This window comes from Frieseomelitta varia, unplaced genomic scaffold (genome assembly GCF_011392965.1).
Source record: "Frieseomelitta varia isolate USP_RPSP 00005682 unplaced genomic scaffold, Fvar_1.2 scaffold_544, whole genome shotgun sequence".
NCBI classification, from domain to species: Eukaryota; Metazoa; Arthropoda; class Insecta; order Hymenoptera; family Apidae; genus Frieseomelitta; species Frieseomelitta varia.
This window is the reverse complement of record NW_025110306.1, coordinates 1-228,209: the sequence shown is the minus strand read 5'-3', so window position 1 is coordinate 228,209 and position 228,209 is coordinate 1. Positions and strand designations below refer to the sequence as shown.

The window sequence follows — 228,209 nt, the reverse complement described above, 5'->3', positions numbered from 1 at the left end:
GCTAAGTTGTTATGCTAGCGAGTCGAGGGAAATATACTGCTGAGAAACAATTAATATTTAGACAAGAGTTTGAGAAATGATGTGTATAAAAGTTCATTTCTATCAGCTGTTTGTAAAATTCTGATTCTCTTAGAAATTTAACGGCTTGTTTCTAGAATTGGAAATTCTATGCTAAGTTGTTATGCTAGCGAGTCCAGGGGAAATACCGCTCGTCGAGAAGCACGTGGACGTTTCAACGAGAGAATCGGGATCCACAGAGGGTGTTGTACGCGTTACTCGATTGTTCGTTCTCGTCACCGGGGCTGTTGCTGGCCGGTCAGCAGCCCCTTTCTATCGCTGTCACTCAGCAGCCAACTGCGCAAAGCAGCTTTCGCTCTCCTCTGTCTCTCTCTTTCTCTCTCTCGCGTCTACTCGTTAATTCTCGGCCCCGGACAAAAGGAGAAAGCGAGGCGGAAAGAAACGCGGGTAGTTTCACCGGATGCCCGGCCGCCGGCAACCTTCCAGAATGCAATCCGGCCCGGGACTACGGTTACATTTAGCCGCTCAACGAACGAAGGAGCCCGGGCTGTTTGAGTTAATGAAAGGCCGAAAGGTTGGAGACGCTGACGAGGCGTGCGCGGCCTCTTCTCTCTTCTCATCCTTCTCTCTCTCTCTCTCTCTTTCACTCTCCCTCTGCAGTTACCCCTCGTGAGGATCCACTTGCACCCAGACACGTTTCACCGTCACTCTTCTATGCTCTCTTCGTGCGTCCCGGATGCAGGCGTTAATGCGTCTACCAGGGATCCCTGTCTCGTGTCTAGCAAACGAATTCAGGACTTCGATCCGTGCCTCCCTGTTTTCGCGAACGCCTTTAAGTATACAGTTGCTCACGAAAGTATTCGAACATGTATATATATATATATATATATGAATGTTTCACGAGTATGTTATTTTTGAAATTTCATGAACAATAACTATCGTGATTACATGTATCATATGTTGGCTAAGTTCGAAATAAATCTGAAATATATTCGGACGAATTTCCGAATATATTTTTCTTCACAAAGTATTGATTTTAAAAAGAAATTAATATTATATAATACTATATTATATTGTTTCATATTATATTATATTGTTATATTATATTATATTTGTGTGCTATTATTATGTTTAGACAGAAACATGAAATGTAAGTCTATTTATTTTAATTATTATTAACTTTAATCATTATATAATATTATGTTATTACATGTATTATTATATCATAATAGTTTCAATCATTATATATTAAATTTACACATAGAATACTTTAATATTCAAATATATATTAAATATATAATATATAATAGAATACTTTAATATTCAAATATATATATATATTTATATAATATAAACATATAAATATGCTTGATACATATTATATATATATCAAATGTAGTTCCTACATAGGACTCGTATTATAATAATACAGGTCATCGAACACCATAAAAGTATTTAAAGAACCATCAATGAAACCACAGTTTAATGGGACCACAGTTTCGTTTAATGCGACCCTACAGCTACAACTATAATTCGAAAAGTCGCACGTAGAAAGACAGGGACACGCTGAACACGTCAAGTCAGCAAACAAAAATCGTTCAACTGATTCGAACAGAGCAAGAAGTTGTACCGTTGTTCCATACGCTCTTTGGACGAAATTCGCTCTCAGTACTGGGGTCGTTCATTGCATTAAACGAGTGGAAGTCGCATCTGTGGGAAAACAAAAGCGTTGCTGTCCATTACGTCACGACGAACATAGTGAAGCGGGGAAGCAGAAGGGGAGAAAGAATTTCGTCGCTGCCGGCGTGGCTCGCTCGTCCAATCCCATTCATAGCTACGTACGACGCGATTTCGGGGTCCTGTATCGTGGAAACTTTTTGCCCGCAAACAAGGATAAGTACTTCCACTCGTTCCACCGCGTGCCGGTGGTTGCTCCTTTCGACGATTTCCCAACCCGAAATACGAGATCGGCCCTTGAAGATCACTCGCAGCGAAAACATTTGCAACAGTTCTGCGTTATTCGCCACTTATTCCTGCTGGCAATTTTAGTTCATTGAGCTTGAGTCAATTATCCACCGTACGTGCGTGTGCCAGAGTTGGACAAATACGTGCTCTGATTAATGCCTGCAGTGGAATCAGGATATCAGTCAAAGATTGTGATTAATTTAATGATCGTTAATCGTAAAATGATTGTCGAACTTTTATTTATTTTTGGTTGTGTCAATGACATTGTGTATATTTTTAGTATTTTTATTTTTATATTTTTTGTGCAATACACATATTCATTTGTTTTTGAAAATTGTGATTTGTTCCAAATGTTCAACAAATTTCCCAACAATTGAGAGCTGAATTTGTATCGTTGGGATTTGTATGGCTGAACGACACAAGTTCAACTAAGAAACGACTCAACTGTGATTTCTCAATTTCAGATCAATTATGAGTGCTTAAACTCAGTTCAACTCAACTGTTTGAACTACTTGATTCTAGTGTGATTCAATTATGACTTTTTCTTAATTTGACTCAATTATGATTTCTTCTTAACTCAACTTAACTGCAATTCCTTCTCAATTCACAACTGACTTGACCAAGGCTTCTCAACTCAACTGTGACTTTTTCTCAACTCAACTCAATTTGATTCAACTATGACTTCTTTTCAGCTCAACACAACTATGATTTCTCAACTCAATTCAACTAGTTCTCAAATTTCTCAGTTCAACTATTTGACTCGACTCTATCATGAGTTTTCAACTCAACTATGACTTTTTCTCTCAACTCAGCTGAATTCAACTCGATTCAATTCAATGACTATGACTTCTCAACTCATAACTTCTCGATTCAACTCAACTGATCTCTCAATTCAAGACAATTATGACTTTTCAATTCAACTATAACTTTCTCAATTTGACTCAACTATGACTTCTTTTCAACTCAACACAACTATGATTTCTCAACTCAATTCAACTAGTTCTCCTCAAATTTCTCACTTCAACTGTTTGACTCGACTCTATCATGATTTTTCAATTCAACTATGATTTTTTCTCTCAACTCAGCTGAATTCAACTCGACTCAATTCAACTATGACTTTTCAACTTAATTCAATCATAACTTCTCGATTCAACTCAACTGATCTCTCAATTCAATACAACTATGACTTTTCAACTCAATTCTCAGCTATCCAAACTGCTTGAGTCTACACTATGACTTATCAACTCAATTCACAACTGCAACTTGTCAACTCAACTCAATTATGATTGTTGTAGTGAACTGAATTTCTGAATTCAATTCATTCGAACTGTTCAAATCTACTATGATTCTCATGATGACGTTTGAAATTTTTCTCAACATTTAAGCTCTTTCTTTATTTCTTTCTTATCTGGCCATCTGCCCTCCGCAACAAAACCAATCTTAAATTCTATCAAACTAGAAATAAACTACAATGAAACCAATCTTAAATTCCATTAAACTACAGTTAAACGACCAAGTTCCGATGCTACATCACTGTGATTACATTCAGTAACTGCAGAATAATTACAGAAATGATTGCAAAGTAATTCCGGCGTGTGTACGTGTAAATGATGTTCGTTCGCGGGATTTCGAAATTTCACGTTTCATCGGGACTCGTATTTGTACGGGAAGATTATTTGCAAATGATCGTCCGCAGTAACGAGACACTTATCGCCGAATTTATGAGTCTGTTACGCACACGTTAACCTAATTGAAGTCGGTGTGCCCGTGTTGTTGCATGAAAATACGCTCATAACGTGCTGAGTCACGTAGTCAATACTTGCAACCGGATTCGGTGTTTGGTGCATCGCGGCAGATGGCTTCACGTCCTCCTTTTTCAGTCTATATCACCCAGCTAAGCAGAATTTTTTCGCTGAGAAGTACGTTTGATAGGTACTCCACAAATAATCCTCCCCTGGCTGCACTCTGCCAGCAGTTTAATTCCTATCGCCCAATGCGATGTTCTCTGTTGTAAAAATTCTCCGGGATCTACCACATTTAAACGAAACTTTCTGCTCGCTGTATGACGTTTTATCACACGTGCCAAAGAATTCTCCAATACTCTTGCTTCGAAGATTGCAATAATCAGTTTATTATTTAGATAAAATCTGTTTGTCAATCTGTGTGTCTTGTTGAGAATAATTTTAAGTCGATCTGCCCAACGATATTTAAATACTGCAGTATAATTGACTGTACATAGTCAATTGTTTTTTAAGTGAACTCTAGAACGAAGGGATTAATGAAATACATTTTGTCTCATGTGTATTACATGAATTTAAAATCTCAAGAAAAAATTTTTTATGGGACGATAAGATTAATTTATTTTTGTATTTAACATAAATTTTAAATTAATATTTAATTGGGAGGATTATTTAATAAACTTTAATTTAGTTCATCTTTTTTATCTTATATATATATCAACATGTATATATAAATATATTAAGTATAAATAAATATAAATATATTTTCTGTGGGACGATAAGACCCTATAGAATTCAATATTAATTTATTTTTGTATTTGACATAAATTTTAAATTAATATTTAATTGGGAGGATTATTACATTTAATAAACTTTAATTTAATCCATCTTTTTTATCTTATATATATATTAAGTATAGATAAATATAAATATATTTTCTGTATTCAATATTAATTAATTTTTGTATTTGACATTTTAAATTAATATTTAATTGGGAGGATTATCAAATTTAATAAACTGTAATTTAGTTCATCTTTGTGACATTTATTGTGCAAAGATTTCCAGTGTCGTTGCACGTCGTTTCAACGATATATCCCCCGTTGTTTTCAAACAGCGCACCCCCGATTCCTTTGATATCTGAAGGCAGAGAGTTCGAAACTCTCTCGACTCCGGAATAGTACGTAAAAAAGAGAATCAGAGGAGATTTCGCTGACGGGGTGCGGTGCTTTCCATTCTTAAGCAATTCTGCTTGCTTCGGCGATTTTTTATCGTCGTGGCTTCCACGATCGTCAATGATCGGTGCAACAGCATGTTAATCAAGTTTGCACCTCAGAGTGAATTCTTTAAACGTGGGGGGGAGACACAGTAGAAGAGCTTCCTGCTTTAAAAGATCGGATGTATTTTTCGCTTGCGTGTACACGAAATCCACAGCGAAAATATCTTTCATGATCGTACCACGTTCATTCGAATTGCTGCAGAAATTTCTTTTTGACGAAAGTTAACAGAGGGGACTCAAGATCACCTTCATTTTTTTAAATTTTAGTTCAAATTACTCTTCAAATGGATTAATTATTATAATAATTCTAATTTTTAGAATTAGATATTATTAATATATAATAATTAATTTATATAATATATATAATTTCTTCTTTTCAATAAATTTAATATCATTTTATTTTATATTTGAATCTAGTTTATTAGTAATTTTCTATATAATTATAAAATCAGGATATGGTAAATTTCGCTTTCGTTCTTCATTTTATTTAATATTTTATACTTCAATATTTTCTTTACCATTATTATATTTAAAAAAGACGAGACTTCTAAATAATCAATTAGTTATAGCTACCAATTATAAATAATAAAATCTAATAAAAAAACAAAATCTAAGCCTATCAACAGAAAACCTAATAAAACCTAAGGTCGAGCAGGGATACGTACGTAGCACGAGGTGACGAATGAAATCACTGTGAAATTTGCTTTAATATCCGTGGAGAGAACGAGAACAACCCCCTCGCAGCGCAGAACTCATTATCTCTCGCGATTCAACGATGAAAACCAGTTCCGCCAGACGTTGAGAATCGCGTCAGTCCCTGTTTCTCGGTCAATCCGCGCGGCAGTATGCGGTTCTGCGTGCATGTTAAGCGGCGTCTTTATGAACTTGTTGCCGCGGTTACGCGCTCGTTACGTACGTGTCAGAGGGAGGGTAGAATGGAGTTGGCCGGGGAAATTCTCACCCCATGGCGCGCGAACGGGCGATGGCGATACGCGTGGAAAAGCGATTCAATTAGACAGAGAGAATATCCGCGCATGTTCTGCTTGCCTAAGTATGCCGATGGAACTGGCAAAAGCATGCGGCGTCAACGACGAGCAAATGCCAAGCGGATTCACCGCCGTTTCTGCACGCGGCAGCAATCGTACGCGTCGGTAGTGGCAAGTTCGAAACAGAATTCCTCCGGATTTCCACGCAAAATTCCCACTAACTGCTGATACTCTCGATTTTTACCTTTTACGGTCGCCTCCAGTTCTTCGTTCCGTCGCGCGAACAAAGAATTTTTCCCCCTCAAATTTTTTGCACGATCGCGACACTGCCTTTTTCCACTGGTTCTTCCCAAGATCTGCGTGACGCTTTTCTTCGTTGTGTAGGATTTTACAAGTAATTTACAGAAAGAGAAAAATTATGTAGGATTTTACTAGTAATTTAGAAAAAAAAAATTTTATAATACAATTTTACTAGTAATTTACAAAAAAAAAAAAAAAAACAATACACTAATTACGAATTACAAGTAATTTTAAAAGTTGTGTAGGATTTTACAAGTAATTTACAAAAAAAAAAAAAATTTTATAATACAGTAAAAATTTTACAATACAGTAAAAAGTTATGTAGGATTTTACAAGTAATTTACAGAAAAAAACAATTTTACAATACAGTAATTACAAATTACAATTACAAATTTTACAATACAGTAATTGCAAATTACAATTACAAATTTTACAATACAGTAATTGCAAATTACAATTACAAATTTTACAATACAATAATTACAAATTACAATTACAAATTTTACAATACAGTAATTACAAATTACAATTACAAATTTTACAATACAAATTACAAGTAATTTTAAAAGTTATGTATGATTTTACAAGTAATTTATAAAAAAAAATTTTTTACAATACAATAATTAAAATTACAAATTTTATAATACAGTAATTACAAATTACAAGTAATTGTAAAAGGTATGTAGGATCTTACAAGTAATTTACAAAAAAAAAAAATTTTTTTTACACCGTCTGATAAACATTTTGTGGATCAAAAAAATCACAGGTATGCTTGTACGATGTATAAAGACTAGAAGGCAAAATAAAAATTGATCTGAATAATATAATTACTCCTAATTTATTAGGAATTGATCGTAAAATAGAATAAGCAAAAAGAAAATATCATAATACGTGACGGAGTAATTATTGGATTTGTTATTTTAAAATTATCTGGATCTTCTAATAAACAAGGATTTTGTAAGTTAATAAATATAAAAATTAATGAAATAAAAGTAACTGTAATTAAATCTTTAATAATAAAATATGGGTGAAAAATATGGATGAAAAATAATTTTAATAATAATTGTGTATAGTTTAATAAATTGTGTATAGTTTGACGAACCAAATCGACCGAGGCGGGTAAGAAAGTATACTAAACAATAAATATGTCTGTATCACACTTGAGCTGACGAGCACAGCATCTCAGATTACTCTGTTGCCCGAATATTTATTCAATGACAAACGACTACTCATTTAACCGTAAACAGACTAAAAATTAAAAGCCAGAAAAGAAATCGATTTTAAACAATCTCATTTGCAGCACAAAGTCAAATAGATTAATTTTAACTGCTAATCTGTCACACTGCTTGAGTTTGGGTCCCGCAGGAAACTCGTTCGATAAGTGAGCATCACTCGTAATCGAGTTGATCGTGTCGAGATCGGTAAATTCCTAATTTTCTTCTTTTACCTCGAAGGACGTTAGTTTCAATCGCTCCCCGAAAGTGCAATTTTCGATAAAGATTGAAATCGATGTTTGTCTCAACGCTAGCTACGAGCAGAACTTGTGACAAACTCGCGGTATGTTCGAAAGGAGAAAACAGAGCAACGACACTCTTAAACGAGTGTGAATGTTCGCCAGTTTTATCGCCCGGAGGCGATCGTTCACCGTCGCAACGAAAGATTCAAATTCACTCTTCGTTCTCGCGTGGTTTCGCGAAATGTCTGCCACGAAAGTCCAGAAACTTTCGACGTAAAACGGGAGAGAACCTCTAAAATTCAATCGTCGATTGATAAAGTCGACGATTCGCAACGTATCGATCGATAAATTCTGAATGGTTGTTCGATAAATATTCCTTATAATATTTCGTGCTTCGTCTCGAAGAAATCGTTACTTTGCGATTCGTTTCAATTGCTATAAGTGGAATTTTGCATATTTGAAGCCAATTGGGCAAAAAGTGATCTAACTGATGACTAACAATTGTGACTATCGTGATATCATGTCCACGATGACATTATTATGATTACCGGAGTAATCCGGTATTCGTGATTAACGAATAACTGAAGTAATCAAAGGAAATGTAATCGGAGAGCTTGCGATTAACTCTCAATGATCATTAGTCACGAAGCGATTACGATCTTCGATTATAATTAACAGAAATTTATTATTGCGGTAGTTAGAATGACGTCGAACAGTAAAAAGGTAAATTGCAGATTAATGATTACAGAGTATCAAACGCGTTGTCGTGATTGATTTGCGCCAGGAATGATTAATTGATCAATTGATTACGATTACTTTTAGTAGCCAGTTACAAAAGTGGAAAAATAATTAATAATCGCCCGATTTTCTGGAATAAAAGAAAAATCTGTCGCCGCAAAATTGAAATATGTTTCATTTGCCAAATAAATATTTTATATATCTTACGCTTGTCACTGCCAAAAAATTTAAATTTGTTTCATCTGTTAAATAAACAATTCATTTCAGAGATATTTGTATGTTTTTGCATATTTCGTTGCGTGTATTTAAATTTCCCATAATCCCATAATTTTTATCAGTGATCAGAGTCGAATAATATCATATTGACGCGAGAGATATCATTTCTATTATTTAAAAAAAAAAATTAGTTCTAATTATTTTTACGGAAAATCGCGTAACGATGATTTTCAGCAGTTGTTTACCCGAGTATGGCTGAATTATTCGGTGACGATCATTTAAAAATTGTTAAACCACGTCCATCGACGCACGCGCGACGATAGAATTAATTAATGCGTTCCAATTAAGCATTCATATTATATTAACGAAACTTTCAACAACTTTAATGGAATAATAACGATCTAAAGTGCTGTATATACCATAAAGTGTTTAAATGATATTATCCTTTAATAAAGTAGATACTGTATATATACTTTGCCATCGTGTTAAAGTAAGCGACCTCGCTCGGGATACACTGCGGATAAAATATACACATAAAATTTGCCGGACGATGTTGAACATTTCGCAGCGGTGTTTAACAGAGATGTTACACGAATGAATATAAGTTAAAGACGTAACGTTTCTAGGGAAATTGACGTTAAATATTTGGCCGTCAATCGATATACGCGCGTCGTATATTCAGGTATGTATGTGTGTATGTAAATTCGCGCCGTGTAGAAAATTCTACCCGTGTCCGGGTAGAAAAATTATTTTACGACTAGGCATATATTACGAAGAGTAGTATACTTTATTTGGATATTTTATACATCATACATATGTACATACACGTGTGCCACGTGTATTCTCTGCACTTCAGATTTTTCATGTATCACATAAGAACCCAGTATTTTCTATTCATCACAGTTTGGATGAGATTCGAAAATGTTTCACGCGATATATATAATAAAAAAAAAAAAAAAAGAAAAAATTTCAAGTACTTGCCCAGTTAAATATATTATTTAAGTTAAATATATTATTTAAGTTTCGAATTATACAGAGTTATACACGGGATGGAAAATGTATTGGCGCACCTAGTTTTTTCTTGGCGATTTTCTCTGTGCAGTAGTGTCAGAAATTAAAAGAAAAAAGAATATTTTATACTTTATATTCTGTTCAAGCAGAGCTTGCAACAGACCTTGGAAAAAAAGTCTTTAGTACGATTCTCGAATGTGTCACTTGTATCATTATTCTACAGTTTTAACAATTAATTTATGAAAACAGATTTCGTTGATTTCTTTTTCGTAAAAATATATCTCAAGAGGCAATATCTGGGTGTGCCAATAATTCTTAAAATTGAAAAAGTGGAATAACAAGAATCTGCAAGCTATCAAAATCTGAATTATCATCTACCAGTTATTATTAAAAAAAGTATTCCAAGACTCTCGAACGGCGACTGATCCTTCGATGTTGCGAAAAGAGAGATTGGGAAATTTCCAGGCAGGCAGGAAGACTATACTTTCGCGATTGTTGTCGCGTTTTTCCGGCTTAAATAATTACGCCGGTCCGGCGGCATTCAATCGCGACTGAACGAAACAGTTATTAGATCTGTTAAATCCCTCGCGAACAGTATCGTCCATTGTTCTATTGTTGACCAAGTAACTCTCCTCCCCGTGGAACAAAGTGAATCTACTTTACGGTAATTACTTCATTTATTTTTGCCTCCCTCCGATTTTTCAATCCGATACGGACGACGCACAAAAACAGTGCAATTATCGACGGTGAAACCTCGTTTCACCAATTTGCTAATTTTCTTTTCTATAGCTGCACCTCGTTCGCTCGTAAGTTGCTCGCAACGAATTGCCCGCCCTGTTTTAACGATAAAGATAGAAAAAAGGAAAGAAGGAAAGGAAAAAGAGAGAGAGAGAAGAGATTTCATAAATTACGCTCGCAAAAGAGAAAGAGAGAGAGAGAGAGAAATGTTTAGATGATGGACGTTGCCAATGCAATTGACGTGCTTGCACAGATATAAGATCGGACAAAGGATTATTCTCGGGTCAGAAGGTTTTTTTTCTATTGCATCATCATTAACAGACAACAACTCGCAACGTTCCCTTGAAGGCCACTCCAATTACAGTATTGCAACAGCCGAATTACTCTTCGTGTACTCTCGTACGTAACACGCCCCACATACCTTGAAAGAAGACAAAGGCATAATCCCTCGAAAAAAAAAAGAAAAAAGAAAAAAAAAAGGGAAACTCTCGAAAGTATCGCGATCTCGACGCTGCTGCTCGTAGCAGCTCGCGATTCTTTTATCTAAGATTTTTCGTTTATTATATCGAAATTCATAGAGCCTCCTTGAATTGAATCCTACACGGTATTTCTTTTTTTTTTTTTCTTTTTTTTTTTTTTTTTTTTTTTTTTTATTATTTCGTCGCTTGTGTCACTGTTTTGTTCGTTATAATTAATTCGTGATCTTCAGGAACCGGATGAACAATCCATCAACCATTATTATTATATTTTATCATTATATTTATTATTTATATTTATTATATTTATTATATATATTATATTTATTATTTATATTTATTATATATATTATATTTATTATATTATTTATAATTATTATATTTTATTCTTATATTTATTATATTATTTTTATAATTATTATTATATTAATTTTATTATTATATTTATTATATTATTTATATTTATCTTTTTATTATTTATATTTATATTTATCATTTTTATAATCATTATATTTATCATTCATTTCTGTTTGTCGATTTTATAATTGTCTACTTCGTGTAACTGAAATTTTACCTGTTTTATTCTAACATTATTTTTCATTATAACAAAAAATTTCTCTTGAAATTAATCAAGTTGTGTGATTTTTTTGATTTCATCTTTTGCCAGTGTCAGCAGGAGCAATTACAATATTACACTATTTGATTGAAATTTTAATACATCCTTTTTCTTTATTTATTGATCGCATAGGAGGAGGCGATCCAATTTTACATCAACATTTATTGATATTATCTTCAACTCGGAATTCTCCAACCCTCCTCGAAAAAGAGATATCGGTGAACGAAACATACGAGTAAACGAAATCGAACCCGGGTCTAACCAAAGAGGGTTAGTCTCGCGGCCCGATCTCGATTCGACGCAGCTTTATTAATTTTCCCCGATCAGACAGGGAGGAAAGTGGTATTAACTCGAGCAAGTTGGACGCTATGTAAAAATTATTAATAAGATCCGTACATCTCGCGGGATATATCAATGATTCGCCCGCTGGTCGACAGCAGCCGGCGGAACTTTAGCCGCGCGAAGATTAAAATATCCGGGGATTCAGCTACTTTTCTCCAATTATGTATGCTAATGTCGAGAGAACTCCCTTTCGCTAGGATTAAAAATTCGCCCGCTTAGATCCCCGAGCGCGAAACTCGCCGCCGACTCTCAGGGAATGAGTTTATGATATTTATTTATTTATTTATTTTTTTTCTTTTTCGAAATATACGGCGAGAAGTCAGGCAGAAATGTTTGGAATTAACAGTTTGTTCAATGAAGCTCCATCGAGAAAATTCAGCTTGATATAGAAATCAGTTTTTCGAAGTTGACATTCTGAGTACACGATGAACATTAAATTAACTATCGTAATGTGAATTTAATCTCCCAGTTAGGAGAATTTAAGTTTAATTCCGGATTTTGTCCGTATAATTATAATATCAAGTCGTGTTTCATTTCCAGGTACGTTGTAACTATAATTTATATTATATGAAATCGATATATTATAAAATTTATGACATAATAATTATCATAGTATAATTTATAATGGATTATATATCATAGTATAATTTATACGCATGATTTATTTCCAAATATATCGTAGTATACAATTTATATTATATAAATATATAATATTTATATTATATAACGCACGATTTACGCACGTGATTTATTTTCAAATATGTAATATACAATTGATAGTATATAAATTCTATATATTGCAAAATTTACAATACAATAATTATCATAGTATAATTTATAATGCATTATTTACACGCATGATTTATTTCCAAATATATCGTAGTGTACAATTTATATTATATAAATATATAATATTCATATTATACAACGCATGATTTACGCACCTGATTTATTACCAAATATGTAATATACAATTGATAGTATATAAATTCTACATATTGCGAAATTTACAATACAATAATTATCATAGTATAATTTGTAATGCATTATTTACACGCATGATTTATTTCCAAATATATCGTAGTGTACAATTTATATTATATAAATATATAATATTCATATTATACAACGCATGATTTACGCACCTGATTTATTACCAAATATGTAATATACAATTGATAGTATATAAATTCTACATATTGCGAAATTTACAATACAATAATTATCATAGTATAATTTGTAATGCATTATTTACACGCATGATTTATTTCCAAATATATCGTAGTGTACAATTTATATTATATAAATATATAATATTCATATTATACAACGCATGATTTACGCACCTGATTTATTACCAAATATGTAATATACAATTGATAGTATATAAATTCTATATATTGCGAAACTTACAATACAATAATTATCATAGTATAATTTATAATGCATAATTTACGCACGTGATTTATTTCAAACATATCACACAGTATACGATTTGTGTGATATAAATTCAACGTATCACAAAATTCATAATACAATAATTACATAATACACCATAACGTCATTTTATAATTTAACGCAGATTATTTATCCCTAAGTCCCTCTCATATGCATACATATATTACTTGCCCAGGTATGTCATTTATTTCCAAATGTATTACAAGACACTCGAACAGTTCCGTCGAGACGTTTCATTTCGAAGGGAAGTATCAAACGAACATGGGATAAAGTAGTTCATCGCGGTGGACGAAGAAGATTAAACAGAAATGACGCAAAGCTCGAGCCAAGACACAGTAATGCTACCAGCCATCATTTGTACAACGTGTATCCCGGCGCGGAGTACATTATAGAAATTGCAGATGACCCAAGACTCGTATTCGATGTTTGCTGAATGCTTCAGCTGCCTCACTGGATGCAAAGATTAATCCTATGTGGACAAATATTCCGTGTGTGTATCTTTGTTGATTCAACGAGGACGTGCGTCCAAGTATTGCGTGGAATTTCCCTCACGCTCACGAGCTTTCCATCATTTTCCCTCGGAAAATGTATACCATTCTGCATGTACGAGGGCTGGAGGGCAGGAAGAAGAACGTTACGTTACGGGGTTTCCCGAGCGTGCATTATATTGCACGTCGCGGGATACCGAAGTTCACGAACGCGAGCTTAAAACTTGAATTCCACTCGTAAGGTAACTCGGTACAGGAACGGTGAACGTTCGATACTTTGCTTTTGCATTTTCCGTTTTTCCTTTCGTCGTCAGAGTTGTTGAAACTGAATTGAGTTCAATGAGAATTATAGATCACTCGTTATAAAGGAATTGTAATATGTTTATTACAAGACAAGTGAAGATTTTATTCTTAATTAAGTTTGAAATTTAGAGAATGATTACGGTTCGAATAATTTTTATTACTTCGGATTTTGAACAATCTCCCTTTGTGACATAATAATATAATATAATTATGTAAAAATATAATATAATATAATTTGCAAGATCGTGCTTTCGATTCGACCGACATTTAATAAACATTACTCAACAACACTTTGTTTTATTCAATAAATTTTATTCGTTGTATTCGTTCTATTCATTTATTTTATTAAATGAATTTCGAACGATTTTCAGAGTGATTGAGCGTTAATCTTCTTCTAAAAAACAATAATTTGAAATAATTTATCTGTTTTAACTAGCGTTTCATTTTATGTTATTTTTTTATCTCTACGATGCCCGTTCTAATTATTACGATCTTCCGGTTCACTCTCGGAAGAATGGAGTTTAACACTAGAACTACTACAGTGGTCGAAACGATCGATTTGTAATTTTCGTTGGACATTTTATACGTGTAGAACACTCGGTTTTAAATTTAAGCATGGCTGTTAAAAATTCGTAGAATGTACAAAGTTCAAACAGCTATATACAAATAAAGGCTTGTAACGGTTCAGTTCTATTACAAAGTTTCTCTACATTTTTTGACTTTGACGTCACTGATGGAAATTTTATGCTTTAATCTCGCCGGTATCGACGATCCCAGTGTCAGATGCATCGCGTGCGCGAATTGACGAATACACAATTGCAGCTCGAGCATCGCGGTTCACGAGCAAAGAGCTACCAAATAACGAAAGTTTTTCTTGCGCGGCGAGAGTTTGCGGTTCTCTCTTGCTCCGTCGGTATGTAAGGTTTCTATCTGCTCCCTTCGAATGTAGAGCAGGTTGTTCCAGCGACGTTGCAGGAATTTCAGGCGTTCCTCGAAGAAAACAAGCTCACAGATTTGCGTGAAAAAAGAAAAACCAACGATCGCTGCCAACTCGAGAATTGGACATTAATTATTGAACACATTAATTCTAACACACACGCCGAACCTAACAAAAATCATAACGTTTAGTGGTCTCGTACGTCCGCCATTACATTTTTCATTCTTCCCATTCTTCTCGAAGTTAAACTTCGTAAATTTAATTAGTTCGTGGCAACGAACTCGACAAACCGTTCTTCCGCTATTTGAACGTCGTACTGTTGTACACGAACAATTCAATTAAACACTGTTTATTTTATTGCTACAATGAGGGAACGTGGTTCCACCGTCACTGACAAAGAAATTGTCAAAATGTGGAATATACGCACGAAGGTGTATTTCCCGGCGGGGGATATGAATTATAAACGTGAATTTTACGAAGTTCGTGAGAACATGGAGGAAATTTTTTTTCAAGTTGATCGTGTTTCATTCGTCGGTACGAATGCACGTGTATTAACTTTCCTAGAAAATAGAAAAGTATTAGAAAACGATTTATTTGTTTTTATCTGCTACCTTTTATCTGCTATTATTATTTGAAGCGATTTATAATTATAATTTTTATCGTAACATATTATATATATATATTTATAGTTATAATTTTTATCGTAACTTATACATATATTTATAATTATAATTATAATTTTTATCGTAATCTATATATATATTTATAATTAAAATTATAAAATTTTTATCGTAATTTAAATAATTTCGCTATATATCGAGTAATTTAATATTCTTCCTATATATATATATATATACACATACGATAAAATATAAAATATATAAATATATTTATAAAAAGTGGATCTTTGTGCAATTTAGTTTGTCATCGTCATTCGTACAACTGTCGCTGTATTTCGAAGAAATCACTCTCCACCTAACGCGACGAACATCCTTATCGAGCCAATCTCGCGTGTTCGCGAAATCATTGGAACGCGAGGGTGGAACGAAGCATCGTGCAACAAGAAGAGAAACTTTCCGCTTGCCGAAGCCGTGGCTCTCGTTACGTAGACGAGTCAATTAGGCTCGTTCTTGCTTTTGACACTTCACGGTTTCTTCAGGCGAGATCGACGCGCACGCAACGATCGCCGATCCGTCGTGGCTCCAACCTTCTCAGCTGCTGGCTTCTCCGATTATCAATTTCCGTAATTATCACGTGACATCGAGCAATTGGTTTTTAATTGGTAAAAGCTCTCGATGTCTACCCTCGTTTCGCTGTGATTCATTGGGACGTAATTGTCTCTCGGTGCTCGTCGAAAATTGGGAGCATGTAGACACTTTTCGATCGTAGATTTTTCTCCTCGTGAATAATTTACCAGAGACTCCATTTACTCGACGCATCTCATTATTATTATAGAATTATAGATATTATAGAATTATTATTATATTATTATAGAAATATTAGAGTACTATTATAGAAATATTATTGTATTATTATAGAATTATTATTCTATTATTATAGAATTATTATTCTATTATTATAGAATTATTATTGTATTATTATAGAATTATTATTGTATTACTATAGAATTATTATTGTATTACTATAGAATTATTATTTTATTATTATAGAATTATTATTATATTATCATAGAATTATTGTTATTATTATTTTAGTATTATTATTATATTATTATTATTATAGAATTATTATTACAGTATTATTATTATTATGGAAATAACCGAAAAAATTGTGTCTTTTGCAATTTTTATGCAAATTTATATTCTACGATTTATATACTGACGCACGATGACTTGTAATTTCGCAAACAATAGACCGCGATATAATAAATTTCGGTCCAGTTTAAAGCTTGGGGTCTCTACTTCCAACAGGCGTCGTTCTAAAATGTTTTTACAACACGTAGCGGGGGATGCGAGCGAGAAGACACTTCTCTTCACGAGAATGCCATAAATTGTCATGGCACGTAAAAATACGGAAACTGGAATTTTTTTGCACGACTGAATTTACGACGGATTCGAAGATCGAGGTCTTCCCCTTATAACGACCCTCGAAAACTTGCCCTACGATTTTTTTTTCTTGCCAGTATGTTGAATATCACTTTGAATGTCGCACGAAAACGAATAAAAACATCAAGATTCGAGCCTGATATTCAATGCTCGATGAAACGACGAGAGAAAAGTTTTTGAGCGAGGTGGTTTCAATCATTCAGTCACGAAACAATTAACTTTTTTAAATTTCTTTTCAGAGTCATTTGAATTTTTACCATTTTCGAGAACAAAAGCTTTCCTTTTTCCATAATATTGAAAAAAGAAACAGAAGAAAACGAACGTAGGAGGTCCAACTGGATTGTTGCACGAATTCTTTTTCTGTTTTTCTTTTTGGAATTATTTCGTTATTTTTTCGAAATTATGACAGTTCGAGCTACAAACAACAATTTTTCATCGTGGCGTTAAGATCCGGGGGAAAAAAAAAAAAAAAAAAAAAAAAACAACGAGGGGAAAAATGGGACAAAGATCGGATAAAGAGAAGATAATGGGTTATAAAAAGACGGCGAAACTGTTCAATGTCCCTGAAGGAACTCCGGAGCGTTACGCAAAGAATACCAAAACTTTTCTCTCGAAGAATTGGCATTAAAGAGCTCCTCTCTGTTTCTCGGTGGAGAGCTTCCGCCGAGCCAAGAAATCGAAACCAAACTGCCAAAAATTTCCATTAAGGAACGTAATAAACGTTCTCGAGATAACTGCTGTAATAACTTCGTCGTTGCAAAGACGACGCTGAAAGAAAGCTCAAATGAAAAAGGGAAGAACCAGGATAATGGAGAGAGCGGGAGAATAGCGGCAATTAAAGAGCTCATCAAAAGGAAACGCGTAAATGAAAGTGACGAAGATGTTCCTGGGCGACGAGAGCTACCATGATGGAGAAAATTACGACCAAACGGAATGCTTGTTTTGCGTAAATCTAATGTAAACGGTGTCACGAAACGTTACCGATGGGCTCGCGAGGATTGTGGAGTTGACAGAGATAGATTTTGCACGCGCAAAAAAAAAAAAAGACACAAGCCTGAGAAAAACAGCAAGTCTTCTCACATTGGAAACCCGTTTTCTTTATCCGTGAATTTGCATAATTTTCGACAATTTTCTCCTTTTACTCTTGCAATAAATTGCAAAAGAGGAGATATTATAGTTTTAAAATATGTAAAAAAAGAGAAAAAAGGTTGAGGAAAGTGCTTTTAGTCGAGAGTTATGTTGTTTTTAAAAGACGAGTCCCCCATTATCAGGCGACTTCACTCTATCTGAATCTGGTATTTACATTAAAGTCGAAATATATGATACATTTTCTCATGGTGTTTCCCGACGCGGATGCATTATCGAATAATTCAGCTCTATTACGTACGGCGGGAAATACGTACGAAAATAAAATTACATTTTATATCAAAATGCAAATTGCTTCTTACTTTGTTTGAAACGTTTAATCAAACAGTAGAATCATCATTTGAGAGTACAAATCGTTTAATCTGCGCTACGTGGAAAATTGCTTGCTCAATGTTGAAAGGATACATTATTTTAACCGTAATTTTATTCGAAAGAAGAAACACAAAGAAATTGCAGGCTCCGACAAATTACAGGTTGTTGAAACGTACAAATGTATGTATTTTTACTGTCGGAGAGAATGAACCGCGAGAAAGACAAGCCAATATCGCCAAAGAAATTCTTCGCCGTTGAAAATCTGTTCGATAAATTAATTGTTTGTGTCATTGAAATTGCATATTTTCACGGAGATGATTAAAGAAATGGAAACCACATAAAAATCTATTAAATATCATATTATTGCACATTATATATATATATTTACTATTTATTACATTTAATTCATTGGATTTTATTTATTTATATAAAATATTTAGTAAATTATTAAATATTCCAACAAGTCCTCCAATTTCTATACATTGTACATGCTTTTGCTTACTTGTACATTTCGTAGATTTTCATAGCAGTGAAGAGTTACTTTCATTGAAAATAAATCGTCTAAATCGAACGCACGAACGTACCAAGCTTAAAAACCCATTACCACTAACACAAAGGAATTACTAATTACTCGGCAAAGAAAAACCGAGGATGTTACTTGTATTAAAACAAATTTTCTTTGGGCAAACGCACGGAACAGTACTTTGTACGAACTTGAAAGAAATTTATTTTAATAACCGTAGAGCTTTCACAGTCTGGCTTCCCTCACTTTAATTAATAATTTCCATGTTTCTTCGGTAAAATTCACCGACCAGGAGAGAATATATACGTATATTCAATGCCGTGGGAACCAGGAATATTTTAATATTTTAATATTTTAATATCAAAAATGAGAAATTCACCGGGAACGAAGCGCGACTCCACACCGAAGACAATGAATATCGTATTAAATTCTAGTTAACAGAGATTTCAGTTGAAGTAAATTCGTCGAGATCGTTCCCGATTTGTCTAATGGAATTTTAAATCATTTTTTTTCGCTGTACTGCTCGCGATAAACGAGGATCGACCGGGTACGATTGATCGAGAATTAGTTAACCTCCGTGGATGTTAATAATAATGTTTCGTTCGCGATCTGACAGTTGGCTTGCAACTCTTTCGCAAGGTTCATCTGCCCGATTCGATCGGGGACGAATGCAATTTATATGCATTTATTTAGCTCTGCGAACCAGAAGCGAGGATTAAACTCGCATCCTCTTGCTGCTTAATTCATCAGGTTGGAAACACTTCATTTTGAGTATTATATTCGCGGTGAAGCCAATTAATTCGTTTGACGGTGTAGCTTTTGTGTCTATCATGCGAATGGAAAATGTTAACTCGCGCATTTGCATAACGCGATCTCGTGTGTATGTGGAATTGTAATATATGCACCATGGCCCGAAAATCACCGGACAATATATCCATTTTATTTATACGAATAAATCCAACTGCTATAATTTCATCTGCAATATTATGTTACATTACGCGCAGTGATATTTATCTCCGAGTTTTTAAACAGTCAGAAACATTATCTCTTTCAGCAAGTAATTTCAATTTATAGACTGTTGATTCTATGAAAACAAAATAACGAGCGCCGCTTTTGATTATTAATTCGTCATTCGTCTGTATATTTCAATCAGACTTAAATATTATTACAATATTAGCGTAAATAGATGCAAGGATCCTTACATAAGTTCATTTTGATCGTTTAGCTTTGCGACAACTATTTTCAGGATTTTTGTTCAGTCGGAATTTCAATTTTTTTCTTTTTACTAGTCTTTTTTTCGAATAGGATTTCTATTTAACTCTCTATTGCAATTCTCAATTTTTTAGTTTGCTAGAATTTCAATTTAACTCCCGATAACTATTTTCAGTTGCTTTTTAATCAGAATTTCTACGTGGCCTTCTACTGTAATTTTCAGTTTCTATTCTGCTAGAATTTTCATTCAGCTCTCGATAACAATTTCCAATTTTTGATCTAGTTACAATTTTCTACCATAATTTTCAATTTCGCCATTTCGCTGGAATTTCAAATTCAAACCGCCGATAACAATTTTCAGCTTTTGTTTAGACAGAATTTCCATTAAGCTTCCAACAAGTATTGAGCCTTCATTTAAACAGGATTCTTTGTCAAGCTTTCAATGAAAGCCTTTCAGTTTCAGTTTGTGTAGAATTTTTATTATCCAGCTTTCGATTACGATTTTCAATTTTCATTCAGGCAAGATTTGATTCGCATATCGATTAGAATTTAAGAGAACATCATTCGCAGTTTGTAACTAACCTGTTCATACATTTCACTTAAAAACACGTTAGTCACGTTACGTTTCACCTTTCTAAAAAGCTCTTTCTTCCACCGTCTTTTCTGTCAGGCTCTATAATACTCCGGGAAACACGCCATTTATCGGTCATCTAATAAAAACGAGCCCGCAATAACTTTCATTTCTTCGTTAGAAATTAATTTTATAGTCACTCAATTTTCAGTTACTATATAAAACTTATAATCGCGTATAATCGCGAATCTTTCAAGTCGTTGGATTTTAACTTCTACAACGCGCAATTAAGTCACGCAAAAACCAAATTAATCAACTCTATCTTTAAAAATTTATCAAGGACAAGTGTTTTGTTAATGTAATCGCGCGTTCTGATAATAAAACTAAGAAATTAGAGGTAGAATGGAGCTCCTGAGTAATTAATAATATAATTAATCGCTCCAATTCAAGAAACTTCAAAAATTTAGAAAGATAGTTTCTAATGGAATTAGAAATTTTAAAATTTTCCCTCCAGAAAGAAAGGAAAAAAAGGGACGAAGTTGATGGCTTTCGAGTGACTGATCGTGTGATTAATCGCACGTTCTGTTCTCAAATGAAATTGAGGAGCTAGAAAAAAGAAAAAAAGAAAAGATGTAGTCGACAAATTTTCGAGCGATCAATCTTCACTCGTATCCTAACAACTGATAAGATCCAAGAGAAATTTCAAGAATCGATGTTGATAGGAAATCTCCGACTCTTCGGTAGCTCCCTTTCCTTCTTATCTACGATCTATCACATTTCCATTAACTGTTACTTCGCTCAACCATGCAGAAAGAAGACGAAGAAGAAGAAGAACGTTGAAAGAAACCTCCAAACAAACCTCAAGATAAATCGTTTCTCACGGACCAAGATAAGTCAAGATAAAATAAATTCTACCAGAACGAACCTTCTTATCAATTCTTAAACGAAATGCAGGAAGATGGAAAAAGAAAGAAAGTCAGAAGAATATTCTACTTCAGAGAAACAGACGTGTCCCGTGGCACGTAACAAGAAGCATAGCTTCACCATAGTTGACACTATTTTCCCACGTAATCCATTTCAGATTTCTTCTGGACGCAGCAACGATAACAAAGGAGAGAAAAAGAATATAAAAAAAAATATAGATATATTATCATCTACAAGTATCCAAACTGCGAATGCATAAAATGATTTTTAAACGAAACTTTTTTTCGATCTAAACGTGTACAATTAATATACGTGTATTAAATGATGGTTAACGTTGATTAAGTATAAATGATGAATCTACGGCGGCAGAGAGGAATCATTGTTAATTCTTCATAACTTCAAACGCGTAGCAAAAGTCGCATCAAGTTTTCAAATGCTTATGAATATTCGACCCAGTTACAGAAAATAATTACCAACGTTCGATCTGATTGCAACAAATAATGAAAAATATTTGATTTTGGTTGCACGGTAATAGATGAAGAATTAAGGGCAGATAAATGTTATTTTATCGTAATATACAACTTCGAAAATACGCTAACGATATCGACCTTATGGCCGAGCTGCACCAAGTGTTGCACCAAATACATACTTACGAACATTCGACCTAGTTACAGAAAATAACTACCAATATTTGGCTTACAAACTTTGAGCAAACAATCATCGATATTCAGCCAAGGTACAGCAGATGATTATAAATATTGGATTTTAGTTATAGCAAGAGGCGAAGAATTAAGAGTAAACAAATGTTGTTCCATCGTAACATCAAAGTTAGATCAAAGATACGAACTTTACGATCGAGTTACACCAAGTGTCCAAATATTTCCAAACATTCGATCCGAGTTACGGCACAAACGACTATCAAATACTCGGCTGGTGGTTAAATCAAACGATTACCAATGTTTAGCAAGTTTAGGTTGGAGCCAAGCAATTAAGAAACATTCGATCCTAATTACAGCAAGGCGCGAAGAATTGAAAATAGATAAATATTCTTCTGTCATAACTCTAAAAATTTACTAAAAACATCGGCATTGTGATCCAAATACATCAATCAAGCAACTGCCTTGCGAATGTTTGACCTAGTTGTAACGAATGTCTACCAATATTTGGCCCACTCTCGAAGCGAACAGTGACAAATACCTCGCCGAGTTACTGTTACAGTAATTACAAACATTCGACCTTAATTAATATTCTTCTTCTGTCGCAACTTCTTCTTAAGTCGCACCCAAAAATATCAAAACCGATCGTCAAATCCCGTCGAATGTCCAAACATCTCTGGACGTGTACGTTCGTACGTGCTTCACTGGTTTTTACGATTTTGCAGACATTGTTAGAAGTCGTAAATCAACGTAGGAGACGTAAAGAAATGAGACAGAGACAGAGACAGAGAGAAAGAGAGAAAGCACGTTTGAAAGAACGTCAACAGCTGACTCACGAGCGAAGCGTTATGTTAACCGAACCATAATTAGATGGACATGACGTTGTAAGCTCGTGCCGAAACTTTCCAGTCCGAGAATTCGTCTGGGACGTTCATCGCCGGGCGTCCATTTTGCTTGCGCGCCGCTCGCAACGTCGTATAGTTGCAACGTTTATTGCAACGTTTTGATTGACAATTTTATTACGGTGGAAACACGTGGAAACGATGGAGTTCGAATTTCGTTTATAATTGGAGGGCTCGAGCGAAAGCTGCGCGTTATTCCTCACCGGGAACAACTTTGCTGTTGTTAAAAGCGTCAGTCAATTTAGTTCACAGTTTAGTTATCGCGGTGTAATTGTTGCGATATTACAACTTACAGCCGTTCCATCGGCTTTCGAAGAGTTCTGCGAGGAAGAACATGAAAGTTTGTTCTTTTTCTTTTCTTTTCTACCGCGCGAGTTATTTTCGATTGAAAGTGAGTTACGCTGATTGGCTTCCGAACCCTTTAATAATTGCGCAATTACGAGCGGAAGTTGCAGGGATTTTTTTTTTCTTCTTTTTCATTTTCGGAGTACCTCGTGTTGTTTGGTCGGAAATAATGTGACATGATTCGAGGTTGCGAGGCAATAACGTCACGGAATTGATCTACATTCGTGAGAAAGTATGTCAGATACTTCATTACTACTTCATTGCTGGGAAATAAAAATTTCAACTGAAATATAGTTATCTCAATTGAACGAATTGAATTTTCATGGAAATCGAAGATCTGACATTATTAAATCGTTGGAGCTACTTGGGATAATTTCTCATGGAAATTTTATAAATTTGCAACGACGATTTCAATGATTTCCCGTCAAATGTATAAATAGGCGTTTGCTATACCGTGATCCATTACATCCATTTTCCAGTTACAACTAATTTCGTACTTCGTTCGTTGGCGAGTTCATCAAAGCACACGTTTATCCAATACTCAATTACTCCAATTTCTCTCGAAAATCAATTCTTTCCATTGTTAAATTATTAAACATGTCGAGCATGTTGTCAAAAAACATTAAACGACTCTTCAGCTCCAATATTAACTCCCTTTCCTACGATTTTCTTTCTCGAGTTCAAAAATTACCGTAGATATCGCAACGTTGTTTATTAATCTTAAACTTAAGAAATTTAATCTCAAATTCGTGACTCGATGTTACATTGCAAAACAAGAGACTGAGAAGTAGAAGTTGACGACACGTATTGCGTTTCTTCCTGAATGAATCAATGCTGAACAACCAAGAATAACGATCCTCGTTTCAACGAAACGGATTGAGAACGATCGTCGTTCGAAACGTTCGAAATAATAAATCGACGTATTGACGATTCCAAAAAGTCCCGACAATTCGCTGAACGATATATATAATCACATATATATATATATATATATACATACACACACACACATATCTGTACCCTTGTAACGTAACGATAATGATAGGAGGAGATAACGGTAATCGTTCGAATCAGCAAATTGCGAAAGCCGCGCATATTAAACGTGAAATATTCCCTAATTAACTGAGCGAACGAGGCACAGGATTGATTAAACAATTAATTTAGCCAGTATCATCAGGACCGAGCAGTAATATCGACGCAATTAAAATTCTCGAGCGAGATTGGAAACAATGTTCCACTGTTCAAATCGCTGCAAACGTGCAAACGGTAATTAGTGTACCGAATGAAGAGGGGGCGAGAGAAAAAAGAAAACGTAAGAAGAAGAAAAAAAGGAAAATGGTGTAACACGCGGCGAAACCAATGACCACAGGACGAAATGCTCGCACTGCTAACGATATAATTAGTTTAGTGGTAATTACAGCTTGCTGCCCGATGATACACGCGGTGCTTCGTACTATCGCAACACTGGGCAAAATTATGTGTTTGAAATGTTACATTAAGGATGCACCAAGAGGCTCGTTAACGTCTTACCAACGTAACGACCACACGCGCAACTGATAATACTTTGTTACGTTATTACCACCGCGAGTATCACTGTTCAAACTGTTATTTGAACGTCAATATCGCGGATACTTACGCTATTACGCTAACTGTGCTACAGTTTATGGTATCGCGGACAATTTTCAACACCTTTTAACCCCTTGGCGCTGGCAACTGGTTGCGCGGACCATAACGAGTGACCGAACCAATATACAATATGTATATATATATAATTAATATAATATATACAATAATTCGTCGCTTTTGAACTCATTGAGAAGTTTATTAACTTATCATTTGCTTTGCCCGGGTCGCATTTCAATATACATAAAACTGAGAAAATGTTGCAATTAGAGTTTATTGAGGTTTAATAAAATCGAAGGGTCTGCGAACAATTTACCAATGGCAACTGATTTGCTAATTTTTAATAAAGCATCGGCATCAGTGCTGCTGACGAGATATTGTTTGAAATTAAAATAATAATAATAATAATAATAACAACGGAACAGTTGTTCACAGTGCGACGTTGGCTGATTTGAAACGATTGCTCGTTACTTGTCATTTGTCACTTGAAAAATCTCGGGGAGTGGGGACAAAAATCGCGAGAGATCGTTTCGACTGGATACAGGTTTCAACGAGAGAAAAATCGAGGCGAGAAATAACGTACACTTACGAAGAAAGTTTCCAGACGGGGAAACTAACTCTTTCTGGCCTGTCTCGAAACGAGGACGACACGGCCGGTTTAGTAAGACGCGAAACCAAGAGACACGAGTGCAGCGAGGAGATAATGGCGGATTATTTCTAGAAGCGCAAATTATATTCGCGCGCGTAAACAACGCTCGGCGTGTGTCAAGCGACGGCGTCGACGATAGAGAAATCTCATTTGCGTTGATTGCGGATCAACGGGGAATCACGCGGGAGGAACGGATAATGGACGAGGGAGAGACGGGAGAGACGGGAGAGACGGGAGAGACCGGACAGAGAGAGAGAGAGAGAGAGAGAGAGAGAGAGAGAGAGAGAGAGAGAGAGAGAGAGAGAGAGAGAAAGATAGTCACCGGGCCAAAAATTGCGTCATCGTTGCGTTCGTGTTCCTCGTTGCTTGTCGTTTCCGGCAACCGTCCACCGCAAAAGGGCGAACAGGGACGAAAATTAACGAGGAGGAACGACGCAGGAAATGCCGCGCTTTGAACCATCCTTCGTTCAAAAGTTCCTGTCGGCACATTCTTCTTCTTAACTATCGGCATTAATTATTTGCAGCACATTCGTGCTTACTTTCTTCGTTCATCGGCGCTGTAATAACTGTCAGCAACTCTTTTGAGAAAAAAATTGTCGACAAATCGATCAATCTCGTCTTAAAAACGTGAAGCTTCATCTATCTTCGCAGCATTGAGTTTCTTTCAACGGTATTCTCGCACCCCGTTGAAAGGGGTTAAGCGAGTGGAAGTGCCTCGGCAAATTTTGCAAATTCAAGCGTCTTTGCGGCCACCGGGAAGATTTTCTTTCGTAATTAAATTCATCTCGTGGTCTTTCACGGTTTTTTCTCGGAAAGATTCGAGTTCCCTTTTCACAACGATCCCTTGTGCAAATCTCCAGTTTTCTTTTTCGCTGAATTTTCGGACAACAGTTTGAAATATCGGCAACTTCTCGAGATTCATCGAGAATCGCGCGGAAACTTTCTAATGCCACGAGTTAACCTTTTACGAGGCAATCGAAAGAAAATTGAAAGATAGTAGGTGTATTTTTCCAGCGAGATCATAGATTATTAGGTTCCAGATTCTAGATTTTAGAATCCAGTGTCTAAAAATCTAGAATCTGAAGAGTCCAGAATCATTATTCTTAGATAAACTTTCAATGGAGAACAGAGAGACTATACAGGGTGGGTCACACCACACATTGCCATCTAGATTTACGTCATTATTATTACGCGTAGCGAAAAATGTTTCAGATGAAGCTGAATGATTTCCATAGGGACACATTTTGATGATACTAGTTTTCTTGTAGGTGGACGTGTAGAGAAGGTCATTAACGTTTTTTCAAATATTTTTATATACTTTTTATTGCATCAGTTGATGCACCTTGATATTCTTTACAAAAAAAAGTATTGACCTATTTATGTTAAAAAGAATCATTAGTTTAGACATGGAAGAAGAAAGATAGTATTCTTATACTGTCGTTATCTTTCACGCATAGTTTTCACAAAATTAAAATGAAACTATCTCCTAAACTAATTTTTTCATACTGTCTATAATATACCTACCGATATATAAGCAATCTCTAGCAATCTGGAAATAACCAGCAAGGATTAAAACACAGGCGTATTTAATACGTATTCAAAACGCCCAGGACGTGTCAAGTATAAATGAGTCTGACGTGTAGGCGCGTCCGACGCTTATAGGGAAATTCTCTCTGAACGCATTCGAGACGGATGGAGATTACAGTTCCCGCGTTCAAAAATATAATAAAAATATTTCCCTCTGGATTATTGAACGAGATACACATTTGATATCGGGAACGTAATAAATGACGTATCGATGTCGAAGCTGTTAAAAAAGAAAAGAAAAAAAAAAAAGAACATTTATTTCCGTGGATCGCGAGACAATCGATTTAGTACCGATTTCGAGTCCGTCGAGACGATACAAGGCGATACGACAGTACGTAAAATGGTAAATTATGAAGGAACTGTTGCAACATTTACGATCGATTTTCATATCCGCTCGTAAAAGTGGGTCTTTCACATTCTAATAAAAGCGGTCTTGACTTCAACATCAGCGTGAATTTTTTTTTTTTTTGGCTGATAATACAGGGTGGATCATAAGTAGCAATACGGCCGCATTGGAGGTGATTCGGCGTGAAGAAATGAGCAAAAAATTTAACGCAACGTCTCGAGACGATGGAACTGCCGAATTTATGAAACGTTTGTGAAAACGTATCGAGGAACACTCTGAAATAAAAAGAGAAAAAGAAATTTAAGTGATCTAATAGATCAATGAACGGTTGGACGAACAAAGGTACATTAGAATTAATTTGTCTCTAATTCGTTGAGTCTCTAACTGTAACTTACGTGCACGGTGTAAAACGGAGAGTGATATTTCCAACGGTACTGGTAACAAAAAAAAAAAAGAAGCAAAAACCTGTTGTGTCATTCTAATTATACATCATTTCAATCAAAAACAGAGCGTAGCCGCGCTTATAATCAATCATGATTTCAAACACGATTTCCTCTAAAAAAAAAAAAAGAAAATAAGAAGCCTCAGGCGAAAAAGTTTCACGCCAGAATGTTTGCTCGTTTTCTCAAGTAGAAAACGCACGTTTTCCGGTATGCAAAAAGATAACAGCCGACATGTTGATCACGAAAAACTTCAAAAGAATAGTAAATTTCATTGCGATGGATGAACATGCGGAACAAGAGACGCATCAACGGAGAAATGCTTTCATCGAAGTTAGTCAGGCATTGAATTACTATCCCCGCGTTTAACATCTTGCCCAACTAAATTGATCGACTTTCACCGCTTCCTATCTGCTCCGACTTTCAATATTCGGACAATATCAGGTTCTACAAGCCGTTAATATCAAACGGAGGGAAACAAAACGACGACTTAATGGAAGAAAGATGCTGAAAGAGAAGATTTTGGATCGGAATTTGGCCGAGATCGTAGAATTCCTCACATTGTGAACCGTTAGTTCGATTTGAACGACTGAAAAGATCTATTATGTTTTCAAACTGAAGTATACAGCTTTTGTGCATCGTATTTCGTATTTTCTTTTTTTTATAAAATTTCTTGTGTCGGGAAAGGACGAAACAGCACGGTGGATTGAGAAACGAAATAAAGTGAAAAGTAAACCTTTTCATAAAGTAAAAGCTCTTGTAACTAGAAATTATCTTCGTTTAATACTGAAGAACAATTCAATGGAATCAATGAAACTTTCTATTGTACTTTATATATTTCTGTCACATTTTCTTCTTTCACTGATCTTTTCACGTGAAAAAGAAAAAACAAACAGTCGAGTCGAAACGAAAAGTAAGCTTTTTCATAAATACAAAATAAAAATGAGTAAGCTAGCTGAGATTCCAGAATCTTTACATCGCAATTTAATTCTTATTTGAAGAAATGAAGCGATGTATGATATTTTAAGAAAATTTTCAATATTGAAGGGGAAAACTTCATGCATACCGATGATTTTTCTTTTGTATTTTTTCTCTCAACAAACGTTTTTACATTAGAAAAATATGGTCGGAAATTGCTCAAGGGGCGTAGCAGAGTAAAATGAAAAGCAAACTTTTTTTTATCAATATAAAACAGAAATTTCCACAACGAAAATTTCCAGAATATCACAATAATTTTCACCCAAAATTGGAAAACATAAAGAAAAAGCAGTAAAAGTTGTTTTTTTTTTTTTTTATTTCTACAGAAAAGTTTGTTTCGCAAGTGACACTTTTAATAGGAAAATTTAATCGTTTCCGAAAATCATTCGCAAAGATTTATATACTTTATACGCCAGTAGATTTCCTGGATGTCTCTCACTTTTCTTTTGGATCTGTGCCAGTCTTAAAGATTAAGATACAATGAAACTTTCGACAAAAAAAAACAAAAATAGAAACTGGGAAAAATTGTTCAATTTACACAGGAAGATTTATAAATTCTACGACACCGTCTCCTGCATTTACGAGTCCGTACCAATTTTCCACTTCTCTTAATCCAACTTTTGGCACCAGGAAAATGCAACAGGCGGCAACCGAAAGTTTCTGCGGGAAAGCGTTTAAGTAGAGTCCCATGTCGATTTGTCAAATGAAGCTGTGAAATTGGCTGATTTATATGCGATGTATAATGCGTTAAATGCATTGATGTTTGTGGATCGCACAATCCGAGCCAAAGTGTACTACAGATTTTTATTTTATTTTAGGATTAGTTTTCTATGGTTATTAATAACGATTAAATCACAGATTTTTGTGAAAATTCACAATTCATAAAATAGATAGAATAAAACTACCAATTATTGATGAATACATAGAATTTTAGAATTCCCTAAATATTCTAAGTACTTCATTTCAATAATATTTTAATACTTCATTTATCTACGTTCTATGTATTTTTATACATTTATTTTGCATAATAACAATTATACAATAGTGCAACTGTATAAATATATAAATGGATAAACATTGGCAATAATAATTATTCCACGTTATTGTACAAACAAAAAATTAGCAAATATCAGTTATCAGAAAGTTGCAAATTTTTGTTCCAATATTGTGCACCAAGATTCCTAAATTGTTCTATCAACAATGCCCCGTAAAATAGCAGGAGAAAATTTCGTAACAACGAAACTTTGTCTTCTTATTGAGGAATAGCAAATGACGCGTGAATTTCTATTTCTGTGGCTCGGGAAAATTGTTCCATTTTATATCTTTGAGTTAGCTTCCTCTAACAAGGAAATTTTTAGACGGTCAACATATGTTTTTTTTTTTTTCTTTAAGCTTCACTGCCAACGTAAATTTTCATTTATATATTGTCGTAAAATGTATAAAACTTCCATGGAAAATTATAAACTGGTCGTTTCGATCAATTTGGTAGTTAAAAATGTCTTCCTAGGATCTGGATTTCAATTCATACATATTCATCAAAAGTATTTTAGTACACGTTACATTTCCACATTTTTGGAAATTCATTACCACTGTAACGACTCTCGACTATCGTGCGAGTAAGACTTTAAACGATTCTAAAAATTTATACAAAAGTCACAAATTATTCGTTATATTAATAACTTCAAATATATATATATATATATAATACACACACACACACACACTTCTTTTTAAATGTATTATACCATTAAAAATACACATGTACAAACCTGTCGAATCATAAACTGTCAGTACAAAAATTACGACGGCGTGGCTTCTCTCGTCTCCATTGGTTTTAATCCACACGAAGCATCTACATAACCGGATTTAAATGATCATCAGGATCAGACTGTGCACAATAGGAGGCCAATTAAATGCTCCTGTATCAGGGGTTAATGACTTTTGAAAATTGCTATTACCCGCCATAGAATTAACCCATTGCAATGCCTCAGTCATATTTAACGCGCAGTTAACCTTGTAGAAAATTCTTGCGAAAAAATTTATTTTTTCTTAAGCGGTTCAAATGTTTAATCTTGCAAAGATATAAATGTCTGAACCTGTTTTCTTTTTTTTTCTTTGTCAACGTTAGTAACGATCATCTGTTCTAAGACATATATCACATCTGTGCCTTTTGCTCTTGTTAAATATTTATTCGATCGTGTCATTGAGTTGCTGTTATTAAATAGCTCATTCAAAAGTCATATTTGATCAACATCTCATAACTTGAAAAATAGCAAAAAGAAAAGAAACGACGATGAAACTTAATTCAAACTTGAATTTTGCTTCTGTTTATTAATTCTCCGAGTCTCGAGGATCGATGTATAGCAAAACTTGAGGATAATTCGAATTTAATTGAAAACGATCATCGTCAAGAGTCATGAATTGAATAGAAGTTCTGAGAAGAGATTCTAGCGACGAAAACGAGATTCTATTCTGTCGAAGAATGGCCGTAAATTTTATTTTGGCAGACACCATCATTATTTATCCTAGAATATACACACTGGGCTGCGGATATCACCGCAATAGCGTCATTCGAGCTAAAACAGGATGTGAGCAATGCGGTGCATTCTCGAACCGCTCCGAAATCTACCACCTCCAAATTTTTCGACTATTACTCTCATATTTCACTGACTCGCTTTCTCGTTAAATTTCTTCCATCTGATTTGTTTTATTTTCGAAATTTATCGAAATTTGGAAGAACAATTCAGTCGATCGTCCATTTCCGACAAGGTCCACGAGATGCGATATTTCAAAGCGTGTAGTAGAACGTTGCCACGCACGAAAAAAAAAAAAAAAAAAAAATAATCAAAAAATTCTGCTGACGAGCAGCAAAAGCTTCCAACGAGACACGAACGGTTAAATTACGGTTATTACGGGGGCACATAAAGAAAACGATTACGAGAAAGGAAATTTATAGGGATACGTAGGTGATAAAGGATGAGAAACGAACGAGGCGCCACGGGACAGCGTGAATCGAGGGGATTATCTCTCTATTTTTTTCAATAGGCTATAGAATCCCTGAACGGAGAAATCGTTGGAAACAACACGCGACATAGGAGACGACGACAGAGAATCGTTGTTCTCTGAGAAAAAGAGGTTCTTCAGGAAGCTCCAGCGAACGGCCCACGCGTTGCTTTTGCATCGTTCCAAATTACGCATGCTGGGAGATCATGGCTCCTCTGGGTCTTGCCTTCTCCGCTCGGCTTGTACTACTTTGCACACTGACAGACGAACGCTTTGGAGGACGTTTCAAGACATTGTTTACGAGGCAATATATTCCTCCCGAGTTTATACGTACGGCCACGTGCGCCCTTTTCAGTTCGATTTTATTTAGCCACGTTGCACGGACTGAGTCATTGAAATCTATAAACGATGGACTGGATGTAGAGCACGATATTAAAGCACGAAAGAGGATTTTTAGGCAAGATTCGGATCGGGTTTGAGGAGCTCGTTTCAAAGGACGGTTCGCTTGTTGCAGAAAGGAAAATGGTTCCAAATTGACGCTTGACATTCTAATTGATAATATTTCGAAATTGAAACGGATCAAAACTACTACAAATATCACGATAGTCTCATCGATCTGCACGAGGTGTCGAATGAAAAATGGAGAATTCAGAATTTCCAAATTATTATTGTGACACTCTATACGTAGCAAAGAAGCAAAGCTTTTGATCGAGAATCTGTACATACATAAATACTCGCTAATAAAATTTACACACTTAATAAATTTTATACACTAGAATACTTGGATAGAGTGTAATAAACGTAAAACAAACAGGACTGTTTGTAAAAATGATTATCCGACTTGAAACTAGTGTAGACACAGATGAAGATAAATAAAGAATATTCAACGTTGTGATAAAACTTCTCGTGCATGTTCGCATTGATTGCGATTCGCATCCTAATCGTTGATTTAATCATCCCTAACTCTATTACACCTAATAGGAAAATTAGCAGTGTAAATCTTGATTCATATTTAGATAAGCTCCTCTCTTTCAGTTTCGAGTGTGTAATTGGTACAAAACATTTTCAATGGAAATGCAAGAAATCTAAGCTTGTCAGAAGTCTCATAAAGAAGAGAATATTTCATATTCTTTTTGCAACGTTTGTGAATAATTTTGCATACACTTTTGCATGAATTTAAAATTACAATCAGTTCTCTCGATGGTTGTTGGAACTGGTGATATTTTATGCGAAAAGAAGGAGTATTTTAATATTTATAAATGTAGTCATAGAAATATTAGTTTTTACTAGTATTACTAGTATATACTATATACTAATAACAATTATCTATTTTAAAGTACACAATTATGATATAAAATATAAAATATATAAAATATCCAAAATACAATGTTACTACAACAGTCTTTTATCCAGGTTCTATTTTTTTCAAATCACATTCTCAAAAAATACGAATTTGCAGTCTAGTTGTGACAATTCGACGAAATCGTAACAAGTAATGGAACGCGATTACTTCGTGAAACAACTAACGAACTTTCTAATTTATCAATCTTCGCATCGTAGGCCATTTAAAAATTTTATCTCTCATCGATTCTGAGAAATTTCTTTCGGTCTATTAAATTTCAATCGCGCATAAACTTTGAACCCGGGCGCGTAATAAAGAAAATATATGGGAAATGCGAAAGGTATTTGGCATCGGAGACCGTGCGAAAATAGGTGAAGGTATCAAGGGCAATTTCGTTCGTTCATTTTCAATCGGTAGAATGTAGATTTTCCTTTAACAGTTGGGGCCCGAGAGGAGTTCGAAATAAAACGTGTTTACCGTTACATGGTTTTTCCGCATTGCGATGCTCGGCCAAGCTAGAGAATGTGTCGTTCGTTGGCTTTACACTCCGTTTCACGAACAGGTCGATGCAAACACTCTTTGTGCCCGAAATTTTCACAGAAATGTCCTACTTCCAACGAAATACGTTGCACGAAAACGCAAAAAAAAAAAGAAAAAAGAAAAAAAGAAAAAAGAGAAAGAGAAAGGAAAAAGACAGATAAAACAAAGAAACGACTGGTTCTGTTTTATCTCCTCGGAGTTTCATTTCGATTACATTTAGATTTATTTCGTGGGAAAAATGAATAATGTATAGAAGCATGATATATCGAGAGTTAAAGTGAGTTATTCGTCCCATCTTTTCGGTTCATGTCTGAATTACAGCAAAATTAAATGGATACACATGAATATGTCTCGATCATACATCCGTGACTGCGTCTCAAGAAGTTAATTGCGAGAACTGAAATGAAATATCCACGTACATGCTTGGCATGTTTCACAATCACGAGAACGAAGTTCCGTGTTATCATTTTCTGCATTGATTAACATATTAATATTACAATAATTCTTTCAATGTACAAATTCAAGAATTTTATGTGAAAAGGATTTTATATTTCTACGTGAAAGTTAAACTACTTTTCTGGTTAAAATTTTAACACGGTGAAATGATTGACGTGAAACGTGTCAAAAAAAAAAAAAAAAACAATATACCAGCACGTTATTTTCTGGAGCACCTCGTGGAAAAACAGAATTCCAGAAGAAGTTGCGCGACCCGAGTTCCACCGTTACAAATCGATCTTGAAATTGATGTTAATTCCTTCATCTGTACCAATTCGTCACGAAATTCCAAACGACTGTCGCGACTGCGTACGACCCGGCATACAAAGTTGTTTTGCCTCGATTCGATCCGCCTTACGAAACGCAGAAGAAAAATACACGATCCCCTCCTGAAATACGATTTCATCAATTTCGATCATTTTTGCGCGGCGAGTTTGCACGGTGTGTTTTGCCTAAAGAGAATTAGAGCGATGCGAATCGAGCCGCGTGTAGCCCGCGGCGATTGCCACAAAAGTTCGCCACCGCGATGATTGACCGGTATATATTTTCGCCGTCCTTGAACGTCACAATTTCCTTTTCCATGGTGACCACGATCTCCTTAGACGATCCCGCGCGCTGTCAACAGTCCTCCACGCGAGGAAATTTCCACTTTTCCACAGTGGACAAACGCGGAACAGACAGCGAATGGATATTTCCACTGTGCCACTTTCGTTTTCGTGCCGATCAATTCGTTGCTAGTACATACACCACGGTCGTAAATACACGCGCGGTACTATAAATCGAGATCAAAGCTGCGAGATCATGAAAACATGGCTATAAAACTTCCAGGTCAATTCGAAGTTCAATTTCTCGACGGTACGCCATATCTCGTTAACCTTAAATGTTTTACGAGCGAACGTTATGCTAATGCAACGTTTCATTCCATTTCCTTTTAGCGAATTCAAGAGTCTTCACGGTATTATCTTCGTTCTCGTTTATCCTATTATCTTCCTCCCCATTCACGGATGCTAAAGATGCTTTGTAAAATTTCTTTAAATTTTTTGCCCGCTCTATTCCTGAATTTCATAGCACTCGAACAAGCTGTTTCCTCCTTTCCTTTTTTTCTTTTTTTCAAATTCTACAACTTTCTTTTGATCTTTCAAACCGTACAGTGGAATCCCGTGATGTTTTCTCTTTTTCTTTCGTACCTTGAGAAAATAAGAATTTACTGTATTTACGTTCTTTTAATGACATTGCGTTTATGCAATGTTTACAGTCTACATGTTAATTCACTAGGTTCTTAACGAGCCTAACAATTATCTTGCATCACGAATGAAAATCGAATGTAAAAAACATTTCAAATACACTCATTCAGATTTATGAAGTTATTTGAACTCGAGCCGAGAGCTCGACTTCAACGGAATGCTAATGAGAAGTAGTCGCTTGAGTACGCGAAACGACAATTTTAATTACGAACGTAATTGAATCTGCGCAGAAAAAAAAAAAAAAAAAAAGAAAAAGAAAAATTCCAATTCTCGAAACGTCTTGCGCATTTTCGAATTTTCGTTCGCGCAAGAGAAAGAAAAGAAAAGAAAAGAAAAGAAAAGAAAAGAAAAAAAAACCCCTCCGATTAGAAAGATTAATGGAAGCGGGAGAAATTGCATCACGGTGGCCGGCGATAACGTTATCGCTACAAGGTATACCGTTACGTGTGTCACAATCGTTGCGTCAAATTCCACGAATTGGCTCGCATTACGTAAACATTTACCGTGTCTCACATTAGAAAAATTAGCTTTACATTATCTTCACCTGTGGTCCGGTCGTTTTACCGACAGAGCCGTTTTATATTAACCGCCTAAATAGCGCCCCTCGCTATGCGCGCCAGACCGCGCTACTAACTAGATCATCTCGGCGTGCCGCGGTGTCGTTAACGGTGACAGACATGCAGACCCATTGTGGCCATACATCGTCGTAGTGTCGTGTCGTCGTCGTCGTCGTCGTCTTCGTAGTCGTCGTAGTCGTAGTTGTAGTCGTTGTTTCCGTCGCGTGATTCTGACGGTATTTCTACGCGATCGTTATCGGGTTTCAAGACGCATTCGAATTCATGCGCCAATGTTTCTTTTTCACCAGTCGCGACACGCTGTCGATATTTTTAGACCAGGGGCTGATTTCCGGCGAGCCGAGACCGACGTTTCTCGAGAATCCACGTTTTCTCTGTTTACAATCGGGACAGTTTGCAGAGCCAGAATGCAGCGGGCAGTTCTTGTTAATTGAAACGCGCCGTGTTATCGAGAAAGAGGTATACATATTTCGAATAAAATATTCCAAGTATCCTATCCTTTCTTCTTTCTCTCTCGTTGAGTGCAAGTGATGAAACACGGTTATCTGATACGTTTGTTTATTTTGCGTGCGTACGAGTGGTTACACGCTACACGCCGGTTTTCTGAACTGTCGTTTTTACGAGGAAATTCATACGTGAGAGAAAGCATGGCAAAACACGTGATGATAATTTTTGCCAAATCGAGTCGAGTAGTCACCGATCGGTGACGTATGCGACCACCATTTTGTTCGTTCCGGTAGCCGAAAATTTTTCGCGCGTTTTTCCATGCGGTCAGCCTCTGCCATCGGCCCTCTGGTGTTCGCGTGACAGATCGCGCGGCCATGTTTGTTTCGCGTCCGAACGAAATAATTCCCGGCACAGTTAGGCGAGGGTGCTCCGTAGAATGAACGATCCACGATAAGAATTTTCGTCCACGAGGTAACCACTCCCTCTGTTAACGGCTATAATTCTCCGATAATCGTCGAACGCAGTTGCGTTCGCGGTATTTTCTCGCCAAGTTACGATTCTCTCGAATCGTTTTTTCGCTTTCGGCGCGTGATCAGGCACGACCGCCGATTTTTCACGTACGCGAATAACCTCTGCGAATAATTTAACGAGTAACGTGCGCGCGCGCAAATTGACAGTATCTCCTCTTCTTTCTCCTTTTTTCCTTCTTTCTTTGTTCCGTCAATCGGTCGAACGAGACCAGCCCGCTAAACGTAATTTATCGCGGAATTGTTCAATTTAACGTTGCCGCGCGTCCGATATCTTTCGTTTAAACGATCTCCATTATTAGTATGCAGGCCGGCCCGCAATAATTTCATTGTATAATTGATTAATTAATTGAATCTTGTTTACCAACGTTCGTTCGCCGCAAAAATCGTTTCGTTGGCTATTCAATCAATCGCGATATATTTACGCGTAATTAGCATTTTCCGCAATTTATGATCGCACTTGGCACTCGACGTTTGACGATCGCCGCACGGTTCTTGGGAGTCGCGCGTGAGTGCGTTCTCTTATTTGCGTTCGATCGTTTTTCCCGACTAATCGAATGTCACGATGAACAACAACAACGCGCAATGCGTTCTCTCCGGCGAGTGCAACGCGAGTTTTTTCCGCGTATGCAAAAAATACATCTGCATGGAAAAACCAGAGACGAAATATTGTTCACGTGACGTCGCGCGCGCCAAGCACTTCCTCGCGAGCACGTGACAGATGCATCTCGTGCCTTGGTGAAGATGAAGATGAAAAAAAAGAAAAAGGATTGTAATTGTTTCTTGCCTCGTGTACTCGCAGGTCTCGCACTACCTGCAAACGGGCAAAAATCTTGGACAGCTTTTAACCGAGCTAGCTAGGCAATCGACATATATTTCATTTGTTACTTCAGATTGTATTTATAATGGAAAACTGTCACGATCTTCGTGATTGATTTAAATACCGATAGAAGTGAATAAATATTACACGCGTGCACTGTGTAATTGCGATGGTACACCGCTATCATTATTACATTCTATAAAAGGTGTGTAATACTCGTGTCGCAATATTTAGCGAGTTTATCTTTTGCACTACTTGTACACTTAAAAGCCGCTGTTTACTATGTGTACTAACTTTTCTGCCAAGTATATGTTTGCAGTTGATGACTCGTAACTTTTATAGACATTTACCGATTGCTTTCAAGCCTCGTCAGTACTATCGCAATTAGAATCTTATCGATAGAATGGCGTTTGAAAATGTTAGAGTCATCGTCAATCGGTAACGTTTCTTAATAAGAAACTCGCCATGGTGCTAATGGAATATCAAAGAAACGATAAAAGCGACTACTTGTAAATAGCTGCAGCATCAATCACGATCTTCGTGGAAAAGGAACACCGCGTACGTACTAGGCTAACCCAAATGTTGGATCACGGAACCATTATCGGAGCACCTTCCGTCGGAAAAATCGTCTAGACGATACGAGGGACAAATAACATTCTCTTCCTTACACTTTGGCTGACACGCGATTCATACGGCTCTGTGGGACGCACACGGTCGCTTGTTGAGCGCAATTATCGCGAAAAACCGTCCGAATCCGCCGTTTAAGGGACGTGCTCGAACTTTTCATGCGCCAATACTTACGTGCCTCATAGATACGTACATTCCTGGCCGCCAAGTGGATCCGTGTCGTTCGTCCTCGATGATGATGACACGCCGATAACACAATCACTACCGGAGCACCAATGCCGTGTGTCCCACATTACTCGGCATGCCGATAGTCCGAAATCACTGCGTAAATAACGAAAACAGGCGTAAAGCAAAAGAAAAATGAAAGAACCCAAGAGAAACAATTGTCACACGTACACAGGCATACAGGCGTACGCGTAGAGTCGATCATGGCAAAGTGTCTGTTATTTACGTTGGCCGAACCTCGCGCGTGTGAAACTAAACACGCAACACGCTTGTTTGCACTTATATCGTGCAAAATGGCTTTGAATTTGCTCGGCGCATTAACGTGTTCTCAGGAAGATCTGAAAGGAGGTGAATATCTTTGAAAACGTTTCCCTCTTTCTTCTTGTTTTCTTTTCTTTTAACGGACGAAATTACAGACGAAATTACGAAACGACTTTAGTTTGATCAGCACTGATCGAAAAGGGCTTCCGACGCTTTTGAAGAGAACCCATCTCGCATGTAAACGCAAGAAACCACGCGCAACAGAAAGAAATAGAAGTCTCGGGTCGAGGAGAGACACTAGAAATCGCTTAACGACTCGATTTAAAATAAGTCGTAGAACGCAAGACTGTTGAGCCTACCTTTTCGCAACGTCACGTAATGCGCGCAGATGCATAGAGCAAATTGAAACGCGAAACAATCGTTCGAGTTAACGGTCGTGATGTTTAAAACGCAGGATGTACACCTGGACATCTGTGACAGACATAAGTTTATATATATGTATATATACATAAACGTATGCATATAGAGAAGGAGCTGGATCGATGCGTAGTGTAACACGACCGATTACAAAACACGCGACCACACGCTAATTCTCTTTTTCTACGTCGTCGTTTAGCCGTAACTTTTTCAAGGCTTCGTCGGTAGGAGATTTCACAGGGGACACGCGTTTGCTCGATACACCACGAAATTTCGTCTTTTTCCCTCCAACATTCCACGAATTATTTAGGACAAAGAATGAGCGTGGTGCGTGAGTACGTGCGTGCGTGCGTGCGTGAGCGATGCGTACATACATATATGTATACGTGCGAACGAGTACCGTGCGTGCGTACATTCGTGCGCGCGCGCGTACTCCTTCGACGGACGCGCGATGATTCGTGGCCGTTTCTAATGCGTAGTTAGCATCGCGGACCCCGGCGAAATCAAATAAAACGGAAAAAGGAAGAAGAAAGACAAAGAACCACTCCCCGAAGGTTAAAGGCACCGAGACGCCACCACCGCAACACAGCCTCTGTTCCCGACGGTCCACGCGCCGCTTGTTTACTTTGTCCCACCTTCGAACAGGTTGTTGATACGCGATGAAATCACGTTTACGCAGCAAAACAGTTCATAATTCACGTCATTGAACTTGGTCTCACGAAATCGTGCTCGGGGCCGAGGAAAGTTTCGGTTTACCTTTTGTCAACCGTGATTTTCGAAGGTCGTGCCGACTGTGTCGTGCGATCGTACGGAAAGGAAACAAGTATACGTACGCATGTACGTAGTTAGGGCGGAAGTAGCAACACGGAGGTTAACGAGAATGACTAACTAAACGTCACTAAACAAACAAGCATTTACATCAGACACCGTCCAAGGCGACCATGTTATCGTCACTGACGCGCCTCGGGTTGCATTTTTAAACCTGACACCGTAAACTCGTCGCAGTGTTCACGCGCGACGCGTTCAACACACACGGGTACACACGCCACACGCGACAAAACAAAACACGGCCCCGATACGTTCGATCGCGCTAAGAACCGCGTAATTCACTTGCGACGCTAAGAAAACTCCGTCGCGACGGTAGGGGAAGCAGCTGGGTGGAGTGGTGGGGGGGCCAGGGAGAAAGGGTGGTCACGAGTGCGAAATTCTGCTGCACTCGTGTGTTGTATTCGAAAATCCTACTCTGATCCGGGGCTCTGAATTTCCCCGAACGGCAGGATAATGCGAGAGAACAGAGCGGCACGCACGCACGCATGCACGCACGATCGCTCTCGCCGTTGGCGGAGCCAGGCGGAGAAAAACAGAGAGAACACGGAGTGACACGTGCCAGAGACAAAAGACGCAAAGGGAGATACATAGACGCAGTTTCACGGACGTGGAGGGACGAAAGGAGAAACCGGTCGGAAGGAAACTATAATTGCGACGCACGACGTGAGACCGTTTTCTTTCCCGTCGCCATTATCGAGTGATAAGAAAAAGAAGGGTTGCTCCGGCAGGGGCGGGAGGGGGGTGCGACAAGGAAGGAAGAACGAGGAGCATGGTTGCTGTATACTGTATTGCAGAGAGGAGAGAGGGAGGAGAGAGAGAGAGAGAGTGAGTGATGGGAGAGGGAGAGAGGGGAGAGAAAGATAGAAAGAGGCGGCTGCTGCCGCTCGCGTCCCGTATTGCGTAGTAAGCGCTTGAATGGATTACGTCACACGCCAGAGGCAAGCGCAAGAGGGTAAAAGCGTCGCGTCAGACACACAACACACACGACGATATATGCTGTATAGAGCACATTTGTTTGTTGCATCGGTTGTTGCGCGTTTGTCCAGTATGCGACGTTTTGCATGGAGGACTTCGGCCCCGACCTCGGCCGTTTGTTTCCCGGTCATCGGCAGGGCCCAGGGCCCGCGAGAGAGAAACAAGCTACGCACCTACTGCCACCATATGAACGCTCTACACGCTCGTATGCGCAGCATCGTTTACCGTCCGCGCATATTCGTGTGACAGGATGCCGTTTTCCAGCGTTTCTCGTGCACCTTCGCCAAGTGCCGAGGAACGATCGATCGTCAAGATACGATACGAGGGATTCACCCATTTAAGCGCGGAGAGTCCTCCCATTTAGCGGCCGATGGAACGTTCGTCGACCACGAGGGAACTCCCGCTCGCTCCCCACGTGTTTTCGCTCTGATCGAACAACAGTCAACTCTCTGCCCTTCTTCGCGTCTTTATTTCTATCTTTTCCCCGCCTGTTTCTCTCTCTTTCTCTCTCCCTCTCTCCCCCTTCCCCTTTTTTGCCGCCCGCTCTCTTTCTCTTTCTCCTCTCTCTCTCTCTCTTTCTCTGCCTCTCTTTCCGTCTTCGCTATGCGACATCGTCTCAAGTGTCCTCTTTTGTTTCTCGTCTGGTCTCTCGTAGACTCTCTCCGCTTCCCTTTGCCGAGCATCGACGACGAGCTTAATATCGTTGGCATGTCTCGGCCAGACGAATTGCCGAGTCACGTCGAAAACTCTGGGCATCGCGTTCCACGTGGTTAAGCGTGCCCCCTTCAAAACACCATGATTCTCACCACCGTGCTCGCGCATACACACACGTTACATTCCCTATCCAGTGTAACATCGCGCATTTACCTCTCGGTTGTGCTTGCCTGCTATCCGTAATCCGCACTTTGGCCCGCCACTCTCGTATCGTTTCCGCACAACACCGACCGATTCGCGAATGATGGCGAGAAAACACTCGTCTAGAGGCGGCCCTCAGAAACGTAATAACAAAACGCACACCGACATTCTGACGAACGAGTCAGCTGGTACTGATCCGATCGTGATCGAGCGCCGACTTCACCACGGGTCATGGACGTAGAAGCGTCGTGGAAATACGAGTACCCTCCTCGTGTCGAGGCGAGAATCCGACTCGTGCGCCGCCGTTCGTAAGGACCCCTTAACTAACGTCAGTACCGTACTTCGCCATATGTAAGCCCCTTCTTCGTCTCACCGTCGTCTCGCTTCCGTTGATATCGACGAACATTTCCCGATCCGAGACCCGAGACCCGAGACCCGAGACGCTCACTCAATCCATGTAATATCACGTCGTTGTAATTTACCACCAGTGACGCGCCAGTGACGACACCAATTCCACGACTTTACATTTCCCAACAGTGGAATCTTGAACTTAAACGTGCGTCGCATCATTAGATGCATCGCAGCAGACACGTCCAAACGTATACACGTACAAACCCACCGAATCGAGCAGTTTTGCCACTATGTGTGTGAGACCACTGTGCGTACTACACTCGAGTAGTTGCGCAGTTCAATCGCTACTAACTACGAGCTCAAAGCGGTGAAAAGGCGCAACGTTCCAACGATTTTCAAAACCATCATTCTCAATAGGGAAAGACGTAAATCGTCTCGTACGGAAGCATGGTCGAAACGCCTACATCGCTGGAGGCCGATGCTGATAGGTTAAGACTTGATGGATTGCCTCGAAGTAACGTAGACGAGATAGGCATCCCGCCATGTAGAGGGGAAAATGGGAATATTGGTTTCGTCGGTGTGTACGTGGGCTGTGCAGACGCTACTAAAAACTTGTCCTCAAGATCGTTCTTGCTGTTGGATCTTTGTGTCGGCCAAAGAGGACTGTTTCTGTTTTATCTATCTCGAAGCAGCTTGTCTAAAACATCTCATTAGATGTGACTTATGAGAGTTCACGATATATATCTCACGTACATACATCCAAGGTGGATACGTAAAGAATGTGTAAACGATGTTATGAACAACAAAAACTTGTTTCGACCGTTTGTGAACAAGCGAACTTGCCGAAATTTGTAAATTTGTAAATTGAATGTTAATAACTTTATAGAATCGAATAATCGTAGTTGTGTCGTAGATCGTGGTGAAATATCGTTTGTCCAGTTTTGAAAAAAATGTTCAAAACGATATTTTCGCGCTTTTGATTTGAACCACGGACTTGCAAGTTTTTTTACAAACGCGCAAGTGCAGCATACGTGAATATTTTCCGATCTTCTGCATCAACAGTAGTTAATATAGAAACCTGTATTATTATTGTCTGTATTTCTACCCTATTTGTTTATTCTCTTTCGATGAAAAATTATTATTTTCTTCCGTTTAAAAGAGCGTTGTTTCGTTGTATTATGTATCCAAAGGCAGTAGGAATGATACAAACATTTTAAATTTCAACAAACTTATTCTTAATCTAGTTGTATAGTTTTTACATAGTCGATGTCAAAAGTCGATAAAATACAAATGCCATTGGACGGTATTGAACGTATTAAATAAATACATAACTCCATAGGAAACTATGAGATTGATGCTATTCACAGTCTAATCGATTTTCTTTTTAACAACTTGTTTGAATATAGTTCTCCAGCACAGTTTCTTCAATCCGCACACCAACAGGATTAACGCTATCACATAAAATATTGCCACATCGATAGAATAATAGTGAACAACGTTCATATACCTGAAACAAATTAATTTCATCGAGTGATTGTTACACTTGATTCTTAAAAGTTATTATTTAAAAAAGATGTCAGACTGTCATACATCAAATTCTACGCCACTTTTAATAATAAAAAAAAAAAAAAAAATGTCGCCTTTAGAAATAATAGAAATAAGATCTCTTTAAGTCATATGTGCCGTGTATTTCCATTTATTTTAGAACGTAAAACCAAATTAGATGTTTTTTACTTTATGCACAAAAAGTAGATAGCTACATACAACAATCACAAATAGTCTGTTGGTTTCTTAGACAGAGTCTAAGACAGTCTTTAAGAAGCAAAGAAGTTTCTTACGCAAAGAAATTCCTACGAGAATTCCAATGTACATACCTTGCGGAACTTTTCAAATGTTCGGCTCCTTTATATTTGGCGACATGTTCCACCCACCAAGTAGCCAATTTTCTAGGGTTAATTGGTAAATCTCGTAGCAAAGAGCTTCTCTTTTTCGCTGCTGTTCGATACGAATTGTTGTGCACCGCAGCCACTTTAAGAATTCCATCACGAAAACTTCCAATGGATATTCTAGACAAATCCATCACCAAAGCGTAACCCAATTTCTCTGTAACAATGAAAGTGAAAGTTTCTTTGTTTTTAATTCCTTTTCTTTCAATTTTGTGTAAATTTTGTGTCATATTATGCCTTCCAATTGTATGAAGAGATTATACATAATGGTTATTAATTATCTTATCGTTTACTTGACTTCTAATTCCTCGAGGCTGATACATTGATCGACTCTATCTAAATCATTGCATTTTAATTATTCAATCATCTAGTTTCTGCGTTTCCTGGAATTCTGCACGCATCTGCAATCCTCTTAATCGATTTGTATTATCAAATTCCGTTTTTTTTTTTTTTAAATATTGAGGCCAGTTTCCAAGGAAATTCCAAAGATTCGATCGACGTTTTCTCACCATTGCATCTTCATTTTAATTTTAGAAGAGTCGAGGTATTTATAATACTACGATAAATCCTCTTATCTCTTAGCGAGCGTGCTCGTGACATATACGGGCATTATTGATACGATCAGCTTTTCAGCTGTTTGTACATGTTAGCGGCAATGTTCACAATAAATTGATACATACTCGTGTACAAAATAATTTGTGTTATACTCCATTCTTCACTTTCTTTACCTACCTCCCTTCCGACAACGTAAAACACGTTGCAATATTTAAAATGCCAGTGAATGGATAGTCAATAAAATGTAAGTGAACGGATAGTCGATAAAAATTCGTACGGTTAATGAATCGATCGCTGAATGAATTGGCAAGATAATGGCAGAAAGCTTACCAGCTTGAGCCGCGTTTCCATCGTGATCGCAGAAAACGGGTAGAACGAGGGTTGGCGCGGCGTGATAAGCTGCCTCGTGCAAGGACAAAAGTCCTCCGTGCGAGACGAACGCTCGAAGCTTCGGATGACCCAGCAGCTCTTGTTGCGGCCACCATGCCGCCGTTCTGACGTTCGATGGCAGATCTTTGATCTTCATGCCTTCCCACTTCCACACGACGTTGCACGGGAGCGTGGCAAACACCGCCACGAAGATTTGACGAAGCGCCTCTGGCATGTCTGACGCGCGAACCGACGAGCCCATAGACACGAATATGAAACCTACCGGTCATGTATCACGGTTATCGCGATGTTCTACTTTGGGAAATTTGACTTGGCCTGAAAATGATCTATTGTCTGACAGACTGATTATCGACAGGCGCGGGAAAGGTAGCAGATCGTTGTAATGAAAGGAGATCACAACGTCATGCATGTAAGCTGTTGAATTTCAAACATTTAAACAGAAGCAAGGATTTGATCATTGGAAAACATAAATATATATGGGGTGGGGGGGGGGGGAAGATAGAAAATCTACCAAGCACGTTAAAGTACATCAAAGTGTATAAAATGCGGTCTTATCAGAATGAGCTTCATTCATCTTAATACACACGTTAATTGTACAATTGTAAGATTTTTTTTTCGATTTATTTGTACTTTTAAACAAACGTAAGAAACATCAGTCCAAGTTTTAATTGACAAGTTTACAAAATGTCCAAGATTATTCTTCTTCTGTTTGAAATGTTTGAAAACTCTGACACGTGTACGTCGACCAAAGCAGAGAACTTGTACCACAAGAGAGATTAACCCTGCACAATGTAAATTACGTCAGTCAACTTCCGTCAATATCATCTATCAGTTATTAGATTTTAAACTGAAATATTAACCACGGCTACGAAATTGTTTACCACATCGATGGATGACTATTTAACAGATCCTTCCGTTACTATAATACTTCAATCTAGTGAGAACTCCGCTTGGTACAAGCTCTCATCTTTCTCACGCTACGGATTCGTTAAATATCCTTCGACGGACGTTCATTGTCTCCGCTTTCTCTGAGCGATTCAGAAATCTCTCTTCCTCTCCCCGCCTCAAGAAACGAACGTAATTTCCAGTTAACGACGTCGGCCAACTTAGAATATCGACTTACCGCGTTGCAAGAAACTCTCCAAATCGGGGCCGAGGTTCGTCGCCGGCTTGCAATGGAGGCACGCGACGTTCACCACGTTGGCCAAGTAAGGAACCGAGTCAGCCACGCTGTAATGACTGTTCTGCAGCGTCAGTGGAATCTCCGTAGTCAGATCTCGTACGTCTGGCAGCTGGTCTCCTGGAACGATAAACAAGATTCCTCCGAATAAAGGAAATCATCGTCAATGAAACCGATCTCGAGGCAGTGAGGGATGCGCATACCTAGATACTTTCTTAGAACCGGTTGAAGGTATCCGTTGATCATGATCCAGTGCATTAGCCTCAAGGTGGCGAGACAGGCTGCGTTTAGAAGTCTCTGGAGGAAGTTCATGTCCTGGGTCAATGATTTGCCGAAATACGGTGTGACGGACCATGGCGACGGGTTCCCTTGACGACTTATGGATCCACTGTACAGCGCTACCTGTGTATTCAGTATAGTTTGACCGTTATCGTGTTTGGTTTTGTGTTGTGTATAGAGTGGTATAATTATTATGGGCTCGATAACAATTAATCTTGACATATTCCGGCCTGAGCACTTGATATTTTTGTCGTCGTTCAAAGTAGTATGAAATGTAATTTTGTTGTTCAAGTTTAGCTTGTCGATATTTTTACTGTCGTATGAAACCTCCCGTACTTGTAATTTTGTTCAGACTTTTGACAATATTCAAATCGTTCTGATTATTCTTTACTCGTGTACAATATCTATTTCTGCGAATGATCGTTGCATTTCTGTCTTAACGAATTCCTAGGAAATGAGTTTTTTTTTCTTTTGATACAAAGGGTTAATTTTATAAATTATTGAAAAGTGATTGAAACCTCTTTAGTTCTGTTTCAACATTTTATTTTCAAATTTCAAATCACTCGTATCTAATTATTCAATTATCAATGTTACTCGAATCTGTCAAGAGATAAACAAAGAAATTTCTTCTGAATGGAAACCCAATGGAAACACAAGATCTTGCGATTCAAAGTTTCGTGCAAGAAATCGAGTAATTTGCGTCAAATTAAATCGGATTGTTTGCGTTATTAGAGAAAAAGAGTTGTTTTTATTTGTACACAGTTACCGTATTTAGCATGATGGTAGGCACATTCTCGCCATGGAGAACACCTAGAAGGCATTCGGGAAAGGCTCCGTCGACTACCGCGACGTCCCATCGTGCATGATGATTGCCTTCAGGTCTTCTCAGCCAAGATACTGATATTTCGTCGCGAAGAAGCGCCTCACATGCCTCCCAGGCGTATCGCATTGCATCCCACGGGGAGATAGGCATTTCATCTCGGAACCTCGCACCAACCAGGTCCCATTCTGACGTGTAATTCCCGACATAAGCCTGTCAATAACGAAACACACTTTAAACACCAGCCCTCTTATGAAATAATCCTATTATCGCTTCTTTTTTTGTAATGAGTTCCTCCCACTGTACACGCTCGATGGTTACACGCACGTTACTCTGAATAACCATCATGAAACGTAATCTTGTTTGAAACGCGGGATAAAAACGAAGGAAGACGCGGAAGTTAAACCATATGGAGATCGTGTGTGATGCTCGTATAAAATTACTGGCGTTGGTAACACACTGGAGGGTAAAAAACTCGAACCCATTATGTTGCTTTAAACATTTCATTTGCAATCCTCTTTGAATCAATTTGCGTTACCGAATTCTACTTTTTATCATCGAAGGAAAGACGAAAGGAAATTTCAATATTTTTACAAATTTCTCGAATGACTTTATAGTTTAATGTAATTCAAGTACTTTTAATATTACGATGAATTATTGTCTGGTCTTTAATGAGTTATTTTCTTTCTTATATGGCCTTATAATATATAATAATATAAATATATAAATAATATAAATATAAATAAAATATAAATATATAAATAATATAAATATTTAATTTTGGTGTTTTAACACAATTTTTACTAACTGTGCATTTTGTCAACAGAGTGTCCCAAAGAAAGAAGATTTATTTGAAGAGGTGCAAACGTGCAAGAGAGGTGAAGGTTCACGTGAGTAATTACCTTTTTTTTTTTATTTCAATTGTGAAATTCTCTGTCAACAAAATTATTTTATCATTTAAGCTACGTATATATTGAATTGCAATCATATTACAATCAACGTGACTGAGATAACATATTTTGTGCAATAGAAAGATAGTTATTAATAATCGTATTAACTTCTACATATTCAGATACATTAATAGCTATAATTTCATGTATTTTTTCTTAAATAATTAATCCAAACAAACATTGAAAAAATCACAAATTGACAAAAGTTTGGAACACCCTTTACCTTTCTTTTTGACAAAACGAACATCTCCCTACATTTTTCGAAGAAACGAGAGTATTAAGTGTAACTCTCATCTCTAAATACAATTAATAAAAATGTCAGCGTAGTGTAGGAAAGTAATTTTACGAATAAAATATAGAATATAAATTGAAATTTTGACATGCTCTAAATTCCCTCGAACAATGTATAAATTCTCCTTCCCTCTCTTAAATATTTCACACGTTTCATTGCCAATTATTACAGTATTCTGTTTTCATTAAATTCGAAGTGGTTATACCGCTTTACTCATCGTCAATGGAAACGGAGTTTCCATTTAAAATCTCTCTATAACCACGACCACCATGACCACCTAATTCCCCGAGCCTCTCGACTTCTGTTTCTCCGATCTATAATTTACCGGCAGGCTGTTTGCTCGCGCTATAAATGCGAATCAATTTGCATCCCGCCCCTTTTGTACGCCCTCGCGCTACACCCGGCACGCGCTCCATTCTCATAATCAAATAAACGCCCGTGCTAACTTATAGCTTACGTTGGGTGGAACTTGTGTTGAGTGTCTAAAGAAGAGTTAGAGCGTATTCAGAAATATATTTTCTGTCTAAGGGCTTTTCTTCTCGATTGAATTTGTCTTTCGTAATTAAATCGAAGGAAGGCACCCGGGGGGTTCAAAGATCCTCGATCATATGAATCATGCTATATTTAAAGCTATGGCTACCTGTCTATTACTCGACTTACAATTAGTTTGCTCGGGGAACAATTTGAACTGTTTGCAAAGCTGGAAGGAGGTTAATTGTGTGGAGTTATTCGTTAATTACTTACCACACGGCCGGAGAAAGGAAAATTTAAGAGATAAATGTACAAAAGGACATGACAAATTCATAGAATTATATTTGACAGAGGTAGTCAAACACTGTGTCTTGAAATAGTAAAAAGAGTGATACCTGAGAGTTTTATGTATATTAAACATCCTATTTTTAATATTTTAGTATAAAATTGGACGTTCAATTTTTAAAAAGGTTCAGAAAGAATAGAGAGATAAATTAGAAAGCAAAGGAGGAAACAACTGAAGCTTACATCTGTCAAATTTCAAGTAATTAAAGTAGAAACAAGCATTACAATTAATATTTTATTTATTAATTAAAGTTGTGGCAATTTTGGAAAAATAACGATGTTTCTTACGTTTGTTCACCAGAAATAAATCAGAACAAAGTATTACCTTGTGTACGATATTATTCACGGGTTCTTCTAAACAAATATAAGAAACATAGTCAATATTTTGGTCAATATTTCATCGGCTGTTTTAACAGATTAACAGATTAACAGCCATGAAACATGGATGTTTCGTCCCCTTTCTTTCTTCTCGGTTCGAATATTTTTTTTCAAGCCTTTGTTGACCGACCTGTACACGGTAAATTATCATTTTCTTTCATGACAAAACGAAGTCACAATTTCAGCCTGTGATTTACTTCGAACGAAGGAACTTCTACCGCGTCATGCTCCCTTGGACGTTCGTTCCCTCGAACCTAACCCTCTAAAGGAAATCTTGAAAAAAGGGTAATTACCTCGAAGATGGGCGGAACGAACTCCTGTAACCCGTTGTTGGCAGCTGGACCTGGAAACGCGCTTAAAAGAGTCACGTTGTGTCCTCGTGCCTTCAAACTGCTACCCAGCGCCACAAATGGTACTGTGTGCGACTTTGTACCACCCATAGTGGCCAACAGAATATTATATCCTGTCGTAGAATTACAGAGTAGCAAGATAACAAAAGGAATTACCACTCCATCTATTGAATTAGCCATCTTTAATTTTACAAGCATCGCCGGCGTTGTTGGATTCTCTTTCTTCTTCGATGTCTCGGCTCTCTTGACCCCTCGGAACAATTTAATTTGTTAATACTGTCTGCTGTTTTATGGATCTTATATCGAATTATAGTATGCGTGCCTGTTTGAAGAAGCTTTCGATATCGGAAACGATATCATCGTCGAGGTAGCACCATCAAGCTGTTCAAGTTTCTTCCGCAAACTCTTCTCTCACGATATTTCGATGGCCTTCACTTCATATTTTCTGTTCAACGTAGTTTCTTCGATTCTTCCAACTTTTCGTCTTTTGATTCTTTTCTACGAATTTCTCTCACTTTGCAGCCTTAATATTTCGACATTATTTTCTCGCATTATCCGTAGCACTTGCTTGATTCTGATATCTTTTAATGCTATCTGTCTCACGCTGTTTCCACTATGTTTCCCTATTTTCTCAGTTTAATTCTTTAGATTCTTTAGAATTTTCCCCAAGTTCTATCTTCTCACTCGCGATCCTAATATTTTATATTTTGTGTCTCCGATATATTGTGTCTTCTCTATTTACTCAAGTTTCTCTTGAATTTTGAAAATGTTAATATTTTTACCAAGTCTTTCCTCAACCAGAATCTTTCCTCTACAGTCGAGAGATTGAAAATTGATAATAACAAAAGGTCACCGAATAAAAATATTATTATGCCAAAGAAAAAGCTCAGTTAATTATATTTCTCTATTTCTTTAAATTCTCTTAAATTTTTTTAAATTCTATTTCTGTCTAATCACAAATCGAATTCTCCAAAGTTCTTCTATAAAATTATTTTACACTGCGATTAATATTTTGATACATTAATATTAACATTTTCCAAATTTAATATTCTTAATATTTCAATTACTGTGTTTCTCTCATAAAATTTTCTGTTTTATAAAAACTTCCCACTTGCAATTATTTTAATATCTCACTCATCAACACCCTCAAAAATTAAAACTTCACTGTCTTCTTAATACTTCACTGTTGTACTCCTAATATTTTAATATTTGCCTTACGCCACTATAGCTCTTGCGCTATGCTTCTGTTCTTTTTTTTTTTTTTTTTTTTTTGCTTCTTCTCAATTGAATTTCTTAAATTCCTCCCATCCGGCGACACTGCCTCCGATATCTCTATCTTCTCTTCTCGATTGAATTTCGCAAATTCCTCAAAGTCCTGCCTCGGTTTAAGTAGCACCGGCGATTTACGCACCTCGAACGAGACGCGAACGTTCGTTTTCTTTCGTACGGTGGAACCGCGGCTAAATAAGTACACGCGGCTCGTCAAAGCGCGAGGATTAAGGCAGTCCGATCCATTATCATTGTAATGCCAGGTTGATGAGAAAGAAGAAACGACCATCGACCGTTAAAACGGGCGATTGTCTCGAGAATGGGAGACCATTAGAGGAGGCGGCTTTCCTTCGGTCAAATGCGTCCGTGGAATCTCGGCGACCGGCTATCCCCTCGTCATTTTTACGCGAGATCGTCAAGCATGACCGATTACATTCGTTTCCGTGGTTCTTTATCTCGATTTTGGACTCTGAAACCACACAAAACACGGGAGATTTATTTGTTCGTGTAGCACGAATTACGTAGCACGTCTCTTACGCGTTTACCATTACAAAAGTGTAAAGTAAAGTGTAAAATCTGGTTATTTCCTTTGTAACAAACTTTGTTTTTCGTCCTTTCGTTGAAAATGTTTCGTTAAAATGTTGTTTCGTAACAGCTTCGTACGGTGGAATCTTTTTATTTGAAATGTAAAAAGGACACATGAAGGTTGGAATGTTTTAAGTCACTTGCGCTGGCAACTGATTGCGGACCATAACGAGCGACCAAACCGTATACGATAATTCGTTGCTTCCTTTTTAAACTCGCCGGTATGATATCACTAGATAGAAATTACTGAGAAGTAGCAAATTTATTATTTGTTTTGCCTATTTTGCTTTAAAGATACTTAAAACTGAGAAAGTATTACAATTTTGGAACAAAAAATTCTCGACGTACGTGCTTGTTCGAGAGTTTGGGCTATTCTTCAGTTTTTGGACAAAATACATTTTAGTTTCGTAACTTTGATCCTTAAATATATTGACAATTGATTAAAATTTCACTAATCTAAATAGATAATATATGCAATATTTATTTGTATTTGTTCGTATTTAGCAGAAGTCGTTATTTAATGCCTCAAGTTTTTGAACAAGGGACTAAAAATCTTTTCATATGTTCCCAAGTTTCTACGCTTTTCGGGGTATAGAAATTTCAATAATTCTCGAATAATTTGTTTGTCATGTCAAGTTTAAATTTAAATTTCCGACCTTTTCTTTCTCTCTGTGTTAGTTAACTAAACTACAGTTCATCACGCTATAGTACGATTAGTTCGAATAGGACCTAGTTTCGATAATTAGTATTCTACTTCGATCCTCTTTGAAATTCCGAATGGTCTAACTATGTTTTCTCTTCCTAACAATCACCAGCGGTATATTCAACGAAATGACATTGCGACATTGTCACAAAACAACACTGAGTTTTTATTACAAATTATCCTCTAAATACAAAATACTATTAGGCAAACTTTAAGTATTTGAAACAGGTTTCGAGGAAATGAACGTAGGAAACATCGTAATTTTTTTCAAAATCTGCACACTTAAAATTGACAGTCAAAATTAAAATTATTGTTTCTCTCTATAAATATGAAAAGTTCTACCGTTTCTTTCACAATAGCAAAGAATACAATTTTTCACATAATTCTCTCGATTATCTTGCAAAACAGAACAGTGACAGTTATACAGATCATAATGAATATTCCGTTGTTAAAGAAAAAAAAAAAAATAAGAAAAACAGAGAGAAATTGCGCGTATTTGAAATTCGACGAAACCACAGTTTCTGCAATCGGCCGTTGTGTACGTTCGTAAAAATTCATAATACTCTCGCAAATGACTGGCCTTTTTTAGAGCCCCGTTCCATCGCGATCTAAATTCATCTCTGGTTCCTTCGGCGGAACTTCGTTTCCCGTGATTGCACGATTGAACTTTCGATCCACCCGAGATTCTCCTCGTCTATATCGCGATCGTTGAAAAGGTTGTCCATCCGTTCGAGGCTTGCAGAAAGGATTTAACGTGCCGTTCCATCCGGGGAATGGGTGAAATCGAGCGATTCGGTTTTCGTGAACCGTCAAAGAAGAACCGTCGTGAAGGATAAGAAAGAGCCGGGGAAAGGAGAGGGAGAGGATAAGAAGGAGAGGAGAGCCAGGATCAGGAAATGCCGTCTCTCGAGAGATCGTATTGTCGGTCTCTCGAACGAACGGCGCACTTGAAACTCGCGTTATTAGTGAAAGTCTCGGGCGTCGCTCGAATATCGTTGAAGGTTAAATTCACGTGTTCTCACGATGGAACGTGAAAGGCCCAAAGGTCGCTGCCGAGGGTTGGGCCCCGGCAGCGATCTTTCCTCAAACTTTGCTCGATATCGTGCAACAAATTATCACAAGTTGTTCGTGAGAAACGTTTGAAAATTATTCAGGAGGATTTAAAAGCGCGTTCTTCGTCTCGAGGCTAACGCCATCGCTTTAATCGACGAACAGTGTTTGTTTATAATGATTTATGATATAAAAAAAAAATCTCTTGGTAAGCTAAAAGGCAAAATATAAATAAAGATGGAATTTTTACAGAGCGACGTTATAGCGACTCTGTAAAAAAGTATTTGCACACACACACGCTATTTTTCAACCAAATGTTTCTGTTTTTTTTTTTCTATTTTTATAATATCATATTTTCGCAACGCCGTATTTTGGAAACGCTGTTGAATAGTACGGAAAATTAAGCAACAGTGTGCAAATACTCTTTGTCGTCTCTTTGTCGTGTTACTTAACGAGAGCAACGGACTGACATGATAGATAAAATATAACGCGGAATTAATGTGAAGCAGAGTTACGTATTACAATTTTCACTCGATTTAGAGGAGAAAGTGGTGAACTGCAACAAAAGTAGTTAGCGAGAGGAAGAGTTGGCGTGTTTACAGATTCAGTGAATAAAGCTGTTTGAACGAAGTAAAGTTCAGTTACATGCAGAGATTTGTGAAATGAAGAATATTCTCTGAATATTATATTTTCCTCTGGTATTTAGCTCGAGTTCAATTAATTGTTTAGAGCCATCGAATCGAATTGTTCATAATTTTGAGGATACGTATTGGATCGAATGTAAAAGTCTGCGTTGTTCTAATGTACATACGTGTTTCCCACGGGATGAATTTATAATTCCGATGTACATTAACATTTAACTTGCATAATGCAACAATCCCCCCCCCGAATTTCATTAAAATTTGTATCAAAACGCTCGTATGTTGATAACACAATACACATTACATGTATTACACCAGAGCATTGTTTCCCTAACCATAATCGGAGCTCCATTCTTCACCTTGATAAACACGATAGTAAACAGCAACTAATGAAAAGAAATGGGAACTAAATTGTTTTCTTTTTTTCTTTTTCCAAAGCATTGTATGCTACCAATTTTAGTTGAAATATATATTATGAAGTGTTGTTTTTATTTTTCGAGATACAGTAGCTCATGAAATTATTCGAACGCTTATCATCGAAAAATCTGCATATATATATAATTAAATATAAACACCAATTAATAATCATAAGTAATAGATACTTCTAAAAATTTCCTTTGTTTAAGAGTCCAACTAGAATTAGAAAAAATGTTAAAGGATCATGTTGATAAAATTTGGAACCAAGTTGAAAGTACATATATATACAAGTGACAAGATACTAATCGTAAAATTAATATACAGTATATGGAATTAATTATATAATAAATATTAAAGATACAACCATTCAATATTTCAATTATTACTATGACAGATTGTGGTTGTTTAAATATTTCTGTGTTTCCTACGAAATACTATGTATTTCTCATCATATATATTATAATCACTGATCATTGCAAATTCATTATAATTAAATCGAAGTTGATCAATAATCAAGTTAAAGTCAAATTTTATAATATATCATGTGTTCCATAACAATATAATAATTCATAGTAATTATAGTATAAACATTAAATTTCAAAACATTTTAAATTACAAAACGCACGGTGTGTTCATAAAAAAAAAAAATAGTCTCGAACATAAATATTCGAATCCTTTCGTGAGCAACTGTGTGTCTGGTGTTCTGCGAAGTGTTTTTCGATCAACTGACTTCGTCAAAAAAATGGTCCTTAAAAAGTAGTTCGTGGAACGTGAACCGAAACACTCTTTTTTCTTTCTTTCTTTCTCTCTTTCTTTTTTTTTTTCTTTTACCTCGTAGCGCTCGCCCTCGACTTTCTTCCTTTTAGTTCACGCGCGGCCAGCCGTTTCCTTCCTTTCTCGTGTAACCGTTCGCCACCGTTCTCCTTACCATTTCTGCGAAAGAAGTTTCTTCTTCCAACACTCGGAAATCGTCCCTCTTAATCGACGTTTCGTCGATCAAGTTTCACCGCGAGGACTTTTCCATCAGTTCCATCCTCGATCACGACGTTCCTCGCCTCGATCAAGCGTTTGTGGATACATCTTTCAGTGGCATTTCACCGCGATGAAGATTCTCGTTTCTTTGACGTGTCAATTTAGCGAAACGATCGTTCGCGATATTCCGTTTCAAGTTTTCAAACTGAATTTCGTTTCGATGGAAACGGGGCGACTGACGATGTCTTTTAGCGATCGAAGTTCTTACTGGTTCGATAGGTTAATTTTACTGCTCACTGTACCCGTGAGTTTAATCTAATTATTTGATTTAGTCTGATTCGGCTGAATTTTCACTCGACCCGGGACCCGAGTTAATATTTTTCAATGTCTCTGTAGATTTTAGCTGAAATATTTTCCTACTTTGCAAATTTAATTCGGTCTCACGAAGATTCTATACCGTTCGATTCGACTGCGTTCACATTTTACGAATTCTAACTCGATTCCAATTTTTCCAATTTCGATTCACCTCGTGAGCGAAGTTGCACGACTTTCGATGTTACACTCCGCAAGTATCTCTCAAGATTCAACGGTTCGTTGCGTCTACGCGTTTTGCAAGTTTCGATCGGGTTTTATTTCGAATTCGACTTACTTTCGAAGAGGGTCGGACGGAGCGGTTCGAGCGGAAAAAAATCGGCCGATCGATTTTCGCGGACCTTGAGACAACGGTGCGCGTTGCGATGCACGAAGTGCTTGGATATCACCGAGCGTGAAAGTTTGACTGGCCAGCGGTAGCTTTAATGATCAGCTGTGCTCGAGAGAGAGAGTTTTGCCTCCCACCCAAGGACTTCTTAGCTTCTTCTTCGATGGTCTCCGTTCACAAAGATGTTTGTCCTGTAAACGGGCAACAATGAGACACGCCAAACCAACCGCCAGTCACCGCGAGATCTCATGGTGTTCTCTCATTATATTCTAATAGCTGCCAACCACTTGTCCCCGATTCGCACGTTTCTCGTCTGTATTACAAACTTGCGCGAGACTTCTCAATTTTCCGTGTTCTTTTTTTTCTTTCAAAAGCCAATTTTGCCGCTTGCAAATCTCAATTTCAACTAAACTTTAAAAACAAAACTCTTTTATTCATCTCAATTTTCACAACAGTATCTACCAACTACTTGATTCAGCTACTAAAATCACTAATACTTGTAGACATTTAGCTTGTAGTTTAGTTTAGGTTTGGTCTAGAAAGGAATTCAACTTTACTTGTCGACGCAACAAGATTTCAACTGTTTTACAAACAAAAACTCTCAGCAAACATACAAAAATACTTGAAATTATCACAAAAGTCACAATTTAAATTCAAGTTTGGGTCTAGATTTCAAATTCAATTAAAGTTTAGGTTTGGTCTAGAAAGAAATTTTATCTTGTATCATATATATCATATCTCAACTTGAAAAATAAAAGTATCATCTTGTATTCATCTTGTATCAATGTTATATCAATCCTCAGGATATATAAACCAAAATATATAAAAACTACTTGATTCAACTACTAAAATCACTCATACTTGTAAACATTTAGCTTGTAGTGGGTCTGTGAAAAATTTCGTACGATAAAACTGTCACTATCCAAGTTGTTTTCTCCAAATCAGCATTTTGTTTTACGAGCATTTATCGTTAGTTCAGAAATAGCTACATTCAAGATAATAAGATTAAGTGATTCATCTTTAAATCAGACGTTGATCTTGGTAAAATTAGTACGTCACTTCGAGATCTTATGGTGTTCTCTCATTCTAATGGATTCCTAATAGTGTCCTATCTTCGATTCGCAACTAGAGATACACAAAATAATAGGAGACTGAATTTTCCTTGTCTTTCTAAAACTATTTAACCATTTAAGTTTTTTTCCCAAGATCAGCATTCTGTTTTACAAGAATTTAATTCAAAAAGTGATCAAGTGATTTATTATAAAACCAAATGTTGATCTCTGGTGTAGTGTAAAATTGTTCGTTCTGTAAATTTTGTGATCCAAGTTCTGATAAATTTTGGTCGACGTGAGCTAGGAAAACGCTGAGGCTCAGCCGTTTTTCCTTCGATCTCCACTTGCAGATGAATGTAGACCCGAGGTCTGATGCAGGCGAACGGTTTCCAGTTATTTGCCGTGCAAGTTTCCATTCACGAAAACGAATGCATTATTTTAATACGGATTAATTGAAACGAGTGACTTGCAACAACTCGATCCTTGGCTAACGAAAGCAAACGCGAAACGCGAAGCAAATTAACATAGGTACCGCTCGCATAAATTTTGACCCTCGCCCTCGTCCCTCGTTCTTCTGGCTTCATTTCCTGGTGCCAGATTGACACAATGGCGGAGAAATTAATATCTGAAATGAAAAATGAAAAGACAGATATAAAGTTATAAATTTTGCAAATTTTTTTATTGAGCAGAGCTTAAATTTCTAGTCAATTGCGTACAAGATTCACGCGTAAGTGATCTAACTTTAAGATCATTTGTTTGTCACAATTGTATCCAAGACTATAAATGCCTCCGAGAATATATCTTTGAGAGCACGTGCGTAATTAAAATTGCCTGTTCAAGGAATTTGAAAATATCATCTGCTAATATTGTCACTTTTGAAAATGTCAAAAATATACGTCAAAGAACCTGTATCTACGTGCTGCGTGAAATAGTATAATAATCTAAGACTATAAATGCCTTTGAGAGTATGTCCGTAATTAGAATTGCCTGTTCGAGGAATTTGAAAATATTGTCACGTTTGAAAATGTCAAAAATATACGTCAAAGAACCTGTATCTACGTGCTACGTTAAATAGTATAATAATCTAAGACTATAAATGCCTTCGAGAATACATCTTTGAGAGTACGTGCGTAATTAAAATTGCCTGTTCAAGGAATTTGAAAATATTATCTGCTGTTATTGTCACTTTTAAAAATGTCAAAAATATACGTCAAAGAACCTGTATCTACGTGCTACATGAAATAGTATAATAATATGACTATAAATGCCTTCGAGAGTATGTCCGTAATTAGAATATCTTGTTCGAGGAATTTGAAAATATTGTCACGTTTGAAAATGTCAGAAATATACGTCAAAGAACCTGTATCTACGTGCTGCGTGAAATAGTAAAATAATCTAAGACTATAAATGCCTTCGAGAGTATGTCCGTAATTAGAATTGCCTGTTCGAGGAATTTGAAAATATTGTCACGTTTGAAAATGTCAAAAATATACGTCAAAAAACCTGTATCTACGTGCTGCATGAAATAGTATAATAATCTAAGACTACAAGTGCCTTCGAGAATACATCTTTGAGAATACATGCGTAATTAGAATTGCCTGTTCAAGGAATTTAAAAATATTATCTGTTAATATTGTCACGTTTGAAAATGTCAAAAATATACGTCGAAGAACCCGTACCTATGTGCTGCGTGAAAGGATATAATATTCCTCAAGAGCAACGTGACGAGTTGCGGTAAGGGGCGGATGAGGATCAATAAAAATCGTACGCGTAAATCCGGTAACAGACTCGGTGGCACGTTTCACCACCGGTTGAAAAACTTTACGCCCAAATTACTTCAAAACCCTTTCGTCCAAATTAAGCTGTGTAAAATATCGCACCCTTTTACTGTCCAACGGTAGTGTTTTGTTTGCCATAAAGTAAAATATATGGGTCAGTTTTAGTGCTTGTAAACTTGCCATGTTAGTCGCCACAAAAGTTACGTCCAAAAAGTTTCGTCTAAATTTATGCTCTGAAGAGCGAAACGCGGCAGTAAATTATCGCGGTGGCAAATTTACTTCAAACCGGTCGGCCTGCACTGTAGACTCTACTGGGTAGACTCTACAGTGTAGATTCCACGCCGAGCCTAAAACTTCACACACGGGCACACGTACGCACGTATACAGACTGACAGATGTCTATCCGAGATTTCTTTCATCTCTTCGCACAGCTCGAACGCCATGAAAGACCCGTGAGCAGAAATTCTTTACAGCCCAACAGGCTCAGCCTTTGTACCCGGAGTCTTTTTGTCTCGGTCTGTTTTCGCGGTAGATGGTAGAATGAAAAGTTGGCGATGCTTACTCCACTTCGTATAACATACAGGCTATATCAATCATTGTAGAATAATTCATAAATTTATGCAATCTTTGCTGTGGTTTATCGCTCTTAACATCTGTTGGCAGGTGAATGTAAATCTGAATGTGCTACAGCTGGCTTTGAGAAGGCCAAATATTTATTTCTGATCCATTTATTTTATGTTTCAATGTATTTATGATTTATTTTATAGTATTTTGACTTATTTTATATTATTTTATTATTTTATTATTATTTTATTATTTATTTTATATTATTTCGATATTGTCATGGGTTCGAAAGTAGATAGGTTTGGGTTAGGTTTTATTTTATGTTTCAATGTATTTATGACTTATTTTATTATTTATTTTATATTATTTTATTATTATTTTATTATTTACTTTATATTATTTCAATATTGTTATGGGTTCGAAAGTAGATAGGTTTGTCGATGGGTGCCTGGATTCGATCGACTGATTGCGAACGATCAACGATAGAAGCGTGCTGTTGAATTTTATTTTTATTATTTTTGGATCTTGGAAGGATTCGAGGATTGATGGATTTTTGGTTGATTAATGAGTTGAGGTGATTTGAGATGAGAAGTTGAAAGAAGTGATACTGAAGTTTTCATTAGATTCAGGGTGATCGAAAGATTGAAGATTTGTTAATACGTTTAAGATGGAATGTAAGAATGTTTGGTTTATCTTATTGCAAGTATGAAAGAGTCAGTACTCTTGTAATTCCATTTAGTTGAATGGAAGTTCAGTTAGTGCTCGGTTAAATGAAAATTTTTGCCTATTATGTGAACACGAAAAATAATAGCAGAGGGGAGTGAGTACACCCCTGTTGTGTTATAAGAGAATGAATGCACTCTTGCTACATGAACTTCGGTTATACATAACATGGAAATTATTTATCCCTCGACAAGTTCATATAAACGTAATGCTATGTTGCTTTTGGTTTGAAACGGATGAAATTAGTGAGTGGATGTTGCAGTGAAGTTTCCAAACTGCGTAATATTGAAAGATTGACAATTTTTAATTTTGATCTTTGATCAATGTTTGAAATTATTTCTAGTAGATGGGACCAATAAAATTAGTTTCAATGTTCTGTTAGTAGAGTAATTACTTTTTTGACATTGGCTTACATGTGTGTTTGATATATCGAGAATGCTATGGCCATTAAATTGCCAAACTTTTGAACCTTTCAGTGTTTCAAATCACCAAAATTCTTCTCTAAATTTTCTTCTCGGATGCTTCAACGTAAAAAAATACGTCCTCATCAATTTTCTGGTCGCTGTTTCAGTTTCCAGAGAAATGACGTCTGTAACGACCTGCGTCATTCACAAGCGAAATGTTGATTTATCACTATGCTGCGAATTTTTAGTTTAGTATAAAGAAGAGATAACTATTGCCAGTGAAACTTTCAAACTCAATTTTCTCGGAAATGAAGGCTCAATTGAAAGAAATATTATTATATTTCCGATTGTAATATTATTAAGAGACTATAATGCTGTTTCGCAATTTAGTTGGTTGTATCACGATTTTAGAGATATGGATATTAGAAGTTATTATTATATTATTATATATATAATATTATCAAGTTATTTTATAGTATATTTAAATGTAACCCAGGCAAAACAAACGATAAATTTATTGCTTCTTAATAATTTCTATCCAGTGATGTGTCGACGAGTTTAAAAGAAAAAAAAAAAGCGACAAATTATTGTATATACGGCTCGGTCACTCGTTATGGTCCGCGCAACCAGTTGCCAGCGCAAGGGGTTAATATCAATTTTTCTAATTACGTTCAGAAAACGTATCGATCCGCGTAAATTCACACTTGCAAATTCACGAATATAATTTGTAGTTGCATGTCCAGAAAAACATTCAACACGCATCGTAATTTAATGAATCAGTTGGAGATGGAATGAAGTTTCTAATTGTTGACGCTTTCGTTATTGATCGAACGTTTTACAAGTGTTTCCGACTGATTTATAAGTGACCGCTGTCATCGCTCGTTGTATATGCCCACGAATCATCGGAACGAAATCACTGAAAGCTTTCTTCAACCTCGGTGCCTTCGGTGAAGTTGAATCACGATCTAAATGAGAAAGCACGATGATTGATTCAACGGCCGGTCCCGAGACCACAAATTTCTTTCGAAGATGAATGAATGCTGCTAACGAGTAGACGATACTCAGTGAAAGTTGTAAATTGAACGAGTAAATCTTGAGGCGCGATTGTGTAACAGAGTAACGGAGATTTTTCTTTTATCACCTTTTAAGATGACCGAATGAATCGATATCGTGATTTGCATTCGAATTGGTGTGCGAATGTATTAATAACAACAAGCCTGGAACCAAAGAATAAGTTGTTAGTCTTCCATCACGCGTCTGACAATTTAGTACAGTTTACAATTTGAATTTTATAATTTCCCTCGATAATAAAATTTCACTCTTGAGAATCTCTTTAAATTTTTTTTGTCTCTTTTATCTTTAGAATCTTTTAATTTTTTGAGAATCGGACATTTATAACGCTGTAGTCTTTTTTTCGTATTCTTCTAAGAATTCTTTAGAAAAGGTGAACTCCAAAATTATAATTTTTAATAAAATTAAAATATTTAATTTAATAAAATTAAAATATTTAATTTAATAAAATTAAAAAAATTTTATAAATTTAATAAAATTAAAATAAAGCTGTGATAGATCACTAGCGTGCTACTTCCATATTTTCAAAAATTTTAAATTTACAGAAGCTATAGGATATAAAATGTTTTTTCAGAATTGTGACCCATTTGTAGAAATTTTTTATCTATGTTTTACGAAAAAGACTAACTCTAATTTCTTAACAAACAGCAGAGAATGTTCCACTAAACTAAACTAGACTAAACTAAACTAGACTAAATTAAACTAGACTAAATTAAATAAGATTTAGAAACTAAATTAGACTAAACTAAACTAGACTAAATTAAATAAGATTCTATAACTCTAATAAAATCCAATAACTGTCAATCACAAAAGCAGAAATAATACTCAATTGGAAACGTTCATCAATCTGTGGAATTAAATTTCCAAGTCGTATGTGTGTAATCGTGTTTTAAGCAGCGTTCGTCGTGCGAAACAGACGAAATTTGATCGCGATTGATAAGAAACTAAATCCACGTCGACTTGTCGCGTTCTTTCGAGTAATTCGAATTCGTATAAGAAGCGAATTTATGATAATTTCATGCATTTATGTGGACGAATAAATTTACGGACGAGAGAAGCTGAGAACCTGTATCCCCGAAAACTTCGATTCTCTTCGAACATAATAATAATGGTCGAATTTCTCTTTTGCCATCTTCGAGACACCAGGTGGTTATTATTTTCACTTGTGTCATACAGAATAATTGGAACGGTCGTACATCATCGTAATTACAACATCGAGTTACTCACTTGACTAAAATATCTTCGCTTATTTTTGTTTTGTTTCTTCTGTTTCATTTTTTTTTTTTTTTTTTTTTTTTTTTTTTTTTTTTTTTTCTTTTTTTTTTTTTTTTGTTATTATTCGTCATCTTTTGAAATTACTTTTTACACTTTGCCTCCTCGTCTCTTTCGGGGGAGAGCGTGTTGAAAATGGAAACATGAGCGAAAGTAGCTGGAGCTAGCAGGAATTATTAAACATCTCTTTCTCCTTTTTTCAATTACGTAGTTGCTCGAGTGTTCGGATAATGATTAATTGTATCTTGTCTGATCGATATCTGATCGAGTACAGGAGTATAATTTGATTTCTTGAAAGCTTCAATTAAATTCCGCTCGAGTATTTGTACATTGTATTATATGATTTTCTATCTTTTGATCAGAAACTTTTAGTAGAAATATTTTCCCTTACATATTTACTATCGCATTGAAAATAATTCATTTATTTTATATAAATCATTTGTTCATTATATAAATTATATATCATTTATTATTTAAATTATTAGATAATTTATTACATAAATTTTGCGCACTGTGTGTCATATGATTTTGTATCTTTTAATCGTAAACTTTTAGTAGAAATATTTCCCTTTATTTATTTACTATCGCGTCGAGAATAATACGATACAATATTATAAAATAAAACGTCAGTAACGATTGCTGCAGAAATCCAAAGTCTTGAAATCGCAAGAAATTAGGTGATGTCTAGGAAATGTTCTCTTTTGGTCTCTTCGTACGTTGAAAATAACGTGACGAAAGAAAGAAGATTGTACGAACATAATACAGTAACATGATTCAAAATTATACAAAACTCTCGGCTGTGAGCAATCTAGAAATGTCGATAATTTTTTCATTTATTTACATAAAAATCACGGGAATCGTAAGGTATAGAAATAGTGAAAGACACGGTGAAAGAAACTGCTGGATAGAACGTATGAAGCAGCGTGAGACGCAGTGTTTTGCGATTCGTGGCGAAATAAAGAATTAGGACGAATTTCACTGGTTCGGTACCGTTACTCGTTCGCGAACGATTTACTATGTGTCGGGACAGTTCGCTGCACCGTGGCCTGTCCCCATATCGAAACGACCGCGTATTACACGTACCGTGCATATCGATTTCTTACTCGATCGGACGCGTGTCGCAACCAGAAAGAAAAAAAAAAAAAAAAAATTGTTCGACCCCGAGTAAATCCTCTTGTATTGTTAGCCTGTTATCTCCGTTTGCAACGGTTTGTCGTGCGAAGAAAAAAATAGATTTTCATGCAAATATTCAATTAAACGAATATGTATTGTAGAATCTGAACGAGTGTTTATTTTATTTGATATTGTTAAATATATCAAATTACTGTACATTCGTGAATTTGAGATGTTTGTATTTGATATGTTTGTTTAAAGTGGTATGTTTATATAATAAATATTTCGTACGTTTTTAAAATTCAATTTTTAGTTGAAATTCTGTCACACGAGTAACAAATAGTTCACAGAAATGATAGTAATAATTTGAAAAGAAAAGTATTTGCCATTTAGATTTAAATTTTAGTGAAATTGAATCGCAAATTTCTGACATTTCAAAATATTTTGAAACGAGGTTGAAATAAAAAAGAAAAGACGCGAAAGAGAAAAAAAATGTGTTAGATACTGTACGCGATAAATCGATAATACAACTGCGTGTAGAATATTTGAAATATTTATTTAGTTGTTCTGCAGTTGCATAAATATTCAATAATGTTCCTTTGTTAATTTTTTTTTTTTTTGGTCACTTGCGGAAAAAAAGACTCGATTAAATTTCTAATTTATTGTTTCATCTTTGAGAAAATAAAATTAAAAAATAATTTAAACTAAGGAAATTAAAATTTTTATAAATTTCATCGAGCTTTAAATTTCATTACGTCAATTTCATAACATCAACGATTCGAAGCAATAAAATTATTAGTTTTTCAAGTAAAACCACCTATTACAACGTAATAATCGCAATTAATTTTATAACAAGTTTAAATAATTCTCAAGCGATAATGATTTTAAATGAAAGTTTCGAACAACGATTTCGAGCAATTTTTACAGCAGGTGCATTTATTCCATGTTTGAAAAGTCATCCTTCATTTTTCTGTCACGGCGTAGATAACTTTTAACACTAGAATTGCCAACAAGCAAAGCGTGTAGCCTATATTAAAGAAATTAAAGTGCATGAAGCAGAAGGAAAGTTTATAATACAGTAAAAAACACACACTTTTATTTATGCAAAGACTCATTCAACCTTCTGAAAACAAACGTGCGCGTGTTGTTTCTAAAAATACGATCTGCGAAATTTCTGTAAAAATGTTACAAAAATGTAAAATTTACGTAAAAAGAAAAATTGCTTATTTTCGTCACTTTTACGATAAAAGTAGGATTACGCAACGAACCTGTTAAACACGTGCGATAGTTTTCCAAAAAATTTCAAGGATCCGAGCGGAGGGAATTTTTTGAAATCAATTTATCTTTCATTCTTTTTCTTTTTTCTTTTCTCTGCTCTCAGCTGCTCTGTTACTGAAGAAGATAAGATCAATTATTTCGATATCTTTGAACGGTACAGGTTCCTCGAGCTTGCGTTCTCTTCGTCGTGATTTATTTTTAACGGGCAAAAGTTTTATTGAGACCTCTCCGTGAACAGGATCGAGACGATCGGGCGACGCTTGTTTTTTAAGATACTGCGAGCTGATACGAAAATATGCATTTCACGTTTTTTCATTGCCTGAGAATTCTCGACACGTGATAAATCTCGAAGTCGACGTAGGTCCACTTGGTTTCCAAGAATACAGGTCAAATTTAATACGGACGAGAGGATATAAACACGATCTTTCAATTCATTTTTTTTCTTTTCTCTCTTTCTCTCTCTCTCTCTTTTTTAATCAAACGAATGTCTTCTTTTCTTAACGATGAATCTCGGATTAGACGACAATTAGACGATATCTTTAAAAAGTAATTCTGGATCTGTATTAATTAAACATTTGCGATTAAATAGTTTCTTCGTAGATATTTCGATTGCCTTGATGAAAGAAAATATATCTTGAAAAGATAGTCTGAAAATAAGCCAATCTTTACGAAAATATTTGAATGTTTATAGCAAATTTTTCATAAAAGTATAATAGAATTAACATGGACAAATTCAATTCAACATGAACAAATCAATCGAAACGTAAACACGGTTACAAGATGTATATTGCGAGCATAAATAATTTCAAGTGGTTTTAGGCCATTACTCATGCTACATAGTAATTTCTTATGATTATACAATCTGTTTGCTTAACTGATGCATAACTTCGAGAAACAAACATTTTCAAACTCCATTTCTTTCAACCATATTCAAACAAATTATTTCTAATTTATTCACAAGTTTATCCACAACAACGCAATTGTATAATATAACATCGTAATATCTTTTTACGCGCAATTTGATACTTTCTAATTTTTTTAAACATTTTAGTATCTAGATCTTCCCATCACATGATTTTGCTCACTCAGTCGAAGAAATCGACTCGTTAGAATTATTTACAAAATTCGTTCGTTCAGGAAACAAATTTTCCCAAAGAAGATGAACCAGTTCTTCTGTTCGCGAAAACCAACAATTAGCTAATTAAACATAGAAAATTTACGAACCTCCCTCTTAAATGAGCCCCTGCTGGCTTTAATTCAACTCTCCGCGTGTGTTTCCACTTTTCAACCCTTTTCAACTTCCATCCTTGCCGCTGTTCTAAAATTAAATGCACTCTGAAAAATTCACTTAAAAAAGAGAGAGAGAGAGAGAGAGGAAAAGAGAAAAAGAAGATCGACACTCGTACGAAGCAGATCCGTCATTGAAAACAAGTCTCTACCATGGCGTAAGGCAACGAAATGAAGCAACGCTTGGCCCGGCCAAGGTTTACATTGTAAACCGCTGCTTTTCAGGCAATCGTCTTTTTTCTCATTCGCGTTTCGTCCGCGTTTCGAGCCCCGCTTTAATCGTTACGTTCGCCCGATGCAATCGTTCTTTAACTTGCGACGCGCCATACTTGGCTTTCGCAAAAATATCTGGCCTTTTAGAAGGTCTGTCGCCAAAGAGACCTTTGCAAAAAGATTCGTCGCTGGTTATTTCTTGTTCTTGTCTACAAAATTTACGTAATGAAAGAAACTGTGTTTTCGAAAATTTTATTGAACAAGAGACTTGGAACGGAATTAAAATCGTGTGAAATCTCGCGAAAAATGTTCGTCTCGTTTGTTGTTTTAGAGACGATTTATTTATTTCAGATCAGAGTAGATAATAAACAGAAATAAAGATTTTAACGTATTTTAAAATTGATTCTGGAAATTGGCAATTTTATTAATTTCTTTAATAATTTCGTTGGAGTGAGGAGTGGATTTGATTAAATTGCTGCTAATTAAATTCTAAGTTTTAAATTCTAAAGCTACATTTTTCTGCGAAACATTTGTATAAATATGAAATATCATGATTTACTCGAATTTCGAGAGATGCGACGTGAAAAATTCAGCACGGAAACGTCATGAAAGTGGCACGAGTTTCGAGTTTCAAGTTTCGAGTTTCACAGGATTTCGAAGGAGAGATTTCAAGGGACTTCAAACTTTTGTGCATGGCATTTTCATAAGAAAATCATCTTTTTTAGTTAATACGTTGTGTACACATAGAAGCATACATTGTATCGCAATTTGATAATTGACGATAATGAACATGGTGAAAAACCAGAAGAAACAAATTCAATCAGACATTCTATGAAATCCTTTTATATAGTAAACAGAGGTTTCAAGCCTCATTTGTCTCGAAAATTAATTAACTTCAATGTATCTCAAATAATTAATATCATATAATAAAATTGATAAAATCATCGTGAAATTAAATTTAATTGACAAAATTAATATGGGATAATAAAGTTATTCTAACGAACGTATTGATATATTTTTGGAGATTTTACTGTAAATAGTGAAAATAGTAATTCACCATAGTAATAAGTTAGTAATTTAATAGTAATTTAGTTTGATACACTGTGTATTTAAGTACTTGTGCAAGTGTAATAGACACTTATCTAACACAGTTGAAGTTAAACGAAAAATTCGTCGTTCGTTAATTTCACGAATTGACATTCCCAGCGAACGAGCACGTGTATCAATTGCTAAGGATTTCTTCGTCGATCGATGAGGCATTGCGGTCACGTGCCAAGGATGTGGCAATAAAAAAAAAGGAAAAAAAAAAAAAGAGAAGGAACGAAGATCCAACGTCGTGGCTTTTGCTTTTATTCGAAACCTGTCTCACGGCTGGCCGGTACAACTCCCTTCGTCCCCCGAACGAATTTTCACAGACTTTGGCCAATTATCGTTACGTAATGCCGATCGTTCCCGAAGAAACGTCCATTCATTCCTTTTCACTCGTCTTCGCTCGTCGCCAACTCGTCGTTACACGCTCGATTAATGAAAATTCTAGTCCTCTCATCCCGATCCGCTTATACCGATATAATCAGCGACATTACACGTGATTATCTGTCGACCGCGATCGAGAAAGGCACATGATGACACGGTTATTTCACATTCACGATTGCGGACTGCGGGTTTTTCTGCGTTTGTGGGGAATTTGAAGATGCAAAAGTATATAAAATTACCAAAGAGGAACGTTAGTTGTACCACTGTGTGAAAGAAACAATTTTCGATTTAGGTTCCATGTTTTTTTCTTTTTCTTTTCCAATTACGTTCGTGTAAATTTCGTTTGCTTATTAATAATATTCTAAATGCCTCGCTATATTTTCCATATTATATTTTTTAACAATACTATATTTTTAACAATGATAATTAATACATTATATTTTATAACAATATTATATTTTTAACAATGATAATTAATAATATTTTAAATCCTCGTTATATTTTCCATATTATATTTTTTAACAATGATAATCAAAAATACAAAAAATGATAGTATCAAGCAGTTTTCAAAGATACAAAATACAAAAATACAGAAATGATAGTATCAAACAATTTTCAAAGATACAGAATAATTGAGCATAATTGGAACCAGGAATGAAGAAAAAGAATTTCTAATTGAATACTTATAGCATACCTCGCTATATCTTCTATATTACATTCTTCAACAATGATAATTAAAAATACAAAAATGATAGTATTAAGCAATTTTCAAAGATACAAAATATTAATAATACTCTAAATCCTCGTTACATTTTCCATATTATATTTTTTAACAATGATAATTAAAAATACAAGAAATGATAGTGTCAAGCAGTTTTCAAAGGTACAAAATACAAAAATACAAAAATGATAGTATCAAACAATTTTCAAAGATACAGCGAGAATAATTTGAACCAGGAATGAAAAAAAAAGAATTTCTAATTGAATACTTATAGCATACCTCGCTATATTTTCTATATTACATTCTTCGACAATGATAATTAAAAATACAAAAATAACAGTGTCGAACGATTTTCAAAGATACAGCGAGAATAATTGGAACAAGGGATTCCTAATTTCGTTTGAAATTGCGTATCCCGTGCGTGTAAATTATACCGTGCGGAATTGCCTCGGAGGAGATTTGATCGACCGCGTTGAGTTTTCCTCGCGATTTCACTTTCGCTACCGCGATATAATCGCGCGTGTTACGAATCGTAATGGGAACTCTCTTGGCAAAGCTGTCCATAACGATGCCACTGCAACGTTCAACTCGACGGAGATACAGAAAGAATAACTAGCTAAACTATTATATATATATATATATATATATATTGTCATTCTACGAGCGCGCTGGAATCACTCTCGGCAAGGAGTCTCGAGAGACACGATTGGTTATCGAGTACTATTGTTTCTACGTTGTGATAACCGATGACACCTTTGCGATCGGTATTCGACGGATGCCGTAATTGGATTCTCGCTTTATGCGTTGCCATTTTTTCTCGCGCATGCTTCAATTTACTGATGAACTATCGTTCCATTGGCATTTGAAGTACGTCGCGTGTAATATAAATGGCGTTTAATTCGGAATTTTCGTTGCTCATTTTGGCGACGTTACGTGTTATCATTCCACTTTCTAAGTATGTGTCTGCTTGCCGTTACTTACCTTTTTTCACTCACTTGCAAATTGTGAAAATTGGAATCTTCATGCCTTTTGGAGCGAGTTTCTTCACTTTTCTTCATTTTTGAACGGTATTATCAGCAATTATTTAGCAATGTTTGGTATTCTTCATTTAATAGTGTACAGCGTTTTATAGTGATTAATTGTTTTTGGAATAAATATCCTTCAAATCTTTATTCACTGTTTAATATTTGGCACTTGGGGACATTAGGCTATTATTTGGCAATAACAAGTTTAAGAACTCGGTATTGATGACCAGTATTTCGAATTTATTATTTGATATTTGAGGTGCTACGTGGAAGTTTATTTCCTTGGATCAAATATTTCTTTATATATTAAATATTTGGTTATTCGACATCGAATGAGTATTTAGCATTTAGTATTTTAGAGGAACAGTACCAGAAGTTTACTGTATATGTTTTCTTCAATCATTCATTGATAATTTCGCGTCACTTTTAAAAATAATATGTACAAACTACTTGCAATTACTTAGTCACTTAGGGAAATTAAAACAAAGAACAAATCAACATTAAACAAATTTCTTTTGTTTCGACGGATAAAACTATAATCATCGAGCTGTCAATTTATATAATAATTTATTACGCCGTTAATACCAATTTATTTTCAAATGTAAATTAGTTAAAACTCGAATTCAGAATCGAATCCATTACGAAACAAATCACTCTCAGTTTGATTTACTCTTCGCTGTTTCTTTAAAACTTGACTAACTCTTTTTTGGAATAAATATCTTTCAAATCCAGTCTTCGCTGTTTTTCCTGCTTGATATCTTGTTAATTTACTTTCACGTCAGAATAAACTTAAACTGTCTACAAACATCTCTTATTGAACATTGAAATAAATTGAAAAGTTTTCTTCCTGTTCACACTCGTTGCGCAAAGAGCCTTCGAGAAATAAATAATATAATACATGCCAATGTATTCATGACTCCAACCCAGTGACCGAAATAATACACGACTAGAATCTCACAAGAAGCAAACAAAATCACCGGAAAGAAGCGCGCATCGTTTACTTTTCACCGCGATCTTCGAAACTTCCTCCAAATCTCCTCACCAAAACGAGAAAACGTTCAACTTGAAAGCAAAAAGTTCCGCTTTACAATTCGACGAGCAAGTGCACGTTAAAGAAACAAATCGAAGGCAAACAATCGAGAAGAAAGGACCAGGTTGTTCAGACGATTTTCTCCGGATATCTCGAGTGTTCCTTCTTTGAATTTGATTTCCTTTACTTCTTTTCATTTGCTGTTTCTTTTCGTTCCATAAATTTTCTTACTGTAACTGTAAGAAAATTTAGAAGATTTGACGATTCTATTCGGATGTGTTAACCTCTTGCGCTGACTGGAATGACTTGCCACGCACGTCGAGAACTTTTTGTCCCAAGATTGCAACACTTTCTCAGTTTTAAGTATATTTGAATGTAACCAAGGAGAAACAAACGATAAGTTTAGTAATTTCTCAATCATTTCTATCCGGTAGAATGTCACACCGGCGTGTTCAAAAGGAAAAGGAAGCGACAAATTATTGTATACGATTCGGTCGCTCGTTATGGTCCGCGCAACCAATTATGGCCAGCGCAAACGGGTTCAAACGTTTCCTTTGAATTTCACTTCTTTCTGCTTTTCGTTTTATTTATTCTCCTCCTTCATTCGCATTCGTTTCTTCGAGCAATATTTATCACCGTTTCGACAGAAATTTCCTCTCTGAACGTTGATGCTTGTCCCCGAATTTCATTTCCTCCCGACTGTTTCTACTTTGAATTCGATACTCGTCACGGTTCGGGAGCTTAAGTGTCAGAGACTAGGAGAAAAGGCGGAAATTATTCAAACGATTCTGTTCAGATATATTCATCTTCCCATAATATCTCTCTTTGAGTTTTATTCCCTTGGATGTTCTTTGAATAGTATTCCTCGTTCTATTTGCAATTTCGTCGAACGTCTACGCGGCTACGGATATTTACGACGACATTGTCCTCAGTTTCTCTGCTCTTGCCTGTTCACCATCGTGAGCGCGGTGTTCTGACTGTCCGGTGTCGTGTTCCTCGTTGTTCGTATGTTGAAGATCTTCTTCAACGATCGGGAGAACTGACTGTTCAAACCTGCGTAGATTATAGGATTGTAACAAATGGAGGATTTGGCCAATAACGCCGGAAGTACAGCTACCGACGCTGATGGTTTCACCTAGAAGATTAATCGATGATTTCGGTTGATATTCTTGGACAGAGTGTCGTTGCTAGGTGTTTATCGATTCTTCTGTCGTGTCTGTGTAGTAGAGTTTTCTTTCGAGTTCTTTCGTGTAGTATTAAAGATCGTCGAACGATACAGTCGAGTGATATTTCATGCGACAAAGAGTGTATAAAATGTACATTGACAAATTGATAATTATGAAAGTGATAAATAATGACAATGAAGAGAGCGTATGAAATTGTAACGAAGCAATAAAAAATAATGACAAACAGGTGTGAATACAGTTTAAAAATTCAATTACCTATAAGGCTTTAACGAATACAGTAGAAAAGTGTGTATGTTAATATGTATTAAAAATTTAAAATATTAAGTAATTAAAAATTCTATTACCTGCCATAAGTTTTAACGAATACATTAGAAAATTGTGTGTATATTAATAATGTATATTAATACATTAAAATGAATTAGTATATATTAATATATTAAAATAAATTAACAATAAATAGCAATGAATATTAATAACTGTATTACAGAGGTAATGCTCTTGTATTTCTGAATTTTATAATTTAAATTTCTGGCTTTTATATTTCTAAGGGGGGAGGGGGGGGGGGTGGAAGCATATGCATAGATACGAATCGAGATATGAATTTAATGGTAGCTGAAACGTGCTGAAATTTCTGCGAAGAATATAAACTACAAACGCCGGGGGCAAACAGGTGACATACTCTATATTTTCTTGTATTATGTAATACATCGTAAAGTGAAAATGATGTTGGACTGTGTAGCATGTTGAATGTTATTACCGAGAGGATTACCGAGAATTTCTCACAAAGATGCAAAAACGAAAAATATAATTATTGCCCGGACTCGCGAGGCGAACAAGTTCGGACAATATTTATTCTCCTCAGTCGTGCGGAAGCGTAACATTCGTGCGAAATACAGTCAGTTAAAAATCAATTAAGTATCAATTCGGACGGACCTGATTGCCTCCATTACTGTTCTCGCGATTTACAAAAAGAGCAACAAGTTCGATCCATGGGTGGCGGCGGTACAATGATTTAGGGAAGCGTTGGTTATTGAGGTAAGATGGGAATAAACTTTATTACAAGAAAATTAAATTGTAGAAAGTATATTGAAACGATCGACGTTTAAATTAACACGTGTGCGCATCACGAAAGTAAGTACATGTTACACACCACGAAACAACAGTAAAACAATATTTTGCAAACAGAAAAATTCGTGTTTTAGAATGGCCAACCAAGTCTTCAGACTTGAACATTACAGAAAATTGTTGGGAGAATTTGGCGAGGATCGTATACCAGAATGAAAGACAATTCGCAAGTATTAATGAATTTAAAAACTGTATTATAGAATAATGGGAAGAACTAAGCCAAAAAGTCGTTAAAAGACTATATAAATTTTTGCCTCAAAGAATGGCTACCGTTATTAAATGCAAAAGAAATCATGCTAAATATTAAACAATTATCAAACTCTTCCTTTTGTTTCTACCCATTGTTTGTCATAAAATATGCTGTCATTTTAACCCGTTAAATATTACCATATTTTTATTTTCTTCTCAATAATACAATTTTAATAATACATGTACTGCAAAAAGTTTAATTCACGTTACTTGTACGTGTTGATGAAAGCACTACGGAAGAATGCATGTAAGAAAGATTTTGCATCGTTCGTTTGATAAAAAGAAAGTTAATAATTTTTAGAGTGTGCCATCTTATTTTCTCGGGGTGTATGTTGAACGAAGAAGAATGTAAAATGCGTATTAATTGTATCTTTGAATATTAATGTCAGATGCGTGACGATGTTTAATGAGCATGGCGTTGTGCTTGTTAATAAGAAATTACGAGAATACTTTCACTCTGAAGATGTAAGTCGTTCGCGATGTCGGAATGAAAGAAGATGGATATTGCGTGCAACAATGTGGCTTTCTCAATTTTAATTGACCTTGCGTTTAATACGAAGTTACTTTTAATGGTCAACAAACTTGTGATTATAATATCCTGGTTCTATTAATAGCAACCAATGAATAACAAAATTTGTTATCGTACAATGACTAAAGAAATCAATGAACAAAATGTTGACAAAATAAAATTCTAAATGAAGAAATAAATAGAAACACGTAATAAATAAAAACTCAAGCTTTTCAATGGAAATTCCATTTTTATTCTAGTTGCAGTGAAGAGACTCTTTTTTCTCAATTATTCGTCTAATAACTTAACGGAAGATTTATTTGAAATAATATAGAAAGCTGTACAACTCATTTTTCACGTCACGTGCGGAGACTTTTGGCCATGACCATTTTTGAGCATCAAGCTCTTTAAAAAACAAAAAAAAGAAGAAGAGACAAAGTAAATGTGAACCGTGAGTGAATATAGTAATAAATATACTCACGTCGAAATATTGTGCGGCAATTGCAAGAGCAGCGTAAGGCGACCAAGCGATTAAAAAGGCCGTGATCATTAGCGCGACCATTTTCGTGATCTTCGCTTCGCGTCTTCCACTTGCACCTAAATCAAAGTAAAAACAAAGTGGTTCTGTGCTAATGCGAAGGCAGATCATCGACATTTACAGTTGTTTGATTTAATATTCAAACAGCGTGTCACTTTCGGAATTATTGCTCGACATTTATTTGCTCCAAATTGATATCGAATTTTCCGACTGTGCGAAATGAAAACCTGACATTAACGTCGAACAAAATTATTCGAATATCGTTACATTTATTGGACGTTACACGACGTTTTCTCGCCATTTATAGATCGTGAACGAAATTGTGCTTTTTTAAAAAAGATTCACGTATCCATGGATTCGTCAATAATTCATCAACAGTCTCGAAGTAAAAGAAACTAGTTTGTCATATTTAACCTCTTGCGCTGGAATGCCACACACGTCGAGAACTTTTTGTCCTGAAAATAATATTTTCTCAGTTTTTAGGTATTACATTTAAGTAAAACAAAATAGGCAAAACAAATAATAAATTTATTACTTGTCAATAATTTCTATCCAGTGATATCGTACCTCGACGAGTTCAAAAAGAAAGCGACGATTTATTGTATACGATTTTGGTCACTCGTTATGGTCCGCAATCAGTTGCCAGCGCAAGCGGTCAAGCAGAAGGACAGTACGTGAATATTATTAAAACGAGATTAATTAATCGCGCGAATAACTAATTAACTTTAACTAAATGCCCAATTACCATTATTACTGGCGATAAGAAGGGATTATTCAAATGCGACGAATCAATCATATAAATTTTACAAAGTACCGATATGTTTTTCGTCGAACTGACGTTCGTCATTGAAATTGGAGTTTAAGCATAGAAAGATCGTTGAGGATCCCGATCGGAAATTTAACCTCGTTAGAAATTTACCTGCTCTCTTTCGCACTCTCCTCAAAGTCAGTATGATCGCTGCGTAACTGCCGCTGATCACCAAGACCGGGACAAGCAGGCCGAGTATGAAGAGGAATCCTATGTAGCTCTCGCTTTTGGTAACAGGGTCGTGGACTTCCCAGGATACGCTGCAGGACACGTTCCCTGCCTCCGGGCTGTAACTACCCCAGCCAAATAGCGGCGGCAGGGAGAGGCAGAGTGCGTAGATCCACACGAAGAATCCAAGTATCTTTGCGTGTCTGTCGAAAATAAACGAATTTGAACGATATAGGGCGACTAGTGAAATTAGAAGAGAATTTGTTGCTAGTGTGATAGAGTAGAGAACTCTCATATTCGAACTGGGGGGGGGGGGGGAATTAGTGTTAACCCCTTCCGCTGGCAACTGGTTGCGCGGACCATAACGAGTGACCGAATCGTATACAATAATTTGTTGCCTTCTCTTTCTTTTGAACTCGTCGGTATGATATCACTTGATAGAAATTATTAAGAAGTATCATTTTACTCAACTTTGGATTAACAACCTTCGTTTCTTAAACATTCTCGTTTCTTTAACATTAAATTGAGAAACAATGACGAGAGAAAGAGGTGTACAATGGCCTCAGGAAGTGTTCGTACCGTCGATGAAAAATCGTAAGCATTGTAATTATTCTAACTAAGTAAATATTTGTAAATATTCTGAGCTGTTTAAAAAAGAATTGTGCATTTAAGGGTTGAAGTGTGAAATGCTCTGCTTTAATTAGAGTATTGAAACGAATTCGTTTCTTTGAGATGTTTCCACGTCACATTGTGTGGAAAGAAGGATAAGTAAAGAAAGTTTCATCCCTTGAAAATTGTGCAAATTCAAACGTCCTTGTAGACACTGAACAAATTTTTACATAAATGAATCTACCATGATCCTAAAGATTGAAGTCTCCTTTTTAAAATTTCAAGATCCATTAAAATTTCAAATTACGGGAATTTCAATTTTTTCTCGAGCGAAGTATGCGAATAGTGCGAATGTGAACACGCGTTAAAATTACGAAAAGATCGCCGGGAAAATAAAGTATGTAATTACTAGTAAGTATGTATGTTTTAATACTGAAGAAGGAAAGGTTTTTGAAGAAATATTCTTAGACATCTGCGCAAGTGCGACGGTAAAAGAGATGGTAAATGAGATAAATCTTGAGGACCGCAAATCATAATTACCTCGGTGAAAATTGTGAAGTGAAGCAACACTTTTAACGCTAAAATTTTCGCCTCGAGCGGGATAAAGAGACTGTATAATATTATTGAAAAACATGTACATGATGGTGTTGATAATAAAATGATACAATTATATTACATATGTTGTGTGTAATATGATTACGAAATTATGAAATTTATATTTACGAAATTATGAAAAATACAAATAAATATAATTGTGTGTGTATATAATTATAAAGAAATATGAATATAATAAATATTAATAAATCAATCGAAGGTCAATATGGAATAATTAAATCTTAGAGAACTATTTTATCAATTTTCTAAAAGTCCGACGAACATATTTATTACCTTTTACTTTCGTATCACTGTCAAAATATTAAGTCGTAGCTCTTTCGAAATATCATTGGTTGTCAAACAATAATAATAGAAGTGTAAATCATCCTCACCTTATGGACAAGGCTTTCATGGGTCTGACCACTAATAACCATCTTTCAACAGCCATCACTGTTAGGTTTCCGATACTGGCGAATCCCAGTGTGGACATGAACCAGGCGTACCTTACAAACAAAGTATTATTACATTTAAATATTAGTAACTTATGGCAGATTAATGAAATCTGCAATGACTGATAAATTTGATCTTGAAACTCTTAAGAACTGTAGTATAAAATCTTATTGCATCATTTATGAATCAATGAAGAGTTAGAGCTACATAGATAGAGAACATGTCGGACATAAAAATACTAAATTTTTTTAGTTTATTAGAAAATTGTAAATTTTACGTTATTCGAAAATTATAAAAATATTACACGCGTATTTGCAGCTTAGCTAATAAATTAAAAGCACCTTAAGCAACTATTGCTTGAGTAATAACGATTTAGAACCGAGGATAATTTTTAACTTCACCGAAGAAAATTATGAACGTTACGTTATTAAGAAATTCTAATAATGTTAAATTAATTATTTTATCAATTACTGGTGAAGGAATAATAATCATTTGGTATTTAGTCTTTAGAAACGAAATGACGATAAAATATAGAAATAGTAATTTTGAATCAATCTTGAATTATAATTTTCCAATGGAGCTTTCATCACTATGCGATAATTTTTCTTAAGTACTTTGTGATAGAATAGCAATAACAGAGACGTCCTATGCAATGTTGTTGTTTTAGGATTATGGCCGTGTTGATTTATATTTCTTCAATATTTTTACCAAAAATATCCATCTTCTCTTTCGAATTTAGACGTAACGCTGTTTGTCTTTGTGACTCCTGGAATTTCTTCGGGAAGTTCCTTAAAGGTTTGTTGAACATTTAAATGACGGTGAACGATGGAGCTTCACTCTGCGGTAGGAAAGGCTCGCGCCGGGATACTTTCTCTTACTTACATTAGTCAGCCTCGTCGCCTCCAGACGCGGATTCTATGTAAACCCCGTAAATGTTTCACCTCGTTATAACGACACTCGACTATTCTGCGAATCCTAAGAAACCATTTCCGAGATACGTATTTCCAAAACACGTGATACCATGTTCCAACATTTTTCAACGAGATAGAGATAGAAAGAAAGAAAAAAAAATTTATGAGAAATATTCTCAGTTGTCCTTCGACATTTTTCTATTCTCTTCTATTTCTCGTTAAAATAAACATTCCCTGGCAACTTTGCTCGTAGTATGATTCCATGTTTGAATCAATCGCGATGTACTGTTAAAAAAAAAAAAAGAAAAATGCAAACACCATAGAGGATACAGCTTCAATATTCTGCTCGGCCATTAATTTCCAGTGAAAATCACCGGAGTTCCCTTCGATTCGTCACTTCGAACGGCGGGAAAAAGGTTACGTTCGTTCGAGATTTGATTATTCTCCGCCGTAAGAAACTACGATGCGCATCGCGGTTGCGGCGAAAACGCGTTGAAGAACGGAGAGAGAGAATGAGAGAGGGAAAGGGATTACGTTCGTTCAGGTGTTTCTCAGCCGGAGGAATCTCGCGCGATTATGTTTAATAAACAATGAGTTATACCAGAGACACATTTTGTAACCCCAGTACCATCCGCCTGTGATAGCGGATATCATCGCAACAGGATTCCCAAATGCGGCCACCAGGAAGTCGCCAACCTGAAGTAGAAATTGTTATCTTTAATTATTCGACAAGGAAAGAGAAATGCTTTTGTTATTAGTTTTTTGACTTTTATCTCAGGCTTTAATGGTCGAAAAGAAGTGACATAATATGAACAAATCGGCAATACGAGCTGAGACTTTTGAAATTGAGGATTATTGGAGAGATTATTAACCCCTTGTAACTGGTTGCGCGGACCATAACGAGTGACCGAAATCGTATACGATAATTGGTCGCTTTCCTTTTCTTTTGAACTCGTCGGTATGATATCAGTGGATAAGATTATTGTTCATTATTAAGAAGTAATAAATTTATCATTTGTTTTGCCTGTGTTACTATACTTAACTTACTAGTTACTATACTTTTGCCTGGATTCTATATACTTGAAACTGAGAAAATGTTGCAATTTTCAAAAAATTCTCGACGTGCGTGGCACGTCATTCCAGCGCAAGAGGTTAACATAATCATCTTTTTACATAAATATTCAATGCGAATAATTTAAAGTACTAATTTCCTCTTAAAAAAAAAAAAAAACTAGAATAAAATTACTGAAAAGATTACATCAGTTGATCAATATTATTAGCAAAAAATACAATACCAAAGTACGACATTTGAATTATTATTTCTCTTCAAACATCGTTCGAGTTACATCACTCTGATAATCGAATAAACGAATTAGTACAAGCGTAAATGCTTCGAGGCAATCACGGCATGTTTCGACATCGATGTGACTTAAATTATTCAAACCCAGCTGAAATCCGGCAAAGCTGGATCCTCGCAAACTTTATTTGACCTGATGAAAATAACTGAAATTTAGAATAGACTTAATACACTCCGATTCGACATCTAACACGATCGTTTATTCAGATTCAGATGACGTATTTATAATGTAACTGATCGTGGATTTTTTCACAAATTTTTGCACAAGTGCGAAATACGAAGGCACGATGATAGGATCCAGTTAAAAAGTACGCAAGAGGGAATAGTTAAAGTTATAATTTCGCCTTATTGTATTCCAAGTTGAATTTGCGTGTAACGAAATGTTCTATTATGTTGGTTGTCTATATTACGAAACAAGAATAAACTAGTTCGCTATCGTTTTTCTTTCCTCCGGGGAATGTAAACTTATCTCGTGTAAGGAAAGTATAATTATCTCTCAACGTATTGTACCTCGTTTCTTATTACTATAACAGACCGCGAACGTCAATTTTTATATTTTTGCAAGTGTAATCGAAGGAATTAGGAGTATAGATGAAAATTCGTCTCATTAAATATTATAAAAACTATTCCACTTTATCTATAGATTTTTTGCTTGAAAGTTTGAAAAATTCAGAAACTTAAGAAATTAAGAATTTGCATCTCGATATTGAAAAATTGTAAAGCTCAAAATCACGAGCGTCGTTAAAATTTGATAGATTTAAAACTTAAACTGTAAAATCCACAAATTTAAAATTTAAACTTCGAGAGATGAAAATTTTTGATCGGAACTGGAAATTTTAAAGGACGTCACTGGACGTAAATTAATTTTTATTGTTAAACATTATTGATCAAACTGGAAGAACGAAGTAAAACATTTGTATACAGTCTGGTTAATAGTGGCATAGACTGTGATATCGTCGAAAATTTCAATGCTTCCTTAAAGTCAAGCGTCTCTCGAAGAGAATTCTCTGTCGATAAAAAGCTCCGCGAATTTTATCGACGTAATACTTTGAGATTCACTTTTCTTGATGAAATGAATTCCTTCCTGTCGCCTTCATTTTGTTGAAGTATGCGCACTCCCCACCTAGAGATTAATTAATTAGGGGTTAATTATAATTCCTCGAATTACAAATCTTCTGTTCTCTTGTCTTCTTTCACCCTCGGAAAAAAATATTAAATTCCAAGACACAAATTCAATACCGAACAACAATGAAATTGATTCTGAAATTCATTCATTCGGAACATCTTAATTAGCTTTAAGAGCTATTGTCGAATGAGCTTCTATCGCTGCGATTTTTTTTTTTAAATATTTCGAACGTTTTTTTTTTAAATATAATTATAAGTTTATAATTGAGAGATTAAATTGTAAGAATTTTACAAATTCTCTTAAATTATAAATTTCATAAGTTTAGAAAATCATTTTGGTCTTTTAATTTACTTTTTCACAATATCCACAGTTTTCGCATATATTTATAATTAAACTGCGAATGTTTATGCATGGACAGAAAATTTAAAGATGATTGTACATAATATGTGACATACATAAATGTGTGTAAAATAATTTTGGAGTTACGATACAGTTAAAAAGGTATGATAAGTTGTGATAAGCTAATGATGAGCTGAAAATAGATGTAGAATAAAATATAATACTCTATTTCTTTAATTTCACAATCAAATAATAAAAATCCGTTTATTTAGAGTATAATTATAAAATAATAATATAGAGTGTTTTACTCTCTTTGAAAACTAATTATAAAATTACGAATAAATAATATTTCAAATGTATCGTATCAAATGTTGATATGTCAACATATTAATACTCAACAAATTCAAATTAAATAATTAATAATTTCAAATCGAGAAAGTTAGTTTCTTCTTTTCGAAAATGTTAATACAATGAAGAATTTGATCTACATGAAACGTTGATTAACCAATCAACATAATGAAGTTCTGTTTAAAGGTTTTAGTTAAGAAAATGTTGGTTTCCAAATTGTTTCTGACGATTTCAATTAAAATTTTCCTACAGTTTCAATTGAAAGAAAAATAAAAAGAATAACAAGAAATAAATTCTTTTCGTCGATCAGTTAATCAATTAAATTTTTGCTTAACAATCAGCAAAATTTATAACTTTACAAAAATAAAATTCAAAATAGAATACAAATATACGTACGTTAATTTGGCACGTATAATTATATTGACAGTGAAATTCATGTCATACACAATTAATATTGGATTTATTGTTAATATATGAAAATAAAAAAAAGAGAAAAATTCAATTGAAAAAAATTAAAAATTAATTTGAGAAATTTGGTCAGAAATACACAATAATATCCTTTTTAAACTTATAAAAATAAATTGAAGAATTGTTAATTTAAAAGATGGAAAATAAGTTTTATGCATTTAGTCAAAGCTACGTGGGTTTCTACAAGCAATTCATTATATCAAATGACACAGTTTCTATAATGAATAACACATACTACTATCCTGCGCAACGTAAAAGGGTTGCACAGGGAATGTTTTATCGCGCATAAATTACTCATATGGGTTAACATTTTCTCGGGGCATTGCACGACTGAGATTCCACATAAATACACATCCGACCGTTTATACAATATTGCTCTCCGTCATTCAGAAATTAAACTTAACCGTGTTACGTTAAAAACCATGATGATCAATTATCTTTCGTAATCAAGTGGTTTCACAACGAACCCTCGTTTTCTTTTTGGTCATTCGTTTTCTAATGAAACTATGTCTTTCGTGTTATTTATGTAAAATTAATGCAAAATTACTGCAAAATGTAATAATAGTTACTTATATAATATAACAATAAATCGTGCAGTGATACATAAAAATAATTTATAGATAATAATTTGAAAAAACGTTTGATTGTTATTGGATTGTGTTCTATATTTTGAGGTGATTAATTAAATGTATGATGACTTCGTTAAGAAGTAATGAATTCATTACTTCATTCTTTCTCTTATCTTTGTTAATGAATTTAAAGTTAATTATAAGAAATATCTTCTGGAATGAAGTCACTCAAAAAATTTAATAAGGTCTTCTTGCATAATTGACCTAATATTATTAATAAAATTTTACTAATAATAATATTTTATAGAGTTTCATATTTTTACAACGAATTTTCTCAGTACTAAATGTATAGTTATAATTAATCAGAAAATCAAATTTTACTAGGCAGAAGACATTTCATATACGTGAGTCCAGTACAAATCATTCCTCATAAGCTCGAAGAACCAACGAATAAACGAGAAACGTTAAAAAAAAAATTAGATAATTATGTAACGACTTACGATAAGATTAACCAGGATCACGTTGACAGGTGTCCAAAGTGTCTCCGCGTCTTTTATGATCACCACCGCTACCAAAAGGTTCATAGTGAAGCCGAAGAATCCGATAAATCCCAACGCAGTCGCCGTACTAACGTACACCACCGGACTGACTTGATCCTCCACCCCGTAAACATTATCTACGGTGCTGCGGTTCAAAGACATTTCTCTCTTTCTATTTTCGTTCTTTATTTCTTCTTACTTTGCCACCTTTTTTCTTTTCCGTTACCAGTGATGCGAGACGAAAACCAACGGGACAAAGCTAAAGAGAAGCGCACCGCGTGTCGATCGAACCCGTCGATCATCAAGTCGCGATGGATCACGTTCCCCTCTTCCTCGAAGCAACGCAAGAAGCGAACCGCATGCATCAATTAAAAGCAGTTTATGAGTAACTTTCAAACTCTACCTACCCTTATATAGCCCGGATGAAACTATCCTCTTTCCTCCGGTTGTAGTCTCTATCAGCGCGGCGGTCGCTACCGGCTGAAACCAACCCTCTCGCCAATAGAAAGAAACAGCATGCGCGAGACCAATAGCATCGAATCCAGTGTTTCACCCCCTCGCGATCTCCAGTTTCATTCCATTACGACAAAATCATATTGTTTCCGTATTATATTGTTGTCATGTTGTTTTTCCAACCTCTGGTCGACTTGATACACTTAATTGCTTTGGGCAAGGATATTCCCCTCTGAGGATGATGAAAGTAGGTGATCGAAGAAGGTAGGGATCCAGTTTGTGGTACGATCTTCGGGGTTAATGCTGGGATCAACTTTATTTGGATTATGTATTATGTGTGTTCTGATTAGACAGAGAGGAATTGTGAAACGTGTTTATAATTTATTGATACTTTCAAACCTTGTGTGGTAATTAAAGTGGTATTCTCGTTCAGAGTTGCCGATTTTCAGACGATTCATTGGGTGAAAGAATTGCCAGTAAATTGTGTTGTAGATCAAAAGTTTTGCAATTTTGTATCGTTGTCTCGAAATGGTACAGTACGATTTTTGTGTAATTATCTTTATTATGTTACTTAATAAATTTTTATAATTAATGTTGTTATATTTGTTTAAAAGAAAAAAATAATTAAGATGAATTTCATTTGTATGAAAATGATTATCTTGTGAAATAGAATTACACTCCTATACTCTACTGCATTCTTTTGATCATTCTCGACTCATTTGTACTTCTCTAAAATTAAAAAATATCTCAAATTTAAATGAAATACATGAAAAAGTTCTGGTAATTATTATGCGTGATTCTTTGACTAAGTTTTATGTTAATAAAATGTAATATTATAAATTGGGTTAATATTGATTAATTAATCGTAATTAATCTTTTTATCTCCTTTATTTTTTCTGCTTTATTCTAATTCACAATATAACCACTTTTATGTAGATTTATTGTTTTTTTTTTTTTTTTTTTTTTTAGTGAATACAACATAAGTTAGGGCAGCTAAAGCTAGTTAAAAATGAAAAGTTGAAAATATTAAGGATTTTAATTTGAGTAATAATAACAAATAATTGCATAAAAATTATATTGTATTAGAGAATCAATATAAAAATCAGACATCACTTCAAGAATTACTACGTAATGATTTATGATAAATTTAACCAAAATCACACACAAGATCAGAATTATAAGATTTCCTCCAAATTGCTAAGAATTACTTTGTTAAATAAATTTAGTTTTGTTGTATAATGTTCGTTGAAGTTGTTTCATTTTGAATACAAAAAGATTTGTAAATTCGTTTGTCGACAGAAAGATTTGCAAATCCAATTAACGGCGCTGAGGTACTCCTCATTATTTGTGGATTATTGACAGTCCCTCGATTGTTAACGCAATTTGCGTTCAATAAATGGGTGGAGGATTTTTCTGTGATGGATTAAAGTTACATCATGCTATAAAAAAAAATCCATGATACTCGTTTGTAACAATTTTTCATTTGTAACACATCGAGAAAGTACGAGACTAAACGACATGTTAAAAAGAAAGAGTATGCTATTTTATAAACAACAGACGGTATTCTTTATTTGACTGAATTATTGTTGACAAAAAATTTGCTGTAGCAATTGTAGATATAAATTATGGCATATTATTAAATTATAACATGTCTTCTGTCTCACTGTCTGAATCTTCCGCCATTGCTTGTTTTGCTTTTGTCTCGGCGTCGGATTTTATGTCAGCTGGTATACGTTCATGCCTTCCGTTCGTGTGTTTACCAACCCAGCTCATTTCAAGCTCGAACTGTTTGTCTTTCAATTCATCGTGAACGAGGTAGATTATACGCGCTGCTTCTTTTACTAATTCGTTGCAAGTCATTTCAGATAACTTCAATTTTTCAATTTCCGTCTTTGCTGACTGTTTTGCTTTGCCTATTGAATAATACATTTAAATATTAATATTACACGTTAACAGGAAAAACTTGATAGATTATATATATTTATACTTACCAACGGCGCAACCATAATATCCATACGAAACTCCAGAAGGATCTATCATATACATAGCTGGACCATCGTGCTCATAGGCACCAAGAATTACTGAACAGCCATATGGCCTGACTGCTGAATACAAAGTGTATGCATGCATGTACATGGAAACTCTTTCGTTTAGATATTTCAAAGGGATACCGATCCCATATTGAGACTTATAGCTAGATGCTTCTGACCTAGCAATCTCTACGATCTGTCTAGCATCTGATATCAAACCAGAAACTGCCATACCAACATGTTGATCTATATTGAATATTCTTTTGTTCGTGCCAACCTCGTAGAGCTTCGACGTAACTATCTTCTCCACAGCGAATACAATGCCATCTTTTCCTCTCAGTCCTATGACCGTTCTGTAATCAAAATCTCTGTATAATTCTCTTATAAACATTTAGCATTGAGACAGACGTTATGAAATTACTGAAAACTACAAGATACAGTGATCAGAGCAGATAATTAGATTCGCACTTTTGGAACAAATCAATAATCAAAATTAAATTAACACTTACCCTCCATTCTCGACGGCTTTCTGCGCGTATTCGACTTGAAACACACGTCCGTCAGGTGAAAATTGAGAAGCAGACAAGTCATACTGAAAAGCAAAAGGAGGTTAGATTGCGTTACCGTTTGCGATTAATGGTTCTTTAAAATTGCTTTTCAATTAACACGTCGTATATTTACCCCTGTGCCTATAGAACTCATTTTTTATCGAATCGTAGATATAAATATTAAAATATTACTGTTCCAATCAAAAATTGTTTATATGCTCGAATGGCGTGAATAGGCGAAAATCAAAACTTGATCGTCAGCGCCGTATGACTGGATAAGTTGTGTACATGCTCCGTGTATCAGTATAGGTTAGTCGTCGAACTGTGGAACTGACATCTGGTGGTCGGTGCGAAAACTTTCAGTTTTCAAACGATCGCGACAGTGACGTGCGGTAGTTTCGCGACGTAAAAGTGAAATAAAATGAGAAAAAGTCTGAGAAAATAGGTAAATTAATGCTTCACGCATTATTTATTAATCATTTCGTTACGTTTAAGATAATTGTCAATGAAATTCTCAATGAAATTCTCAATGAAAATTGAATTATTTCTAGGAAAGGAACGTTGGGGAATGTCAAAATGGCGTACGCGGACATGAATTTGAAATCGTGGGGTGGAATTCCTGATATTTTAGCGGAAAAATGGTAAGAAAACTCTCGATATTTTACAATACGTTATTCCGAAATGAAAATCAAAATTGTGTGCATATTGGTATTAATATTTCAAGTATTGCGAATCATGAATTCTAGATAGGCGTGTCTCTATGTAAAACAATGTTAGGAAAATGAAATATTAAGTTAGACAGTTTTTGAGATCATTTGTATAGTTTGAAAATTGTATAATTTAAAAAAAGGGATATTATCACATATCCTGAAAGCGTTCAAATATCAATATTTCTCAACATTCTCATGAGACCTCAGATGGTCAATATTGACTATATACTGATCATTTTCACATAATGTTAAGAATCTTGGAATAATAGCAACATACACATGCATAGTATATTGGTCATCTGAACGCTCCATAAATAGATACATTGAATTAGAACAGTTAGAGTATACAGTATAATGAGTACATAATGAGTAACAATTACAGTACAGTATATGTATAACATGTATTAGAAGTATAATTTAAAAAGGACAAAATGTTGTGAACTAAGTGTTTAATCTACTTGTCATTACAATTCAATATATTTAAATTATATGTATGCACGTATATATGTATTTCATGGTTCACATAAGTATTTACTTAAAAATATGAACAAAATTAATAGAGGCCAATTTCTTCAATTGGTCTCCAATTATCAAGTCTCTAATTATTGGATAAATTCAATAATTATAAGAAATTGAAAAGGCGCATAATTCATTTCTACAAATATTCAACATGCTATAAATTCTTCCAGAATATTACGACTTGATTAAGAGTATATATTTCCGCAATTATTTCTTCTCTTCTCTCAAGAAATTCTTAATATTCTCTTTCTTGCAACTATATTGAGGCGGACAGCCATCTGTAATGCCATATTCGATAGCTTTCTGGAATTCTGCCATTGTTTGCTCGTAGTTTCCTTTAATTGACGAATCCCTGCAAAAAAATATTACATTCAATTATATATGTGAAGAATTACTCACTTTGTTTTAAAGAAGAAACTCGGTGATTGACAAATATCAATGATATTTGTGCTCATTAATATTTATTCAGGAAAATCAGAATCTTCACTTTTTATTAATTATTATTAAATATTTATCTCTATAAAAAAAGGAGGATTCAAGCAGAAATTTATTTTGTATACCAATTATTATGACGAATATTACTTTAGATAATACTTTAGATATTTTATACATCTTTAGATATTATATAAATAAATTATATAAATAAAGAACCAAAAATCCATAGTCTAATTAAAAATACAAATATAATTGAATGTAATAATGTCAAACAGAATGTAGAATTACGTACTGGGATAACAATTTCATCGTTTGCATGATCATTTCTGCGGCTCCTAGGTATTCCTTCGCAACATAAGGTTCTTCACAAGCTGCTCTATATAAACAAGTATCTCCTATTAGGTATCCTAATGCCAATGTAACTTCTCCTTCAGATACCATATTTTCTGCACATAAATCGCTATTAATTATATTTACCTTCCTATCTACAAGAAAGATTTAATACATTTAAAATTTTAAACCTTCTTCTAATTCACGGCCTTTGTCATGATGGCCCAAATATCTCGCTCCAAACACAACTGCTTTCAATACCAAAAGCAATAGCAAATTTGATAAATTTAGATTCAACACCTGTAACAGTTATATCATTGAATTTTAATATTTCCTCTATTCTTCATTCTTAATTTAATTTATAATTCCTTATTGTCAGAATCAACCGATCAATTTTGAATAGTAAACTTCTATAGTACAGCCTCTTTCATTCAAGTTTTGTTATTCAAATCTGTTAACTATATATGCAGTAGACATTCTGTTCTTGTAATACAACTTTGGAATATTACGATAAAAATTGAAATAAATTAGGACAAAGAGCAGAGATTCTATTTGTACAAGATGTTCCCGCTGAATCAAGCCATAATTTTGAAATTATAAAAGGTAGACGGGAATTTCATGAAACTAAATAATTTCCAATTATATCCCAATTATATATATATATATATATATATATATTATATTCCAATTATATATTATTATACCTGACTACTGGTCGAAGATCTTTGCACAAGTTCCTTCGCTATTTCCATCAACATAGAACCACCATGCTTCTTATTACTCGTTTCCTTAAGAAAATCTACATTGCCATCCGTGTTTCTAGCGATAACCCCGTAACTCACCAAACCCACTACAATCAAAATCTTCGCGTTCAACATCATCTTCTATCGGTTGAATAACTTTATTTCTTATCACGTACACAACGGTGTTGAACTTTTTAGTCAATTTATAAAAGTATTCCGCGGACCGAATGAAATATTGTCTTTACATAAAATTATCCATCGTGCGAACGTTGTAAAGAATTTGCACGTGAAGTAGGAGAGTAGCGTGTTTCGCGATGTGAAAGAAACTAAAGTAACATCGAAGTCGACGGGGGCGGTGATTTTTATAAGGTGGCCTTCTGTCTTGCCAACAAACCGTAAAGCCTGTACGTTTTTATCCGTGTGCATCAGAGTAAACGATGACCAATCTCTCCTCGTTTTCACCCATTGTGATGGTGTTCCGTGCGCAGTTGTTAATAACGTTTATTAGTCCGGTGCCACGGAGACTTTCTTTCGTCAACGTTGACGGAAATAAACGGTGAAAACTCTGCAACTTTTACTCGATCGTCCACGCGATGGGTGCAATGGGTGAACCTAATCATGAATATTTATTTTTACATTTGTACTTATATGTATACATATATATGTACTAATCTTCTGCATTGGAGGATAGGCGTGCGTGAAAAAAATTGATGTCAGTTGTAAAAATAACGAATTCTGAAAAATCCAAAAGTCAAAGTTTCCAGTTCAACCTGTATTTAATTTCCGTTTTAAATTTATTCTTTTACCTAATGAACTTGTAAAGATAATTACAGGTGTATTTCGTTAATTGTATGTACTTACTTTCCTTTTACTTGGAATAAGTGCGAATGAATAATTATAAAACAAAGTCGATTCTTACTAATCGTATGTACTATGATAAAAACTAGAGTCTGTTGTGTTTCAAATATTTTATTACAGCTTATGTTTAAAATCACGTTACGTGACTTATGAATGGCAGTGCGTGTACATGTTTCGTTTTTATTTTCTCCGTAACTGCAGAATAATTTATGGTCCAGTGATAGCGAATTAGAAAATACATTTCGATAGAACTTGAGGCAACAAATTTTGAAATCTTAAAAAATACAATTCCTATAAAAAAAAGAAAGGTTTATCACGCTCATTCGCTATTAAAAAAAATGTATACACTGGAAAACAAATTTTCAAAGATACCTAAATATATCTTCTGATTCGATCTCCAGTATCTCGACGTCTACCAATAAGGCTTCCAACAATTACCGATGAGTTTGCTAGTATTCCCCAGACGAAACGCAGGCACTCTTCCTCTTCTGTCGTTACTTTTCTTCTTTCTTCAATTATACTGGGATTTTATTAACACAGTGGCGTAATAGTTTTAATTTATATTCGGAATATAAACGGAATTATATGGAATAACCAGAATGAAAACGTAATTTCGCCACAGAAAAATCAGATACATACATCTCTGTTCACAATAAAACATTTGCAGAAAATTAGACAATCTGGAACGTCGTTAGAAATATATTAAAAGCTGCAGGATTATATATTTCAACGTTATAATAAAAATCTCGTCAGTGTTCTTCTTTCTCCGTCACTGATGAATTTGTCTTTGTGACGTTTTTCATGCAATTTTATGCAACGAAAAACTTTGTAAGCTACTCCTAAATTTTTACCAGATTGCACGGAATTGTCCTGTTACTTATTAATTTCATTCAAAATCTTTTCAACAAAGCTTGAGTCAAAAAGTTATGAATGTGATTGTCAGTTTATTATCTCCTCGTATTATTCTAAATAATTTTTGTACATAATTTTCCGGATCATTGTCACGCGTCGATAAAAAAGAATTTTCATCGATTAACTTCCTGGACGATCCTTCTGTACTATCACGTTTTGTATGAAAACTAGCAGGTGCTCTCATGTTTACGTCGATATTGGAGAAAGTTTGGAAAATTAATTTTCGCAGAAAAATATTTAAAAAATTATTACTAACGATAGATTCGTTATCTCTTCGCGGTACCGAAAGTTTTCGCTGTCAAGAAAAGCGATAACAAATTATCAAGGAGTAAGGATAATAGTATCACACCTAATAAGAGCGACGTTTAATGATAAAAATAGTTGCGGGCTATGTTTGATGGATCGTTTGATGAAAAATTCATCGATGGCGTATCTGACGGCTCGTTTATGAGTAATCGTTTGTCAATGAGTCTAAAACTAATCAAGCATGCGCTAAAAGTTTCGCGAAGAAACGGGAAACTGTCGAGGGGCAAGAGGAAAGAAAAATGATGGTCCTGAAGGTTTCGCGAGAAGCACTCGTGTTCCCGAGATATCTCATTAACATTTAATAGATTTATTACTCTAATCTAGTATCCAATTTTTCATTTGGTCTCGCCTCGTTTCTTCTACCTTTAGAAACATAATTTATCATAGAGAAAAATAGTGAGCTATTACGGCTTTCTGTAGAATTTGTTCTATCGAAGAGGTGGATAGTTGTAAAATTCAAAAAACCTACATATAGGATTATCGGCTTTCTACTAACCTTTCGTTGCGTAGAGTACGGAAATATACGAGACTGAGGTTTTCAAAATCTGAAATAAATAAAACGATTGTCATGTTACAGTTTCTCACGAAAGTATTCGAAAGTTAATAAGAATTCTTAACTTTCGTTTTTTTTTTTTTTTTTTTTNTATATATATATATATATATGACACAATTACATTAAAAAGAAATTTACTTATGAGACTCACAATTTATCCATTTGAAGGATTAAAAAATTTATCCTTAAATGCATAAACTAATAAATTTTAAACGATAATAATAACTAAATAACAATGATATTGTGATAATAATTTTAAATAAATAATAAGAATCCAATATGATAAGATAGCAATTAATTTGCGAAGAAAAATGTAGAAGAATAATTTTAAGAATCTCTTTTATTTTTTGGTCGGTTAATAAAATTTTAAAACTATTTTCTATTTTTCTTTTCTTTTTTTTTTTTACTGTCAGCTTAATGAAAAAGCAAACTTCTCAAAGAATTAATAATTTCCTTTCAATACGAACCTATTAATATAATCATGCTTTTGAACAATTTTCTTCAACTTTGTCTGTAAAACGGTCTTATCGTACAAGTGAATGTTCCTTAAATCATCCTTTAGATTCGAAAGCTGTCCGCAAATGTGTAAAACCAGCATAGCGATAAAAGTATCCACACTTGTGTACATGACAGATGCATATACAGCAGCTATGATCTGACCAATCACTGTCAGTTCATAGTTTGGGCTGACACTTATATTATAGGGAAAATAGCCACAGAAGAGCAGTTTGTTCTGATTGTTAGAACATAATCGTAGGATCAGGTAACAGACGAGTACCAATTGGCACATTATCGTGCATCTTATCGTGATCTTTCTAGTGATTCTCGCGCTGTTCACCATTATTTCTCGTTCGGTTTGCGTCTCCGCTATTGTCCAGTCTTTGGCCATGAACTTCAGCAGAGACTTCAATGCTTGCAAACAGAGAGAATGGCTGCTAGAATATATTTTGAAAGTTCGTTTTTCGAGTATATATATAAAATTATATAATAATTATATAATAATAAAATTTATAATTATATTTATATTTAATAATTATATTTAATAATTATACAATAATAAAATTTATAATTTATACAAATTTTATAATATAAATTATAATTATATTATTTAATAATTATACAATAATAAAATTTACAAGCCTGCCAGTTGTGAGAACTTGCAAATCTAGAATTTCTAGAATTTCCAGAAATTGCAAAATCTAGAAATATTTCACAAACATAGAAGTCACAAGCCTAGAGCTATTAGCATTTGACTAGAAAATAAAGACTTATAGAACAAAAATAACGTTCTGAAGTCTGTATTACTTTGGGCAATAAAGTATAAACAGTAGTAAATTTCTTCTTCAGTTGAGAGCGAATACGGTTTTTGTTAATAAAATATAGGAAATTTCATCATCAATAAATATTGAGTACAATTTATATGAAACACTTACGTTTGCCATTCATCCAGAAAGTCATAGTCTTCACAAGCGAAATGGTAAGAGTCACGTTAGCCATCGATAAATTCTCGACTACCAGATTCAAGTCGTGTGCGATGAACGGCAGATCAATAGTTTGTGGACCACACGCGAAACACAGCATCGTGAGAAACGGCATCAGAACTATGTAACTCGATGCTCGGTTCCATTTCCTCTCTTCCGGCCAAATACCCGCGAACTTCATCGTGTAACGGTTCAAACCGTACTGATAATTCAAATCTATTACAGATAGATATTTAAAAAATCATTGTGCACAGCAATACTTCTATTTATTTCTTTTTTTTTATCTGCAACGTAAGGAAAATGAAATACATGCAATGTATTAAAAATGTGTATTTACATGTATTTAAAAATGTGTATTTACATGTAATGTAATTTAAAAGTGTGATTTCGATCTTTTAGTTTACTTGATGTATATTTTAGTGTTACTTTGACAACTCTATTACCATTTCTTATTTTTATTTCAAATCTGTCACCGATAGCTGTTTATAGAAGTAATTTTGAATCGCGAGATAAAATACATGTTGTTTGCTTTTCATGTGTATTATTGTTAAAAGGTATGATTTCAATTACTTCTTATTTTAAGTCTATTTTTATGTTGTTCAGCTGTTACTTGTTTATTCTTATTAGACGCTGAGAGTCACAACAAATTTACATTGCTAAATTTCGTAATTTTTAAACCGATTTAATATTATTCTCATTCTGTGTCGAAGAAAATATAAAATACAAATGGTGTTGAATATGTTAAATTTTTGTAATATAGTAAAAAATACTTTGCGTGATAATACTTGAGGGATGAAAATAATTTTGGACTATAAAACGGAACTGGTTTTTCTAAGAATTATATTTAAAAGGATGGAAATTATTACTATAAGAGGTGAAGTAGGAAATTTAACACGAGAGAATAAAGAATTATAAAAATATTCGTCGCTAGTCATTTTGCATCTCGTATTTTATTTTTTTTTATTCATTTACTTTTAATAATCGCAATGATCAAATAAAAGTCCTTGCAAATTCTTCTATATTTTTATGAATATGTATTAGTCAGTATGTAAAGTTACCTCGTTGGATGTCCACGGTGACCATTCTTCTCGTGACTGTTCTCATGTTCGGAAGCTATTGCATCGCTCTTCTGAGCGCATGCTCTTCTCGTGCATTTAGAATGCGCATATTATATCAATTATTCGTGAACAGGGTAGTTCGATGTACGACTTCATATTTAATATTAATGTTTCGTTGCTAGAAGTGTCCGTTTGTAATTATTTATTTATGATCTTGTACGAGGTACAAGGAAGTAAGGGAGAAACAGGAAATGTCGGCACTTTCTTCAACTTAGTCTCTTTCTTTCCACGAATATACGCAAGTAAAAAAATTTCATCTTACGGAGTGTAATCGTTACTAATGTTACAAGTGTTGCCGTAAGAATTCACGTAAGTGATAAATATGACGATTCAGTAATTTTATGAAATTTCATGTATCTATTACATGCTACGTAGGTATTTACGCCGTTTGAAATGGATTTTATAACATTGAGACATAAAATACAAAGTATTCGCGTTATTACTTTCCGGGCAAGTGTGAGAAAAAAATGAAAAAGGAAAAAAATAGTACTATTTTTTTACGTGTATAATTTCTTCGCGTTTTTCTTTTTCGCGACGTCCGCGGATCACGGATTAAGAAAACCTCTGACAAATAGTGTGAATTAGGTTAAAAACTGAGTCCACAGTCAACAGACTTTCATTAATCATTAATTCGAATCAACCAAGTATCGTTAATGCTTTTATTAGATCACATGTGAACGACTTGACATGATCTGATCGTACCGTTGCCGCTAGTGTGAATCAGGCTTAAATAGTCGTCAATGATGCGTCCGTGGATCGTGTTGTTAAGCCATGAGCTTGAAATCTCAAGGGAATGGAAAATTTTTCAGGAGCAAAAGACAAAAAATTCTTTCTTGAGAAATCTCGTTAATATTTAATAGTTTTATTACTTTCCACGAATCGCTAATCGTTCAACGCGCCGCTTTATCTTTCATTTCTACGAAGTATTGCCATTCAGAGATAGATACTAAAAATACTTGTAAATTGTTGAAGAGTCACAATTAGAGAATCGTCTCTCAGTTAAAGTCTGGTCGCGTATAGAACAGAAATACACGACATCGAGGTTTTCAAGACCTGAAACGTAACGGTGATCATGAAAATTCCATACTCTGAATATGTTTCAATGAAATTGAACATTTCTCGGTAATTTTTGTGCTATGTTTAAAATTAATATTTGATATACTGTATCAATACTCAATTAAAATCATTTACTAATCGGCTAATAATTACTATTTACTACAGTGTTAAAAGTGGTAAATATCATCGAATTCATTTTCGTCTGTCGTTTCACTCACGTGGGTGTATAACGTTACGGTGAACCAACAAAATTTGCCTGCTGTAAGTTTCAACGGTGATGCTCTCGCTCGGCACATAATAATTATCAGTAATCTCGCGTCCTTGGGACGTAAATTGTACCACTCGCAATGGTACACCGCGTTGGCTATGTCCATGCTCTGAAAAATTGAACGAACGTAATTTGTAGGCAAACAGATATGTCTAACATCCATACTTTTTCTCTTTTTTTTTTTTTTTTTTTTCTTAAAAAGTTATTTTTGCGATCATATTATATATGAATACATTTTATGAATATATTATGTGTGTCGTATAAAAATATAATTTTGTAACTTGATTAATACTGTAATGAGAATCTATTCTCATGATTGTAAAATATAAAATCAGAAGTATTTAAACAGCTATAATCTAATAAAATTAACAAAGATATGTTTGGTTAGTAAATATTTTATAACTTTATTAGTAAATATTTTATAAATTTTATACAGAGTTTCATGTTGATTTGAAATTTGATGAGTATAATTATGATATTCGTATTTTATTATAGTGTTAATGAATTTTTGGAATTTTTCACACGACACACGTAATACAAAAATACTATCGTGAACTCCTGTATCTGATTTATAGAAATATTGTATGACCTATATATTTTGATAAAATTGAAAATTCGAATATTTTTATTCAAACACTGATACTGTGTTACAAATCAAAGTCATTATGCCTCACAGACGCAATTTATGATCGAATATTAGAAGAAAAAGTCTGTTGAAAAATTGGATCCATAAATTGCGTTAAAATTGATTTCCACTTGCCTGAGAATATAGCAATATAGTGAAGCAACAAAATTTGCCTGCCGTAAGTTTTAACGGTGATGACGTAGCTCGGCACATAATGATTATGAGTAACCCTGCATCTTTAGGAGGTAAATTGTACCATTCGCAATGATATGCCGTGTCAGCTATATCTATACTCTGAAAAAATGCAAACGTTAATATATGTTGAAATCTAATAGCCAAATGATCCAAATTCTTATCAGAAAAACAACGACTGATTAATTTTTCTTTCATAAATTCGATACCTCGACTGTGAGTTTCTCGCCCACGTAACAATATAGGTACAATTGCACCATCACATAAACTATATAGATACACAAGAATGCAATTTGGAAAATCATATATCGCTCTGCTTCCTCTTCAAATGACTATAAATTAAATGATGTCAGAAAAGATGTATTCTGCTTTATAATATTTATAATATGTTTTTTTCTTATATAAATATAAATTTAGAGAAAAATTAGAGTTTTTTTTCGTACCATGATAGCTTGGAAAGACTGGAAGCATAGTTGGATGGTGCAACCAAGCATTTGAATCAGAAGCATCATGTTGAAACAATTTTCTATCGTTTCAGCGAACCTTTGATGTGTGTATATATATATATATATATATATGACACAATTACATTAAAAAGAAATTTACTTATGAGACTCACAATTTATCCATTTGAAGGATTNTTTTTTTTTTTTTTTTTTTTTTTTTTTTATCAGACAGACATCGACTAAATTAATTTTTCTTTCATAAACGATACCTCGACTGTGAGTTTCTCGCCCACGTAACAATATATGTACAACTGCATCATCACGCAAACTACATAGAAACACAAGAATGCAATTTGGAAAATCATGTATCGCTTTGCTTCCTCTCCAAATGACTATAAATTAAATCATGTCAGAAAAAAGGCTGTATATCGCTTTGTAATATTTCGTTTCTTTTTCGTATGAGTATTATATAAATTTAGAGAAAGACGTATGATTTTTTTTCGTACCATGATGGCTTGAAAAGACTGGAAGCATAGTTGAACGATGCAACCGAGCATTTGAATCAGAAGCATCACGTTGAAACAATTCTCTACCGTTCCCGCGAACCTTTGAGGTACATACGGAATGATTAATAAAAAATCTTTGGTTTGATACTGTAGAGGTAAGATAGATATGTTGCACATTTTTTAAACTGAACAAAATAACACACTAAAAAAATTTTGCAAATTAATTGATCCGCTCTTTGATAATAACGCTTATTACAATATACATTTTCCATTCTCTAGCTCTCTTTTTTTTTCTCTCTCTTTATCATCTTCAATAAAAGCTATCGTGACTTCTCAAAAAATTCTCCCGATGACTGATAACTTTCTCTCGATACGAACCTATTGACGTAATCGTGCTTCCGAGCAATTTTCTTCAGCTTCATTTGCAAAACGTTCGAATTACCGCACGAATGGACGTTCCTCAAATCGTGTTTTATATTCGAAAGCTGTCCGCAAGCGTGTAAAACCAGCATAGCGACAAAAGTGTCCACAGCTGAGTACGAAGCTGCTGTGTATATAATGGCTATTGCTTGTGCAATCTCTGTCAGTTCGAAGTTCGGGCTGATCGTTGTGTTGTAGGGGAAATAGCCCTGGAGAATCAACGATTTGCTGTCGTTGCGTTTCATGAGAAATAATCGTAGAAACAGGAAGAAAATGGCCACGAATTCGCACATGCTCGTGCATGCTACCATGGTCTTTCTGCTGATCTTCGCAATGTTCACCATTCTTTCTCGTTCGGTTTTCGTCTCCACCGTGGCCCAATCCTTGGCTATGCACCTCAGCAGAGACTTCAATGCTTGGAGGAAGGGGAAAATGGCGGCTAGAGTACGTCTTAAACTCTTGTATCGCGTGGTAATAAAATTTTTTCTGCTATTTGTAAGAATACTTCTAATTTGTTAATAATGTTGTTTACCAAAAAATATTACATTGCCCATATAAAGGCATTTCATTAACCTGTAAGTCACATGCGTTCTTCGGGATGTTATCATTAACGTCAGTCAGTACGTCTTGAAAGTTCGCTTTTCGCTTGGCAATGAAATTTTTCTTTTCGTTTTTGCTGTTCGTAAGAGAACTTTCTATTTACGTTAATTCAAGTATAAAACTGTTCACCTAGAAGTTGATCTAACAAATCTAGAAACCACACGTGTTTTTCTCGGGCAATCTGCTTTCCATTTTCATCAATAAAATACAGAATACAGAGTTCCTCGTCGTTAATAAAAATTTAATACCGTGAAATTCTTACATTCGCCATTCGTCCAGAAAATTACAGTCTTGACGAGCGCGATCGTGACAGTCATGTTAGCCATCGACAAATTCTCGACAAACAGGTCCAGGTCGTGCGCGATGAATGGCAGATCAATGGTTTGTGGGCCACACCCGAAACACAGCATCGTGAGAAACGGTATCAGAACGACGTAGCTCGAAGGTCGGTTCCATTTCCTCTCTTCCGGCCAGATACCCACGTACTTCATTATGTAACGGCTCCAACCGAACTGGTAGTTCAAATCTGTTACAGATAGGTGTTGAAAAAATTAATTGTAGACCGCTGAAATTAAACACACGATATCTCCTTTTTCCTTTAAATCTGCAATATCATTTAAAAGCATGATTTTCGTTTTCTACTTTACTTGAGATATATCGGTGTCCACTTACCAAATAAATTACCATTTCTTAATTTCTTTCGCATCGAAAATAATCCCGAATCGTGAAGTTGGACATTACTTGTCTCTTTTACTTTACGCAAAGTACAATTTCGATTTCTTCTTACTCTTAGATCTATTTGAACAGCTATTCAATTTCAAATCATTGCTGAACGTCGGGAGCCATAAAGGATTTAGGTCTCGCGTTGCAAACACTCTCAATTCGATTTAATTTCACTATCAGTTTTTATCAGAGAGAGAGAGTATAAGATATAAAATTAAGAGAGAGAGTATAAGAAAATAAAATTAAGTATCTCAAACATTCGCCCTCAGACGATCAGAGAAAAGAATATGGTTTCTTTAAGAGTTATAGCTAAAGCGTAATGTTACGATAAGAGTTCTCTAAAAATCACAAAAATATAAAAAAGCAACAAAATATGCGACATTTATTTTTTGTACACGCTGTTCTTAAAAAAAAAATCTACTTTTCATCACGTTTTCAAAGACATCTATTTCACTTTTTTTGATATTCATGTCACTTACTTATTTACTCATTTGCACACTTATTTTTAACAATTACAAAGCGTACGCTTTCTTGCGTAAATGCTACTATCTTTTCATGAATATTTATTAATTTATACGTAGAGTTACCTCGCTGAATGTCTATGGTAGTCATTTTTCCCATGACTGTTCTCATATTCAAAAGCTACTTCAGCGTTCTTGTCGGCGCATGCCCTTCTCGTGCATTCAGAATGCGCATATGGCATCAATTATTCGTGAACAGAGTAGTTCGGTGTCGTTTTCAATTGTATGCTTGAGTCGAATGTAACATTACGGTTTGTCGCGAATTTTCGTTCGTAATCTTTTATGACCGTGTAGGAGGAAACAAGGGGTACGAAGAAAAATGGCGACGCTCGCGTTTCTTCAACTTTCCTTAGTCTATGTTCCTTTTCTTCCAAGAACGTGCGCGAAGAAAATGCAAGTAAAAAGAATTTTCGTCTTATAAGTATTATTATTACTAATGGTGTTGCAGTTGGAATTAGCAAGTGCAATTGATAAGTATAATATTTACAAATTTTACGAAATTTATGTTCTCTCGAAATGAAATTAAATCTCTGATGGGAGGGCAAAAGAGTATGCGAATACAACTGGACGAAACATACATTTTTTAGCTTTCACGAACTAGAATTTGATACGAACTTGATTTTATATTTTAGATTTAATGATAATGAAACAAATAACTCTCTCTTGTATCTTTTTGTCCATCCGTCAGAAAAATGACACTGTAGGTACAGGTATATATGAATAAAAATGGAACAATACTCGTTAAGTATTAAATTCTGGTATTAGATTTCTCATTGCACTTACTGTTTTTTCATTCTCATGCAATCTCATGGATGATTTCGTACATCATGCGTAAAAGTTTTCTGTTCTGAATTTTTTTATTTAATTTATTAGACATTTCTTACGTGTTACGGTCAAAGTATAGTTAGATTGTGTCAGTTAAAGCCCTGGTTAGTATCACATTAAAGAGCGTTCAGATGAACAATTTCTGTTCTGAATATTTCAAAATTTTCAACATTATGTAAAAAAGATCCGACAATGAGAATTCCTTACTTAAGTGAATGTTGAAAGCCTCGAAATATTGACAATATTTATTGATCATAAAGGATCATGAAGTTTAAGCCTGATTCACCCGGTCAGATCGTGTCAATATCATCAAAGAAACGATCGATATACTTGTCTGAGGATCTCTTACCTACGACAATGTTAAGAATATTGACAATACTGAAATATTGACAATACATGTTGATCGTCTGCCAGTATATGTCAATTCAAATCGAATGGAAAATCTCTTGATCAATCGATAAAAACCGCGATCAATTCTTGACAGAATTTGATTTGATCTTCGATCGAGAATTATTTAACATCGAGAAGAAGCATTGATACATGTCAATAAATAAATACAACGCTGACTGATCTGATCTGATCGTGCCGTAACCACTATCGTGAATCAGGCTTAAACCTTCGTGACCATAGCGTGTCTGTAGATCGTTTGTAACGACTAAGAAACTGAAGAACTGAGTTGAGGATCAAAAGGAAAGAAAAATGATACTTTCGTGGTTATGCAAGAGAGACCTCGTTAACGTTTGATCACTTTATTATTATCCCACGCTTCCTAATTGTTCAACACGCCGCTTAACTTTATGAGGTATAGTCTGTCCATCTTGAGGCAGATACTAAAATATTTCCTCTGTTGCATTTGTACTATCGAAGCGACGGACAGTTGCAAAAATGTTCAACAATCGTAACTAAGTATAGGATCCGTCTCTCAGTTAACTTTTGACTGCGTATAGAACGGAAATATACGACACCGTGGTTTTCAGGACCTGGAATATACACAGGAATGTTGCACGCGAAAGTGTTCGAACATTTATAGAAACTTTTCACGAATATCTCGCGTGTGTTGTGCGAAATTCCCTGAAACATTAATAGTGTAACGAGAATATTGGCTGACGATGGGATTTCATTAATACTGCCTCAAATCGGATGCACTTCATAGCTGATTTTTCAGGATCGCGATCAAAAATCAGGTTCGTGTCAAAATCTGACGATTTGAGAAATAAACGGACATCGCGTCGAAATTCGAATTTTCACTCACCTGAGAGTATAATATTATAGTAAACCAACAAAATTTGCCAGCTGTGATCCTCAGCGGTGATGTTCTCGCTCGGGACATAATAATTACAAATAATCTCGCCTTCTCAGGAGGCAAATTGTACCATTCGCAATGGTATGCCGTGTCAGCTATGTCCGTACTCTGAAAAGTTGCAAATACGTGTTTAAATTACCCGCAAACCGACCGTTTAAACGTCCAAATTTTTTTTTTTTATCAAAAGAAGACATCGACTGATTAATTTTTCTTTCATAAACGATATACCTCGCACATAAGTCTTTCGCCCACGTAACAATATAGGTACAATTGCATCATCACGCAAACCACATAGATAGTCAGGAATGTAAGTTCGAAAATCATGTACTCCACTGCTTCCTCTTCGAATGACTATAAATTAAACTGTATCAGAAAGGATGTACTACGTTTTACTTATATAAAACGTATCAATCTTTTTCTTGCAGAAATATAAATTCAGAGAAAGACGTATGATTTTTTTTTTTTTCGTACCATGATAGCTTGGAAAGTCTGGAAACATAGTTGAATGGTGCAACTGATCATTTGTGTCAGAAGCATCACGTTGAAGCAATTCTCTATCGTTTCCACGAAACTTGGAGGTATATACGACACAATTAATATCAAATATTAGAAACAATTTGTTTACGAATCTTTCCCAGTTAAAGGTTTCCCGATCAAAAATAACACGAGATTTTACAGATTTTGAACTATTAATTAAATTATTACAACAGATCATTCTTTTTGTAAATAGAGAGATTTTTTAAACTCACATCTGGTAATGATCATTTAAAATTAAATCATATATTATATATGTAGAAAGTCGTAATATAATTTTAAAAGTCTCTTTCATTTTTTACTCGGTTAATACAACTTGGGAAAGACTATGTTACAATAAATGTTTGGTGGATAGTACAAGGTACAAAAGACTTTAACACGAAATATGGCAATACTCTACGTGGACAATAAAGACACGCTACAACAGTGCAAATAAAAATACAATTAATTTGTAAATGGAATATCTACACAAGTTTCTAGTACAATCAAACTTCATCTCTCTAGTTCTATCCACATTATACAATTGAGAGAAAACAAAGAGTAAACACAAAGGGATTCTTTTAAATTAATACTTCACCGTTTAGTTACACTGTCGAATTAACATCTCTAAAAATCATTCAGAAAATTCTCAGTAACCGACTGAGTCGTTGTTAACAGATTTATTCAATACAAACCAAGCGATGTAATTGTGCCTCTCGACGATTTTCTTCAATCTTGCTTGCAAGTCTTTCTTGTCGTACGAGTGAATGTTTCTCAAGCTGTCCTTTAGATTCGACAGCTGTCCACAAGCGTGGAGAACCAGCATTGCGATAAAAGTGTCCACAGCCGCGTACGTGGTGCCTCCGTATATGGCGCCTAAAGTTTGACCAATCATCGTCAGTTCGTAGTTGGGGCTGTAGGTTATGTTGTAGGGAAAGTAGCCACGGTAGACCATGATGTTGTCGGTGTATTTCATGGAAATGAAGCGTAGGGACACGTAGGTGATGGCAACGAGCTCGCACAGCCATATGCAACCTATCGTGGTGATTCTAGTGAGCCTGGCGATGTTCATCATCGTTTCTCGTTCTTTCGTCTCCGCTGTGGCCCAGTCCTCGGCTATGCACTTGAGCAGAAACTTCAACGCTTGCAAGGGGAGAAAATGGCGGATAGAGTTTCGCCGATAGCTCGTCAATTAGTACAACTATTCACTAAGAAACGAACATCGCGTTTGGAAGTTTGAGTTTCCTTAGAAATTTGGGATAGTTAGATAAAGAAAAATATCCTGTAACTCGAGTTGCACTCCCTGCTTTCGTTAACAACGCATGAAATATGAAAACTATACGATAGTCTATGTTACTTTCTCCGTCCTTGTCAATAAAATGCCAAATATAAAAAGTTTCGATTGAAATATATTTGACTATAGTTCACTCGGTTAAATCGCGAAATTCTTACATTTGCCGTTCATCCAGAAAGCTATGGTCTTCACAAGCGCAATCGTGATGGTCATGTTGCCCATTGATAAATTCTCGACCAGCAGATTCATGTCGTGTGCGATGAGCGGTAGATTGATGGTTTGTGGAGCACAGACGAAGCACAGCATCGTGAGGGACGGTACCAGAACGTGGTAACTCGAAGATCGGTTCCATTTCCTCTCCTCCGGCCAGATGCCCGTGTACTTCAGTATGTAACGATTCAAACCGATATGGTAGTTCAAATCTGTTGCAAATTACATATTTTCAAAAATGATTATGAACCGGAGAGATTAAGCGTTTCCTCTTTCCCTCTTGTCGTGGGGGATTTAATTTAATTAAAAATATGAACTTCGGTTTCTATGTTGCTTGAAATATAGTGTTACCATTTCTCACTTTACTTCAAATCTTTTATCACGGCTGTTTGAAAATAATTCTGGATCGTAAAGTATGTATACGTGTGTATTATTGTTGAGAAACTTAAATCTACGTGTTTGGAATACTTGTTCAACCACTGTTGGACTGTTGGACATTGAGAGTTATGAAAATTTAAATGTTTTAGCGCTGAATTTTGTAATTTTCAAATTGATTTAATTCTATTATTAATCTCTGTCGAAAGAAATATAAAATATAAAATAAAGTTAAATGTCTTAGTTTTTTTAGACTAGAAAAAGTAATATGCAATTTTTTTAAGAATTAATAATCAGAACTGTTGTCACTGAGAGGTTTATAGAGTTAGAAACCTAACGCGAAAGAAAAGAAAATTGTAGAAACATGGAAAATTTCCTCACTGCTCAACTTATTTCTTTATCTTCATTTAATATACAAATACTAACAATCATAATATTTGTGGGATTGCCCAATCTCTCTTTTTTTTTTATTTTTCATTTCTTCTTGCACTTTGTGTTTCTGGGCTTCAATTGTTTATTTATTTCTAACAATTGAGATGATGAAAAGAACGATGAAACGAAAACGTTTCAGAAATATAGCCGATAAATGTTTTTTTTTTTTTTAATATTTATTAATTAATACGTAAAGTTACCTCGTTGGATGTTCATGTTGGCCAGTTTTCCAGTGACTGTTCTCATATTGAGAAGCAACTTTATTATTCTTCTCAGCGCATGCCCTTATCGTGCATTCGGGATGCGCACGTGTCATCAATTATTCGTGAATAGAATAGTTCGATATCGTTCTTAATTGTACGCCTGGTTGAATGTCATAATAAAGTTCGATTGCCACGTGTGCTCTTCTGTCATTATTTATGATCTCGTTCAATAAGCAATAAGAAAGAACCAAGGGATACTTCCAACATTGGGATCCTTTCAACATTGTTAGTCCACGCTACTTCTCTGTCATGAATGTGAATCAAAATTTGCCAGTAAAAGAATAATTTCATCTCATGGAGAGAATAATTCACTGCTAATTAGAAGTATAATTATTGCTGAATGTTAGTGGCGGCGTAGAAATTTTCAATTAAGTGGTAAATATCACATTTAGTAATTTCATGGAATTTAATATGTAGTTTATAAAACTGAGTTCATATGTCGAATGATATTAAAGCTGTTTGAATTGGACTTTTTTAAGATTGAAATGTAGAATATACTTATATTATAAAATATAATAGTTGAAAGTTAATAATTAGAAATAATTGAGAGTTATATACTTGAAAGTTTAATCTCGTTTTTAGGAAAAGTTTCAAAACGGGAAAAATTAGGTCTCTGTAGCAAAACACTATTAGTTTCAAACAAAGCAGTATAGCTACTTTATCGTTATATATTTATATTATTTTAATGTATGAAAGTATATTATTTTCAAAAACGTAATTTGTATTTTGAAGTACAATGAGACTTGTAAGAATTATGTTTTTAGCTGTCACAAAATCACCTAATTTATTATCAATTTGACACCTAATTTATTATATTAGGTGTCAAAATCACTTATTTTAAGATCTAATACCTAATTTTACATCGCTCTTTGCATTTAAATACTAAACTTGCTTCTTTGCGAAACTATAATTTTGTCAGTATGCCTATAAGGATTTTAAGAATAACAAAGTTATAAGAATTAAATGGTAGTTTATGTTTGTTGATATGTAGCTAATACTTGTAGCAGATTTTTACAAACGTCTGATGTATCACATGTTCTTACATGCACTTCTATATTATTATATGTTATGAAAAATTTTTACTGACATTGACGAAACAAATGTTTTATATCCGATATTTTCTCCTTTTAGCGATGTAAATCGATTCGAAAATGATAAATAAATTAACAAACGAAATATCTCGTTGGGAATAGTGGATTTTCTACAAAAAGTGAGTTTTATACTTAGATTTCACTTCGTTTGTGCAGCTCATTTATTATATTTTCAATCTATTTTCTCTAGTTTGTTCAGTATTCCATTTTTGTATTTGAGATATTATATTTTTCGTGATACTTGTGCTTCACTTCCATGTAATTTCACAAATAATTTCATATGCATAACACATATACATTTTTCTCGACTACTTTGAATTTTCTTTTCGACTCGCATATAAAGTTTCCTCGAGACGGTTTAAGCCTGATTTATACTAGCGAATTAATTCAATCACTGGTCAATATCACTGAAGGAATGATTAAATGATCGATATATATATATCGTCAATATTTCTTAACATTATCACACGCAAAAGCATTCAGCATTTACTGTCAACAGTGACCTCTTATTTTTGAAAATGTTGAAATATTGGCAATTGGTCGCTCTAATATACAATATACGGTCAAGTCAAATAAAAATTTATTGACTATGATGTCAACTAATGATCAATACCACACAGTATTCTTGATCAGCTTTGACTTGGTCCTCAACTGAGAAAAGAAAAAACGTAAAGAAGCATAGTTATTAAACGTTTGATAAAATATTCTTTCCTCAGACGAATAGTGAAAAATAAAGGAGACTGCCACGAGATTTATTTGTCTCTGATTGTCAAATACGAATACAATTAAATGCTAAGTGCTTTTTTTAAACTTATTTTTATTAACAAGAACTCCCAATAGATGATTTCCCCCAAATAATATAGTTTAAAATTGACAAAGGAAATAATATATTATCTTATTTTGATGTTATTTGAAATTACTAAGGAAATAATATATTATCTTAGTTTGATGTTGCTTGAAATAACTATTAGTAAAACAGTACATTATCAAAAAAAGAAATTAAATTATTATTTCATATATTTTATTTCAAATATAGCCTTCTTTTCTTTTTTAGTCATTAATATGATGTCAGTAAGTAATTTGCAGTGTAAGAACTTCGTAGCGTTCTAGGAGTTCACAGATTAAAGCCCAATACGCACGACGCGAACGTGCTGCAATCTTAAGGACAACGTAAACATGAAAATATCGCTTCTTTCGTTCTCAATCATCATTGTGATCTTATTGTTCTTGTCGTTATGCAATCCAATAGACAACTGACAGTCTACCAACATTTTTATATTTATATTACGTATGCGATATTTTTATATTTACGTTGTTCTTATCTCTCTTGTGTCTCTCTGGTATGGTAATGGCAGCACAGTCGCCGTTGCTCGTGCGAACCGCGCCTCTGAAACACCGCGCTTTAACTCTTAGCGTGCATCAGGCTTAATCTCATCGATTTCATGTTCAATAGAATAGATTTTTCAATAGATTTTTAAGAAGAAATAGATTTTTCAATAGAATCAACTAATTACAAGTTCTCATTTGAATCACACGTGAACGAATATTTACTGTTGCTTAATTTGGCGTGATCTGATCGTACCATTGATCATCAGTATGAATCAGGCTTAAATACACATTATTACGAACGCGTTTGAAGCGTCGAGGAAATAGAAAACTGTTGAGGTGCAAAAGGAAAGAGAAATGATGTTTCGCAAGAAGTACTTTCTCCACGATTAATCTCGATCGATTAATTGCTTTATTACTTTCCACGATTGCTAATTGTTCAGCACGTCACGTTTATATTGTATTCATACCAAGAGTAGTTATTTAACGTTCAGAGAGAGAGACAGAGATATAAAATATTTCTTCCGTGACATTTGTACGATTGAAGTGATGGGCTGCTATGAAATACTAAAGAATCATAATTACAGGATCGCCTCTTTACTAACTTTGCATTGCGTATAGAACAGAAATGTACGACATCGAGGTTTTCAGTACCTGAAATGTACAAAAAGTTTTACTAAAATTGAATATTTTTCACGTGGCCAAAACTTTCGCAAATTGTAATGTATGATCTAATCTTCAGAATAACGATCATCGTAAGATTGGAAGGAAGATTCCATTGAAAAATTTCGCATTGCGTTAAAATTCAATTTTACTTACCTGGGAATACAACAATATAGTAAACCAACAGAATTTGCCTGCTGTGATCATTAGCGGCGATGACCTAGCTCGACACATGATAATTATAAATAATCTCGCGTCCTTTGGAGGTAAACTGTACCACTGGCAATTGTACGCTGTATTAGCTACATCTGTACTCTGAAAAATCGCGATACACGTTTCGATTATCGGCAAACTGATCATCTAAAATCTACATATAATCTATATAAATTTATGTGTAATATATATAATAATATATAATATATAAATTATATAAATTTGTATAAATCTATATATAATATATCCAAATTTTTATCGAATATATAATATATAAATTATATAAATCTATAATATAATATATCTAAATTTTTATGAGAAAAAGCTCTCATGGACGATACCTCGAACGTAAGCCTTTCGCCCACGTAACAATATAGGTACAATTGCATCATAGCGCAAGTTACATAGAAACACAGGAACGCAATTTGGAAAACCATGAATTGCTCTGCTTCCTCCCCCAGTGACTGTAAATTAAATTACGTCGAAAGAGATTTTAAATGATTTTATAACATCTTTTTAATCCACAAATATAAATTTTAGGAAAAGGTATGATCTACCATGATGGCTTGGAAACACTGGAAACACAGCTGAATGATGCACCCGAGCATTTGAAACAGAAGCATCAGGTTGAAACAATTCTCTATCGTTTCAGCGAACCTTAGGGATAATAGTTAATGAACATTAGAAGAAAATCTACACACAAGTATATATTTGCAAATTAAGGATCGAATTCACCTTTAAATGCATAAATGCGTAAAATTAATAAAATTAATAAAATTAATAGATTTTACGATATAATATAATATAATATAATTTTACGCAATAATTTCATAAATTTCAAATAAAAACGAAGTGTCAGATATGACGAAACACGTGGAAAAGTATGTGAAAAAGTAGCATCGAAATACATTTTATTTCACTTTCGCTGTTCATTTACAAGCAGCGTAACTCGAAGAAGACGAAACGAACTGTTTGATACGAACCCACTGATGTAATTATGCTTGTCGACGATTTTCTTCAATTTCTCTTGAAAATCGCTCCTGTCGTACAAGTGAATGGTCTTCAAATCGTTCTTCAGGTTCGAAAGTTGTCCGCAAGCGTGTAGAACCAGCATAGCGATAAAAGTATCGACAGCTGCGTAAACGGCAGCTCCGTACACAGCAGCTAGAGCTTGACCGATCATCGTCAGTTCGTAGTTCGGGCTGACGCTCGTATTGTAGAGAAAATAGCCACGGTAGATCAAGTTGTTGTCACTGCTTTTCAGGAAAAATAGCCGCAGAGACACGTAAAATACGGCCACGAGTTCGCACACCATCGTGCAACTTATCGTGGCCTTTCGAACGATATTGGCGACGTTCACCATCGTTTCACGTTCGGTTTTCGTCTCCGTCGTTGCCCAGTCCTCGGCTATGCACTTGAGCAGAAACTTCAACGCTTGCAAGGGGAGAAACAATGGTTTTGTATAATGATAAATATTTAGTTTGTCAGTCAGTGCTGTTCACCGAAGAAAATATTACACTCGATCGTCTCGGTCAGTTCAGTTGGAATTTGAAGTTTCATAAATCGGGCTATTGAAATTTGGTCAAACTTGGTGAAAATGTGTAAAACATCAACGATCCTGCGATCTAACTCTGAATCTCACGAAATATAGGAAATCTCATCGGCACAGCTAAATATTATTATTATCACATTACCTCCCGAGTTTCTCGTTAGTAAAATACTAAGTATGGGAAATTTCATCTGGAGTTCGAATTCAGTACAGTATTCTCTCGCTCAGGCTACGTGATAAGATTCTTACGCTTGCCGTGTATCCAAAAAGTGATAGTCTTCACGAGCGAGATCGTGACGGTCATGTTAGCCATCGACAAGTTCTCGACCACGAGATTCAAGTCGTGCGCGATGAACGGCAGATTGACGGTTTGTGGACCACATCCGAAACACAGCATCATGAAACACGGTATCAGAACGACGTAACTCGAAGGTTTATTCCACTTCCTCTCTTCCGGCCAGATGCCCGTGAACCTCATCGTGTAACGATTCCAACCGAGCTGGTAGTTCAAATCTGTTGCAAATAGGTATTTAAAAAATTATCGTGAACCGCGGTTATTAAACGTACGACATTCCCTTTTGTTGTCTGTAACATTATTTAAATTGCATTATATGAATTATATCATTTGTACCATGTATTAATTAATTTGTATTATTAATTAAATCAATTAATATCATTTAATCATTTAGATACAATTCTCATTTAGGTTTTTCACTTTACTTGAAATATATCGGCGATACTTACCGCCATTTTATTTCACATTTCCATCATGGATAGCTGTTTAAAAGTGATTCTGTATCGTCAAATAAAATATCGCGTTATTCTGTCTTTTTACTTTTATAGAGACTGTGTTTTGTCTTTGCTTTTACACTTAGATTTTTCAGTGATAAATTTTGTAACTTTCAAATTGATTTCGTTTTACTATTTAATATCTCTGTCAAAGGAAATATAAAATGCAAAACAGGATTAAATGTCTCAAATTTCGTGCAACATAATGAAAATTATAATAATCATCTGTGATCGTGTGATACTACTTGGATTTTGGGTTACAGAAAGGAACTATCCTACAAGCAATGAGGTTTTCCTAATGGTTATATTTAAAATAACAGAAACTATTACTACGAGAATTTTATAGAATAGTAATAAAAAAAAAACTTGACAAAAGAACATGAAGGAATTGTAAAAGTATAATAAAATTCGTCGCTAATGAATTTCAAGCACCTAATTCCTTATCTTCATCTAGTGTTCTACAAAAGCCAACGATCGCAATATTTTTGGGATTAATCCAACAAAATATGCGACATTTTTGTACATTTGTTGTTTGAAAATCTAATTTTCATTCCTTCTTACACTTTGTGTTTATCTCGCTTGTTTATTTGCTGATTTATTTCTAATGATTACGACGAAACAAATGTTTTTGCAAATATCGTTGCTTTTTTTTATGAATATTTATCAGCTAATACGTAAAGTTACCTCGTTGGATGTTCATGGTGGCTAGTTTTTCTGTGACTGTTCTCATATTCAAAAGTTACTTCAATGTTCCTCTCAGCGCATGCCCTTCTCGTACATTCAGAATGCGCACATGTCATTAATTATTCGTGAATAGGGTAGTACGATGTCGTTCTTAATTGCATGCTTCAGATGACTATTATAGTACAGTTTCGTTGCTAAAAGTTTGTAATTATTTGTATGTAATTATTTATGATCTCGTCCAATGGACGGGGGATACACATGCATCTTTTCTACATGGTTAGTTTATGCTTTTAGTCTGGCTTTCCTTCATGTGGTCAGCGTACATCAAAATTTGCAAGTAAACGAAATTTCATCTCACGAGGAAAATAATTCACTACAAAGTACAATTTTTACCGAATGTTAGCGTTGCCACAAGGACATTTGTAACAAGTATAATATTTAGAAATTTTATGAAAACTTACCGTACGTAATTCATAAAATCGAGTTTATAAATTAAATGATATTTGCGCTACTTGAATTTGACTTGAAATTAAAATATATTATAAAATATAATTAGTAATTAAGAATTTAATTTCTTTTTTTAATATAATGTACATACATTTTCAAAATTTTGCTGTCTAGAACGAGTGAATATTAAAAATGATACATGTTCTAAGACTTTTGAGTAATGGTGCATAAATATGCGATATATCAAACATTCTTACACTTCTATGTCATTGTACATTGTGAAATCTCAATGTCTGTTATATTTCTAATATCATTATTTTCTTTCAGTGACATATGGTGATTCGAGGATGAATAAATTGATGAGGGAAAATGAAAAGATGAAAAAAATCAATAAAAGAAAAATCGCTGGGAGTAGTGGAATTTCTACATAAAGTGTGAGTGTTACATTCTGATTTCACTTGTTTTGTCAAATTCATTTTTATCATTCACTTACGCGTTTCATTTGCCAATTCTCAAACTTTTTCTCCAGACTTTTTTCAACTTTTTAATAATTTTTATATTCTTGACGTTGACATTTGGGACATTTGATTGTTCATTGTACCTGTTCTTTATTTCAATGTAATTTCACAAATGATTTCATATGTCACACATAAATTTTTCGTTTTGTTAGAACAATGCCTCTGGCTATTAGTATGAATCAGGCTTAAAACTGAGTCCACCATCATCAGAATTTTCATATTCTTGACCTAACCAAATTTCGTAAACACTTCCATTGGATCACATGTGCACGATGTTGATTGGAGTTTGACTTGATATGATCCGATTGTTCCTCCATCGCTAGTATGAATCATACTTAAATACTCATCGATCGTTCGTAATGCTAGGTTAACACTCGGCAGAATTGTTCATCAAGCAGTTTGCAAACTGCACGCTACCATAAACTCCTTCGTATCCAACTATGGGTTCGCCAACAACAGTGTGGTTGCGGCATTGCTAAGTAAGGCCCTCAATGTGTCCATACTATTGTTGGCGAAAAGCGTTGGTACGAACGTGGGATAAGTAATTGAATACGAATGAACTTGAAGTCTCGAAGAAACGGAAAGACGTTGAGAAGCATAGAAAGTAGAAATAATATTGTTGAATAATTGTATCGCATTTTAATAGCTTCTTTACTCTGCATAACATTTGATTCTTCGTCTGGCCTTACATTTATTTCTCCAGGAGCACAATTTATCATAGAGAAAAAAATACTAATTTATTCCTTTCGTAGTATTTGCTGCACTAAAGCAATAAATTAACGTAAAATTTAAGGAACTATAGAATCGTCCCGCTACTAATCTTTCGTTGCGTACAATACAGAAATATACGAGACTGCGGTTTTCACAATCTGAAAGATACAAAAAAATTATTCTACACAGATTCTTATTTGACGATTATATTGTAGGTATATAAATCTGTTTTTCTGAGTATATTTTCTGAATATATTGTACGTGTGCCGTATAAAATATTTCGTAATTTTATAATGAGAACCGTTTGTTACGATTATACGTTAGTTAAGCTAAGTTACATATATAGATATAAACTACTAAATATTTAATGTAAGTCACATTTCACTGAATTAGCCATTTGAATTGAAATATGACAAACGCAATCATGCCACACGCGTTTCACAGTATTTTATAGTATCAATGAATGCACGCAACAAATAGATAAAGACTTTACTGTGGTCTTCATGCGAGTATTTTCAAATATTTTATACCCTAGATGTTTCAATATTCATTTCTATCTAAATATTGATATATTTCTAATGTTGCAAATTACCTTATAATTACATTGCAACATATAAGCGAATATTGAAAGAAAAATTTTCATTAAAATTCATTTTCACTTACTTGAGAATATAGCAATATGGTAAACCAACAAAATTTGCCTGCTGTAAGTTTCAGCGGTGATGCGACAGCACGGCACATGATAATTACAAGTAATCTCGCGTTCTTAGGAGGTAAACTGTACCACTCGCAATTGTACGCTGTGTCAGCTATATCTATACTCTGAAAAATTGCAGACTTTAATTATGTTTAAAACGAATTATTAGAAAAACAGCTATTAATTAATTTTTACTTCATAAGTAATACCTCGAACGTAAGTTTTTCGCCCACGTAACAATACAGGAGCAGTTGCACCATAGCGGTAACTGTATAGATACATAAGAATATAATTTGAAAAACTATGCGTTGCTCTAGTTCCTCTTCAAATGACTATACATAAAATTACGTCAAATAAGAATTATTTTGTATAAACATAGATTTAGAGAAAAATTTAATTTTCTTCGTACCACGATAGCTTGGAAAGTCTGGAAGCATAGTTGAATGATGCAACCGAGCATTTGAAACAGGAGCATCAGGTTGAAACAATTTTCAACAGTCTCCGAAAACCTTGACGATTAACAAATCATAGGAATAATTTACTTGTAAAACTCTACCGATTAAAAATCGAATTAATTAATTAAGTGTCTAAATACATAAATTAACAAATTTTAAAATAATAAATAATTTTAAAATAATAAATTTAATAATAATTTATCTAATGATTAGAGATACTGAATTTCAAATAAAACACAATGAGTTTTAAATGTGGGAATACGTATTTCATTCATTGTTCAGATAATATAATTTGGGATAAGGATACACTGGAATATGTAGTATATATACTACTATGAAATTAAATATTTAGAGGATAATACATGACACGAAACATTTTAGCTTCCAAATATAACATATGTTAATATTGTAGATGTTAATATTTTCCTTCCAGTTTGAATTAAAATATTAATATAATCACTTATTAATAGAATCACAGTATTATCACCAGTGTTAATAATTTTCATTTAATACAAACCTATTGACATTATCATGCTTTTGAACAATCTTCTTCAGCGTCCTATGTAAATTATTTTTATTGTACAAATGAATCTTCATTAAGTCTTCCTTTAGATTTGAAAGCTGCCCGCAAGCATGTAGAATCAGCATGGCGATAAAAGTATCCACAGTTGAATAGAAGATACTTGAACATGTCATAGCTATCGCTTGACCAATCATCGTCAATTCGTAGTTTGGGCTGATGGTTACGTCGTAGGGGAAATAACCGCGGAAGAACAATTTATTGTCGCTGTATTTCAAGGAAAACAGTCGTAGCAACATGTAAGTGACGATTACGAGCTGGCAGAGTATTGTGCAGGTTATCGTGGTCTTTCTACTGATCCTCGCGACGTTCACCATTCTTTCTCGTCCGGTTTTCGTCTCCACCGTGGTCCAGTCCTTAGCTATGCACCTCAGCAGAGACTTCAATGCTTGGAAGAGGGGAAAATGGCGGCTAGAGTACATCCTGATAGTTCGTTTCGTATAGTAATAAAATGTTTTCTGCTATTTGTAAGAGTGATACTAGTTTGTTAATTATACTGTCTACCAAACAATATTACACTGCTCACATAGAGGTTGGGGTTTCATAAATCTGTAAGTCACACATGTTTTTCAGGTTTCTGTTATTATTTGGTAAAATATGAGACTCCAATGTCCTATAATCTACGTTTCTGCTTTTTCGTTAAGAAGAGAGAGAAAAAAATGTGAAATGTGAAAATTTCATTCGCGTGAGAAGCGAGTACGGTTATTAATATACAGTACAGACAGTATTAATCTCTGTGTTTTCAAATTATGGCAAATTTCATCTTGAACGAAAATTGAATATGATTTGTTAAAATATGAAGTTCTTACATTCGCCTTTCATCCAAAATATCATAGCCTTCGTGAGTGCAATCGTGACAGTCATGTTACCCATTGATAAATTCTCGACCACCAAATTCAAATCATGTGCGATGAGCGGCAGATTAATGGTTTGTGGGCCCCACAGAAAGCACAACATTGTGAGGAACGGTAACAGAACGACGTAACTCGATGGTCGGTTCCATCTCCTCTCTTCCGGCCAAATGCCCATAATTTTCATCAAGTAACGGTTCCAAGCCAACTGGTAATTCAAATCTATTTCAGGAATGAATTTAAAAAATTATCAACGGTCGCATATTTTTAGAGCCAATAGAATATACAAATTATATGTTAATTTTTCATTTATTCAAAATATAATTTCGATGCATCTTTGCAGTTTATGCCTCTTATGTCTATTTGACGTATATATTTACTAATTTATTTGTTTCTAACAATTGCGAAACAGAATTGTTTCAATATTTATTAGTTAATACGTAAAGTTACCTCGCTGGACATCCATGGTGGCCAGTTCCCTCGTGACTGTTTTTTGTCTGTTCTCTGTTCAAGCAACTTTCTTCGTAGCGCATGTCCTTAACTGCGTGTGCATGCAAAATGTACATATGACATTAATTATTCGTGAATAGGGTAGTTCGGTACCATCCTCGATTATATGCTTGCTTGAATATTATAATTTTCTTTGCTACATCTGCGCCTTCATTATTATTTATGATGTCGTTCAATAAGGAATGAGAAAGAACCAAGCGATACTTACGTCCTTTCAACAGTTTTAGTCCACGTAACCTTCCTGTCATGAATGTGCATCAGTATTTGTCAGTGAGAAAGAAATTTCCTCTTTGTGGAGAAAATAATTCGCTACTAGTTAAAAGTATAATTATTACCAAATGTTTATATCAACGTCGGAATTTGTATAAGTGGTAAATGTAACATTTAGAAATTTTAAGAAACTTAATGTAATTTATGAATTCATAAATTGAGTTTATAAATTACATTTATGAATTTATAAATTGAGTTTATAAATTAAATGATATATATATTTATACTAATTAAATTTGATTTGCCAAATTGAAATACAAAATATATTATAAAACAGAAGAGAATTAAATATTAATTTTCTTTCTTATGTTTATGTATTATCTTTAAACGTATGATTATATAGTGCAATTAATGCCTGTTATATGATTAATAATATGTAATTCTGTAAAATTTTCTTTTTACTGTATTAACTATATTAACTATACTATATGTTGTAATATAGTTGAAATACAGAAGACATATATACTATACTTTGTAGTATAATTGAAATAGACACATTTTCAATTTTCACGAACCATTAATAATATTTGATTTTGCATTACACATTAAATATTATATCTACTTTTCTGCAAACTAATAATTCCTTTGCCAGTTCACAGAGAAATAATATCGTATAAATTTATACAAAAATGAAACGATACATTAAATTATAAGATATATAGTAAATGATGGTTTTTATGTTTTAATATATTAATAGTTGTATTATGGAGTGCACATAATAAAAATTTTATTATCTAAGATGAATGAAATATTAAAAATAATATGCCCTAAGACTTTAGATCAGTAATATGTAAATGCGATCCAATATTTTTACATTTTTATATTATTTTATATTATTTTATATTGTGAAATCTGAAAGTCTATTACATTTCTAATATCAATATCACTTTTCAGTGACATATGGTGGTTCGAAGATGAATGAATTAGTATAAGAAAATCAAGGCGTAATATAAAATAAATAAATAAAATGAAAATCGCTACTGGAATCTCTACAAAATGTAAGTGTTACACTTCGATTTCACTTATTTATTTATGCAGTTCATCTGCCAATTCTCAATCTATTTCTCTACTTTATTTAATTTTCCAATAATTTTCAAATTCCTGATACTGTACTTTGATGTTTGTCACATTAGATCGTTCATGGTCCATTACTTTAATGCAATTTCTCAAATGATTTCACATGCCACGCATAAAATTTTTTTAATTAAAAATAATCACATTTGATCGTTTGTGTGAATCATGCCTAAAAACTGAGTCTGCAATCGACAGATTTTCACATTCTCGACTTAAACAAGTTTTGTAAATACCTTCATTGGGTTACGTATGAGCGATTTTTCTGTAATCATAGCTTGACTTGACATTATCCGATGGTGCTGCTACTGCTAGTATGAATCACACTTAAATACTCATCAATCGTTCGTAATGTTGGGTTAACACTGGGCAGAATTGTTCATAAGCAGTTTGCAAACTGCTGGCTATCAAAAACTGGTCGCATCCAATTATGGGTCGCATCCAACAGCAGTGTGGTTCTGCCATAACAAAGTAAGGTCCTCAGTACAAGTTCATGAATTCTTCGAGTTCATGAACATATTCTTTGATTGGCTCGACCGCTTGAACATTGTTCGTTATTGCGAGCGAGCTCGCTGTAACCTGATCGTAGTTCATTAAAGTGTCCACATTATTATTGGCGAATAGCGTCGGTATGGACGCGGCATAAGTAGTCGAATACGAATAAACTTGAAGTCCTAAAAAAACTGTAAGATGTTGAGAAGCAAGGAAGGTAGAAATAATAGTATTGAGTTATATTCTCTACATGAATCTCGTTTTAATAGATTTATTACTCTCTATAACATACGATTCTTCGCCTCGTCTTTTCCTTTCTTCAGGAGCATAATTTATTATAGAGAAAAAAATACTAATTTATTCCTTTCGCAGTATTTCCTCCTATGCGTAGTATTTGAAGCGATGAATAGTTGTAAAATTTAAGGAACTATAGAATTGCCTCTCCACTAACCTCTCGTTGCGTATAATACAGAAATATACGAAACGGAGGTTTTCACAACCTGAAATGTATAAAAAGATTTTTCTGTTTATTAATTTCTTACTTTACGCTTATATAAGATGAATCTATTTTTCTAAGTATATTTTCTGAATACATTATACATGGACCATACAAAATATTTCGTAATTTTATAATGTGAACCAAATGTTATGGATATAAGCTGGTTAAATATATATTAAATAAATATATATTAAATATATATTAAATATATATTAAATAAATATATATAAAAATCACTAAATATTTAATGCAGGTGCATATTTTGTAGTAATAAGAGATTGCAGAAATGTTGAATTAGCCATTTGAATTGAATTGTAACCAATATAACAATCATGACACTCGCGTTTGACTATTGTATTAATGAATTTACGAAATGCCTTACATAACAATGCAACATACAGATGGAGGTTTTATTATGATCTCCATGCGAATACTTTCGAATGGAATACTCTAGATACATATTTTACTATTTTTAATATATTTCTAATATTACAAATTACGTCGCAGTTACATTGCAACTTATTAGCAAATATTAAAAGAAGAATTTTCTTCAAAATTCATTATCACCTACCTGAGAATATAGCAATATGGTAAACCAACAAAATTTGCCTGCTGTAAGTTTCAACGGTAATGAGACAGCACGACACATGATGATTACAAATAATCTCGCGTTCCTAGGAGGTAAACTGTACCACTGGCAATTGTACGCTGTGTCAGCTATATCTATACTCTGAAAAATTGCAGACATTAATGTATATTTAAAACTAATATCCAAATTATCAGAAAAACGGCGACTAATTAATTTTTCCTTTATAAACAATACCTCGAGCATAAGTTTTTCGCCCACGTAACAGTATAGGAACAACTGCATCATCACGCCAGCTACATACACACATAAGAATTCAGTTTGAAAAACAATTCGTTGCTCTTGTTCCTTTTCAAATGACTATGAATAAAATTACGTCAAGAAAGACGAATTACTTTAGGACGTTTCATTTCGTTGTGTAAACGTAGATTAAGTGAAAAAATATAATATTATATCGTACCATGATGGCTTGGAAAGACTGGAAGCATAGTTGAATCATAAAACCGATCATTTGAATCAAAAACATCACGTTGAAACAATTTTCTACAGTCTCCGAAAACCTTGACGATTAACAAATTATAGAAATGATTTACTTGTAAATCTCTACCAATTAAAAGTCGAATTAATTAATTAATTCTATATATACATAAATTAACAAATTTTAAATAATAGTGTAAGTAAGTAATAATGTTTTCGTAATAATAATTTTAAACAATGATCAGATACTAAATTTCAAATAATGAATTTCAAATGTGGGAATACGTATTGGTGTTAATACTAATTGATGAAAATATATCACTTTCATTCTTTGCTCAGATAATGTAATTTAAGATGGATACATCAGGATATGCAGGATATATTATTAAATTAAATATTTAGAGGATAATACAAGACATGAAACATTTTAGCGTCTAAGTATAACATATTTTAATGCTGTAGATATTAATAATTTCCTCCTAATACGAATTAAAACATTAATATAATCACCACTAATCTACTATGAATAGAATCATAACGTTAATAATTTCCGTTTAATACGAACCTATTGACATATTCATGCTTTTGAACAATCTTCTTCAACCTCATATCTAAACTATTTTTATCGTACGAATGAATATTCATTATGTCTTCCTTTAAATTTGAAAGCTGTCCACAAGCATGTAGAATCAGCATAGCGATAAAAGTATCCACAGTTGAATAGAAGACAGTTGAAATTGTCACAGCTACCGCTTGACCAACCATCGTGAATTCGTAGTTTGGGCTGATAGTTGCGTCGTAGGGGAAATAACCGCGGAAGAACAATTTATTGTCGCTGTATTTCAAAGAAAAAGGTCGTAGTACCATATAAGTTCCGACTACGGAATGACAGAGTATTGTGGAGCCTATCGTGATCTTCCTAGTGAAACCTGCGATGGTCATCATTGTTTCTCGTCCGGTTTTCGTCTCCACCGTGGCCCAGTCCTTGGCTATGCACTTCACCAGGAATTTCAGTGCTTGGAAGAGAGAGGAAAATGGCGGTTAGAATACGTCTTAAACACTTGTTATCGTGTGGTAATAAAATTTTTTCTGCTATTTGTAAGAATACTTATAATTTGTTAATAATGTTGTTTACCAAAAAATATTACATTGCCCACATAAAGGTTTCATTAATCTGTAAGTCACATATGTTCTTCGGGATGTTATCATTTGGTGAATTTATGGGATTCTAATGTTCTGTATTCTGCGTTTCTGCTTTTTGATTAAAAAGGAAAAAAAAAAAAAGTGAAATATTGAAAATTTCATTCACGTGAGTATCGACTAAGGTATAGATATTATTATTAATAAACAGATCAGACAGTATTCTGTGTTTTCGTCGTCAGTAAAATACAAATTGTAGGAAATTTCATCTTCAACAAAAATTGAATATAGTTTGTTAAAACATGAAATTCTTACAATTGCCATGCTTCCAAAATACTATAGCCTTCGTGAGTGCAATCGTGACAGTCATGTTACCCATTGATAAATTCTCGGCCACCAAATTCAGATCATGAGCGATGAGCGGCAGATTAATAGTTTGCGGGAACCACAAAAAGCACAGCATTGTGAAGAACGGTATGAAAAAGACGTAACTCGAAAGTCGGTTCCATTTCCTTTCTTCCGGCCAGATACCCACAATTTTCATGAAAAAAGGGTTCCAAGCGAACTGGTAATTCAAATCTATTTCAGGAATGAATTTAAAAAATTATGAACGATTTCATATTTTTTGAATGAACCAATAGAAGGTACAAGTTACATGTTAGCCTTCATACATATATACGCTGTATTTAAAAATATGATTCCAATGAAATGTTGCACTTTATGCCTACTTCACGAAAATATATTTATTAGTTTATTTATTTTTAACAATTGTGAAACTGAATTTTGCAAATACAGCCATTTTCTGGTTTAAATATTTATTAATTGATACGTAAAATTACCTCGCTGGACATCCATGGTAGCCAGTTCCTCCCCCATGACTGTTCTCATATTCTCTGTTCTCTATTCGAGCAAGTTTTTTCTTAGCGCATGTCCTTATCTGCGTGTGCATGGAAAATGTACATATGGCATCAATTATTCGTGGACAGGGTAGTTCAGTACCGTCCTCGATTGTACGCATGGTTGGATGGTAAATAATAAATTTCTGTTGCCACGTATGCCCTTCTGTTATTATTTATGATCTCGTTCAGTAAGCATTAAGGGAGAACCAAGGGATACTTACATTTTTTTCATCATTTTTAGTCCACGTCGCTTTTCTCTCATGAATGTGGATCAATATATTTGCCAGTGAAAGAAATTTTATCTTATGGAGAAAATATAATTCACTACTAGTTAGTAGTATAATTATCACTAAATATTTATATCGACGTCGGAATTCGTATATGCGATGGTAAATATAACATTTAGTAATTTTGTGAAACTCAGTGTACGCAATTTATAAAATTAAGATCATCAATTAAATGATATTTGTGCTGTTTGAATTTGATTTGTCAAATTGAAATAAAAAATATATTACAAAAGAAAACGTTATTAAAAATTTAATTTCTTTTTTCAATATAATCTACATGTATTTTCAAAATTTTATTGGTCTAGGATGAGTGAATATTAAAAATGATACATGTTCTAAGACTTTTGAGTACTGGTGCATAAATATGCGATATATTAAATATTCCTACACTTTTATATTATTGTATATTGTGAAATCTCTAAGTCTATTATATTTCTTATGTCAATATCATTATTTTTGTTCAGTTTCGTTACTTTAACATATGGTGATTTGAGAATGAATAAATTAATAAAAGAAAAATCGCCGGGATTACTGGAATTTTTACAAAATGTAAGTGTTACACTTTGATTCCACTTATTCATTTATGCATTTTATTTTCCAATCTATTTCTCAATCTATTTCTCTAGTTTATTCAATTTTCCAATAATTTTCAAAATTCTGATATATTTTGATATTTGGAATATTAGATTGTTTCTGCTACTTGTCCATTATTTTAATGCAATTTTACAAACGATTTCGTATGTCATACATAAATGAAAATAGACACATTTGATCGTTTGTGTAAACCAAGCTTTAAACCGAGTCTGCAATCAACAGATTTTCATATTTTTGACCTAACATTTTACAATTTTTGTAAACACTTTCATGGGCTCACGTTGATTTGGCATGATCCGATTGTTCAGCCACCGTAGTATGAATCACACTTAAATGCTCATCAATTGTTCGTAATGCTGTCACCACTGGGCAGAACACTGCTTATTTATACGCAGGCTGTGAATTCCGCTACCAAAAACTGTTTCGTATAAGTTCGCCAACAGCAGTGTGGTCGCGGCATTACAAAGTAAGGCCCCCAATGCGTTTATAAATGCTTCGAATTCGTGAACATATTTTTTGATTGACTTTACCGCTTCAACATGTTGGCTGTTGCGAGCGAGCTCGCTGTAATCTGATTGCAGTTCATTAATATGTTCACGCTACTGTTTTGAATAGCGTTGGTATGGATGCGGCATAAGCAATCGAATACGAATAAACTTTGGGTCTCGAAAAAACGGAAAGACGTTGAGAAGTAAAGGAGGTAGAAGTAGTACTGAGGTTGAAGTATTACTGAGGTATCGCAGGAAATATTCTTTGGATGAGTCTCGTTTTAATAGTTTTATTGCTCTCTATAACATCTGAATCTCCGTTTCGTTTTTTCTAAAAAATTCTAATTTATTCCTATCGTAAACATTGCTCTAGCGAAGCAATGAATAGTTGTAAAATTTAAGCTAAATTTGACTATAGGACCGCCTCTGTGCTAACTGTATTGTACTAACCTTTCGTTGCGTACAATACAGAAATATACGAGACTGCGGTTTTCACAACCTGAAATATACAAAAAAATTATTCTACACAGTTTCTTATTTTACGATTATATCGTACGTATATAAATCTGTTTTTTCTGAGTATATTTTCTGAATATATTGTACGTGTGCCGCATAAAATATTTTGTAATTTTATAATGAGAACCGTCTATTACGATTGTACGCTAGTTAAGCTAGTTACATATATAGATATAAACTACTAAATATTTAATGTAAGTCACATTTCACTGAATTAGCCATTTGAATTGAAATATGACAAACGCAATCATGCCACACGCGTTTCATAGTATTTTATAGTATCAATGAATGCACGCAACAAATAGATAAAGACTTTACTGTGGTCTTCATGCGAGTGTTTTCAAATATTTTATACCCTAGATGTTTCAATATTCATTTCTATCCAAATATTGATATATTTCTAATGTTGGAAATTGCCTTATAATTACATTGCAACATATAAGCGAATATTGAAAGAAAAATTTTCATTAAAATTCATTTTCACTTACCTGAGAATATAGCAATATGGTAAACCAACAAAATTTGCCTGCTGTAAGTTTCAGCGGTGATGCGACAGCACGGCACATGATAATCATAAGTAATCTCGCGTTCTTAGGAGGTAAACTGTACCACTCGCAATTGTACGCTGTGTCAGATATGTCTAGACTCTGAAAAATCGCAGACTTTAATTATGTTTAAAACGAATATCCAAATTATTAGAAAAACAGCTATTAATTAATTTTTACTTCATAAGTAATACCTCGAACGTAAGTTTTTCGCCCACGTAACAGTACAGAAACAGTTGTACCAGTACGCAAACTATATAGATAATGAAGAATACACTTTGGAATATCGTGCATGACCCCACTTCCTCTTCAAATGACTGTAAATAAAATCACGTCAATAAAGATGAATTATTTTAGGACTTTTTTTTGTTGTTGTTGTACGGACGGTAATTTAGAAAAAAGTATAATTTTCTTCGTACCGTGATAACTTGAAAAGTCTGGAAGCATATTTGAAAGATGAACCCGAGCATCTGAATTAAAAGCATCACGTTGAAACAATCTTCTACAGTCTCTGAAAACCTTGACGATTAACAAATCATAGGACCGATATACTTATAAATCTCTACCAATTAAAAATCAAATTAATTAATTTTAAATAATAATGGGCAAGTGATAGTGATAGGTGACATAATAATAATTTTAAGTAATGATTAAATACTAAATTTCAAATGAAAAATAATGAGTTTCAAATATTGGTATTACTAATTCTGCGATGAGAATATATCACTTTCATTCTTTGTTCAGATAATATAATTTGGTAAGGATACGCTAGGATATGTGGTATATACTTGTGGTATGAAATGAAATATTTAAAGGATAATACAAGACACAAAACATTTCAGCTTCTAAATATGACACTATGTCAATATTGTAGATGTTAATAATTTCCTCCTAATACGAATTAATGTATTAAGATAATCATCACTAATCTACTATTAATAGATTCATAATTTTAATAATTTCCGTTTAATACGAACCTATTGACATATTCATGCCTTTCAACAATCTTCTTCAACTTCATGTGTATATCATTTTTATCGGACGAATAAATATTCATTATATTTTCCTTCAAATTTGAAAGCTGTCCACAAGCATGTAGAATTAGCATAGTGATAAAGGTATCCACCGTTGAATAGAAGGTTGCTGAACATGTCAGAGCTATCGCTTGACCAATCATCGTCACTTCGTAGTTTGGGCTGGTGGTTGTGTCGTAGGGAAAATACCCACGGATGAACAGTTTACAGTCGTTGCACTTCATGAAAATTAGTCGTACCAACGTGTAACTGATGATTACCATATAGCTCAATGTCATGCAACATGCCGTAACCGTTCTGTTGATCCTCGCGATGTACTCCATTTTTTCTCGTTCACTTCCATCCTCCACCGTATCCCAGTCATTGGCCATACACTTTAGCAGGGACCTCAATGCTTGCAAGTGAAGAAAATGACGGTTAGAACATGTCTTGAAGGTTTCTCTCACGTTTAGTAATAAAATTTGCAAGAGTATCTAGTTTGTTTGTTATATTGTTTTTCAAAAATAATGTGTCTGACTGCTCATAGGTTGGGGTTTCATAAATCTATAAGTCACGTACATTTTTTGAGATATTAAATGTCTGATATTAAATCATGGACTTGATAAATTTATAACATTCCAATGTCCTGTAATCTACGTTTCTGCTCCTTCGTTGACAAAAAAAAAAAAAAAAAAAGTGAAATATTTAAAATTTCATTCGCGTGAAGAGCGAATGCGGATAAATCAATACTTATTTCTGTGTTTTCGTTAATAAAATGCAAATTATGGCAAATTTCGTCTTCAATGAAAATTGAATATAGTTTGTACGGGTTAAAACATGAAATTCTTACCTTCGCCTTTCCTCCAAAATATTACAGCCTTCGTGAGTGCAATCGTAAAAGTCATGTTAGCAAGGGATAAATTTTCGACCACCAAATCCAAGTCATGTATGATGAGCGGCAGATTAACGGTTTGTGGGCCCCACAGAAAGCACAGCATTGTGACAAACGGTAACAGAATGACATAACTCGAAGGTTGGTTCCATTTCCTCTCTTCCGGCCAGATGCCGATAATTTTCATCAGGTAACGATTCCAACCGCACTGATAGTCTAAATTTATTACAACTAGAATTTCAAAAAATTATGATGGAATGCATTAAATATTTTCTATCTTATCTATAATAATATTTAAAAGTACGATTCCCAGATACATGTTACTTGTCAAGAGATCTCGTTAATTATTAAACCAAAGAGCTATTAAAATTTAGATTTTACATTGCCGATTTAATAATAATCTCATCATCTAATAAGAAAAATGTCAGACACATCAATATCTATAAAATATTTAAATATCTTAAATTTTTCTGATGTAATATAAATTACTATATTTGTTACTTGATGTAATATAAATTACTATACTCGTTACTTGAGGATTAAAAGTAATTTTAAGCTACTAAACAGATATAACTCTGTTGAAGTTAATGTAGTTTTTCTAAGAGTTAATTATAATTAGTAGAAGTAATGGAAATATTATTACGAGAGTTTTTCCATAAAATATGTCACTATGATTAGAAAATAATTTCTTGTTTTCACTTATAAAAAGTAAAGTATATAAAAATCAAACAACCGGATATTTATATCATTAGGCAGTGAAATATATTAACTTTACCTATGTGTACACTATCATCTAAAATGCTATCTTTGAACTTTATACCAATTTTTTGTATTTATTTATTAATATATTTTTAACAGTTGCCATATGAAGCAAAAGATTTTGCAAATGCTGCAATTTTTTGTCTAAATATTTATTAATTAATACGTTAAGTTACCTTGCTTAACATTTATTAATATTTATTAATATTTATTAATTAATACGTTAAGTTACCTTGCTTGACATCCATGGTAGCCAGTTGCCCCGTGACTGTTCTCAAATTCTCTGTTCTCTATTCCAGTAAGTTTTTTCTCAGCGCATGTCCTTATCTGCGTGTACATGCAAAATGTATATATGGCATCAATTATTCGTGAATAGGGTAGTTTGGTACTGTACTCAATTGTATGGTTGGTTGGTTGGTATACTAAAGTTCAGTTGCCATATATATGCCGTTCTGTTATTATTTATGATCTCGTTCAATAAGCATTATGGGGAAACCAAAGGATCCTCCATTTCTCTGTCATAAATCTATATTTGCCAGCAAAAAAAATTTCATCTTTTGGAAAAAATAATTTACATCATTAGTTAGAAGTACAATCTTCACCGAATATTTGAGTCGACGTTAAAAGAATTTCCTTAAGTGATAACTACAATATTTAGAAAGTTTCTAACATTTAACGTACGTTTATCTTATAAGATTCAGTTCATAAACTCAGTGATATTAATACTGTTTCGATTAGAGTTATAACAATGAAATATAGAACATATTATAAAACAGTCGAATTAAAAATTTAATATTCTTTTTTTATAATAGGAATAGTTTTTAAATGTAATAGTTTTGAATAGATTTTAAATGTGTGATTATATACAGTGATATGTGTTAATAATATAAAGATAAATGTGCCAGACTTCCTTCTGTCGTATTTTACAGATGGAATATATGTAATTTCAAGAATTTATATTATGGCGCTCATTAATTGTGTGCTGTACTGACAAAGGCTCCAAAGATTTAGGACAGATATAAAAAATTAAATGATAGCTTAGCGAAACACTGTAAGTTCAATTTCAAACAAAGCAATGTAGGTCACCGTATTCAAAAACATTATGTATACTTTGAAATACAATGGCAGGAGAATCACGCATTTATAGAATTGAAGCGATACCTTAAATCATAAGAATTGAGTGATAGTTTATATGTTCTAATATATTGTTCTATGACTTTTGAGCATGAGTGGAAAAACTTTGAGGAATGAAAGGAAAGAGAAATGATATTTTCGAGGTTCCGTAAGAAATATTTTCAAGAAATCTCGTTAATCTATAATAATTTTATTACTTTTCACTCGGTAATTGCTAATTGCTAATTGTTCAACACTTCGTTTTTTATTTTATACCAAAACATGGTAAATCATTTATAGAGAGAGAGAGAGATATTAAAATATTTTATCCACGTTGTTTATACTATTGAACGAATAGTTGTAAAATATTGAACAATCATCTCTTTGCTAACTTATAGAAGAGCATATAGAACAGAAATATACGACATCGAGGTTTTTAATACCTAAAATACACAAAAGTATTTGAGCATAATCATGTTTTTTTTTTTAAATATATACATATTCTACATGTTTTAATAAAATTGAACATTCTTCATGTGACCATAATTTTTATTTTAGAACTGATACTGTGTTATCGTGATATTCGTTAAAAGTAAATTATTGCGTTGAAATTTGATTTTACTTACCTGGGAATATAACATTATATTAAACCGTATAAAAGTATATAAAAATGAAACGATACTTTAAATTATATGAAGTAAACGATTTTTCTTATGTGTTAGTATATTAACAATTCTGTTATAAAATGCATATACATTTTAAAAGTTTTATTATTCAGGAATATTAATAATAAAACATGTTCTTAGACTTTTGAGCAGTAGTATATAAATGCAATATATTACATGCTGTTACATTTCTATATTGTTGTATACTGTGAAAGTCTGCATGTCTGTTACACTTCTGATATTAATATTATTATTTTCTTTCAGTGATATATGGTGATTCGAGGATGAATAAATTAATCAAAGAAACTGAAGAGATGAATAAATCAATAAAAGAAAAATCTTTGGGAGTATTGGAATTTCTACAAAACGTGAGTGTTATACTTTGATTTCACTTTTTTATCAAATTTTTTTTATCTAGTTCTTCCCATTTTTTAATAATTTTTATATTTTTGATATTATACTTTATCATTTGGAACATTAGATTGTTCACGGTACATGTTCTTTATTTCAATGCAATTTCACAAGTGATTTCATATACTATGCATAATATTTTGTTTTTTTGAATACAAGAAACACTTTTTTTTTATCATTAGTGTAAATTAGACTTAAAACTGACTTTATAGTCAACAAAATCAGCATGTACTTCAGTAAATACTTTCATTGAGTAACGGATGAACGATGTATACTGGAACTTGACTTACAATTAGCATGATCCGATCGTTCTGCAACAAGTAGTGTTAGTCATACTTAAATACTCATCGATTGTTCGTAACGCTAGGACGACACTGTTGGCGATCAGTTTGCAAGCTATTCGTTACTAAAAATGCATCACAGTCAACTATACGTTCACCAACAGCAGTGTAGTTGCGGCATTACAAAATAAGGCCCTCAATGCGTCAAGAAACGGGTCGAATTCGCGAACAGATTCCTTGGCATACCATTTACCGATCTAACACTGTTTGCTAAAGCGTTCACATTGCTGTTGGCGAACGAAAGTGTGAATGAGCTTGCAGTATCGAATAAACGGAAAAATATCGAGGAGCAAAAGAAAGAAGAAATGATATTTTCGAGATTTCGCAATGAAATAATTTCTCGAGGAATCTCGTTAGCACTTAGTTTTATTTTTCTCCATAGTATCTATCTCATCTTATCCCTTATTTCTTCAGAAACACAGTTTATCGTAGAGAGAAAAATACTAATGTATTCTTTTCATAGTATTCACTATCGAAGCGGTGAGTTGTTGTAAAATTTAATGAACTATAGAATTGCCCGTTGCTAATCTCTTACAGCGTACAGTACAGAAATATAGGCAGCTGAGGTTCTCAGAACCTGAAATAAACAGATTGTTCCGTACAGTTTCTTCTAAATTTTGCAGTTACATGTGTGTATGATTATATTTCTCTGAACTTATTTTATGAATGTATAATTCATTCATTCGTTCAAAATATTTGGTGATTTCATTAATACTGTGATGAGATCCAACTGTCATGATTAAGTATGAAATAAGTATAGAAATTACTAAACATGTTTCGCAGAAGTATGAAATTGTAGAAATATTGAATGAGCCATCCGGAATGAAATATAATTAATACAATCATGATGCTCACATTTTATTATGGTGTCAATGAATTTTCGAAATGCATATGACATACAAATAAAGATTCTTCTATGGTTCCGAATAACATAACAAAATATTCGTATATTTTGTATTTTTGATACCGTAATATGCATTTTTATTTACATAGTAATCTATTTATAATACTACAAATTACCTCGCAGCTATATTGTAATTTACAATCGAATATTAAAAGAAAGACTTTCGTTAAAGTTTCTTTTAATATTTTTTAATAATCACTTACCTGAGAATATAACATTATGGTAAACCAACAAAATTTGCCTGCTGTAAGTTTCAACGGTGATGAGACAGATCGACACATAATGATTAGAAGTAATCTTGCGTCCTTGGGAGGTAAACTGTACCACTGGCAATTGTACGCTGTGTCAGCTATATCTGTACTCTGAAAAATGTTTAAACTTTGATATAGTATGTTTAAATCTAGCAAATATAAAAATTATAGCAATTAGCAAAATTATCCAAATTCTTGTCAGACAAACAGCGATTAATTAATTTTTCTTTCATGAAACGATACCTCGGACGCAAGTTTTTCACCTATGTAACAGTATAAGAGCAATTGCACCATCACGCTAACTGTATAGAGACTCAAGAACACAAGTTGGAAAATCATGTATTGCTCTAGTTCCTCTTCAAGTGACTATAAATTAAATTATGTCAGAAAACTGAATTATTTTAGGACTAGATTAATTTAGAACTAGATTATTTCAGTATTGGATTAATTTAGAACTAGATATTTTAGGACTGGATTTAGTTCTCTTTTTGTTGTAAATTCGGAAGAAAATATGATTTTTTTCGTACCATGATACCTTGGAAAGTCTGGAAGCATACTTGAATGATGGAACCGAGCATCTGAATCAGGAGCATCACGTTGAAACAATTTTCTACAGTCTCCGAAAACCTTGACGATTAACAAACCATAGGAAAAATTTACATGTCTCTATCAATTAGAAATCATATTAATTCATTAAGTCTAAATACATAGATTACCAAATTTTAAATAATAATAATTTTAAGTAATAATGATTATATACACTATCACAATTTTGAATAGTGATTACATACTAAATTTCAAATAAAACAATAATGAGTTTCAGATATGATATTATTAATTCTGATGAAAATATATCACTTTCATTTTCTGTTCAGTTAACGTAATTTGTGAAGGATATACAGGGATATAGAAATTTTCTGATCCAGGATATACTATGATATTCTAGAGTATATAGGATATACTGTTAAATAAAATATTTGAAGGCTAATACACGATATAAAACATTTTAGCGTCTAAGTATAACATACGTTAATGTCTTTCTAATACGAATTAAAATATTATCACCAATATATCGAATTAAGATACAATCACCAATAATTAAATATTAATAGAATAATGATGTTAATAATTGCCGTTAATACGAACCTATTGACATATTCATGCTTTTGAACAATTTCCTTCAACTTCATATGTAAATTATTTTTATCGTACGAATGAATCTTCATTAAATTTTCCTTTAGATTTGAGAGCTGTCCGCAAGCATGTAGAACGAGCATAGTGATAAAAGTATCCACAGTTGAATAGATGGTTGTTGAACATATCATAGCTATGGCTTGACCAAACACTGTCCGTTCGAAGTTGGGGCTGATGGTTACGTCGTAGGGGAAATAGCCATGGAAGAACAATTTATTGTCGTTGCTCTTTATAAAAACAAGTCGTAACAACCCATAAGCGACGTTCGCGCTATAGCACAATGATATGCAGGTTATCGTGATCTTTCTACTGATGCCCGCGATGTTCACCATTATTTTCCTTCCAGTTTTCGTTTCCACCGTAGCCCAGTCGTTGGCCATACATTTTAGCAGATTCTTCAGTGCTTGTAAGTGGAGAAAATGACGGATAGAAATGTATGTTGAAAGTTTGTTTCGTGTGAAAATAAAATTCATTCTGCCATTTGTAAGAGCACTTCTACAAATATTTTTGTTAACTGTGCTGTTTACCAAAAAAATATTACACTGCCTGCTCAGAGATGATTTCATATAGCTGCAAGTCGCGTATGTTTTTCAGGACGTTATTATTTGGTAAATTTATAAAATTTCAATGTGCTACACTCTGTGTCTCTGTCTTTTCGTTAAAAAGAGGAAAGAAAAAATGTCGAAAATTTCATTTGCGCGAAAACTATACAGATAAATCGATATTAATTTCTGTGTTTTCGTTAATAAAATAATTAAACATGGGTTAAAACATGAAATTCTTACATTCGCCTTTCATCCAAAAAATTATTGCCTTGCTAAATGCAATCGTGACAGTGATGTTACACATTGATAAATTCTCGACCACCAAATTCAAGTCATGTGCGATGAGCGGCAGATTAACAGTTTGTGGAACCCACGCGAAACAGAGTATTGTGAGGAACGGTAACAGAACGACGTAGCTCGAAGGTCGGTTCCATTTCCTCTCTTCCGGCCAGATGCCCATAATTTTCATCAAGTAACGGTTCCAAGCCAACTGGTAATTCAAATCTATTTCAGGAATGAATATTAAAAAATTATCAATGATTTCATATTTTTAGAATGAGCCTATAGAAAATACAAATTACATGTTAGTTTTTCATACGTATAACGTTGTATTTAAAAATATGGTTCCTATGAAATTTTGAACTTTATGCCTACTCCACGGAAATATATTTATTAGTTCATTTGTTTTTAACAATTGTGAAACAGAGGTGCGTGCAAATACTGCCACTTTTTTAATCTAACATAAAGTTACCTCGTTGGATGTCCACGGTGACCAGTGCTCTCGTGACTGTTGTCATAGTCTCTGTTCTCTGGTCAAGTAACTGTTACATTTTTTTCAGCGTCTCTATGTCCTTACCTGCGTGTGCACACGAACTGTACGTATGACATTAATTATTCGTAAGTAGGATAATTTGGTCGTCGTTATAATTGCATGGTTGGTTAAACGTTGTAATAAAGTTTGGCTGCCACATGTGCTGTTTTGTCATTATTTATGATCTCGTCTAGTAAGAGAACCAGAGGATACTTACGTCCTTTCAACTTTGTTAGTTAGTTGCGACTTCTTTGTCATGAATGTGAATCAATATTTGCCAGCAAAAGAAATTTCATCTTATGGAAAAAATAATTCACTTCATTACTCAGAAGTATAATCATCACCGAATGTTTGAGTCGACGTTAAAGGAATTTCTTTAAGTGATAAATGCAATATCCAGAAAGCTTGTGAAACTTAACGTACGTTTAGCATATAAGATTAAGTTCATAAATTGATAGATATTAATATTGTTTTAATTAGAGTTATGACATACAGAATGATATATAGAGAATATTATAAAACAGTCGAATTAAAAATTTAATATTCTTTTTTGGAATAGTTTTTAAATGTAACAGTTTTGAATAGATTTTAAATGTGTGATTATATACAGTGATATGTGTTAATAATATAAAGATAAATGTGCCAGACTTTCTTCTGTCGTATTTTGCAGATGGAATATATATAATTTCAAGAATTTATGTTATGGCGCTCATTAATTGTGTGCTGATAAAGGCTCCAAAGATTTAGATAAAAAATTAAATGTCTGATAGCTTAGCGAAACACTGTAAGTTCAATTTCAAACAAAGCAATATAGGTCACCGCATTCAAAAACATTATGTATATTTTGAAATACAATGGCAGGAGAATCATGCATTTATAGAATTGAAATGATACCTTAAATCATAAGAATTGAGTGATAGTATATATGTTCTAATATATTGTTCTATGACTTTTGAGCATGAGTGGAAAAACTTTGAGGAATGAAAGGAAAGAGAAATGATATTTTCGAGGTTCCGTAAGAAATATTTTCAAAAAATCTCGTTAATCTATAATAACTTTATTACTTTTCACTCGGTAATTGCTAATTGTTCAACACTTCGTTTTTTATTTATACCAAAACATGGTAAACCATTTATAGAAAGAGAGAGAGATATTAAAATATTTTATCCATGTTGTTTGTACTATTAAACGAATAGTTGTAAAATATTGAACAATCGTAATTACAGGATCGTCTCTTTGCTAACTTATAGAAGAGCATATAGAACAGAAATATACGACATCGAGGTTTTTAGTACCTAAAATACACAAAAGGATTTCTCACAAAAGTATTTGAGCATAATCATGTTTTTCTTTTTTTTTTAAATATATACATATTCTAAGTGTTTTAATAAAATTGAACATTCCTCGTGTGATCATAATTTTTATGTTAGAACTGATACTGTGTTACAGTATCGTGATATTCGTGGGGTTAGAAGTAAGTTATTGCGTTGAAAATTGATTTTACTTACCTGGGAATATAACATTATATTAAACCAACAAAATTTGCCTGCTGTAATTATTAGCGGCGATGCTCTAGCTCGACACATAATAGTTATAAGTAACCTTGCGTGTTTAGGAGGTAAGCTGTACCACTCGCAATTGTAAGCTGTGTCGGCTACATCTGTACTCTGAAAAATCGCGAACTTCAATGCATGTTTAAATTATCGGCAAACCGGTATCTACTATCTACATAAATGTAAATTTTTCTAAGAAAAATCTCGACTAATTAATTTGTCTCTTATAGACGATACCTCGAACATAAGTTTTTCGCCCACGTAACAATATACGTACAATTGCATCATCGAGCACGACACATAGTAACATAAGAATGAAATTTGGAAAATCATGTATTCCTTTGCAACTTCCTCTCCAACTGACTATGAATTAAATTATGTCAGACGAAATGATATTATTTTCTGATATTTTCCTTTTTTTTTTTTTTTTTAAATATAAATGTCACATTGGAAAATAGTATGATGTTTTTTCGTACCATGATAGCTTGAAAAGACTGGAAGCATAGTTGAATGACACAAGCGAGCATTGCAAGCAGGAACATCACGTTGAAAGAACTCTCTACCGTTTCAGTGAACCTTAAGTAGTATATACGGTACAATTAATAAGTATTAGAAATAATTTACTTGTGTGTCTTTCTCAATTAAATATTGATTAAGTTTTGCATGCATAAATGCATAGATTAATAAAGTTTAAATAGTAATATGTGAAGAATAATCATCTCATGATAATAATTTAATTAGATAATAATAATTAAATTTGAAACAATAAACATGTTTCGAATGTATAATCTATATAATATATAGATAGATAAATAAATAAATATTGAAAGTACTAATTAACTTCGAGCTATATAAAATTTCTTTTCGTCAGGAAGGTCTTTTTATTATTTTTTGAATGCAGTAATAGAACGTATCGTTAGAAATAGTTAATTTTGTGAATTTTCTAAGTTATTGGCACATGGATCTCATCGACATGTTGTAACCATCGTTATTATTTTTGCAAATCTCATTATGAGATCCATAACTTTCAAATAAAGTAAAATCTCAAATAAGAAATGACAATACGAAGTATAAAAGTGATAATCATAAATTCTGTACTGTACGGTAGATTTTGAAACTTTCACAGAAGCATAATTGCTCGCATTCTGTTTCAGATTCATTGACACTAATGTGGCGGTTTCCAGAATTCAAGTGTTACATTTCCAAGGTAAATAACGACAGTGTCTATAAAATCAAAATCCATCACTTACGATTTTTCGCGATTCGAAAGTTTAGTACGACAATGAAATTAAATACTACTAATTTATAAATGGAATAGGATTAACTGTGTTGCTGTTCTTTACATAAGTGTCTAATATAATCAGGCTCTATCTCTCTAGTTGCATCCAGAATTATACATTATAATTATTCATTCAGAGATTAAACTAACGAAAATAGAGAGTAAACACAAAGAGATTCAGAATTTTCAAATTAATGCACACTCCACCTGTTGCACATTTCAAATAAAATCTCTGGAAACTACTCAGAAAATTCTCAATATCGACAGAATGCCGTTAACAAGTTCATTTAATACTAACCCAGCGATATAATTATGTTTCTCGACGATTTTCTCCAACCTTGCTTGTATATCCTTGCTGGCACCCAAATGAAGGTTCCTTAAATTGTCTTTTAGATTCAACAGCTGTCCGCAAGCGTGCAGAACCAGCAGAACGATAAAGTTATCCACAGCTGCGTACGTGGTGGCTACGTATATGACAGCTACAACTTGTCCAATCAGTGTCAATTCGAAGTTAGGGCTGACGGTTGTATTGTAGAAGAAATATCCACGATAGATCAATTTATCGTCTCTGTACGGTGTGGTAAGTAATCGTAGTACCACAAATGACAGGCCAACGGTTTCGCACACCAACGTGCAACTGATCGTGATTTTTCTATTGATCTTAGCGATGTTCAGCATCGTTTCTCGTTCGGATTTCGTCTCCGCTGTGGCCCAGTCTTCCGTTACGCACATTAGTAGAGACTTCAATGCTTGCAAGGGAAGAAAATGGAAGGATAGAGTATGCCTCGATAGAATAGAATATGTGGCGCGTTATAGTAAAATTTCTCTCTTTTTTTTTTTTTTTGCTATTTGTAAGGACACTTTTAATTTGCTAATCGCACTGTTGAAGAAATTGAGGGTTTCGCAAAATCTGGAAATCACATACGTTTCCTGAATTATTAAACTAAAAATATGCACGTAGCTTATGTGACATTCTATGTTTCCTCTTTTGATATAAAGGTATGGGACATTTTTCACCCGTGTTGCAAAAGCGAATGTAGCAAATCAAGTCCCTATTACTTTCCGCGTTTCTTTTAATAAATTTCGAAGTTTCTTCTTCGATTGAAATTGACAATGAGTACAATTCGCGTGGCTAAGTCATGAAATACTTACATTTGCCATTCATCCAGAAAATTATAGTCTTCAAGACCGAAATCGTGAAAGTCATGTTACCCATAGATAAATTCTCAACCACCAGATTTAAATCGTACGCGATGAGCGGTAGGTTTATGGTTTGTGGAACACACACGAAATACATCATCGTGAGAATCGGTCCCAGAACGATATAATTCGATGGTCGGTTCCATTTCCTCTCCTCCGGCCAGATGCCCATGTACTTCATTAAATGACGATTCCAACTGAGCAGGTAGTTTAAATCTGTTACAAATTGCTATTTAAAAAATTATTGTCAACCGCAGAAGTTAAATATATAATTCTACCTTTCCCTTTGTCTGTAATGTTATTTAAAAAACATGATTTTCATTTTTATCTTTTACTTGAAATATATTACTGTTACCAATTTTGAGACCCACCATTTCTTAATTGAATTCACGTCTGTCGTAGACAGTTGTTTGAAAATAGTTCTGAATCTTGAAGTAAAATAGACGTTATTTGCTTAGTTGTGCACATATGTCGTTGTTGAAAAATATTTGTGAATGTATATCGTTGTTAAAAAAATATTTGAATCTTCATGTCTTGAATAGCTGCTGTCATTGTTCATTGTAAATGTAGATTTTTCATTGTTAATTTCTGTATTTATCGAACTGATTTAATCTTCCTCGAAGAATGTACAAAATATAGAATAAAGTCAAATATCATTAATTTTGTTTGCTATACTAAAAGTTATTGTAGTCATCCATGATCGCACGATATTAGTTGAAAATTAAATGTAATTTTGAACTCTAAACAGTAATTAGTTATCTTTCCTTTAATGTAGATTTTCTAAGAGTTGTATTTAAAATTGTAGAGATCGTCAGATCATAAGAGTTTTACTCAATGGCAGTAGAAAACTTGACACGAGAGAGTGTAGAAAGTACAGAAAAATTCGACACTTGGCAATTTTCGGAAACTAATTTCTTATTATTCATTTGGTGTACACAATCTATTATTTATGAGATCACCGAATAAAACTTGCAATATCTCCTTTTTGTATATATTACTGCTTGAAAATCCAATTTCCATTTCTTTTTCCACTTTGTATGTTTAATTCACTCGTTGGTTTTTTGAACAATTATAACGAAGTTTTTGTATTATACAAAAGTTTTTACTCGTACCGCTATTATTTTATGAATATTTATTATGTTAATGCACAAAGTTACCTCGTTGGACGTTCATGGTGGCTAGGTTTCCCGTGACTGTCCTCCTGGTGATAGTTAGCTCAACATTTTTTCAGCGCATGCCCTTCAGTGCATTCAGAATGCGCATATGTCATTAATTATTCGTGAACAGAATAGTTCTTAATTGCATGCTTCTTGAATAGGATAGTTCTTAATTATAGTTGACTGCCAAATACAGTTTAGTTACAGCAAGTTTGTAATTGTCTACGACTTTGTCCAAGGTACGAGAAATTAAAGATGGGACAAGAGATGCTCGCTCAAGTTTCTGTTCACAAACGTACACGACACGTACAGGAAGTTTCATCTCATGGAGAAAATAATTCACTCCTAGTTAGATGTATAATTGTTACTTGATATTAGTGTTTGTCAATGTTATGTTTGTAAAAATGATACAAATAATATTTAGAAATGTTGTGAAACCTATCGTAATTCATAAAATTTAGTTTAGAAGTCAAATGATTTTTATGCTGCATTTGTGTTGAATTTTTGAGATTGAGGTGTAAATTATATTGTAAAAACCGTAATTAAAAATTTAATTTATTTGTTTAATATGAAGCTTTAAACGTGTTATATAATGCAGTTAGTGATAGTATTGCTTTTGATGTGACAATAATAAATAGATCTATTAAACTTTACTCCATAACACTTTACGTATAGTTGAAATACGAAAGACAAGACGTATATTTTCAGTTTTTACAAACCCAAAATTTAACATCTGATTTTATGTTGTACTTTGTGTTTAAATATTAAAAGTACTTTTCTGCAAATTAACAATTTTTACTTATATACTTTTTTGCTCTTCTATTAAAAAAAAAAAGTATATAAAAATGAAACGATACGATTAAATTATATGAAATAAACGATTGTTCTTATGTGTTAGTATATTAACAATTCTGTTATAAAATGCACATACATTTTAAAAGTTTTATTATCCAGGAATATTAATAATAAAACATGTTCTTAGACTTTTGAGCAGTAGTATATAAATGCAATATATTACATGCTATTACATTTCTATATTGTTGTATATTGTGAAAGTCTGCATGTCTGTTACATTTCTGATATTAATATTATTATTTACTTTCAGTGATATATGGTGATTTGAGAATGAATAAATTAATCAAAGAAACTGAAGAGATGAATAAATCAATAAAAGAAAAATCTTTGGGAGTATTGGAATTTCTGCAAAACGTGAGTGTTATACTTCGATTTCACTTATTCATTTATGCATTTCATTTCCCAATTCTCAATCTATTTCCCTTGTTTATTTAATTTTCCAGTAATTTTTAAAATTCTCATATATTTTGATATTTGTAATATTAGTTTGTTCGTGCTATTTGTGCAGTTTTACAAATGATTTCGTACGTCATACATAAATTTTTTAAATAAAAGGTACAACCTTTGATTGTCAGAGTGAATCAGGCATAAAAGTGAGTCTACAGTCAACAGATTTTCATATCCTCGACTTAAACAAGTTTTGTAAATACCTTCATTGGGTCACGTGTGAGCCGATTGTTCTGTAATCATAGCTTGACTTGACATTATCCGATGGTACTGCTACCGCTAGTATGAATCACACTTAAATACTCATCAATCGTTCGTAATGTTGAGTTAACACTGGGCAGAATTGTTCATAAGCAGTTTGCAAACTGCTGGCTATCAAAAACTGGTCGCATCCAATTATGAGTCGCATCCAACAGCAGTGTGGTTCTGCCATAACAAAGTAAGGTCCTCAGTACAAGTTCACGAATTCTTCGAGTTCGTGAACATACTCTTTGATTGGCTCGATCACTTGAACATTGTTCGCTATTGCGAGCGAGCTCGCTGTAACCTGATCGTAGTTCATTAAAGTGTCCATATTATTATTGGCGAATAACGTCGGTATGGACGCGGAATAAGTAGGCAAATACGAATAAACTTGAAGTCCCGAAAAAAACTGTAAGATGTTGAGAAGCAAGGAAGGTAGAAATAATATTATTGAGGGTTCGCAGGAAATATTCTGTACATGAATCTCGTTTTAATAGATTTATTACTCTCTACAACATTCGATTCTTCGCCTCGTCTTTTCCTTTGTTTCTTCAGAAGCATAATTTATTATAGAGAAACAAATACTAATTTATTCCTTTCGCAGTATTCCCTCCTATGCGTAGTATTTGAAGCAATGAATAGTTGTAAAATTTAAGGAACTATAGAATTGCCTCTCCACTAACCTCTCGTTGCGTACAATACTGAAATATACGAGACTGAAGTTTTTATAACCTAAAACATACAAACAGAAAATTTATTCTATACAGTTTCTTATTTTACAGTTATATTATATGTATATAAACCCGTTTTTCTGAGTATATTTTATATATGCCATAAAATATTTCGTAATTTTATAATGAGAATCGTCTGTCACGATTATATGGTTTTTAAGCATGAAATAAATACAAACATATATATGAAAACTACTAAATATTTAATTCAAGTCACATTTCGCAGAAATAAAGGATTACAGAAATGCTGACTTAGCCATTTGAATCGAAATATGACCAACATAATCATGACACACGCTTTTTATTATAGTATTAATGAATTTACGTGATGTCTTACATAATGCACGCAACAAATAGATAAAGATTTTAGTGTGGTCTTCATGCGAGTATTTTCGAATATTTTATACTCCAGATGTTTCAATATCCATTTCTATTCAAATATTAACATATTTCTAATATTGCAAATTATCTCATAATTACATTGCAATATATAAGCAAATATTGAAAGAAACATTTTCTTCAAAATTCATTTTCACTTACCTGAGAATATAGCAATATAGTAAACCAACAAAATTTGCCTGCTGTAAGTTTCAGCGGTGATGAGACAGCACGGCACATGATAATTACAAGTAATCTCGCGTTCTTAGGAGGTAAACTGTACCACTCACAATTGTACGCTGAGTCAGCAATACCTATACTCTGAAAAATCGCAGACTTTAATTATGTTTGAAACTAATAACCGAATTATCAGAAAAACAGCTACTAAAATTAATTTTTCTTTCACAAACAATACCTCGAACATAAGTCTTTCGCCCACGTAACAGTATAGGAACAACTGTATCATCACGATAGCTACATACATACATAAGACTTCAGTTTGAAAAGCAATGCGTTGCTCTTGTACATTTTCAAATGACTATAAATAAAATTACGTCAGAAAGGATGAATTATTTTGGAACGTTTCATTTTGTTGTATAAACGTACATTTAGTGGAAAAAGAAAAATTTATATCGTACCATGATAGTTTGGAAAGATTGGAAGCTCATTTGAATCATGAAACCGAGCATTTGAATCAGAAAAATCACGTTGAAACAATTTTCTATAGTCCCCGTAAACCTTGACGATTAACAAACCATAAAAATAATTTATTTGTTAATCTTTACCAATTAAAAGGTCAAATTAATTAATTAAGTCTAAATACATAAATTAACAAATTTTAAATAATAGTAATTTTAATAATAATTTATTTAATGATTAGATACTGAATTTCAAATAAAGAACAATGAGTTTCAAATGTGGGAATACGTATTTCATTCTTTGTTCAGATAATATAATTTGGGAAGGATACACTAGGATATGTAGTATACTATGAAATTAAATATTTAGAGGATAATACAAGACACGAAACATTTTAGCTTCTAAATATAACATATGTCATTATTGTAGATGTTAATAACTTCCTCCTAATACGAATTAATATATTAATATAATTACCACTAATCTGCTATTAAGAGAATCATAACGTTAATAATTTCCGTTTAATACTAACCTACTGACATATTCGTGCTTTTGAACAATCTCCTTCAACTTCATATGTAAATTATTTTTATCGTGCAAATGAATCTTCATTAAATCTTCCTTTAGATTTGAGAGCTGTCCGCAAGCATGTAGAATCAGCATAGCGATAAACGTATCCACAGTTGAATAGAATACAGTTGAAAATGTCACAGCTACCGCTTGACCAATCATCGTCAATTCGTAGTTTGGGCTGATGTTTACGTCGTAGGGGAAATAACCGCGGAAGAACAATTTATTTTCGGTGTATTTCAAGGAAAATGGTCGTAGTACCACATAAGTGCTGATTACGGTATGGCAAAGTATTGAGGAGCCTATCGTGATCTTCCTAGTGATCTTCGCGATGTTGACCATTCTTTCTCGTCCGGTTTCCGTCTCCACTGCAGCCCAATCCTTGGTTATGCACCTCAGCAGAGACTTCAATGCTTGGAAGAGAAGAAAATGGCGTTTAGAGTACGTCTTAAAATCTTGTATCGTGTAGTAATAAAATTCTTTCTGCTGTTCGTTACATTACTTCGAATTTGTTAATTATGCTGTTTACCAAAAAATGTTACACTGCTCACAAAGAGGTTTCATTAACCTGTAAGTCACATATGTTCTTCGGGATGCTATCATTTGGTGAATTTATGGGACTCCAATGTTCTGAATTCTGCGTTTCTGCTTTTTCATTAAAAAAAAGAAAAAAAAAAAAGTGAAATATTGAAAATTTCATTCACGTGAATAGCGAATACAGATATTATTAATATACAGTACAAACAGTATTAATTTCTGTGTTTTCGTTGTCAGTGAAATACAAATTATTGGAAATTTCATCTTCAACAAAAATTGAATATGGTTTGTTAAAACATGACATTCTTACAATTGCCATGCTTCCAAAATACTATAGCCTTCGCGAGTGCAACCGTGACAGTCATGTTACCCATTGATAAATTCTCGGCCACCAAATTCAGGTCATGAGCGATGAGCGGCAGATTAATAGTTTGTGGGACCCACAGAAAACACAGCATTGTGATGAACGGTATGAAAAAGACGTAACTCGAAGGTCGGTTCCATTTCCTCTCTTCCGGCCAGATACCCACAGTTTTCATGAAGTAAGGGTTCGAAGCGAACAGGTAATTCAAATCTATTTCAGGAATGAATTAAAAAAATTATGAACGATTTCATATTTTTAGAATGAGCCAATAAAAGACATAAATTATTAAGATATAAAAGATATATGTTAGTTATAATTAAGATATAAATTATATGTTATTATAATTAAGGTATAAAAGATGTAAATTATATGTTAGTCTTTCATACACATATACGCTGTATTTAAATAAGTTATAAAGATATAAATGATATAAATTATATGTTAGTCTTTCATACATATATACGCTGTATTTAAAAATATGATTCCAATGAAATATTGCACTTTATGCCTACTTCACGGAAATACATTTATTAGTTCATTTATTTTTAACAATTGCGGAACAAGTTTTTGCAAATACTGCCAGTTTTTGTCTAAATATTTATTAATTGATACGTAACCTCGCTGAACGTCCATGGTAACCAGTTTCTCCGTGACTGTTCTCATAATCTCCGTTATCTATTCAAGCAACTTTTCTCTTGGCGCATGTCCTTATCTGCGTGTCCATGGAAAACGTATGTAGATACGACATCAATTATTCGTGAATAGGGTAGCGGTATCGTCCTCAGTTTACGCTTGGTTGGATGGTAAATAATTAAGTTCGGTTGTTACATATGCCCTTCTGTTATTATTTATGATCTCGTTCAGTAAGCATTAAGGGAGAACCAAGGGAGAATACTTACGTCCTTTCAACATTGTTAGTCCACCTTACTTCTCTGTCACGAATGTGAATCAACATTTGCCAGCAAAAGAAGTTTCATTTTATGGAAAAAGTAATTCACTTCATCAGTTAGACGTATAATCATCACCGAATATTTATGTCGACGTTAAACGAATTTCTTTAAGTGATAAATACAATATTTAAAAATTTTGTGAAATTTAACGTACGTTTAGCTTATAAGATTTAGTTCATAAACTGAGTGATATTAATACTGTTTCAATTAGAGTTATGATACATAGAGTATGATGTATAGAAAATATTGTGAAATAGTGAAATTAAAAATTTGATATTCTTTTTTTGAATAGTTTTCAAATGGAATAGTTTTGAATAGTTTTTAAATGTGTGATTATATACAGTGATATTAATATTTTTGACGTGTTAATAATAAATAGATGTGCCGGACTTTCTTCTTCTGCAAATTTCCCCTAAACAGCAAACAAAGTTAAAGTCCCGATGAAACAAGAAAATATCAAGAACCAAATGAAAAGAAAGGTATTTTCGAGATTTCACGAGAAATCCTGTTAACATTTAATAGATTTGTTACATTTTTAATTGTTTACGATACTTCATTTTTTTATTTCTGCATAGTATAGTTTACTATTTAGAGATAGGTGCTAAAATGTTTCTACTATGGTATTTGTTCTATCAACGCTACGAGCACAGAATTGAAAAATCGTAAGGTTGCGTTTCCTTTAACTGCATACAGTTAACTTCTTACTGCATGCAGAACAGAAATATACGAGACTGCGGTTTTCACGACCTGAAATGTACGAAAAAATTTCGTTTGAAGCTACTCGATTTATGGAGGAGATTTTTATGAATAAATTACGTGTATTGTATGGAAAACTTTGAAATTTCATTAATTGTCTAATGAGATAAAGTATCACAAATTACATTAATTCGGCATGAAACAAATATAAAAAAATCTAGATATTTAATACGAATGTATATTTCATAGAGATTGTTAAGTCGGAATCCCTAGGATCTCGAGGGTAAATCTTAGAAGGGTTTAGAAGGAAGATTCTATTGAAGATTCTATACATATATTGTATTAAAATTCGTTTTTACATACTTGGGAGTATAATAGTATAGTGAACACAAAAAATTTGCCTGCTGTAAGATTCAACGGTGATGCTCTTGCTCGACATATAATAATAGTAAGCAATCTTGCGATCTCAGGTGGTAGATTGTACCATTCGCATTGATATGCAGCTTCAGCTACGTCTGTACTCTGAAAAATTACAGACTTTAATGTATATTTAAATTATTAATCATATCCATTATCGATAGTAGAATCGAAATTTTCATCAGAAAAATCATCCAGAACATCTTCAACTGAATAATGTCTCTTTCATAAAACGTACCTCAAACACAAGTTTTTCACCCGCATAACAGTACAGGAATAATTGCACCATCGCGCAAATTACATAGTAAATCAGGAATATAAGTTGAAAAATTATAGGTTGTCCATTGTTACTTTCAGTGTTTTCTCCTGACTGTAAATTAAATTATATTGAAAGAGATTAATCGTTTCGTAATGTTCTTCATTTTCATAAGCGTAAATATTATAAATTGTATGATTTTTTTCATACCATGATAGCCTGGAAAGCCTGGAAGCATATTTGAACGGTGCAACCAAGGATTTGAAGCAGGAGCATTATATTGAAATTATTCTCTATTGTTTCAGCGAACCTTATAACGTAATTAACAAATATTAGAATTTATTTATGACTCTTTCTCAGTTAAAGATGAAATGGATAATAATGATTTGATGGTAACAATTTTGCATAATAATTACTAAATTTCAAATAAAATAGTGGCAAAGTGGTAAAGTAATTATTCATTATCCATTTTTGTATTACATTTAATATTTCAAGTGAATAGATCATATTAAAACAAAAAGATTTAAATTTTGCAAATTATGTTTCAGATCTTTTAAAATTGGACTTATTATAATCTATCATTTTCGGCGCAAGCTTTCTGGTTTTCTTAAAAAAATTCTCTCTGTTACTATGAAGTTTTTCTTTCAATACAAACCTAGCGATGTAATTGTGCTTTCGAACGATTTTCTTCAACTTCATCTGTAAATCAGTCTTTTTATATGAATGGATCTCCTTTAACTCGTCCTTCAGATTTGATATCTGTCCACAGGCATGTAAAACCAGCATGACGATAAATGTATCCACAGATGGGTATATGATGGTGCTGTATGTGGCAGCTATAACTTGACCCATCATAGTCAATTCATAATTTGGGCTTATGGTTGTATCGTACGGGTAATAGCCACGTACAAACAGTTTGTTATCATCGTACTTCATCAAAAATAATCGTAGAACCACGAAAGAGGCGACTACTAGGTGACACATCATTGTAGATATTATCGTTGTTATTCTTGTGAGTCTCGCGTAGTTCACCATTGTTTCGCGTCCTGTTTTCGTGTCCACTGTAGTCCAGTCGTTGGCTATGCACTTCAGCAGAAACTTCAGTGCTTGCAAACGAATAGAAATGGTGGATAGAATATATCTTGAGCGTTTGTTTCATGTAATCATAAAATTTTTCCTGCTATTTGTACAAATATATTTTTTGTTTGCCAATTACGTTCCTTACTAAAAAATAATACCATGTTCATCTAAAAGTTGGGATTTCAGTAAGCTGGAAATCACGTACGAGGTACATTTCTTGTGACATTAAATTATGTTTGAAAAATGTAAATATATAAAATTTCAATGCAAAGTTCAATGATCTCTGTTAGACTCTCTTGATAAATTCTATCTTTAGATAAAATTGGATATATAATAATGTGTATGGATTGGATATATATGATATTATATGATGATATGATAAGATCCTTACATTTGCCATTCTTCCAAAAGGCCACAGTCTTTATTAGCGACAACGTTATAGTGACGTTAGCCGTTGATAAATTCTCGACCACCAGATTTAAGTCATGTCTGATGCGCGGCAGATTAATGGTTTGTGGACCACACACGAAACACAGCATCGAGAGAATCGGTAACAGAATGATGTAACTCGAAGATCGGTTCCATTTCCTCTCCTCCGGCCAGATACCTGCGTACTTCATTATAGTACGGTTCCATCCGTACTGGAAATTCAAATCTAATAGACATAAAATGTTTAAAAATCGTTATAGACTGTAGTAATTGAATGCACGATATTTCCTTTCTTATCTCTAATACTATGAAATAATATGATTTCATTTTACATGAAACGTATTGGTATTACTTACCATTTTTAAATCGCTCATTTTACTTCAGGTGTATTATTGATAATCGTTTGAAAGTAATTCTGCATCGTGAGGTACACGTTATTTGATTTTTCGTGTACTTATATTATTGTTAAAAAAATGTAATTTGGATTTCTTATTTTAAATCTGTATTTCTTGAATCATTGTTCAATTCCGTTAGATATCGAGAATAATAGAAGCTTAGGTTGCTAAATTTTAGAATTATTACTTGAAGTTTTATTACAAATCTGTATCGGTGAAAATGAAAAATTCAAAATAAAGTTAAATATCTTTACGTATTTATAAAATGAAAATTACTGTCACTTTCGATTCTGTAACACTACTTGGGGACTGAATGTAATTTTATACTTCAAAAAATAACTGATTATCTTATACAGAATACGACTATGTTGAAAGTTCTATTTGAAGCGTTAAATGTAAAATAAAAACTGTTATTGTGACAATTTTGCAAAATTATAATAAGAAATTTAATACCAGAAGGCAAAGAATTGTATGTGTATTAGAGAATTTATCAATCTAATTTAAACTAATCGATCTTCCGCAATTAATTTTCTAGTATAAAAATTTAACCACCAAAGTATTAATTTATAGGACTACGTGATAATTTATTTATTCCTTGAATATATATAATAATTGTTTAAAATCTAATTTTATTTCCTTTTTCACTATTTTGTTTCAATTCACTTATTCTTCTTCACTTATTTATTTACATTTAACATTTCTTATTATGAAACAAATGTCTCTGGAGACAGTGCTTTTTGTTTATGAGTAATACTTAATGCAAGAACTTACCTCGTTGAATGTCCATGATGACCCGTGGCTGTTCTCATATTAAGAAGAAGCAACTTTGGCTGTTCTTCTCAGCGCACGCCCACATCGTACATCCAGAGAGCGCGAACGTCATGAATTATTCGTGGTAGAGTAGTTCGTACTTAATTATAGGTTTCGGTTGAATGCAAGATATTTCTTTGCAAGAAGTTTGTAATTATACCTTTGTAATTATTTATGACCTCGACCAAATGGTACGTGAAAAGAAGGGGAGGAAATAAGGGATGCGTTGCGTATTTTTTCAGTCTATAGTTCTTTCTTTTCGTGAACATATGCAGAAATAACTTCGTAAAGAGAGTCTCATTTCATAGAGAAAATAATTCATAATTAAAAGTGAATGTTAGTGTTGAAGTTTGTGTAAATTTTATGAAATTTAACGCATGTAATTTATAAACTTTAGTTCATAAATTAGATGATCGTTATGCTGTTTGATCAATCGTAATCAAAAATGTCAAATCTTTCTATTTTGGTAAAACTTTTAAATGTATAGTAATATTGATATTTTTGATTTTCCCTATCATATCTTGCAATTAAGTAGTTTTAGAAATTTGTGTTCTTTAAATTTCTTTATTGTGCGCTGTAGCCCAAAAATATTTGTCGAACCGGCACTACACATGTTTGTTTCAGAACTGGAAAATTTAGGTCTCTGATATCCGGGCAAAATTGACCAAAGTTCTTGACAGAATGTTACTTGATCGTCATCTACGAACAATCGAGACGCTTCCTCTTAAATATATGTAATCTTATTTACTTAGATGTTGTTTGAAATAACTAGTAAGTAAAAACGATTCATTATTTTACATTATTGTTGGTTGATCAAGGCACGCTTCATTGATTTCAATGATTTTTGAATATATTGTTAAGCACTTGACTTTGAGTAACTTCTTCTTATGCAAACTCCACTAGGCTTTAGTTTTCGAAATGGAAAAACATGAAAGAAATTTTAAAATTTTACTTTGACGTGAGCTTAAATTTAGATTAACACTGTCTCTGCAAGCATAATATTTTACACTTCAGTTTGCGAATGTGATAAAAAAGAAATCTGTTGAATCTATAGAAGACGCCCATGATCTCATCATGATCAGATTAAAGAAATGACCAAACAAATTAGGACTGTAATTTCAAAAAGCGTCAGTTCAGAGGAGAGGAAGGGAAGATTCCAAATATAAAACTTTAGTTTCGAGTCTTTATTAATTTTCGAGATGTTAATAAAAGAATTTTCGGCTTTTATTAACAATACATTAAATTCTACTTATACGTTCCCAAGTGTTGAACAGCTGATGATTTAATAACGATAGTAGTATTATAGTATTACGATTAATCTTCGTTCCCAAGTATCACATATTGTTATACTTCTGTATTATTGTATATATATATATATATATAGAAAGCTTGATGATCTATTACTAACATCAACATCATTGACTTTTTATTATTCTAAAATTTTATATAACCTACATTTATAAAATTGTTCTAATATTATATCTTTTTTCTTATCAGCGACGATGATGAAAATGATGAATTAGTTAATAAAAGAAAGATATCATTAGGAGTAGTGGAATTTCTACAAAATGTAAATTTCATACTTCAATTTCATTTATTGCGTCATTTACTCAGTTCGTATATTCGTACATTTCCTTAGTTATTTTTATACTATTGGTATTATATATTTTCTTGACATTCTTTATTTCCACAAAATTTCAGAGACGATTTCGTACAAATATGTATAAATTTTCTTAACCTGTTTTTAATTTCTTGTTTGCTTTGTCTAATATTTTTTCAATGTGCGCACAGTCAAATCTCTTTAATTCTTTCAATAAAACTTAATGTAAATTAGTGTTTAATTGGATCACGTATGAACAATATTGACTAATGACTTAACATGACAATAATCGCTAATGTAAATCAGACTACTCATCGATGGCGTGTCTACAAATTGTTCGTAAACATTCGACAATAAATGAACTTAAAGTTTCGACAGAAACGAGTGAATATTGAAATGCAAAAGGAAAAAGAAGATATTTTCAAGATTTCGAGAGAAATTATACATTTGATAGGTTTGTTTTCCACGATTTTAAATTCTTCACGACACTTTATTTCTTTATTTCTACGAAGTATAATTTACCATTTAAAGATGGACATTAAAGTGTTTCTCCAATCATAATTGTTTTATCCAAGCGATGAGCTGTTGTAAAATATTGACGATCGTAATTATAAGATCGTCTTCTTATTTTAACTTTTTATTGCGTACAGAACAGAAACATACGATACTGAGGTCTTCACGACCTGAAATATAAGAAAATATTTGAAATTATTGGAACATTTCCAGGAGATGTTTATGAATATAATACGTGTATTATATAAAACATTTTTAAAATTTCATTAATTCTCTGATACGATTATGATCATGATTATGTAATATATTGATCGAGGATGAAACAAATATAATAATATAAAAATAAAAATTACTAAAATTATATATATAATACATATAAATATATATAATATAAATATAAGAATTAAATAATAAATTAAAATTAAATTAAATGTAATATAAATATAAATATATATTAAGTGCAATATAAATATAAATATATATTAAAATTAAAATAAAATTAAATATAATATAAATATAAATATATATAATATAAGTATAAAAATTACTAGATATTTAATATGAATGCATATTTCATAGAGATCTTAAAAATATTTCAACAATTAAGTCTATCTTCAATTCTTACTAAATGCGTATATTAAGTAACGCTTAAACACCAAATGCGTTAATTCATCTATACATTTTCATCCTGGTTTCAGCACAATCATGAAATTTGTTTTTCCCCGCAACATTATAAAATTTCTAAATGTTTTATATGATACAGAATAACAATATGTGTATTCCTCTTTGATAAATGTTCGCATACTTTCGTGAGCTACTCCACGCTATACTATAAAATATTTGAAGGAAATTGAATTGTTCGTGCCATCACAGTTATTGTGTAAAAATTTGTAGTGTATTAATTTAATTAAAACCATTCGCCATTCAAATGAAATTCATTGGTATTTAGAATCGAACTTTTCGGATCGCGAGGATTATTCTTCGTATGGTTAAAAGGAAGATTCTATTGAAAATTATGTCCATACATTGCATTGAAATTCGTTTTCACTTACTTGGGAATATAACAATATAGTGAACGAACAAAATTTCCCTGCTGTGATCTTTAACGGTGATGCTCTAGCTTGACAAATAATAATAATAAGTAATCTTGCGATCTCAGGGGATAAATTGTACCATTCGCAATGATATGCTGTTTCTGCAATATCCGTGCTCTGAAAAATTCTAAACTTTAATATATGTTCTGAATTGTTAATAAATAATTAGTATCGAGATCCAATATTCGTACTGAGGTCCAAATTTCTATACAAAAAGCATCGACTGATTAATTTCTCTTTCGATACCTCGAACGTAAGTCTTTCGCCCACGTAACAGTATAGGAGCATTTGCATCATCACGCAAACTACGTAGCAACACATGAATGTAATTTGGAAAATCATGTATTGCTCGTTCTTTCCTCCATCTGACTACAAATTAAATTATGCCGAAGGAGATGAATTATTTTGTAACATTCTTCTTTCGTGTAAACGTAAATTTAGAGAAAAATATGAATTCTTTCGTACCATAATTGTTTGGAAAGCCTGGAAGCATAGTTGAACGGTGCAACCGAGCATTTGAATCAAGAGCATTATGTTGAAACAATTCTCCACCGTTTCAGCAAACCTTATAACGTAATTAATAAATATTAGAATTTACACATGGGCCTTCCACAATTAAAGATGAAATTAACCTTTAAATGCACAAGTGCATAAGCTGATATTGTTGCATAATAATTACTAAATTTCAAATGAAGAATATATTTGAAATAGTAGGCGTAAAATAATTATTCATCTTTTATTTTCTCCATTGTAATTAAAATGAAATGAAGTAAGCAACGTACGAACATAAAAACATTTAAATTTCGCAAATTATTTTTTAGCTTCTTTACGATTAAACTTATTATAATTAGCATTTTGTGTCTTTTTCACGATCTTTGGCAAAAGCTTTCGGCTCTTCTTAAATATATTCTCCTCGCAATTATTAATAATTTTCTTTCAATACGAACCTATTGATATAATTATGCTTTTCAACGATTTTCTTCAACTTCGTCTGTAAATCGATCTTATCGTTCGAATGGATCTCTCTTAAATCATTCTTCAGATTCGAGATCTGTCCACATGCATGTAGAATCAGCATAGCGACAAAACTGTCCACAGATGAGTATATGCTGGCGCTGTATGCACCAGCTATAGCTTGACCAATCATAGTCAGTTCATAATTTGGGCTTACGGTTATATCGTACGGGTAATAGCCGCGTACGAACATTTTGTTATCGTCGTATTCCATAAAAATTAATCGTAAAATCACGTAACAGGCGACCACTAGTTGGCACATCATTGAACATCCTATCATGATCATTCTCGTGACCCTCGCGATGTTCACCATTGTTTCTCGTTCGGTTTTCGTCTTCACTGTAGCCCAGTCCTTGGCTATGCACTTCAGCAGAGACTTCAATGCTTGCAGACAAAGAAAATAGCGGATATAATAAGTCTTGAGAAAATTTTTCCTATTATGTGTATAGAAATATATTTAGCTTTTTAATTATTTTATTAATATTACAAAAGTATAGGTTTCAGATTTGGTAATTACATACGACATATGTTTCCTTTTTATTACGTGACATCAACCTCTTGCGCTGGAATGACGTGCCACGCACGCCGAGGAGAACTTTTTGTTCCAAAATTGCAATATTTTCTCAGTTTTAAGTATATTTAAGTATAACTCAGGCAAAGCAAATAATAAACTTATTACTTCTCAGTAATTTCTATCCAATGATATCATACTGAGAACTACAAAAGAAAAATAAAGCGACAAATTATTGTACTGTACGGATTTGGCCACTCGTTATGGTCCGCAATTAGTTGCCAGTGCAAGAAGTTAAATTTGTTGTTTAGAAAATGATAATGTATAAAACTGTAATATACTGGTAGAGTCCCTTGGTAAATTCCATATTTAGATAAAATTAGATGTAATTTATAAGGTGATATCATGAAATACTTACATTTGCCATTCATCCAGAAAACTACGGTTTTCATAAGCGAAAGCGTGAAAGTGACGTTATTCGATAAATTCTCCACCACCAAATTCAAGTCATGTATAATGAAGGGCAGATTAATAGTTTGTGGGGCACATGCGAAACACAGCATCGTGAGAAACGGTATCAGAACGACGTAACTTGACGGTCGGTTCCATTTCCTCTCTTCTGGCCAGATACCTGCGTACTTCATTATGCTATGGTTCCATCCGTATTGGTAATTCAAATCTAATAGAGATAAACGTTTAAAAAAAATCAATATAGAGTGTAGTAATTTAATGCACGGTATTTCCTTTCTTATCTCTATTATTTAATAATATAATTTCACGTGAGGTAATAATAATAATATGATTTCATGTTAGCATCATCTATCAATTTTAAACCACTTATTTTACTTCAAATTTATATTTAATAGTAATTTAAAACTAATTCTCCATCGTGGCGTAAAATGCACGTTATTTGAATTTTTGTGTACATATATTATTGTTAAAAAAATATAAATTGGATTTTTTTACTTTGAATCTGTATTCCTTGAATCATTGTTCAACTCCATTAGATATCGGGAATGATAGAAGCTTAGGTTGCTAAATTTTGAAATTATTACTTGAAGCTTTATTACTAAACTATATCAATGAAAATTTTAAATTCAAAATAAAATCAAATATTTTTAATTTATGTAGTTATAAAATAAAAATTACTATCACTTTCGACCTTATAATACTATTTGGAATTGAAGGTAATTTTATACTTCAAGAAATAACTCATCATCTTACACAGAATATAACTTCCTTGAAAGTTCTATTTAAAATAATGAAAACTGTTATTATAAAAAATTTGCAACATTGTAACAGGAAACTTAACACCAGAAAGTAAAGAATTATAAACTATTATAAATTCTCCTATAAAAGAATTATAGGAGAATTTGTCGCTACTCAATTTCCAGCACCTAAGCTTTTAGAATAAAAAATTAGTGAATAAAAAATCAATTTATGGGACCACGCAACAAATTATTTATCCGTTGTGTATAATGTTAGTTTAAAATGTAATATTTATTTCCTTTTGCACTATCTTTTTTAATTCACTTATTTTTCTTTCACATATTTATTTACTTTTAACAATTCTGATTTTGAAACAAAAATTTCTGTAAATACCGCTTTATTTGTAAGAGTATTCTATCACTTAAGGCGAGATGATACCTCGTTGAATGTCCATGATGGCCAGTTTCCCGATGACTGTTCTCATATTCGAAAGCAACTTTACTGTTCTTCTCAGCGCATGCAGTTATCGTGCGAATGTCATCAACTATTCATGAACGGGGTAGATCGACGTCGTTTTCAATTGTATGCTTGGACTGTATGTTACAATGTCGAAGTTTCGTTGGCAGAAGTTTTCGTTTGTAATTATTTATGCTCTCGTTGGACGTATGACTAATAAGCGGGCAAAAAGAAAGGACATTTTGCTTCTTCTTTATCTTGTTAATCTATAGTACCTCTCCCATGAATGTGCATCAAAGTTTACCAGTAAAAGAAATGTCAGCTAATAGAGAAAATAACTCACTACTAGTTACAAGTATAATTGTTGCTGAATGTCAATGTCGCATTGGGAATTTGTGTAAATGGTTAATACAATATTGAGAAATTTTATGAGACGCCTGTAGTTTATGAACTACAGGTTTAATTTTGACGCCTGTAGTTTATGAACTACAGGTTGTGCTGCTTGATTTGAAATATGAAATATATTATAAAATATTAAATATATAATTTTGTTAAAATATAAAATTTTATTACTTCTCATAGAATGTTTTTATATGCCTGGTTATATAGTGATACTAATAATTGTGATGTGATGTGCTGTGTTGCAATATTAAAAATCTTGATATATTAATAACATATGAATTGATCAGACTTTCTTCTTTCATATTTTGTGGTTAATATGTACTGTAGTTGAAAAAGTTTATATTGTAGCAGTCTTTTACTTGTGTTGCAGAAGTATTCTTATACTTCTATGTTATTTTTTATGTATGTAGAAAGTTTGATGATTTATTACTAATATTAACATCATCGACTTTATTATTCTAAAATTTAATATCCTATATTTTTTTCCTTTCAGGGACATGAAGCAATGACACGAAGATGATGTGAACGAAAGAAATATGTCACTAGGAGTGGAATTTCTATAAAATGTAAGTTTTATACTCCAATTTCATTTATTGCATGAAATTTGTCGTTTATGCAATTTGTATATTCGTTATCAATTTACACCTTCAATTTATTCAATCTTTCTAGTTTTTTTTATACTATTGGTATTAAACATGTGTTTTGGCTTCTCACGTGATATTCTTTACTTTCACGGAATTTCACAAACGATTTCATATAAATTTTTCTAATCTGTCTCGAATTTTCTGTTTGCTTTGTCTAAAATTTCTTTAAGGTACGCACTATCGGATCATATAAATTCAAACATAAATAAATGTTTTATTGGATCGCGTGTGAACGATACTGACTAATGTTTGACTTAACGTGACATGATCGCTAATGTATTATAAATTAGGCTTAGATGCTCATCGATAGCGTGTATACAAATTGCTCCTGAACAACAAACGAACTTGAAGTCTCAATAAAACGAGAAAATATCGAGATGCAAAAGATATTTTCGAGATTTCGCGAGAAATCATCATTTAATAGGTTTGTTATTTTCTACGACTCTTAATTGTTCACGACACTTTATTTTTTTTTTATTTCTACGGAGTATAGTTCATCATTTAAAGATAGATAGTAATATGGTTCTATGTTATTTGTTCTATCGAAACGATGATCAGTTGAAAGTATTGAAGTATCGTAATTATAGGATCCCCTTTCTGTTAACTTTTTATTGCGTATAAAACAGAAACATACGACACTGAGGTCTTCACAACCTGAAATATACAAGATTTCCCTTGAAACTGATTCAAATGATTTATAGAATTTATATTATGAAAATATTACGTGCATTATCTTGAAATTTCTCTTTCTAATGTAAAACTTTAATTCTTTCTTTATGTTTAAACTAAATAACACTTACACAATAAATGAATAAATTCCTGTGTATATTTTCATACTCGTTTCAATATAATCACGAAATTTGTCTTCTTTTTTTTTTACAATGATATTGAAATTTCTAAATGTTTTATATAATACAAAATAGCAATATATGTATACAGATTCGTTTCTGAAAAGCGTTTGCTTTCGTGAGCTACACTACTTGATTAGGAATACCATATTTTTACGATGTTTTAAGAAAATTGAACATTTCCATGTAATTATATCTCGTCCATAAAAGTTTGTAGTGTATTATAAGTTAAAATCAGTCAGATCAAGTATATTTTAATTTATGATCGAAACTTTCGTTGGATTAGAAGGAAGATTCCATTGGAAATTCTGTCCGCATATATTGTATTGAAATTCACTTTTACTTACCTGGGAGTACAATAGTATAGTGTACCAACAAAATTTGCCTGCAGTGAGTCTCAACGGTGACGCTCTCGCTCGACACATAATAATTATAAGTAATCTTGCGATCTCAGGTGGTAGATTGTACCATTCGCATTCATATGCTGTTTCAGCTATTTCTGTACTCTGGAAAATTGCAGACTTTAATGTATGTTATTAATAAATCGACATCTAATATCGACATAGTAAAACCCAAATTTTTATGAGAGAAGTGACTAATTTCAACTGATTAATTTCTCTTTCATAAACGGTACCTCGAATGTAAGTCTTTCGCCCACGTAACAGTACAGCAGCATTTGCATCATCACGCTAACTACATAGTAAAATATGAATGTAATTCGGAAAATTATGTATTGCTCACTCTTTCCTTCATCTAACTATAAATTAAATTATATTGAAAAAGATGAATTATTTTGTAAAATTCTTCTTTTGTGTAAACGTAAATGTAAAGAAAAATATTTACCATAATCGCTTGGAAAGACTGGAAGCATAGTTGAACGGTGCAACCAAGCATTTGAATCAGGAGCATTATGTTGAAACAATTCTCTATCGTTTCAGCAAACCTTATAATATAATTAATAAATATTAGAATTTACATCGGAATCTTCCTGAATTAAACATGAACTTATCCTTTAACTGCGTGAATGCATGAGTTAATATTGTTCAGATAGAAGTAAATAATAATGATAATTTGAAATAGTCGGCGTAAAATGATTATTTATTTTTCACGTTTCTTTATTGTAATTAATATGAAATCAAGTTTGCAACATACGAACATAAAAGGATTTAAATTTTGAAAATTATTTTTTAGCTCTTTTACTTTTGACTTATTACAATCCACATTTTTAAACTTATTATAATCTATATTTTGCATTTTTGTTACCATCTTCGGCAAAAGCCTTCGGGTCTTCTTCGAAAAAAATCGAGAAAACATTCACCTCTCAGCAATTAATAATTTTCTTTCAATACGAACCTATTGATATAATTATGCTTTTCAACGATTTTCATCAACTTCGTCCGTAAATCAATTTTGTCGTACGAATGAATTTCCTTTAAATCATTCTTCAGATTCGATATTTGTCCACATGCATGTAAAATCAGCATAGCGATAAAACTGTCCACAGATGAGTATATGACGCAGCTATATGTACCAGCTATGGCTTGACCAATCAAAGTCAATTCATAATTTGGGCTTACGGTTGTATCGTACGGATAATAGCCACGTACGAACATTTTGTTATCGTCGTATTTCATGAAAATTAATCGTAGAATCACGTACAAGGCGACTACTAGTTGGCACATCATTGAACATCCTATTATGATCTTTCTCGACATCCTCGCAATGTTGATCATTGTTTCTCGTCCGGTTTTCGTCTCCACTGTAGCCCAGTCTTTAGCTATGCACTTTAGCAGAGACCTCAATGCTTGCAAATAAAAAAAAAAAAAAATGGCGGATAGAGTATGTCTTGAGAAAATTTTTTCATAAAATTGAATGCTCTTTGTTTTATTTGTGTAAAAATATGTTTGGTTTCTTAATTACGTTATTCATCGAAGAATGTTATAAAAGTTCATCGAAAAGTTAAGGTACCAGAGATCTGGAAATTTCAAACAACATATTTGTCTCGCGATATTATACTCGTTGTTAAGAAAATGTGTAGAATTACAGTATTCTATAATCTCTGTTAAACAATCTTCAAAAATTCCATCTTCGGATAAAATTGCGTACAGTAATATCATAATATTCTTACATTTTCCATTCATCCAAAAGGTCATAATCTTCATAAGCGAAATCGTGAAAGTGATAGTAACCATCGATAAGTTCTCGACCACGAGATTCAAGTCATGTATAATGAAGGGCAGATTAATAGTTTGTGGTGCATACACAAAACACAGCATCGTGAGAAACGGTATCAGAACGACATAACTCGAAGGTCGGTTCCATTTCCTTTCTTCTGGCCAAATACCTATATACTTCATTATACTACGGTTCCATCCGTACTGGTAATTCAAATCTAACAGAGATAAACGTTTAAAAAATCACTGGAGACTGCAATCATTGAATACAATATTTCCTTTCTTATCCTAAATATTATTTAAAAATATAATTTTATTTTACATGAAATACATTATATCACCTGCATACAATGTATCACCTGCTCATTTTACTTCAAATTTATCATTAATAGCTATCTAAAAGTAATTCTAAATCGTAAATTAAAGTGCACATTATTTATTCTATTGTGTACATATATTATTATTAAAAAAATATGAATTTGATTTTTAAAATTCACTTTTAAATCCACATTTCTTAAATGATTGTTCATCACCTTCATTATCTTCTGAAATGATTGAACAATGAGGATCATAGAAGCTCAGATTGCTAAATTTTAGATTTATTATTGGAAGCTTTATATACTAAACTATATCAATGAAAACTTAAAATTCAAAATAAAATTAAATATTTTTAATTTATGTAGTTATAAAATAAAAATCACTTTCGACTTTGTAATATTACTTGGGATTGAAGGTAATTTTATACTTCAAGAAATAACTCATCATCTTACACAGAGTATAACTTCCCTGAAAGTTCTATTTAAAATAATGAAAACTGTTATTATGACAAATTTGCAACATTGTAACGGGAAACTTGACACCAGAAGATAAAGAATTATTTATGTATAGGAGAATTTAAAAAATTGGTCAATAAAAAATCAATTTATGGGACCACGCAACAAATTATTGTATATAATATTAATTTAAAATGTAATTTTTATTTCCTTTTGCACTATCTTTTTTAATTCACTTATTTTTCTTTCACATATTTATTTATTTTTAACAATTCCGATTTTGAAACGAAAATTTCTGTAAATACCGCTTTATTTGTATGAGCATTCTATCACTTAAGGCGAGAAGTTACCTCGTTGAATGTCCATGATGGCCAGTTTTCCGATGACTGTTCTCATATTGGAAAACAACTTTTCTGTTCTTCTCAGCGCATGCCGTTTATCGTGCGAATGTCATCAACTATTCATGAAAAGGATAGATCGGCGTCGTTTTCAATTGTATGCTTGGACTGAATGTTACAGTCGAAGTTTCGTTGACAGAAGTTTTCGTTTGTAATTATTTATGCTCTCGTTGGACGTATGACTAATAAGGGGGAAAAGAAGAAAGGGACATTTTGCTTCTTTTTCATCTTGTTAGTCTATAGTATCTCTCTTATAAATGTGCATCAAAGTTTGTCGGTAAAAGAAATTTCAGCTGATAGAGAAAATAACTCACTACTAGTTACAAGTATAATTGTTGCTGAACGTCAATGTCGCATTGGAAATTTGTGTAAATGGTTAATACAATATTAAGAAATTTTATGAGATTTGACGTCTGTAGTTTATGAACTATAGGTTGCGCTATTTGAATTGAGGTACGAAGTATATTATGAAATATTAAATATATACTTTCATATAAAATGTAAAATTTTATTACTTTTCTTGCAATGGTTTTTAAATGCGTTGTTATGTAGTGATACTAATACTTGTGATGTGATGTGGTACTAATACTTGTGGTGTGTACTGTATTGTGATATTAACGTTCTTGATGTGTTAATAATATAATATACGGATCAATCAGACTTTTTTCCATTACACTTTGCCGTTAGGTTGTACATACGTAATTTCAGAATTTTATGTTACGTGAATCTTTCATCATACGCTACAAGTGTGTGTAAACGCAATGAACCACGTAATATTGTGCATCTATATTATTGAACGAATGTCTGCTACTGATATTAACATCTTATGTTTTTTTGTTTCAGAGACGTGAAAGTTGATCAGTGGTGATACGAAGATGGCGAATAAATTAACCAAAAGAAAAGACATTGGAAGTAGTGGAATTTCTCGAAAATGTAAGTTTTATACTTCGATATTTTGTTTGATTTCATCAAATTTGTCGTTTATTAAATTCACATTTATATAAGTTGTCAATCTAATTCTGCAGTTTATTCAGTTTTTTAATTATTTTCATAATGTTACATACCTGTGACGTTAGATTTCTCACTTGTGTTGACGTTAGATTTCTCGCTTGTTACATACCTGTGACGTTAGATTTCTCACTTGTGTTGACGTTAGATTTCTCGCTTGGAGTTTCCAAAGAAAAGACATCGAGATGTAAGTGGAAAGAAAAGAATATTTTCAAGGCTTTCTCTCGAGGAATTTATTTTCCACGATTGTTCAACACGTTATTTATTTCGGCGAAGCATAGTAGAGATATATGTAGATAGCAGATATGTTTCTTCCATCGGTATTTGTGCATCGAAGTAACAGACATGTAAAGCATGTTATAAAATCATAATTGCGTTTCTGTGTTAACTTCTCGTCGCGTATAGAACGGATATGTACGACGCTGAGCTTTTCAGAACCTGAAACATGCATTACTTTTTTATAATTGTATAAATTTATTTGTTAAACAAGGATTACATTTGAAATTATTCGAAAAATTCGTAGGAGCTACGAAGCACGTGATTATGTATATAATATTTTATAATGCATATAACGTATATTATATATTACTTATTATATAATCAATATACATAATTATAGTAATATAATAATATATAATTATAATAATAGTATAATATATAATAATTATAATAATTATAATAATAGTATAATAATATATAATTATATTATATTATATATAATATTTTATTTTTATCTAAATATTTTAAAGAAATTGAACATTTTCCAATTGTGATCTTTCAACTGTGTTTTCAAATGTGATCACAATTCCTAAAAATATGTATTATGTTTAAATTAAAACCACTTAAATGAGGCTCGCGATTTTCTTAAAGTTGAAAGGAAAACCCTGTCCGTGTATTGTGTTGAAATTTGTTTCTACTTACTTGGGAGTACAATGACACAGTGAACCAACAAAATTTGCCTGCTGTGATCTTCAGCGGTGATGCTCTCGCTCGACACATAATAATAATAAGCAGTCTTGCAATCTCAGGGGATAGATTGTACCATTCGCAATGATATGCTGTTTCAGCTACATCTGTACTCTGAGAAATTGTAAACTTCAATACGTGTTTCAGCTTATTAATAAATAATTAGTACCCATGTCCAATGTCGATACTAAGGTCGAAATTTTTTATCAGAAAATTAATGAACTGGTTGATTCCTCTTTCGATACCTCGAACGCAAGTCTCTCTCCCACGTAGCAGTAGAGGAGCAATTGCACCATCGCGCAGACCACGTAGTAACACAGAAATGTAATTTGGAAAATCATGTATTGCTCAGTCTTCTCTCCGACTGACTATAAATTAAGTTATGGTGAAAAGGACGAACCATTCTATAATATTCTCTCTTTGTTCAAAAGCAAATTTCGTGAAACGTATAATTTCTTTTCGTACCATGATGGCTTGGAATGACTGGAAGCATAGTTGAACGGTGCAGCCGAGCATTTGAAACAAAAGCAGCAGGTTGAAACTATTTTCTATCGTTTCGGCAAACCTTGGTGGTATAATTAATAGATGTTAGAAAAAATTTATTTACGAGTCTTTCCCAATTAAAGGTCGAATTAATCGTTAAATGCATAAGTATGTAAATTAATAAATTTTAAATAACGATAAGGTTATGTACGATAAGGTATTTTAAATATCGATAGGTGAATAATAATGATTTAGCGACAATAGTGTTAAATTTCTAATAGTAAATAATAAATAAATACATAAATATTGGAATTACTAATTAATCTTTTGGAATTAGGAAAATTTCTTCTCGTCAGCGAGATTTTTCAATTGCTTTTCAATTGCTTTTGTTTGATCAGAATTCGCAGTTGAGAATATTCTGGTTGTCAATTTTTCAAGATATTCACACATGAATTTCATCGGAAATGAACGACAAAAAGTTATCTTGATTAATTTTGCAGATCGATAATTTCAGATAGAGTAATGTTTCAAGATTCAAAAATAAACAAATTTCTGATTCAATTCTAATTCAATTTCTGAATCAAGTTAAGTCTACAACAACTACCATTGTCTATACAATCTATATAATCTACATTCTGTACAATTTCTACCATCGTAGACCTTTCGGATCTTCTTAAAGAAAAATTTTCCCAATTAACTGACTGTTGATAATTTCTCTTCAATACGAACCTATTAATGTAATTGTGCTCCTGGACAATTTTCTTCAGCTTCGTTTGTACATCCTTTTTATCGTACGAATGAATCATTCTCAAATCGTTCTTTAAATTCGAAAGCTGCCCGCAGGCATGTAGAACCAACGTGGCGATAAATGTGTCCACAGCTGGAAACGTCACAGCTCCGTATATACCAGCAATGACTTGGCCAATCATTGTCAGCTCGTAATTCGGGCTGATGGTCACGTCGTAAGGGTAATAGCCGCGTACGAATAGTTTGTTGTCGTCATATTTCATGGATAGTAATCGAAGGGACACGTAACAGACGAATACTAGTTGGCACATCATCGAGCACCTAATCGTTGTCTTTCTGGTGATCCTCGCAATGTTCACCATTGTTTCCCTCTTGGTTTTCATCTCCACCGCGGCCCAGTCCTTGGCCATGCACATCAGCAGAGACTTCAATGCTTGCAAAAGAAAAGAACGATAAAAGAATATATCTCAAAACTTCTGTTTCGTGTAATAATAAAATCTTTCCTGATAGAGGGTGGCCACTGAAAAACTGAAGGGTTTGAAGAAGTCATGTATAATGTGTAATGGTTATTTTATTATTGTTATTTATTATGTTTTTCTCGCACATAATACTGAGAAAAATCCATTAATTATATTTCCAAGTAAAATAATAAAAAATTTAGAAAACATGTGTTTGTAAAAAAATTATATTTGTTTTATATCATTCAGTCTTTCAGTGACCACCCTGTATTTTTGTAAAAATAAATTTAGTTTAATTACACTGTTCGACAAAAGTATTATTATATTACAGTCATGTTACCATGATATTATATTACAACATTCACCTAAAATTTGAGATTCCACAGATCTAGAAATTTCATTTTTTGTGACTTGTGAACTGAACTAGCTTAGAAAAAATAAAGACATTTTGTAATCTCTGTCAAAATTGGATACAGCTTGTGTGATAATGAGATTCTTACATTTGCCATTCATCCAAAAAGCCACAGTCTTCATGAGCGAAATCGTAATAGTCATGTTAGCCATCGATAGATTTTCGACGACCAGATTCAGGTCATGTGCGATGAAGGGCAGATTAATAGTTTGCGGACCACACACGAAACACAGCATCGCGAGAGACGGTAGCAGAACGATATAACTCGAAGGTTTGTTCCATTTCCTCTCTTCTGGCCAGATACCCACGTACTTCATTATGTAACGGTTCCAACCGAACTGGTAGTTCAGATCTGTTATCGATGGAGAATCAAATAATTAGGAATATTTTCTTTCTTATCTGCGATATTATGTAAAAACGTGACTTTTATTTATTGTGTCTCACACTGTTAAATTGATTTCATTTTATCGTTAATCTCCATTAAGTAGAATATAAAAGACAAAGTAAAGAGAAATATTTCACATTTTCGTAATATAATGAAAATTACTGTAGCCAAATTACTGTGATCGTATACTACCTGTGGGTTAAAAGAATAATTTTGAACTATAAAGAGGAAAGATTTTTCTGCAAAATTGTATTTAATTGTGAGAGTTTCGTAGAGTAGTGATCGAAAATTTAATACGAGATAAGAAAATAAAATCGAAAATTTGACATTAGAAAATTTCTATCAATCAATTTCTCACCTTCGCCTACAATACAGAAATCAACGATATATGCAAAACTATCCAATAAAATATAACGTATTCATTTCCTGATAAATTCAATTTTCCTTTCTCTTTTTTTAAATTTTGTATTGACTTTACTTAAATATTTATTCATTTGCTTATTTGTTCTGAACAATTGAAACTATCTATTCGTTACTGCGTAAGGTTACCTCGTTGGACGTCCATGACGATCAATTTTCGCATGACTGGACTCACGCGATTCGAATGTTACTTCATTGTTCTTGTCAGCGCATGCCCTTATTCTGCATTCACAATGCGCAGATGTCATCAATTATTTGTGAATAGGGTAGCTCGATGTCGTTCTCAGTTGCACGTTTGAGTTGCTACAAGTCTGTTATTATTCGTTCGTAATTATTCATGACCTTGACCAGGGTACGAGGGCGATAAGCGGAGAACTTGCGGTTTCTCAACATTGTTAGTCTGTGTTATGTTTCTTTCCATAAATGTACATCAGAACTTGCAAGCGAAAGAAAATGTTCATCGCCTCGCGAAGAAAATAGTTTAATACCGATTAGAAAATGAAAGTCAGTGTTTTAGAATTTCGAAATTATTCGTGGGCCCGACCACCAGACGAAAGATATTTTACATAAAAATGCAACTTATAAGAATTAAGATTATGTATGTGTACAAAAAATCGTATTCTAAAATAGAATTGAAACTTGAATATATTCTTATGTAATACTAAAAATGAGTCGTACCTAAATATTTTTAAGTAGTTATGTACAGAATGTAGCCACATATTAAGTATTTTTATACTTGTTTGTATATATACTACAAAAGTCTGTTGCGTTAATGATAATATATTTATCGTTTTGTTGGTATGAAATAGATATTTTTACATCATTTTTCTTCTTAGTGACATATGGCGGTTTATGGGCCAGAAAAAAACTGACAAAAGAAACATCGCTGGATGCAATGGAATTTCCATGGAGTGTGAGTTCTATACTTAAATATCCTCTGTTCTATGAATTTGTTATTTCTGTGTTTATTAATTCTTCATCCGTTCTTCCAATTTATACATTTTCATTTTATTTCACCCAGCCAAATATTGTGAACGTGAGAAATGTAAAGGAATATAAGGATGGAGAAATGATATTTTTGAGAATTCGCGGGAAGAGAGTATTCACTCAGGGAATATCTCGTTAATCTTTATGGTAGCTTTATTACTTTCCACGGTTGTTAATTGTTGAATACGCCACTTTATGTTTTATCTCTACAAAGTGTAGATGAAAACTAAAATATTCCTTTCAAGGTATTTGTACTATCGAAATAAAATATGTCTTGAAATAAGAATCATAATTATGGAATCGTCGTTTTATTAACTTTTCGTTGCGTGTAAAACAGACATGTACGACATCGTGGTTTTCAGGACCTGAAACATACAAAAATTTTGCTGTCGAGAGTATTCGACTTATTTATGGAATTGTATTTGCATGTGCTCTGAAAATACTTTGAAATTTAATTACTTATAAATATTAAATTAAATTTTATAATGTGATACAGCATAAATATTATATATAAAAGTTACTAGACATTAGAGTACAAGTATATATTTAAAAAAAAGAGAAAAGAAAAGAAAAGAATTCTTTCTTTATGAATGCTCGATTACTTTCGTGAGCTATAATATACGATTATGAATATTTTATATGCTAATTGTTTCTTGTATAAAAATTGCATAGACGGAAGGAATATTTAACATACTTTACATGCTAAATGTTTCTTCTATAAAATATCGATATTTTATATGCTAAATGGTTTTTCTAAATTCTTCTGTAAACATTAATAATACATTACAAATTCAAATCACGTAAATCAGATGAACTGTAATTTATGACCAAATGTTCAAGATGACGATTTTCGTGGGATCAGGAAAATGATTTCACTGAAAATTGTATCCTTATATCATGTAATTCGTTTTTACTCACCTGGGAATATAACAGCACAGTAAACCAACAAAATTTGCCTGCTGTAAGTTTCAACGGTGATGCTCTAGCTCGACACATAATAATTATAAGTAGTCTTGCGTCTTTTGGAGGTAGACTGTACCATTCGCAACTGTACGCTGTGTTAGCTACATCCATACTCTAAAAAACATGTTCAATTATCAGCGTATTTAAATTCTCTAGTACCTAAATCTAAATATCCAAATTTTTATTAGAAAAACGGTGACAAATTTTTCTCTCACGAGTAATACCTCCAGCATAAGTTTTTCACCCACGTAACAATATAGATATAATTGCACCATCAAACATACTGTATAGGTAACGAGAAATATTACTTGGAATATCATGAATCGCTCTGATTTGTCCCCAAATGACTATCAATTAAATTAAATTAAACAAAGATATGTCATTTTATAATGTTTTGTTCGATATAAATTTAAGAAAAAGTATAATTCTTTTTCCGTACCGTGATCGTATGAAAAGACTGGAAGCATACTTGAATGATGAAACCGAGCATTTGAATCAGAAGCATTACGTTGAAACAATTTTCTACTGTTTCTGCGAACCTTAAACGTGCATATAACGTAATTAACAAATCATTGAAAAATTTACCTACGGGTCTTTTCTAATCAAAGATTAATTTTGAATGCATAAATTGCATATACAATGAAATGAGTATAAATAAATATAAATAAAATTTATTATATGAAGAATTTATAATTGGAAATATTTTTCGAGATACTGATTCAAGGGCATCATAAAAAATGACCATCCATTCATAAAAATAAAAATTGCGCAAAAATTCACAGTCTAGTTTACATTAAAAAAATTAAGTTGCCAGATGTAAAATAATTATTCACTATTAACCGTATATAAATAGAATAAATAGAATTTGTGCGAACATGAAGTGGCTTTTGCAAATTGATTTTTCGCTCTTTAACAAGATATTTTTACTCTTTACTAGAATCTACATTTTGTACCTTTTGTATCTTTTATACATTTTCGACATCTTTCGAGATTTGTCAAAAGATTCTGTACACTTCTGTTCGCAATTTAGCTTCAATACGTACACAGTAATGTAAATGTGCTTCTCAACAATTTTCTTCAAACTCGCTTGCAAATCCTTCCTATCACACGAATGAATGTTCCTCAAGTCGTCCTTCATATTTGACAGCTGCCCACAAGCGTGCAAGACCAGCATAACGATAAACGTGTCCACGGATGTGTATGTCAAAGCTGCGTATATACCAGCCATACCTTGGCCAATCATCGTCAGCTCGTAGCTTGGGCTGATGCTTACATTATAAGGGAAATAGCTACGATAGACCAGTTTGTTGTCGCTGTGTTTCAAGGTAGATAATCGTAGGAACACGTAAGAGGTAGATACGAGCTGACACAGCATTAGACACCCTATCGTGGTCTTTCTACTCATCTTCGCGGCGTTTATCATTGTTTCTCGTCCGGTGCTTGTTTCCACCGTAGCCCAGTCCTTGGCCATGCACTTCAGTAGAGACGTCATTGCTTTCAAATGGAGAAAATAGCAGATAGAATGTTTATTTCGTGTGACAATAGAAGATTTTTCATTCTGCTGTTTGCAAGAGTATTTTTAGTTCGTTAATTACTTCTACCTATACAATATCTATACTTTGCTCGCTAGGAGGTTACTCTATTTTTTTTCGCAAACCAGTCACATATAACGTAGTTTTCTGGGACGTTAGTATAAAACTCCAATATCCTTTAATATGCATTTTCGTCAATAAACGAAATTAAGTATAAAAAATGAATGAAAGAGTATACTTGGTATAGCCATGTCCATATTAATTCTTGTGTTCATAATAAAACACGAAAGTCTTTGATGTACGTTTAAAATTGATAGTATACGAAAAAAGTGTAATTGATAGTATACGAAAAAAGTGTAACGTGGTTAAATCTTGAGATTTCTTACATTCGCTATTTGTCCAAAAAATTATGGTCTTCACGAGTGCAATCGAGGCGATCATGTTACCCATCGATAAATTCTCGACCACCAGATTCAAGTCGTGCGCTATGAACGGCAAATTGGCGGTTTGTGGAGCACACACGAAACACAGCATCGTGAGAGATGGTAACAGGACGACGTAACTCGAAAGCTGGTTCCATTTCCTCTCTTTCGGCCAGATACCCACGTACTTCATTAAGTAACGGTTCCAACCCAACTGGTAGTTCAGATCTGTTATCGATGGAGAATCAAATAATTAGGAATATTTTCTTTATCCGCGATATTATGTAAAAACGTGACTTTTATTTATTGTGTCTCACACTGTTAAATTGATTTCATTGTATCGTTAATCTCCATTAAATAGAATATAAAAGACAAAGTAAAATGAAATATTTCACATTTTCCTAACATAATGAAAATTACTGTAGCCAAATTACTGTGATCGTATAATACTACCTATGGGTTAAAAGAATAATTTTGAACTACAGAAAGCAAGGATTTTTCTGAGAATTGTATTTAATTTGTGAGAGTTTCGTAGAGTAATGATAGAAAATTTAATACGAGATAAGAGAATTAATATCGAACATTTGACATTAAATAATTTCCAATCAACCAATTTCTCACCTTCATCTAGAATACAGAAATCAACGATATGTATAAAATCACCCGATAAAATATAACGTATTCATTTCTTGATAAATCAAATTTTCCTTTTTCTTTTATTAAACTTCGTATTGACTTTACTTAAATATTTATTCATTTGCTTATTTGTTCTGAGCGATTGAAACTATCTATTGGTCAATGCGTAAGGTTACCTCGTTGGACATCCATGACGATCAATTTGCGAATGACTGTTCTCACGCGATTCGAATGTCACTTCATTGTTCCTCTCAGCGCATGCCCTTATTTCGCATTCACAATGCGGAGATGTCATCAATTATTTGTGAATAGGGTAGCACGGTGTCGTTCTCAGTTGCACGTCTGAGTTGCCACAAGTGTGTTATTAGTCGCGGGTAATTATTTATGATCTTGACTAGGGTACGAAAGCAATAAGCGAAGAACTTGCGGTTTCTCAACATTGTTAGTCCGTGTTAACTTTCTTTCCATGAACTTACATCAGAACTTGCAAGTGAAAGAAAATGTTCATCGCTTCGCGAAGAAAATAGTTATATATCGATTAGATGGTGATGCCAGTGTTTTAGAATTTAGAAGTTATTCGCCGGCCCGACCATCGAACGAAAGATTTTACATAAAAATGCAATTTATAAGAATTAAGTTTATATGTGTACGTGTAAAAAAAGTCGTATTACGAAATAGAAATGAAGCTTGAAAATATTCTTACGTAATACTAAAAATGAGATGTACCTAAATATTTTTAAACAGTTATGTACAAAATATAGCGACATATCACGTATTTTTATACTTGTTTGTATATACTATAAAAGTTTAGTGATATTAATATCTTTATCTTTTTTGTTGTTTTCAAACAGATATTTTTGAATTATATCTTTTCCTTTCAGTGACTTATGGTAGTTCATGGACGATGAAGAAACTGACAGAAGAAATATCATTGGAATTTCCACAGAATGTGAGTTGTATACTTAAATTTCCGTTGTTCTATGAATTTGTTATTTCTGCGTTTGTTAATTCTTCATTCGTTTTTTCAATTTATTCATTTTCATTTTACTTCACCGAGCCAATTATTATGAATGTGAGAAGTGTAAAGGAAGTGGAAGGATGGAGAAATGATATTTTTGAGACTTCGCGAGAAATATTTGTTCAGAGAAGATCTCGTTAACCTTTATGATAGCTTTATTATTTTCAGCGATTGTTAATTGTTGAATACGCCACTTTATGTTTTATCTCTGCGAAGTGTAGATGAATACTAAAATATTCCTTTCATGGTATTTGTACTATCGAAATGGAATATGTCTTCAAATAAGAATCATAATTATGGAATTGTCGTTTTATTAACTTTTCGTTGCGTGCAAAACTGAAATGTACGACATCGTGGTTTTCAGGACCTGAAACATACAAAAATATTGTTGTCGAGAGTATTCGGCTATTTATGGAATATTATTTACATGTGCTTTAAAAATACTTTGGAATTTAATTACTTATAAATATTAAATTAAATTTTATAATGTGATACAGCATAAATATTATATATAAAAGTTACTAGACATTAGAGTACAAGTATATATTTAAAAAAAAAGAAAAGAAGAGATAAGAATTCTTTCTTTATGAATGCTCGATTACTTTCATGACCTACAATATACGATTACGAATATTTTATATGCTAATTGTTTCTTCTATAAAAAGTGATTGGATGGAAGGAACATTTAACATGCTTTACATGCTAAATGTTTCTTCTATAAAATACGGATATTTTATATGCTAAATATTTCTTCCAGATTCTTCTATAAAAACTGGTAATACATTGCAAATTAAAATCACTCAAATCAAATGAACTGTATTTTATGAGCAAATCTTCAGGATAACGATTTTCGTGGGATTAGAAGGATGATTTCACTGAAAATTATATCCACGTATCGTGTAATTCGCTTTATTTACCTGAGAATATAGCTGCACACTAAACCAGCAAAATTTTCCTGCTGTAATTTTTAGCGGTGATGTTCTAGCTCGACACATAATAATTATAAGTAGTCTTGCGTCTTTTGGAGGTAGACTATACCATTCGCAATTGTACGCTGTGTTAGCTACATCCATACTCTAAAAAAACATGTTCAAATTATCAGCGTGTCTAAATTCTCTAGTACCTAAATCTAAATATCCAAATTTTTATTAGAAAAACGGTGACAAATTTTTCTCTCACGAGTAATACCTCCAACATAAGTCTTTCACCCACGTAACAATACAGATATAATTGCACCATCACACATGCTATATAGATAACGAGAAATATGATTTGGAATATCATGAATCGCTCTGATTTGTCCCCAAATGACTATCAATTAAATTAAATTAATAAAACATATGTTATTTTATAATATTTTGTACGATATAAATTTAAGAAAATGTATAATTCTTTTTTCGTACCGTGATCGCTTGAAAAGACTGGAAGCATAGTTGAACGGTGAAACCGAGCATTTGAATCAGAAGCATTACGTTGAAACAATTTTCTACTGTTTCTGCGAACCTTAAACGTACATATAGCGTAATTAAAAAATCATTGAAAAATTTATCTTTTCTAATTAAAGATTAATTCTGAATGCATAAATACATATTTAATGAAATGAATATATATGAATATAAATGAAATTTATTATATTAAGAATTTTTAAGTGAAAATACTTTTTAAGATACTGGCTCAAGAACGTCATAAAAAATGATCTTCTGTCCATAAAAATGAAAATTGCCAAAAATTTACAGTCTAATTTACATTAAAAAAATTAAATTGCCAAGTATAAAATAATTATTTATTATTAATCGTATATAAATAGAATGAACTTTGTGCGAACATGTAGTGGCTTTGGAAAATCGCTCTTTAACAAGAGATTTTTACTCTCTATTAGAGTCCACATTTTGTACCTATTGTATCTTTTATATTTGCAACATCTTCCGAGATTTCTCAAAAGATTTTGTACACTTCTGTTCGCAATTTAGCTTCAATACGTACTCAATAATATAATTGTGCTTCTCAACAATTTTCTTCAAACTCGCTTGCAAATCCTTCCTATCACACGAATGAATGTTCCTCAAGTCATCCTTCAGATTTGACAGCTGCCCACAAGCGTGCAAGACCAGCATAGCGATAAACGTGTCCACGGATGTGTATGTCAAAGCTCCGTATGCACCAGCCATAACTTGGCCAATCATCGTCAGCTCGTAGCTTGGGCTGATGCTTGCATTGTATGGGAAATAGCTACGATAGACCAGTTTGTTGTCGCTGTGTTTCAAGGTAGATAATCGTAGGAACATATAAGAGGCGGCAACGAGCTGACAGAGCATTAAGCACCCAATTGTGGTCTTTCTACTGATCCTCGCGACATTCATCATTGTTTCTCGGCCAGTTCTCGTCTCCACCGTGGCCCAGTCCTTGGCCACGCACTTCAGCAGAGACGTCATTGCTTGCAAGTGGAGAAAATGACAGAAATAATAAAATACAAATTTGATCTACGTCTCTGATGTACGTTTAAAATTGATAGCATCCGAAAAAAGTCTAATTGATAACGCGGTTAAATCGTGTGATTCTTACATTTGCTATTTGTCCAAAAAATTATGGTCTTCACGAGCGCAATCGAGACGGTCATGTTACCCATCGATAAATTCTCGACCACCAGATTCAAGTCGTGCGCTATGAACGGCAAATTGGCAGTTTGTGGAGCACACACGAAACACAGCATCGTGAGAGATGGTAACAGGACGACGTAACTCGAGAGCCGGTTCCATTTCCTCTCTTTCGGCCAGATACCCACGTACTTCATTATGTAACGGTTCCAACCCAACTGGTAGTTCAAATCTGTTATCAATGGGCAGTCAAATAATTAGGAATATTTTCTTTTTTATCTACGATGTTAAAAAACGTGACTTTTATTTATTGTGTCTCACACTATTAAATTGATTTCATTTTATCGTTAATCTCCATTAAATAAAATATAAAAGACAAAGTAAAATGAAATATTTCACATTTTCGTAATATAATGAAAATTACTGTAGCCAGATTACTGTAACCGGCGTATAATACTACCTATGGGTTAAAAAGAATAATTTTGAACTACAGAAAGCAAGGATTTTTCTGAAAATTGTATTTAATTTGTGAGAGTTTCGTAGAGTAGTGATAGAAAATTTAATACGAGATAAGAGAATATAATCGAAAATTTTACATTAGACAATTTCCATCAACCAATTTCACACCTTCACCTAGGATACAAAAATCAGCGATATGTACAAAACATAAAATATAATATATTCATTTCCTAATCAGTCTAATTTTCCTTTTTTTTTTTTTTTTTTGCAAACTGTGTATTGATTTCATTTAAATATTTATTCATTTGCTTATTTGTTCTGAAACTATCTGTTAGTTACTGCGTGAGATTACCTCTTTGGACGTCCATGACGATCAATTTTCGCATGACTGGACTCACGCGATTCGAATGTTACTTCATTGTTCCTCTCAGCGCATGCCCTTATTCTGCATTCACAATGCGCAGATGTCATCAATTATTTGTGAATAGGGTAGCTCGGTGTCGTTCTCAGTTGCACGTTTGAGTTGCCACAAGTCTGTTATTAGTCGCGGGTAATTATTTATGATCTTGACCAGTGTACGAAGGCAGTAAGCGAAGAACTTGCTGTTTCTCAACATTGTTAGTCCGTTTTATCTTTCCTTCCATGAACGTACATCAGAACTTGTATGTGAAAGAAAATGTTCATCGCTTCGCGGAGAAAATAGTTTAATACCTATTAGATAGTGAAGATCAGTGTTTTAGAATTTGGAAATTATTCGAGGGCCGACCACCAGATGAAAGATATTTTACATAAAAATGCAATTTATAGAATCAAGTTTATGTGTACGTGTAAAAAAAAATCGTCTTACGAAATAGAAATGAAACTTGAAAATATTCTTATGTAATACTGAAAATGAGTTGTATCTAAATATTTTTAAGCAGTTATGTACAGAATGTAGCTACATATTAGGTATTTTTATACTTGTTTGTATATATACTACAGAAACTCTGTTGCGTTAGTGATAATATCTCTATCTTTTTGTTAGTCTGAAACAGATATTTTTACATCATATCTTTTCTTTTTAGTGACATATGGCGGTTCATAGGTCATAAAGGAACTGACAAAAGAAACATCGCTGGATGAATGGAATTTCCATAGAGTGTGAGTTCTATACTTAAATTTCCTCTGTTCTATGAATTTGTTATTTCTGTGCTTATTAATTCTTCATCCGTTGTTTCAATTTATTCGTTTTCATTTTATTTCACCAAGCCAAATATTGTGAATGTGAGAAATGTAAAGGAATAGAAGGATAAAGAAATGATATTTTTGAGACTTCGCGAGAAATATTTACTCAGTGAATATCTCGTTAATCTTTATGATAGTTTTATTACTTTCCACGATTGTTAATTGCTGAACACGTCACTTTATGTTTTATATCTACGAAGCATATGTGAATACTAAAATATTCCTTTCATGGTATTTGTACTCTCGAAATGAAACGTTAATGAATCATAATTATGGAATCGTTGCTTTATTAACTTTTCGCTGCGTGTAATACAGAAATGTACGACATTGTGGTTTTCAGGACCTGAAATATACAATAATATTGCTGTCGAGAGTATTTAACCATTTATGGAACTGTATTTGCATGTGTTTTGAAAATACTTTGAAATTTAATTACTAAATAGTACATTAAATTTTTTAATGTGATACAACGTAAATATTTTATATAACATTGTATATAAAAGTTACTAGACATTACAGTAGTAGTATATATTAAAAAAAAAAAGGAAAAGAAAGGAATTCTATTTTTATGAATGCTCGATTATTTTCGTGAGCTATAATATACGATTATTGAATATTTTATATGCTAATTGTTTCTTCTATAAAAATTGCATAGACGGAAAGAGCATTTAACATACTTTACATTCTAAGTGTTTTTTCTATAGAATATCGATATTTTATGCTAAATGGTTTTTCTAAATTCTTCTGTAAAAATTACGAATTCAAATCACTGAAATCAGATGAACTGTAGTTTATGACCAAATGTTCAAGATGACGATTTTCGTGGGATCAGGAGAATGATTTCACTGAAAATTGTATCCTTATATCGTGTAATTCGTTTTTACTCACCTGGGAATATAACAGCACAGTAAACCAGCAAAATTTGCCTGCTGTAAGTTTCAGCGGTGATGCTCTAGCTCGACACATGATAATTATGAGTAGTCTTGCGTCTTTTGGAGGTAGACTGTACCATTCGCAATTGTACGCTGTGTTAGCTATATCCGTACTCTGAAAAATCGTATGTTCGAATTATCGATGTGTCGAAATTTTTGAATATCTGAATCTAATATCGAAATTTTTATTAGAAAAGCAGCGGCTAATTTTTCTCTCACAAGTAGTACCTCCATCATAAGTCTTTCGCCCACGTAACAATACAGGTATAATTGCACCATCTCACAAGCTATATAGATAATGAGATTGATTTGGAATATGATTTGGATTATCGTAAATCGCCCTGCTTTGTCCTCAAATGACTATTAATTAAATTAAATTAAAAAAGAAATATGTTATTTTATAATGTTTTTCTTTTGTACGATATAAGTTTAAGAAAAATTATAAATCTTTTCCCGTACCGTGATCGCTCGAAAAGACTGGAAGCATAGTTGAACGCTGAAACCGAGCATTTGAATCAGAAGCATTACGTTGAAACAATTTTCTACTGTTTCTGCGAACCTTAAACGTGCATATAGCGTAATTAACAAATCCTTGAAAAATTTACCTACGGGTTAAATCTTTTCTAATTAATGATTAATTCTGAATGTATAAATGCATAAATATAATGAAATGAGTATCAATGAAGAATTAAGAATTTATAATTGGAAATATTTTTTGAGATACTTGTTCAAGGACGTCATAAAAAATGACCATCTGTCCATAAAAATAAAAATTGCGCAGAATTCATAGTCTAGTTTACTTAAAAAATGTTAAATTGCCAAGTATAAAGTAATTATTCACTATTAATAAGTATATAAATAAAATATACTTATTATAAATAAAATGAAGGTGGGTGCGAACATGAAGTAGCTTTTGCAAATTGATTTTTCGCTTTTTGACGACTACTCTCGTTAAACTCTACATTTTACACCTTTTATACATCCTTCGAGATTTCTCAAAAGATTCTTCTACATTTCTGTTCGCAATTTAGCTTCAATACGTACCCAATAATATAATTGTGCTTCTCAACAATTTTCTTCAATTTCGCTTGAAAATCTTCTCTATCACTCGAATGAATGTTCCTCAAGTCCTCCTTCAGAATTGAAAACTGTCCGCAAGCGTGCAAGACCAGCATAACGATAAACGTGTCCACGCATATATAACTCAATGCTCCGTACGAACCTCCTATAACTTGACCAATCATTGTCAGTTCGTAGTTTGGGCTGACGCTTGCATTATAGGGGAAGTAGCTACGATAGACCAGTTTGTTGTCGCTCTGTTTCAAGGTAGATAATCGTAAGAACATGTAAGAGATGACTACGAGTTGGCACAGCATTAAGCACCCTATCGTAGTCTTTCTGCTGATCTTCGCGACGTTCATCATTGTTTCTCGTCCGGTTCTCGTTTCCACCGTTGCCCAGTCCTTGGCCATGCACTTCAGTAGAGACGTCATTGCTTTCAAATGGAGAAAGTAGCAGATAGAATGTATGTTTCTTGTGACAATAGAAGATCTTTTCTATTCTGCTGTTTGCAAGAGTACTTTTATTTCATTAATTACGCTTTTACCTATACAATATCTATACACTGCTCGCTAGGAGCTTATTTTTCTTTCGCAAATCACATATAACGTAGTGATAGCGATTTCTGGAACGTTAGTACGAAACTCCAATGCCCTCTAATCTGCATTTTCGTTAATAAACGAAATTAAATATGAAAAATGAATGAAACAGTACACTTGGTATATCCATATTAATTCCTGTGTTCATAATAAAATACAAATTTGATCTACGTTTAAAATTGATAGTATATGGAAAAAAGTTTAATTGGTAACGCGGTTAAATCGTGAGATTCTTACGTTCGCTTTTTGCCCAAAAAATTATGGTCTTCACGAACGCAATCGAGACGGTTATGTTACCCATCGCTAAATTCTCGACCATCAGATTCAAATCGTGTACTATGAACGGCAAATTGGCGGTTTGTGGAGCACACACGAAACACAGCATCATGAGGGATGGTAACAGGACGACGTAACTCGAAAGCCGGTTCCATTTCCTCTCTTTCGGCCAGATACCCATGTACTTCATTATGTAACGGTTCCAACCGAACTGGTAGTTAAGATCTGTTATCGATGGAAAATCATATAATTAGGAATATTTTCTTTCTTATCTGTGATATTATTTACAAACGTGACTTTTATTTATTGTGTCTTACACTGTTAAAATGATTTCATTTTATCGTTAATCTCCATTAAGTAGAATGTAAAAGACAAAGTAAAGAGAAATATTTCACATTTTCGTAATATAATGAAAATTACTGTAGTCAAATTACAATGTGATTGTATAATACTATGGGTTAAAAGAATAATTTTGAACTACAAAAAGGAGGGATTTTTCTGAAAATTGTATTTAATTTGTGAGAACTTCGTAGAGTAGTGATAGAAAATTTAATGCGAGATAAGAGAATAAAATCGAAAATTTGACATTAGGCAATTTCCATCAACCAATTTCTCACCTTCACCTAAAATACAAAAATCAACGATATGTACAAAATCACCCAATAAAATATAACGTATATTCATTTCCTGATAAATTCAATTTTTCTTTTTCTTTTTTTAAACTTTCTATTGACTTTACTTAAATATTTATTCATTTGCTTATTTGTTCTGAACGATTGAAACTATCTATTCGTTAATGCGTGAGGTTACCTCGTTGGACATCCATGACGATCAATTTTCGCATGACTGGACTCACGCGATTCGAATGTTACTTCATTGTTCCTCTCAGCGCATGCTCCTATTCTACATTCACAATGTGCAGATGTCATTAATTATTTGTGAATAGGGTAGCTCGGTGTCGTTCTCAGTTGCACGTTTGAGTTGCCTCGAGTCTGTTATTAGTCGTGGGTAATTATTTATGATCTTGACCAGGGTACGAAGACAATAAGCGGAGAACTTGCGGTTTCTCAACATTGTTAGTACGTGTTAACTTTCTTTCCATGAACGTACATCAGAACTTGCAAGTGAAAAAAAATGTTCATCGCTTTGCGAAGAAAATAGTTATATATCGATTAGATGGTGATGCCAGTGTTTTAGAATTTAGAAATTATTCACCGGCCCGACCACCAAACGAAAGATTTTACATAAAAATGCAATTTATAAGAATTAAGTTTATATGTGTACGTGTAAAAAAAGTCGTATTACGAAATGGAAATGAAGCTTGAAAATATTCTTATGTAATACTGAAAATGAGTTGTATCTAAACATCTTTAAGCCCTTGTGTATAGAATATAGCGACATATTACGTGTTTTTATACTTGTTTGTATGCATACTACATAAGTTGGTTGCGTTAGTGATAATATCTTTATCTTTTTTGTTGGTCTGAAACATATATTTTTATATCATATCTTTTCTTTTCAGTGACATATAGTGGTTCGTGGACGATGAAGGAACTGAGAGTAGGAAAATCATTGGATGTAATGGAATTTCCACAGAGTGTGAGTTTTATACTTAAGTTTCCCTTGTTCTGTCAATTTGTTCTTTCTGCGTTTATTAATTCTTCATCCGTTTTTTCAATTTATTCATTTTCATTTTACTTCACCCAGTCAAGTATCTATTGTGAATGTGAGAAATATAGAGGAGTAGAAGGATAGAGAAGTAATATTTTCGAGATTTCGTGAGAAATATTCACTCAGGGAATATCCCGTTGACATTTATAATAGCTTTATTACTTTCCACGATTGTTAATTGCTGAACACGTCAGTTTATTTTTTATCTCTACGAAGCATAGGTGAATACTAAAATATTCCTTTCATGGTATTTGTACTATCAAAATGAAACGTTAATGAATCATAATTATGAAATAGTCGCTTTATTAATTTTTCGTTGCGTATAATACAGAAATGTACGACATTGTGGTTTTCAGAACCTGAAACATATAAAAATATTGCTGTCGAGAGTATTCGACCATTTATGGAATTGTATTTGTATGTGCTTTAAAAATACTTTGAAATTCAATTACTAAATATTACATTAAATTTTTTAATGTGATACAACATAAATATTGTATATAAAAGTTACTAGACATTAGAGTACAAGTATATATTTAAAAGAAAAGAGAAGAAAAGAATTCTTTTTTTATGAATACTCGAATACTTTCTTGAGCTGTAATATACAATTATGAATATTTTATATGCTAATTCTTCTATAAAAAGTGATTGGATAGAAGGAACATGTAACATGCTTTACATGCTAAATGTTTCTTCTACAAAATACGGATATTTTATATGCTAAATATTTCTTCCAGATTCTTCTATAAAAACTGGTAATACATTGCAAATTAAAATCACTTAAGTCAAATGAACTGTATTTTATGACCAAATCTTCAGGATGACGATTTTCGTGGGATTAAAAGGATTATTTCACTGAAAATTGTATCCATATATCGTGTAATTCACTCACCTGGGAATATAACAGCACAGTAAACCAGCAAAATTTGCCTGCTGTAAGTTTCAGCGGTAATGCTCTAGCTCGACACATAATAATTATAAGTAGTCTTGCGTCTTTTGAAGGTAGACTATACCATTCGCAATTGTACGCTGTGTTAGCTACATCCGTACTCTAAAAAAACATGTTCAAATTGTCGGCGTGTCTAAATTTTCTAGTAGCTAAATCTAAATATTCAAATTTTTATTAGAAAAACGGTGACAAATTTTTCTCTCACGAGTAATACCTCCAGCGTAAGTTTTTCACCCACGTAACAATACAGATATAATTGCACCATCAAACATGCTGTATAGATAATGAGAAATATGATTTGGAATATCATGAATCGCTCTGATATGTTCCCAAGTGACTATCAATTAAATTAAATTAAAGAAAGGTATGTTATTTTATAATGTTTTGTACGATATAAATTTAAGAAGAAGTATAATTCTTTTTCGTACCGTGATCGTATAAAAAGACTGGAAGCATACTTGAATGATGAAACCGAGCATTTGAATCAGAAGCATTACGTTGAAACAATTTTCTACTGTTTCTGCGAACCTTAAACGTTCATATAGCGTAATTAACAAAACATTGAAAAATTTACCTATGGGTCTTTTCTAAACAAAGATTAATTTTGAATGCATAAGTGCATAAATTGCATATATGATGAAATAAATATAAATGAAATTTATTATATTAAGAATATATTTATAATTGGAAATATTTTTCGAGATACTGGTTCAAGGACGTCATAAAAAATGACCATCTATTCATAAAAATAAAAATTGCGCAAAAATTCACAGTCTGGTTTACATTAGAAAAATTAAGTTGCCAGGTGTAAAATAATTATTCACTATTAACCGTATATGAATAGAATGAAGTTTGTGTGAACATGAAATGGCTTTTGCAAATTGATTTTTTGCTCTTTAACAAGAGATTTTTACTCTGTCTACTAGAATCTACATTTTGTACCTTTTGTGTCTTTTATACATTTTCAACATTTTCGAGATTTCTCAAAAAAATTCTGTACACAATTTAGCTTCTACTCACAATTTAGCTTCAATACGTACACATTAATATAATTGTGCTTCTCAACAATTTTCTTCAATCTCGCTCGCAAATTCTTCTTATCACACGAATGAATGTTCCTCAAGTCGTCCTTCATATTTGACAGCTGCCCACAAGCGTGCAAGACCAGCATAACGATAAACGTGTCCACGGATGTGTATGTCAAAGCTGCGTATATACCAGCCATAGTTTGGCCAACCATCGTCAGCTCGTAGCTTGGACTGATGCTTACATTATAAGGGAAATAGCCACGATAGACCAGTTTGTTGTCGCTATGTTTTAAGGTAGATAATCGTAGGAACACGTAAGAGGTGGCTACGAACTGACACAGCATTAAGCACCCTATCGTGGTCTTTCTGCTGGTCCTCGTGGCGTTCATCATTGTTTCTCGTCCTGTTCTCGTTTCCACCGTAGCCCAGTCCTTGGCCATGCACTTTAGTAGGGACATCATTGCTTTCAAATGGAGAAAATGGCAGATAGAATGTTTGTTTCGTGTGACAATAGAAGATCTTTTATTCTGCTGTTTGCAAGTGTACTTTTATTTCATTAATTACGCTTTTACCTATACAATGCTCACTAGGAGGTTATTCTATTTTTTTTTTTTTTCGCTGATAATCATATATAACGTAGTTTTCTGGGACTTTAGTATAAAATTCCAGTACCCTCTAATCTGCATTGTCGTCAATAAACGAAATTAAATATGAAAAATGAATGAAACAGTACACTTGGTATATCCATATTAATTCCTGTGTTCATAATAAAATACAAATTTGTTCTGCGTCTTTTGTGTACTTTTAAAATTGATAGTATACGAAAAAAGTGTAATTGATAACGTGGTTAAATCGTAAGATTCTTACATTCGCTATTTGCCCAAAAAATTATGGTCTTCACGAGTGCAATCGTGGTGACCATGTTACTTGTCGATAAATTCTCGACCACCAGATTCAAGTCGTGCGCTATGAACGGCAAATTGGCGGTTTGTGGAGCACACATGAAACACAGCATCGTGAGGGATGGTAACAGGACGGCGTAACTCGAAATTCGGTTCCATTTCCTTTCTTTCGGCCAGATGCCCATGTACTTCATTAAGTAACGATTCCAACCGCACTGATAGTTCAAATCTATCACAAAAACTATTTTGTAGAAGTTGACACTTATGGATAGTCATAGTAGTTAAATCTTACCTCGTTGGACGTCCATGGTGACCAGTTTTCGCGCGACTGTTCTCACGCGATTCAATAGTTACTTTGTCATAGTCACCTTCTGTCAGCGCATGCCCTTATTATGCATTCAGAATGCGTTTATGTGGTCAATTATTCGTGTGCAGGCATAGTTTCGATGTCGTTTCTAATAGCGTGTTTGAGTCGGACGCAATGTTACAAATTGCTCGCCAGAAATTTTCTAATTATTCATGATCTCGTCCAAGGCAGTAAGCGCCGTTCGAACATTGTTAGTCCATTGCTACTTTTCTTTTACGAACGTGCATGAAAGAATTTACAAGTAAAAAAATTTTCACCTCTTTGCGAACAAAAATGTTCGGTGCGAAGAAAGTCAGGTGTTGTCTTGCGACGAGAAAGTCAGTCAGCGTAGAAATTTTTGTTAGTGTAATTACTTGGAAATTTTGTGAAATTAAACGTACGTGATTTATGAAATTAATTGTGTCTAATTTTATGTAGTTTTAGAAATTCCTAGTCATATTTTATCTTTCATTGTGCGTTGTAGCGATAAAGTCTCAAAAAATTTGAGAATGTATGTACTGTGTTTGTCTCAAAACTGGAAAAACTGACTCTCTGATTAGGTAGTCTCCGCGAATTAAAATTTATGAAATATTAAATATTAAATGTTAAATATTAAAAGTGTAAATATTTTTATATTTTCAATACTTTGGTTTCCTTAATTTAGTCAGATTTCTCGTTGGTATGTCTCGTGTAAGCTATTCTAAATTTTCTGTTCGATTCATCTATAATTCCTCAAAAACAGGAATGAAATTAAGAATCGAAATTCTTAGCAGTTTCGTTGCCAAATTTCCCATTTGATTTAATCGAATCAAAATATTGCAAATACTTTCATTGGATCAGTTATTATTTAATATTTGACTCAGGGAAAGGGGAAAGAAAAATGATATTTTCGAGGTTTTATAAAAAAAAAATACTCTCTTAATAGCTTTATTACTTTTCTACACGCCATCATTTTGAGACTGATACCAAAATATTTCCTCCGTGACTGTCGAAGTGATGAGCAGTTATAAAGACTCGTAATTAGAGGATCGTCGCTCTATTGATTTTTCGTTGCACAGAGAATGGAAATACATACGGCATTGACGTTTTCAGGACCTGAAATATATATCTGAAATATAACAGTTTCTTACGATAAAATTCAAACATTTGTTGGAATCTTTTTACAAATTTTTACACAAAATGAACATGTATACGCGTGTCATCATCTAAAATTATAATCTATAATCTCGCGAAAATTTTGTCAAATAAATCTGTATAATTTAAAATTCGTAATTTGTGCCAAATATCGATATTATTATGAGAATTTAAACTTTAAACTTTTGAACGAAATTATATATATTATTATATAATATTGTATAATAAATATAATAAATTATATAAATAATATAATATATTATATTTAATATATATATATATAATAAATTATTTTTAAACATATATATAATATTTTTTTATATATATAATAAATTATATTTAATATATATATATATATATATATATATATATATAATATTATTATTATTATTATTATTCAAAATTAATAGTCCCAATTTTTTTTCCTGCTCTCTTACATTCATTCTATTTACTTACCTTTGCTTATATTTAACTTACGAGAAGTTGAAGATTTTTTGCAAACGCCACTGTCTTTTTGCGAATTGTCTTAATTAATGCACAATTGCCTCGTTGACCGTCTATAGTGGCTTTTTTTTTGTCCATCGTTGAACTTTACCAACTTCTAGGAGATGTTTCCCCTTCGTACAATTCGGAGCGCGCAATTATGATATCAATTATTCGTGGATAGGTAGTTCGGACTCGCCGTCTCTCCGCGTATGCCTGCCATTTAGGTCTATAATTACAGTTGTTGCATCTGTAATTATTTGTGGCCACGTATACAGCACGAGGGAGCAGGGGTAGAGACACAGATGACGCTTGCGTTTTCGTGGCAAGCCTGTACGCACGTCTGTCGAGCCCTTACCGCGACTCTTTCATCAGTACGCGTCGAAGTGCACGAGCGAGAGCAAGTCGCGCGGCAAGCGATGCCGATAATGGTATTTATTCGTCGGAGGATTGCGTCGTGAGCGGTGAAAACAAATAGTTTGGAAGTGTTTCGCGCGTCATATGAAATCGAATCGAAATTTGGTAAGATCGTCATCAAATTCATGAAACTTGAATTGGACTTATAAAACTTAACATACGATACGATCTTGTGACATGTGATTCGAAATTCTATTTCGCTTCTGTGCAATTAATTCTGTTCGATCTTCGCCGTTTAGTTTATAAATCGACTCGATTGAATTTGTACGCGAAGTGACATAAATTATTTTATAAAGTGTAACTTGATAAAAGATTTTAACCTCTTGCGCTGGAATGACGTGCCACGAGAACTTTTTCTCCCAAATTGCAACATTTTCTCAGTTTTAGGTATAGTTCAATATAACCCAGGCAGAACGAATGATTCGTTTGTTAGCTTCTTAATCATTTCTATCCAGTGATATTATACCGACGAGTTCAAAAGGAAAAGAAAGCGACGAATTATTGTATACGGTTCGGTCACTCGTTATGGTCCGCGCAACCAGTTGCCAGCGCAAGAGGTTAAAATGGCCAAAGTGAAACATAACTCTCGCATGAAAGTTTCATTTGCTCTCTTCGCGAATTTCTCCGATTTGTGACGCCAGACTGGTGATTTTTGTGCATTTTCTGAAAGTTTTAGTGCATAGAAATGCAGAGGATATAGAACATTCAAAGTACAGTGCTTTCAACAATATCTAGTGCGTGAAATAACTTTCTATCGAAATTCCATTTTTTTTTAAATTGTATTCTCAAAGATAGGAACTCGCATAGAAATCCGTAGTCTAATGATCATACGCAGTGACGTTTATGATACAATGTGAATAGTTTCCAAAGTTTAAAAGCAAAAGTCTTTCGTCGTGCGTCGCGATAACAAAACGATATAATTCTACGTGACGTGTCGCATGTTTTTCGTCTCTGTTTATTTGTTTTATAAATTAAAGAAAATCTATTGTTTATTAATTCACTATATTTAGAAGATCTATTATTTTACTGTTATTTTGATATTATCACGTTTTTATTATTAACGACGAATGTGATTTCTCATATTGCATTTTCAGTGACTCGAAGTGTATCAATTGGAAGCGATGTCAGTGAAAGAAGAATCTCTGACAGAAGTGGTATTCCCAAAACACGTGAGTGTTATTTCAATTTTTTAATCGTTTCATCAAAATCTTTATACACTCGTACCAATCCTTTGCATCCTCCAATAGATTTAATATTTTTGAATGTTATTTTAACACACATCTGAACAGATATTAACGAACGAACACATTACAACCTCTGTCTTTCATAATAATTATTTTTATCTCCGAATTATCAACAGAAACTTCGAGTTGAAGTTCGAAAAATTTGCCAATTTCGAATTATCGTTTTGCTTCATAAAAAAAAAAAAATATTCGACGAAGTTGGATGAAGTATCAAGAAAAAAAGAGACGGAAATTTATGAAAAAACGTTTAATACACTCAGCAATAACGACATCGTGTTGTGCTTTGACTGCGTTAACATTTCGCTGAAATATCTTTAAACAATATCTTTAAACGAGCAACGTTGTACAACTGCACAGGATGTTTACTCTAAAGGAAAGATTTCTATGTAGATTACGAATGAAGGGGTTTAATCGTTACTTGTAACTGTCAGTAACACCGAAAGATAACCCATCGCTGTTTTCAGAATCTGAAACGAGATTTAAATAAGATTTCCGCGGATCGTGTGTTTCTCGAGGTAACGATCAGGCTACGAAATATTTTCGGGGCTACGGTGAAAAAAACATTCCTTTCGGTAGAAAGTCTTGTCTTAACGTTACATCAAATATTATATGAAAGCAGTGTAGCTCTGGACGCATTGTAGATTTTTTTTTTTTTTCTCGTATCACGTGCGCTGTGCCTAATTTCGCATTTACAAAAATTTCTCCTGAAACGCGCGTAAAATCACGCAGTCTACGTAGTAATGATCGAGGTACATACGCTGCTGAACATTTGCATAGAGAAAGTGCCAAATTTGCCTGCAGTCAAACAGAGTGGACGAGTGGATCTGTTCATGATGAACAGAAGACACCTGGCTTCAGGGGGTGAGACGTTGTACCAGTTCGACTCGTACGCGCAGTCACTCATTTCTTTACCCTGAAACATCCAAGATAGTTCTTCTGTCTCTTCTACGAAACTCAGTACTCGGAAGTGTAGATTTCTAATCGTACTGTCCTTGTCTTTCGGACATACGTTGAACACGCATTTCATTTTTACACGTACACGTTCAAACGCTAAACTATAATTTCTAATTTACGCGCAGAACAAAACGGGATGTGTTATAATTTAGTTACGAATCGATCGCGTCAACGAGAAGAGTCACTTACTTGAATGAGAAGCATCTCGCCTATGTAACAGTAGAGATATATGTGCAGCAGGACGAAGCAGATGAAGAGGACGAAAACATTTGAAAGCTGAAGATCCCATTTCCGTTTTTAAGTACTACCTGGTTAATTCGTGTTATTCCTCTAATGTTACAGTCATGAAATATTAGATGTACAGCGAGGGGAACTTACGTTGATAAATAGGAAACCTTGGAAACAGATTTCGACAGTGCAGAGCAATAATTGAAGCAACAATAATATGTTGAAGCACGCTTCGATCTTTGCAGCAAGTCTTTAATGAAATGAAAGAGAAAAAAGGATTTGTAGAATTGCTATTGAGAAATATTAATATGTAAAGCATGGCGAGCAACAATATTTAACAAGCCGAGTAATTTAATGAAATTATTCCAAAATTGTTCTCAGTTTTAACGAAATGAAATAACGTATTAATTAACAATAAAGATTACATTATCTTTTGAATGATACAAAGCATCAAAGTGTTATTTTACAGTATTGAAATAGTGGAATATCAAAGCATTTGACTAGTGAGAAAGTGGGAAAAAGTTTTTGTATATTATTACACTGTATGATTGTAATATTGAGATTATAGAATAAAGAAATATAAGAGAATGAAAAATAAGAAAGCAACAGTCTTGGAAGATTAAATTATTGCACTGTAGCAATATACATCGTGATATTGAAACATTGAAGTTGCAATAATTATAGAACGAACATAAAAGAAAATTTGAATTAATAGTACTCTAAGTGCACCGGATGCTCGTTGATGTGATTAAAAATTAAATTGTAACCATGGAACATTGAATTCATTGAACAATACTAATCAGTATGTTCCTGAAATATTGAAGTTATCATATACAATATTAACAATAAATAAATAAAAAAAATAAACAGTTGTTTGAAAAATTACAATCATCATTAGATAAACTATTCACCCGTTCAAGTGATCGTGCTTGGTGACAATCAAAGTCAGCTCCCTTTGAAACTCATCAATACTTCTACACTGTCTGTCGTCGCCCATCAATTTTAATAATTTCTTCTTCAATATTGCAAACTGTCCGCACATGTGCGTGATCAGCATCGCGATGAAGGCATCGACCGTCGTGTAACAAATAGTGGCTGAATACGCCGCGATCACTTGAGCGAAATTGACCATTATCAATGTCGGTGCTGGTCGAACGTCGAAAGGAAAATATCCGGGATACAAGCTCAAACGATCCTGATTTTCGTTCACTCTGTCGGCCAGATACACAGTCACCACTCGAAAGCTTAGAAATGCAGTGATCATCACGAGAGACGATGACGAGCATAGTATAGAAATGAATTTCGCAAGTTTGGCCATTTTCAGCATCATTGACTTTTCCTCCTCCGTTTTAACACTGTGCCAGTCGTCGTAGAAGGACTTCATGATGGACTTGAAAGCTTGAAATATAACCAATCTTGGTATTATGTAGAATATTAATCTTTATGGTACTTGAAATATTATAATATGGCAAGCTGTAGGAAGAACGTTACTGATAATATTAATTAACAATAATGTTGACTAGTAATGTGTAATGTAAGATATATAATATCAGATAATGGAATATTAATTTTAGAATATTAATATATAAATGTCAATATTCTATTATCAATTCATCAAACAGTTTCAGTAAATAATTCTCTATTATTAGATAATTACCTATATTATTATCACGTAAATTAATATTGTATATTATTTATTACAACATTATAATTATTAATGTTAATATTGATTAGCATTGTCCATATCCAACATTAATTTTCATCTATTTGAAATATCAATTTCAACATGAAATCTTTATACTGCGTTTATTCATTTATATTTGTCGACTAATTATCAAATGGGGAAAAAAGCACATAATTGTACGAAGCAGTAAAGAAAATTCTAACACGAAAGTAAATTCGATTATTTATAACACGAAATAAATTCACAGAAGAATTTAGTGGAGAACTGATTGAATTTAATTACGGCGAAATGTTAGTAGAAAATTTTATACATACATTCCTTGTAATACCAGATGAAGATCGACTTTATCATCGCGGTTATATAGGGTATATTAGCCATCGATAGATTTTCTGTCACCAGCTCGAGATCTCCCCATATGAAGAATAGATTCGCACTCTGCGGTCCAACTCCAAACATAAATACAATGGACAAATAAATTAGAGTTTTAAACTTCGACAGTCGTTCGCCAGTCGTACACGGTTCCGGCCAGATGCCAATTAATTCCATGCCCCAGCGATTCCATCCTAAAGCTATTTTCAATCCTGAAAATTTGTAAAAGATTTCTTTGAAGAATCTCACGTTTTAATTACATTAATATTAACACTGTACTTGCCACTTTATGAGAAAAACGCGACGATATAGAATCTTTCACAAATAATAAACACTTATGTTACTCGTAAAAAGGGATATCGCATAATTTCAATAATTATCTAACAGAAAAATTCATTTATTTTTGTCAAACAAAGATTGATAACAATAGAGAACAGCAGAGATACTTGTAACAAAAAGAAGGTGAAGTCTTGAAATATTTTTAAATTGAACAAGCACGAATTAAACAAGAACAGAGTAAAATTCACGAAAATAAAGGAACATGGGAGATAAAATGATACTTAATTAAATAAAAGCACAGTCTCGGTAAAATTCACGAATATCATGAGACATAGATGACAGAATGGTACCTGTATCGTAGTCCATTGAAGGCACACGCACGCGAACTGCACGATCAAATGACTGCCGCGAACTGTTTTGTTCTTTATGTGAAAGAAAAGCGCATGCTCCTCTTGGTCCCCCGTCTGTGAATGTAGAACTTCTAACTAAGTATCTAGACTTCGAAGTGTTGCATCTACGAGGGTGAACATATTTTTTTTTTAAACGTCTTTAACAAACTGTCGTTGACTGTATACTTTCCGCGTACTCCTCTGTCGTCTGTTGAATAATTGATCGCGTTCGTCCAGAAACTTTTTCCATGGTACTTCGTCTTTATTTTCGTTCGTCTGCTTCTCTAGCTGGTTACTAATCGTAAACTTGTATTTATGGATGGATGTGGGTTCTTCGTGGGATATTAGTAAACAGGTGATTTAGAGAACTTTTTAATAGACTTTAACTTTTATTCTGTATATTTTATATATTTCGACAGGTTTTGTGTAGCGTAAAATACTCCTCCGAGAAATCATTTTTACAGCTACAGATTTCCCATTAAGTGCATGGAATTTCGCAAAATATTCTGTTTTTAACTATAGTCATAACTGAAATTTCCATCTAATTAACACATCTGCAGCTATCTATCAGGTTATCTAACATTTGATTAAAATAAAATGGTACTGAAATAAAATAAATTAAAGTAAAAATTAAATTGTGTCTCTCTTTGAAATAAATAAAATTTGAGTTGACGTGAATCCAGGTCAGCGATTGCAAATGTGTTAATTGCTTTTCAACTCAGTACACATTTTTTTTTACTTTCTCTCTCTCTCTATCTCTGTCTCTCTCGTGACTAGATTTCAATCTTTTATAATATTACACATTAAATACTTTCAACAATACTCTCTGCACTCTAAAGAGTGAGAAAACAAATTTCATCACATTTTCCATCAGATTTTTTAATTGTTACTGTTAGAGATTAATTCAATTTTAAGACGTCTAATTCGCCATTCATTTTCAGATATTGCTCTGAGAAAATTGTTCTTTGAATCATTCAGTGTTGTATAACTTCTTCGTATATGAGAGAAGCTTTCATTTATTGTAATAATTGTCCAAGTTAAATTCTTTAGAAACTGCAAGCAAATGATTCGTGATATTAGCATTTGTTTACCACGAAAAAAATGTAAAATCACGACTGTTGCAACGTCCTTTTTATTCTGTATTCTACTTCCTTCAGAATGAATACTTCGATTCGAATACTGTTGATTCTTCAAATTAGGTGCAGCCCTTCCGTACGCTAAAATCATTCGCTCAGAACTTTCACTTACAATTAATTGCAATCTGGTAGATAGCAACTCAAGCTTTTCCAACGATAAAAATTAAGACTAACCAATCTAAATACAAAAAAAAAAACTACGTTTTCGATGATCCTTCTTTTCCGTGAAACTATATCCTCGATATTATATAATTATGTTATCTTCAGAAGTAGCAACAGAAACCTCGCCACGAGTCGCGTTACAGTTAAACCTCAAAACTTCTATCTATTTCGAATTTTCTTCTTTCGTCTCATAAAAAAATAAATTCATCATAAAAAAAATATTCAGTTCGAATCAGTAGAGAATCGAATGACGGGAATGTTCGTGAAAAGTATTTAACACACTCCTTATCGACATCGTGTTGTGTTTCAGCAATAACACACTTCGTCGAGACGAACAATTTTATCAAGATATTTACTCACTAAGAAAAATTTTCATGTATTACAAACAGAAAGGTCTAATCGCTACTCGTTACAGTTAATAACACCGAAAGATATCCCATCGCTGTTTTCAAAATCTGAAACAAGAATTGAATGAGATTTCTGTATGTTCGAGGCAATAATTAAGACTACGGATTTTTGTGCGTACTCACACTTTTGGAAATACAGTGACAAAAGTCTTTCTTTTTCTATTTACCAAATATTACATAAAACAATGTACTTTCGTAGACTCCATCGGATTTTATATTTCTTGCAAGTGCATAAAAATCCGCAATCTATTTAGTAATAATAATAATCGAGGTATACACGGTACTGAACATCTGCATGGAAAATGTACTAAATTTGCCTGCAGTCAAACAGAGTGGACGAGTGGATCTGTTCATGATGAATAGAAGACACTTGGCCTCAGATGGTGAGACATTGTACCAATTCGACTCGTACGCGCAGTCACTCATTTCTTTACCCTGAAACATCCAAGATAGTTCTTCTGTCTCTTCTACGAAACTCAGTACTCGGAAGTGTAGATTTCTAATCGTACTGTCCTTGTCTTTCGGACATACGTTGAACACGCATGTCATTTTTACACGTACACGTTCAAACGCTAAACTATAATTTCTAATTTACGCGCAGGACGAAACGGGATGTGTTATAATTTAGTTACGAATCGATTGCATCAACGAGAAGAGTCACTTACTTGAATGAGAAGCATCTCGCCTATGTAACAGTAGAGATATATGTGAACGAGGATGAAGCAAACAAAGAGGACGAAGAAGACCAATTGAAAATTGAAGATTCCGTTTTCGTTTTTAAGTAATACCTGGTTAATTCTTGTTATTTCTCCGATGTTTGCATCACGGGATATTAGAATTGTAACAAACGTAACTTACATCGAGAAACAGGAAACCTTGGAAACAGATTTCAATTGTGCAGAGCAATATTTGAAGTAACAACAGCACGCTGAAGCACTCTTCGATCTTTCCTGCTAGCCTTGTAATTGTACAATTACAATGTTTTAAAACATTACATACTTATAATTAAATATTATACAATTATAATTAAATATTCACCCGTTTAGTTTCTCGTGCCTGGTGACAATCAAGGACAGCTCCTTTTGAAACTCCATGCTTTTACTTTTTTCCGTGTCGCCCATTAACTTTAATAATTTCTTTCTTAGAATCGCGAATTGTCCACATATGTGCATGATCAGCATCGTAATGAAGGTATCGAGCGTAGTGTAACAAATAGCTCCTGAGTATGCCACGATCACTTGAGCAAAATTGACCATTATCAATGTCGGTACTGGTCGAATATCAAAAGGGAAATATCCGGGATACAAGCTCAAACGATCCTGGCTCACGTTTGCTTTATCAGTCAGACAAACAGTAACTGCTCGAAGACCTAGATATAGAGTTGTCATCGTGAGGCTTAATGACGAACACCACACAGAGATTAATTTGGCAGGTTTAGCCATTTTCAGCATCTCCTCTTCTTCCTCTTTCGTTTTTGCACCGTGCCAGTCGTCGTAGAAAGACTTCACGATGAGCTTCAAAGCTTGAAACAAAAGCAATTTTAGTAGTATACAGAATCATTATCTTCATCGTTTTACAATACTATCATCGATGTTAATTAAAATAATATAATTGATAATATTATAGTGAGTAATATACAATAGAATGATATGTTTCATTTGCTGCACGTCTAATTGCCACGAGTAGTCACAAAAAAGGAAAATTTTTTTATCCACTCTGAAGAGGATTTAAATGGAATGAAATAATTGTGATTACAGTGGAAAGTTATGAAGAAAATTATGTACATACACTTTTTGTAATACAAAGCGAACATGAACTTTATCATCACGTTCATGCCAGGTATATTAGCCGTCGACAAATTTTCTGTAACCAACTCAAGATTTTCCCTTATGAAAAACAGATTCGCACTCTGCGGCCCAACACCAAACATAAATACAATGGACAAACAAAGTAGGGCTTTGAAGTTTGCCAATCGTTCGTTGGTCCTACTTGGTTCCGGCCAGATGCCAATTAATTCCATGCCCCGGCGATTCCATCCTAAAGCTATTTTCAATCCTGAAAATTTGTAAAAGATTTCTTCGAAGAATCTCACGTTTCAATTAGATTAATATTAACACTGTATTTGCCACTTTACGAGATAACGCGAAGAAATAGAACCTTCTTTCACAATAGTAATAAACACTTATATTACTCTTAAAAAGGGATATCGTATAATTTCAATAATTATTTAATAGAGAAATACATTCATTTTTGTCAAACAAAGATTGATAACAATACAGGACAGCAGAGACACTTGCAACGAAAAGAAGCCTTGAAATATTTTTAAATTAAACAAGAACAGAGTAAAATTCACGAAAATAAAAAAATATGGGTGATAAAATGGTACTTAATTAAACAAGAGCTGTCTCGGTAAAATTCACCAATATCATGAGACATAGATGACAGAATGGTACCTGTATCGTAGTCCATTGAAGGCACACGCACGCGAACTGCACGCTCAAATGACTGCCGCGAACTGTTTTGTTCTTTATGTGAAAGAAAAGCGCATGCTCCTCTTGGTCCCCCGTCTGTGAATGTAGAACTTCTAACTAAGTATCTAGACTTCGAAGTGTTGCATCTACGAGGGTGGACACATTTTTTTTTTAATCGCCTTTAACAAAAAAACTGTCGTTAACTGCAATACTTACCGCGTATCCTCCGTCTTCTGTTGAATAATTGATCGCGTCCGTCCAGAAACTTTTACCATGGCACTTTGTTCGTTTCATTTCATTGGTCTACTTCTATAGCTGATTGTATTTGTAAACTGGTTCACGTCTATAGGGAGATGTACTTCTTCGCAGGTTATTGATAAAGGTAGTTCAGGAAATTTTGAGTTGCTTTCAATATTAGTCTTGACTAGAATTGTTCAAAAATATAATCAATTAAAACAAATACTCTTTACAATCTCTCTAAGAAGCCTGACATATCTACATGGCATAATTATTGATTTTTTTATTACATACAGAAAAAAACTCTATTAGCTGTGAGAGTCTTCTGGAACAATGTATTGCAACGAATATAGAAGCAAACATTGGAGACATGGTATGTTAAATATTATTGTCACATGTAGCGATACTCACCTTGAAATATATAGCATTTCATTTAACATTCTGTACTTTGAAAGATCTATAGAATTTAGTAAGTAAAACAATATTCTATCTAGATGTTAAATTATTACTGATAGAAATTGTGTTTACACAAATTTGCCATTTATTTATTAGTTTCATTCTTGGATCATTTCTACAGAAAATTGTTTCTTAAATTATTGGACACCGTAGAGTAAAGTCCTTCTGCATTTCAAAAGAGTTCCCACTTATTGTAATGATTATTCGAGTTCTTCATACCTCCATATTGAATGAAAAGCAACCATATTCGTACACAAATCTCTATTTGTTCGAATTGAATTATCGAATTGAATCACAAATTATTGAACTTTCAAGATGTTACAAATCTTAAAATCAATTTTTTAAAGAATTACAAACAAATGACTTATTCACTGGGAGAAAACAAGTAAACTTTCAATCATCTCGACGTTTTCTTTTTATTCCATATTCTCCTCTCTTCAGCACGAATATTTCCGCAACTGATTTTCCGAATTACAGGAATTTCATACCACACATTACACATTCTGAATCGTATCTCCTTCGCTTAGAACTTTTAATAGTTGAAAGTTGCAAGTTGGAAAATCAAAAGAAACCTGTAATCCAAATTCTCGCAACTTCGTCGACGATGAAAATGAAGAACCAGTGATAACACTTCGCCGCACTTGACCAATTGCACAGCTCAGGGTACTTACTCTAAAAGAAAGTTCCTAAGTCTGAATAGAGAGATTATGTAACGGTTAATAACACTGAAAGATACCCCATCGCTGTTTTTAGAATCTGAAACAAGAAATTGAATAAGATATCTGTAGATATTGAAGGTAACAATTCGGTGATACCCACGGTACTGAACATTTCCATGGAAAAAGTGCTAAATTTGCCTGCTGTCAAATATAGTGGACGAATGGATCTTTTCATAATGAATAGGAGACACCTGGCTTCAGGGGGTGAGACATTGTACCAGTTCGATTCATACGCGCAGTCGCTCAATTCTCGATTCTGAAACATTCATCTTCTCTGGGTTCTGAAATTTATCCATCCGTTGTTTATTTAAACAGAATATACACAAAAGTTGCTTACAAAATTATCTGAGTATCTATAGAAACTCTTTTTATATATTTTAAAATTTCATTAATTATTATACTTACACCATTTACTTACATTAACAACTAAGATTGCTTACTTGAACGAGGAGCATCTCGCCTATGTAGCAATAGAGATATATGTGCACAAGGACGAAGCTGATAAAGATAATGAAGTGAACCATTTGAAAGTGGAAAATTCCATTTTCGTTCTGAAGTATTACCTGGTAATAAAGATATAGCAATCCATGTTATTTCTCTGATATTACAACAGTAAAAGATCGGAAGTATCGTAAATGCAACCTACATTGAGAAGTATAAAGCCTTGGAGACAGATTTCAATGGTACAGAACAACAGTTGAATCAACAGCAGCATACTGAAGCACTCTTCGATTTTTGCCGCAAGTCTTCAATGAATAAGAAAGAAATTAGTAGGATTGATTTGAAAGCAATTCAATGATAGGAATATTAACATGTAAAACATGACGAACGACATGAGTTATCTAATTGCTAGAATTTTGATCATGAGTTATTGACAATTTATGCAACCAGTGAATAATTTATCATGTTAATTGTTATTGATTCATTTTCATATTCAGAGAATGTATTAGTTGTATCATATCCATCGAATAAAAATTGAATTTTTTATTAGCACAATATTTTGAATAATAGAGTTTTAAAATATCGGAATGGTATGACTGTATTTCCATATTGAGATGGTGGAATATTGTAATGTCTGAACATTGGATTAATGACTGCTACACTGTTGGCTTATAATATTGTGACATGGCATTATGAATAAGAAAATATAAGAGAAAGAAAAGGTACCGAATTATAGCCTTGGAATATTAAATTATTGCAATATGACAGTATTAGTATTTCAGTACATCATGGTGCAAAAATATTCATATCTTAAGAAATATAAATTTAATATCTTAAGGTATATGATTATAAAATATTTTAAATATTTATCCAAGTGATCCATCGAATATCACCAGAAAAATTACTATTATATCTTTGGCTAGATAAGTTATTAACCCGTTCAGTTGCTCGTGTTTGTTGATAATCCCAGCCAGCTCTTTTTGAAACTCATTCGTGCTTTCACTCTGTCTGCCATTGTCCATTAACCTTAATAATTTCTTCTTTAAAATCGCAAATTGTCCGCAAATATGCATGATCAACATTGCAATGAAAGTGTCGACCGTAGTATAAGCAATAGTGGCTGAATATCCCGCCATCAGTTGAGCAAAATTGACTATTAACAATCTCCATGTTGGTCGAACGTCAAAAGGAAAATATGCAGGATATATGATCAAGCGATCCCGGCTCACGCTTGCTCTGTCTGTTCGGGAGATCGTATATATTCGAAGGATGTGGTATGCAACGAGCATCATGAAGCCCAACATCGAACACCATACAGAAATAAATTTGGCAGGTTTAGCCATCTTCAGCATCAGTGCTTTTTCCTCTTCCGTCTTTACCCTGTACCAATCATCGTAGAAACATTTGATGACGGGCTTCAAAGCTTGAAAATATAAGAAAATTTAGTATTATATATAGCATGATAATTTTTGTAATACAAATAATCATATAATATTACAATAAGAGCATAAATAATAATAATATTAGTTGACGATAATATTATAGTGAATAATTTATATTAATAAAATGTTAATTTTTATCCACTTATCATTAATTAACAGTATTATTTTTTGTCGCTCCAATGCTGTGTTCATTTATGAATATTAATTATTTTATTTACCAATTTATCGATAATTACAGTATAGAAATTTCTTTAAAAGAAGTAGTAAAGAAATATTTTGTACAACTGTGGCACATGACATGACTTTAACACGTGAAATGGAATTAAATAATTCTAATTACGGCGGAGAGTTAGTGGTAAATTTTGTACGTACATTCCTTGTTATACCAAGCGTAGATAAACTTTATGATCGCGTTTGCACTCGGTAAATTAGCCATCGTTAGATTTTCCATCACCAGATCAAAATTTCCTGATACGAAATATAGATTCGCAGTCTCCGGTAAAATTCCAAACAGAATTATTAGGGACATGGAAAATAGGACTTTTGAGTTTGGCAATCTTTCGTCGGTTCTAGTCGGTTCCGGCCAGACACCGATTAACTCCATGTTCCGACGATTCCATCCTAAAGCTATTTTCAGTCCTGAAATTTTGTAAAATATTTCTTTGAAAAATATTACATATTAATTATATTAATATGAACAGTATATTTGCCATTTTACGAGATAACGAGAGAATATAGAATCTTCCAAGTTCATGTAACTTTTAAAAAAGAATATAATGTGATTCTAATAACTGTCTAATAGAGAAATTTATTTATTTGCGTCGAACGATTCGTCGAAATGAGGTACACACTTGTGATAAAAAGAAAGTGATGTCTTGAAATATTTTTAAATTTAACAAGCATTAATTAAACAAGAACGGAGTTAAATTCATCAAAATAAAGGAAATAAAGCAGTACTTAATGAAACAAGAGCACAGTCTCGATAAAATTCATGAAAATCATACGACATAGATGACAGAATGATACCCATATCGTAGTCCATTGTAGGCACACGCATACGAACTGATCAAATGACTGCCGCGAACTGTCTTGTTCTTTACGTGGAAGAAAAGCGCATGCTCTTCTCGATGCCTCGTCTGTAAATGTAAAACTTCTAACTAAGTATCTAGACTTCGAAGTGTTGCATCTACGAGGGTGAACATATTTTTTTTTTAAACGTCTTTAACAAACTGTCGTTGACTGTATACTTTCCGCGTACTCCTCTGTCGTCTGTTGAATAATTGATCGCGTTCGTCCAGAAACTTTTACCATGGCACGTCGTTCGTTTCATTCATTTGTCTACTTCTATAGCTGGTTGCTAATTGTAAACTAGTTCTCGTCTATAGGGAGTTGTACTTCTTCGCAGGTTATTAATAAAGGTAGTTCAGGAAATTTTGAGTTGCCTTCAATATTAGTCTTGACTAGAATTGTTCAAAAATATAATCAATTAAAACAAATACTCTTTACAATCTCCCTAAGAAGCGTGATATATTTACATGGCATAATAACTGATTTTTTTATTATATAAAGGAACAAACTTCATTAGCTGTGAGAGTCTTTTGGAACAGTGTATTGCAACGAATATAGAAGCAAACATTGGAGACATGGTATGTTAAATATTATTGTCACATATAGCGATACTCACCTTGAAATATATAGCACTTCATTTAATTCTCTGTACTTTGAAAGAGCTATAGAATTTAATAAGTAAACCAATATTCTGTCAGCTCCTAGATTTTAAATTATTACTTATAGAAATTGTTTTTTGACAATCTTTAAACAAATTTGCCATTTATTTATTAGTGTCATTCTTGGATCATTCCTACAGAAAATTGTTTCTTAAATTATTGGACAACAAAATCGTAGAACAAAGTCCTTTTGCATTTCAAAAGAGTTCCCACTTATTGTAATGATTATTCGAGTTCTTCTCACCTCCATATTGAATGAAAAGCAACCATATTCTTATCTACACAAATCTCAATTTGTTCGAATTGAATGACACAAATTATTGAACTTTCAAGACGTTACAAATCTTAAAGCCAGTTTTTTAAAGAAATACAAACAAATGACTTATTCACTGGGAGAAAACAAGTGAACATTCAATCATCTTGACGTTTTATTTTTTTATTTTATATTCTCCTCTCTTCAGGACGAATATTTCCGCAACTGATTGTCCAAATTACAGGAATTTCGAACCACACATTATACATTCTGAATCGTACCTCATTCGCTCAAAACTTTTAATAGTCGCAAGTTGCAAATTGCAAGTTGCAAGTTGGAAAATCGAAATTCTCGCAACGTCGTGAACGATGAAAATGAAGAATCAGTGATAACACCTCGCCGAGATAACTAATTGCATAGCTCAGGGTATTGCACTCTACAAGAAAGTTCCTAAGTCTATTCTGAATAGAGGGATTATGTAACGGTTAATAATACTGAAAGATACCCCATTGCTGTTTTTAGAATCTGAAATAAGAAATTGAATAAGATATCTGTAGATTTTGAAGGTAACAATTCGGTGATACCTACGCTACTGAACATTTCCATGGAAAAAGTACTAAATTTGCCTGCTGTCAAATATAGTGGACGAATGGATCTTTTCATAATGAATAGGAGACACCTGGCTTCAGGGGGTGAGACATTGTACCAGTTCGATTCATATGCGCAGTCGCTCAGTTCTCGATTCTGAAACATTCATCTTCTCTGGGTTCTGAAATTTATCCATCCGTTGTTTATTTAAACAGAATGTACACAAAAATTGCTTACAAAATTATCTGAATATCTATAGAAAGTCCTTTTATTTATTTTAAAATTTCATTAATAATCACGATTGTTATACTTACACCATATACTTACATTAACAACTAAGATTGCTTACTTGAACGAGGAGCATCTCGCCTATGTAGCAATAGAGATATATGTGCACAAGGACGAAGCCGATAAAGATAATGAAGTGAACCATTTGCAAGTGAAAAATTCCATTTTCGTTCTGAATTATCACCTGGTAATATCAATCAAGGTATAGCAATTCATGTTATTTCTCTGATGTTATAACAGTAGAAGAGTAGAAGTATCGTAAATGGAATTTACATTTAAAAGTATAAATCCTTGGAAACAGATTTCGATTGTGCAGTATAGCAGTTGAAGCAACAACAATATACAGAAGCATTCTTCGATTTTTGCCGCAAGTCTTCAATGAATAAAAAAGAAATTTGTACGATTTATTTTGAAGCAATTCGATGATAGGGATATTAACATGCAAAGTATGACAAGCAGTGAGTCATCTGATTGCTAGAATTTTGAGCATGAATTATTCACAATTTATGCAATCAGCGAATATCATTTATCATGTTAATTGTTACTGATTCATTTTCATATTCAGAGAATGTATTAGTTGTGTCATATCCATCGAATAAAAATTGAGTTTTTTATTAGTATAATATTGAGTTTTTTTATTAGTATAATATTTTTAATAATAGAGTTTTAAATTATCGGAATGGTATGACTGTATTTCAATATTGAGATGGTGGAATATTGTAATGTCAGAGCATTTAAACATTGGATTAATGACTGTTATACTGTTGGATTATAATATTGCGACATGGCATTATGAATAAAAAAATATAAGAGAAAGAAGAGGAAGAGAATTGTAGCCATGGAATATTAAATTATTGCAATACGACTGTATCAGTATTTCAGTACATTATGGTACAAAAATATTCAAATTTAATATCTTAAGATATATTATCATAAAATATTTTAAATATTTATTTAAGTGATCCATTGAATATCACCAGAAAACTTACTATTATAGAAATTACTATTATATCTTTGAAAAATTACTATTTTGGCTAGATAAGTTATTCACCCATTCAGTTGCTCGTGTTTGTTGATAATCCCAGCCAGCTCCTTTTGAAACTCATTCGTGCTTTCAGTCTGTCTGTCATTGTCCATCAACCTTAATAATTTCTTCTTTAAAATCGCAAATTGTCCGCAAATATGCATGATCAACATTGCAATGAAAGTGTCGACCGTAGTATAAGCAATAGTAGCTGAATATCCCGCCATCAGTTGAGCAAAATTGACTATTAACAATCTCCATGTTGGTCGAACGTCAAAAGGAAAATATGCAGGATATATGATCAAGCGATCCCGGCTCACGCTTGCTCTGTCTGTTCGGGAGATCGTATATATTCGAAGGATGTGGTATGCAACGAGCATCATGAAGCTCAACATCGAACACCACATAGAAATAAATTTGGCAGGTTTAGCCATCTTCAGCATCAGTGCTTTTTCCTCTTCCGTCTTCACCCTGTACCAATCATCGTAGAAACATTTGATGACGGGCTTCAAAGCTTGAAAATATAAGAAAATTTAGTATTATATATAGCATGATAATTTTTGTAATATAAATAATCATATAATATTACAATAAGAGCACAAATAATAATAATTAGTTAACGATAATATAATAATAAATAATTTATATTAATAGAATGTTAATTTTTCACTTATTATTAATTAATAGTATTATTTTTTGTCGCTCCAATGCTGTGTTCATTTATGAATATTAGTTATTTCATTTACTAATTTATAGATAAATGCAGTATAGAAATTTCTTTAGAAGAAGTAGTAAAGAAATATTTTGTATAACTGTGGCACGTGACATGACTTTAACATGACTTTAACACGTGAAATGGAATTAAATAATTGTAGTTACGGTGGAAAGTTAGTGGTAGATTTTGTACGTACATTCCTTGTAATACCAAGCGAAGATAAATTTTATCGTCGCGTTTATAGCAGGTACATTAGTCATCGTTAGATATTCCATCACCAGATCAATATTTCCTGATACGAAATATAGATTCGCATTCTCCGGTAAAATTCCAAATAGAAATATTAGGGACATGGAAAATAGGACTTTAGAGTTTGGCAATCGTTCGTCGGTTCTAGTCGGTTCAGGCCAGACACCGATTAATTCCATGTTCCGACGATTCCATCCTAAAGCTATTTTCAGTCCTGAAATTTTGTAAAATATTTCTTTGAAAAATATTACATATTAATTATATCAATATTAACAGTATATTTGCCACTTTACGAGACAACGGGACAATATGGAATCTTCTTCCACAAGTTCATATTACTTTTAAAAACGAATATCATCTGATTCCAATAATTATCTAGTAGAGCAATTTATTTATTTGTGTCGAACGATTCGTCGAAATGAGGATACAAGACAACAGAGACACTTGTAACGAAAAGAAGGCGAAGTCTTGAAATATTTTTAAATTAAACAAGCACAAATTGAACACGAACAGAGTAAAATTCACGAAAATATAGGAATATGGGAGATAAAATGGTACTTAATTATACAAGTGCACAGTCTCGGTAAAATTCACGAAGATTATAAGACATAGATGACAGAATGACACCTGTATCGTTGTCCATTGAAGGCACACGCACGCGAACTCCACGATCAAATGACTGCCGCGAACTGTCTTGTTCTTTATATGAAAGAAAAGCGCATGCTCCTCTTGGTCTCCCGTCTGTAAATGTAGAACTTCTAACTAAGTATCTAGACTTCGAAAGTGTCGCATCTACGAGGGTGGACGTATTTTTTTTTAATCGTGTTTGACAAAAAAACTGTCGTTAACTTCAATGCTTACCGCGTATCCTCCGTCTTCTGTTGAATAATTGATCGTGTCCGTCCAGAAACTTCTACTGGTACTTGGTCCGTTTCATTTCATTTATCTGCTTCTATAGTTGGTTACTAATTGTAGACTAGTTCATGTCTATGGGTAGATGTACAACTTCGCAGGATATTGATAAAGGTGGTTCAGGAAATTTTGAATTGACTTCAATTTTGATCTGAACTTAAACGTTGTGCAAAAATTTATTTTAACTGTCCTGAAAAAAAGAATACTCTTTACAATCTGTCTAGCTCCACACGGCAGAGTTATTGATTTTTTTATTACACAGAATAACAGACTCCATTAGGAAGTTATTCTAACTATTCTCTTAGGAACTTGCTTTCCTAAGAGTGTTGTCGATAGCCAGTTATTTTTTTTACTAATCCCCACCTGGTATTGATCTTGAAATTTCTCTGAATTTCCTTTGTTGCATATACCATACAAATTATGAATCACAATAATTTAAATAATTTATTTGTAATTTTGAAAATTTTATTTTGTACGCAAGTCGGGCAAGAATAAATTTATGAAATACTTAGTCTATGAAATTTCTTATTTATCGTTATTAAAGTTATTATTAGCTATTATATGTAATAATAACTATTAAGTATACTTTTATTAATATATCTGCTATTATACTATTATTAATATATCTCCAAATATATTCTCTGTCTGTTGTAGATAGCAAGTGAATCAAGAGTCCCTCACAGGAAAATCAACTAAGAGCGTGCTGATTATAATCTCAAGCAACTTACGGTGCAGGGAGTTAAGAAAGCTAGCGTTTTCGAGCAGCTACAGTCCTTGGACCCTTACGAAACACATCAAATGAAAAAGTTCCGGATGAATACGCCGATGAAAAAGAATTCCCCATCTGTTGGGAAGCATGTCTCACAAAAAGGGGTAGAATCTATGGCTGTGCAGCAATATCGATGCTGCCAAGAGCACGTTAGCCTGTGATCCTCATAGAACTTTGGCGAAGCGCCTAAAAAGTTCTCCAGCGTAGAAGGACATTCGGCTGGACTTCTAACGAAAACTGAAGAATACCATCCAAAGAACAAAAGCAGCAAAAGGCAGGCAGTGGTCATGATCATAGAAATTAATTGCAACGTATATGGAAGCTAACATTGGAGGCAAGGTATGTTAAATTTTGTCGTCACATGTAGCGATACTCACCTTGAAATATATAGCACTTCATTTAACTCTCTGTATTTTGAACGATGTATAGAATTTAGTAAGTAAAACAATTTTCTATCAGCTTCTAAATTTTAAATTACTTATAGAAATTATTTTTAGACAGTCTTTAGACAAATTTGCTATTTATTTATTAGTTTCCTTCTTGGATCATTCCTACAGAAAATTGTTGCTTAAATTATTGGACGTCGTAGAACAAACTGTTACATTTCAGGAGAGTTCCAACTTATTGTAATGATTATTCCAGTTCTTCACACATACGTATTGAATGAAAAGCAACCATATTCATATCTACACAAATCTCGATTTGTCTGAATTGAATCACTCAAATTATTGAACTTTCAAGGTGTTACGCATCTCAAAACCAATTTTTTAAAAAATTAGAAACGTTAAGTGGTTTGTTGAAAATTACAAACTTACAAATAGGTTGATCACCGTGTGAAAAGACGTAGAATTTCGATTAACCCGTTTGTTTTTTAATTTTATATTCTCCTCTCTTCAGTACGAATATTTCCGCTGATCCAAGAATTACAGAAATTTCGCACGTATTCTGAATCGTTCCTCTGAAACACTTCGAATTTTCTTTTCACCTCGTAGGAAATATTCGGTACGATAAAATATGAAAAAACGACGAGACAGATATTTGTGAGAAACGTTCAACACACTCAACAGTAACATCAATGTGTTTGCTTCAACAGTGGTAACACTTCGTCGAGACGACCAATTGCACAGCTCAGGGTATTTATTCTAAATGAAAGTTCCTAAGTCTATTCTGAGTAGAGTGATTATATAACGGTTAATAACACTGAAAGATACCCCATCGCTGTTTTTAAAATCTGAAATAAGATTTAAATAAGATGTTTGTTGATTTTTAAAGTAACAATTCGGTGATACACACGCTACTGAACATTTCCATGGAAAAAGTACTAAATTTGCCTGCTGTCAAACGTAGTGGCCGAATGGATCTTTTCATAATGAATAAGAGACACCTGGCTTCAGGGGGTGAGACATTGTACCAGTTCGATTCATACGCGCAGTCGCTCAATTCTCGATTCTGAAACATTCATCTTCTCTGGGTTCTGAAATTTATCCATCCGTTGTTTATTTAAACAGAATATACACAAAAGTTGCTTACAAAATTATCTGAATATCTATAGAAAGTCCTTTTATATATTTTAAAATTTCATTAATTGTCACGATTATTATACTTACACCGTATACTTACATTAACAAGTAAGATTGCTTACTTGAACGAGGAGCATCTCGCCTATGTAGCAATAGAGATATATGTGAACAAGGACGAAGCTGATAAAGATAATGAAGTGAACCATTTGAAAGTGGAAAATTCCATTTTCGTTCTGAAGTATCACCTGGTGATATCAATAAAGATATAGCAATCCATGTTATTTCTCTGATGATACAACAGTGAAAGATTAGAAATATCGTAAATGCAACTTACATTGAGAAGAATGAAACCTTGGAGACAGATTTCAATGGTACAGAACAACAGTTGAATCAACAGCAGCATACTGAAACACTCTTCGATCGTTGTCGCAAGTCTTTAATAAGTGAAAAAGAAATTAGTGGGATTGCTTTTAAAACAATTTGATGATTGGAACATTAACATACAAAACGTGACGAGCACTGAGTAATTTAACTGCTAGAATTTTGAGCATGAATTATTCAGAATTTGTGCAACAAGCGAATAATTCATTGTGTTAGTTGTTATAGATTCATGTTCACATCCAGAGAGTGCATTAATTCATTGAATAAATGTTGAGTTTTTTATTAGTATAATATTTAGTAAGTAATAAAGTTTTAAAATATGGGAATGTTATTGGGAAAATCCATTGAGTATCACCAGAAACTCTTTGAAAAATTACTATTTTGGTTAGATAATTTATTCACCCGTTCAGTTGCTCGTGTTTGTTGATAATCAAAGCCAGCTCCCTTTGAAAGTCATCCATGCCTTTACTGCCATGTCTGTCACTGTCCATCAGCCTTAATAATTTCTTCTTTAAAATCGCAAATTGTCCGCAAATATGCATGATCAACATGGCAATGAAAGTGTCGATCGTAGTATAAGCAATAGTGTCTGAATATCCTGCTATCACTTGAGCAGAATTAATTATTAACAATCTTGATGTTGGTCGAATGTCAAAAGGAAAATATACTGGATATATGATCAAGCGATCCTGGTTTACGCTTGCTTTGTCAGTCCGGAAGATGGTATATATTCGAAGGGCGTGGTATGCAACGAGCATCATTAAACCCAACATCGAACACCACACAGAAATAAATTTGGCAGGTTTAGCCATCTTCAGCATCAGTGCTTTTTCCTCTTCCGTTTTTACATTGTACCAGTCATCGTAGAAACATTTGATGACGGGCTTCAAAGCTTGAAAATACAATAAAATTTAATACTATATATAGATTGATGATTAATGTAGTACAAATAATCTTATTCTACTTATTTGTATTGGTTATTTCATTCACTAAATCATTGACAAAAGCAGTAGAAGAATCTCTTTAGAAGAAATAGTAAAGAAATATTTTGTATAACTATGACACGTGATTTAGACTTGAATGGAAATAAATAATTGTAATTATGGGGGATAGTTAGTGGCAAATTTTGTATGTACATTCTTTGTAATACCAAGCGTAGATAAATTTTATCGTCGCGTTTACAGCTGGTACATTAGCCATCGTTAGACTTTCCATCACCAGATCAAGATCTCCCCATATGAAATATAGATTCACATTCTCCGGTAAAATTCCAAATAGAAATATTAGGAACATGAAAAATAGGACTTTAAAGTTTGGCAATCGTTCGTCGGTTCTAGTCGGTTCAGGCCAGACGCCAATTAATTCCATGTTCCGACGATTCCATCCTAGAGCTACTTTCAGTCCTGAAATTTTGTAAAATATTACTTCAAAAAATATTACACTTTATATTAATACTGACATTACATTTCCCACTTTACAACACAATGAGATAATATATAACCTTTTTCCACAAGTTACAAATACTTACATTACTCTTAAAAAAGAATATCATGTAATTCCAATAATTAGCTAATAGAGAAATTCATTTATTTCTGTCAAACGATTCGTCAAAATGAGGATTGATAACAATACGGGACTGCAGAGACACTTGTAACAAAAACAAGGTGAAGTCTTGAAATATTTTTAATTTAAACAGATTAAAATTCACGAAAATAAAAGAACATGGGAAATAAAACAGTACTTAAGTCTCGGTAAAATTCACTAAGATTATAAGACATAGATGACAGAATGGTACCTGTATCGTAGTCCATTGGAGGCACACGCACGCGAACTGCACGATCAAATGATTGCCGCGAACTGTCTTGTTCTTTAAGTGAAAGAAAAGCGCATGCTCCTCTTGGTTCCCCGTCTGTAAATGTAGAACTTCTAACTAAGTATCTAGACTTCGAAGTGTAGCATCTACGAGGGTGGACATATTTTTTTTTTTAATCGTCTTTAACAAAAAGAACTGTCGTTAACTGCAATACTTGCCGCGTATCCTCTGTCTTCTGTTGAATAATTGATCGCGTTCGTCCAGAAACTTTTACCATGGCACTTCGTTCGTTTCATTTCATTTGTCTGCTAGTTGGTTAATAATTGTGAACTAGTTCACGGTAGATGTACTTCTTCGCAGGATATTGATAAAGGTAGTTCAGGAAATTTTGAGTTGCCTTCGATATTAGTCTTAACTAGAATTGTTCAAAAATTTAATCAATTAAAACAAATACTCTTTACAGTCTCTCTGAGAAGCCTGACATATCTACATGGCATAATTATTGATTTTTTTGTTATATAGAGGAACAAACTCCATTAGCTGTGACAGTCTTCTGGAACAGTGTATTGCAACGAATATAGAAACAAACATAGGAGACATGGTATGTAAAATATTATTGTCACATGTAGCGATACTCACCTTGAAATATAGCACTTCATTTAATTCTCTGTACTTTGAAAGATCTATAAAATTTAGTAAGTAAAACAATATTCTATCAGCTTCTAAATTTTAAATTATTATTTATAGAAGTGTTATTGGACAGTATTTAGACAAATTTGCCATTTATTTATTAGTTTCATTCTTGGATCATCCCTTGTTTCTTAAATTATTGGACATCGTAGAACAAAGTCCTGTTACATTTCAGGTGAGTTCCCACTTTTTGTAATGATTGTTCGAGTTCTTCACACATCTACATTGAATGAAAAGCAACCATATTCTTGTCTACACAAATCTCTATTTGTTCGAATTGAATGATACAAATTATTGATGTTACAAATCTTAAAAGCAATTTTGTAAAAAGTTACAAACGAATGACTTATTCACGGGGCGAAAAGAAGTAAATTTTCAATCATCTCGACGTTTCTATCTTTTTTACTTTTTGCTCTTGTGTCTTCATCACGAATATTTCCGTACCTGATTCTCTAAATAACAGGAATTTCGTACCGCACATTACGCATTCTGAATCGTATATCTGAGAACTTTCGCTCAGAACTTTTAATAGCCGCAAGTTGCAAGTTGCAATTTGGACAATCGCAAGAAACCTGTAATCCAAACTCTTGCAACATCGTCGACGATGAAAATGAAAAACCAGTGATAACACTTCGCCGAGACGACCAATTGCACTACTCAGAGTATTGCACTCCAAAAGAAAGTTCCTATGTCTATTCTGAGTAGAGAGATTATGTAACGGTTAATAACACTGAAAGATACCCCATCGCTGTTTTTAAAATCTGAAATAAGATTTAAATAAGATATTTGTTGATTTTTAAAGTAACAATTCGGTGATACACACGCTGCTGAACATTTCCATGGAAAAAGTACTAAATTTGCCTGCTGTCAAATATAGTGGCCGAACAGATCTGTTCATAATGAATAGAAGACACCTGGCTTCAGGGGGTGAGACATTGTACCATTTCGATTCATACGCGCAGTCGCTCATTTCTTGATTCTGAAACAATCATCTCCTTTACGGTTCTGAGCTTCATCCATCCGTTTTATTTAATCAGAATATAGACACGTTGCTTGCGAAACTATTTCAATATCTACAGAAACTTTTTATATATTTTAAAATTTCAATAATTATCACGATTATTATATTGATCAAATATATGTTGGATATTATGCCAATTGCTCATTGTACTATTGTATCTAAATAAACATTAAAAATCATAATTGAGTAAGACCATCTATAATAATTATTACGAAATGTTTACATATTCAAGGTGCGTTAAATCTCTATATAAATTTAAAATTGGCTTGAAATTGGAAAAATATAATCAAGACAATCATTGAAATTCTAAACTATCTTCTGTCGTATAGTTTGAATATTTTTGGGTATATATAGTTTCAAATCATAGTTCATACAATAACAGAATGTGTCACAATTTAATTACGAATTAATTGCATTAACAAGTAGGATTGCTTACTTGAACTAGGAGCGTTTCGCCTATGTAGCAATAGAGATATATGTGCACGAGGACGAAGCTGACGAAGATAATAAAGTGAACCATTTGAAAGTGGAAAATTCCATTTTCGTTTTTAAGTATCACCTGGTTAATTCATATTATTTCTCTGATGTTACAACAGTAGAAGAGTAGACGTATCGTAAAGGCAACTTACATTTAAAAGTATAAACCCTTGGAGACAGATTTCGATGGTGCAAAACAGCAGTTGAAGCAACAACAGCATACAGAAGCACTCTTCGATTTTTGCCGCAAGTCTTTATCGAATAAAAAAGAAATTTGTACGATTAATTTTGAAGCAATTCGATGATAGGAATATTAACATGCAAAGTATGACGAGCAGTGAGTTATCTAATTGCTAGAATTTTGAGCATGAATTATTTATGCAACCAGCGAATAATTTATTATGTTAATTGCTATTGCTTCATATTCATATCCAGAGAATGTATTAGTTGTGTCATATCCATCGAATAAAAATTGAGTTTTTCATTAGTATAATATTTTGAATAATAGAGTTTTAAATTATCGGAATGGTATGACTGTATTTCAATATTGAGATGGTGGAATATTGTAATGTCACAGCATTAAAACATTGGATTAATGACTGTTACACTGTTGGATTATAATATTGCGACATGGCATTATGAATAAAAAGATATAAGAGAAAGAAAAGGAAGGGAACTATAGCCTTGGAATATTAAATTATTGCAGTATGACAGTATTAGTATTTCAGTACATCATGGTGCAAAAATATTCATATCTTCAGATATATAAATTTAATATCTTAAGATATATGATCATAAAATATTTTAAATATTTATTCAAGTGATCCATTGAATATCACCAGAAAAATTACTATTATATCTTTGAAAAATTACTATTTTGGTTAGATAAATTATTCACCCGTTCAGTTGCTCGTGTTTGTTAATAATCAAAGCCAGCTCCTTTTGAAACTCATCCATGCCTTTGCTATGTCTGTCATTGTCCATCAACTTTAATAATTTCTTCTTTAAAATCGCAAATTGTCCACAAATATGCATGATCAACATGGCAATGAAAGTGTCGACCGTAGTATAAGCAACAGTGTCTGAATATCCAGCTATCAGTTGAGCAATATTGATTATTAATAATCTTGATGTAGGTCGAATGTCAAAAGGGAAATATGCGGGATATATCATCAAGCGATCCTGGTTTACGCTTGCTTTGTCAGTCAGGCAGATGGTAAATATTCGAAGGGTTTGGTATGCAACTAGCATTGTTAAACTTAACATCGAGCACCATACAGAAATAAATTTAGCGGGTTTAGCCATCCTCAGCATCAGTGCTTTTTCCTCTTCCGTTTTTGCCGTGTACCAGTCATCGTAGAAACATTTAATGACGGGCTTCAAAGCTTGAAAACATAATAAAATTTAATATTATATATAGCATGATAATTTTTGTAATACAAGATCTTATGATATTATAATAAGAGCATAAATAATAATAATATTAGTTTACGATAATATTATAGTGAATAATTTATATTAATAGAATATTAATTTTTATCCACTTATCATTAACTAAAAATATTATTTTTCGTCGCTCCAATGTTCATTTATGTATAGTGGTTATTTCATTTTCTAATTCATGGATGAAAGCAGTATTGAAATTTCTTTAGAAGAATTAGTAAAGAAATATTTTGTACAACTATGACACGTGACATGACTTCAACATGTGAAATGGAATTAAATAATTGTAATTACGGTGGAAATTTAGTGGCAAATTTTATACGTACCTTCCTTGTAATACCAAGCGTAGATAAACTTTATCATCGCGTTCATACCAGGTAAATTTGCCATCGTTAGATTTTCCATCACCAGATCAAGATTTCCTGATATGAAATATAGATTCACATTCTCCGGTAAAATTCCGAATAGAAATATTATGGACAAGAAGAATAGAACTTTAAAGTTTGGCAATCGTTCGTCGGTTCTAGTCGGTTCCGGCCAAACGCCGATTAATTCCATATTTCGACGATTCCATCCTAGAGCTAGTTTCAATCCTGAAATTTTGTAAAATATTTATTTGAAAAATATTACATTTTAATTTTATTAATATTAGTATATTAATATTTGCCACTTTACGAGATAACGCGACGATATTGAACCTTCCTCCACAAGTTATAAACGTTCATATTACTCTTAAAAAAGAGTATCATGTAATTCCAATAATTATCTAATAGAGAATTTTATTTATTTCTGCCGAACGATTCGTCGAATTAATACAAGACAACAGAGACACATGTGATAGAAAGAAGGTGAACTTTTGAAATATTTTTATATTAAACAGAACAGAATAAAATTCACGAAAATAAAAAAGCATACGACACAAAATGGTATTTAATTAAACAAGAGCACAACTCTCGGTAAAATGCACGAAGATCATGAAATATAGATGACAGAATAATACCTGTATCGTAGTCCATTGAGGGCACACGCACAGGAACTAATCAAATGACTGCCGCGAACTGTCTTGTTCTTTGAGTGAAAGGGAAGCACATGCTCCCCTTTGTATAAATGTTAAAACTTCTGACTAAGTACTTAGACTTCGAAGTATCGCATCTGCGAGGGTGACCATAATTTTTTAATCGTCTTTAACAAGAAACTGTAACCTGCAGTACTTGCCGCGTATCCCCTGTCTTCTGCTGAATAATTGATCGCGTTCGTCCAGAAACTTTTACCATGGCACTTCGTTCGTTTCATTTCATTTGTCTGCTTCGGTAGTTGGCTAATAATTGTAAACTAGTTCACAGTAGATGTACTTCTTCGCAGGACATTGATAAAGGTATTTCAGGAAATTTTGAGTTGACTTATATTAGTCTTAACTAGAATTGTTCAAAAATTTAATTAATTAAAACAAATTCTCTTTACATACTCTCTAAGAAGTCTGATATATCTACATGGCATAATTATTGATTTTTTTATTATGTAAGGAAACAAACTCCATTAGCTGTAAGAGTCTTCTGGAACAATGTATTGTAACGTATATAGAAGCAAACATTGGAGGCATGGTATGTTAAATATTGTCATCACATGTACCGATACTCACCTTGAAATATATAGCACTTCATTTAATTCTCTGTACTTTGAAAGAGCTATAGAATTTAATAAGTAAACCAATATTCTGTCAGCTCCTAGATTTTAAATTATTACTTATAGAAATTGTTTTTTGACAATCTTTAAACAAATTTGCCATTTATTTATTAGTGTCATTCTTGGATCATTCCTACAGAAAATTGTTTCTTAAATTATTGGACAACAAAATCGTAGAACAAAGTCCTGTCACATTTCAGGAGAGTTCCCACTTATTGTAATGGTTATTCGAGTTCTTCACACCTCCATATTGAATGAAAAGCAACCATATTCGTATCTACACAAATCTCAATTTGTTTGAAATGAATCACTCAAATTATTGAACTTTTAAGATGTTACACATCTCAACCCAATTTTTTTAAAAATTACAAACTTTAAGTGGTTTGTTGAAAATCACAAACTTGCAAATGGATTGTTCACCGTGTGAAAAGAAGTGGAATTTCGACTATCTCGACGTTTTTTTTTTTTTTATTTTATATTTTCCTCTCTTTAGCACGAATATTTTCACAACTGATCCAGGAATTACAGAAATTTCGCACGCATTCTGAATCATACCTCTAAAACCCTTCAAATTTTCTTTTCACCTCGTAGGAAATATTCGGTACGATAAAATATGAAAAAACGACGAGACAGATATTTGTGAGAAACGTTCAACACACTCAACAGTAACATCAATGTGTGTGCTTCAACAGTGGTAACACTTCGTCGAGACGACCAATTGCACAGCTCAGGGTATTTATTCTAAATGAAAGTTCCTATGTCTATTCTGAGTAGAGAGATTATGTAACGGTTAATAACACTGAAAGATATCCCATCGCTGTTTTTAGAATCTGAAATAAGATTTAAATAAGATATTTGTTGATTTTTAAAGTAACAATTCGGTGATACACACGCTACTGAACATTTCCATGGAAAAAGTACTAAATTTGCCTGCTGTCAAACGTAGTGGCCGAATGGATCTGTTCATAATGAGTAGGAGACACTTGGCTTCAGGGGGTGAAACATTGTACCATTTCGATTCATACGCGCAGTCGCTCAATTCTTGATTCTGAAACATCCATCGTCTTTACGAATTTGAGCTTTAGCCATCCGTTCTTAATTTAAACATAATGTACACACGTTGCTTTCATAACTATTTCAATATCTACAGAAAGTCTTTTTATATATTTTAAAATTTCAATAATTATCATGATTATCATATTGACCAAATATATATTGGATATTAGCAGCCATTTGTCCATTGTAGTAATGTATTTAAATGAACATTAAAAACCTTAATTGTGTAAGACCATCTATAATATTTATTACAAAATGTTTACATATTAAAGGTATTCAATCTCTATAAAAATTTGAAATTGGCTTGATATTGTAGCAATATAATCAAGACAGTCGTTCTTTATTCCAACATTAAATAATTTTAAAATTTCTTCAGTCGTAAAGTTTGAATATTTTCGTGTATATATAGCTTCAAGTCATAGTTCATACAATAACATTATATGTCACAATTTAATTACGGATTAATTGCTTTTACAAATAGAATTGCTTACTTGAACGAGGAGCGTTTCGCCTATGTAGCAATAGAGATATATGTGCACGAGGATGAAGCTGACGAAGATAACGATGTGAACCATTTGGAAGTTTAAAATTCCATTTTCGTTTTTAAGTATCACCTTAATTCAATACCTGGTTATTTCTCTGATGTTACAACAATGGATGATTAGAAGTATCGTAAATGCAACTTACACTGAGAAGTATAAATCCTTGGAGACAGAGTTCAATGGTGCAGAACAACAGTTGGAGCAACAACATCATACTGTAGCACTCTTCGATCTTGGCCGCAAGTCTTTAATGAATGAAAAAAAAATTTGTAGGATTACTTTTAAAGCAATTTGATGATTGGTATATTAACATGCAAAGCGTAACGAGCACTGAGTAATTTAATTGCTAGAATTTTGTACATGAATTGTTCACAATTTATGCAACAAGCGAATAATTCATTATGTTAAGTGTTATAGATTCATATCCAGAGAGTGCATTAGTCCATGGAATAGAAATTGAATTTTTTATTAGTATAATATTTTGAGTAATAGATTTTTAAAATATCTGAATGTTATTTGTGTAAATCCATTGAGTATCACCTCAGCAACTCTTTGAAAAATTACTAATGTGGTTAGATAAATTGTTCACCCGTTCAGTTGCTCGTGTTTGTTGATAATCAAAGCCAGCTCCTTTTGAAACTCAGTTATGCTTCTACTCTGTCTGTCATTTACTCTGTCCATCAGCCTTAATAATTTCTTCTTTAAAATCGCAAATTGTCCACAAATATGCATGATCAACATGGCAATGAAAGTGTCGACCGTAGTATAAGCAAGAGTGTCTGAATATCCAGCTATCACTTGAGCAGAATTGATTATTAACAATCTTGATGTTGGTCGAATATCAAAAGGAAAATATGCAGGATATATGATCAAGCGATCCTGGTTTACGCTTGCTTTGTCTGTCACACAGATGGTAAATATTCGAAGAGTTTGGTATGCAATAAGCATCGTTAAAGTTAATATCGAACACCACACAGAAATAAATTTAGCAGGTTTAGCCATCTTCAACATCAGTGCTTTTTCCTCTTCCGTTTTTACTCTATACCAGTCATCGTAGAAATATTTGACTACGGGCTTCAAAGCTGGAAAATATAATAAAATTTAATATTATAATAGTATTTAATATTATAAATAATTTGTGTAATACAAATAATCTTGTAATATTACAATGAGAATATTAATAATGATAATATTAATTGACGATAATAATATGATAAATAATATATATTGATAAAATAGTGATTTTTATCCACTTATCATTAACTAAGAATATTGTTTTTTATCGCTCCAAAGATGTGTTCATTTATGTATATTAGTTATTTCATTTACTAATTCATTGATAAAATTAGTATAGAAATTTCTTTATAAAAAGTAGTGAAGAAATATTTTGTACAACTGTGACACGTGACATGAATTTAAATGGAATTAAATAATTGTAATTATTGTGGACAGTTAGTGGCAAATTTTGTACGTACATTTCTTGTAATACCAAGCGTAGATAAACTTTACCATCGCGTTTGCACCAGGTAAATTGGCCATCGTTAGATTTTCCATCACCAGATCAAGATTTCCTGATATGAAGTATAGATTCACATTCTCTGGTAGAATTGCAAATAGAAAAATTGTGGACAACAAGAATAGAACTTTAAAGTTTTGCAATCGTTCGTCGGTTCTGGTCGGTTCCGGCCAAACGCCGATTAATTCCATGTTCCGACGATTCCATCCTAAAGCTAGTTTCAGTCCTGAAATTTTGTAAAATATTTCTTTGAAAAATGTTACGTATTAATTATATTAATATTAACATAATATTTGCCACTTTACGAGATAACGCGGCGATATCGAATCTTCTTCCACAAGTTATAAACATTCATAGAAAAGAGTATCATGTAATTCCAATATTTATCTAATAGAGAATTTTATTTATTTCTGTCGAACGATTCGTCGAATTGATACAAGTCAACAGAGACATTTGTGATAAAAAGAAGGTGAAGTTTTGAAATATGTTTAAATTAAACGAGAACAGAATGAAATTCACGAAAATGTAGAAGCATAGGACACAAAATGGTACTTAATTAAACAAGAGCACAGTCTCGGTAAAATTCACGAAGATCATGAGACATAGATGACTGAATGGTACCTGTATCGTTGTCCATTGGGGGCACACGCACGCGAACTGATCAAATGACTGTAGCGAACTGTCTTGTTCTTTATATGAAAGAAAAGCGCATGCTCCTCTTGGTCTCCCGTCTGTAAATGTAGAACTTCTAACTAAGTATCTAGACTTCGAAGTGTAGCATCTGCGAGGGTGACTATAATTTTTTAATCGTCTTTAACAAGAAACTGTCAACTTACCGCGTATCCCCTGTCTTCTGCTGAATAATTGATCGCATCCGTCCAGAAAGTTTTTCCATGCCACTTCGTTCGTCATTTTCATTTATCTGCTACTGTAGTTGGTTACTAATTGTAAACTAGTTCACGTTTGTGGGTAGATGTACTGCTTCGCAGGATATTGATAAAGGTAGTTTAGAAGATTCTGAATTGACTTCGATTTTGATCTTAACTTAAAAGTTGTTGAAAAATTTAATCAACCTTTAACTGACCGAGAAAAAGAAGATTCTTTACACTATGATGTGTGACACTCTGCACGGTACAATTATTAATTTTTTCGTTACGATGGTATAGAGTCAATTATGAAACTAAAGAATAAATGGCGATAATTTATTTATTATATTATATTTAAATATTTGTTTAATTCTTTCTTATCGATCTCTATTTAATACCGTTGATAATTGGAATTAGAATACCTCTGATATATTCTCTTTCTATCGTAGGCGACTAAACAGAAAACCAAGCATTTTAAAAATCTCAAGAAGTTTACGCTGCAAAGAGCTATGTAATTGAAGTGCTTGCGACCATTTGGCCTTCACGAAGAACGTCAAGTGAACTCTCGAGAAGTACTCTGATAAAAAGGAGTATTCCATTTGCCGACGTCTTACAGAGGAAAAACATGGTAAAAGTGAATGAAGCTGAAATTGTCCAGGAAACTGGACAAACCACCAAGAATACTGGAAACTTAGTGGGGAGCCCAAAAGGAGAAGGACATTGAACTGGAAAAAACATGGATATTGAAAAAGTGAATAGAAGAAAAATTATAAAAAAAAAAAATCACCATCCGAAGAATAAAAGCAGCAAATGGGACATCAGCATGAGGATTAAAAATGGCCTTGAAAGACTGAATGGACCTCATCGTGGCTATGAGAGACTCCTGGAACATACATAGAAGCAAATATTGGAAGATGTCTTTCACTGTGCATTGCACATAGAGATACTTACTTTTACATAACATGTAGCATTTCATATATGCTCATCTTACCATTTTTTTAATAATTGTAAAACAAATGTACAATTGTTCAATTCATGTTTTCTCTTTTCAGTGATTTAGATTGTTTTAATATTAGCAGTGTAAGCAAAAAAAGAGTCTTTGGCAGAAGTGGTATTTCTACGAAACGTGAGTCCTACAGATATTTCAATGTTTTAATTGTCTTAAAAAGTCTTTTGTACACTTGTACAATCCTTTGCATGCTCCAATGGATCTAGCGTTTTGGAATATTGTTATACATCTTTATTTTATGAGGTTTTATTAAATAATCGTAATATGTATCTCCGAACAGATATCAAAATATTTATTCGATGACCAGTGTGATTTTATAAAATGTTCAACGTGTCGTATCTTTTATTACCATGAACAGGAACAGACATATTACAACCATATAATTACATTACTATTCATCGACCAATCTATCTTTCATAGCTAACAGCACGGAAAGATATCCAGCAGACGTTTTTAAGATCTAACAAAATATTATTATGAACAGTTCGAATTTCTGTTAAAATATAATTCAAGTCCACGATCGTGTTTCACTTACAGCGTTGAAAAGTTCGAGGGAAAAGGGGCTGAATTTCCCAGCTGTTATTTGAAACGATACTCTTGCACGACATATCACTATAATTAATGAAACTGCGTTTTTCGATGGTAGGTCGTACCAATTGCAATCGTATGCTGATTCACTGATGCCAGTGCTCTGAAAATAAATTAATATATCATATATTAAATTAATTTATATGTATTAAATATATTAATTTATATTATACGATATATTAATTATATTAATACAATTAAATTGTTGACATATTGGAATACTAAAGTAGTACAATATTAAGATACTAATAATCATTGAAATATTAAAATATAAAAGTAGAGATAATAGATAATTTTAATATACATCATGTTTTTTGAAGATCATGACCTGAAAGTAATCCAGACATATCTCAAGATGGATTGAATTGTATGCAATGCTCAATTATTATCCATAATAACAGATTTAGCATATACGTATGTAATATAATAAACTCACTTGTCCAAGAAGCATTTCTCCCACGTAGCAATAAATGAAAAGATGCAGCATAGTGTAGATTACGTGTATGATAAAGAATATCATTCCAACAATTGGTACGTCTGCTTGCTCCTGATCTACGGACTAAAAACAAAAAAGAATTTATGTTACACGTTGGTTTCTTCTCTCGTTATTTAATAGTTTGTTTAATTTTAACATACGGTTATCATGCGATATCCAGTGAGGCAGAACATCGCCGTACAGATTATAGTCTGAACAAGTAAAGTGAGGTTGAAGCAATCTTCCACGATCACAGCGAATCTTGATACAAATGTTTTATCAGTTATTTGCTAAATTAACTGACACTTTCTTCGCTTTCAAGAATAATAACTTATATCAGAGTGACAGAAAAGTTCTCCCTTTGTTCGAAAGGAAAGGAATTAATTATTTCATACAACTGAAATTTCTATTAACATATCTGCAGTTGGTTTTCTAATATCTGATTAGAATGAGACAATATTAAAATGAAATAATATTCAAATAAAATAGAATGAAGCAAAAATTAAATTGAGTTAAATTATGTCTCTCTTTAAACATGTTCAAAGAGATTAAATATAATAATTCAGATACTAAAGAGTAACTAGAACAATTTTCTGTTAGCCTCCACTTTTTAAATTATTATTTCTGAAAGTTAATTCTATCTTACTTTTTTTTTTGTTTTACTCTTGAATCGTTCTGATAGAAAATTAATAATTATAATAATATAATATTAGTAGTTATATATAATATAATTATATTATTGTATAATATATAATTATTATATATTATACAATATATTTAATATATATTTATATTATATTTAATATATAATATATATTATATAATAATTTAATATTTAATATATATATATTATATTTAATATATAATTATTATATAATATTATATAATATAATATTAATAGTTTAATAATTAAATCTCAGGTTCTTTAAATTTTCAAGTTTTTCAAACTCAATTGGAAAGAACCAAAATAATATCCACGTCTAACGTCTAACGTTTAAATATCCTTTAGTCCATTAATGACTGACTTCCACCAACCTGAACAACTGATTGTGCCTGTTCACAATGATTCCCAGTCGCTCGTGGAATCTTGTGTAATTATTGCACTTCGTCGAGTTAGCTAGATCCTCGAGAGCCACCCGAAGAACAGTTAATTGACCGCACAAGTGTAACACGAGAACCGCAAGGAACGTGTCGAAGCAAGAGTAGCATATTGCGGTTAGCACTGTGCCCATAAATTGTCCCAGCCACGTGATCTCGAAATTTGGACTCTTGTTCGTGTCGTAAGGGAACGTGGCTGGATGAAGAAGCCCTCCTAGATCGGCTTCTGACGCGTTTTGCATGTTGCTCCAAATTTGTAGCGACATAAAAGCGAGTAGCATGAAATAGGTAAGAGTGGAACAAACAATGGATATCATTCGGCTGATCTTTGCGTTTTTCATCATCGTTTGCCGATCGTGATTTGCAATTGGCTCGGCCCAGTCGTCCAGTATTTGGCTAATTAACAGTGTTAGGGCTAGAGAGATGAAAATTATATAGATATCGTTACTCTTGGAGAATATTAATAGTTAAGAATGACTTGGATTGGGGGATATCGATCTTCATTTGTCGAGAAAATTGTTAGTGATTAGGTATAATTAATTAACCCTTAAGTATTGTAGACGTTGAAAATTAAGTAATTAATTTAATAATAATTAAATCGAGTAATTATGTATTACTCAATTTAATTATTATGTATTAGTATTATGTATTAGTTGGTTATAATACGTAAATATTGGAAAGTATTAAATTACCTTTTTTATAGTACCATAGAACTATCTGCTTAATTAGCGCAAAGACGATCGGTATATTGATGGATAAATTCTCAATTACGTCATCTAGACTGGTTGATTTTAATACCAGATTGGCCGTTTGAGGGGCACAAATAAAAGTGAATGTTACGGAAGTCGTAAACCAGAATATTACACTCGAAATTAGTCGTGATCCTCTGGATATTTTCCTCGGTTCTGGCCACACACCAAGTAACGTCAAATTAAAACGGTTCCATCCCATGGCAAATTCCATTTCTCGTTTCGCACAACACTTCACGCAACATCGAGAATTATAATAATTACAATTATCGAATAAAAATCTGAATGCATTGACGAAATAATATTACTAGGAATACTGAAGATTTTATTTAAAATTGTATAACTAGAAATAGAAAAAGAGATTGAGTGAGAAAGTGAGAAAAAAGAAAATTTTAGGTTTAAAATTTAAATTTTGAGAAAGAGGAATTGTAAAATTTAGAATTATGAAGAGAAAGAGACTCGAAATTATAAAATTCTAAATTCAGGAATTTAGAATTATAGAGATTTATAGAATTCAATACTATAGAGAGAAGAAAAATTATAAAATTATGAAATTCGATATTATTCAATTAACCAATTATCAACAAATCTCTATTTTTCACGACTGTAAATGTCGAATCACTCAGATCATAAAGCTCTCAACGCGTTACGAGTCTGAAAATCAATGTTTCAAAAATTGCAAACGAACAATTCGTGAAAGTAAAAAATTTGTTCACCACGTGAAAAAAGTAAAATTCCGACCGTCCCAACGTTTATTCTACTCTTTATCCTTCTTTCTTCAGCGTGGATGTTTCGACAACTGATTCTCCAGATTGCGCGCAGCCCTTTCGTACCGTTCATTACGCATTCTGAATCGTCTCGCTGGGACTTTCGCTCGGAACTTTTAATGGCCGCAATTTGCATGTTCGCGAAACGAAAGAGACCCTGCAATTCAAACTCCTTCGATTCGCCGGCGATAAGAACGAAGACCGACGAATCTAAATACAAAAAACTACGTTTTTGACGGTCTACCTTCTCCGTGAAACTTATTTTCGATAATAATTATTTTATCCTCGAAGTAACAACAGAAACTTCGCCTCGTGTCCAGTTGCAATTGAAGCACGGAAACTTTCGTCTATTTCGAATCTTTTTTTTATTCGTCTCAGAGGAAACATTCAGTTCGAGCAAGAATCGAAGATGACGAGACAGAAGTTTGTGAGAAACGTTTAATGCGCTCAGCAATAATCCGTGAATGTATATAAAAGACATCGTGTTGTGCTTTAACTGTCGCAACACCTCGCTGAAATATTCATGGACGAAGAGTTGTACAGCTCAGGATACCTAGTCTAAAGGAAAACTTCTATACCGAGAGAATCGAGAGGTTCAATCGCTACCAGCGACTGTTAGCAACACCGAAAGATAACCCATCGCTGTTTTTAGAATCTGAAACAAGATTTGAACAAGATTTCTATGGATCGTGTAGTTTTTAAGGTAACGATCGCGAGGTACGTACGCTGCTGAACATTTGCATAGAGAAAGTGCCAAATTTGCCTGCAGTCAAACAGAGTGGACGAGTGGATCTGTTCATGATGAACAGAAGACACCTGGCTTCAGGGGGTGAGACGTTGTACCAATTCGACTCGTACGCGCAGTCACTCATTTCTTTACCCTGAAACATCCAAGATAGTTCTTCTGTCTCTTCTACGAAACTCAGTACTCGGAAGTGTAGATTTCTAATCGTACTGTCCTTGTCTTTCGGACATACGTTGAACACGCATTTCATTTTTACACGTGCACGTTCAAACGCTAAACTATAATTTCTAATTTACGCGCAGAACGAAACGGGATGTGTTATAATTTAGTTACGAATCGATTGCGTCAACGAGAAGAGTCACTTACTTGAATGAGAAGCATCTCGCCTATGTAACAGTAGAGATATATGTGAACGAGGATGAAGCAGACGAAGAGGACGAAGAAGACCAATTGAAAGTTGTAGATCCCGTTTTCGTTTTTAAGTAACACCTGGTTAATTCATATTTAGTTAGGATCGTGGAACATTGGTAGTACAGTAAACGCAACTTACATTGAGAAATAGAAAACTTTGGAAACAGATTTCGACGGTGCAGAGCAATATTTGAAGTAACAACAGCATACTGAAGCACTCTTCGATCTTTGTAGCTAGCCTTTAATAAGCGAAGAGAAAAGTTATGGGGTTGCTGCTGAAGATTTAACGATTGGAATATTCATATATAAAACATTAAGAACATCGAAATATTTATTAAAATAATATTTTTAATAATAGAATTGAGATGGTAGAATATTACACTGTCAAAGCATTAAAACGCTGGATTAATGAAGATTGTGGATTATGATAATGGAGTGTTGGATTATAATATTGCGACATAAGATTATAAAATAAAGAAATATAAAAAATGTGAAAAGTGAGAGAATCTTTGGAATATTAAATTATTGCAATGTGACAGCATCAATATTTCAGTACATTATGGTGCTAAAATATTCAAATTATGAAGAAATTATTATTAAGGTATCAAATAGTACAAATTTAGCATCTTAAGAAATATGATTATAAAATATTAAAAATTAAAAATTTTTTTAATATTAAATATTAAAAAAATATTAAATAATATGAAATATTAAAAAAATATTAAATATTAAAACTATTAAATATTAAAAATTTATTTAAGAGATCCCTTGAATATCACTAAAAGCTCCTTGAGAAGTTGCTATTATACGTTTGGATTAAAGATTATTCACCCGTTCAGTTGCTCGTGCTTGATGACAATCAAAGCCAGTTCCTTTTGAAACTCATCTATGCCCTTACTCTCTTTCTTATTGCCCATTAATCTCAGTAATTTCTTTCTTAAAATCGCGAACTGTCCACACATATGCATGATCAACATCGCGATAAAGGTGTCCACGGTGGTGTAACAAATAGTGGCTGAATATCCTGCGATCACTTGAGCAAAATTGATCGTTATCAATATTGGTGCTGATCGAATGTCAAATGGAAAATATCCTGGATACAAGCTCAAACGATCCTGTTTTTCGTTCACTCTGTCAGCCAGGTAGACAGTAACCGCTCGAAGACTTAGATACGCAGTGACCATCGTGATAGTTAATATGGAACACCACATAGAAATGAATTTAGAAGGTTTAGCCATTTTCAGCATCGCTGCTTTCTCTTCTTCTGTTTTCACATTATGCCAATCGTCGTAGAAAGACTTCACAATTGGCTTGAAAGCTTGGGATATAATGAATTTTAGTAGGATAGAAGTATTAATATATTTTAAATTTAGTATAGAATATTAATTAGAATATTTGTTAGGTAGAATATTAGTAACAATATTAATAATAAAAATTAATATTCCATTAATATTAAGTATATTCATATCATTATAACACTATTATCAGAGTTTGCGTAACATTAGTAATGTTAAGTAGAGCATTAATATTAATTTTTATCTTCTTAACATTAGTATGTAAGTATTAATATTCCGTTAGATTAATATTACATACTGCCTATTATAATTATTAATATTATTATTCATTATCACTGTTCATATTCATACTTAATATTAATTGTTATCTATTCGACATCGCGTGGAATATTAATCATTATCGCAACAGCGCTACGTTCGTTCATTTATGTTAGTTGTTTCATTTACTTAAACTATGGATAAAACCAGCAATTGCTTCAAGAAATAGTAAAAAGAAGAAATTTAAATGAAATTAAACAACCGTAGCTATAGTTGAAAGTTTTGCAAGTTGGTAGAAAATTTTACACGTACATTCCTTGTAATACAAAGCAAAGATCAACTTTATCATCGCGTTTATGCCAGGTATATTAGCCGTCGACAGATTTTCCGTCACCAACTCAAGATCTTCCCATATGAAAAATAGATTCGCACTCTGCGGTCCAACTCCGAACACGATTATAATGGACAAATAAAGTAGTGCTTTAAAATTGGGCAATCGTTCATGGGTCCTACTCGGTTCCGGCCAGATACCAACTAACTCCATGTTCCCACGATTCCATCCTATGGCTACTTTCAATTCTGAAAATTTGCGAAATAGTTTTCTTTGAAAAATCTCACGTTTCAATTATATTAACATTACATTTGCTAATTTATAAGAAAGTACAGTAAAGAGAAATATATTAAGTGTAGAGGCAGTGTGCAACTATCATTCTATATTAGTCTAATTAGTATAGTCTATGTATAGTATAAAGCATGCAATACTAGATGTAAGGGAAAAGTAATAAGGGAAAACTTGACAACCAAGGGAATTAAAACGGAAAACAAAATGTAAAGAATAATGTAAGGCACTGAGGTCTATTTCTAGGCGTAAAGGCTGAGATAAAGATTCATTCAACATTTGCTACTTTATAGATAGAGATAATATAGAATCTTCTTTCACAAGTTACACTTATATTACTCTTAGAAAGGGATATACTGGATATCGCGTAGTTGGAATAATTATCCATTAAGAGAGCAATTCATTTATTTTTGTCGAACGATACGTCGAAACAAGGACGAAGCAGTGACACTTGTGATGAAAAGAAAGTGAAATCTTGGAACACTTTTAAATTAAATAGGAACAAAGATTCGGTAAAATTCACGAAACTCAAAAAAACACAGATGACAGAGTGATACCTGTGTCGAAATCCATTAGAGAGACACGTACGCAAACTGCGCGATCAAATATGACTGCCAAGGATACAAAGAACTTCTTATTCTTTACGTGAAAGAAAGACTCATTGCTCGTCTTGGTGAGCTGAGAAACTTCCTCGTGTGAAAATGTTATAACTTCTATGCACGTAACCGGACTTCCAAGTTTGAAGAGGAGAGGCATATTTCTTTAATCGTCCTCGTCCGCTAACATGCTGTCTACAACTTGAATACTTACCGCGCTTCGTTGTACTTCTTGTCTACTTCGTTGAATAATTGATCGCGTCCGTCCAGAAACTTTTTCCACGGCACTTCGTTCGTTATTTTCATTTATCTGCTTCTATAGTTGGTTACTAATTGTAAACTAGTTCACATCTCTGGAGAGATATATTTGTGAGCGATAAGGTAATGTAGGAATATTTCGTCTATTTCATTATTACTTGAATTATCAGTATTTATTAATAAATAAATTGCATATTTATTCTATAATTTTCTTCCATTATTTAAACAATGATACGTAGTAAATAAAGTGTTGTTTCATTTTTGTTATCTAAAAACTACACTATCATACATAGTATCTATCATAGCATAGTACATTTTCTTAATCCTTTGTACATTTGATTGAAGTACATGACATAATGATCAAATCTATACTGGTGTCCGAATATTTTCGTGACCGACTGTATATAAATACACAGTTCAATTTCTTCTGCCAGAGAAGTTATTGCAAACACGGATTCTAAGAATCGTGTGACCTAATGTAAACGAACGTGTGACTGCGTGCTTAGTACTTGAACATTATGTACGCTGTTGAGCAGTATCGCTGAGAAACTCGGGAAGCTCGGACGTATATTTCAAAACCTCTGTGAATAGAGATTAAATAATAAAGATTAGAAATCTTTAAAACCAACGTCGAGTGATAGTGAGAGTAAAGTTGTGGTTGCAGGAAGTAGTGCAGAAGATATCGTGCAAAGGAAGAAGGTAAAGGGAAGCTCTGTTTGAGAATATTTTCAAGAAAAAGATGATACAAAGGCGGAATGCACGCATTGTCACCATGAATTTAAAACTAGGTATGCAAGTACTACTGGTTTATTACGCCATTTGAAGCATATGCATCCAAACATACGTACATGTACTAGGAAAGAAACTGAATCGATATAAAATTTGTCGCATGTACAAAATGATACGCGAAAGATTGTTAAACCAAAAGATATAACAGAAGGAATTGCTCGAATGATGGTTCTAGATCTGCGACCTTTCGATATAGTTGAAGGCGTGGGCTTTAACGAATCATTTATTCTTGTTACCAATCCTTTCTCGAATCCCAACTCTTTCGGGAATCTTCATTCTTTCGAGAATTCCGATAAATTCGAGAATCTCGAAATTTTCGGGTACCCGTCCCGATCAAAGAAATTTCGTGTTCCCGACCCGATCCGATATTTCGGGTTCTCGCACACCTCTATGTAATTTCTATATTTTACACAAAATCAAACTACGTTTGCACGGTTAGTTTTTAACATAAAATTCTGTTGACGTGTACTAAATTCTAATTTATAAGTCTATGACATATAATACTAATTTATGTAGAAAATAATTATATTACAGTTAAAAATTAAGTTGCTCGTCTCTTAAGAATAGTTATGCAAGTAACAAAGCGTTCACGTTTAATTCAATAAATAATTTTCGGTGAAGGTGTAATAACTTTACATACTATTAGTAACGTTGCGATGTAAAACTTGCCTAAATCGACATGGTAGAATGTGACACGGAAATTTTAGTCAGGTGATCTCCAAAGCATAGGACACGATAAAGCATTGGATATAGGATCTAACCTAGTTAGTCAATGCTCGTATTGCTTATCAGTACGTTAATATCTCGGCGGAACGAAAGTCGCGGGAAAAATAAGAAAGAAAGGATGACCGCGAAAGAGGATAGCCTAGATGTCAGAACGGTATTCATACATCGACAACCATGGAAAGTACACTTCGGAATAATGAAACGTTTTTACTGTCTTAAACGTATGTAGACCGCGAGAAGTACAGCCCCCTCGTAACCGAGTTATTTTATATCGGATTTCTCGTGATGGGATTTTTCGGAACCACTTGAGCCGAATTACAAAGGACGCTAGACTACAACAACCGAACTTCGTCTTTTCGGACGAAGCTGCAGTTCCTTGACTTGACACACTGACAACGAAAGTTGGAAAATCTACTTTAGTGCAATGCCAGTAACAAAAGTAACAACGAATGAGAGAAAAGCGGAGAGAAGAGGTCTCTGATTTCGTTTCAAGTTAAATAAACGTCGTGTCTTTGTACAGAATGTGCTCACAGTGAATTTACAAATACTAACTATCTTATAATTAACTAAAACTAAACGCACGCTAACTTATAGCTAAGACGCTCGCATCCCACGATGTCACTGCGATATCCCTCGTCGTCCTACGATGTCCCTGCGATATCCCTCGTCGTCCATCGGTGGCCCGCTGGGGGCCCAATAATTTACTTATCAACTAATTGTCCCTACTGTTCAGTTTAGACCGTGAAATAAAGAAAGGAAGGAAATTTTCACGACCTAAACTGAACTGCAGGTTGCGTAGTTCTTTGCTTGATGTCGTTTTACAAACATTAAAGGTTGTAAAACTTTAATGTTTGTAAAAAGCTATCAATTACCAGGTCTCACCACGTGGAGGTGACTACGCACGAGACCCGCCCGTGCCCTAATCCCAACCACCCTCCATTACATTCAAACTGTACTCGGCATTCTGAAGGAATGCCGAGATTTTATTCTACTTGGCCCGGGGTTACAAACAAAGGAGACAAACGTTTCATAGTTCAATCTCAAACTTAAGTCTAAATCTTAA

At 33.3% G+C, this 228,209-nt stretch overlaps 23 protein-coding genes across 27 annotated transcripts; all 23 read right to left on the bottom strand.

Annotated features, from left to right (window-relative positions):
- Positions 1-44,026: 44,026 nt before the first annotated feature.
- Positions 44,027-57,235, bottom strand: LOC122533631 (UDP-glycosyltransferase UGT4). Of its 5 annotated transcripts, none has more exons than XM_043663527.1 (9): positions 56,328-57,235; positions 51,899-52,569; positions 50,775-51,583; positions 47,992-48,258; positions 47,150-47,348; positions 46,890-47,066; positions 45,707-46,024; positions 44,750-44,978; positions 44,027-44,382 (listed from the first exon to the last, which is right to left on the bottom strand). In XM_043663527.1, exons 3-9 carry the CDS (start codon positions 51,027-51,029, stop codon positions 44,244-44,246), a joined length of 1,584 nt encoding a protein of 527 aa, XP_043519462.1. In that variant the 5' UTR covers positions 51,030-51,583; positions 51,899-52,569; positions 56,328-57,235; the 3' UTR covers positions 44,027-44,243. The 5 variants fall into 5 exon arrangements, with proteins under 5 accessions (XP_043519462.1, XP_043519463.1, XP_043519464.1 ...); XM_043663528.1 differs by having other exon boundaries at positions 50,775-51,642; positions 52,050-52,569; XM_043663529.1 differs by having other exon boundaries at positions 52,050-52,569.
- A 15,595-nt stretch (positions 57,236-72,830) lies between these two features.
- Positions 72,831-84,321, bottom strand: LOC122533624 (pinopsin-like). The gene is made up of 6 exons (XM_043663519.1): positions 84,027-84,321; positions 79,921-80,015; positions 78,351-78,461; positions 76,699-76,958; positions 75,723-75,838; positions 72,831-73,307 (listed from the first exon to the last, which is right to left on the bottom strand). Exons 1-6 carry the CDS (start codon positions 84,225-84,227, stop codon positions 73,101-73,103), a joined length of 990 nt encoding a protein of 329 aa, XP_043519454.1. The 5' UTR covers positions 84,228-84,321; the 3' UTR covers positions 72,831-73,100.
- Positions 84,322-86,060: 1,739 nt separating this feature from the next.
- Positions 86,061-87,392, bottom strand: LOC122533627 (proteasome subunit alpha type-3). The gene is made up of 4 exons (XM_043663522.1): positions 87,230-87,392; positions 87,058-87,140; positions 86,510-86,901; positions 86,061-86,431 (listed from the first exon to the last, which is right to left on the bottom strand). Exons 1-4 carry the CDS (start codon positions 87,248-87,250, stop codon positions 86,160-86,162), a joined length of 768 nt encoding a protein of 255 aa, XP_043519457.1. The 5' UTR covers positions 87,251-87,392; the 3' UTR covers positions 86,061-86,159.
- Positions 87,393-88,308: 916 nt separating this feature from the next.
- LOC122533628 lies at positions 88,309-90,148 on the bottom strand. Its single transcript, XM_043663523.1, has 4 exons — positions 89,795-90,148; positions 89,282-89,390; positions 89,053-89,206; positions 88,309-88,677 (listed from the first exon to the last, which is right to left on the bottom strand). The coding sequence occupies exons 1-4, from the start codon at positions 89,969-89,971 to the stop codon at positions 88,533-88,535; spliced, it is 585 nt and encodes a 194-aa protein (XP_043519458.1). The 5' UTR covers positions 89,972-90,148; the 3' UTR covers positions 88,309-88,532.
- A 2,756-nt stretch (positions 90,149-92,904) lies between these two features.
- LOC122533658 lies at positions 92,905-95,026 on the bottom strand. The gene is made up of 3 exons (XM_043663581.1): positions 95,002-95,026; positions 93,896-94,159; positions 92,905-93,374 (listed from the first exon to the last, which is right to left on the bottom strand). The coding sequence occupies exons 1-3, from the start codon at positions 95,024-95,026 to the stop codon at positions 92,905-92,907; spliced, it is 759 nt and encodes a 252-aa protein (XP_043519516.1).
- Positions 95,027-96,060: 1,034 nt separating this feature from the next.
- Positions 96,061-100,509, bottom strand: LOC122533657. Its single transcript, XM_043663580.1, has 6 exons — positions 100,485-100,509; positions 99,462-99,700; positions 98,533-99,032; positions 97,146-97,470; positions 96,336-96,494; positions 96,061-96,114 (listed from the first exon to the last, which is right to left on the bottom strand). The coding sequence occupies exons 1-6, from the start codon at positions 100,507-100,509 to the stop codon at positions 96,061-96,063; spliced, it is 1,302 nt and encodes a 433-aa protein (XP_043519515.1).
- Positions 100,510-102,169: 1,660 nt separating this feature from the next.
- LOC122533656 (odorant receptor 13a-like) lies at positions 102,170-105,616 on the bottom strand. Its single transcript, XM_043663578.1, has 7 exons — positions 105,571-105,616; positions 104,512-104,775; positions 103,755-104,202; positions 103,018-103,117; positions 102,775-102,897; positions 102,496-102,654; positions 102,170-102,223 (listed from the first exon to the last, which is right to left on the bottom strand). The coding sequence occupies exons 1-7, from the start codon at positions 105,614-105,616 to the stop codon at positions 102,170-102,172; spliced, it is 1,194 nt and encodes a 397-aa protein (XP_043519513.1).
- A 2,877-nt stretch (positions 105,617-108,493) lies between these two features.
- On the bottom strand, positions 108,494-160,197 carry LOC122533655 (odorant receptor 13a-like). Its single transcript, XM_043663577.1, has 7 exons — positions 160,055-160,197; positions 158,886-159,149; positions 152,621-153,071; positions 109,484-109,583; positions 109,268-109,390; positions 108,870-109,028; positions 108,494-108,704 (listed from the first exon to the last, which is right to left on the bottom strand). The coding sequence occupies exons 1-7, from the start codon at positions 160,098-160,100 to the stop codon at positions 108,651-108,653; spliced, it is 1,197 nt and encodes a 398-aa protein (XP_043519512.1). The 5' UTR covers positions 160,101-160,197; the 3' UTR covers positions 108,494-108,650.
- Positions 145,025-148,436, bottom strand: LOC122533623 (odorant receptor 22c-like). The gene is made up of 7 exons (XM_043663518.1): positions 148,428-148,436; positions 147,224-147,487; positions 146,408-146,858; positions 145,963-146,062; positions 145,735-145,866; positions 145,443-145,601; positions 145,025-145,130 (listed from the first exon to the last, which is right to left on the bottom strand). Exons 2-7 carry the CDS (start codon positions 147,450-147,452, stop codon positions 145,077-145,079), a joined length of 1,125 nt encoding a protein of 374 aa, XP_043519453.1. The 5' UTR covers positions 147,453-147,487; positions 148,428-148,436; the 3' UTR covers positions 145,025-145,076.
- A 1,134-nt stretch (positions 160,198-161,331) lies between the features above and the next one.
- LOC122533654 (odorant receptor 22c-like) lies at positions 161,332-164,488 on the bottom strand. The gene is made up of 6 exons (XM_043663576.1): positions 164,265-164,488; positions 163,289-163,739; positions 162,542-162,641; positions 162,322-162,444; positions 162,032-162,190; positions 161,332-161,548 (listed from the first exon to the last, which is right to left on the bottom strand). Exons 1-6 carry the CDS (start codon positions 164,410-164,412, stop codon positions 161,495-161,497), a joined length of 1,035 nt encoding a protein of 344 aa, XP_043519511.1. The 5' UTR covers positions 164,413-164,488; the 3' UTR covers positions 161,332-161,494.
- A 1,791-nt stretch (positions 164,489-166,279) lies between these two features.
- LOC122533653 (odorant receptor 13a-like) lies at positions 166,280-168,423 on the bottom strand. The gene is made up of 5 exons (XM_043663575.1): positions 167,885-168,423; positions 167,371-167,470; positions 167,156-167,278; positions 166,887-167,045; positions 166,280-166,333 (listed from the first exon to the last, which is right to left on the bottom strand). The coding sequence occupies exons 1-5, from the start codon at positions 168,421-168,423 to the stop codon at positions 166,280-166,282; spliced, it is 975 nt and encodes a 324-aa protein (XP_043519510.1).
- A 2,700-nt stretch (positions 168,424-171,123) lies between these two features.
- Positions 171,124-173,334, bottom strand: LOC122533652 (odorant receptor 13a-like). Its single transcript, XM_043663574.1, has 6 exons — positions 173,102-173,334; positions 172,523-172,973; positions 171,943-172,042; positions 171,728-171,850; positions 171,457-171,615; positions 171,124-171,150 (listed from the first exon to the last, which is right to left on the bottom strand). The coding sequence occupies exons 1-6, from the start codon at positions 173,328-173,330 to the stop codon at positions 171,124-171,126; spliced, it is 1,089 nt and encodes a 362-aa protein (XP_043519509.1). The 5' UTR covers positions 173,331-173,334.
- Positions 173,335-175,090: 1,756 nt separating this feature from the next.
- Positions 175,091-178,528, bottom strand: LOC122533651 (odorant receptor 13a-like). The gene is made up of 7 exons (XM_043663573.1): positions 178,493-178,528; positions 177,644-177,907; positions 176,793-177,243; positions 176,208-176,307; positions 175,977-176,108; positions 175,705-175,863; positions 175,091-175,159 (listed from the first exon to the last, which is right to left on the bottom strand). Exons 1-7 carry the CDS (start codon positions 178,524-178,526, stop codon positions 175,106-175,108), a joined length of 1,194 nt encoding a protein of 397 aa, XP_043519508.1. The 5' UTR covers positions 178,527-178,528; the 3' UTR covers positions 175,091-175,105.
- A 1,123-nt stretch (positions 178,529-179,651) lies between these two features.
- On the bottom strand, positions 179,652-182,567 carry LOC122533650 (odorant receptor 13a-like). Its single transcript, XM_043663572.1, has 7 exons — positions 182,525-182,567; positions 182,198-182,461; positions 181,343-181,793; positions 180,731-180,830; positions 180,517-180,639; positions 180,246-180,404; positions 179,652-179,712 (listed from the first exon to the last, which is right to left on the bottom strand). The coding sequence occupies exons 1-7, from the start codon at positions 182,538-182,540 to the stop codon at positions 179,659-179,661; spliced, it is 1,167 nt and encodes a 388-aa protein (XP_043519507.1). The 5' UTR covers positions 182,541-182,567; the 3' UTR covers positions 179,652-179,658.
- Positions 182,568-186,155: 3,588 nt separating this feature from the next.
- Positions 186,156-189,816, bottom strand: LOC122533649 (odorant receptor 9a-like). The gene is made up of 7 exons (XM_043663570.1): positions 189,721-189,816; positions 189,037-189,303; positions 187,950-188,436; positions 187,189-187,288; positions 187,000-187,019; positions 186,614-186,920; positions 186,156-186,323 (listed from the first exon to the last, which is right to left on the bottom strand). The coding sequence occupies exons 1-7, from the start codon at positions 189,734-189,736 to the stop codon at positions 186,264-186,266; spliced, it is 1,257 nt and encodes a 418-aa protein (XP_043519505.1). The 5' UTR covers positions 189,737-189,816; the 3' UTR covers positions 186,156-186,263.
- Positions 189,817-191,490: 1,674 nt separating this feature from the next.
- Positions 191,491-193,302, bottom strand: LOC122533625 (odorant receptor 9a-like). Its single transcript, XM_043663520.1, has 6 exons — positions 193,253-193,302; positions 192,503-192,986; positions 192,323-192,422; positions 192,130-192,252; positions 191,742-191,899; positions 191,491-191,512 (listed from the first exon to the last, which is right to left on the bottom strand). Exons 1-6 carry the CDS (start codon positions 193,296-193,298, stop codon positions 191,506-191,508), a joined length of 918 nt encoding a protein of 305 aa, XP_043519455.1. The 5' UTR covers positions 193,299-193,302; the 3' UTR covers positions 191,491-191,505.
- A 2,019-nt stretch (positions 193,303-195,321) lies between these two features.
- On the bottom strand, positions 195,322-198,260 carry LOC122533648 (odorant receptor 4-like). The gene is made up of 6 exons (XM_043663569.1): positions 198,257-198,260; positions 197,603-197,869; positions 196,694-197,211; positions 195,788-195,910; positions 195,448-195,603; positions 195,322-195,384 (listed from the first exon to the last, which is right to left on the bottom strand). The coding sequence occupies exons 1-6, from the start codon at positions 198,258-198,260 to the stop codon at positions 195,334-195,336; spliced, it is 1,119 nt and encodes a 372-aa protein (XP_043519504.1). The 3' UTR covers positions 195,322-195,333.
- Positions 198,261-201,133: 2,873 nt separating this feature from the next.
- On the bottom strand, positions 201,134-202,253 carry LOC122533647. The gene is made up of 2 exons (XM_043663568.1): positions 202,022-202,253; positions 201,134-201,624 (listed from the first exon to the last, which is right to left on the bottom strand). Exons 1-2 carry the CDS (start codon positions 202,251-202,253, stop codon positions 201,134-201,136), a joined length of 723 nt encoding a protein of 240 aa, XP_043519503.1.
- A 2,524-nt stretch (positions 202,254-204,777) lies between these two features.
- Positions 204,778-207,758, bottom strand: LOC122533646 (odorant receptor 13a-like). The gene is made up of 7 exons (XM_043663567.1): positions 207,452-207,758; positions 206,793-207,059; positions 206,059-206,548; positions 205,610-205,709; positions 205,398-205,520; positions 205,049-205,204; positions 204,778-204,986 (listed from the first exon to the last, which is right to left on the bottom strand). Exons 1-7 carry the CDS (start codon positions 207,465-207,467, stop codon positions 204,936-204,938), a joined length of 1,203 nt encoding a protein of 400 aa, XP_043519502.1. The 5' UTR covers positions 207,468-207,758; the 3' UTR covers positions 204,778-204,935.
- A 1,197-nt stretch (positions 207,759-208,955) lies between these two features.
- Positions 208,956-212,116, bottom strand: LOC122533630 (odorant receptor 13a-like). Its single transcript, XM_043663526.1, has 6 exons — positions 212,101-212,116; positions 211,427-211,693; positions 210,556-211,042; positions 209,810-209,909; positions 209,617-209,739; positions 208,956-209,138 (listed from the first exon to the last, which is right to left on the bottom strand). The coding sequence occupies exons 1-6, from the start codon at positions 212,114-212,116 to the stop codon at positions 208,956-208,958; spliced, it is 1,176 nt and encodes a 391-aa protein (XP_043519461.1).
- A 1,279-nt stretch (positions 212,117-213,395) lies between these two features.
- Positions 213,396-215,343, bottom strand: LOC122533626 (odorant receptor 13a-like). Its single transcript, XM_043663521.1, has 5 exons — positions 214,971-215,343; positions 214,527-214,626; positions 214,331-214,453; positions 213,676-213,831; positions 213,396-213,613 (listed from the first exon to the last, which is right to left on the bottom strand). The coding sequence occupies exons 1-5, from the start codon at positions 215,327-215,329 to the stop codon at positions 213,563-213,565; spliced, it is 789 nt and encodes a 262-aa protein (XP_043519456.1). The 5' UTR covers positions 215,330-215,343; the 3' UTR covers positions 213,396-213,562.
- A 2,758-nt stretch (positions 215,344-218,101) lies between these two features.
- On the bottom strand, positions 218,102-220,948 carry LOC122533629 (odorant receptor 13a-like). The gene is made up of 6 exons (XM_043663525.1): positions 220,626-220,948; positions 219,871-220,348; positions 218,997-219,096; positions 218,797-218,919; positions 218,308-218,463; positions 218,102-218,232 (listed from the first exon to the last, which is right to left on the bottom strand). The coding sequence occupies exons 1-6, from the start codon at positions 220,894-220,896 to the stop codon at positions 218,164-218,166; spliced, it is 1,197 nt and encodes a 398-aa protein (XP_043519460.1). The 5' UTR covers positions 220,897-220,948; the 3' UTR covers positions 218,102-218,163.
- A 361-nt stretch (positions 220,949-221,309) lies between these two features.
- Positions 221,310-225,764, bottom strand: LOC122533622 (odorant receptor 4-like). The gene is made up of 7 exons (XM_043663516.1): positions 225,335-225,764; positions 224,471-224,737; positions 223,437-223,923; positions 222,745-222,844; positions 222,561-222,683; positions 222,175-222,330; positions 221,310-222,104 (listed from the first exon to the last, which is right to left on the bottom strand). Exons 1-7 carry the CDS (start codon positions 225,531-225,533, stop codon positions 222,045-222,047), a joined length of 1,392 nt encoding a protein of 463 aa, XP_043519451.1. The 5' UTR covers positions 225,534-225,764; the 3' UTR covers positions 221,310-222,044.
- Between the last annotated feature and the right edge of the window lie 2,445 nt (positions 225,765-228,209).

What these genes read in the sequence shown, in the direction of transcription:
- LOC122533631 (XM_043663527.1), bottom strand. Translation starts at nt 51,029, where the DNA reads ATGCTTGTAAAATTAAAGATGGCTAATTCAATAGATGGAGTGGTAATT. An exon ending in TCGTTCCGCCCATCTTCGAG is followed by an intron (nt 48,259 to 50,774) that starts GTAATTACCCTT and finishes CGTTATTGACAG; the next exon opens with GCTTATGTCGGGAATTACAC. An exon ending in CTACCATCATGCTAAATACG is followed by an intron (nt 47,349 to 47,991) that starts GTAACTGTGTAC and finishes CTGAATACACAG; the next exon opens with GTAGCGCTGTACAGTGGATC.
- LOC122533624 (XM_043663519.1), bottom strand. Translation starts at nt 84,227, where the DNA reads ATGTCTTTGAACCGCAGCACCGTAGATAATGTTTACGGGGTGGAGGAT. An exon ending in GGTTACAAAATGTGTCTCTG is followed by an intron (nt 78,462 to 79,920) that starts GTATAACTCATT and finishes TTTGTTTGTAAG; the next exon opens with GTACGCCTGGTTCATGTCCA. An exon ending in GAGAGTGCGAAAGAGAGCAG is followed by an intron (nt 75,839 to 76,698) that starts GTAAATTTCTAA and finishes ACTTTGATTTAG; the next exon opens with GTGCAAGTGGAAGACGCGAA.
- LOC122533627 (XM_043663522.1), bottom strand. Translation starts at nt 87,250, where the DNA reads ATGAGTTCTATAGGCACAGGG. An exon ending in TGAGTTCTATAGGCACAGGG is followed by an intron (nt 87,141 to 87,229) that starts GTAAATATACGA and finishes TTTGCTTTTCAG; the next exon opens with TATGACTTGTCTGCTTCTCA. An exon ending in AAAGCCGTCGAGAATGGAGG is followed by an intron (nt 86,902 to 87,057) that starts GTAAGTGTTAAT and finishes TTTTGATTACAG; the next exon opens with AACGGTCATAGGACTGAGAG.
- LOC122533628 (XM_043663523.1), bottom strand. Translation starts at nt 89,971, where the DNA reads ATGATGTTGAACGCGAAGATTTTGATTGTAGTGGGTTTGGTGAGTTAC. An exon ending in AGGCCGTGAATTAGAAGAAG is followed by an intron (nt 89,207 to 89,281) that starts GTTTAAAATTTT and finishes ATTTATGTGCAG; the next exon opens with AAAATATGGTATCTGAAGGA. An exon ending in ACGATGAAATTGTTATCCCA is followed by an intron (nt 88,678 to 89,052) that starts GTACGTAATTCT and finishes ATTTTTTTGCAG; the next exon opens with GGATTCGTCAATTAAAGGAA.
- LOC122533658 (XM_043663581.1), bottom strand. Translation starts at nt 95,026, where the DNA reads ATGGTCACCGTGGACATCCAACGAG. An exon ending in CACCGTGGACATCCAACGAG is followed by an intron (nt 94,160 to 95,001) that starts GTAACTTTACAT and finishes TATCTGTAATAG; the next exon opens with ATTTGAATTATCAGTACGGT. An exon ending in TTTCTGGATGAATGGCAAAC is followed by an intron (nt 93,375 to 93,895) that starts GTAAGTGTTTCA and finishes TCTGTTTGCAAG; the next exon opens with CATTGAAGTCTCTGCTGAAG.
- LOC122533657 (XM_043663580.1), bottom strand. Translation starts at nt 100,509, where the DNA reads ATGACTACCATAGACATTCAGCGAG. An exon ending in CGATCGCGCTCGTCAAGACT is followed by an intron (nt 99,033 to 99,461) that starts GTAATTTTCTGG and finishes ACGCGATACAAG; the next exon opens with AGTTTAAGACGTACTCTAGC. An exon ending in CTATATTGCTATATTCTCAG is followed by an intron (nt 96,495 to 97,145) that starts GCAAGTGGAAAT and finishes TCAATTTTTCAG; the next exon opens with AGCATGGACATAGCCAACGC.
- LOC122533656 (XM_043663578.1), bottom strand. Translation starts at nt 105,616, where the DNA reads ATGAGAACAGTCACTGGAAAACTGGCCAACATGAACATCCAACGAG. An exon ending in TTTCTGGATGAACGGCAAAT is followed by an intron (nt 104,203 to 104,511) that starts GTAAGAATTTCG and finishes TCCCCTTGCAAG; the next exon opens with CGTTGAAGTTTCTGCTCAAG. An exon ending in CTATAATATTATACTCTCAG is followed by an intron (nt 102,224 to 102,495) that starts GTGAGTGAAAAT and finishes TGTATATTCCAG; the next exon opens with GTCCTGAAAACCACGGTGTC.
- LOC122533623 (XM_043663518.1), bottom strand. Translation starts at nt 147,452, where the DNA reads ATGAAGTACGCAGGTATCTGGCCGGAGGAGAGGAAATGGAACCGATCT. An exon ending in CTTTTGGAAGAATGGCAAAT is followed by an intron (nt 146,859 to 147,223) that starts GTAAGGATCTTA and finishes TTCGTTTGCAAG; the next exon opens with CACTGAAGTTTCTGCTGAAG. An exon ending in CTATACTATTATACTCCCAA is followed by an intron (nt 145,131 to 145,442) that starts GTATGTAAAAAC and finishes CGTACATTTCAG; the next exon opens with GTCGTGAAAACCGCAGTCTC.
- LOC122533655 (XM_043663577.1), bottom strand. Translation starts at nt 160,100, where the DNA reads ATGAGAACAGTCATCGGAAAACTGGCCATCATGGACATTCAACGAG. An exon ending in AGTGTTTCCAAGCCATCATG is followed by an intron (nt 109,391 to 109,483) that starts GTAGATCATACC and finishes TTTAATTTACAG; the next exon opens with TCACTGGGGGAGGAAGCAGA. An exon ending in CTATATTGTTGTATTCCCAG is followed by an intron (nt 108,705 to 108,869) that starts GTAAGTAAAATT and finishes TGTACATTTCAG; the next exon opens with GTACTGAAAACCTCGATGTC.
- LOC122533654 (XM_043663576.1), bottom strand. Translation starts at nt 164,412, where the DNA reads ATGCTGTGTTTCGTGTGTGGTCCGCAAACTATTAATCTGCCCTTCATC. An exon ending in GAGCACAATTACATTAATAG is followed by an intron (nt 162,642 to 163,288) that starts GTTCGTATTGAA and finishes TATACCACCAAG; the next exon opens with GTTTGCCGAAACGATAGAAA. An exon ending in GAGAGAGACTTGCGTTCGAG is followed by an intron (nt 162,191 to 162,321) that starts GTATCGAAAGAG and finishes ACAATTTCTCAG; the next exon opens with AGTACAGATGTAGCTGAAAC.
- LOC122533653 (XM_043663575.1), bottom strand. Translation starts at nt 168,423, where the DNA reads ATGACGTCTCTACTGAAGTGCATGGCCAAGGACTGGGCTACGGTGGAA. An exon ending in ATGTATAAAAGATACAAAAG is followed by an intron (nt 167,471 to 167,884) that starts GTACAAAATGTA and finishes TGCACGTTTAAG; the next exon opens with GTTCGCAGAAACAGTAGAAA. An exon ending in GTGAAAAACTTATGCTGGAG is followed by an intron (nt 167,046 to 167,155) that starts GTATTACTCGTG and finishes CATGTTTTTTAG; the next exon opens with AGTATGGATGTAGCTAACAC.
- LOC122533652 (XM_043663574.1), bottom strand. Translation starts at nt 173,330, where the DNA reads ATGAAGTACGTGGGTATCTGGCCGAAAGAGAGGAAATGGAACCGGCTC. An exon ending in AAGCACAATTATATTATTGA is followed by an intron (nt 172,043 to 172,522) that starts GTACGTATTGAA and finishes TGTACGTTTAAG; the next exon opens with GTTCGCAGAAACAGTAGAAA. An exon ending in GTGAAAGACTTATGTTGGAG is followed by an intron (nt 171,616 to 171,727) that starts GTATTACTCGTG and finishes ATGTTTTTTTAG; the next exon opens with AGTATGGATGTAGCTAACAC.
- LOC122533651 (XM_043663573.1), bottom strand. Translation starts at nt 178,526, where the DNA reads ATGCGAAAATTGATCGTCATGGATGTCCAACGAG. An exon ending in AAGCACAATTATATTATTGG is followed by an intron (nt 176,308 to 176,792) that starts GTACGTATTGAA and finishes TGCACGTTTAAG; the next exon opens with GTTCGCAGAAACAGTAGAAA. An exon ending in AGTCTTTTCGAGCGATCACG is followed by an intron (nt 176,109 to 176,207) that starts GTACGGGAAAAG and finishes TTTAATTAATAG; the next exon opens with TCATTTGAGGACAAAGCAGG.
- LOC122533650 (XM_043663572.1), bottom strand. An exon ending in AAGCACAATTATATTAATGT is followed by an intron (nt 180,831 to 181,342) that starts GTACGTATTGAA and finishes TGAACGTTTAAG; the next exon opens with GTTCGCAGAAACAGTAGAAA. An exon ending in GTGAAAAACTTACGCTGGAG is followed by an intron (nt 180,405 to 180,516) that starts GTATTACTCGTG and finishes ATGTTTTTTTAG; the next exon opens with AGTACGGATGTAGCTAACAC.
- LOC122533649 (XM_043663570.1), bottom strand. An exon ending in GCGAGATGCTTCTCATTCAA is followed by an intron (nt 186,921 to 186,999) that starts GTAAGTGACTCT and finishes CGCGTAAATTAG; the next exon opens with AAATTATAGTTTAGCGTTTG. An exon ending in CTATGCAAATGTTCAGCAGC is followed by an intron (nt 186,324 to 186,613) that starts GTATGTACCTCG and finishes ATCTCGTTTCAG; the next exon opens with ATTCTGAAAACAGCGATGGG.
- LOC122533625 (XM_043663520.1), bottom strand. Translation starts at nt 193,298, where the DNA reads ATGAACGTGATGATAAAGTTCATGTTCGCTTTGTATTACAAAAAGT. An exon ending in AGGCACGAGAAACTAAACGG is followed by an intron (nt 192,423 to 192,502) that starts GTGAATATTTAA and finishes TACAATTACAAG; the next exon opens with GCTAGCAGGAAAGATCGAAG. An exon ending in AAGGTTTCCTGTTTCTCGAT is followed by an intron (nt 192,253 to 192,322) that starts GTAAGTTACGTT and finishes AGAATTAACCAG; the next exon opens with GTATTACTTAAAAACGAAAA.
- LOC122533648 (XM_043663569.1), bottom strand. An exon ending in ATCTAGCCAAAGATATAATA is followed by an intron (nt 195,911 to 196,693) that starts GTAATTTTTCTG and finishes CTTTATTACCAG; the next exon opens with GTAATACTTCAGAACGAAAA. An exon ending in CCATGGAAATGTTCAGTACC is followed by an intron (nt 195,385 to 195,447) that starts GTGGGTATCACC and finishes TTCTTGTTTCAG; the next exon opens with ATTCTAAAAACAGCGATGGG.
- LOC122533647 (XM_043663568.1), bottom strand. Translation starts at nt 202,253, where the DNA reads ATGGAATTAATCGGTGTCTGGCCTGAACCGACTAGAACCGACGAACGA. An exon ending in CGCTTGGTATTACAAGGAAT is followed by an intron (nt 201,625 to 202,021) that starts GTACGTACAAAA and finishes TATATTTTCAAG; the next exon opens with CTTTGAAGCCCGTCATCAAA.
- LOC122533646 (XM_043663567.1), bottom strand. An exon ending in CGCTTGGTATTACAAAGAAT is followed by an intron (nt 206,549 to 206,792) that starts GTACATACAAAA and finishes TGTATTTTCAAG; the next exon opens with CTTTGAAGCCCGTCATCAAA. An exon ending in AAACACGAGCAACTGAACGG is followed by an intron (nt 205,710 to 206,058) that starts GTGAATAAATTA and finishes CACTTATTAAAG; the next exon opens with ACTTGCGACAACGATCGAAG.
- LOC122533630 (XM_043663526.1), bottom strand. An exon ending in CGCTTGGTATTACAAGGAAG is followed by an intron (nt 211,043 to 211,426) that starts GTACGTATAAAA and finishes TATGTTTTCAAG; the next exon opens with CTTTGAAGCCCGTCATTAAA. An exon ending in AAACACGAGCAACTGAACGG is followed by an intron (nt 209,910 to 210,555) that starts GTGAATAATTTA and finishes TATTCGATAAAG; the next exon opens with ACTTGCGGCAAAAATCGAAG.
- LOC122533626 (XM_043663521.1), bottom strand. Translation starts at nt 215,329, where the DNA reads ATGCTTATTGCATACCAAACTCTTCGAATATTTACCATCTGTGTGACA. An exon ending in AAACACGAGCAACTGAACGG is followed by an intron (nt 214,627 to 214,970) that starts GTGAACAATTTA and finishes CATTCATTAAAG; the next exon opens with ACTTGCGGCCAAGATCGAAG. An exon ending in GCGAAACGCTCCTCGTTCAA is followed by an intron (nt 213,832 to 214,330) that starts GTAAGCAATTCT and finishes TGGATGTTTCAG; the next exon opens with AATCAAGAATTGAGCGACTG.
- LOC122533629 (XM_043663525.1), bottom strand. Translation starts at nt 220,896, where the DNA reads ATGGAATTTGCCATGGGATGGAACCGTTTTAATTTGACGTTACTTGGT. An exon ending in CTGGATATCGCATGATAACC is followed by an intron (nt 218,920 to 218,996) that starts GTATGTTAAAAT and finishes TTTTGTTTTTAG; the next exon opens with TCCGTAGATCAGGAGCAAGC. An exon ending in GAGAAATGCTTCTTGGACAA is followed by an intron (nt 218,464 to 218,796) that starts GTGAGTTTATTA and finishes ATTTATTTTCAG; the next exon opens with AGCACTGGCATCAGTGAATC.
- LOC122533622 (XM_043663516.1), bottom strand. Translation starts at nt 225,533, where the DNA reads ATGCCTCTCCTCTTCAAACTTGGAAGTCCGGTTACGTGCATAGAAGTT. An exon ending in AAAGTTTTCTATTTCTCAAT is followed by an intron (nt 222,684 to 222,744) that starts GTAAGTTGCGTT and finishes TGAATTAACCAG; the next exon opens with GTGTTACTTAAAAACGAAAA. An exon ending in GCGAGATGCTTCTCATTCAA is followed by an intron (nt 222,331 to 222,560) that starts GTAAGTGACTCT and finishes TGGATGTTTCAG; the next exon opens with GGTAAAGAAATGAGTGACTG.